The following is a 251,661-nucleotide window of genomic DNA, read 5'->3' on the forward strand; positions in this document are numbered from 1 at the left end:
CAATGAAAAGAGAGAGGAGGTGGGGCCAAGCCACAGCTCAGTGTGTGGATCGACACACGGAGCAGCAGGTGCCCCCATAGCAAGCTGCTTGTTGTGGGGGCACCTGACAGGAGCAAGGGACTAGGAGAGCCTGCTGGAGACCAGAGAGGAGGAGGATCCGGGCTGTTCTGTGCAAAACCACTGCACGCAGCAGGTAAGTATAACAAGTTTGTTATTTTAAAAAAAATTATCCTTTACAATTGCTTTAGTGACACCCCAAATGCAGCTGCATTTGCCTGCACCAGAATGCATGGTACAAAATGACCATGTGATCCAGTTGAAGCGTGTTCCCCAAATTGCTCCAGGCAGGACTTTGGTGTGGATGAGGTGAAATATGAACCATTTAAAATGAATGGGCTCAAATCACACTACACCGTACCGCATGTGAATTACACAGGAGAGCAGTGTGATTCCTGTGTGATTCATAATGTGAACCAAGGCTTAAAAGTTTTAACAAAGCTGCCCAAAGCCTGTTAAAAGCTTTGCAAATACTCTGTAAAAGTTTCCTGGACACACTGCAACTATACAAAATAAAGCTCATGTGTACAAGGTCCTATGAGTGGAGTACCAGTTAAGAGCGACGTTTGGATTCAGCATTCATTTGAGTGGTTAAGTTAGTTTGTTACATTGAGGGTTAAAGCGGAGTCCCAGCTAAAAAAAAAAAAAAGAAAAAAGAAAAGTCAGCAGCTACAAAAACTGTATCTGCTGACTTTTAAAATACAGCCACTTACCTGTCTTTCAGTCCAGCGGTGTCCTCACCACGGCTGGTTTCACCGGCTGTCTTCTCTCCCTGGCATCTTTAGTGTGGGCACCCGGCTGTGACAGCTTGCGGCTTCACAGCCGGGTGCCCACTGCACATGTGCGAGAAGCGCTGCGCTTTGTGAATGGTCCCGTAGTCTTCTTGGACCTGCCACGTGTTCCAGAAGACTACAGGGAGGGAGGGAGGAGGACAACTTCCGCTTCCAGTCGCCTAGGCAAACGCAGTGGGAGTGGGTACCTGTCAAATTCGGGTACCCGCTCCTCAAAGGTGCCAATCCTTAATGGAGAGCGGAGGACAAAGCATTAAAGCGGAACTTGCCCTTTTGGGTGGAACTCCACTTTAACAGCCAGCCAAGGACCATTACTTTATGATGTACAATACACTTATCTTTTGATCTGATAAGTGTACTTGATTTTTAGTCCTAACACCCCCACATCTGTTTTTTTTTTTTTTAGAGGCCTTACTGAATAGACAGAAGCTTACATAGATACACTGTATAGACGTATGCCGCAGCGTGGCTAAAGTGCCCTGTAAGGGTTAACAGAGTGATCAAAGCCTGTAGCATGGCACCACCTTGTGGCCGCAGCAATTATTTTTTTTCCTAATATGCAGTATTCTACCATAGACAAGTCAGTCTCTCTCAAGCACAGCTCCTAGGGGCTCAGTAGGCAATGAGCAATTTCTGCCTCTCAGATGAGTAACTACCGAAAACAATGATCTTTTTAGCGTTCTGAAAGAGGGAACTCTTCCCAATGACCACAAGTGCAAGAATCATATGCTTCACTGACCATCACACTAATGTACTGTCAGCTGTAGATCTAGCAACTTCTGCTGACGTCATTTCCGCCCTTTGGAACGCACGCTGGGACGTGGCGGCCATGTTGGTTCCTATTCACAGGCAGCAAGGCTGAATACACTGAGTGCTAGGTTATGGGCACTTTGCTTGTGAGTTTTATTCTTATAATTTCTCCCCATCATTAAAGTTTTTTTATGGTTTTACACTATGGGATGTTTGCTTTTGTTTCTGTTCACATGCTGAAACTTGGTTTACTGCCTGGGAGGACAGGAGAAAGTTTAAAAAGGCTCTTTTGAAACTACACTGTCATTTATATCCACGCTGGTCATCATCCTATTGGTTATTATGAGCCACATCACATGATTCCCAGGAATGAATATTGGTGCCATTCTTACCATCACACATTGGGCTAGTCCAGGGGTAGGCAACCCGTGGCTCTCTAGCTGTTGTGGAACTACATTTCCCATGAGGCATTGCAAAGATTACAAAACTGACAGTTACAGCTATGACTTGCAGAGGCATGATGGAACTTGTAGTCCTGCGGCTCTCAGTTTGCCTACCCCTGGGCTACCCTAACCAGGCGCTTAAGACCAACCTACAGATAGGTGGTCCATGGCTAACGGTGAGTGCAGGGGCGGACTGACAACTCATGGGGCCCCCGGGCAATAGGGGATCATGGGGCCCGTGTCCTTGCCCAAACTCAAAAAAGCCTATGAAAAAGGTACCAGTGGCATCTCTGGGGCCCCCTACTGCCCCGGGCAGTGCCCGAGTTTCCAAATGGTCAGTCCGCCCCTGGGTGAGTGCACATCCATGTGGGGCACCGATTGAACACCTGTTATTTTTTGCACAAAGTCCACTAATTAGTATTCAACATCTGGGCACTTTACTATTCCGAATTGGGACTGAATGTTACAATTATTCACTTTGTATATGTGAAACAATATTACTCATGTATTGTCATATATAATGCATTTAATTTATGCGCGGTCCACATGGTATTTTGTTTGTTTTTGTGTTAGTTCACAGGTTAGGACTGCAGTGTATGCTTGTCAGGGTTTGCGTGAGTGTCTGCTCCTAAGCGCAACAGCACTAGATTTTATTTAACGGGCAATTAATGCCTCTCAGATGAGTAACTACTGACAACAATGATCTTTTTAGCGCTCTGAAAGAGGGAACTCTTCCCAATGATCACAATTCGAAGAATCATATGCTCCACTGACCATCACACTAATGTACTGTCAGCTGTAGATCTAGTGATTATTGGCAGGGGTTCTCAAGACCAGAAAGTTATGTCCAGGGTTCCTCTATATAAGAAAGGCTAAGAAAGGCTGATCTAAGCTATGTGTATATGGTATTCACTACTGCTGACTTAGGCTATCCATGCACAGATTTCTTTCAGTGACAAGAAAAAGAGAGGAAGGCGCCTCTAAGTGCAGTATTAACAATTTATTAGTAGACAATGGAAAATTTGCACTTACAAGATAAACGGTTAAAAAGACTCATCGTGTGGTAATTAGATCCAGGTGGGACATCCAGCCATCCAGCAGCAAACTATGCCTATAGGATCAGGAAGTAGAGTCCAGGATGTGCCTGTGACCTCTGAGGTCTGAAGAAGGAACCTATTGAGCATGCTCCGAAATGCATTACCGCCCCCTTCACCTGCTACATTTGACTCTGCTCTCCAAGCTTCATTTTTGATGCACAGGCACATCGTGGTCTCTACTTCCTGATCCTATAGGCATAGCTTGCTGCTGGACGGCTGGATGTCCCACCTGGATCCAATTACCACACGATGAGTCTTTTTAACCGTTTATCTTGTAAGTGCAAATTTTCCATTGTTTACTAATAAATTGTCTATACTGCACTTAGAGGCGCCTTCCTCTATTTTTCTTGTTACTGCATTAGAGCCTTGCTTCCACTCTAAGAAGAGCTGCCTCAGTGTTACTGTCCTATCCATCCATCCATCCCTGATATCCATCTGGCACCTTTATCTTACAGCTACAGAGGTTGGGCTCCAACAAGCGCGCCCTCTACAATATACATTTTCTTTCAGAGAGCCTGCCGGCTGAACACGATAAATCTAATAGACGATATGAATGCGGTTGTACAGCCAAGACATTTTTACCTTAGAGTGGAAGTAAAGGCAAAACCGAACTCTAAATCTAGCCTCAGTCACATTCTAGGCCTAATCTATCTAAGGCCCCTTTCACACAGGCGTTCCGTATTTCATGTATTTCTATGGACTAGCGAATGTAAATGGATGATCTGTTTACATCCATTAACCACTTGCCCTCCAGAGGATTTACCCCCATTCCTGACCCGACCATTTCTCACGATACGTCGCTGCGTTACTTTAACTGGCAATTGTGCGGTCATGCAACACTGCACCCAAATGAAATTTATGTCCTTTTTTCCCCCCACAAATGGAGTTTTCTTTCAGTGGTATTTGATCGCCCGTGCGTTTTTTATTTTTTGACTATAAACAAAAATGCACTGGCAATTTTGAGAAAAAAATATATATATTTTTGACTTTTTGCTATTAAACCTGTAAAAAATTTTTTAAAAAAGCAAGCCAATTTCATAATAAATTTAGGACAAACTTTTTTCTGCTACATGTCTTTACTAAAAAAAAAATCCCAATATGTGTAAATTAATTGGTTTACGTGAAAGTTATGTCTACAAATGGCGGTATATATACTGGAATTTTTGTTTTTTTACGACTAGTAATGGCAGCGATCTGCGACTTGTAGTGGGACTGCGGCAGGCATTCTGACACTGGGGGGGAACTGTCACTGACATCCCCAGTGACACGAGTACAGTGATCAGTGCTAATAAAAAGCAATGACACTGTACTGACACTGGGCAGGAAGGGGTTATCTGGGGCAATCAAAGGGTTTACTGTGTGCGCTTTACTGTGTCAGCTATGCAGAGCAATACAAAGCAGTGTGCAGGAGCTGACAGAGGAGAGATCTGTATTGTTTACATACAGGTCTCTCCCCCATCAGTGATACTTGGTGATCGCCGGGGAATCACTGGCCAGGGACCCGGTGATCGACATCTGAGGCCACCAATGGCGGAGCAGGTAAGGCGCATGCGCCCCCTACCCAGAAATGCAAAGTCACGTATATATACACATGATTTTGCGCAGCCCTGACGCCCTGTAGCAGTATTTCTGCTACAGGGTGGCGGGAAAGCAGTTAACATCGTTTTTTTGTTTTCAATAGAAGAAAACCCTATTTTTAGGATTATTAAAAAAACAGAACGGACTAACAACTGATGGAAATGGATGGAAAACTAATGTAAACTGATTAAAAACTGATGTGAACTGATGAAAAAGGCCTGTGTGAAAGGGGCCTAACCCTGTAAAGAGAAGGAGAAAAAAAAAATTGCTATACTTATCTATTCTGCCAGGCCTAGATAGATGAGGCTTACAATGTGGCTGAGAGTAGGTTTAGAGTTAGTTAGGGTTTGCCTTTCATTCCACTTTAATACATCCCCTGCATCATGGTAAAACATGTCTCAGTAGCAGGACTGCCTCCTAAATACCTGAATCCTCACTTGATCCAGCGCTGTGCCCGCCTGCAGCGGCTCTCTCCTGCATTCACAAGACAGAGAGGCAGCAGTGGAAGCCATTGGCTCCTGCACCAATCAAATCCTTTGAACGGAGCCCCTGGTCGCATACACTGTACACACTGGCCTTTTTTTTCTGTATGTTTACTTTTAATTCTATATGCTCTTTTTTTTGTATTTTGTAAACTTAAATAGCCTGGCCGGACTGAGCTGGGCTGTGTGTCTACAGATATATGCATACGATGCAGTTTTTGATGCACTGAAAAGTGACCGGCCTTACTTTTTAGTGTGTGTGTGTGTGTGTGTTAAATGTCCTTAGTCTAGCAGAAGATCCAGCACAGACTATTGGCAGGTTATCAGGAAATGGGGGATGATCAGGAAAAGCAAGTATCAGTAGAAGTAGGTTGGCATGCTTACTTTAGAACACGAACCGTGACAGCTTGCAATGTCTGAGGATAGTTTGCCAGATTCTCTGTAATGCGATTACATTCAATATAGTTGCTGGTTGAAGTTCAGCCACACCCTTATGTCACAATCGCAGGTTGGCTGGCAGTTGCGCTACCCTTAAAGTGGTTGTAAAGGCTCAAAGTTTTTTATCGTCATGCATTCTATGAATAAAGGTAAAAAACCTTCTGTGTTCAGCAGCCCCCTTCCCCCCCATCCAGATACATACCTGAACCCCATCCTGACCCAGAAATGTGCACGAAAGCAGTGGCTTGGGACTCTCCCTCCTCCCTGGCTGAGACAGCAGCGGGAGCCATTGCCAGTGAATGGACACACAGAGCAGCGGCTCAGGAGTGAGCCCGCTTGGGTGCCCCCATAGCAAGCAGCTGGCTTTAGGGGCACAGGAGGGGCCAGGAGTGCCAGCGGGTGACCCAAGTAGAGGATCAGGGCTGTTCTGTTCCACTGCACAGAGCAGGTTAAGTATGACATGTTTATTGTTACTATTTTTTTTAAATTGCCTTTAATATCACTTTTATTACAGGCCAGCTTTGGGCAAGTATCTGAATTTTAAACTAAAGTACCCTTTTGTAGTAAAGTCCAAAGTGTACTGTCACTTTTGCAGTCATATTTGCGAAAACCCCAGAACATGTTTGGTATGGGTTCCCCTTCACACAGCATACCTAAAATATTTTTTTCAAATCTCCTAACTTAAAGGTTTCTTAGGAAAAGTGATCACAGATGACTATAAACACACGCTCAGAGTGATCTCTCCCAATAGAAAGGCTTAGGGACATGGTGAGATCCCTCTCACTATCATACATTGGAGAAGCCCGGCTTGTACATATTTAACCCTTAGAACAACAGTGTTCAAATCTAGTTTAGATTAGTGAGATGAAATCTGCCAGCTTAGGACACAGGGTTAAAAGAAGTATGGTCAAAGATTTTTTGGGCGATACTTATCTTGTGGGTCACAGGACTACACTTACTTTTACTTTTCTGTGACCCTCCAGTCACCTGAGAGCTGGCTAATGCTCCTGCCCCCTCTCCAGCCCAGCGCTCCAGTGAGTGCTGGAGGAGTTGAGCTGGGAGCGGTGACTGACAGTCACTGCTCTCCTTTTCCAGCAGAGCAAGAACTCGGGAGTGCTCAGCGGTCACGATTGCTCAGTTCTCAGTGTTACAGCCAACATGAGACAACTGCAGCATCCCAATATATAAAAATACTATATATAGAGGTGAGCATGTGTGTTTTTTTTTTTTCTCAAATCTTACACTTCTTTAATTATGGCTGACCCCTCAAACAAAAAGAATATTTTAGAGATTCCAGAAAAAAAAAAAAAAAAAAAAAAGAGAGCATGGTATGTGGTCAGTAACATGTAACAAACAAAAAAAAAAAAGTGGTACTCCAGTTTGGCTGCAAAAACAGAAATACACATTAATAGAACATGCTCAATACGCAATGATACTGCATGTGACCAGCTATGATGCCAGCCACGTGAGATGGGCTTAGGTTCACTTTAACACAATAAGACTCCCTAACTGAGCTATGTGAACATCATTTTGAAATCTCAATGGACTCCTTTAAATAAATAAAAAAGAAAGTTTGTAATATTTTGGTGTATTTGCTTTGTTAATTAAGCTCAATATTTTATTTAACATTTGTCTGAACAGTCACACATTCTATACTGTAATTGCCACGTTTTAGTGCAGTCCTAAATATTAGTGGTTGCTTAGATTGCTCTTAAAGTGCACGTTCACATAAAAAATGAAAATGTGGACTAACACCATACACCCTCTTCACCCTCATCCACTCTCCAGTCCCCTCTGCATTTACCTCCATGAATGAGTAGCTGTCACTGCCCACGCACCTGGGATGGGGATCTGAAAGCCCTGCTCTTCTTCCCTGTCTTTTTATAGGGCTTCCAGGATGGATCAGAGTGATTCCGATTGGCTAAAATGGTCATGTGCCAGCACATGACCAATCAGAATAGCTCTGATTCTTCCTGGAAGCCCTACAGAAAAAGGGAAAGAAGAGCAAGGCCTTCAAATCCCCAGACTGCTGCCCAGGTTGCATGGGCAGTAACAGCTCCCATTGAGACAAGTGCATAATCCTGTTCCCTCTGAGGATGGCTGTGGTGAAGAAACGCATAGAACAGATCCTAGTGGTGATGTCATCACGTTTGCTTGATGAGCTGTTTGCACGAGTTCATCTCTATTGATATGCGGTTTTCATTGTCTTGTATGTGGTTGCTTTTCTGTTTTAATAAACTGGTTTCCAATGTATACTACACTATGGATTACCACATATTCCCCCATATGGATTAACCCTGCCTTAACTTGTATGGAATCTAGATGAGCTGTGATGTTGATTGCATTACCCCAGTTAACCTTGGTGCAACTGAGCCTTTTAAGAGCTGGAGGCGGAGCGGAGAAGCCGTGATACTGAAGACATAAACAGATTTAATGAGATACCTATTAGATGGACACTTTTTGTGTTTTAGGTCTACCTGATTGAAGCACTATATGTTTATTTCCTTTATTGCAATTTTTTCTATTCATCACTTTCAATTTGGGCTTGTGTGCACTTCAATACACACTTATCTGCTCGGTGGGGTTTGTGTGTATGGACACATTATTTACTATGGTTTTAAAGGGACAGCACAACACAATAATATTTCCTGATTATTTTGTACGTCTTATACTGCTGTGGATTTCTTATTTCTTTCCTTGCAGAATTTCACTTGAGCGGCTCATTGCAAAATGTAGAAAATGACAACACATACCAAAAATAGAGCAAACGACGTCATAAATCCCTCCTTTGTTAGCTCCCAGGTCCCTCCATACTCTTCTTCATCTACACGTTGGAAGCTGCTAAAATATAGGTACAGTATTCCAGCGTTTAAGAGGCAGAAACTGCAAAAAGAGAGGGAAAATGGATTAAACTGTACACTTAATTCACAAATGTCTTTTGTATTGAAGAGGACCTTTCCCAGTGATGCATAAAAATATCCTTAAAGTGGGATTAAACACAAAAGCAAACATATTATATTGCAGCCTACCAATTCTTAGATGTGATGGCTGCATTGGTTTTCTTTTTTAGGCTTTCTTTTTTTCTATTTTTATCTGGTGATCTGGCCAGGAAGTCAGTTGTTTTTCAAAACAACAAGCTGTCAGTTACAGGAATGAGACAAACCCTTCAACACTAGTAGGGGTGCTTACAATGATCAGCTTTTATTTATGTAAACCATTTATTCTAAAAAAAAAAGAAAACACAAAACAAATAAAATGTGAGCTGCAACTGCTAATAAAGTGTTAGCTGGAGTTTGGCTTCAATTTTCTTTATACTGCATATCAAGCTTATTGTACATCCTGGTTCAATGTGGCCCCTTATTGCCTCTCAAGTCTCACTGAATATAGGGCACTTATAGAAGCACCAGGTATGTCACTTTTTTTTACATGCTTATTAAGGGAATCAGTCATTTTAGCTGCACTTATATATATCTTAAGAAAGAATTTACTGCCAGGTCCGTTATTCTTGGGTAGTGGACCACCTCCACCACGGCACATATTACTGACTGGGTAACAAGAGCTTTGTCACACAATTAGAATGGAACAGTTATAAGTCCAATATTGTGTTACATATGACTTTTGATAGATTTTCTGGATGGTATTTATAAGCTCCCAAGAACTCAAGACCCTGACATACAGTGGGGATCGAAAGTTTGGGCACCCCAGCTAAAAATTTGTATTAATGTGCATAAAGAAGCCAAGGAAAGATGGAAAGATCTCCAAAAGGCATCAAATTACAGATTAGACATTCTTATAATATGTCAACAAAAGTTAGATTTTATTTCCATCATTTACACTTTCAAAATAACAGAAAACAAAAAAATGGCGTCTGCAAAAGTTTGGGCACCCTGCAGAGTTAATATCTTGTACTGCCCCCTTTGGCAAGTATCACAGCTTGTAAACGCTTTTTGTAGCCAGCCAAGAGTCTTTCAATTCTTGTTTGAGGTATCTTTGCCCATTCTTCCTTACAAAAGTCTTCCAGTTCTTTGAGATTTCTGGGCTGTCTGTCACGCACTGCTCTTTTAAGGTCTATCCATAGATTTTCAATTATGTTGAGGTCAAGAGATTGTGAAGGCCATGGCAAAACCTTCAGTTTAAGCCTCTTGATGTAATCCCCCTTGGATTTTGAGGTGTGTTTAGGATCATTATCCATTTGTAGAAGTCATCCTCTCTTTAACTTCAGCTTTTTCACAGATGGCATCAAGTTACCATCCAAAATTTGCTGAAATTTTATTGAATCAATTTTTCCTTCTACTCGTGAGATGTTCCCTGTGCCACTGGCTGCAACACAACCCCAAAGCATGATTGATCCAACCCCATGCTTAACAGTTGGACAGAGGTTCTTTTCATTAAATTCTGTGCCCCTTCTTCTCCAAACGTACCTTTGCTCATTCCGGCCAAAAAGTTCAATTTTAACCTCATCGGTCCACAGAACTTGTTTCCAAAATGCATCAGGCTTGTCTATATGTTCATTTGCAAAGTTCAAACGATGATTTTTGTGGTGAGGACGTAGAAGAGGTTTTCTTCTGATGACTCTTCCATGAAGACCATATTTGTACAAGTATCTCTTTATAGTGGAATAGTGTACCACAACTCCAGTGTCTGCCAGATCTTTCTGGAGGGATCGTGCAGTCAAACGTGGGTTTGGAACTGTTTTTCTCACAATCCTGCGAGCTGTCCTGTCTGATATTTTTCTTGGGCTTTCAGATCTTGCCTTAACTTCCACTGTTCCTGATGACTGCCATTTCTTAATTACATTCTGAACAGAGGATATTGACATCTGAAAACACTTTGCTATCTTCTTATAGCCTTCTCCAGCTTTGTGAGCGTCAACTATTTTCAGTTTCAGTTTTCTAGACAACCGCTTAGAAGAACCCATGGTGCCGATTGTTGGGGCAAGGTCAGATGAGTCTGGGCATTTAAAACCTTTGAGATTGACATCACCTGGTCTTCCCAGACGATGATTGAGAACAATCCATGACACTGGCAGGTCTCAGCTTTGCAAAGGGGGCAGTGCATGCTATAAATTCTGCAGGGTGCCCAAACTTTTGCAGACGCCATTTTTTTGTTTTCTGTTATTTTGAAAGTGTAAATGATGGAAATAAAATCTAACTTTTGTTGACATATTATAAGAATGTCTAATCTGCAATTTGATGCCTTTTGGAGATTTTGCCATCTTTCCTTGGCTTCTTTATGCACATTAATACAAATTTTTAGCTGGGGTGCCCAAACTTTTGATCCCCACTGTACATACCATATTTCCCCCTATCTACCAATCAATTGTTTTGGGACTAACAAAATTAAAGACGACTTCCAGGTATGCCATTTTTTTTTTTACATACATTAGTCCAGCTTGAACCAATGTAACTATCCATATACCATACCTGTGGGATCCCTCTAGGTGCTACTACAGTGATCTCCGCTAGCTTTCTGGTCTGGTGCTGAGCAGCGACCCTGCTGCATTGCATGCTGGCTACTCAGTATGGGCGCCATTCAGAGAATAAATTAGAATTTTCTCAATGAATGCAAAAGCATTCCCTGATTGGACGAGATGGAGAGCACTGCCCTGCCATCGTCCAATCAGACGAGGATGCCTTGCATTCATAAAGCAAATGCAAATCATTCTTTGAATGGCACCTGTGGCAAGCGGCTTACCCCTTGGGTTCAGAATGCAGCAGGACAGCTGCTCAGACTGGGATGTTGAAGCAAGTGGAGATCACTGGAGTAATGTTGTCTACTGCAGGCATTTCAAGGTTCCACAGAAGAGCTAACTAGAGCTGTCATATCCATGGCTGATATGAAAGAGATATTGTCCTGCTAAGGTCTGAGGACATGTTGTGCTCAGCAGGATAAAGAACTGAACAGAGAACGGTCTTAAAGCTAAATTCCGCTACACTCCTCTCCCTTTAACAGTCTAACGTCTCTCGCCGGCATCTTCTGCCCAACTCCTTCCGGGTGCCAGGCTATGGCCATTCCTATTGGCCAACACGGGTGATGTCACTCCTGTGCATGTGTAGGAATGCAGTCATCCCAGCACACAAGACATCGAGCCGGAATGTAAAATGTGCTGCGCTTGCACATGTCAATGTACATCCCAAAGAAAACTGTGAACAGGCAGGTTTCATTTATTGCATCTTCTACAAGAATCTGTCTGCTCCCAGTTTTGAAAAGCGGGACTTCAAAGTAGCCTGATACTCCACCATACTACCATCAATCAGGGGAATTCAAGAAAATATTAATGACGTTTCTTGTCATGTGGCCTTTTTAAATGGTCTGCCCCACATTCAAAAATCCCTACTGGCGTTTGCGCAGCTTTCCCTAAACTCGAGGAAAATTGAAGTAGTTCTTCAGAACGCCACATTTACAAAGCTATGGCTGCACTAAATTCAAATAGAATTACCTTCATTTTGCAGCTAAGGAAACTGGAGATAATTAAGACCAACTAGGCGTACAAAGACAGGCAGAGTCCCTGTCTCTGTACACTGCTGTGTAACAGAATGGCATGTTTGCCACCATTCCCCCCTCCCCACCTGCTACTAGCTGTCACTGTTCGCTCACTGCAACCAGTGACAAAGTGAGGGGAGACTGATGGGGAAAACAAGCAAAAAAGTTCCTGATCGGGTAATCTGTACTTGCGATTGACTGCAAGCAATGGTTAATGGGAATTAAGGGAATATCTCCCCAGTCGGTACACAGTGCCAAATCAAACCTGACAAAGACCCTTACCCTTCAGTACATATATTCACCCTGTTTGTCTTGGGACCCCCCATGACTGCCCCCTGCCCTCTCCCAGTCATCCACTCTGGTGAACACTGGAGGAGTAGGGTGGAATTCAGGGATTCACTCAGAGCCAGGGTAGGACAGCTGCAGTGTTAGCCTAATGCAACAGCATGGAGGGGAGTATGTATGTTTGTTATTATCCCCATAATTCTTCTTTAACCACTTCCCATCCGCCCTATAGCAGAAGTACTGCTACAAGGTGGCACGGGTGCGCAACATCACGTATATATACACGTGATTTTGCATTTCTGGGTAGGGGGCATGGCTGTCAATCACCGGGGTCCCGACCAGTGATTACTCACGGGTGCCCGGGGATTGCTGAGCATCTAAAATGGGGGAAGGGGGAGAGAACTGTTTGTAAACAAAACAGTTCTCCTCCCTGTCAGCTTGTGCACACTGCTTTGCATGGCTGTGCATAGTACAGCCATGCAAAGCAGTGTGCTTACAGTGAAGCACACAGGCACAGCCCCAAGTAAAACAGAACACAGTTAACTCTTGATCGCCCCACGTTAACCCCTTCCTGCCCAGTGCCATTAGTACAGTGTCAGTGCTTTTTTATTAGCACTGACCACTGTATTGGTGTCACTGGGGATGTCAGTGACACCAAGTCAGTTCCCCCCAGTGTCAGAATGCCCACCGCAGTCCCACAATAAGTCACTGATTGCCTCCATTAATAGTGAAAGGAAAAGAAAAAAAAATCCCAGTATATATACCAAATTTGTAAACGCTATAACTTTCACTTAAACCAATTTACGTTTACATTTTGGCCAAAATTTGACGAAATTTGATTTTATACATTTTTTACTGGACATGTTTAATAGCAAAAAGTCAAAAATATTGTTTTTTTTTCTCAAAATTATCAGTCATTTTTTTTTATTTTAATATCACAAAAAAAAAACAAAAAAAAAAAAACCACACAGGTGATCAAATACCACCAAAAGGAAAGCTCAATTCAAGGGTAAAAGGGACGGAAATTTCATTTGGGTGCAGAAATGCATGACCGCGCAATTGTCAGTTAAAATAAAGCAGTGTTGTAACGCAAAAATGGCCTGGTCAGGAAGGGGGGGTAAATTCCCTGAAGGGCAAGGGGTTAACAGGTGTTTTTAACCACTTGCCTACCGGGCACTTATACCCCCTTCCTGCCCAGGCCAATTTTCAGCTTTCAGCGCTGTCGCACTTTGAATGACAATTGCACGGTCATGCAAAATTGTACCCATATTAAATTTTTATCATTTTTTTCTCATAAATAAAGCTTTCTTTTGGTGGTATTTACTCATCGCTGGGTGTTTTACTTTTTGTGCTATAAACAAAAAAGTGCAAAAAATTTGAAATAAAAAAAAAAGTTTCTTTGTTTCTATTATAAAATTTTGCAAACAGGTAATTTTTCTTCACTGATGTGCATTGATGAGGCAGCAGTGATGGGCACTGAGACGTGGCACTGATAGGCAGCACTAATGAGGTGGCATGGATAGGCGGCACTGATGATGGGTACTGATAGTCAGCACTGACTGGCGTCACTGCTGGGCATTGACTGGTGCAACTGCTGGGCACTGACTGGTGGCACTGATAAGCACTGGTGGATGGCACTGCTGGGCACTGATCATCAGTGCCCTGATGATTGCTGCCGATCCCTCCTCTGACAACTGCCGGTTCTCTGCAGTACTTTCCTCGCGCTCTGACAACGAGAGAAAAGTGCAGCCGAGAACCGGCAATTGCATTTCCTTGTGATCAATGTGTCATTGGACACGGCTGATCACGTGCTAAAAGGCCGCTGTGATTGGTCTTTTACCACATCACGTGATCAGCTGTGATCAGGGAGATTGCTGGGGGCGTGCAGGAGAGCGCGTTCTGGGAGGACGTCACGACGCCCTCCCAGAACTAGCCGGTTGCAGTGTAGCCGTCAGTCGGCTATCTGCGGTTGGAAACTGGTTAAGCATTCCTGACTGTAACCAAAACTACAAAAAAAAAACAAAAAACTTGTGGGCTACAATACTTAGTGTTTTCTTTGCTCCCATCAGATGAATGGAGTGGCAGAAGAGTGAAGGAAAGCCAAGTATATACTGCTGGGCTTTCAAGTGCACCTGTCACTTTGCTGTACCTATGCAAACAATTGCTCACTCAGCCAGTCTGTAGACTGACATACACTCATCTGATTGTCAGCCTGCAGTCTGAAAAATACTTACATAGCTATTCCCACAAATCCCTTCAGAGGAACAATCCCCCATATCACTCCCAATACAATGGCCAGGATCTGCCGCATCCAGTAGATGACATCGAGGAATTCATCCTGTAAGGGAGAGGAAGGGAAGGAAGTTAATGTATTGCATGAAAGGTTTGTCTGTGTGATCAGTTGTGTAAGACGCAGTTGTCATTGCTTGGTGTAATTCTGGAACAACAGCTGCAGGTTGGACATGCCGAGTCAGCACCTCTGAAAGTAATCCCCACTGTGTACATCTAATCCTATTTATGGGATGCACAAGAACGATGAACTCAGATCTTACTGGGGAAATGTTCAATTACTTCTCAATTAGAAAGTGTCCTTTTCCTCCACATTATTTACTAATAGGATGTTTTTGTAAAGCAGTAAATGCGACATTCACCAAACCTTCATGGCAGATACATCTTACTGGTGGAAATGTTTTAAAATGTTTCTAAAGATTTTTTTGCCTTAATGCCTTACATTGACAGCCCCCCCAATACTCACCTAAGCCCCCTCTCGATCCAGCGATGTGCACTGGAGTCTCGGCTATCCCGTGACTCCCTCTTCCCATTGGCTGAGACAGCTGGCTCCCACCGCTGGCAATCACAGCCAGTGAGCCAATGAGAAGGGGGGGGGGGTGCTGAGCCGTGGCTTCATGTGTAAATGGACACCCGGAGCAGTGGGTGCTCCCATAGCAAGCTGCTTTCTGTGGGGGCACCCAACAGGAGGGAGAGGCCAGGAGAGCCTACGTGGGACCTGAGAAGAGGAGGATCCAGGCTTCTCTGTTCATATCCACTGCACACAGCAAGTAAGTAGAGCAAATTTGTTATTTTTTTTATTTAAAAAAAAAAAAAAAAACAGAAGCCTTTAGAATCCTTTTAAGTGATCTTTACACTTGCAGTTGGGGGGGGGAGTAAAGGAACGTGGTTGAGCACGGAAGCCAGTAACTGCTTGTGTACATCTGAGCAAAGCCAGAAGTGACAAAATCTTTGTCGCTTCTGGTTTCCTAGACCATAGAGATGATTAGGGAACTTCCAGTCCTTGGTCATCTCTGTGGTAAAGCTGGCCAAATTGCTGGCTCCCTGGTGGGACAGGAGAATACAGAAAATAACCCCTTTCCACAGCATGTAAAAGTGAGACAGCAGCTACTTAGCCGCTAGGATAGCTTTTACATAAACCACTTCAAGTCTGGACACTTTTACCCCCTTCCAGCCCAGGCCAATTTTCAGCTTTCAGCGCTGTCACACTTTGAATGATAATTGCGCGGTCATGCAACACTGTATCCATATGAATTTTTTAGCATTTTTTAAGACCGATAAAACTTTATTTTGGTGGTATTTACTCACCACTGGGATTTTTCTTTTTTTTGCTATATAAATGAAAATATCCAAAATGTTTGAAAAAAAGTTTTTCTTATAACATTTTGCAAATAAATAATCTTTCTTCATACATCTTGGCCAAAATGTATTCAATTATCTTTTTAGTAAAAAAAATAATAACCCAAATTAGTTTATAATCAAAAATTATAATTTTTCTAAATGTTTATTATATTATTATTTATGTTTGTTTTTTTAACATACTGCCACCCAAACAGTACAGTGTCACCATAGTGACAATTGCACGGTCATGCAAGATTGTACCCATATAAAATTTTTATCATTTTGTTCTCATAAATAGAGCTTTCTTCTGGTGGTATTTAGTCATCGCTGGGCGTTTTACTTTTTGTGCTATAAACAAAAAAAGTGCAAAAAATTTGAATTAAAAGAAAAAAGTTTCTTTGTTTCTATTATAACATTTTGCAAACAGGTAATTTTTCTCCTTCACTGATGTGCGTTGATGAGGCAGCAGTGATGGGCACTGATAGGCAGGACTGAAGTGGCATGGATAGGCGGCACTGATGGGTACTGATAGTCAGCACTGACTGGCGCCACTGCTGGGTACTGACTGGTGGCACTGGTGGGCGGCACATGTGTGTGGCACTGATAAGCACTGGTGGGTGGCACTGATAAGCACTGGTGGATGGCACTGCTGGGCACCAATCATCAGTGCCAATCCCTGCTCTGACAACTGCCAGTTCTCTGCAGTGCTTTCCTCATGCTTTGACAGCGAGAGGAAAGTGCAATTGCATTTCCCTGTGATCAATGTGTCATTGGACATGGCTGATCACGTGGTAAAAGGCCACTGTGATTGGCCTTTTACCACATCACATGATCAGCTGTGTCCATAGAACACAACGATCACGGAGATTGCCAGGGGCGTGCAGGAGAGCGCATTCTGGGAGGATGTCATATGACACCCTCCCAGAACTGGCCGGCCGCAGTGTAGCCGTCATTCCCCTATCTGCGGTCGGTAACTGGTTAATAGCAACAAGTCAAAAATATTGTTTTTTTCCCTAAACTTGTTGTCTTTTTTTGTTTATAACACATAGCATTTGAGTGTAGTATTGCATGACCGCGCAATTGTCAGTTAAAGTAACACAGCGCCGTATCGACAAAAAATGACCTGGTCAGGAAGGGATGTAAATCTTCTGGAGGGCAAGTGGTTAAATACGGTTTTGGTAAAAAAACAATTTTTCTATCTGGACAAGTAGATTGGGACACTGATTTAGTCCCTGGACAAGTAGTTTTTTTTTTCAAAAATGTCCACACCCCTGATCTATGCACCCACCAACCATAATCTTTTGATACTAAAGGAGCTGTCTGCCATTGGCTGTCATCATGACAGCCGGACAATGCCCGCCCTTTCCTCCTAACGGCTCTATTTATAGACGCTTCTGTGAATGAAACAAGAAGATTCACAAACAAGCTTTATTTACTGTCATTCAAATGTGTCCGAAATGCATCGATACCGTGTGTTCGAGAACTAAAATTTTTATTAAAAATGTTTATATATATTACAATAAATAATAATAAATGACCATTTTTTGCAGGTAATAGATATGTGCCGTTATTTTCTTTCCTTGGGCGTCTGCGGAGGGAGCGGTGCCCCCGATCCCACCGCTCTCCTCCCAGGGGGTGTAATATACTGAGCCAATGCTGCAGAGAATGGCTCCTATGGATCAGTACATGACATCACCCCACTGGCAGTGATCATTCAGGGGCACACCGCCTGCTACGGATGTGACAGCCCCAGGCAGGCAGTGAGCGGGCCGGTCATATTCTCCTGGCCATGTGTCTGGCACAGTACCTTGTCCTCCCATGAGGAGTCTCCTCGCAGAGCTTTGCTCCAGGGGGACACCTTCACCTTCACTCCTCCATTGGACACGGCCGGCTCCTCTTTCCGTTTGGCGTGGCTCATTCTCCGGGCACTGGCGAGAGCAGCCCCGTGCTGGAAGATCCTAGGATCACAGGTCTCCTAGGATGACGAGCCCGTCCTCGGCCCGGCCCCGGAAGTGACATACATGCCCGGATATGGCTTTCCAGGAAACACGCTGTGGAAAATGTCTACGCCAGGGGCGCCATTTTTGTGAAGACCAAAAAGAAGTCTATGGAGGGGGCGGGTGCAGAAAGGTGACTGTGGATGAGTAATGGTGGGGGCTGTCATGGTAGTAGAGATATAAATGTATCTGCAAATGTATCTTGCATTTTTATGTGATACTGAAAATATAAAAAAAAATTAAAGCAGAATGTAAGTGTTACTAATCCCAGGACCCCGCTTTCAACTATATCCGGTCTCCCCGAATCCTGCATTCACTATATCCGGTCTCCCCGGACCCTCCATTCACTATATCCGGTCTCCCCGGATCCTGCATTCACTATATCCGGTCTCCCCGGACCCTGCATTCACTATATCCGCTCTCCCAGGACCCTGCATTCACTATATCCGGTCTCCCCGGACCCTGCATTCACTATATCCGATCTCCCAGGACCCTGCAGTCACTATATCCGCTCTCCCCGGGCCCTGCATTCACTATATCTGGTCTCCCCGGACCCTGCATTCACTATATCTGGTCTCCCCGGACCCTCCATTCACTATATCTGGTCTCCCCTGGACCCCGCATTCACTATATCTGGTCTCCCCTGGACCCGCATTCACTATATCTGGTCTCCCCGGACCCCGCATTCACTATATCCGGTGTTCCCGATCCCCGCATTCACTATATCCGGTGTTCCCGGACCCCGCATTCACTATATCCGGTGTTCCCGGACCCCGCATTCACTATATCCGGTCTCCCCGGACCCCGCATTCACTATATCCGGTCTTTCCGGACCCTGCATTCACTATATCTGGTCTCCCCGGACCCTCCATTCACTATATCTGGTCTCCCCTGGACCCTCCATTCACTATATCTGGTTTCTCCCCGGACCCCGCATTCACTATATCTGGTGTTCCCGGACCCCGCATTCACTATATCTGGTGTTCCCGGACCCCGCATTCACTATATCTGGTGTTCCCGGACCCCGCATTCACTATATCTGGTCTCCCCGGACCCCGCATTCACTATATCTGGTCTCCCCGGACCCCGCATTCACTATATCTGGTCTCCCCGGACCCCGCATTCACTATATCTGGTCTCCCCTGGACCCCGCATTCACTATATCTGGTCTCCCCGGACCCCGCATTCACTATATCCGGTGTTCCCGATCCCCGCATTCACTATATCCGGTGTTCCCGGACCCCGCATTCACTATATCCGGTGTTCCTGGACCCTGCATTCACTATATCCGGTCTCCCCGGACCCCGCATTCACTATATCCGGTCTTTCCGGACCCTGCATTCACTATATCTGGTCTCCCCGGACCCTCCATTCACTATATCTGGTCTCCCCTGGACTCTCCATTCACTATATCTGGTCTCCCCTGGACCCCGCATTCACAATATCTGGTCTCCCCGGACCCCGCATTCACTATATCTGGTGTTCCCGGACCCCGCATTCACTATATCTGGTGTTCCCGGACCCCGCATTCACTATATCTGGTGTTCCCGGACCCCGCATTCACTATATCTGGTGTTCCCGGACCCCGCATTCACTATATCTGGTCTCCCCGGACCCCGCATTCACTATATCTGGTCTCCCCGGACCCCGCATTCACTATATCTGGTCTCCCCGGACCCCGCATTCACTATATCTGGTCTCCCCGGACCCCGCATTCACTATATCTGGTCTCCCCGGACCCCGCATTCACTATATCTGGTCTCCCCAGGCCCTGCATTCACTATATCTGGTCTCCCCGGACCCTGCATTCACTCTATCTGGTCTCCCCGGACCCTGCATTCACTATATCTAGTCTCCCCGGACCCTGCATTCACTATATTTGGTTTCCCAGGACCCTGCATTCACTATATCTGGTCTCCCCGGACCCTGCATTCATTATATTTGGTCTCCCAGGACCCTGCATTCACTATATCTGGTCTCCCCGGACCCTGCATTCACTATATCTGGTCTCCCCGGACCCTGCATCCACTATATCTGGTCTCCCCGGACCCTGCATTCACTATATTTGGTCTCCCACAGGACACACAACATGGAAGTGCAATTATTTTAGTAAATATAAACTGCTAAATATCTTTTCTCATCAGCAGTTAGAGCAGTCTTGTGACTTCTATCAGTGTTCAGCAGAGCACTGGTTAAAGCTTGTAGGAGGAGTTTTCATTCTGCTCTAGGAGGATGCAGAACCCCTGACCTCTGCTGATCACATGCACCCTCACAAAAAAAAGAAGACTCCAGCTATACACACCAAACTCAGTATGTGCAGCTTGGGGACAGTAAAAAGAAGGGGAGGATCAGAGAAGACAGGATTAAACATCCTTTTTACACAATGCGGAGGATTAACCCCTTAGGTTCCACAGTGAGTATAACAAACATGCTTTAGTGTATGTAAAGACTGATTTTACTGTTGTGGGTTTAGTAACACTTTAAGTCAAAACTTAAAAAAAAGTATAATACGGTTATATTCCTTGTCAGTTTTTTTTGCTATCTGTCTCCCATTGGAGAGATTTTCCTTAACTTCCTATCCCATAACCAAAGCAGGAAGTGAGAGGAAAGTGAGGGAACCCCTGATTGTCATGAGAACAAGTGTCCCCATTGGGAGATTTTCCCTTTTTTCCTGTTCTGGAGGCAACCCAAAATTTGGGATTTTTACACTTTCACTTTCACTGATAATGGTAAACAGGACTAATAGAGAGGGTGACTCTCCCCAGTGAGGACACAGAAAGCAATTATAGTAGATTTATAGGCAATACTTTTTTTTTTCATTTTGGATAGAGTAAGGGAGAGTTATAACCCTTATCAGTTTATTTTTTGCCATCTGTGTCCCATTGGGGAGAATTACCGTCACTTCCTGTCCCATAGTCAAAGCTGGAAGTGAATCAAAATCCCTGCAGAGTAAAGTATTACTAAACCCCAGACCCTACATTCACTATATCTGGTCTCCCACTGTACACACAATATGGAAATGCAATTATTTTAGTAAATATGAACTGCTAAATACTTTTTCTCATCAGCAGTTACAGTAGTCTTGTGACTTCTATCAGTGTTCAGCTGAGCACTGGTTAAAGCTTGTAGGAGGAGTTTTCTTTCTACTCTAGGGGGATGCAGAAACCCCGGACCTCTGTCTGGACAGTGCTGATTGGCCCTGTGCTGATCAAATGCACTATCCCAAGAAAAATACATTCTCTAGCTATACACCCCAAACTGAGCATGTGCAGAGTAACTCCACACGATATGTCTTGTCCGGAGATAAGAGGGGGCACTGGAAGATGGGGAGGATCAGAGAAGACAGGATCAAACAGTGTTTTTACACAATGCTGAGGATTAACCCCTTAGGTTGCACAGTGAGTATAACAAGCATGCTTTACTGCATATACAGACTGATTTTACTGTTGTAGGTTTAGTAACACTTTAAGGGAATTCCTTGGGCCCCCCCAGGCCACAAGAACTAGTGTTCCCATTGGAAGATTTCCCCTCTAATACTTTTCTGGGGACAACCCATAATTTGAGATTTTCTTTTACTTTCACCGATAATGGTAAACAGGACAAACAGAGAAGGGGAATCTCCATAACGGGGGGGGGGGGGGGCACAGACAGAAATAAAAACTGACAGGTGTCAGAACTAAAAAAAAACCTTTTACCTTTAGTTACACTCTAAAATCTGACAGGTGTTCAAAACCCTCTCCACTAAAACTCCACAAAAGCCTTTTGGTCCCTTTCACACGGGCGTTCCGTATGTCCATTTTTCATCTGTCCGTTTACAGGTGAAAAACAGACACCCGTGTATTTCTATGGACTAATGGATGTAAACGGATGATCACAAAAAAAGGATGAAAAAGAGATGTAAACTGATCCATTTTTGCTTGCAAAAAACGAATGAAAAAAACGTAACGCCCGTGTGAAAGGGGCCTTTGCCTTTAGTTATACAGGCATACCTCGGTTTACGAATTTAATTCGTTCTACGGGACTTTTCATATTGCGAACAATTCGTAAACTGAAACACTGTTTCCCATAGGAATGCATTGAAAACCAATTAATCCATTTCGGAGGTCTGAAAAAAGTTAACAAAAGTCTTATCTGTTCAAAACACTTTATAAAGTGCACTTTAACCCCTCGCCTACCGGGCACTTATACCCCCTTCCTGCCCAGGCCAGTTTCCAGCTTTCAGCGCTGTCACACTTTGAATGACAGTTGCGTGGTCATGCAACACTGTACCCACATGAAATTTTTATCTTTTTTTTTAGACAGATAGAGCTTTCTTTTGGTGGTATTTAATCACCTCTGGGTTTTTTATTTTTTGATAAACAAACCATAAACTACTGAAAATTTTGAAAAAAAAAAGTTTTTTTCTTAGTTTCTGTTATCAAATTTTGTAAATTAGTAATTTTTCTCCTTCACTGATGTGTGCTAATGAGGCTGCAGTGATGGGCACTGATAAGCTGCACTGATGGGCACTGATAGGCGGCACTAATGAGGAGGCACTGATAGGTAGCACTGATGGGCATTGACAGGCATCACTGGTGGGCATTCACAGACATCACCGATGGGCACTGAAAGGCAGTACTCATATATGGCACTGATAGGCAGCACTGATTGGCACTGACAGGCGGCACTGACTGGCACTGTTAGGTGGCAGTGACTGGCACTGTTAGCTGGCACTGACTGGAACTGTTAGGTGGCACTGATAGGCAGCAATGACTGGCACTGTTAGGTGGCACTGATAGGCAGCAATGACTGGCACTGGCACTGTTAGGTGGCACTGACGGGCACTGATAGTTAATCGCAAGTGTTACACCTCGGTCACATCAAAGCTAATTTTGAAATCGTGCGACTTACAGTGAAGTTGCACGATTTCAAATTCGGGTGACTTGCCGATTTGAGGTGTGATTTGCAAGACATTGCAAATCGCACCAAAAGTAGTGCATGTACTACTAGAAATCGATATGACCGCTCTAATAGTGGACAATAGGGTGCAACTTGGCATGCGATTTACAAGTCGCATGGCATGCAAATTACATGCCAAGTCACACCTGGTATGACCGGGGGTGTGAAGACACAGACATTCACATTCATTAGATGTGTTTTCAGGTGTGATTTCAATTTGCAAATCGCACCGGAGTGATCAGGCACTTAAAGTGGTTCTAAAGGCTCAAGGTTTTTTACCCTGCATTCTATTTTCTGAAAAAAAAATGTTTTATGAGCTATCCACCCACTTGCTGGGGCTTTTTATTGGCGGTTCAAGAAGAGGAGTCAATTTGTTTTGTAGTCATTATTCTGCCCCACTGTATGCTTTAGTTTCTTCCGCACACCCCTACATCACGGGAACTAGCTCCCACTGCACACTGTGGTTCCCCCAACCGCTCCCTATGTCATTATTTCAGAAATCTGACCCCCCCCATTGCATGCAGTGGTTCTTCCTGCCAGCCCTTATGTCACTGTGTCAGACAGGAACGTTTTGCTGGTATATGCAAGTGTGCACAGTGTGTTTGTGCATTATTATATGCTTTCCCAGTACAGCATTCCTTTCCAGTGCTGCGATGTCCATGCACTCCTTCATGACTGAAGTTTTCTATCTTCACCCAGGCTTCTTCTGCATTCAGAATCTTCAACAATCTTGATTGGCCTGAGATGATGTTACTTCCACACATGAGCGCAGCAGTTACTTACTGGCACAGGATCGTGCAGCGATAGTACAGACACACAGCTCAGCGTACACTCAGAAAAAGCTGCTGACACCTCTGCCTTGTTTAGTAACTTCCTGGAACAAGCAGGGCTGTCTCAATGCATGGGCATTGGCCAGGGGCCCCAAGTGCATGGGGGCCCCTGAAAAGCTTGCATTACAGCTATTTGCCAACTGTCCCGGATTTGCTGGGACAGTTATGCTTTTACTAAACTGTCCCGGGATAGCTCAGGCAGCATCCCAGAACCTGCACTGTGCCTTCCTGATCCCAGTATTGTGCCTTCCTCACTGCCCCCCATACTGTCCCCTTCTGTCGCCCCCCGTGCTGTCCCCTTCTGTCTCCCCCTGTTCTCCCCATGCTGTCCCCTTCTGTCCCCCCGTACCATCCCCTTCTGCCTCCCCCCGTGCTGTCCCCTTCTGCCTCCCCCCCCCGTGCTGTCCCCTTCTGTCTCCCCCCGTTCTCCCCATGCTGTCACCTTCTGTTTCCCCCGTACTGTCCCCTTCTGCCTCCCCCCGTGCTGTCCCCTTCTGCCCCCCCCCCGTGCTGTCCCCTTCTGCGTCCCCCTGTTCTGTCCCCCTCTGCCTCCCCCGTGCTATCCCCTTCTGCCTCCCCCCCGTACTGTCCCCCTCTGCCTTCCCCCATGCTGTCCCCTTCTGCCTCCCCCCCCCGTGCTGTCCCCTTCTGCCTCCCCCTGTGCTGTTCCCCTCTGCCTCCCCCCGTGCTGTCCCCTTCTGCCTCCCCCTGTGCTGTTCCCCTCTGCCTCCCCCCGTGCTGTCCCCCTCTGCCTCCCCCCGTGCTGTCCCCTTCTGCCTCCCCCCGTGCTGTCCCCTTCTGCCTCCCCCCCGTGCTGTCCCCTTCTGCCTCCCCCCCAATGTACCCTTCTGCCTCCCCCCCCTACTGTGTTGCTTAGTCTTTGATTTATGGCATGCTTTCTTATTGTTTAAAAATAATTTTATTGAAAGCACTAATAAATATATGTTTAATTCAATCAACTATGTATTACTTTATTTCTTGAGAATAGGTGTGTAAATTGGGGCAGGCTGGTAGGGGCCCCAGTGCATTACTTTGCCCAGGGGCCCATGCTATTAAGACAGCTCTGGTAACAGGGTGACAATGCTCCATGCCATCTCCCAACTGTGCTTCTGTGTTGTCACCCTGCCACATGGTCTTCTGATGAGGCATGGTCCACTGTTGTCACCATCAGGAAACTTGCCCTGAGAAATACCATAAGGCCAATGCTGATGTGCCCGTAGAGAGGAAGATCCTGCAAGGAGATCAGCAGCACCAAGACTGAACAAAGGAAAAAAAAAGGTAGAAATAAGTATAACATTTAAAACAAAATGGCTGATACAAGTTGCATTATTAATCTAAATGTCTCTGCAATACTTCCCTGAACTTCCTGTCGAGGAGAACACGCCCATGTTGTCATCACTGGTCACATGATTCCCTCTCCTCAAGTCCTCAAGACTACATGTCCCACTGCAGTGCCATTCCCAATGTGGGCTACAATTTCTGGGAAGGTGCGGGGACCTTTTCCCTGCGTTTTGTGAGGCACTGCAGCCCATTCAGATGAAATGGCTGCCATTCAGTGGCCCACAAAATCACACTAGTGTGAACTGAAACTATATAATATGAGGACCTACCTAATCTATCCAATCTATGTGTATCCAATCAAGCAGAGCCCTGCACTACACACAGTAATTGTTGGTAGATCTAAAGCTGGCCACTCACTGTACAATCTTCCTTAGATTCACCAAAACTATGTCATAAGGACAACCCTAAACAATCCATTCACTTTGTATCCAATCAGGTAGGCCCTTGCACTACTTGGTTGATAATAGATCTAGGGGCTTGTTCGCACTAGTGGTTGGGGGGGGGGCGATAAATCACCACAGTTGAGCCGTGCTTTTACTTACCCCCAATCACTACCCAGCTGCAGTGACCTGGGTTTATACATGCTGTGGTCACAATTCTTTGCTTCACAGCAGGAATTATACTACTGCCCACTGAATGTAAACCACCCAAGTGAATGGGGCCCCTCTGCAACTGTGTGCAGTGCATTGGGTTGCGGCTCTGGTGCACAGTTCAAAGGGGTTAAAGCAGGTGGTGAGGAGGCAATAGAAAAGAAGAGATTTACTAAGGCTGGAGAGTACAAAATCTGTTGCAGCTCAGTCAGCACTGTCCAGACAGAGGTCAGGGGTTTTACATCCTCCTAGAGCAGAACGAAAACTCCTCCTACAAGCTTTAACCAGTGCTCAGCTGGACACTGATAGAAGTCACAAGACTACTCTAATGGCTGATGAGAAACGGGGCAGCACAGTGGCTAAATGGTTAGCACTTCCGCCTGTCAGTACTAGGGTTGTTGGTTCGAATGCCAGCCACGGCACCTCCTGCCTGGAGTTTGCATGTTCTTCCTGTGCCTGCGTGGGTTTCCTCTGGGTGCTCCGGTTTCCTCCCACACTCCAAAGACATGCTGCTGGGTTAATTGGCTTCTGTCTAAATTGGCCCTAGTATGTATATGTATGAATGTGAGTTAGGGACCTTAGATTGTACACCCCTTGAGGGTTAGGGACTGATGTGAAAGTACAATATATATGCGGCGTAAATTGACGGCACTATATAAGTACCTGTGATAAATAAAACAAATAAAAATAAAAGGTATTTAGCAGTTTATATTTACTAAAATAATTGCATTTCCATGTTGTGTGTACTGTGGGAGACCAGATATAGTGAATGCAGGGTCCGGGGAGACCGGATATAGTGAATGCAGGGTCCAGGGAGACCGGATATAGTGAATGCACGGTCCGGGGAGACCGGATATAGTGAATGCAGGGTCCTGGGAGACCAGATATAGTGAATGCAGGGTCCAGGGAGACTGGATATAGTGAATGCAGGGTCTGGGGAGACCGGATATAGTGAATGCAGGGTCCAGGGAGACCAGATATAGTGAATGCAGGGTCCTGGGAGACCGGATATAGTGAATGCAGGGTCCAGGGAGACCGGATATAGTGAATGCACGGTCCGGGGAAGCCGGATATAGTGAATGCAGGGTCCGGAGAGAGCAGATATAGTGAATGCGGGGTCCGGGGAGACCGGATATAGTGAATGCAGAGTCCTGGGTTTAGTAACACTTTAAGGCTAGGTTCACATGTATGCAGGTTGTGGTTGATGCATTTCTGGCACAATTAGCGTTTTTGAAAATGCTTTTTTGCTGAATTTTGCATTTTTTTTTCAATAGGAAATTATTGACTTTGATGCAATTTTGGATGGGTGCACCTTGGATGCGACATTGATGCTACTTGAGTGCCAGAGTGTAAAGTCGCATCAAAGCCGCAGCCATCCAAAGTCCCACTATATGAACAGAACTATCATACGTTCCTATTAGCAGATAAAAAAACACAACGCATCAAAAACACAACACTTGCATTTTGTGTGGTTCCATTGAAGTCTATTGCACAAAAAAATGCAATCTGCTACGGAGAAAAAAAATTCCTGACTCCTTAAAGAAAAAATTGTACCTGCTCAGAATGCACACGTGAACTAGATTCATAGGAAATCACGTTAAATGGACTGAAGTGCGTTTCTGCAAACTGGAAAATGCACTTAAAAACGCTCAAGTGTGAACCTAGGATTAGTAAGCTCTTCACTGACTATCAAATGCTCTCTGAAGAGCGACCTGAATGCAGATTGCTCTTCAAAGAGCAAAGCTAGTTTGATTGACCCCAAAAGATGATTGTACAATTAGATTGTATTGTATATGACCAATTTATAGCTACTAGCATAAAGTTCTTCTGTTTTAAACACACCTGACAGAACTGTTCCATTGTTATGATGGCCATACATAAACTATCAATTTATTTTCCAATCGATCTCCTCCAAAAGGAGCAATCAACCTATAGTTGACAACCCATTTGATCAATATACAGCGGATTGGATTTTGATCATTAAGATACGGTATATAAGGAATTAATTGCATCTCTCATAACCCAATCGTCTGAAATACGATCGTAGGTACTTCAAAAGGGACCAATCATATTCCATCTTGGCTGATTGACTCCGGTTGACCTGATCCAATCCAAATCGAGTCTGAAACAATGCAGGGATGTTCGATTCCTATCGCCCGACGCCTGGGACATGTAGTTCCGGGTGTCGGGCAGGTTGTTTTTTTTTCTACCTTTAGCCCTGCTGTGGGCAAGCAGCGGGCTCACTTGTCATGTGGAAGCATTTGGGCGGCAGTGCTGCGACACAATGCCAGCCTCTCCCTCTCCCGTGACGTCTCCCAGGCTCCACTTGACCATCTGCGGGCCCGGGACCGGCTCACCGCCATCAGCTAGAGGGGAGGGAAGAGAGTGGACACGTCCGCTACCCTCCCTTTTTTGTTCTGATCCAGAAGTGATGTTATGATGTCACTTCCAGGTCCCCGTTGAAAGATTCCTGGCCATGGAAGCCGGGAAAGAATGTAATGCGGTGCAACGTACACTGCATTACATTCAGGGAAGCAGAGGGGAGACATGCAGGGTCTAAAAGACTCAATAAAGAGAACCTGTCACCAAAAAATCATCACATAGGGGACTTTGTCCCCTATGTGATGATAAAAAAAAGTAAAAAAAAAACAAAAGTTTTTTTTGGTGTTAATTGTAAAAAAAAGAAAGTTACACCCAAGCACATACCATCCCCCCCAAAAAAACAGAGGCCCCCCACCCCCACATATACGCACGTCCAAACGTAAATGCAAATGCTGGGGTGCCTATGCATGAAAATTTTGACTGCGATACACATGTCACATATCGCCGCGCACACCAGAGTGAGAGCAATAATTCTATCACCAGACTTCCTCCGTAACACTAAACTGATGACCTCTAAAAGTGTCCACCTATAGAAAATCTAGGGTATTGAAGTTCGTCGCCATCTCACAAGTGCGCACAAATTTAAGGTTTGACAAGTTGGATATCTATTAACTCAGTGCAACCTCATCTTTTATATTTTATAAAACAAAGGGTAATTTATTGTTTTTTTGTGCCCTAATCGCCATGTATCACCAATGGGGGAGAGACCTGTATGTAATCAATACAAGATCTCTCCCCTGTCAGCACCTACACACTGCTTTGTATGGCTCTGCATAGCACAGTGAAGTACACACACAGCACACAGTAAAACACAAAGCACACAGTTATCCCTTTGATCACCCCAGATGTTAACTCCTTCCTGCCCAGTGCCATTAGTACAGTGTCAGTGCTTTTTATTAGCACTGATCACTGTATTGATGTCACTGGGGATGTCAGTGACACCAAGTTAGTTCCCCCCCCCCAGTGTCAGAATGCCTGCCGCAGTCCCGCTATAAGTCGCAGATCGCTGTCATTACTAGTAAAAAAAAAATCCCAGTATATATACCGCCATTTGTAAACGCTATAACTTTCATGTAAACCAATTAATTTACAAGTATTGGGATTTTGTTTAGCAAAGACATGTCGCAGAATACATTTTGGCCTAAATTTATGACGAAATATGATTTTTAACATTTTTTTATTGTACATGTTTAACCACCTCCATGTTTAAAAATTATAATTTTTGGTTATAGACTAATTTGGGTTATTTTTATTTTTTTACTAAAAAGATAACGAAATAAATTTTGGCCAAGATTTACGATGAAATATTATTTATTTGCAAAATTTTATAAGCAAAATACTTTTTTTCAAAATTGTTGGACTTTTTCATTTACATAGCAAAAAATATAAAAATCTCAGTGGTGAATAAATCCCACCAAAATAAAGCTTTATCTGTCTCAAAAAAAATGCTAAAAATTCATATGGGTACAGTGTTGCATGACCGCGCAATTGTCATTCAACGTGTGATAGCGCTGAAAGCTGAAAATTGGCCTGGGCAGGAAGGGGGTGAAAGTGTCTGGACTTGAAGTGGTTAATAGCAAAAAGCCAAAAACATTGTTTTTTTTTCTCAAAATTGTCGGTCTTTTTTTGTTTATAGCACAAAGAAATTAAAAATACACAGGTGATCAAACACCACTGAAAAAAAGCTCAAATTGTGGGAAAAGGACGTACATTTCATTTTTGAGTGCAGCGTTGCATGACCGCACAACTGTCAGTTAAAATAACGCAGAGCCATTATCGTACAAAATGGCCTGGTCAGGAAGGGGGGTAAATCCTCTGGAGGGCAAATGGTTAATATTTGTCCAGTTTTAAAGGGATGAGGTGGCAACTCTATTAGAGGTTAATGTATTGAAAAGTTGACTCCAAGGTTGCCCTTAGCAACTGTTCGGGTGATGTTTCCTTCTCACACTTCTGTGACAACAGACTGGTTGCTAAGGGCAACCCAACTTTCTGGCCACGATACACCACTTTCTATTCAGTATGATCATGCCTTCTCTCTCTTATCCCCTCCCCCTCCCTCTCGCTCTATGACGGTCACGTGTTCGTGTTTCACTAGCGGCGGTTGGCGCTGGTTTGAGTTCATCCCGCCCAGGTAAAAGGTTGTCACGTGGCGCGCGGGGGGCCAATGGGAGCTCAGCGTTGGTTTCTCAGAGCCAGAGCGTCGCCGTCTGCTCCCGGGCCCTGGAAAGTGTGGAGAGCGGGGACGGAGGAGGAGGAGGCCCGGCCTGTGTGTATGGCGGTGAGTGATGGCGTGGACACCGGGACGGCCGGTTGGGGACGTGGAGAGCCGGCAGTGCCATACATGAGGCTGGGGGGTCCTCATTGGGTGATAGGGGGGGGACAGTGTGTATGGAGGGGGCGGAGAGGAATGGGGTGCTCTGAGTGCCTGCATTGGGGCCTCACCAATGTGTGCAGGCCTGGAGTGCACTCACCTGGGAGGACATGGCTACTTTATTGGGCGAGGGGTGGTCAGTCATGCTCCCAGTGAAGACAGTGTGAAGCCAAAACACTTTTCAGTATCAAAAACTTCCAGAAGGATTGAAGTAGATGGAAATCTGACTCCTAATGACCCCCCTGATAGCAGATTGTACGTCATTCACTCTTATTTGTTTAAAAAAGAAGAAATAAAAGTATTTTGTGCGTCTGTAGTCATGTGACCGCTGACCCCGCGTCATCTCGGTGAGTGCCGGATGGAGATCTGGCTGAGGAGGTGACCTTGCGGGGTCTGAGCGTTGCCAGGCTCTGACCAAGATGAGCGCAACAGGACGCGGTGGGCGGAGATCGTGAGGCTTGGGCGCCAGAAACGGAGGGATCCGCTACTTTAATAGCTGATCCCCGTTGTCACCTGGGACAGGAAGTGAAGCGAAAAGTTTCACTCTGTCAGTCAACATTGACTATTTTTAATCCTTATGCTGCCAGCATTAATAAATAGATAGGAAACTATATCATATTTGTGTTTAAACTTTTTTTGTTTCTACATTTTTTTTCAATTACTTCCTGCTTTTTTGCCTAGGCAAATGTCATTCATGCCAAGGGTCTTCAGAAGGGGAGGAGGGGCTTTCTCTGCTAAGCCTCCTGTCTGTATGTCTGTGGTAAGGGCAGATGGATGCCAGGAAGTAAATGCCACTTGTATCATCTGCCCTTACTCAAGATGGCCACTGCTGGAAATGTTAGGGAGGGGGGGGGGGGGTTCAAATTGATTTCTCAGCAAAATAAAACATGGCATGGATGGGGGCATTTGCTTTGAATATTAAATATGAATGAAACTGTGGTGGTTGGCTTGTATAACAACCCATTCAGGTTAAAATAGGAATGAAAGGAAAACAATTGTGTATATATATATGATCAATTGCTTGGTAACACAAACTGCTAATCGGCCAATCACATGGCAGCATTTAGGCATATAGGAATGGTGACGACTTGCTGAAGTTTAAACTGAGCTTTGGAATGGGGAAGAAAGGGGATTTAAGTGACTTTGACCGTGACATGGTTTTTGGTGCGGGACAGGCTGGTCTGAGTATTTTAAAAACTGCTGATCTACTGGGATTTTTACACACAACCATCTCTAGAATTTACAGAGAATGGTCCGAAAAGACAAAATATCCAGTGAGTGGCAGTTGTGTGGAGGGAAATGCCTTGATGTCAGAGGAGAATGGGCAGATTGCTTTGAGATGACAGGCAACAGTAACTCGTGTCAGTGTGGACCAAAATCTGATGGATGTCCTTGTTGAGTCTATGCCATGAAAAATTAAGGCAGCTCTGAAGGCAAAGGGGTCCAACCTGATACTAACAAGGTGTACCTAATAAGGGGGCAGATGAGGGTATATATCCCCCCCCCCTTTTTAGTGATGGTATAGCTTTAGTTCTCAGCTGCGTACGGTGCTCAGAGAGCTGCGAGAGAAACAGTAATACACTGGTCTTCTCATTGGAGGAGGGCACAGCTAGAGAACTAACCACGGTGTGTTTTACTGCTCGGTGTGGTCAGTTAACAGGAAAGCAGAGGGACTGGCAAGAACACCATGGATTTCACTCTCAAGGGAAGAGATCGAGATATATAAAATTAATGGTGAACATGTTCTTTAAAGGGTTAGTTCATCTTTATAAAAACAATTATTGTGTGGGCAGCACAGTGGCTAAATGGTTAGCACTTCCGCCTGGCAGTACTAGGGTTGTCGGTTCGAATCCCAACCACGGCACCTCCTGCCTGGAGTTTGCATGTTCTCCCTGTGCCTGCGTGAGTTTCCTCCGGGTACTCCGGTTTCCTCCCACACTCCAAAGATATGCTGGTAGGTTAATTGGCTCCTGTCTAAATTGTCCCTAGTATGTGTATGTATGAATGTGAGTTAGGGACTGTAGATTGTACGCCCCTTGAGGGTTAGGGACTGATGTGAATGTACAATATATATGTTAAGCGCTGCGTAAATTGACGGCGCTATATAAGTACCTGAAATAAATAAATAAAATTGTAAAGGTGAACTATCATCATAATCCCCCCACCCCTTGTCCTTTTCCCTGGGTCCCCGCTTTACTAACCTCAGCTGGTCCAGCAAAAAATCCCTGCTCTTCCTCTTCTCTGATCAGCACTTCCCAGGACGGACCAGATTGATTCACTGCAATGGTGCTGGCCAATCAGAATTGATCTGATGTGTCCTGTAAGCGCTGCACAGAGAGGTGCAGGGTTCTCAAATCCCAAGACCTCTGGACCAACTGTGGGATATAAGTACAGAGGGGATAGGGGTGGCGGGGAAGGTGTATGGTGTTCACTTTTTTACAATTTTTTTTTTCTGTAAAGGTGAACGAACACGTTAAAGTATAGGTACGTTTTGGATAGTAAATCTATTGAAAATATTGCTTATAACATCGTGCTGTGTATGGCCACCAGTAAAGTGAAAGTTCATCTTTTCATAAAAATGAAAAGGTGAACGAACGCCCTGGTACCCACTGCACCAGCCGAGAGGGTGGTGACACTTCCTCCATGGGTGATGCAATGTCAATGCCCGCAAAGCCGGTGCAGCAGTCCTGGGATTTGAAAGTCGTGGTCTCCTTTCCTTAGGGATGCTGGGATGAATTGCTGCAAATCTGATTGATCAAAGCGGTCATGTGCCAGCACGTGACCACTCAGAAACATTCTGATCTGTCCCAGAAGACAACCACGGCTTTCAAATGTCTGGACCCCCGGCTGTGTGGGTAGTGCCAGCGAATCACCCTTAAAGTACAGCAGCGACTTGGGAGGTGTGATGAGGGTGTACGGTGTTAACCTTTTTACATTTTTTCTGAAAAGGTGAACTTACTTTGTGGTGGTAAAGTCCACTTTCTAACTTGTACCTACAGGTAAGTCCTATAATAAGACCTACCTGTAGGTACAGTCAATATCCTAAGCTTTCAATGTTCAGGTGATGTCAGTGGCTGCATCCCATGTGAATGTCACCGGCACATACGCTTTGAAGGGGCAGCATACTGATGCTGTTCGTTTCATAGCTCAGTGCTGTGGCGCATGCATGGGAATGACATCATCGCGTCTCGGCCATTCATATGTCCGGAGCCCGTGAACCAGGAAGGAAGACTGGGTGAAGATGAACGGCCTGTCCGTGATGACAGCCCGCTGCTGAATGGATTCATTTTAAGGTAAGTCTACCATAATGTGCTAGAATGTGCGGTATGCTAGCATATTCTAACAACTTACAGGTGGAATTTTTTTTCTTTTAAGGACCTTACCGCTTCAATGGTGGTTGTACATGGAACCATTTTTATAAGCGTTGTTTTCAATATACACTGCTCAAAAAAAATTAAAGGAACACCTTTTAATCAGAGTATTGCATCAAATCAGCTAAACTCCTGGGATATTGGTCTGGTCAGTTAAGTAGCAGAGGGGGATGTTAATCAGTTTCAGCTGCTTTGGTGTTAATGAAATTATCAACAGGTGCACTAGATGGACAACAATGAGACGACCCCCACTAGTTTTGCATTTGGCTAGGGTCAGTGTCACTACTGGTAGCATGAGGCGATACCTGGAACCTACAGAGGTTGCACAGGCAATCCAACTCCTCCAGGATGGCACATCAATACGTGCCATTGCCAGGTTTGCTATGTCTCCCAGCACAGTCACAAGAGCATGGAGGAGATTCTAGGAGAGCTGGACAGGGCTGTAGAAGGTCCTTAACCTATCAGCAGGACCGGTATCAGCTCCTTTGTGCAAGGAGGAACCGGATGAGCACTGCCAGAGCCCTTCAAAATTACCTCAGCAGGCCACTGGTGTGAATGTCTCTGACCAATCAGAAACAGACTTCATGAGGGTGGCCTGAGGGCCCGACATCTTCTAGTGGGCCCTGTGCTCACTGCCCAGCACCTTGGAGCTCAATTGGCATTTGCCATTGAACACCAGAATTGGCAGGTCCGCCACTGGCACCCTGTGCTTTTCACAGATGAGAGCAGGTTCACCCTGAGCACATGTGACAGACGTCTGGTGAAGCCGTGGAGAACATTATGCTGCCTGTAACATCGTTCAGCATGACCGATTTGGTGGTGGGTCAGTGATGGTCTAGGGAGGCATATCCATGGAGGGACGCACAGACCTCTACAGGCTAGACCAGTAGTCTCCAAACTGCCCGTTGGAGCACTATTTCATCCACGGATACCAACAATTGAGCGTAATTCCCCCCCCCCCCCCATTGACACCAACAATGGCGCACAATTTTTTCCCCATGATACCAACAATGGAGCCCAGTGACACCAACGATGGGGCATAATTCCCCCCTACTGACACAAATGATGGGATGCTATTCCTCCATATGACACCAATTATGGGGCACAATTCCTCTCAATGATACCAACCATGGGTCACAATTTCTCCCAAGGACAAATGGGGCCCAGTTATACTGCTGATGGGGCACAATTCTCTCTGACACAAACAATGTGGCACAATTCCTCCCACTGACCCCAAAGATGGGGCATTGTTTTTGCTCCACTGACATTGTTTTTCAGTTTGAATAAAGTAATAGAGGGTTTTAACCCCTGTAATTTTTTTTCACATTGTGGATCTTCACTTCCTGTCCCATAGCCAAAACAGGAAGTGAAAAGAAATCCCTCAAAAGTGAGGGAAACCCCTGGTTGTCAGCAGGTTAATTGGAATACGTGTCACCATTCGGCGATTTCTCCTATATTTGTTTTGGGGACAACCCAAATTTTGGGATATTTTTTTTTTCAGTGATAATGGTAAACTGGACAAACAGTGTGTGTTTCTATAATGAAGTAACAGGGCAATTGAAACCTCTTATTCCTCTTCACTCTAAAGTATAATTAGAGTCAAAAACCTTTTTTCTTTTAGTTTTGGATAAAGCCCAACTTTAGGAAACTTTAAAATGATCCCTTACAGTGGTGCTGTACCTGCACTGTAATTGCTTGTTTAAATCTAGGGGGCATAAAAAAGTAGATTTAGCAACATCCCATGCTGCTAAAACAGTCCATGAAGTGTCTTCTCCATGCTGCAGCTAAAGTCCTGACATCAACGAGGCTGATGCTGGGACCCCGCATTGGATGTGATGATACAAAGGGATGGTCCAATGAAGAGTATTGAGTAAAAAAAAAAGCTTCTCTCCCCTAGACCAGTGGTGGGCAACCTTTTTTTTCAACTGAGCCAAATCTCGCCAAAACCACGATTGAAATTTATTTTGAGAGCCACATTTTTAAAACTGAAAATACATAGGATGGTACACTGTTTTTAGTTTCAATAAGTTTTTATAGTAATTCATCCCCCCTATAGTAATTCATCCCCCTATAGTAATTCATCCCTCATATAGTAGTAGTAAGTAAGTAGCAAGTAGTAAGCCAAGTCCCCCCTGTGTCAATTCACTTACCTTTGCTCCGCGCGTTCCTCTCGCCGTGTTCCCGCGCCGTTCCGGTCTTCAGGGTGGACTGTGAGAGGAGCCTAGCTCCTCTCACGTTCGTCACGCTGCCCCGCCTACACACATCCTGGCAGCCAATCACTGGCTATCAGGATGTGAGTGGCAGCGAGACTGGCCAATCATTGCATTTGAGCGCGCTGCCCTGGCTGTTTTTTTTTTGGATCACGCTGCAGAGTCCCTGCCGCCCGAGAGGAGGGAGGGGAGCGGGCGCCCGGCACACAAGAGCCTCATTAAAGCGTGTAAAGAGCCGCGGCTTGCCGACCACTGCCCTAGACAAAGCGAACTGTTAACCCTTGCAGTGTGGGTGCAGCCCTACTGTAAGGGATCATTTTAAGGTTTCGCAGAGTTGAGCTAGAACTATCATAATCTAATAATCAGAATATCTGGTCAGACCAATCAGAATAATTTCAATGAAATCAATCAGTTTTGCTTAAAATCAACTGATAACACATTAGGAATATTTTTGATAATCCATATATATATGATCATGTTATAGTGAAGAATCATTTGATCAGATTGTTACATGTAAGGCCACACACTATAAGTTTGCTGTACATGGCTGATCTGATTTCTGCTGACTCGGCTGAAATTCAAGAAGTGGAAAGTCCTGTTGGGATCACCATCACATGGGTTCATCACATGCCTAACGAAGGGGTCCTGTGCAGCTCCGAAATGTTGCACTTTCTTTTGTGATGTGGTCTTTTTGCAATAAAAACCTCTTTGGAACATATCGGAAATCCATGGTGTGCGAATATACTATATCGCCAAAAGTATTGGACACCCCTCCAAATCATTGGATTCAGTCGTTCCAATCACCTCCATGGCCACAGGTGTATAAAATCAAGCCCCTAGGCATGCAGACTGCTTCTATAAACATTTGTGAAAGAATGGGTCCCTCTCAGGAACTTAGTGAATTCAAGCGTGGTACCGTGATAGGTTACCACCTGGGCAATAAGTCCATCTGTATCATTTCCTTGCTACTAAATATTCCATGGTCAACTATTAGTCTTACTATAACAAAGTGGAAACTGGGGACAGCAGCAACTCAAGCCACGTAAAATGACAGAGTGGGGTCAGCACATGTTGAAGTGCACAGAAGTCGCCAACTGTCTGCAGAGTCAATAGCTAAAGACCTCCAAACTTTGTGGCCTTCAGCTTAGCACAACAACAGTGTGTAGAGAGCTTCATGGAATGGGTTTCCTTGGTCGAGCAGCTGCATCCAAGCCTTACATCACCAAGTGCAATGCAAAGCGACGGATGTAAAGCACACTGCCACTGGACTCTAGAGCAGTGGAGACATGTTCTCTGGAGTGACCAATCGCACTTCTCTGGTAATCTGATGGACGTTTCTGGGTTTGGTGGTTGCCAGAACGGTACGTGCCTGACTGCGTTGTGCCAAGTGTAAAGTTTGGAGGGGGGATTATGGTGTGGGGTTGTTTTTTCAGGGATTGGGCTTGGCCCCTTATTTCCAGTGAAGGGAACTCTTAAGGCATCGACATACCAAGACATTTTGGACAATTTCATGCTCCCAACTTTGTGGGAACAGTTTGGGGATGGCCCCTTCCTGTTCCAACATGACTGCACACCAGTGCACAAAGCAAGGTCCATAAAGACATGGATGAGCAAGTTTGGGGTGAAGGAACTTAAATGGCCTGCAGAGTCCTGACCTCAACCTGATAGAACACCTTTGGAGCGGAGACTGCGAGCCAGGCCTTCTCATCTGACATCAGAGCCTGACCTCACAAATGGTCTTCTGGAAGAATGGTCAAACGTTCCCATAGACACACTCCTAAACAAGTGGGGAATCCCCTGGTTTTCACCAGAACTAGTGTCCCCACTGGAAGATTTCAACTCTTTCTGTTCTGATGACAGCGCAAAATTTGGGATTTACTTTTACTCTCGGTAAAGGTAAATAAGACAGAGGGGCAGGGCGCACGCTCTCAGCACATATGTATTTTTTAATTACACGCAAATATGCGACCGCTCGGCGTCAAGGCCCAGACACTGAGAGGCTGCATATTTGCGTGCGATCGGCGTCAAGGGGTTAAGGAAACTTTTTCTATAGCCATTTTTCATTTTTGCCTAGATATTTCACATATGTGGTACCAAATCACTCAGTTTTGATTTTAGAGAGCAGCTCCATCTTACTTGCAGTTCCATTATGTGATCTTCATGGAGGTACATTTTTGTGTCGTGAAGGGATATGAAAAACACTAGATTTGGATCGCACACAACCCTTTTTTTAAAAAACGCAGTGCAGCTGAACTGTGTAGATGTGTGAATGTGTGTGTGTGTATATATATAATATATCCTCTATAGAAACCCATGAGATTTTTATTATCTGATTCTAGCAGTTTAAAAACCATTCACAACCATGGCTAAGGCCCTTGTCTGTATTTTATTTTTGCTGTGTGTGTCCGGTTGGGTATATTTTTTTTACTTTTCCTGTCCTAGAGGAGCATCTGGAAGTAGGAGGAAATCTCCCCTTCCCTCCCTTGTCATTGGAACAGCTGACAGTCTGGAAGTTTTCTATCAATTCCTGTTCTAGCGACCAATATATATTTTTTGCCCTTAGTGTTGTGTTTGTGGTTTTTTTTTTTTTTTTTTTTTTTTTTTTGCTTTTTAATTCTGTAGAATTATATTTAAGAAAACTTAAGTCCATACTAAACCTAAGTTGCAAAAAAACTTTTTAACCATTTACTATTAGGAAATCCTGTGGCCTGCAAATGCCTGCTACATGCAGTATATTTTCTGTTCAAATTTTTAAACTTTCTGGTTGACAGTCACCAGGCCCAATAGCAAGGGTGAACGGAGATACAAACTGCAGCAAAAACCTTACTGGGGTTGTATTCCTTCCGTCCTTTACCTATAATGGGAAAGATGAAAATCTTTTGTCAGTACATAGTTTACTAAAGCTGCACATACATGAGAGAAAATGATCCTTGTTTAGGCGAGGCCAGTGAAGATCCAATAAAGCAAGTGATGTGATAGTTTTCTCGTGTTATTCATGACAGTCAGGTTGCATAGAGCTGTTGAAAATAATTGCTCTAAAATACACTGCTCAAAACACTTTGAAAACACATCAGATCTCAATGGGGAAAAATATAATGATGGAAATATCGTATGATGGAAATGAAAATTATCAACCTACAGAGGACTGAAGTCAAGACATCCCGAAAATCAAAGTGAAAAAATGATGCAGGCTAGTCCATTTTGCGGAAATTTAATTGCAGTAACTCAAAATGGTACTCGGACTCGGACGTTTATCTGGCCCCCATGTGCTTGTATGCATGCCTGACATCGGGGCATGCTCCTAATGAGACGACGGATGGTGTCCTGGGGTATTTCCTCCCAGATCTGGACCAGGGCATCACTGAGCTCCTGGACAGTCTGAAGTGCAACGTGGTGTCATCGGATGGACTGAAACATGATATTCCAGAGGTGTTCTATTGGATTTAGGTCAGGCGAGCGTGGGGGCCATTCAGTGGTATCCATTCCTTCATCCTCCAGGAACTGCCTGCATACTCTCGCCACATGACGCCGGGCATTGTCGTGCACCAGGAGGAACCCAGGACCCACTTCACCAGTGTAGGGGTCTGACGATGGGTCCAAGGATTTCATCCCGATACCTAATGGCAGTCAGGGTGCCATTGTCTAACCTGTAGAAGTCTGTGTGTCCCTCCATGGATATGCCTCCCCAGACCATCACTGTTACAGGCAGCATAACATTCTCCACAGCTTCTCCAGACCCTTTCATGTCTGTCACATGTGCTCAGGGTGAACCTGCTCTCATCTGTGAAACACAAGGAGCCAGTGGCGGACCTGCCAATTCTGGTGTTCAATGGCAAATGCCAATCAAGCTGTAAGGTGCCCAGCAGTGAGCACAGGGCCCACTAGAGGACGTTGTGCCCTCAGCTCACCTTCATGAAGTCTGTTTCTGATTGTTTGGTCAGAGACATTCACACCAGTGGCCTGCTGGAGGTCATTTTCTAGGGCTCTGGCAGTGCTCATCCTGTTCCTCCTTGTACAAAGGAGCAGATACCGGTCCTGATGAATTAGACCTTGTAGAAGCTGTAGAGCCATGTCCAGCTCTTCTAGGGTAACTTCCTGTCTCCTGGAATCTCCTCCATGTTCTTGAGACTGCTGGGAGACCGCAAACCTTCTGGCAATGGCATGTATTTATTGTGTCATCCTGGAGGAGTTGAACTGCCTGTGGAACCTCTGTAGGGTCCAGGTATTGCCTCATGCTACCAGTAGTTACACTGACCCTAGCCAAATGCAAAACTAGTGAAATACAATCAGAAAACATGAGTAGGGAAAAAAAATTGTCAGTGGCCTCCACCTGTAACACCATTCCTGTTTTGGGGCTTGTCTCATTGTTGTCCATCTAGTGCACCTGTTAATGTCATTAACACCAAAGCAGCTGAAACTGATTAACAACCCCCTCTGCTACTTAACTGACCAGACCAATATCGCAGGATTTTAATTGACTTGATGCTATACTCTGATTAAAAAGTGTTCCTTGAATTGTTTTGAGCAGTTTACTAAAGTGTATCTCTAGCCAAAACATTTTTGGTGGTTTTGAGTAAAGTTAGGGAAGTGTGGAACTATGGGCAACATGAAAAATGACATAGGAGATACGGTCTGCCTACAGAATGAACACAGAATGAACACAGCAGTTTTTTTATTTGAGTCATTCTTTTATATAGTTTTATTACTCATTGATCCTGCCAGTAAGGATTATTTTTGCACGTCTTTAACGGACAATATATCCAGCACAAAGTTAGAGGTTGAGACAGCTCATCAATGACCATCTTTTATTCATTTAATTAAATCTTTTATCCCAAAATTAGAAAGCTAAATGTTCTGTAATTGCCTAAAAGTGTTAGCTGGGGTTAGGCTTTGTTTGGTTACTTATGTAAAGTTCATTTAAATCTAGTACATCTTACACTACCCCTTCCACAGGCTGACAGTGCTGCTTTCCAAGGGAGACAACATTGCTCCTACATAGATAACAGTGGAGATGGAGCTATTTCACAGATTGGAAGGGATTTTCTGAATACAGACACCTATTTTAGCCCTTAGGCCGCAGCCCTAAGCCTCATCCTTGTGCTTTATACCTGGTTTTGATGCAGCCCCATTCACTTAAATGGGTTGCAACTTTTGGTATAATTTCCCCAGTCTTCTTTCAGGACGGCACCGAGGAAAGTGTAGCTCCATCCACTATCTCAGGAAACATGTTTACCACCAACTTCTGCTGTCATGTTACGTTAAAGAGGTTCTTCGCTCTAGAAAAATTAGGTCAGCTGCTGACATTTAATAACAGGACACCTACCAGGGTCCAACGCTGTCCTCGCTAACCTTCGGGTTCCTGGAACCAGCATCTTAACTGTGGGCATCTGGCTGTGCTGCTTGTGGCTGCACAGCTGGTTAACCACTGTTTATGCGCTTTAATGGTCCTGCAGTCTTTTGGGACCTGTGACCCAGGGGGTGGGCAAGAACTTGGCTCTCTGAGTGGAAGTGGGAGCAGGTACCTGTCAAAATTATGTACCTGCTCCCCCCCCCCCCCACTAAAAAATTACATGCCATATGTGGTGGATGGGAGGGCTTCAAGCCAAACTTCCCTTTTGGGTGAAGTTCTGCTTTGAGGGGGGCAGTAAAATCTTGAATCAACCACTTGTTTTTACTCCACCTGCAAATGTAAAGAAGGCCTAAAACAAAGTTACTGGCCAGATCACCAGGTGAAAGTAAAGAAAAGCCTTAAGAATAAAAGTAATGCAGCCACCACATCTAGGGATTGGTAAGCCGTTGTCTGTGAGTCCTTTTGAGGAGCTTTTGCATACGTTTTCTATTACAGAGACAGAACTAGAAGTGGAACTCTCCATAAAGTGAGGCTAATTTCCCTCTTGTCATTGATACAGCTATCCCCATTGGGAGATTTTCTCTTAAACCCTGTTCTAGTGACAGCTGTAAAATTTGGGGTTTCCCATAACTTTGTGTCCTGTTGAAAGTTCAGTGGGGCAATTAGGGTGAATCTACCTATTGGGGACACAGACAGCAATTCATTGACTGGGATTCTTATAATTCTTGTGGTGTTCTCATCGCAAGATAGTCCACAGTCCGATATGGGATTGGACCGACGCTGTCTCTTGTGCAGATTGCTACCACGATGCAAACCAAAACCTCATGGTCAGTTCAGTATCCCAGCTCCGCACTGGTTCAACATCGCTCCTTCCGGGTGCGGGGCAAGTCCACGCATGCGTATGAGAAGATTATTTGTTGCTGGACATGAAGGTTATGCATAACCTGACATCGAGATGTAGTCCTGGGGTATCCTAATGTATGAGCTACAGTCGACACGTTTCGCCCATCCACCTTGAATACGGGCTTTCTCAAGACCAGTAGAGGTGCTCTCAACTACTTTATAGACTCATAATGAGGCAGTTCTAACACTGAATGGCGCCCTATGCAACCTCATCTGCTACCAGTTACTCTTATTGAATCAAAAATAAGATAATTTCCCAAAACGAGAATTTCAAACCATAGGAAATGGCCATCTTGAATAGAGCTTACTAGTGTGGAGATACAGATCAGCAATCGTTAATCCATAAAATACATCCCAAGCATTAAGCTTTTGCAATAGAATATTCATTCCTCCCCCCCCCCCCCCCAAATAACATGAGGACCACCTCTTTGGGAGCTGATTGTAAAGGGCCCGTGGAGTGAAAAAAGCACAAATTAAATTTTAAATAGTCAAATGGCCTTTAAGACATTTACACAATAGCATTATTAGCCAGAGAGGAAGACTCCAAAATTCATCTCATTCGTTCGGAATTAAAGTACCAAGTTGAAATATCCAACATTTTTCATGCTGGAGAAGGACTTTTATCAAAGTCACCTCTACTAGCAGATCGTTTCAGGGCAAAAAAACCCTTAACTTTTAAGCCAGTGGTCAGACCTCCCTGTTTTGGATTGCTGTTACTTCTAATAGCTCTTAGATGTTCACCAATCCGGACACGCAGGGATCTTTTTGTTTTGCTCACATAAAATTTCTTACAGGGACATTCAATCATATAAAGTACCCTATCTGTGGAACAATTGATAAAGCTCTTAATATCATATATCCTCATGCGATCTGCTCTGTTGAACATCTTCGTCATTTCAACAAATGGGCAATTAGAGCAATGTCCACATGGAAACATTTCAGTAGTATACGGTGGCCGGTTACAGAGAGAACTTCTAGTAAATTCAGAATGTACCAAGAGGTCTTTTAAATTGCTCACTCTTTTGGCCACCATAGAGGGTTTAGGGCCAACAATTTTTACAATTACTGAGTTGGAGGTCAAGACATGCCAGTGTTGGGAAAGTATAGACCTTCTTATCCCCCATTGAGAACCAAATTTGGTGGTAAATCTTGTAGGGCCTCTTGTTGCTGTTGGATGAAATACTACATTCCCTTCTTGATTCCCGTTTTTTTTTTTTTTTGGCTAGCTTCAGGGCCCTATGTGGATATCCTTGTTCCTGAAATCTTTGATACATCTGATTGGACTCGCTCCCCAATTCTTTAAATTGGGTACAGTTTTTCCTAATGTGGAGGAACTGGCCAATAGGAATCCCCCTTTTCAGAGATTCCGGATGATGGCTACTTGCGTGGAGGAGAGTGTTAACTGCTGTGTCCTTTCTAAACGTTCTAGTGCAAAGAGAACCTCCCATAATGGAGATAGATCCAAAACCAGAAACTCTTTATGATAGAGAACTTTTCTGCTCTATTCAAAACAGAAAAAAAGTCTAGGGTCGTGATGCACTTTAATTATGCTTCCGAATGAGGCTGCAAATCATATCATTCCTGAAAGTGGTATTAAACCCAAACAAAAAATGTAATCAATCGCAGCTTACCAATCATTAGATGTGGTGGCTGCATTCATTTTCTTTTGAATCTTTCCCTTTGTTTTCACCTAGTAATCCTTTCCAGTAACACATCTCCTGTATTGGGGTGGCTACACTCTGGTTGAAGGAGCACAAAGATGCTTTTGGACTGTAGCATTGTCAGTCTTGGGAGTGGAGTGTTAGATGCAATAGCCGATTTAGGTTCGCGAAACCAATTGAAGGCAAACTCCAGCTAATACTTTATAAGCATTTATAGCAACAGTTTATTGTTCCTTTTGGGTTGAAGGGTTTACGTAAAATCTGACTTTTGTAAGTGCCCCTATCAGTGGTAAATGGTTTCTCAACCATCTAACTTCTACATCTGCAGCACAGCTTGATCTGTTGAAAAACAAACTTACTGGCAGGATTACCAGGTGAAAATAAGAGAGCTTAAAAAAGAATTTGTAATCTGCAATATAATGTTTGCTTTTGAGTTTAATAGCACTTAAAGTGGGAAGATGGACCGTGCCTTATTATAAGCGTAAATATATGTGTGTATGCTGGCGCTATGTAACATGTTGGAAAATCTACAGCCAACCAATTTCTTTTTGAGTGCAGGAAACCGTTTTGATCACTTGTGAAAGCCAAATCTTGGTGATGGCAAAAAGTTTTGATGGGGTGAGACTGGATGGGAGGGTATCTTGCTGTTGGTTTTCCTCACTGAGACTGCTTACTGTGTTTGTGGCTGTTTTAAGAACTTTGTCACATTACCAAAAGTGGGTTAATGGTGCTGATACCCTGAGTGAGTATTTGTGTGCGATCACGCACGGTGGTAGAGTAAATATGGAGACTTTGAAAATTGTGCCGCAAGTACCACACGACAAAATTCAAATACAGATACAAGTTTATTCCAAAAACGGTTTACAAAGCCAGCACATTTTGAGGGCTGTAACTGCCCTGTTCATCATGGCCTAAAGACAGTGGAACACTACATTCAGATTCAAAAAAAAAAAATCAATGAATGATCAGGTATTATGACAATAAGTTGGTTTGCACAGCACTCTTCATGAGCTGCTCCTAGCCGGAAAAATGGGTTTTTTTGTTTTTTTTTGCTGCTGAGGGTGATGTACAGACCCACTTAGGCCCATTTTACACAGTTGCCCTTGCTGCCTCAGCAGGGATTCTTATACAAATATATATCAGATATGTGACTGCCTTGTCTGTTCAGATTTTTCCACCATCTTGTGATGGAGGAAACGGGAACCGTAATCTTTATGGTTGGGTGTCAGCAAATGTGTGTCTGCCTATATCGGCCCACTTGTGATAGGATCAAAAATAGCAGACATTGACGCAATCCTTTTTTCCATTTGGCCCGTCAAACCTGGATATCTGGATTCACATCTGTTTACCTGGCCACCCACTTGGATACATTGCAGTCTGTTTTGGACATGTAATCATTGGTCGAAGTCTGCATACATTGTTTTCTTTTCTTCAGTCCCTGATGAAGGGTGTGGATTTACAGCCTCCCAAACATGATTGATAAACCTTTTTTTAATTGGCATAAACCCGTATCTGGGCTCTAATACTACGGTGTGGCACTTCATTTCTAGATTCACATATTACTGATCCTGACACAGACCTGCAGCAGGATTGCTAAAAAAAAATATGGTGTAGGAGCAGGTGAGTGTCGTATCTGCTCTTTCATACCACAGTGCAATGTGTTGCATTACACAGCTTCTATTTAATTAATGGGCTGCAATGTACCTCAATGCACAGGAAAGTGGTGCCGGCTATAGTTTTTATTTTTTCAACACTGCACGTAGTGTTTTGTAGTGCACTGTGGTATGAATAGGGAACATAGAAAATATTTTATGTGCTCTTGGGGAGATGTGCATTGATCAGGCCCAGAAAAAGCAAGGTGCGAATAAGCCCTTCCAATTGTTGCACACTGACTCGTAAAGTGGTTTTAAACCTCTGAAATGGAAAATGAACAAAGCATATCCTTCTATAGTGTGTACGTACCTGGATCCAAAGCACCTAGTGTGATTTTTGTCTCTCTCATTTCTCTGCTAGCTGCATGAGCTAACTCTTACATTCTATGTCGACACTAAGCAATCTCTGGAGATGATTCTCAACTCCCCTCCAGTTCACAGCAGACGATTGACTGCCTCAGATGTGCATATTTCCCTATGAGACTGTGTAGAGGGGTGTGCCCATTCCCTCCACTTAGGTCCCAGATTATACTCTACACCCTCTGCTCTGTGTAGTGTGTGACCAAACATCCCTGCCCCTTGGAGCTCAGAAATGTTGTGTGAAATCTATGGTTTAGGAGGCTGTAGAGGAGAGAAGACTTCAGAAAACAGGTAGAACTTATGTTGGATAGTTGCCATGAAGAAGAGTAGTCCAAAATTCCAATAAAGAGGTGTAAGAATCTTTGATTTCAGTAATTGTTTTCTAAGGGGTGTGCTACCAAATATTACATTGAGGGTGCCAATAATCTTGTCAAGTCCATTTTGGGGTTTTGCCCGGAATGTGTCAGATTTGGCTTTTTTTTCCTCCACTTTCTTTTCATATCACTACAAGCAAAAGAAGTAAACATGAGAGTGCTAAACCTTTGTAATTGCAACAATTTTCTGGGCAAAGTGTGCATTATCTGACAAATGTAGGGCTACCAATATTTGTGTGTGTGTACACCCTTACATGGCCCTAGTGCCCAGCTGCCAGTATCTCCCTGTGCACAACACACCTTGCCCTGCCCCACAGGCTCCCTTGGTTAGGCCTGCCAAACATGGGTCGAAATTCGACCGATTTTTCTTCCGAAAATCGGACCGAAGAATAATCGGACGATTTTCGCTGTTAGTGGATCAATGGCACCGGCCAGTTTTTGTGGTTCCTCCCCTTTTCGATGATCGGGCATGTTGGAAAATGTGTGAAAAAAGACCGATTTCAACTTGATGGTCAAATCGTACGATACTTTTTTCTAAAAGAATATGCGCTTGAGCCGTGACCTGGAAGGAACAGAAGTTTCAACTGTTCTATGGGGTGAACTTCATGACTTGGTTGGCCGATTTTCAAAATCATTGATGACACCATTGGTTTACCGAGCGAACAACGTTTTTGATTTTCAGACGACAAATCGTTTGGCATTCGAACCATGTATGGGCCTGCATTAGTCTGCAGTTCCCAGTGTGGCAGACAGCGGTGACTGTATGCCACTCCTAGGCCATTGTGGCACACTTGAGAAAAGATAGGTGGCCCACCCTCCCTATTTGGTTAGAGTAGGGAAAAGCTAGAACCCCTGCCATGTTTTTACAGCTTTCCCTGTTGAGTAGTTTAACCCTCATTGTGATTAAAAATGTTAATTATATATACAGTATATTCTGCAGACAGCAAGTGGTTAATCCAGAGCTCCCTTTTTTCCTTTCATTTTAGAATGTTTTATTGGTTCAGATGAATTCTTCCTGCAGTCTGGTTGTGCTGGAGGCTGTAATACACTGCAGTAGCTTGTGCTGCATACAGTGAGCTGTGCTGCCATCCTGCATTTTTCTCTTCTGCAAAGAAACATTCGGTCCTATGGCATCTCCGGCATTTAGGAACAGACTTGTATTTTTTTTACCAGTGAGTATAGGGCATACTCTAATTGGCTAATGTCAATATGCAAGCGAGCTACGTCTCCTCCTGCACCTCAGCCAATCAGAGAATGCCTTGTGCATTCTCCACAGCGGCTGAACCAATCTGTAACGCCGGCTAGAGATGGATCTAAGCATTCATTTGCATTGAGCTGGCCCAATAAAGATTTTTTAAAATGACGGGAAAAATGGAGTTCTAGATTAGGATCTCTATAGAAAATAATAAGCCCTGGTGTGAGTTAATGGCAATGTTGTAATAGAAGGTTCTGTGTGCAGCCATAACATCTGGCTTTTAAGTTTTCTTTCTTGGCAGTTTGTATTGTGGAAACCGATGTCCTGTGTACTTTGCTGCTAGCTTTCATAGTGGCATGTGTCCAGCAGCTGGGTGTGTGACTGTAAGCTAGGGCTTTGCTAATTGGAGAGCTTTACGCTTTGTCTTGTTTAAGTAATCGGCACTAAAGGTTTTAAAGTGAAGTTTGAGTTCTTGTTTTGATGAATGGAGGTCTTGCTGAACAAGGTTGTTTGCTGGGTTAGCAGTACTTTTTTTTTTTACAGTATGTAGTTGCCCCATATTAGCTGGAAATCTTAGTGCTGCAGCAGTGCACTTGTGATTCCCTCTGTCTGTGATGCATGCAAACTGGGCCTCCAAGTGCATGAACGCTCGATGGCCGCCAGCCCCCAATCTGTTCCGCTTCACTCTTTTCTTTTGCCTGCCAGGCTGATTGTGGGTCAGATGTTATACACGCTTCAGTACTTGCTGGCCTCCTGCTGCAGTCTGATCATGCGCATTGTCATTTTTTATACTGTGTGAGTTGCAGGCCAAGGATGGAAAAACACAACCTGCACTCCTAACCCCATGAGTATAGAAACCGTTTAGGTCAGGACATGCTGCATACATGGGATTATCTGCATCTCTGTAACATGTGGTCTCAAGAGGGCTTCAAAGCATAGTACCTTGTTTGGATGGATTTAAATAAAATAGCAGCTTGTCCATAGTGTGTTTTGATGGTCCATTAAAAGTCTGTTAGGTGGCCTGAGCTTTCCCTGTGTCTTGCGAAGTACTGTAGTCTGTACTGTTAATCATCAAGCAAGTACTGTAATTCTTGCTTGATGATTTTTTTTTTTTTTTTATGTACATGTTTGCTTTTAAAAATGTACAGTGCTATAAGTGATTTATATGATTTAAAAAAAAAAAATGAAGGGAGACAGTAGAGTTCAAGACAAGAGGGTTTGAGGGCCCTGTCCATGAGAGCTTGCATTCTGAGAGGGGAATGTGATGCAATAGGGTAGTTGCTGTGAGAGATGCGGGGTTCGAGGAGGTACACATTCAGTTGTTTGGAAGAGGCTGGATAGGCTTCCTTGAAGAGACTAGGGATCTCCAAACGGCAGACAGAATAGGAAAGCCATACAGGTAGAAGTAGGGAGTTTCGAAGATGGGGAGAGGCTTTGGTGAAATCTTGGGTTTGAGCCTGGCAGGAGGTGATGAGGGAGCTAGAGAGCGGAATGTGTTTAATTTACAGTGTTATTATTAATATACAGTATTTATAAAGCGCCAATAGTTCGCTCAGCGCTGTACATTACAAAGGGGGACAGAACATGTGACAGAACAATACCAATACAATGCAAAACATGAGGAGATTGAGGGGCCCTGTTCTTTCGAGCTTACAATCTAGTTGGCAGTTATTACCTAGTGGCTATCTAGATTTTTTTTATCTTTTCCCCTTCTGCTAAATATTTTTCAGACTTAAAAGGGAATTCGCAAATATTAAATATGTAGGCTACCATCGTCTTGCTGAAATGGTTAGTTTGCCTGGCTTTCTCTGATTTCAGCGCTTCATTGGTAATTGACATGAAATAAGTATGTAGCCAGTTGAATGACTCAAAGATTAAAACCATTTTATCGGTGTGCCATCTGTCTTTTTTTTTTTTTTTTTAATGTGATTACATGAATCAGAAACAGACCTCAGTGTACCCTTATGGGTGGCTGGATGTAAGCGAACATGTGTCCACCTTTATGTTCCCATTCAGGTTCGTCGGAACATAATTTTACATCCAGGTCTGCCTTTACTGATATGACCAGATATGGTTGGATATAGCGGACACGTAGCTTTTACATGAGTTTTTTTTTTTTCTCTCCATCAAAAGATGAAGGAAAAATTGTATTGGACACAGATGTCACATGTGATATCCCTTCCTGTTCTGATCCAGCACTGGGGGGGGGGGGTGCAGTCCAGGATTCACTACAGGATAGAACAGAGGACACCTGTGGATAAAGGGCCTTACATCTCAAAGTGAGCTGACAACAAGGTGCAAGGTATACACTTTTGTTTTTTTTTTTAATCACTTTTAATTTAACAAAAAAAAAAAAAAAATTTTATATTTAAAGCAGAACTTAACTTTATCTGAGCATCACAAGATGAAAACACTATTTAATTCAGCATTCATTTTCAAAGACAAACTCACCCAATCCTCCATGTCTCCATGCCTTTTTCTGTTGAGAAAACAACCCACCTAGCATTTCTGGCTGTGGCCATCTTGAGTTAGGGCAGATGATTCATGTAACGTTTACTTCCTGTTATCCATCTGCCCTTGGCTAAGGCATGCAGGAAGGAGGGTGCGCTTACCTGAGAATACCCCTCCTCCCCTTTTCCAGATTAAAAGAAAATGTGCCCATGCAGTCTGTGAATGAATGATGCGGCCATGTGGGTAGAGCTCCGCACAACTGCACTGGTTTCAAATCTGACAGTACGGGGAGACTTCTCCCCTGTATTATCTGTTAGGGTGGGTGCCGCGGGGAGACTTCTCCCCTGTATTATCTGTTAGGGTGGGTGCTGCGGGGAGACTTCTCCCCTGTATTATCTGTTAGGGTGGGTGCTGCGGGGAGACTTCTCCCCCGTATTATCTGTTAGGGTGGGTGCCGCGGGGAGACTTCTCCCCTGTATTATCTGTTAGGGTGGGTGCTGCGGGGAGACTTCTCCCCTGTATTATCTGTTAGGGTGGGTGCTGCGGGGAGACTTCTCCCCTGCATTATCTGTTAGGGTGGGTGCTGCGGGGAGACTTCTCCCCCGTATTATCTGTTAGGGTGGGTGCCGCGGGGAGACTTCTCCCCTGTATTATCTGTTAGGGTGGGTGCCGCAGGGAGACTTCTCCCCCGTATTATCTGTTAGGGTGGGTGCTGCGGGGAGACTTCTCCCCCGTATTATCTGTTAGGGTGGGTGCTGCGGGGAGACTTCTCCCCTGTATTATCTGTTAGGGTGGGTGCTGCGGGGAGACTTCTCCCCTGTATTATCTGTTAGGGTGGGTGCTGCGGGGAGACTTCTCCCCTGTATTATCTGTTAGGGTGGGTGCTGCGGGGAGACTTCTCCCCCGTATTATCTGTTAGGGTGGGTGCCGCAGGGAGACTTCTCCCCCGTATTATCTGTTAGGGTGGGTGCTGCGGGGAGACTTCTCCCCCGTATTATCTGTTAGGGTGGGTGCTGCGGGGAGACTTCTCCCCCGTATTATCTGTTGGGGTGGGTGCTGCGGGGAGACTTCTCCCCCGTATTATCTGTTAGGGTGGGTGCCGCAGGGAGACTTCTCCCCCGTATTATCTGTTAGGGTGGGTGCCGCGGGGAGACTTCTCCCCCGTATTATCTGTTAGGGTGGGTGCCGCGGGGAGACTTCTCCCCCGTATTATCTGTTGGGGTGGGTGCCGCGGGGAGACTTCCCCCCGTGGGGAAGTGGGGGTGGTTGGTGCCGCTGCAGCTATGGGAACATGTTCCATGTTTCACCCTAAAAACGGGTGAAACATGTAATGTGTTCCCAAAGGTGAACTTACCCTTTAAACCAATAAGTATACCTTATAATATTCCTATCTTATTTACTAATGCTAGCTGTGTAAGGATTCAAAATACTATTGATAGTTTACTTCCACTTTAATGTTTTCTTTTTCTGTATACAATAGTAAAGCATACATAGTGTAGTAAACATTTGTTGCTTTTCAGAATACCTCCATAAATATTGCCTGCTTATATGATCACTGTGGAAGCTTAGAATCACAGTAATCATGGCTGCTACAGAGATTCTTGCTGTCTACAGGATCCCATGGCGAACAGCTGCCCTGCTGCTTAGAAACGGGATCGCTCACTCGAAATGGGCCCTATTTACAGAACACCTTGCATTTTTCTAAATGAATACTAAGAGTTCTCTGGATGAGGTGAAGAGGAGGGTGATGACATCACAATCTCCACCTCATCCAGTCAGAGAACCCCTTGTATTCATTGGGGAAAATACAAGCTGGACCAATGTAACTATGCAAAAGCATGTCTGGAATTGAGGTTCAACTTGCAGGCATTCCCCCAAAAATAGAATTTTTAAAAATGTTTTAATCCAAGCCTAGAAAGATGCACTTGCTGCAGCTTTTCCTTTTACAGCACTGAAATTTTCCTGGCGAGTAATGATGGCAGATCCTTTATGTTTTAATTGGTTTTAGTCAGAGGTAAATCTGGTGAGGCTGATATATTTAAAATAATTTGCTGTGGTCCCCTGCTGTTGAGAGGGGAAGCAGGCTCTGCGGTGTTCCCTCTTGGTGGATTTTGCAGGACTCCTGCTACTAAAAACAGCTTGGTCAGAGCTCACAGCAGTCTAGGTTGAGTATTGCAGATACACATGTATTCAGAAATTTTCAGTAGTTTGCGAAAGCATTGTGTGCCCTAAACACTTGCTACATTGATGTTTTTCCCCTCCCCATAATACGTCAGTGGTCTCCAAACTGCAACTCCCTTGCTTGCATTTATCTGGCCCTTGGGGCACTTTTCCTCCCCCTGATGCAAGACACTATCCCTCCCATTGACACCAGCAATGGGGCAGAATTCCTGCTATTGACATAACCATGGGGCGCCATTTCTCCCGCTGGCAGCCGATGATGCATTGTTTACGCCCACTAACATCAGGATAATTTTATCTCACAATGGCCACAGTCTGGCCCCCCTAAAGTCTGAAGGCCAGTAAACTGGCCCTTTGTTCAGTAAGTATGGAGACCCCTGACATACAGTTCATCTTTTCCACCCATTAATGTAACTTGAAGTGGTTGTCCAGTCACAACATAAAAAAATTATTCAGCAGCTACAGAAACTGTAGTTGCTGACTTTTAAAAAAACAGGCACTCACCTGGCCCTTGATCCCGCGGTGTCCTCAATGCAGCCGGTTTCACCTGCCATCCTCTCTCCCTGCCGCCAGCATCTCCAGTATGGGCACCCGGCTGTGACAGCTTTCAGCTTCATAGCTGGGTGCCCACTGCGCATACGTGAGTAGCGTTGTGCTTTCTGAATGGTCCTATAGTCTTTTGGGACGTGACCCGTGTCCCAGCAGACGGGAGGGAGGGGGGGGGACAACTTCTGATCGCCTAGGTGATTGCAGTGGGAGCGGATACCTGTCAAAATCGGGTATCTACTCCCCAAAGGTGCTAGTCCTTAACGGGGAGCGGGGGGATGAAGCCTTAAAGCAGAATGTCCACTTTTGGGTGGAGCTCCACTTTAAGTGCAGCTGATGGGCTTTCTTATGTTCGAGCCACTTCTGGTCTATTTGCACTTTCTCCGGCGTTGGCTTCACCATTTCACTGACATATGGAATAGTGCTCACTGTGGACTCTACTTGCTTAGGGTGTGTTGGCACAGCTGCTGGAAGTCTTCATTATCAGCAGATGTCATGAAGTGACAGTGCAGGAGGCAAAATCAGAAGAGGCCTAAAATGGATAAGAGTTGCTAGATATTTTAGTGGAGGGATTGGGATGAGAGTATGCAACTTGTAGGAAAGGTTGGTCATGGTTCGGTTCCTCCATATGCAAAGCTGAGAGTGAGCATCCAGCAGTTTTCATGTCCCAGCAACAAGTCAGGATGTGGAGATTGCTAGCTAAGACTTTTTTTTTTTTTTTTTTTTAGACAGGGTAGTAAAATAGCTCACAAATAAAACAAAAGTATTGATAATTTTACAAAGCTACACAGATTTTTAATGTGTTCTGGGGCCCCTTGACTGCATATGCTATTTTCTGGAAAAGGTGAACTTGGACTTTAAATAAATGAGAACTTGCATTATTTGGGGGAACCCAACCCTGACCAGCTTTCCTGGAGTTTGCATGCTCACTCCAGTTCCAAGGTTCCCCCTTGACTGCGTATGCTATTATCTGCAAAAACTGTACTTTACCTTTTAAAGATGTATTTGGGCAATAAAAGCATTGAGAGAAATGCTGTCTGGCTGCTTAATAAATATTACAGATCATAAGTGAAATATCCTGCGCTCAAGGACTCAGGCGGGTGGCGAATAGCTGGAACCAGACCTGGAAAGATCGACCACCAATGCATGTAGAGTGCAGCTCCAAATAAGGCTGGGGAAGCCCGACCAATACTGCAAATCGAAACAAAAATCTTTTATCTTTCAGGTCCCTTTGAGGACCTATATGCTTGATTTTATTCGCTGTTTGTATTATTTTATAATAAACTTTGGTTACTGAGGTAATGCGCAAGGTTGGTGCGCTTCTTGTTTTTGTTTTGATTTGCTTAATAAATATGGCGTTTTTTTTCTTTACTGTGTTTGTACTGATCACTGTAGGAAGCTGCCTTATGTTGATAGCACACTGAAGAGCTGCTTATACATAGAGAGCAATGATTCGACATGTATCCGGAACTGTACAGCAATCAGAAATGCTGTTGCAGGGAACATGAACCTTGTTAATTGGATTACTGTGCATGGGGACATGCTGGACAACTGGAAGCCTAATGTCTGCACTCCATGTGAGAGCAGTGGTCTACCTTTTCTGTGTGCTGCAAGCACAGGGCAGCATCCTACAGTGTTAAAAAAAAAAAAAAAAAAAAAATCAATTCCATATTCTTATGCAACCTGACTGCATAGCACGTTTAAGAGGGGAAAAAAAAGTAACTTCCACTGGGCTTTAAAACGGACCTTACTCAGACCATATCCCGAGAACCCATGCGATCTCTGTGTGGGAAAAGGCTTTTTATTCCCCCCATAGATCCCTTAAGAATGCACAGTTTACAAAGGAGACTTCCCTGGAAGGCACGGGTATTGTAATCTTCCTAGGGGATAGCTGGGAAGCCCTTGATACATCACTCCTGTCCTGAGAAACTAGGAGTGGAATCAAATAAGCTGTAAGTTCACATGAATGGAAATTTTATATATATATATATATATATATATATATATCTCAAAAGTATTGGGACATCCTTCCAAAATCATTGGATTCAGGTGTTCCAATCACCTCCATGGCCACAGGTATAGAGTTTAGTTCTGTTTTAAAGTGTAAATATGCTCAAAATAAAAAAAAATTACATGATGCAGTGTGTCAGTGGCATAAACAGGTCAATCTTTGTTTTTACAGTCCCCTTTAACCTCATTTTATTACCTTTTTGATCTTGCCAGTGATTGGTTATTTTCCTTGGACTTCTCAAATCGTGCAGCACAAGTGACTATTACAGGGCTGGTAAAAAAAACTTATTACACTGGTAGGGGTGCCAACAATGGTCAGCTTTGTGTGGTTTAAACCCTTTTTCTGTAATCGTTTAGCTGGACTTGGGCTTCAATTTGTTTGTCTATTACTTAATGCAGGGCACCAGTCAGAATTGGTAACAGCCCATTCACAAGACCGCTAGCATGCTGGGGCAGGAGTGGCAGAGACTGGTCTTGTGTTCGGAGGATCAGTGGATTAGGTAAGTATATATAAGCTATAGGAACCCTAGACAGAAACAAAAGTTTAACCCATATAATGCAGGCATAGCCCCACTTCATGGGAAAGTTAAAATTGTTTCCCCAGAATTATTTAAAGTCCAATTAAAATGACATACCCTTCTAAAAATACCTTGCCCCCAGGATAACGACAATGCAGTGATTTCACTGCCAAGTGAGCATGACATTGGTGCTATACTGAAGGAAGTGAAAAATGTACAGATCTACTGGCAGGATCAACAAATAAGACAACTGTTGTCTGTGGATAGTTAGACTGTGTATCTGTATTCTGATCTAGTATCATGTTCAAGTCATAGGAGGAAGGGGGGGAAATATATATATATATATATATATATATATATATATATATATATATATATATATATATATATATATATGATAGGTGTTTTTTTTTATTTTTTTTATTGAATATGCTGAACGTAGGACTCGACGTAAGCACAGGATTGTTTACTGTAAGTTGCCTACCTGTGATTGCCAGTGTATTCTGCGGGTGATGTAACTCCATTCCGCTCAGTTTAATGCTATCTATATGCACTGGAAAAGTAAATGCTCGGACTTCTCTTTCTGCACAGTATTTTTCCACTGACTGAACCAGGCAAATTCTGCAGATGGCAGGACACACTGCTCTGGTGTTACTTGGCACAATGTCAGGCTCTTCCCGTTTTGGTGACTGGGATATGTAAAAGAAAGCTTGGTCTTTTGCAGATTATATACAAATGAACATTGGGACAGTTTTCTTGATTGGTACTATGAATAAGGAAACTTATGTGTTTAGAGTGCTAGAGACCACATTGTGATATATATAGATATAGATATAGATATAGATAGAGATATAGATATAGATATAGATATATATTTATTTATTTTTTTGCATCTCGGGGCTCTTGATTTCTTGTAGCATCTTTGTATCCACTTTTTCTCTACGGTGATGGCTAGATGATAGGTGTGTTAAAGCGGTAATGGACCACATCCAAAAAAAAAAACCCTGCAAGGTAAAGGCATGATGTGCTAGTATGTTTTGCATACTAGCACATTATGAAGGACTTGGCTTGAAACAATGCCCTCCAGCGCAGTGCTGTCACAGCTCCCCGGGGCTTCCATGTTCACCCCATCTTCCTTCCGGGTTAGGAAGGTCTGGCAGAGCCGCGATGATGTCACTTGCGCGTGGGAGTCCCGGGCAATGACACCTGTCTGGGTTTGGCGGCTGCCAGGAGAACGGTACTTGCGTGACTGCATTGTGTAAAGTTTGGTGGAGGGGGGATTACGGTGTGGGGTGGTTTTTCAGGGGTTGGGCTTGTCCCCTTAGTCCCAGTGAAGGGAACTCTTAGGGCTCACCACCACTATCAAACATAAACTATGGGACGTGATTTCTTCCTGCTCGCCTACGTAATCACCCACCCACAACTAGAGACTGATCGAGTCAGTCCAGCACGGTTTCCAGCACAAACGAGATACATGTCATGTATCAGACCAGGCCAAACAAAGGTGTGTGTGTTTTTTTTTTTTTTTTTTTTCCCCATGTTTCTCAAAATACTAACATGCTGCACAGATTGCTCAATGGACTAAATATCATGCAAGTCTGGAGACCCATTGTGGGTTGAGCTTAAAGCTTATGATTCCATCCATGAGCTACTGTGGCTACACCCTCAAGATAGGAAAGGCCTCTTAAACCCCATCACTCTGCACTCCACTGCATTTCTGGGACAGTCAAGTGAATTCCTCTCCCACTTGTAACTACAAAATCCACCGTTCTCCCCCAGTTTTTAATCTTCTGGATTGCTTCAAGCGGCGCCCAAGTTCACTCCTTGCTAACTCTGAGAGGATTCAAATCCTTTGCATACCTGCTGAATCCACACCACTTTCCGTACTCTGAGTTGTTTTGATATGAACAGGTCAAGCATTACGTTCTGTCTACTGCATGCCTTGATGGGGGTAACCAAACTCACACCTTTTTGAATTTAAGTGTAAAAAAGAACCACATTCAGCAATACTGTTGGCATACCTATATATTACTCTAAACAAATATTGAATCCTTTGAATTATGTCTGCAAATGGGAACTTGATTGCAATTAACTTTAGGCCATGACCATTTGGACCACATCTGGACAACCATGAAATCATGCTCCTGCAATGTGTCTGCTGTTAAAACTGATTATGAAGTGCTGCTTGGGTTGTACTTGGTTCCCACTAGATTAGCATTTGTCACCCTGGATTCTTCTCTTTTTATTCATAACTGGCGGACCTGTCCAGTGGTGCAACATTTTTGGCAGAAAGTGTACTGCATCCTACATATACTTGTCCGGTGCCCCTGCTAAATCCATGCATAGCCCTCCTCAGTCAAAAGCCCAATTATCAATCCACCCTCATGATTCATGTCCTCACTGCTGCAAAGCAAGTTATAGTGAAGACTTTACTGTCAACTTATTTCTATATCTGAGATGAAATCTCAAGTCCACTGGACCATGGTTAACAAGAAATTCACAACTCTGCTCCAGTGCAGCATGACCACATTTCATTGTGTCTGAGATCCTTGGTTCCCATCGTCAACGAGACTTTGAACGCCATGTTTTGATGCTGTGATTGCTTGCGCCCTTGTGTTCTTGGCTACATTTAGCCTTGCCCATACATGGTTCGAATCTCAGCCAGTCCTTGCTGACATTCGAACAGACTATGGCCGGCTTAATGCTTCCTGTACAGCTCAGTTGGACATTCATTATTACTATTGATAACCTTTTATATGATTCACATCTGTTGCCCCATACTGTTTGGAATATGTTCCTATACTGCTTACTTTATCTGGTCAGATACACTAACACTGAAAGTCCCTAAGTGATGTATTTAGTACAACTTTTTGTGATACATTGTATGTTTCATCTTTTTGGTTATTTCTGAAATTGAACCTTTTATCTTTAGGCACTATTCTAATAAAGATGAAATGTTTGCCTGTCAACAAAGGGTGTACATGATTTTTCAAATCCAAAAATCGGGAATAAAACCATCTTTGGATGTACCTACTCATTGCCAGAGTGTGGTGATGTCCTCTTAGCCCCACATTTTTTTTTCTTTTTTGTATATGTAGCTAGTTCTGATTAATAGTTTTTTAATGGTGTACCAAGGATCGGGGCCTATAGTTATGAGTTTCCCAAGACTGTCAATTGTGACATGTCTATTAGCTGGAACTGAAAAACAATTCACTTCATGCAAGCTTTGTTAGGCATTCGTCTCACTGCCCTGTTGCAGTTGAACTTTAGACCTTGTTCTTTGGCGAGTCTGTTTCCCTATGGAAAAAGGCTGTGATTAGAGTGAAGATCATTCAGTTTGGTGTTAAGCCCAGAAGTATTTAATTATTCAACCCATATTCACTACTTCCACTGCCTGAATGTTTTTCCTGCATAAGTAAATATGTTAGCCCCGGATCCCCTTGTACATTGGTGAAAACCGTTCTTATTTTCACAATATGTTTTTAACATATGTCTATTTTTTGTAGGTTTTGAAGCCTCTTCCTACACCCAAAAGGGATTGGGTGCAGTGGGATAATTTAAAGTGGCATTAAACCTTCATGGTGTTTTAACCACTTCCAGACCAGACACTTTTACCCCCTTCCTGTCCAGGGTAATTTTCAACTTTTAGCGCTATCACACTTTGAATGACAATTGCGTAGTCATGCAACACTGTACCCAAATGAATTTTTTGCCATTTTTTTGAGACAGATAAAGCTTTATTTTGGTGGTATTTATTCACCACTGGGATTTGTATTTTTTTTGCTATGTAAATGAAATGTCCAAAAATTTTGAAAAAAAAGTGTTTTTTTAATAAAATTTTGCAAATAAATATTTCATCATTTCGGAATTTATTCCATTATCTTTTTAGTAAAAAAAAAAAATCCAAATTAGTTTATAAGCAAAAATTATAATTTTTAAACATTTTTTTTTACATTTTTATTTTAATTTTTTTATTTTAATTTTTTACATACTGTCACCCTAGCAGTACAGTGTCACCATGGTGGCACTGTACTAGTGGGGGGTGATGAAGATTTTTTTTTTTTTTTTTACACTGATTGCTTTTACACCCATATAGGATGTAAAAGCAATCATTTCTCTTTCTCTCTGTGTGCATTCCTGCACTCATTGAGTAGTACTGAGTGAGCTGTGATTGGTCACAGCTTGTCACATGGTACAAGGCTTTTGTGAATAGCCTTGTACCATGTGACCTCTGTGATCATTCACAGATTTCACACGTAGTAAGCAATGATGTCACAAGTGACATCTTGCTTACTACTTTGCATGTGATCACTGATTGGCCAATCAGTGATCACATGATCGGGACCTCGTACAGAGGTCCCGTCCGATCGGTGTTTCACTGTGTCCGGAGGACACAGCGGGCACCGGATTGCGGTGCTGCACGCTCCCAGGGAGCGCGCACAAGCAGGGTGCGGGGAGGCCATTTATAGACGGCCACCCGACCCTGCAGTGCCACCGTCCGGCCGTTTATATACAACAGCCGGACAGGAGGTGGTTAATAAAAAAAAACAAAAGTCATACTTGCCTTGTGCAATGGTTTTGCAAACAGTCTTGATTCTCCTCTTCTGGGGTCCCCATGGCACTCCTAGCTCTGCCTCCTTTGGCAAGCCCCCCCGTAAGTATAAGGGGGCCTCGGAGAATCCTGCAGTAAAGAAGATTTTTATCTTCATGCATAGAATGCATGGGAATAATCACTTATGACAAGTACCTTTATTTGCTAGATAAGATGGCAGTCCATGGTAGCCCATAGCTTTTAAAGCAAATATTTTTTCTGAGCTACTACCTTGTAAATCTAAAACTACACTCAGTTTGAAGGTTGTTTTAAGTGCTACACATTACATGTGTATTCTTTTAAGTAGATTTACAGCTCATATGCTTGGGGAAAGGTTTGAACCTTGGGGAGGATTATACTGCTTTCTGTTGAACAGATTTTACCTTGCTTTCTTTCCCAGTGACCACTTTTAATGCAGGAAGTGATGTGTGAGCTCCTCTTACTCCTGGAGTAGTGTAAGCTCAGCTTGTGTGATGACTGCAGGCTGGGCTCACAGGAACTGGCCAGAATGTCATGACTGATGGCCTGCCCTGAAGAGGACCTCCAGTGCTGGACTGAAAATGTCTGGGACAGCTCTGGAGCCAGGGAGAAAATGAAGCTTTACGCAATTTATTTATTTTTAATGCGAGGAGGTGAGAGAGTTAAACTTTAACCTTTGCATATGGTGTCCTAAGAAGTTTTGGCTTAAGTTCCATTTTCTTTTTATGTTCTGCCACTTCATTTTTATTATAGTTCAATTATTGTGTTTTTAATGATTCATACTTCACTGACCGTTAAAGGCTTTGTTGTATTTTTGACCCCCTGAACAACCATTTTTGTTCATAAAGTAATCTGATTTTATTTTTTTCCTTTAGATCTGTGCCAAATCAAGCTAGAGACTTGTAGATCAACATGCTAAAAGAGTAATGCCTCATCGGAGGTCATTCTGAATTAAGACTAACACTCACCACTTCCTTCCTTTTGTGGGAAGAAGAAAAACAGAAATCATGGCAAGCAAACGGAAGTCTACCACACCTTGTATGATACCCCTCAAGGTTCTAGCCCTGGATGGTGGTACAGACATTGCAGAAGAAGAAGAAGAAGAAAAGGACCAAAGTTCTTCAGAGGAGCACCAAGATATACTACCAGCTGCAGATCTTATGGGTGATGGTCATGACCTGCTCTCTAATGGACATGAAAACGTAGACGGTCTGAGTTTTTTTTGTAAATATTGTAATTTTGGTTCTCAGGAAACGAGCCCTTTTGTGGAACACATGAATACGAAACACCTTGACTTTAGAGACGATCCCTCCTATGTTTGCATTGCATGTAGCTTCTTAGTGAAAGATCCTAAGGAACTAGAAGCTCACAATACAGATTCTCATTCTGGAGATCAGGATCTCTCCTGGGCTGTGGCCAAGCACGAGAGCTACACTGTTGTGGAGCAGAGTGGTGGTGGCCATGGCATTGACCATGATGAACCTGTACGCCATGGTGACGAACTTGATGACTACTCGGAAGTAGCTATTACTAAAACCCCTATAATGAAGAATTTGAAAAATAAGCTGGAGACAAAGAAAATTATCACCATAAAGGATAATGGCATAGGTGAGGAGCCTGAGAGAAGAGGTCGCCCAGTCACGAGGAGTGGAACAGCATTGATAAGCAAAGTAGCCAACAACATTGTAAATTCTTCAATAGTAAATGGCCCCATAATAGGAACAGTACCTGTCCTACAAACTGGGGTCACCCAGTTGGTATCTATAAACGCTCCTCATTCTGTAATACAGCCAAAGATTCCTGCAACTATTCTAACGCCAGTGCTGCCCAAGCAGTCTGCACAAAAGTCCCAAGGTCACCAGCTTCCCAATGAAAAGTCTCTCCCAAAAGTAATGATTCCGTTAAGTAGCATTCCAACATATAATTCGTCCATGGATTCCAATTGTTTTTTGAAAAATTCTTTCAATAAATTCCCCTATCCCACAAAGGCTGAACTTTGCTATCTGACAGTTGTGACAAAATACCCTGAAGAGCAAATTAAAATATGGTTTACTGCACAAAGACTTAAACAGGGAATCAGCTGGTCACCAGAGGAGATCGAGGACTCTAGAAAGAAGATGTTTAATACTATAATTCAGTCCATACCCCAACCCATGCCACAGCCTACTATAACTGTTTTGAATGCCCCTCTTGTTACAAATGCAAATAACGTTCAGCATCTTATCCAAGCAACCCTTCCTAGTCAGATTGTCAGTCAACCTCAAGGGACTGGTGGCGTCATAGTGACTCAGCCTATTATTACCAATGGAATTCAAGGAGCTGTTTCTTCTTTGTCTTTAGGAGTAGCACCACTTTCAACGAGTCATTCAAATGAATTTGGTAGAGAGTCTTTTACAACAGCTGGCAATTCCCCTCCATCAAATTATGAGAGTATTCGAATGAAAAAGTCAAGACAGCAGCTGAGCGCCCTTAAAACCAGCTTTTGCAAAAGTCAGTTTCCTTCCCATGGAGAAGTTGCAAGGCTGACCAGAATTACTGGCCTTGCAACGAGGGAGGTTAGGAAATGGTTTAGTGATAAACGGTATCACTACCGCAACAAACCAACAACCCTCTTCTCAGATCCCAACGAGCAACTAACTGATCTCCAGTCAGATTTGGTGTTTTCTGTGGGAAAAGAGCATGATACTGATTTTGCACTTCCAGCAAGCAGCCATACATCCTCACATACGCCATTGCACACACCTTCACATACACCATCACATACACCATCGCATACACCATCACATACGCCTAGGAGGCAGTCATGGCATCAAGCTCCAGACTTCACGACCACAAGATACAAGGAAAGGGCTCCACAGCAGCTGAGGGCTCTGGAAAGTAGCTTTGCAAAAAATAACATCCCTTCAGATGATGAAGTGACCAGGTTGCGAAGTGAGACCAAAATGACAAGGCGTGAAATTGACAGTTGGTTCTCAGAGAAACGCAAAAGGGTCGCTGAAGAACTCAAGCGAGAAAAGGCTTGGCATGAAAAGCACGAAGTTTTTCCAGGGGAGAACTCAGAGGTCAAAATTGCTGAAGTGAAGGCTCCTAGATCTCCAGTCTTGGAGCGAAAAGTAAATCCAATAAAGATTAATTTAAAGGCTCTTCGGGTGACAGATACCGGTAACAACACAGACTGCTTTAGGGATGATAACAGTAATCACAGCGATGGCAGTAGTAGGCCCTGTACACCTCAGAAATCTAGATCTGTTAAAAAGACTGCCCAGCAACGAGATCATTTAAGACAGTTGTTTGTGAAGACGCAGTGGCCATCCCAAGAACAGTATGATTACCTGGTAGAGCAGACAGGACTGCCACGGCCAGAAATTGTGCGTTGGTTTGGGGATGCCAGGTACTCTTTTAAAATTGGTAATTTAAGATGGTATGAGGGCTACAAAAAAACCTATTCAGAAACTAAGCCAGTGTCTCTGCAGCCTCTCTTGGACTATTATGGTGAACATCAAACACTTTGTGAAAGTGACATTAATGGTCTGTGTGGTCAGACTAGCATGTCCCCAGATGAAATCCGGGGCTGGTTTTCAGATCGGCTAGAGGAAACCAAACAGAGCGCAGTTGAAGAGGGCAGCGATGACACGCATTGCAACTATGGTGACACAGTTGAAAACCAGAATACAGTACAGGATTCATTATCTAAGGTATCTGAAAATGGGGAATCCTGGGAACAGAGGTCGCATGAATGCAGCACTGGTTCCGCGCCAGAACTTCCATCAGTTATACCGCTTGGTAAGAAATGTTATTACTCTAAAATTATCTTTACTAATTGTACTATACTGTAGACTTGTCTGAACTAGATTTTGCTGATTTGCACATTCTTGCTCTTTCTAGCTCATATTATACTACATGGGCTTCAGTGGTAAACTTAATTTGTATGTTTAGGCAATTGTAGAGAGATTTTCATTTGTGTTAGTCCCCAGTTACTTCGTAAATAGGGGGAAGTTGTATTCACGCCAGTAATCCAGTCATGTGCAAGACTTTCTTTTTTTCTTCTAATAAAAATTCCCTTGCACTTTATTGGATATTCAAAATACACTTTCACCTTTATCAACAATTATCATTGAACAGTCTCTATTTCATTAGTACCATATTTTTCGCTCCATAAGACGCACCTGACCATAGAACGCACCTAGGTTTTAGAGGAGAAAAACAAGAAGAAAAATATTCTGAACCAATGGACTGCAGACACAGTACAGGAGATGACCCGAGACTACGGACACAATACAGGAGATGACCTGAGATTGCGGACACAGTACAGGGGATGACCAGAGACTGCGGACACAGTACAGGAGATGACCAGAGACTGCGGACACAGTACAGGGGATGACCAGAGACTGCGGACACAGTACAGGGGATGACCAGAGACTGCGGACACAGTACAGGGGATGACCAGAGACTGCGGACATAGTACAGGAGATGACCAGAGACTGCGGACACAGTACAGGGGATGAACAGAGACTGCGGACACAGTACAGGGGATGACCAGAGACTGCGGACATAGTACAGGAGATGACCAGAGACTGCGGACACAGTACAGGGGATGAACAGAGACTGCGGACACAGTACAGGAGATGACCAGAGACTGCGGACATAGTACAGGGGATGACCAGAGACTGCAGACATAGCACAGGAGATGACCAGAGACTAAGGACACAGTACAGGAGATGACCAGAGACTGCGGACACAGTACAGGAGATGACCAGAGACTGCGGACACAGTACAGGGGATGACCAGAGACTGCGGACACAGTACAGGGGATGACCAGAGACTGCGGACACAGTACAGGGGATGACCAGAGACTGCGGACACAGTACAGGGGATGACCAGAGACTGCGGACACAGTACAGGGGATGACCAGAGACTGCGGACAGTACAGGAGATGACCAGAGACTGCGGACATAGTACAGGGGATGACCAGAGACTGCGGACACAGTACAGGGGATGACCAGAGACTGCGGACACAGTACAGGAGATGACCAGAGACTGCGGACACAGTACAGGAGATGACCAGAGACTGCGGACAGTACAGGAGATGACCAGAGACTGCGGACACAGTACAGGAGATGACCAGAGACTGCGGACACAGTACAGGGGGTGACCAGAGACTGCAGACACAGCACAGGAGATGACCAGAGACTGCGGACACAGCACAGGGGATGACCAGAGACTGCGGACACAGCACAGGGGATGACCAGAGACTGCGGACACAGTACAGGGGATGACCAGAGACTGCGGACACAGTACAGGGGATGACCAGAGACTGCGGACACAGTACAGGGGATGACCAGAGACTGCGGACACAGTACAGGGGATGACCAGAGACTGCGGACACAGTACAGGGGATGACCAGAGACTGCGGACACAGTACAGGGGATGACCAGAGACTGCGGACACAGTACAGGGGATGACCAGAGACTGCGGACACAGTACAGGGGATGACCAGAGACTGCGGACACAGTACAGGGGATGACCAGAGACTGCGGACAGTACAGGGGATGACCAGAGACTGCGGACACAGTACAGGAGATGACCAGAGACTGCGGACAGTACAGGGGATGACCAGAGACTGCGGACACAGCACAGGGGATGACCAGAGACTGCGGACACAGCACAGGGGATGACCAGAGACTGCGGACACAGCACAGGGGATGACCAGAGACTGCGGACACAGCACAGGGGATGACCAGAGACTGCGGACACAGCACAGGGGATGACCAGAGACTGCGGACACAGCACAGGGGATGACCAGAGACTGCGGACACAGCACAGGGGGTGACCAGAGACTGCGGACACAGCACAGGGGGTGACCAGAGACTGCGGACACAGCACAGGGGGTGACCAGAGACTGCGGACACAGCACAGGGGGTGACCAGAGACTGCGGACACAGTACAGGGGGTACACAGTACAGGGGATGACCAGAGACTGCGGACACAGTACAGGAGGTGACCAGAGACTGCGGATACAGTACAGGGGGTGACCAGAGACTGCGGACACAGTACAGGGGGTGACCAGAGACTGCGGACACAGTACAGGGGGTGACCAGAGACTGCGGACACAGCACAGGGGGTGACCAGAGACTGCGGACACAGCACAGGGGGTGACCAGAGACTGCGGACACAGCACAGGGGGTGACCAGAGACTGCGGACACAGTACAGGGGGTACACAGTACAGGGGATGACCAGAGACTGCGGACACAGTACAGGAGGTGACCAGAGACTGCGGATACAGTACAGGGGGTGACCAGAGACTGCGGACACAGTACAGGGGGTGACCAGAGACTGCGGACACAGTACAGGGGGTGACCAGAGACTGCGGACACAGCACAGGGGGTGACCAGAGACTGTGGACCTTTGGGAGGGAGGGGGAGCGGGTACATGAATTTGACACGTACCCGATCCCATTTCTGCGGAGGTGTCTTCCCTTTAGTGTGGGAACCCCGCTGTGACAGTCAGGTGCTCATTGTGCATGCACGAGAATCGCTGCGCTTTGTGAATGGCCCAGCGTCTTCTGGGACACATGACAGGTCCCAGAAGACGCTGGGCCATTCACAAAGTGCAGCGCTTCTCTCGCATGCTCAGTGAGCATCCGGCTGTCACAGCGGGGTTCCCACACTAAAGATTCCGGCGCGGGAAGAATAAGGTAAGGTCCTGCTTCAGGGAAGAGCTGAGCGGCCGGCCCGGTATTCTGACACGGTGTCTGCGGCGGAAATACCGGACCGGCCGCTCTATATTTGCTCCATAAGTCGCACTGACATTTTTTTTTGGGGGGGAGTGCGTCTTGTGGAGCGAAAAATACGGTAAATAAACTCCTGTGTCTTTGACAGTTTTTTTAGGGCATTTACTGAATAGAGGAGGAGATGAATGAGTCACTTGTATCTGTGTAATTATATGATTGAACTCTGTAATTTTTTTTTCTCTATTTTCCCAACAAAGCAATGTGAAAAAAAATCCATCAGCATTTCATTTAGGCACTGTTCACACATGCTGTGACCTGTGTTTCACCACATAGGAAGAATACAGATCACTGCTAGGACACACAGAAAACGGTTGTTGCTATGTGCCTCATTCACACAGCAGCACACCCCGGAGGTGCAGTGTAGTGAGCTGTGATTAAGATGCAGACATGGTGCATTTTATCACAGTGCGCTGGATAGGATCAAACGTAACTACAACAGTGCATGTACAGTGACACGAATGAAGTGTCAATTTTGTGAACTTCAAATAAAGTTTAAAAAAAGAAAAGGAGCTGTGTGATGCTCTTAAATGTATAACACACTGCCCCCTACTGCCATCTCACTGAAGCCAGAACAGACAGCTACCTGACACCAAACCACTGTGCTGTGTGAACTGGCCCTTATCTGACTAAAGAAAAGAATGTTTGTTTAACTTTGAGCCCTGGTTCACACTGATTTGGTGCGGAATTTGCGGCGTTTTCTGTGCAATTTCCGCACCGCATCAGAATCACACCCCGTTCATGCGAACTGCTGTGCATTTGTATGTTAAGTTAACAAAGCCTCAAAAGCGGTCCACAAAACACGATGTGATGTGCAGAATCGGATTACATAGGTGTGATACCCATGCAATCTGATTCCAGTGCGGGTCCTGCACCTTTTTGGTGCAGTTGCGGTGCGATTCGAGCCATACAAAATGCATGTGATCTGTACAGGAATGTGGCGCGGTTCCTGTGCAAATCACATGCGATATACCGCACATATGTGAACCTGGGCTAATGTAGCAAATAAGTAGTTCACATTTACATACACATTTTGGTTCATTACATAGAACAATTAAATTGTTTTTTGTTTCTATTCAAGTGCAAAATGATACCTGTTGATCATGTCACAAATTCAGAGCTGTCCTGTCCACTCTGCCCATGTTTTATGTAGGAGTCCTATTCCCTCACCCTAGTTTTTGGGACTACAGAATGATTAGTATCTATTGTGGAGATGGGAGAGTGGATGGGTATGTGTAGTTTAGCAATAGATAACTGGGCAGGGTTGTCAATGATCACTTGGCTTGTAAGCCCTGTTATGGGCTGACAACACACAGTATTTTTGTGAATGGACAGCATTTCTGGCACATTAACACAGGGTGGATTTGATTTAAATCACGATTTAAATCACTAGTCAGTAAGGCTTGATTTAAATCCTAGTTTTCTACATAAAGACTAATTCTTGCTGGTATAACTTTAATATACAAGTAGATGAAGATTTTTAGAATAACAACTTTTCATATTAGTTTTTTTATCCCCAGTTTAATAGGTTAATCATTCATATTTGGACAACTTTTCTGTTGTACTTAGGAAGGGGAAAAATAATCATTACCTTAATAATAACAATTTAAATAGATTTATTCATCTGAAACAATAACATTCCAGCATATGTGATTTGCTTAAACATCCATGTTTGTTAACTAATTTGGCTAAACAAAATCTATATATTTTCAGAAACTTAGACTGTCAGCCCCTTCCTCCTCACACTTAGTTTCACTTTCTTCTTGTGCAGATCTATTCCACTCCAAACAATCAGAAAAATATTGTTTCTATTCTATTCACTGAACTTCTTGAAACTTAGCACTGAAGGGGTTGATTCTGTATTCATAGGTTTGTAGAAGTTAGGATTAAGGTCTTTTTCTTAACTCTGTTCATGTTATAACATTTTTGCTGTGAAGAAGAGGCATGTGATCTCCGCTGAGTCAAATTCAGTTTTGAGAACTGCAAAAGTAAACCAATCATCTGTGATAATATCTTGTAGGCAGAGAAACTGCCCAATAATCTTACAAAAACCTCTGGAAGAGCATGACATTGTGAATGGATTCATGGAATTTATTTACCAAAAAAAATAAACATATACAGCCTTATTCTACATAATTAAAAAACTAATCTTTATTTCATGATGGAATAACCTTTGGATGGTAATATATTTTCCTCAAAAAGCATTTTATTTAAAAAAAATCTGATTTAAATAAAAATAATCCTTTTTTTTTTTTTTTTTTTTTTTTTTTTTAAAATCATTGATTTTTATCCACCCTGCATTAACAGTTATTTTTTTCTGTGCTAGCAGGGTCTTTTAAAGGGATCAAACATGGGGAAGTGTGCATATATATTTCTGATGTACAGTACTGTATTTATTTTGCCCTGTACACTTAAGATGTGTATATTTATTTATTTTTATTTATTTTTTTTAGAAACGAATTGAACACCTGCAAAATACAAGATGCTGGTAATCCAGAGGACTAAAGTATCTCCAGCCTCCTTTTAAAGGGGTTCAAATGGCACTGAAGTGTCTTGTGTTTATCCCTGCTGGGAGGCAGGAAGACATAATGGCCGTCTTGGCACTACATAGAAAATAAAGGGACCTTATTGCCTTGATGCAGATTCTGGCCAATAGAAGTCACCTTTCCCTCATTGTATATATCATAATTCAGGTTTTCAAGTTTTCCCCCTCCTCCCAGTGACACTTGCCCCCCCCTTAGCGCTTTCCCACCCCCTCCCGTCCTGTTCACTGTATGTTTATTGGTACAGACACTTATTTATATAATGTCAGAATAATATAACCGTTTAGTATTCACAGACTGATTTAATACAAAACTTTCTAGTTGGAAACCTGCTTGGACTAACGCTTTGTAAATAAAGATTTGGTTTTCCTTCCCTTGCTCTTCGATACAGAGATGTGATGGTGTGCTATGCATATTTTATATTTGGTTAGGGTATGTACACGGGCTTTGTATGTGAGCCTAAGAAGCTTTGTGTGCCATACTTGGCAATCTCAGCCGTCAGAGCTTTCGGTTTTTCCATCTTGCACCGAGTTTGCCGAGTAAAGCACATAGCAAAGCTTCTCAGGTAAGTATAAAATACCTGCAAGTACTAATATGTCATATGAAGGCAGAACTTTTTTTTTTCTTTGTTTTTTCCTCTGTCAGGTTCTGTGTTTTGTTGCAGGAATTGTAAAGCCAATGGTGTTGGACAAGCTGAACACCATGGAATTACATGTTTATAATATTCTGGTACTGTGAATCGATCTATTTCAATAGATTGATCAAAGGACTAATATTACATATGAATGAGGATGCTGTAGTACCACTTTGCTACCAGGGGAATGGCACTGTGATTGATGGTATTGGAGATTTAGTTTTTTTTTTTTTTTAGGTTTTTTTTTTTTGGCTTTTTTTTTTTTTAAGATATATTAGTGGTATCTTATATGATTGTGATAATCACTGAAGAGAAAAGGAGAAAAAGACAGAATATTAGTACTTAATAATGCAACCATTCTATGTTCTCTGCATCCATTTAGAAGTATCATGACTTCTTTAGGATTTTCAGCTTCACGTCTCCTTTGCAAGTTTAGGCATTGAGCTCCCCACTTCTTGTTAATGCATGCATACGATTACAGCTGCCTTGCCTGTGTGTATGTGATGTATGTCGACCTCATCCAGCGCTCTTGAATCATTTTGTAAAGGAAGGCAGTTCCCTTCTCTGGAAGGTGGTGATTGGATGGATCGCGCTGACTAATGATCAGTCCTATACAGACTCCTCCTACAGAGCATCAAAGGATGTAAACAGCATATGGACCACGCAATTGGAGACTGGATTAATATGCAAAAAGTTGCAAAAAATTTTAAGTCATCGCTTTGTCAGCTACTATTTCTGTGTCCAATAAATTCTCTCCGTAGATCAGTAAAGCTGAATTTCTAGTATGATCTTAGTTGCTTAGTCTTTGCAGAGCGATGCTCTTTTAATCAGATCTGCACTTCATGGTGGATGTTGCTGGTTGTCTTTCTTGTGGAGCTCAGACACCAGGCAGATATAGAGCAGACATACTCTATAGGGCTGAGTGCTGAGTCTGCAGACATAGCGGCTGCATCCATAGGCTGACTCTGTTCAAATTGGATGGTGGATTGATCATTTACAGTCAGATTAGTAGCTGGTGACTTGCTTTGCTAATGAAGGTGCTTCTTATTTACAACAACAGAATAACAATCACCACCCTGAGGGCAATGAGCAGAGTGTCCATGCAGACACTGTGGGGCTCAGTGCAGAAACAGCCACTTCAATGGGTTGACTTGCCTCCCAGTGCTGGCGGAGCGGTCATTGATCTTATACAGGCAGAGTTCTAGATAGTAACTTATTTCCATTGTGAGTAATGGGTGCTGCCATTCACAACACAAGCTGCTAGCTATTCAGAGCAATCGCGGATCCGCTGGCATTGAACAGAAGGTTAGCCCATGGATGAGCCCTGTAGAAGGAAACTGGCATTGTAGCTGCCTGTTGTTTTGGGTTGCTCTTCATAACCAGTCTGCAACATCCAGCGTGAAGGAGAGTCTGAGTGAACACACCAACAAACCCCATATATGCAGAGTATAGCCCCGATCCACTGTCGCTGCCTCCTCTCCTCCTTTGGTCACTAGCCCTAATAAAAATTTGTCTTCTTGCCGTGTGAGCTGACGGCTGCCGTGTGAGCTGACGGCTGCCGTGTGAGCTGACGGCTGCCGTGTGAGCTGACGGCTGCCGTGTGAGCTGACGGCTGCCGTGTGAGCTGACGGCTGCCGTGTGAGCTGACGGCTGCCGTGTGAGCTGACTGATCTGACGGCTGCCGTGTGAGCTGACTGATCTGACGGCTGCCGTGTGAGCTGACTGATCTGACGGCTGCCGTGTGAGCTGACTGATCTGACGGCTGCCGTGTGATCTGACTTAAGTGGGGAGGGGCGCCGCCATCCTTATTGCTCAGCAGCCATGGTACAGATCAGAATGGGGCTCTATGCACTAGGGCCCCCCAGGGGAATCCCATAATTATTTAAAATTCATAGTGATACTTCATTAAAAGTCCAGGGATATTGATCCCTATGGAAACTAAATCAGAGAGGCACACAGACCAGGCATTTCTAGTTAATAAAGGTAGTTTCTGGCACATTGTATATTGTTTTAGAGAAGACTTTTTTTTGTAAGTTTAAAATGGCTGACAGGTTCACTTTACAACTGCAGTTTTCTTTTAGGAATTCTGATTTGCTACAGAAAGTAAAAGCCAGGTGAAGCTTAGATGGTTAGCTTGGTGGAAAACCTTGGAATTGAATAGAAGTCTTATTACTTCTATTGACCCTTGTCTAATGTTAAACGGCAAACTCAGCATGAAGAACCCTGGGATGGGTTTAGGTATCATGGTCATCACTTTCAGCCATAATGGACCTGGGGCAGTATTTCTTCTGTAATGTTTTATGACCTGTTGCCCATAGCAACCGTTATTTATTTTCAGACTTCCTGTTGGAAAATGACAGTTGGTATGTGATTTCCCAGTTTAGCCTTTCAGGTATTTGAGGATATGTGATTTCCAAATGCTCACTTGACCAGAAAAACATTCTGAATGTTGCCAGCCTAGTCTTTTAAAGTACCAGACACTCCCCAGCATATAAGTACTCTTTACCAGCATTAGCAGCACAGAGATGTAATAGATTTCAGTATGCTGAATGGGATTTTCTGGCTGCACGTGCCATCTTGCATCCACAAAGTTTGCAAGGAAGTTTTTGGTGAATGTGGTTTAGTTTTCTGCTGCTACACTAGATTCAGGTGGCTGTATTTGTTTTTTATGTTTGAGTTCTGACCACATAGTGATCATTTTGTGTAAATACTGCAGCCGTTCACACAGTAACTAAGTTGCACCTAGTAAATTTACGCTCTGATCAGGCTATGGACATTTGCGCCTAGTATATTTACCCTCTGATCAGGCTATGGACATTTGCGCCTAGTAAATTTACCCTCTGATCAGGCTATAGACATTTGCGCCTAGTATATTTACCCTCTGATCAGGCTATGGACATTTGCGCCTAGTAAATTTACCCTCTGATCAGGCTATAGACATTTGCGCCTAGTAAATTTACCCTCTGATCAGGCTATGGACATTTGCGCCTAGTAAAATTTCCCTCTGATCAGGCTATGGACATTTAAGTATTTTTGTACTCCTAATGAGCTGTGTGTGTTTATTAATACGGAAATACAAAGTGCCCCACCAATTATCCTAGAGTCCAGAAGTTTCAGGGCCCAGTCACACTTGTGTGCTATGCCAATGCATGCTAAATAGCATGCAGCAATACGTTGCCACAGTGCAAGGCAATGCATCTATACTATGTCATGTTTTGCAGTGCCATTCATTGACAGCCCTTTTGTAATGATTGGTTAGCCACAACAATCGCCAACAGATCACTTTAGTGTATTAATCTTTAAATCGTTGGTTGACCTTTTCAGAAAAAATGAAAAGGTAAAGTAATAATGTACATGGATGAGAGAAAAGAAAACGCAGAGCTGGGCTGCACAGTGACTGATCACTGTGATGGCCAATCAGAGGCTATTGCGGCAATCAGGTGACATGGAACCGGGTGTCCCGATCATTAGTACAGGATACGGGTGACAGCCTAGTACCTGTGCTGGGAGCATGCTGTGTAGCGCACTCCTAGCACAAACGCAAGTATGTGTATATGTGGCCCTATGGGGGAAAAACCCAGTTCAATGCGGTCACATATATGCATATTGTTGGCATCAAGGGGTTAATGTTAAAACCCACATTTTTTACAACTTCTGAAGGGCAGCATTAGAAATGAAATAGAACAGAGGCTTTAGTACCATGGCTGGCAACATACCAGCTAGATGGCAGTTCTATGCTGGGGGCTGGTTGCTGTGGATTGCTGTAGTGTGCACATTAAAGCTTGAACTGTTACTGAATAAGCGCCATGTTTGTTTGAGGATTACATAATCATTTGTTTTATTTTTGTTCTTTGCTTGTTTACTTTGTGCTTTGCTATTTCTTACCTTTTAAAATGCACTAGTTCGAATGCTAGAATGCTGTTGAATTAGGCACATGCCACAGCTGCCACTTGGCGAGGTCTGATTGAGGGGTGGATCCTTCTTCTTTATGGGTGCCGTAAATGTTGGTATATATTGGCACATTTCAGCACGGGGAATGCTGTAAAATGTACAGTGAATTATGTACATTCTGTTCTATTAAGCCATACAGTTAGTGTAGAAGTTGAAAGAACATTAGTTTGAATTGTCCCTGTGCTGTTTCAATGAGGTGAAAATGTTTGGCAACTGCCTTACTGCAAAAATCGATCCAGTCCCATTGTCCATGCTAAAGAACAAATAAAAAGGGTCAGTAAAAAAAAAAGTTTAGTTATAGATGGCTGCTGTTTTTCTTCTGGGAATTCCAGAAATTAGATCTTTTGTCTTCCCACTAGAGGGAGTGTCTAATTTTCTGTTGAATGTTCCACCATTTAAACAAAAAAAAAAAATCGCCTGCATACATACCTCTAAGCTGCAGCTGTCCCACATCTGAAGTCTGAGAACTGAGCAATCACATGGCTGCTGATTGCTCAGTTCTCCACCTGCTAAGAGTGGAGAGCAGTGCTCTCTGGAGTGGGGGTGAGTCGGAGCAAGCTGTCAACCAGGCAGCTGGGTGGATCCCAGCATTGCTGTTGGGATGCTTCCAGAGCCTGGAGTGGCTGTGCCACGTCAGCTGATAGTGGACAATACCCTGTTATCAACTGATAATGGGTCACAGGAATGCAAAAATACTGTGTGTTCTCCTGTGACCCAAAAGAGGTGTATGGCTTCTCTTTTAAATATCCTTGACTGCCTATGTCAAAAGCAAGAGTCTTGGCATTTCTGGCAAAGATCTTACTAGCAGGTACAAAATTGAAGGACCATTACAATTGTCCCTGATTTCCCACTTCCTCTGCTGCTAATACCTTACTTGCTCCCATCTGCCCCTGTAATGCCTCCACTGGAGACCCAAGAAAAATCTATTTTACATTCAGGATTACAGATTACACAGGGCTAAGGACTCATTTTGCTTGTCCACCACTAGGCTGCGATTGGCTGGAGTAAGAGGAGAGTGGCAAATGTTCTGGTGTATCATTGGGTACTGGGTGGTGGGGAGGGAGAACAGGAAAGGTGTCTGCCGCAGAGGGGGCAGGCTATCAAGTGAACCGGTTACTTTGCCTGAAAAGTAAAAAGACAGGTTTACTTGAAGTGAAAATAGCCCAGATTTACTAAATACCCTGCAATTGATTTGGATATTAAGTGAAGGCAGTTTTCTCTTGTTGCCACCTCACTTTACTTCACACTTTAGTAAATGAGTTTAAAAAAAAAAATTATGCCCTTCCTAATGAAACTTACCTACAATGGAAATATGATGTTGCACACTAAATGTGTTGGTGCGATTCAGTGTCATTCATTCCAAATGGCAGCCCAATGCAGCTACCAACGGTTGAGCATTGCAGCATGGAGCAACGTGTGTTTGGTGTGCTGCCAAGAACATTTGTTGTTTTATGACATTGGGCAGCAATGCTCATTTGTTGACAGGTACATTGGGGTGCCATTCATAATGAATCTCACCACTTTGCACCGATTTTTCTTAACATGCAAATAGACTCCATTAACAGGCCCCGCCCTTTGGTTGACCAGAGAATTCCTGCTTTATGCTGGTAAGGGTTTACTTCAACATGGCTTACAAATGATAGGACACCGTTGAAAAGACAGCTAGTTTTGAAATGCTACTGAATTGTAAGATATTATTTCAAGGGAACATGAGCACTTTCAAAAAAAATTTGTAAATAAATGTGCTGAAGTTTGTACCGTTTTTTTTTTTTTTGGTTAAAGAATGGCTTGTCATGTTTTAGATAATTTTTGTATTGAATTTCTAGCCATCGTAATAAAAACTGGTTAGTATTTTGCAAGATAACATGCTGTAAAGTGTCACAATGTTGTTTAGTGGTTGTATTCAGCCCTCTCAGCGGGATCCTATTAGAACATTCAGTAACTATATTAGAGTTCACAGCCGTTATCTCTGCTTATGGTAAGATGGACTTTAAAGGTTTATGTAATTGGCTCAGTCAAAATTCTGGAGTCTCATCTTGCCCAGCACTTGCTTAAAGTGAACCTGTCCTTGCATCTTGTCATAAACTGGTATAAACTTGTTGGTACTGGGAGACGTATGCCCTACGTGGAACAAGATCTGGGGCACTCTGTAAATGGTGACTGCAAGAACTTAGGGTGCTGGTGTTTTACCCAACCCTCTTGCCTCCCAAGCCTCACTATTGATACATTACTGGGCTCGCTAAATGGTGGCTTAAAAGCTGTTAACGTGCTTTTATTTTTTAAAAGGATGATCTTAAATGAATGTATTTCCTAATCTGACCTTAAGGGGCAGAGGATGAAGAATTCAGGTACGTTGGGTTATGCTGTTCCTTTCAGGAGACTAGACACTGACCACCAAAGCTGTAAGAACGGCCCACTATAATCCCACTCTTGGCATGCTAGTGTCCTAGGAGAACAGATGTTTTATACCCCATTTTTACACTTTATCAAGATTTCTTTTTTCCTATAGCTGATTCCTTCAGTAGCTTCAGAGCCATAATAAGCTCACTTTGGCAGTGCTGAGGATAATCTAAAATTAAAAAAAAAAAAAAATCCAGAAAGCTGAACAAAAGCTGTACATTTACCCTGCTAAGAGGTGGGGTTGGCCTTTGATGTGTGGGTTTTTTTTCCCTGGAACTGGACTTTGTTAAAGGCACTAGCCTAGGTACATATATGCAGCACGTGAGGTAGTTGCAATGTGTTCCACAGGGCTGTGGTGCACACTTCTGGTGGAACCCTGTCCCTGAAGACCCCTTAAGAGGGTATGTCTGCTGTAGGTGCGAAGCCTAGCTGGAGCAGCATGCTCAGAACCCACAAGCAGGTCTTACTAAAAATTAGGAGTTCCTCAACTATTAAGAGTGGGAGGACATCTGCTGGCCTATGTGCCCATCAAGTCCCAGGACAGTTTAGACTTTTAGGTCCAGAATGTTGAATTCAGAGGCCACAGTCTCTTAATTATGGTCTCTGCCTCACCCCCTGCTTCATGCTGTCAAACTTGGCAGTGTACCCACAAAGATTGGGGGACCAGCAAGTGGCCCCTTGTGGGGGAGGGGAGGGGGGGGGGTCAAAACCATTTTTCCAGAAAGGGAAAGGTTGCAGGGTTTTTAAAGTGGAACTACACTGCGTCGAAGTACAAAAAAAAACTTATTTTTTTTAAAGATTAGAAGCAAACTCATCTATGGCTCCTTGCTTTATTTTGCTGAGAAATTACTTTGAATAACACCTAGCATTTCTAGCTGTGGCCATCTTGACTAAGGGCAGCTTATTAATGTAGCATTGACTTCCTGGAATCCATCTGCCCTTAGCTCAGGGCATGCAGGCAGGAGGGTGTGCTTAGCTGAGAAACCCCCTCCTGAACTCTCCTTGGTTGTATGACATCATTTGCCTAGGCATGGAAACCAGGAAGTAAATGTGTAAAAAAGACAAAAAAAACACAAAGTTTAAAACGCAAGCATATATGATATATAGTAACTTTCCTTTCTCTTTACTAATGCTGGCAGCATAAGGATTAAAAATCAATGTTTATTGAATGAAGTTCCATTTTGATATAAATGTTCTCAACTCCTTCCTCCGCATCCACAAATTCCAAATGGAATCAGCCTGGTGCACCATTGCTTCCCTCCAGCCAGGGGACTTTATGGCCTTTGTGGACATCAAGCATGCCTACTTCTGCATATCCTCATCTTAGCAGTCCCATCTATGCTACCTCTACTTTTGCTAATATTGCCAGTTTGCCTTTTTCTTTGGCCTGTTCACTGCACCTTGGGTCTTCACCAAGGTACTAGCCCCTGTTCTTGCTTTTCTTCACTCTTGGGGCATCAGTGTGGTGGAATATGTAGATGACCACCGAAACAGTTGACACAGCATGGCTGTTGGCCACTGTCCAATGGATTGGCTGCACCCTGAGGCTATATCAGGTTTGCCCTGGCATGATGGCTTTGGAAAGTTCTCCTGATAGATCCCAGACTGTCTGGGCAGAAGTCTTGGATACCTTGGGCCAGGGGGCTTGGCCATCAAGGGAAGCTTGAGCTCTGGGAATTTGTTGTCCCTTCATTGCTAGGCATCTTTGTGTGCGATGTAATTTAACAACATCATGGCAGTGGCTTGCATCAAACTGAATCCTGGCTGATGTCTCATCAGGGCAGCAAAAGTTGTGTAGCTTACAGAGAAGTAGATCAGATATTGGCTTGGGCAGGATATCACATCCCAGCCATTGAAAACTGTCAGGTCGACGTCTGCAGTTGTCAATGTTTGGTCTCTTCACTTCCAAGGTGTTTTCAAGGCCTCTGTTGCAGGTTCAACAAAATGGGTAGGTTTGTCTCAAAGACCTCTTCTAGCCTTCACAGTGGATGCTCTGGTGTCTCTATAGGATCAGTTCAAACTAATCTATTCCTTTTCTCCTCAGAAATGTCTCTCACCTGCTCCACAGAATCCAGAAAAAGGGCTTGCTGGTGCTTTTCATCACTTCAAACTTTCAGGTGCATATGATGCTTGGATCTCATCAGGCTTTTGCTAGACTCTGGGTTTTCACAGATTGTCCTGATTTTCTGTCCTAAGGACTGGTTTACTGCTCTGCTTTTTGGTCACTGGCTTTAATGGCCTGACTGTTTTTAAGCCTAGTTCTTGAGGGATAGGAACCTGTCAGATTTGATTTTCCCTATGCTCTTGAAAGCTAGAAATTTGGATTTTCTGAAAGTCTTAACACTGTATCTGGAACGCATATTTTTCTTTGAACAAAAGACAGAATTCATCTCACAGAGAACTTCCAGGATGGAATTTCCTTACCTTGCACAGAGTGGATTTGCCTTGAGTACCAGCAAGAGCCAAGTCTCAACTTTTAGCTGTTCTTTTGCAGTGGCTGCTTGCTTCTCACACCTTAAGCTGGTCATACATGGATTGAAATTGGGTGGGTTCAGCAGGGACCAGCCAAATTTGGATCCACATATGGGTAGGCTCATTGTACCCAACAAGTCTGTTGGATATTTTTTTTACATGTAATTACTGCCAGTGGCTATAGCTCTGTGAGAGGCATTCGCCCATCAACACTGACTGTTTGAGGGGGACCTTGGGCAATGTTCTGTCCTTCCACCATAGGTGGATGGACAAGAAAATCAGCTGGGGTCTGTGTTAGTATGAGGGCCTTAATGCAGGGTGTTAGGGATTATACAAGAGGATTAATGTAGACATCAAGTGACTCTCTAGGATTTCAACCCTGTTGAGTTCTTCAGAAACTGCCCTTTGAACTTTTGTCAGGGATATTCCTCTACCCTTACTTGGAAAGTTGTGTTTCCTGTCATCACTTCTGCAAGGTGATGCTATAGGGCTGGTTCCCACTATAGAAATGCAGTCTGCATGTGTGCTGGTGTGTTTCTGTTGCTTTCTGGTTCTCCCTCCCCTCTTTTTCTTCAATCTAAATAGGGATGTGTGTTCTAGTGCATTTTACCACATTCCAATACAGTTCTGTGCAGGCAAAATGCAGCTTTTTTTTTTACCCTGCAACTGGCATGCAGTGGAACTGCAAGGATGGATGTGAACTATTTAGACAACCATCTAACCTTTTTGTGCATTTTGGATGCAGAAAAAACAAAAACATGTAGGATGAACTGGTCCTAAGTGTCCATGGAAGGAGACTACTTGTGCCACAGTCCACTATCTCCAGGTGGATTCAACCTATGATACCACAGGTAACATTTCACCTTTTTCCTGTCGAAAGGGAACTTCTCTGGATCAATTATTGCTTCTTGGGTCTTTTCTGCAGCATGTGTCTGGCTCTTTGATTTGCAAGGTTGACATATTCTTTTACCAGGTGGAAGTTCAGGCCTCAGCTGATGATGACTTCGGTCACCTACACAAAAGAACAGACTACCTCTACAGTGTATTCTTCTGACTGGTTAACCTTTTGGAGCAACCACGAGGTGTAGGCAACACAGCAAATGTACCTGAGTACTTCCTCCGATGTTGCTTTAATGTATAATTAATAAAGTAGGATTTTGCCTTTTCTTGCAGTACATTGAGGGCATAATGTTTTCACTCTCTCTTCCCCTTGTATATTACACATTTTAAATTGCATCCTTTCACCTAAATACCTTTTTTCTTCTTCCTGTGTGTGGGGTGTTTTTTGATCTGAAATAGGATTGGAGTGTGCAGTAATGGGGGACACTGTAGGACTTTATCGTTCAAAAATTGTCCTTGTGAAGTACAGGGAAGAGTGAAATACAATACTGAGATGATGAGCCAGCACCGTATACAAATGTTGTAGTGTCTTAATTTTCTTGCACAATTCTTCTTTAGTTTTAACCATTTCAATACCTGGCAATTTTACACCTTCCTGCCCAGGCCATTTTTCACATTTCAGCGCTCACACTTTGAATGACAATTGCGCGGTCATACAACATTGTACCCAAACTAAAATTTTATCATTTTCTTCACACAACTAGAGCTTTCTTTTGGTGGTATTTAATCACCGCTGGGGTTTTATTTTTTGCTAAATTAACAAAAAAAGACCAAAAATTTTGTTTCTGTTTACAAATAAATATATGTTCTTCATAAATTTAGGCCAAAATGTATTCTGCTACATGTCTTTGAAAATAACCCAAATTAGGATGTATTATTTAGTCTGTAGGAAAGTTATAGAGTTCACAAACTATGGTATAGATCTGAATATTGATCAATCCTGAAGTACTGACAGCCAATCTAATTTCTTGAGGTCCAAGAATGTCAGAACATTACAGATATCCCCCAAATGACCCCTTTTTGCAGAGTAGACAGTCCGATGTACTTCATAAGAGGAATGGCGAGTTTTTTGAAGTTGTATTTTTTTGTCATTTTTTTGGTAAATTAAAAATTTTCACTTTTTTTTTTTTTTTAACATACGGTCACCAGTGCAGTACAGCATCAACATATAACTGGCATGGCGGTGAACAGGGACACTGACTGGTGACAGTATGAAAAAAAATATATTTTTATTTTAATTTTTTATTACTTTTTTATTTTTTTAATATTTTTCATATTTTACTATGACCAAAGTAGTACAATGTTACCATAGTAACATTGTACTACTTTGGGGAAGTGATCAGTATTTTTTTTTTTACACAATTTGCTTATAGCAAAGAATTACTTTGCTATAAGCAAGCATTTACCTGAATGAAATCGATTCAATCAGTTTTTTTTTTTTGTGCTTAGCTGTGGCCAAATCACAGCTAAGCACATGACATGTGCATGTGACCTGCTGTGACCATTCACAGCTAGGCACTAGTATACAATGGATGGCTTCATTCATGCCATCCATTATATACAACTGTCATGTGATCTGCTGTGATTGGTCACAGCAGGTCACATGGTACTGGCAATGGGGGCTGGTACTCAGATCTGTCATCGGCCGTGTCCGAGGTACACGGCCGGTGACAGATCACGCCGCTGCACGGCTGTGTGAACTGTGCATGTGCGGGAGCATGCCAAAGGGCGTGCATCCGGAAAGCTAAAGCATTTTTACGGCTGCCAAATGGCTATAGGCCAGGCGGCTAATGGTTAAACAAAACCATATAATGGAAGATCACACCTAAACACTTTAAAATCCGTCACTACAAAGCTGAAGGTAAACCTAAAGAAAATTGTCCAGCTTTACTGTATACCTCATTATATAAATAAGAGAAAAAGTCCAGAGTTGGCCTCACCCCCTGAATATTAGAGCCTACAAAATTATATCCACTGTAGCTGAGGATTTTACCTGATCTCTATTTGAGGAATTGGTAGAGGAGGAGCCTCAGTCTGTAAATGTAACGCCCAACCTAAGTATGTATGTATAATGCAATATACACATTTCCAGACCATCTCCATCTGCCAAACGGGACAATTTTTTTTTCTTATCTATCTTTCAAATTCTTATGTTGAGCAGCTAGAGCCCATGTGGCCCTGATCTATTTTGCTGGCTATCTAGTGCCTGTTGTATGCCAAATTGATGAAGTATCCAGTTTAGTTTACCTAGGCCAGGGATAGGCAACCTGCGGCGCTCTAGCTGTTGTGGAACTACATTTCCCATGAGGCATTGCAACATTACAAAACTGACAGTTACAGCTATGACTTGCAGAGGCATGATGGAACTTGTAGTCCTGCAACAGCTGGAGAGCTGCAGGTTGCCTACCCCTGACCTAGGCTTTAGTCTAAAAATAGATTTGATGTATTTGGAGAAGGTAAGGAGATACACAAAATGTCTAGAAATATGCGCTTTATTACCAAGATCGTGAGGTTGTGATTTTTTTTGTGAAACAGAAGATAATCAGTTTTACAATAGATGACATTTCAGTCTCAGCTGGCTTGACTGCAGTTGGCTATGAAGACTGAGCTTCCCTCTGCAGGTTGGGATATTTATACCAGAACAGCTCTGAAGAGGAGGTGTTGGAATTCCAGTGTGGTAAGAGTTTTAGGATAACAGATTTTTTTTAACATATATAGGGTTAAATACAAACCATATTTTCCAGGCAGCCACATGACTAAATTATTCCACCTCAAGACAGGTAACCAACCTCTACGTAGTCTCCAGCTGTGCTTTGTCTATGATCTTAAAGTGCTAGTAAACCGCATCCAAACAAAACCCCAGTGCAAGGTAAAGGCATAATGACCTAGTATGCATTGCATACTAGGTCATGATGAAGGACTTACCTTGAAACGAAGCTCTCCAGCAAAGCACTTTCATGGCTCCGAAGGGCTTCTATCGTCACCTGATCTTCCAGGTTCATGAGCCCTGCCTGGCTGAGCTGCAATGACGTCACTGCGGGAGTCCCAGGGCATAGGCACAGTGCTCTGAGGGAATGCTACGGGTATGCAGTTCCTTCAGAGCGCATGTGGCGAATAACAAAAAGGGCTAATATTGCCTAAATGATTTAGGAGATATTCATTTTACCTAGAGTTAAACTTACATGTAGGTAAAACTATTAAAGAAGAGCTTACTACCACTCAAGTGTTCTTCCGGATCGTTAAAACATTAATTCATTGGGGATTGCTTTGTCTGTTTCAGCTGAGAAAGATAACTCAAATTGTACTTTGTGGCTGTTTTAAGAGATAACTTAGCTCAACGTAGGAGAAACTTATTAATCACTTCAGCCCCAAGACATTGTAAAATCTGTATTATTTTGCTAGAAAATGGCTTAGAACCCGTAAACATTCACTTGCCCTCCAGAGGCTTTAAACCCCGCCCCCCCGACAAGGTTATTTTTTTGTGATTCAGTGCTACATTGCTTTATCTGACAATTGCGCAGTCATGCAACTCAGTACATACATTAAATTTGTCTTTTCCCCCCCACAAATAGAGCTTTCTTTCAGTGGTATTTGATTTTTCTCTGCGCTTTCCTATTTTTTGTGCTATAGACAAAAAAAAAAAAAAAAAGACCGTCACTTATGAAAAAAATATATTTTTTTGCTATAAAACATAGCCAATAAAAAAAAAAAAAAAAAATTTCTTCATAAATTTAGGCCAAAATGTATTCTACTATGTCTTCACTTTAAAAGAAAAAAAAAATTTTTTTTTATATATATCCTAATGCATGTAAATTAACCACTTGCCCTCCTGAGGATTTACCCCCCTTCCTGACCAGGCTGTTTTTTTGCGTTACAGCGCTGCCTTACTTTGACAACTGTGTGGTCATGCAACGCTGCACCTAAATTAAATATATGGGTTTTTTCCCCATGATTTGAAATTTCTTTTGGTGGGTTTTAGTTTTTGCGTTATAAGCAAAAAAAGAACTGACAATTTTGAGGGAAAAACAATATTTTGTACTTTTTGCTATTAAAAATGTCCAGTAAAATTTTTTCAAAAAATCCAATTTTGTCAAATTTAGGCCAAAATGTATTCTGCGACATGTCTTTGCGAAAAAGAAAAAGTATCCCAATATGTGTAAATTAATTGATTTACATGAAAGTTATAGCGTTTACAAATAGCGGTATAGATAATGGGATTTTTTTTTTCTTCCTACTAGTAATGGTGGCAATCAGCGACTTTTATCTGGACTGCGGTGGACATTCTGACACGGGGAACTAACTTGGTGTCACTGACACACATACAGTGATCAGTGCTTAAAAACACACACTGTACTAATGGCACTGGGTAGGAAGGGGTTAATGTGATGGGCGATCAAAGGGTTAACTGTGCTGGGAGTGTTTCACTAGGGGGTGCTCTTCCCTGTAAGCACACTGATCGGGATCGTTGTACTGTGCACAGCCATCCTGAGCAGGATGCTCGAGATGACAGGGACGAAGATTGTAAACAAAAAAATCTTCCTCCCCCTTGGAGATGTTCGGTAATCACTGGGCGCCGGCATGTAATTGCTTGTCAGGACCTGGTGATTGATATCCGCGGCCCTAGAAATGCAAAATGACGTATAAATATGTGATTTTGTGCACAGATGCCACCCTGTAGCAGAATATCTGGTAGAGAGCGATCCTTCAGCGATTAAAATAGAGGTTAAAAGATCCCATGCCTCTATCAAATGAAAGTAATGCTAGTTCCTGCTAGCAATGTAATTGTGTTCCATCAACCAATGTACAAAGAAAAAGGAATAGATTGCTGTGCCTCCCAATCAAATAAATCAATTCACTATACAATTCTATGAATGATAAATGTGCTATTCAAAATACTAGAACTGAATATATGTATAAAGTATTAACAGTGAATGTCCATATATAAATCATGAATATCTTCTCTCAATTGCATATAACAACATCATTGCGTTCCACTTCTTGGGATACTTCACTCCAAACCAGACATACATAGTGATGCACACCACCATTCACCACTGCACTCACCTACAAGATTGGACCCGTGTTGTTACAAGTCTCAACTGCTTTTTCCCTGGTTTAGGAGTCCTTCCAATACCTCTTCCATTGCTGAGGTGTTAACTCAAGAGATGTTTAAACATACGACTCATATATACCCATACGTGATGGTCTGACCCTTTAACCACATGCCGCCCTGCCACTGTAGAAACACGGTGGTAGGGCGGCTCGGCTGGGCAAAACCACGTTTTAAAACGTGTGTTTTCAGAACAGGTAGGGGGTGCGCGCGAGGTGCCCCGCTGCCCTACGTGTCCCGCCGATCACGGCCGCGGATGTCAGTCGCTGAGTCACAGCTGGTCGTTACCGACTATGTCCCGGCGATTAGCGGCAATCACTGACAGAGAGCACAGCTGCAGTAGCTGTGCTTTCTGTCAGTTCCCTGACAGCTCCTGACATGCTGATCAGGACAGAAGAGTTTATCTGTCCAGATCAGTGTGTCTCCATGCAGTACCCCCCCCCCCCAGTAAAACACTCCCCTCACACAGTTAACCCTTTCACTGAATAATAAAGTGAACCCCTTCCTTCCCAGTGCCATTAGTACAGTGTCAGTGTTTTTTTTTTTGCACTGATCACTGTATTGGTGTCACTGGGGATGTCAGTGACCCCAAGTCAGTACCCCCCAATGTCATAATGTCTACCGCAGTCCCACCATAAGTCACTGATCGCCACCATAAGTCGCTGACCGGCGCCATTATTAATATAAAAAAAAATAAAATCCCAGTATCTTTCCCGCCATTTGTAAACGCTATAACTTTCATGTAAACCAATTTACACGTATTGGTTTTTTTTTTTTTTTTTAGCAAAGACGTCGCAGAATGCATTTTGGCAGAAATTTATGACTAAATTTGATTTTTTAATTTTTTTTTTACTGGACATGTTTTATAGCAAAAAGTCCAAAATAGTTTTTTTTCCTCAAAATTGTCAGCCTTTTTTTTTATAGCGCAAAAAATAAAAAACGCACAGGTGATCAAATACCACCGAAAGAAAGCTCAATTTGTGTGAAAAAAAAGGATGTAAATTCCATTTATGTACCGCATTGCATGACCGCGCAATTGTCTGTTAAACTAGCGCAGCGCTGTATAGCAAAACAATGGCGTAAATTGCAGTATCTATACCATAGTTTGTAGACGCTATAACTTCCACGCAAAGCAATCAATATACACTTATTGGGATTTTTTTTACCAAAAACATGGAGCAGAATACATTTTGGCCTAAATTTATAACTAACTTTGAGTTTACTATATATTTTTTATAGCTGAAAGTAAAAAAATATAATTTTTCTTAAATTTTTGGTCTTTTTTTGTTTATAGCGTCAAAAATAAAAAGCGCACAGGTGATCAAATACCACCGAACGAAAGCTCTATTTGTATTAAAAAAAGGATGTCAATTTTGTTTAGGTGCAGCATTGCATGACCGCGCAATTATCAGTTGAATTAGTGCAGCGCCGAGTAGCAAAAAGAGGCCTGGTCATTAAGGGGGGTAAATCCTCTGGAGCTCAAGTGCTTAAAGCACAATCACTTCTCCTTTTGTATTAGTTGCATGAAGTAAAAAAAGGGTATTCCTAGTGTAATATGTACACATAAGATAAGTTTATTATAGGAATGCACTTACAAGTGAAGAAGACATGTGATGACACGAGTCTAGGCGGTGCTGGGAGTCGATGTTATTGGAACCAGAGATGACATGGGAAGTAGCCGCTTCGCTTGCTTGTACAAGAGAGCCGAAAATGGTACGGGAGTGAAGTCTGCAGCTGCAGGAATCACTCTGGTGTAAGTCCAGTGATGTATGGGGAGTGGTTAAACAAAGCCACCAATTAAAGGCCAGAAATAGGGGGAGCCGTCGTAGATATTTTGCTTTTAACCAGATATTTTATATTGCTCCTGCCTTCATTACTGACAAGCATGCTTCAGCAGGTTAACTCTGCCCCTGCATACTTTGTTTCAGGTCAGTGACTTGGGTTAGGCCAGCCACCAACCTTTCATATTAAAAACAAGGTAACAGCATTTTTAAAGGGGATAATAGGAAAGTGAAATATTGATAATGAAGTAAGGAATGCTGGGAGCTCCTCTTCTGCTGCAGCACATCAATTCAGGTTCTTGCGCAAAAGCTGTGACTCCACCTTTTGGTGATCAGAGGCTGCGTCAGGGCCTGGTGTATGCAACTAGAAATGTCATATGTATGAATCAAGTATTACACCATACATGTTGTTTGGGGAGGGGGTGGGGTAACCAATTAGCTAAAATACGAGAAAACATTTGGCGGGGTCTCTACAGACAGGTCTTTTAGGGGCCTGCCCTGTAAGCAGCTTTGGGCCCAGATAAAGTACTGGATGTGCCATGTGTGGCACTGCTAAGCAAAACAATGCCCTGGACAAAAAAGCCACCTATCCACTTAGGGCAAAGAGACAGCGCCTCCTGATAGCCTCAGCAAGGTATACTTGCCCGTTTATCCCTACACCCTCACCAAAAGGTTGGATATCATAACCCATGCAGATGTGACAGTGGGGCAGGTGCGGTGATCATGTCTGAGCACTTTTACATAGCACATGTGAATATACTTTGCTGAGCTACCAGGCGGCACTGTCCTAAATGGGCAAAGTGATTGTAAAGGGTTAAGGTTTTCTACCTTTATGCATGAAGGTAAAAAAAAAACTGTGAGCAGCAGACCCCCCCCCCCCCCCCCCAAATACCTACCTGAACCCCATCTTGATCCAGCAGTGTGTGTGAGGGCCTCAGCTGTCCCAGATCTCTCCTTCCTCATTGGCTCCTCTGTTTGCTGTGGGGGCATTGGCAGGAGGGTGGCGCCAGGAGTGCTGGTGGGGGACCCTAGACGAGGAGAATCAGGACTGGTCTGTGCAAAAACCATTACACAGAGCAGGTGAGTATGATGTTAAAAACACACCTCTGCCTTTACACTCACTTTAACCACTTGCCAACCGCACTATAGCTGAATGATGGCTACAGCGTGGTTGTCCAGTTCTGGGAGGTCGTCATATGACCTCCTCCCACTGTTCACATAATGCAGTAAAAGGCCAATCACAATCGTGTCCTTTTACGTGATCACCTGTGTCCAATGACAGCACATTACAGAGTAAATACAGTTGCCGGTTATCTGCCACACTTTCCTCATGCAGTGTGAGCAAAGTACTGCCGATAACCGGCAACTGTCACAGAGCAGATCAGTGCCTCTCAGTGTCGCCAGTCAGCGCAGCCTCATCAATGCACATCAGAGCGAGTGACGCATCAGTGAAGGAGAAATATTACCTGATTGCATAATTTTATAATAGAAACAAGACATTTTTTTTTCTTTACTTTCTTGCTCTTTTTTTGTTTATAGTGTATAAAATAAAACACCCAGCAGTGATTAGATTCCACAAAAAGAAAGCTCTATTTGTGTGAAAAAAGATAAAAATTTCATATGGTTACAATGTTGCATGACTGCGCAATTGTCAAAGTGCGACAGCACTGAAAATTGGCCTGGGCAGGAAGGTGGTAAAAGTGCCCAGTAGGCAAGTGGTTAATCTATATTTTTGCAAACGTGGGGCATCTCAAGAGGTTTACTTCCTCCCCAACCACTCTTCACACTGAGCTCTATTGTAAATGGGGTCTGAAAGAAAAAGTGAGCATAGGATGCTGGTGGGACTCCTACTAAAAAAACCTGATATTAAAAGAAGGCCTCTAAGGTGGGCTGTCCTCAATATTTTGTTAAGACCTACAAGCATGCCTCCTTGTTCCAAAGCCGCGGTTCCAAAGTATTCAAGTCGAGTACAGCAAGACGGGCAATTACCATTTTCAGAAATAGGATGAAACGTAGCAGCCATAGGATACGGATCACTGCTAGTGGCTAGAATAGCGCTCGCAATAATCGCTGTGTTCTCTGGCAGGGACAGCTCCCCCTCGCGGGAGAACAACAATTAGCCGTTTTACAATTAGCTCTTGTTTTATACAAAATGTAGAAGGCTTTTCTGTCCTCTGTATATTTTCAGCTTTTGTTGTAGATACAGATTAAAGGCAATGCACCAGGTCCACTGTAATGCTCTTGTTCCTCACACTCCCTTTCCTTCACTTCTGTAAGACCCCAGAGGTGCAACAAGAGCCCCTTCATATTGTCTAGAAATAAAAAGTCAGAGCAGTCAGGCAGAGCTCATTTTTCAAGCATACAACTCATTGCTTGTTCACCATACTGAAGTTAAGATAGAACCTCCATCTTCCAAATACTGTATTATTCCAAACTGACCCTTTTAAAGGATGCATGTTTTATTTAAAACCAAAACTGTAAAACCAGAACCTGAAATAATATTGCAACGTACAGAACAATGAAAAAGATCCAGAAACGTGGCCCTCACTTGTACTGCGTGAGCCCCTGGAATGTACTCAACATTGACAGAACAGGTGATGTTGGGAACACAAACGCGTCAGTTTTCTCTCTTCACAGTTTGATAGATGATGACTGAATATGAAGCAAGAGGCTGTCCAAAGTTCTGAAATGGCTTGACAGAAACCTAGTCTTTCATGATCAGCCTCACGCATATACAAGGCATTATATATAGAAAGAGCTCCTACAGCTTGTGCTGCAGATAAACAGTTCCCTTTGCGGAAACATCTGATACTGAACAAAATCACCCACTGGGGGGTCACGTAGAGGAAGCGTATGTGATGCTGAATGTGCAAAGTTCAATCTCCACGCAGCAGAGCTCCTGACTGAGGCACTTTTTCGCATGGGCGAAGGGTAGACAGAATCCAGATTCTGTCCATGGAAAGTCTTCCAAACCTTCATAAGCATTACCAATCCTGTTCACCACCAGCTTACAACCGGTTGTCTCCACTCAGGCGCGTCTTCCGTGGCACCCTGCAACAATAAGAGAAAGAATAGTAAAAATCTGAAGCATCAATATTTGCTCAATCGAACCACAGCAATGGCAGGTATTGCACAGAACAGAGCAGCAAGGTAGGACTGAATGCTGATTGCTGGCAAATCTTTCAAGTGAAAGTGTACCAAAGAATGCATTGCTCAGAACATTGTATTCAAAGGGCTCAATCCACAGTTGCTTTTCTCTTAAGCTGGCCATAGATCAGCAATTTTTCTTTCCTGCAATCTGTGAAATCGCTTGATTCCCCCATTGATAGAAGAATCCCTCCCGCGCAGCCATTGTGTTCTCCTGGCGGAGACCGCTCGTCCTGCTGGGAGAACACAATGATTACTGCTAGTGGCTATAACAGCTGCTAGCAATAATGGCATGTAAAATTTGACAGGCTGGTTGTACCAAAGTACAACCCATGGTTCAGCTGTGATTTACTATTCTGTGCTCTGATTGGCTCACAGCTATGACATGGTACAGGGTGCTGTGACTGGCCCAGGTGGAATGTGATAGCTGTGGGCCAATCACAGCATCACTATAGGAACCACAGCTCTTTTATATGAAATTGTTGATATTGTGATCACATGATCCCCTGGCAGATCAAAGCAGCTGAGTACCAGGAGCCACAATCCACTGTGGCTGGGCGGCAAGTGGCTATGAAGTAAGACTGCATCAAAAGTAAAGAATTTTTTTAAATGTGTAGAAAAGCACTATACTACTATATGAAATGGCCTTGTACTGGCAGTACATTGGAGAGTAGGACCGCTGTCATCAAACAGTGCAGCGATCTGGGTCTTCTTCAGTCAGACACCCCCTGCACAGTGCTCCAATCAACATGGCTCACTCCCTGAACTGCACTGTTGACTGAAGCACTGTGCAGGGGGTGACGTACTACTGTGCTTTGTGAGATAAAATAAAACATTACCAATCCTTTCACATCACAAAGATGGACATTATACTTTCCAAAGGGCTGGTCTCGTCTGTTGGTAGCTGTGGCTTGCTCTAACTTATTTGTTCATTAACACAAAATGAAGCGCACTCTATACATGTTCCTATACACGTTCTGAAAGGCTGCCAAGTCACTCAGCAATGACTAGACTGGACCTTAAACAAAGACTTCAGTGAGAAGTGCACAAGAACTGATGGATTAAAATGCGCAGATTTCAATTTCAAAGACACAAGTTGACATCAGTTTTCATTCGTGTTTCAGTGAGTTTTATACTAGTTGTAGATTTGTGTGCAGAAAAAATTCAAGACGAAATACTAGTCGTGTGAACAGGGCACATAGAGAACATTTTTTTTTCTTTGCACCCTTGTAGAATTTGTGCAGAAAAACTCAGGTCTTTGCACCATGGTTTCTAAGGCTTACTTATTACTTGCTAAGAGCACCTGTCTCTTGTTATACGTAACAGCACACCTGTGATGTGTGAAATCTTGATAATGTACTCTGTACCCCAGAAAAAGCAGGGCTCTGTTCAAGCCCCTCTCATACACTCCTGTTAAGCAGGTACTAAGATGGTCTTCCTCACCAACCTATATTGAAGGGAAGAAAATGTGGGATATACTGAAAAAAAAAAAAAAAACAGATGTTGCCCATGGTATTTGGTTAAAATGCTTATTAAACTTTTTCAAAACGTTTAAATGTGGGTGTGACAAAGGGCACAAAGAAGCTATCCATGAGAAAGTTGGGATGGATGTAATAACATACAAAGAGCTGGTAGACACAAATTTAGTTATAAAAAAATACTATAAGACTTTTGCTCAGTACTGTATATGTTTTCAGACAGGTGTGAAAAAATGCAGTAAATTAAAGTGGCTCTAAGGCCTAAACATTTTTTTTTACATTAAAGCGCTTCTCCAGTCTCCCCCCCCCCCCCCCAAAAAAATTAAAAGGCAGCAGCTGTAGGTGCTGCCTTTTAATATAGGGACACTTACCTGTCCAGGGTCACCTGAGCCAATTTTTCAAACCACCTTCGGGTCCTGGGGTCGGCATCTTAACTAAGGGAAACTGGCAGTGAAGCCTTGTTGTTTTATAACCGGTTTCCCACTGCACATGTGCATGCTGGGCAGCGCTTTTTGAATGGTTCCGCAGTCTTCAAGAGTCCTGCACTGTGTCCCAGAAGGCTGCGGGTGAAGGAGAGGGGACAAACTTGCACTCGGACTGTTGAAGCGATCCAACTGCCAACTGAAAGTTGGAGCGGGTACCTGTCAAAACCAGGTCCCCCCCTCCCAAAAAGTGCCAATTGTTAAAAGGGAGGGGGGAGTATGCAAATAAGTAGAACATCCCTTTTGGGTAAAGTTCCACTTTAATGCATTCCTTTCATTAAGGTAAAAAATGTTTGCCATTAGTATTGGCCCCTCCAATCCCCCCTACTTACCTGAGACCTCATTCAAACCAGCGCTGTGCACATCTGAAGCTCTTCTCACTTTCAGGTCTTAGCCTTTTGTGGGGCCGTGGGAGCCATTGGCTCCCACTTCAGTCAAACAAAGCTAGTGACAAGGGAGTGGGGGGTGAGGTCGGGGCTGAGTTCTGTTGTCTGTGTCAATGGACGCAGCAGCAGGGCTTGGGAGCGAGCCTGCATGTATGCCCCCATGAGAAGCAGTGTCCTATTGGCATTAGTCAGAAAGGAGGAGCCAGGTGCGCCAGCAGGGGACCCGGGAAGCGGAGGTTCAGGGCCGCTCTGTGCAGTTTCCTTTACAACCACTTTAAGATTGCTTTCAAAAATGGTGTGAAAAAGTGGTGTTATTTTATTTTTAATCAATTAAAAAAAATGTAAAGTCAAATCCATATTTGGTATGACTCTTTGCCTTCAAAACAGCATCAATTCTTCTAGGTACACTTGCACACATTTTTGAAGGAACTCGGCAGGTAAGTTGTTCCAAATAACTAACCACAGATCTGCTATGGATGTAGGCTGCCTCAAATCCTTCTGTCTCCTCCTGTCATCCAAGACAGACTCCATGATGATGAGATCAGGGCTCCGTGGGGACCAAACCATCACTTCCAGGACTTCTTGTTCTTCTTTACGCTGAAGAGATTTCCTAATGACATTGGATGTATGTTTGAGGTGGTTGTCCTGCTGAAGAATAAATTTGGGGCCAATCACATACCTCCCTGATGATATGGCATGATGGATAGGTATCTGCCTATATTTCTCAGCATTGAGGACATCATTGATCCTGACCAAATCTCCAACTCCATTTGCAGAAATGTAGCCCCAAACTTGCAAGGAACTTCCCATCATGCTTCACTATTGCTTGCAGATACTCATTGTACCGTTCTCCAGCCCTTTGGAGAACAAACTGCCTCCTGCTACAGCCAAATATTTCAGATTTTGATGCATCAGTCCAGAGCACCTGCTGCCATTTTTCTGCACGCCTGTTTCTTTGTTTTCATGCACAGATAAGTTCTTAGCCTTGTTTCCACATCCAGATAGATTTGAGGCAGCCTACATCCACAGCAGATATGTTGTTAGTTCTCCAAGATGTTTGGAACAACCTACCTGCCGAGTTCCGCCACAAACCGTGTGAAAGGGGACATAGAAGAATTGATGCGGGTTTGAAGGCAAAGGGTGGTCACGCCAAATATTGATTTGATTTGGATTCTCTTCTGTTCATTTACTTTCCATTTTGGTAATTAATACAAAATAAACTATTAACACTTCTATTTCTAAAAGCATTCCTAATTTACAGCATTTTTTCACACCCGCCTAAGACTTTTGCATAGTACTGTGTATGTATATATAAAGTTTTTTTTAGCTTTTGGTTAGCACAAGAGCCAGGCAACTAGAATTTTCAAAAAGTCAGCAAAAGCAGGCTTGTGGTTCCTCTCATGCAGGTTTACCTTGAAGATACACTATAAAGAAAATACGATTTTGCAGTTAAAGTGTATGTCAATCCTAACAGTGAACTTCTCTTACTTGCTTTATTGATAAAAACAAAATCCTAAAAAATAAAAACGAATGCAGCCACCACATCTAAGGACTGACAAGCTGCAGTAAAATAGACATTTTCTTTTGTTTAGGTTAACCTTATGCAGGTTAGTTGGGATGTATGTGCATGTGTCTCTTGGTCTTACCGCCTCTCTCTCTCAAAAGGATCCGCCAATTCTTGTGAGATTCGGAAATCTTCTAGCTGATGTGCGGGGAATCGAGACTCTCCCATTCCATCACGTAATCGACCAACTGACGGGTCACTGATCCGCTCACGGGGCGCTGCTGCACCATTAATTTCACCGTTCTCTTGCTGAAATTTATTAACCAAATATTTTTTCTATAGTCAAGATCCGGGATTACAGCAAATCAAACAGACTTGAATACACTAACTCACATAACCAATCTGATCTCATCTGATCTTCACTGATCTCCGATAAGCCACTATGGATTGAAGTCAATATTCTCTAATACATTATCTATCCAAATGGGAGGTTTGGGGGGGGGTCTACAAGATACACCAACCTTCTGCTCTGATGCAAAGTCATTTCTACAGTTATTATCAGGGAGGATGTGGCTTTGGATAAAGTGTGAAGTCTATTAAACATGACACATCCATAATAGACCAAGTCTTTGTCACTGAAGGAACAAAGTACAGTCTACCCCACTGTCTCTTCCTACACTGCATCTATCACAAGGGTCGAATAAATGAGTTCATCTTTGTCCTAAGGACCAGTTCACAACACAATCCAGATGTGTTTCTGTATGTGCGTTTAAGTTCATTTTTCCCCCTCTCTTTTTCTTCAACTTAAATATAGACATGTACGTTTAGGTGCGTTTTTTATGCATTCCAGAAAAAAAAGTAGAACATGCTGCTTTTTCTCTGAACTGTACTGGAACTGACCACACTGGTGTGAACTATGCCATTGGAAGCCATATAACCTACTATATAAGAACAAGAAAGGCAAAGTGAGCGCTACAATGAAGCTGCTGTGACACCAAAAAGGTACCAAAAAACCTCCTAAGTCAATAATAAAATAAAGTAGGTGCAGCGCTGAGATCCAAAAAATTAAATAGAATTAAAATGCTACATAAACAACAGAATGCAGAATCATTCAAAATCAATTGCCAATGCTATAAATAATAAAGTGCCAATAGTGCTATTGGTGACCATAAATGAAATCATGAGATATAAAGTGACAAACAGGCTTGTGTAATGATAATGTACAAGTGATCAAGTGTGTATGAATCTGGGGAGAGCCACTCAAGGTGGCTACGGTGCTAATAAAGTGAAAAGTCCAATAAGTGATCAAGTTTGTATGAATCTGGGGAGAGCCACTCAAGGTGGCTACGGTGCTAATAAAGTGAAAAGTCCAATAAGTGATCAAGTTTTTATGAATCTGGGGAGAGCCACTCAAGGTGGCTACGGTGCTAATAAAGTGAAAAGTCCAATAAGTGATCAAGTTTTTATGAATCTGGGGAGAGCCACTCAAGGTGGCTACGGTGCTAATATAGTAAAAAGTCCAAAATAATGAACGTGGGGATCCGTCAAGAGATCTCAGTATAGGTGGTCCAGACTCCTATCTCCAATTCATAGGTGGTATATCTGGTAATAGAAAAATTGCACACTCACCAGATGCGCAATATAATCATGCATTTGAGAACACAACTGTTTCATCAGGTCAGCCAGATCCTCTTAAAGTATGTACAGCTTGGGTCACGGTTACCGTCTGGATCCTCCGTGGGTAACAGCACATCTATCTTTCTCTTTAATGGCTCTGGAGGCTGTCTAACAAAGCCTCCTCCAACAGCAACTTATCCACAGCAGGCATGTCGTCATTTTATTTTATTATGTAACCTACCAAAGCATTTTTGATGCATAAAAATAATGTACTGGACTGCATGTAGTGTGAACTGACCCTAAAAGTGATAAACTGCACAGCAATTAAGGTCGCTCACCTTGCTGGAGTAGATTTCTAAACGTATGAGCAGGGATGCCAGCTCCAAGTCTTCAGTGTAATTATTCTTCAGTGGAACTGATCTGTATCCTGCAAAATACAAAAATTACCTCCTAAATGACCTTGCTATGAAAAGCACACGTAGAATGTCCCCGTCTCCTCTCCACTGTACCTGTTTTTAGGCCGCGGACCACAAAGGACGCCTGGGCTAGAAAGTTCTGATCACTGAACATGTCCTCCTCATAGACCACGAACCTCAGGAAGGCAAGCTCTGGGTTGGTAATAAGAAACTGGAATGTCTTCTGGGGCCAAACCGGGTTCAATCCATTATCAACTGGTTTTAAATAGAGATAGTTATTGAAGGTACTACAAGGACTTTCTATTCTGGTTCAGACAAAAGTGGTTAGAGCTTTTTCAACATATTATACAGGATTAATAGTGCGACAACCATTGTGCGGTGCTTCACAAATTAAAAGGAGAGGGTTATGAGGACCCTGCTCGAAAGAGCTTACAATCTAAACATATCTGAACATTCAAAATATTAGACCTTTATTCAAACAGTGCCTGCAGATTCAGCAGAGGTGATATGCTAGGATAAAAAAAACGAAATATTTGCCTTTTCGATCGTATTTTATTCAACAAAAATGTCAATAGATGTAATGGTGAACTGTGGGAAAGCAAAGTACAACTTTCGGAAGCTGGTTTTGCCTCCTTTATCAGAAATGACTTCTTGTAGGCGTTTTGTACAACTACCCACCAAGCTCTGAAATTGACTTAGCGAAATGTCTCACTACTTTTCAAGAGGTTTGTGGTTTTCTTAGCATGAACTGCCGGTTTCAAAATCCCCCTACAGAATTGCAATTGGGATCAAATCAAGGCTGTGTGTATGGAAGCCCATAATCCTCCATTTTTTTGAGCCATTCCTTATTGGATTTGCTAGTGTGCTTCAGATTATTATCGTACTGACAGACTCATTGCTGGTTCAACTTCATCGTTTGGACAGATGGCCTCACATTCTCATCATGCACACTTTGATATAATGCAGAATGTATAGTTGACTTGATCACTGTGAGCTTCCCAGACCATGAAGCAGAAAAGCAACTTCAAACCATAACATTTCCACCGCCATGCTTCACAGTTGTTATGAGGTTTTTCTGCTGAAATACAAGTCTTCAGTTTGTGGAAAACATTTCCACTGTTACTGTGTCCAAACAACTATCTTTGAATAATCAGCCTTCAGCACTTTGTTCTAAAAGGCCTAGTATTTGCCTGTAGGTTTAATGGCAAACTGTAGCCTTGTTCTAAAATTATTTTTAGACAGTAAAGACTTTTCTCAACATATCTCTCTTTAGCATCAAACACTCAGCTCTTGGGTTGAGTTGAAGTTGTTGGGCTGACCAGTCTTGGGCAAACTAGTAGTCGTTTGAAATCTACACCAAATTTTAAATTTTTTCCCTTACAGTGGAATTGATGTCAGATAATTTGGTGATGTTCTTAAATCCCTTGCCAGACTCCTAGGCATCCACAGCTTTCTCTTTCTGTGGGCCTTGGAGAGCTCTAATGATCTTGGCATGATGACACCATACATGTTAATAACAGTTGCAACACTAGACCCTAGTTTATCTTGGGTTTAAAAGGACAAGTAGGGCCAAAGCTCTTTTGGGTCTACTTCTCCTGTGGGTCAAAGGAATGCACTTTGTTCTGCACTACTGTGACCCGGTTTCAGCTGACAGCGGACTAAAGCCTGGTGTCAGCTGATGTCACAGACCTGGTCCAGGCTCTGGAAGAGTCCTCACCATATTATTGGCATCCACCCCAATTCCTGATCGGCAGCTGGCTGAGCCTTTCAGCACCACGCTAAGGACATGTGCCAGCTGTTCCTGCCCCCTCCACAGCCCGATTATCCAGTGAACACTGGAGGGGCACAACAGAAAGCCATCACTCACTGAAGACCATGAACCAGTGATCAGCGGTCTTTTTTCAATCAATTCTCAATGTTGAGGCGGCATTGGACAGATGCAGCATCAAATCAATGCTGCAACCACCTAGGTGAGTATAGATTTATTTTTTTTTTAATCCCAAACTTCTATTTTAAATATGACAGGTTATACATGCACACGCTCCAAGGAGGGGGGTTTTATAATTGGCACTTAATCTAGAACACCCAATGTCAATTTCATGAACTTGAAGTGATGGTAAGTGTACGGTTGTAGTAATTACTTTTTCCATGTGCCACATCTGCATTTTCTTTAATTAGATCATGAAAATGAATACACCATGTCAATTTTATGTGTCATTTGTTCAAGTATATCACCTTTATATTTAGGCACTTTTGATCTAACGTTTACCGTGCAAATACAGTCAGGTCCATAAATATTGGGACATCGACACAATTCTAACATTTTTGGCTCTATACACCACCACAATGGATTTGAAATGAAACAAACAAGATGTGCTTTAACTGCAGACTGTCAGCTTTAATTTGAGGGTATTTACATCCAAATCAGGTGAACGGTGTAGGAATTACAACAGTTTGCATGAGTGCCTCCCACTTGTTAAGGGACCAAAAGTAATGGGACAATTGGCTTCTCAGCTGTTCCATGGCCAGGTGTGTGTTATTCCCTTATTATCACAATTACAATGAGTAGATAACAGGTCCAGAGTTCATTTCAAGTGTGCTATTTGCATTTGGAATCTGTTGCTGTCAACTCTCAAGATGAGATCCAAAGTATATTGTATATTGAAAAAGTCAACCATTTCCACGGGGCATATTTTCTTTTTCATATGAATGGGTACATATTGTGTATAAAGCATGTCAAATGTTCAACCTAAGCAATGCGATTTTTGGAAAGGGGGGTGGGAGGCAGTGGTGTTGCAATAGTAATCACCAGTTTTAAAATAATAGATTTATAATCGTGTGCCTTATATCAGCGGCACACAGCTGCATTGTCAAATAAATCTTCTCTGTCAGGGTGACGTTCAGAGCCAAAGTGCCTCGACCTAAACACAGATCTTGTCCTTTACCAGAGAGCACATATCCTGCCTGCATATATAAACAATCATTCCACACAACCTCTTAAAACAGAATCTATACACGTCTACAAATAAAAAATGTCTGTCATTTTGATTCGTGCACTAAATAGCAATCCAGAACGTTGATGGCTCACCTACAAATTCTGTTTTGGTCTTGGCATTGTCATATTCGGCTCCACAGATCTCCACCTCCACAAATGGGCACACAATACCTCGACCGTTCTTAGGCAGATGTCTGGCACCTAGAATCTGAAAACATAAAACAGATACGTTCAACCGGCTCATATTCAACAAAGAGCAAAAATGTATACAGTCTGCTCATGTGTACGCAACAGCATTTCTATAATGGAACAAGTGAACCAATACCTAGGGAAGCTGAGGGCCGCACCAAACCTACAGCTGTATTGTGATGGCTTCTACCTCATTTTCTCTCCTCTTGACTTGTGTGGCTAAATTCTGCAATTTTGGGGGGAAGGTGGGGTAATGAAGAGCCAGAAGGTTCACTATTTCTACTTTCTCTTGTGTGGTATTCTGTACAGCTGTTCTGCATATAAAGACTCCATGGGGTTCCTGTTTTCTATGGGAGATGTTGGAAAACCTATTCATGGCAGTTATGTCGCAAGTGTTTGTTCTCAAATAGACAGTTAATCCTGCACTCCTAGAACATTAGGAGCAACACTGGTTTCGGTGCATACTAATATAAGGCCATGTACAACTAAATTAACCGCTTCCCGACCAAATCACACACACATATATATACACACACATATACATATATATATGTGATTCGCGGTGTAAGCGGGCCGGGTGGAGGGTGCCGTGATTTGATCCCCAGTGATGTTTGACCTAAATCAGATGATCGATCCCGGCCCTATCAGAGATCTTCCTGTACCTGTGTTTACACTTACACAGGTACAGGAAATGATGACATAGAGAAGAAGCAAGACACAGTGAGTAAAAGCACTACACTTTCACAGAACACTTTTAAGACACATTTAACCCCTTGATCACCCCCCCAAGTTAACCCTTTCACTGCTCTGTCACCAGTGTCATTAGTACAGTGTACAGATTTTTTTGCTGACTACTGTATTAGTGCAGACTTCAGATAGCTTAAGCGTCAGTTAGCACCCCTCCCAGATAGCATCAGATTGCTCGTTAGTACACCAGTAATCACATTTAACCCCTTGATTGCCAGGAACACGCTCACATATACAATAAACCTCCATTACTAGTATAGTGTCTGAACGGATCAATATCTTAGATCACATCAGCACTATACCAGCATTCACATTAGTATAGTGTCCCCAAAAATGCAGCTTTAGCGGGATCAGCCCCGGCACCTGCCAACACCTGCCTTTAGCCCCTATGCTTACACTCCCCCCCCCCCCCCCCAGCAAGTGCAGTGTCAGTAGATCACTGTCGCTTGATACATTGTACACAAAACCACAGTGTTTGCAGAATCAGGCCTGATCTCTGGTAGCACTTGCCGGTAAATTTTTTTGTAGCGGTTCCAGCAGTCCCTGACAGCCAGGTGCTCTTTTTCCCGTGAGTCGCACTGGGTACCTATGAATTTAGAGGCCAAGCTGTCAATGGAAAGGTACTCTAGTGAAGAGGCCTACAGGATTCTGAGCATGTCAGGTGAGAGCGAAGGGAATGACTCACTGACACAATCAGCCTCAGAATACGAAACTGTAGACAGCAGCAGTGCCCTGACAGATAGTTCAGACGATGGGGAAGAGGTCCCTGCTATGGTCAGGCGAACCAGACCCCATTCCCAGGTTGCTGAGAGGTTAGAATCGCATGATGATTCTCATAGGCAGCAGAGTGCCAGTACTAGTGTTATGCAGGCCATAGATGGGTCGAAAAACTGGCGTTTAAAAAAAAACAAAAAAATCGGTCGTCCAATAGGCTGACGTTACCACCAACAGTAAAAAGAAAAAGAAAAAAAAAAAAAAAAAAAAAAAAATCGGCCGATTTTTGTCCCATCTACGACTGGCATTTAATTACTTCTGTCCCTTGCAGAGAGCTCCGCTATATTTGACATTAAAAAGTATTGCAGTTGCAACATTGTTTCTATTTGTATCCATTTCGGATGCAGATGTTTTTATTCGGATACAAATAGATACATTGTTGCAACTGCAATACTTTTTCATGTCAAATATAATAGCGGACTGGAATTCTTATTCTTCTTTTTTCTTCTTTTTCATCATCTTCTTTTTCTTGCAGGTCACGGCTCATGCGCAGATTTTTTATCGGTAAAAAGATCGGTTGATTTGCTCATCATTGCCGCAAAAATCGGCCGATCGGCAAAATCGGACAGTTTTTTTCCAACTTTACTGATAAAAAAAATGTGCCAAAATCCAGAAAAACGTCCGACCAATTAACCCATTAACAGTGCAAAAATCTGCTGATTTTTGACCCATCTATGGCCTGCATAACTCTACCTTTTGGTGAACTGGCGAGCACCAGCAGCCTAGTACATCCTGGTCTTTCACATACCAGCACTGCAGTATCACTTGGTGACTTGGCGAGTCCCATAAACGCAGTACAAGCTGGTGCGATGGCGAGCACAAGTAGTGTCCTGCAGTCACCAACAATTCGCACACAGGCCCGTAGAGTCCCTAGCATCCTTCCGGATGTGCTTGCAAATCCCGATTGGCAGCCCACAAATTCTGCAGCACCCGTACTTCCCCCATTCACTGCCCAACCTGGAATTCAGGTGGAAACAGCAAATTTCACTACTCCCCTTGATTTGTTGGAGCAGTTTTTCACGGAAGATCTGTATGCATTGATCGTGGATCAAAGCAATTTATATGCACAACAGTTTATCGCCGCCAACCCAAATTCAAACCTTGCCAGACGATTCGCATGGAAATCCATTCCGGTTTTCAAACTGAAAGTTTTTTTGGGCTTAACCCTCAACACGGGCATTGCTAAAAAAAATGAATTACGATTGTATTGGTCCACAGACCCAATTCATCATATGGCCGTGTTCTCTGCTGCCAAATGTGATAGATATGAGGACAGATAAACGCCAAGAATTACGAGAAGCTGTAGGGAGGATGTGCATGTTGAGATGTATGGGGGAGTGGTCTGACCATAGGAAGTGGCCAAGGGAGGCGGAGATAGGGGAGTCAAGTAAAGATTGAGAGATAAGAAAGTAGTCGATACGGCTATAGGAACCACGAGCAATGGAAAAATAGCTGTAATCCCTTTCTGTGGGGTGTTGAACGTGCCAGACATCCACTGATTGCAAATCATGTAAAAGTGATTTAATTTGAGCTAGTATGGAGCAGGAAATAAGAGGACTTAAAAGAGGAGGTATCTGTGGAAGGGGATAGGGCTACATTAAAGTCACCACCCACAATGAAACAGGGACCACCAAATGAGGATAACTTAGCGAGGGTCGCAGAGAGAAAGTGCCCCTGGTCCTGGTTAGGTACATATATGTTCGCCACCGTAAAGACAAAGTTCTGGTACTTCAAATTAAGAAAAATATAACGACCAGAAAGATCTATGGAAGAGTCCAAAATCTCAGGGATGAAAGTTCTATGAAAGGCCACCGACACCCCCTTAGATCTAGCCTGGTGGTTGGTGCTGTGATGCCACTGGGTATAATAATGGTTACCTAGTACTGGAATGCTATCTGACCGGAAGTGGGCTTCCTGGAGAAATAGAAATGGAGATCTAGCTTTATGAAAATGGTACAGTGTCTGGCTCCGCTTCTCTGGGGTATTAAACCCTCTACAATTTATGGAGGAAAGTCTAACTTGGTTATAGACCAACATAACAAAATAAAAAAGAGGGGGTCTCAAGTAACTCCCCCCCATACACGTTTCGACTGCCACAGGAAAAAAGAAAAGAAAAAAAAAAAAAGGGGAGGGGGAAGGGAAAGAGGAAAATGATGGGAAAAAGGAAAAGGAAGATACAGAACAAGTAAAGGTCAGAAAAAAAGTGGAAGAGAGGAAAAGTAAAGGTCACAGGAAAGGAAGGGAGAGGAGAGAGAGGGTAGGATCGCCAACTCCACCTTCACACTCCCCCCCCCCCCCCCTCATCAGAGATTGCTTCTGTTAACATTCTGCTAAAACTTTGTGAAATAGTACTGCTTGGACCTTGAAGAAAGGGACATACCCCGAAAGCTTGTCCTGAAAATTGTGTTAGTGCACATAAAAAAATAAAGTATCACAGACAGTACTTAATTGTTTCTGAAAAAAAACAAAAAAAAAAACAAAAAAAAAAACACCCTTGCCCCCTACATTGACCTCGTGCCAGTATGTAAACAGCAGTTGCGCAACGCATGTGAGGTATCGCCGTGAACATCAGATCAAGGGCAGTAATTCTAGCACTAGATCTCCTCTGTAAATCTAAAATGGTAGCTTGTAAAGGCTTTTAATGCGTTGCCTATGGATATTAAAAATGTATGCAGTTCATCGCCATTGCACGGGGCGTGCGCAGTTTTAAAGCATGTCATGTCTGGAATCTACTCGGCATACCATCATCTTTTATATTTTAGCAAATAATTGGCCAATATATTGATCTGATTGTACAAAAGCTCTGGAGCAACTGCACTTGCAAAGTACATGGCCTATTTGCCTTTAGGAAATCCACCCCAGATCCACATTTGCAAAATGAGAAGTAGCAATAGCAGCCCTATGTCTCTCTCAGGAAAGGCTTCCTTTAACTCAGGGGTGTCCAACCTTTTGACCCTCCAGGGCCACATTGGAAGAAGAGGAATTGCCTTAGACAACACATAAAATACACCAACAATAAGGAGAGCTGATGAGCAGAAAAAGTCAGGCAAATCACAAGTTAACGATCACTGATATAGACAATGTACTTATCTGATTAATAAATCTTCATTTTTTTTGTAACATATTTTATTATAAAAGTAAGAGGGCAACATAAAACTAGTGTGATATTTGTGATAAATGCATCAATATCTGGTTCATGGATGTAGTAGGAATTCTCAAGGTGCTCATCAGATACTTTGGTTCTAAATTTTGCCCTTCTTGTGCTTCATCCTTGAAAATAGTTGCTCACAAATATTGGTGCTGCTGAATACTGATGACATGAATAAGGTGCGATTGTGAAGAGTGGGATATTTTTCTTTGGGATGATAGAACTTATAAAAGTTCACTAAAGAGACACTGTAAATGTTTCCTTCAGCAGCATGTGTTCGCCAAGTGTAAATGCATTTTTGCAAAAAATGGCAAAAAAAAAAAAAGAACAAAGTTTACGATCTTGTGTTGGGCTGCATTTATAGCTGTCATGTGGCCAATGGGCTGCAGGTTGGACAACCATTATTTAGCAGTTCCTGTATAAAATGTAGTAAAAGGTGTTGCAAGCCCCTCATCTTTCTTCTTTCTCAAAAGTGTACAGGATCAGGGAGTGACCATGACGCCAAAGGGTTTATCACACGGTGGAAGGTGCAGAATAAAGGAGTGAAAGTTTACTGGTACTGAACTGGCCTAAAAAGAGCAAAAAGTAACAACAGATCTGAAGTGCAGTTCTTTGAGGCACGCCGGCACTTCAGCACTGTTGTCAGCTTACGCACTTTATAGGTCCAGTTAATTTTAAATGAAGCAATCTTGTATCTTACCTCGACACAGATAACAATTGGCTCCAATGCACGGACGGAACATTTGTCGAATGGGTCAAATACGTCATCACGCATACAGCTTGGATGCAGAACATAACCGCAGCGACCTCCCGATTGGAACAGGGCCTGGTTCATCTGCATGGGCTTATCTGAGGCAGAAAGGTATAGTCATGTGGGATGTGATACACAGCAATATAAATTTAAGCTTTTAAATATCTCTCTTTCACTGCCTGACCCACTTTTTCACATTTTACACGTTAAAATCTGCATTTTTGGCTTGAAAATTACCTAGAATATACATTTTCTGAAAACCAGAGGACCTGTAGAATAATTGATGGTAACTGCAATTTTTATATTTGCGTATATATTTATCAAACCTATCCTTTTAGCAGACAATAAGCTCAAATTAATTTTGGTGCACAAAGACATAACATACCATATTTTTCGCTCCATAAGACGCACTCCCCCCTCAAAATAAAATGGGGGAAAATGTCTGTTCGTCTTATGGAGCGAATATGGAGCGGCCGGCCTGGTATTCCCACCGCCATCATGTTAGAATACTGGGCGGGACACTTGGCCCTTCTGTGCAGTCCTACCTGCTTTGGTCCAGCAGTGTCCTCACCGTCTTCTCTCCCTGGCATCGGCATCTTTAGTGTGGGCACCCGGCCGTGACAGCTTGCGGCTTCACAGCCGGTTGCCCACTGCACATGTGCAAGAAGCGCTGCGCTTTGTGAATGGTCCGGCAGTCTTCTGGGACCGGTCATGTGTCCCAGAAGATGGGGAGGGAGGACAACTCCGAGGAAGTGGGAGCGGGTACCTGTCAAATTCGGGCATGCTCCCCAAAGGTCTGCAGTCTCTAGTCATCTCCTGTAAAATGTCTGCAGTCTCTGGTCATCTCCTGTACCGTGTCTGCAGTCTCTGGTCATCTCCTGTACTGTGTCCGCAGTCTCTGGTCATCTCCTGTACTGTGTCCGCAGTCTCTGGTCATCTCCTGTACTAGGTCTGCAGTCTCTGGTCATCTCCTGTACCAGGTCTGCAGTCTCTGGTCATCTCCTGTACTAGGTCTGCAGTCTCTGGTCATCTCCTGTACTGTGTCTGCAGTCTCTGGTCATCTCCTGTACTAGGTCTGCAGTATAAGGTCATCTCCTGTACTATGTCTGCAGTCTCTGGTCATCTCCTGTACAACATCCGCAGTCTCTGGTCATTTCTTGTAGTATGTCTGCAGTCCATTGGTTCAGAATATTTTTTCTCTTGTTTTCCTCCTCTAAAATCTATGTGCGCCTTATAGTCAGGTGCACCTTATGGAGCGAAAAATACAGTAATTCCCAATTTCATAAAACAAAAGATGAGACTATTAGGTAAACAATTACCAACTACCGTATATCAAGCTTTAAAGCTGTCCATAGGCAACATTCCACAAAAATCTGTACAGGCGTGCCTAATACAAGATGTGCAGTCATCATTTATGCATGCAGGCTCTACGCTTGTGTTTGCATTCATGTGTGTTTAATGATTACATTTTATTTTATAGGAACTTTTTTAATTGCTATCAAAATGAAGTAGAAAAGCCCCGCATTTATTTTGAGTTTTGGATGTTCAAACGGCAAGATCTCACTGCCACAATTCTTGGCTTTGTTTCTGTCTACCTGGGAGTTTTGATATCTCTGCCTACCATTTTGAATTTCAGACTTCTCCCATTACTTTCGCATGATATAAAAAATCCTAAACGGAAAAGTGGGCGCTTTCACACACTCAATGGGTCCCAACAGCTACCAAAAACGGAAATCTCATTTTTGAGTGGACTGACCCTTTTATTACAGCCACCAGTGAAACAAGGCTTTCACAGCTGAGCTCATAAGGAATTCAAGAAATACCAGGGAGTAGATACATTCCTGCATGTATGCCAAATACCAACATCTTGGTGTCTCCAATGAGCAGCCATAATTCAAAATTGTGACATCTACGGATACCTTCTATGGCTAATACAAAGATTCTATTTGGGAATATGCATAGAAAAATAAAACAACAATAGTCTCTAGTACAAAGACCCGGTGTAATCCCTCCCTTCCACAGCTGAGCTGCAGTACAAAAATCAAGCTAAAGGTTTCTTCAAGGACAACCTCCTTTTTCCAAGCACCAAATGCAGTCATTTTGATCAGTCATCTGTGTGTCTGAAACCTAGGACATCAATGAAGATCAATGGATGGATAACTGAATAGCAGTGTTGCAAAGCCCTTGGATAGCAACTTCGGTCAAAATGGATTTTCTGTTTTGTGTGGAGTAGGACAAGATTCTAATTCCTCCCTTCCTCTAAGGCAGGGGTCCTCAAACTTTTTAAACAGGGGGCCAGTTCATGGACCTCCACACAGTTGGGGGCCGGACTATAGTTTGGAAAAAATATGAACAAATTCTGATGCACAGCGCACATATCTTATTTGTAGTGCAAAAAACAGGAAAAAAACAATAAAATATTTAAAATGCACTGTAACGCACTGGACACCACAATGCACTGTACTCTGTATCGCACTGGACACCAATATGCACTGTACACTGTAACGCACTGGACACCAATATGCACTGTAACGCACTGGACACCAATATGCACTGTACACTGTAACGCACTGGACACCAATATGCACTGTACACTGTAACGCACTGGACACCAATATGCACTGTACACTGTACCACACTGGACACCAATATGCACTGTACACTGTAACGCACTGGACACCAATATGCACTGTACACTGTAACGCACTGGACACCAATATGCACTGTACACTGTAACGCACTGGACACCAATATGCACTGTACACTGTAACGCACTGGACACCAATATGCACTGTACACTGTAACGCACTGGACACCAATATGCACTGTAATGCACTGGACACCAATATGCACTGTAACACACTGGACACCAATATGCACTGTACACTGTAACGCACTGGACACCAATATGCACTGTAATGCACTGGACACCAATATGCACTGTACACTGTAACGCACTGGACACCGCAATGCACTGGACACTGTAATGCACTGGACACCAAAATGCACGGTACACTGTAACACACTTGAAACCGCCATGCACTGTACACTAACACACCGGACACAGCAATGTACTGTACACTAACGCACTGGACACTAACACACTATACTCATACACTGGACACCACAATGCACTGCACACTGTAACGCACTGAACAAAATGCACTGTACAACGCAATGCACTGGACACTGACACAGCAATGCACTGTACATGGTGTGCGCTCCTCCTCACCTGTTGCTCCTCTGGCTGCAGCAAGTGAAATCCTGGGCTTCCACTCGCTGGGTCCTCATGGTCGAGGACCCAGTGAGCAGCCTAGCTATTTGCTGGCTGGCTGGCTGGCGCTGCCCCCCCCCCCCCCCCCCGATTTTTTTATCTTTTTCCAGCTGGCCCGATAAACATCTTTGGCACGCCATATCCGGCCCACGAGTCGTATTCTGAGGACTCCTGCTCTAAGGGAAGAATCCACTAAAAGCAAAGAAGTCTAAACTCAAATGAAATGTTACACACCTGGAGTTTGGAAGTTGAGTGCTACCAACTGGCTGCCACAAATCCACATGGGCATGGGGTCATAGTTAGAGGAATCCAAACGCTGGCCTTTAGGGTAGATGCGGGACAGCTGGCGCCGGTTGTACTGCAAAAACTTTTTGCCTTTTTGCTTGTTCACATATTTCTCAGCTTTGGTCTCAGGAAAGGATGACATGTCCCGATAGCATGCCCTCTCTGTGCCGATCTCTAGGAAAGAACAAGAACCATCAATGTTATAACTGACATACTACTTGTACTGAGCCTCATGTATGAAATAGGCAGCCTTCAACTGTGAGGTCTGTCATTCAATCTCTTGAGGTGTGACAGGAAAATGTGCTGACATATGTCAAGTTTTGATATAAATGTAGGTTATGTGGCTTTGCCTTCTAATTATTTAATGTAAAAATGAGTATAGCGGTTACATTTAAGGCTACATATTACTGGCCTGATAAAGGGATAAACCAGGCAAGGCCTCATATGTTATTACAGGCACATAATCATGCCTTAGTAAAAAAAAAAAAAAAAAAAAAAATAAAATAAATAAAATCGATTGTAAAATACTGGCTTGCAACATAATGACATGTTATATCAGATATATAAAAATAAAGGCCACTTACTTTCTTCATCAAAAGGCACAGGTCGGCAATAAATGACAAGTTCAGAGAGTTCCAGGGCAATTTTCTTCCTGCGTTCCATAATTTTGCCCTCTGTGAGCTAATAAAAAGATGATGTAATAGAGAAATAAATATACAGAAGACACAGCAGAGATAAAGAGCCTAAACTACATCTCCCCACTACAGTCACTGATGGCAAACACCCCGAAATCTGAACCTCAACCTCCCCTTAACACTGCTTCTTGTGAATGCAAACTACAGGATAATCACCCAATGGCCATCAGCAACACAGACCATCCAACCTTGGTGGAGAACAGAGAGAGATGGAAAGAAATGCGTTCGTTCAACTTACCCGCGCATCTGCTGTTTGGGCTGCTTCTTTGATCTTCTTCACCCAGTCAAGCATATCATCTGCAGAGTCCGCTGCCACATCAAGTGGATATCTTGTCACGGATGGGACATTTATAGAGAAGACGTAAGGACGATTGTACAGACCCTCATGGCGAATAGCTGGATAAAGGGGGCAGAGGAAAAGAAAAGTACTTACTAACTGCAAAATCTCCGGACCACACTCTAAATGAGTTCGGGTTATACTTTAAAGCCCAACAAAACTTTCCAGGTGCATTAACCACTTGCCTACTGGGCACTTATACCCCCCTTCTTTCCCAGGCCAGTTTTCAGCTTTCAGCGCTGTCGCACTTTGACAGTTGCGCGGTCATGCGGCATTGTACCCACATGAAATTTTTATCATTTTTTTTCAAATTTTCAACTGCAACTCAGTTTATAACATTTGTATCATGTGGTTTTTCTGGATTTTTAGTTGATATTCTGTCTCTATCATTTAAAATACACCTATGATAAAAATTACAAACCTTTCATTTCACTGTAAGTGGGCAAACTTACAAAATCTGCAGGGGATCAAATAATTATTTTCCCCACAGTATTGTTTTGATTCACCTGGAGTGTATTTAGGGGACTGAAAGCCCAACTCAGATAAAAACTATCCCTTGTAGTGGGGCTGCATCCGCACTGCAAGGGTAAACTGCTCCTTTAGTCTAGGGGAGAATTTTTGCACTTTAACTTACCCAATCCTCTGCTCCCCTCAAGCACTGATGGTGAACTGTCCTTTGTCATCGACCAATGCAAAGCTATGGACCCTGCATTGGTCTTAGTGAGGTGAGGATTTTAGAGCATGGGGGAAAAGACACTGCAGGGACTGGTCTATGAGTCTGAAGGTGCAAAGGACTGGGTAAGCCAATCTTTTTTTTTTTTTTTTTATGTCCCCTAGACTTTAACTAGCAGTTAACCTCTGCATTTTACAGGTTTTTATTCATTCTCTACCTTTAGTGGTTAACTGGTAGTTCATTTGATTTGTCACTAACCATTATTTTCAAATATATTAGTTACATAGTTAAGGCAGACCATACATCTTTTTGTTCAACCAGTAGGTTGAACAAAAAAAAAAAAAATTGTGCAAATTCCCACATCCGCACTTTCAAGGTGGATGGGGCAATCACTCCTGCTGTGCTATTGTGTGCTCACCCCAAAAAGCCTTCCTCGCCGTCAAAACATAATGATCAATGTTGCTGGCTATAGCCTGTGGCACGGATTTTTTTTTCAAACAATGCAGGGTGGTTGTACAGAATTCGATTGACAGATTGACTTCTGTACAACCAGGGTGTCCATATATGGATCGGAATTCAGCCAGTCCTTGCTGATCCGGCCAAATTTTGATCCATGTATAGCCGTCTTTAGTAGAAAAGACACATATGCCCTTCATGTTCAGACTTATAACCTTCAAGTAAAATACAAACTTTGCATCCTCAGAGTCCTAATCCTGCAGCTGATTGAGAGCCAAGATGAAAAACAATATGAGAGTGGTTCAAGTTGCACTATCCATTATAATAGGCAGTTATATACTGTATATTGTGCTTCCAGCCTTTATTGTATATCATATGATATTCTGTGAAGTGACATATGAGCTCCTTTATCTGACTACTCTACCGATAAAAGAAGGCATCAAACTTGCATTTTCTATGTCATCCCTGCTGTTTGTGTCAAGTCATTTATTACGCTTTTGGCCTTACACGTACAGGCCAACATCTCCCTATTATACAGAGGTATTTTTACCAATTTGGCAAGAAGGCACATCCAGTACTCCTCCCAGTAGGTCTCCAAGAGGACTGTTCTCATCCAGATGCTGTGGGAGTAAAGGAATATGTTTAGTATAGAAAACTATGAGATATAGATACTAGCAAGCTACTATTTCCAATGAAGGTTAAGCCATGCTATTCCAGTTTTTGGTAGATGCTGGAGGGTTTAAAGTGACTGTAAACCTTAATATGTTTTTGCTTTAAAATAACAAACATGTCATACTTACCTGCTCTGTGCAGTGGTTTTACACAGAGCAGCTCCGATCCTCTTCATCTCGGGTCCCCCACTGGTCCTCCAAGCTGCTTGCTATAGGGGCACTCGTGCATGCTCACTCCCAAGTTGCTCTATGTGTCCATTGTCCCAATGTGCCCCACTCTCCTGCTCACTGGCTACGATTGATAGCAGCAGGAGTCAATGGCTCCTGCTGCTGTCTCTGAGCCTATGAGGAGGGAGAGAGCCCCTGCTCTCAAGCACATTGCTGGATCGAGATAGGGCTCAGGTAAGTATAGTGGGAGGTGGGGAAGGCAGGAACCCGGCAGCACACAAGGGTTTTTATCTTAATGCAGAAAGTGCATCAAGTTAAAAATCCTTAATCCTTTAGAACCACTTCAACCAATGACCATATTTGGAAGATCTGAGTTCCTGGGTTTGGTAGACAGAACACTTTGGAACATATCTGATTAATTTCAGCCGGACAGTTGGCCAGGTTATGGAGCCCTTTTGGTATCCAACCTGCTCATATGTCTACTACTTAACAGAAAAAGGGGCCGCGGTTACAGAGTTTCCTTCCAGAAAATACTAGTTGCCTAGGTGTGACATTGACCCCCTTGTGTCAAAATGTCTAGTCACAGAACAAGAAGCAACATATAGAAATGGATCTCTGGAAGCCCCTAGGTCAGAACAGCCAGGCAACTAGTTCATCAATAAGCTGGCCAGCAGCAGCTGTCTGTTCTTCCCACATCATGACAGGTGTATGTTAATGGACAAAAAGTACAACTATTAGAGCTGAAATTATATTGTTAAATATATCTGAAAATTCCCATTCATATGCAGAGTTGCAGTTTGCACTTTTAGTAGCCATCTCTCCAGTTTGAATCCTATCTGATTACCTGCTGTAACAAAAAAACAACACTAAACGGGACCAGCCACCTACACAGTATACCGTTTTCAGTGCATGTCTATGAACAGACTGGGATCTCCTGTCTTTCAATCCCTCGGTCTTTATTTCTAAATGTTATAAAATTACTTCTGAAAAAAATCTGTACTTACTGGGTGCTCAGGCTCTGGCTCGGGAAGGTTAAACATCTCCTCCACGTAGTTGGATGGGAACCACATCTGCTTTTTGCCTCCAAAGTCACCCCGCCACCTACAGAATAAAAGCGTATAAAAACACAAATGCTAGCTTTAAAAAGAGGAATTGGATTCTGAAAGCTGTGCCCAAAAAATGCAGGCGGGGAGCAAAAGACTAGATCTATATTGCCTATTGGTCTCCCCACATCTGATCTTTTCCCTGTTAACAAGTTACCCTGCCTTGTTCTGCACTGTCTATGTAAAGGTGTCCATCTTGGTAGAGGCAGGTTTTTGCTTCTTCATGTCTAAGCCTCCAGAAAGGAAACCAGCGGACAATACTCGTGACATTGCTAAATCTCATGCCAGACTTCCTGAGACTAGCAGTCAGAGGCAGCTGTGCCCAGGGGCAGACTGACCATTTGGAAACTCGGGCACTGCCCGAGGGCCCGGGGGTCAGTAGGGGGCCCTATGAGATGCCCCTGGTACCTTTTTCATAGGCTTTTTTGAGTTTGGGCAAGGACACAGGGGCCCCATAATCCCCTATTGCCCGGGGGCCCCATGAGTTGTCAGTCCATCCCTGGCCGTGCCTTAGATCTCACATTGCAAATATGCAGCACTGAGGCTATAAGCCCAGCAGGAGACAAAAGGTAGCTTTTTTAGGGTACTGGTTAGGCAAACAATAATAAATATTTCTAGATGCTCCCTATAAAAACAGCAATTTTTTACTTTTTAAATTATGGTTAAAAAATATATATCAAGTAATTAAATTTGGTTGGTATAGTAAGCACCTAAAAGCATCAGCACATTCTAATTTCCTGTACAGCACTGAAAACTGGGAGACTCTGACATCTAAGTAGTAATAGTTCCTGTGCATGGCCTGAATGCTTCCACACATTATTAGTGGTCCCATCTCACCCCCTGCAGTCTCTCTAACCAATTGCAGGAAGTAGAAGGCCAAATTTGTGAATTAAAGCCAGATTTACAGGGCTCCTGAAGCACTTTCTCAAGGCTGAAATTTCTGCACTAATGCATGGAATCGTAGAAATAGAAAAAAAAAGTGTACTTTCTTGCAAATGGTCTGAGTTCCAGGTATGGCCCCCAAGGTTTTACTGAAGTTGCACAAATCTGGATGCACTGCTTCTTTTGTGGTATTGGGAAACATCAAAGAGTTGATTGAAGAATCCAATGTAAAATAATAAACTTTTTTAAGCTAAGAATGAAGAGCTCCATCACCTTTGGACACTAGCAAAAAACTGTGGACTCACAGGGTAGGCTAGGGTTATAGGGGGGCCACTCAGAAGGCATGTCCTCAAAAGCTTGCCAGTGTACAATCACCTACGGCCCTACAAGCCAGGGTCCATGAAAATCCAGCCCGTGGCCTGAACTGTAAGATTAAGATATATATTGCTTTCCATGGAATCTCTTGTAGAGCTCTCAAATTTGGCAATTCAGTTGATCATTGTTTGTAGATTACATTTTTAAAATCCAAAATAAGTATGGTAAAGCCTTGGCCAGGAAATTGCATTTGCATCTTAAGACCGTTCATATATCTGCGATCCATATTCCCCGATCTGTAAAATATATATGTCCACGGGCAATAAGTTTAAACTGCTAAAATTAAAACCTATGTGGCTCTCGGTCAAAAGTCCCAAAAAAAAAAAAAAAGTTATAAATGATAGGGAAAGAGCTTTAAAATGAAGAAAAACTATCATTTAAATGTTATAAAGAACATAACTGAGTATGTAAAAAGGAAATCAAATATGCAAAAATTCAAAAACAAAACGACAGACAGATTGCAAAAGATGCCCAACCAAACTGGTAAAAAATATAAAAATGAAGAAACACTATCATTTAAATGTTATAAAAGGACATAACCGTATATAAAAAGGAAATCAAAGATGAAAAAAATCACAATGAACGACAGATTGCAAAAGACGGGCAACCAAACTGATAAAAAAAAAAACTAAAACACTACTATCACTTAAATTCTAAAGGCATATATTTAAAAAAGAAAAAAAAACATGTCTATACTTACCTGTTCTGTTCAGTGGTTTTGCACAGAGCAGCCCAGATCCTCCTCTTCTCAGGTCCCCCGCTGCAGCTCCTGGCCTTTCCCCTCCTGTCAAATGCCCCCACAGCAAGCAGCTTGCTATGGGGGCACCCGAGCATACACACTCCCCAGTCGCTGCTCTGTGTGTCCATTCACACATGGAGCTGTGACTTGGCCCGCCCCTCTCTCTACTCATTGACTCACTGGCTGTGACAGACAGCAGCGGATAGCAATGGCTCCCACTGCTGTCTCAGCCAATAAGGAGAGGGAGTCTCGGGATAGCCAAGACTCCAGTGAACATCGCTGGATCGAGAGAGAGCTTAGGTGAGTATTAGAGGGGGCTGGGGGGAAATGCTGCACAGAGAAGGTTTTTTTTACCTTCATGCATAGAATGCATGAAGGTAAAAAACCTTGAGTCATTACAACCACTTTAAATGTTATAAAGAATATAACAGAGTATGTAAAAAGGAAATCCAGAATGGAAAAATTCTAAATGAATAACAGATTGCAAAAGACAGTAGGAAAAACCCAAAGAAAAAAAAAAAAAAAAAAAAAAAAAAAAAAAAAAAGGACAGGTCTGAGCATGTAGGCCCTTTACAAAATCTTGAGTGGGTGACCAGGGAAAAAGAGAAAGCAAATTTATTAAAGTGGTAGTAAACCAACTCTGTATATTTTTACCTACATGTAAAGCTTACCTGAAAGTAAAATGAATATCTTCTATAACATGCAGAGTTTAGGAGATATTCAAGTCTTTTTGCAGCCGGTGCATACGCTCTGAAGGAATGACATACCCATGCTGTTCCTTGAGAGCACTGTGCCGTGTCCCAAGACTCCCGTGGTAGTGACGTCATCGTGGCCCAGCCAGTCAGATGGCCGGAGCTTGCGAACATGGAAGACCGGGTGAAGATGGAAGCCTCTAGCGGTGACAGTGTGCTGCTGGAGGGCTTCTATTTAAGTTTTACATAATGTGCTAGTATGCGATGCATACTAAAACATTATATCTTTACCTTGCAGGGTTTTTTTTTTTTTTCAATGGACATGGTTTACTACCACTTTAAATACATCCTCTAGCTCGGTGTATACAAAGGAGCATGGGGGAGCTCAAGTCCATAATGGGGATGATATTGACACAGATCCACAATAGCTCAAAATTGATATGAAAAAAGGGGAACAATATTGGACTGTGCCACAGATCTTACTGGGGATCCTTAACTAAAAGAAAGCCGCTAAATTCTTTTTAGTGGTGTCCCAAACAAGCATGCGTGAAAAATAGAGAACATCTCTATCCCACCCCCACCATCTCTTGTACATATACCGTGCTAATAGTAATTATACCATGAATGGCATCTAATGTCTGAATATAAAACTTACATATATAACAAACATTTATATATAACTTGAAACTGTCTTATATAAGCAGCTTACAAATGAATGTGCAAAAAAAATTATTAAACAAAGTGCTTATGTGCAATAAATAATCAAATCATGCAAATCGTAAAGTCACTGTGGTAATTAAATTGCGTGCTCCAGCATAAAAAAAAGTCCACCAAAAATATCAAACAGCAAACTCCGTGTGTCTTCTTATCATGCACCACCTTAAACAATGCGTCTTCTACCACCAGATAAATTGGATAAACTCACCAGAGCTCCAGGCTGGTAATATTATAAACCAGCTGAAAACGCATGGACTCTGGGAGTAAGGATCTACAGAAAGAATCTCTCCTCCTCTCCGGCACTCTTCGGAGAACACCATAGCCAGGAATCACTCCATCTCTCAGACCCCTCTGCTGAACGCCTCGTGTTAACTCACATAGATACATGAACCAGGAAGAAAAGAGGAAAATCTTCCATTGCGTAAAACCATAAAAATTCTTCAGTAAAAAAAAACAAAAAACCTTCCATAAAACTCAAATTTTTAAGTGTCGCCACTGACACAGGTACAATCTCAAAATGGGATCGTCTCTGGACGCTGCTCCCAGCTGCAACCCACGACCCACCGTCCGTGGTGATGTCACATCCAAGCCCCGCCAACAGAGATGTGGTGGATTGCTTGAGTTGGAGGTGAGATAACACTGTTCTATAGTCTTCAAAATTCATATAGTCCAGAAATATGTAGACAGAATGAAAGTGAATAAAGCACCTGGACTAGTGAGGCCAATGTGGTGACAATATTTAAAAAGGGGTCAAAGTCTTTACCAAGTAATTATAGACCTGTTAGTTTAACTTCTATAGTTGGGAAGATATTGCAGAGTTTATTAAAAGACCACATCGTTGAGTTTTTGCTAGAAAAAAAAACGTAAGCAACAGACAACATGGATTCATGAAAGACAAAAGATGTCAAACAAATCTGATTTCTTTTTATGAGGAGGTGAGCAAAACCTTAGACAGAGGGGTGGTGGTGGACGTGGTATACTTGGACAGAGGGGTAGCTGTGGACGTGGTATACTTGGACAGAGGGGTAGCTGTGGACGTGGTATACTTGGACAGAGGGGTAGCTGTGGACGTGGTATACTTGGACAGAGGGGTAGCTGTGGACGTGGTATACTTGGACAGAGGGGTGGCGGTGGACGTGGTAAATAGAGATGAGCGAATCGAACATGACGAAGTGGAATTCGTTCCGAAGATTTGGAAAAATTCGATTCGCGACGAATCCGAAGATTAGCAAACTTCGGATGCACGAATCGAATTTTCCCAAAAATGACGGCGACATGTGTGGCGACGGAGAAAATGGACAGAGAAGATGGGGCGGGGATCTCTGGGAAGGAGCGCTGACCCATAATGCATTCATGACATGTGATCGCATTAGCCAATCAGCAGCCAGCCAGCACTGTGTAATGGTGGAGCTATAAATCGCGGCCATCTTAGAATTCTCCATTAGCCTACGGTCATTCAAGAGAGACAGACCTGTGTGTATTAAGGGACAGAGTTAGGGCCACAGAGACTTTAGGGCCACAGAATCGTTACTCAGGGCCACAGAATCGTTACTCAGGGACACAGAATCGTTACTCAGGGACACAGAATCGTTACTCAGGGACACAGCTATCAAAGAATCGAAAATTTAAAGTGACATACACCCTTTTTTTTTTTGGTGGCTGTCGTGCACAGTTGATGCTGCAGTTTGCCGATTGTGCAAAATAAACTGACTTTCTGCTTCACAACCACTATTGTACGTTCAAAGAGTTAAATCCATTTACACGCCGGCTGGCGGTAATATTTTTTGGGTGATTAGTGCATTCCAGTGACAGAAACGTACAGTTTCCAGCCAACGGCAAGCTGCAATTGACCGATTGTGTACAATAAACTGACTTTCTGCTTCACAACCATTATTGTACGTTCAAAGAGTTAGATCAATTTACACGCCGGGTGGCGGTAATATTTTTTGGGTGATTAGTGCATTCCAGTGACATAAACGTACAGTTTCCAGCCAACGGCAAGCTGCAATTGACCGACTGTGCTAAATAAACTGACTTTCTGCTTCACAACCACTATTGTACGTTCAAAGAGTTAAATCCATTTACACGCCGGCTGGCGGTAATATTTTTTGGCCCCCTGTACCGGCTCCTCATGAACGTGGTTCAGCGGGTTTGCATCACTTAACGGCAAATCGTTGACAAACGCTGGGACGTTCAGTGTTGTGCGCATTAAGCCAGACACCAAAGGGCAGCACAGACCTGTTATTACTCGCTCAAGCATGGCTGAACAAAACCAGTCTCTACCACAAATTGGACCCAGACCTGCCCAGGGTCTCGTAAGTAGATTGCACGGAGGAGTAGAGTTCGTTATTGGAATTAACTGTGAGGGACTTTTAAACCTAGGCCTGTGTATGGCCTTCAATTGAAGCTGCTTCTGCTCCGCCACTCTGCCATTGGACTCTTGATAGTCGTCTCCCCACGCTGCTGCTGGGGGGACTTTTTAACATAGGCCTCTGTATGGCCTTCAATTTTAGCTGCTTACGCTCCGCCACTCTGCCATGGGCCCCTGTACCGCCTCCTCATGCTGCTGGCAGGCCCGTAATCTGCCATGGGCCCCCGTACCGACTCCTCATGCTGCTGCCAGGCCCGTAATCTGTCATGGGCCCCTGTACTGCCTCCTCATGCTGCTGCCAGGTCCAGAGTGTGTCATGGGTCCCTGTACGGCCTCCCATTGCTGCTGTCTCCATCGCCACACTCTGCCATGTGCCACTTTCAGGTCTCCTCACACTGCTGGTGGGTTCCATTTTGTCATAGGGTGCTGTATGGCCTCCCATTGCTGCTGCCTCCACCGCCACACTGTGGCTCCACACTCTGGTTTTGGCCCCGTGACTGCCCAAATGAGTGAAGTGTGTGGTGATTCTAAGATCGACGGCACTCATCTGCATGTCATACTGACTGACAGTATTATTTCTCTTCCCCAGCAGACTCCAAGGGCATTTAAATTAAAGGTACAGTGTTCTGCACTAATATAAAGGCTCTCTGAAGCCTAGAAACACCCTTTTTATAAGTTAAATTCGCAGCGAATATATTCGGCTCGAAGCGAATTTATTCGGCGAATTCGGCGAATCAGCCGAACCGAATTTTTGAATAATTCGCTCATCTCTAGTGGTAAACTTGGACAGAGGGGTGGCGGTGGACGTGGTAAACTTGGACAGAGGGGTGGCAGTGGACGTGGTATACTTGGATTTTGCAAAAGCGTTTGACACAGTTCCCCACACACAGCTAATGTGTAAGGTAAAGTCTACAGACTTGGAAAAATCTGTATGTAAATGGATAGAAAACTGGCTAAAATATGGTATTCAGAGAGTAGTGGTTAATGATTCATACTCTGAATGGTCTAGGGGTGTCAGTAGTGTACCCCAAGGTTCAGTGTTGGGACCCTTACTTTTTAGTACATTAATAAACAATATAGGGTCTGGGATAAATCCCATTTCAGTCTTTGCAGAAGACACCAAGCTGTACAGTGGAATAACGTCCTTACAGGATGTCTCCAACTTACAAGCCGACCTCAATGCTCTGTGCAATTGGGCAACTATGTGGCAAATGAGGTTTAATGTTGATAAATGTAAGGTTATGGACTTGGGGGCTCAGAATATGCATGCATCATACATACTAGGGGGAGTACAACTGGGGGAATCAATGGTGGAGAAGGATCTGGGGGTTCTAGTAGATCACAAGCTTAATAATGGCATGCAATGCCAAGCTGCGGTTTCTAAAGCAAAATCCTCTCTTGTATTAAAAGAGGTATAGACTCCAGAGAGAGAGATATTTATTTATTTATCGAGTTTATATAGCGCCAAATGGTTTGCTCAGCGCTGTACAATAGAGGGGGGAACAATACATGAAACAGTACAGTAACATCAAACAGCACACAAGGGGTAAGAGGGTCCTACTCTTTCGAGCTTACAATCTAGGAGGGAGGGGGTAGAGGCACAGGAGGAAATGGCTGTGGGGGATGGAGTGGTAGGAGGAGGGAAGGGCAGCGGCCTCTAGGTGAGGGTGGGGTAGGCTTCCCTGAAGAGGTGGGTTTTCAGGGAGCGCCTGAAGGTGAGGAGGGAAGGTGACAGTCTGATGGATTGGGGCAGTGAGTTCCAGAGGATGGGGGAGGACCTGGAGAAGTCTTGCAGTCGTGCGTGGGAGGAGGAGACCAGGGAGCAAGATAGAAGGAGGTCCTGTGAAGAGCGAAGGGTACGGGTAGGGTGGTACCTGGGAATCAGGTTGGTGAGGTAGTTAGGGGCAGTGTTGTGAATGGCCTTATAGGTCAGAGTGAGCAATTTGAATTTAATGCGTTGGGTAATGGGGAGCCAGTGGAGGGAGAGGCAGAGGGGGGTGGCAGAGGTGGAGTGGCTGGTGAGGTGGATGAGTCTGGCCGCTGAGTTCAGGATGGTCTGAAGCGGGGAGAGTTTGCACTGGGGTAGGCCGGTGAGGAGGGAGTTGCAGTAGTCAAGGCGTGAGATAATCAGGGAGTGTACGAGTAGTTTAGTGGTGTCTGGGGTAAGGAAGGTGCGTATTTTGGCGATGTTCCGGAGGTGGAGCCTGCATGTGTTTGTAAGTGATTTGATATGAGGTTGAAAGGAAAGGTTTGAGTCCAGAATGACTCCAAGGACCTTGGCTTGCTGGGCGGGATTGATGGTGGTGTTGTTGGTAGTGATGGAAAGGCGCGGGCTGGGGGGAAGACGAGAAGCTCGGTTTTGGAGAGGTTGAGCTTGAGGAAATGGAGGGACATCCAGTCAGAGATGTCGTTTAGGAGGTGAGTGATGCGGGCGGAGAATGTGGGGGTGAGGTGAGGGGTGGAGAGGTAGATTTGAGTATCATCAGCGTAGAGGTGGTAATTGAAGCCGTGGGAGTGTATGAGTTTGCCAAGGGAGGAGGTGTAGATGGAGAAGAGAAGGGGTCCAAGGACAGAGCCCTGGGGGACCCCATCAGAGAGAGGGAGGGAAGAGGAGGTGGCATCGTTGTAGGAAACGCTGAAGGAGCGTTGGGATAGATAGGACGAGAACCAAGAGAGAGTGGTGTCTCTGATGCCAAGGGAGAGTAGTTTATTAAGGAGGAGGGGGTGGTCGACTGTGTCAAAGGCCGCAGAAAGGTCTAGGAGAAGGAGGACAGAGTAGTCGCCTTTGGCTTTGGCGGTTAGTAGATCGTTGGTGATTTTGAGGAGGGCAGTTTCGGTGGAGTGTAGGGGACGGAAGCCGGACTGTAGCGGGTCAAGGAGGTTGCTGTCAGTTAGGTGGGCGCTTAGGCAATCGAAGACCAAGCGCTCAAGGAGCTTGGAAGTGAGTGGCAGCAGGGAAATTGGTCTGAGGTTGTTGAGGTCAGTGGGGTCCAGGGAGGGCTTTTTGAGTATGGGGGTGATGTGCGCATGTTTTAGGGGGGAGGGGAAGACGCCAGTAGAGAGGGAGAGATTGAAGATGTGGGTAAGGGAGCGGATGAGGGAAGAGGAGGGTGACCAGAGGAGTTGAGAGGGGATAGGGTCCAGGGGGCAGGTAGTGAGGCGGGCTTCTGAGAAGACTCTGCTGACTTCCCCAGTGGTAGTAGGGCTGAAGGAGTGCAGTGATGGGGGGGTTACGGTAGGCAGGGCCTTGGGTGTGGTGGGGGGCAGAGCCGTTGCGAGGTCAGAGGAGGGGAGAGATGAGGGGGTGATGGAAGGGGGGAGGCTAGATGGGGAGGTAGATTGCAAGTTGACTATGTCCTTGCGGATTGCGTCAATCTTGTTGTGGAGATGAGTGGCAATCTCGTGGGCGGTAAGTGAGGTACTGAGTGGAGGAGGGGGGGAGAGAGCAGGGAGTTGAAGGTGGAGAAGAGTCGGCGAGGGCAGGTGGAGAGGGTGTTGATCAGGTTAACGAAATAGGCCTGCTTGGCGGCGTGGAGGGAGGAGGTGTAGGTGAGGAAGGCAGATTTGTAGAGGGAGAATGCATGAGGGGACCTGGTTTTGCGCCATAGTCTCTCCAGCGCACGACTGCGACGTTTGAGGCATTTAGTATGGTCGTTCTGCCATGGTTGGAGCGGTCTGGGTTTGATGTTACGTGTGGTTAGGGGTGCCAGAGAGTCTAGGGTAGCTGATAGTAAGTCGTTATACGCGGTGGTGGCTAGGTCAGGACATGACAGTGGAAGGATGCTGTCGTGTAAGCGGTCGGCAGCCGAGTGGAGATATCATTGTAACCCGGTACAAATCATTAGTAAAACCTCATCTGGAATATGCAGTTCAGTTTTGGGCACCAATTCACAAAAAGGATATTGAGGAACTGGAGAAAGTGCAGAGAAGGGCAACCAAACTGATAAGAGGCATGGAGGAGCTCAGCTATGAGAAAAGATTAGAGGAACTGAATGTATTCTCTCTTGAGAAGAGGAGATTAAGGGGGGATATGATCACCATGTATAATACATAAGGGGGATATGATCTCCATGTATAATACATAAGGGGGATATGATCTCCATGTATAATACATAAGGGGGGATATGATCTCCATGTATAATACATAAGGGGGGATATGATCAACATGTATAATACATAAGGGGGGATATGATCAACATGTATAATACATAACATACAGTGAACTCTTTGTAGTTGTTATTCACCTTAAAGTGGTAGTAAACAATGTTTTGATTTTTACTTGTAGGTAAGCCTGTAAAAAGCTTACCTGTAGGTAAACTGAATGTCTCCTAAACGTGCACTGTTTAGGAGACATTCTAGTGAGCGACAGCCGGTGACATCATCAGCACATGCACTCTGAAGGAATGACACACCCGTGCCAGGGTTACCATGCGCATGTGTGGGAGTGACATCATCGCGGCTCAGCCATTCAATCGCCTGCAGCCCAGGAACCCAGAAGGAAGACAGGGTGAAGATGGAAGCCTCTGCAGTAGTGACAGTGCGCTGCTGGAGGGATTCATTTCAAGTCTTTCATAATGTGCTACTATGCGATGGATACTAGCACATTATGCCTTTACCTTGCAGGAGGATTTTTTTTTTTTTCTTTTTCAACTTTACTACTGCTTTACGATTTTCAGTTGACAAGGGGGCAATCCAAGTCTGGAGGAAAAAAAGATTTAATCTTAAAATACATAAAGGTTTCTTCACTGTGAGAGTGACTGTTCCAGATTACCATGCTAGGTTATGAAATGTATAAAATATTTTTTAGCTCCATCCAGAAAAAAAAGTTTAAGAAAATAATAATAAAAAAAAAAAAATTACATGAGACATACAAATACTTGAGCTCTGGCTATAGTTTTAAAGTGTATTTCCAAGTTTGCAGTCACATTGGGATAACATCTTTATATTTGCTACAAGTTCTCATTCACATTCATTTATTGCTAGTGGCAAAATCCGACATGCTGGTTGTACCCAAGTCAATCAATGGATCGAATTGAATACAATCAGCCTGCCCATATATAGATCGAATCTCAGCCAGTCCCTGCTGAAGAGGCCGAAATTCGATCCATCTATGGCTTTATTGTTTCCCGTAATTATCTCCTTCTGTGTCTGTACTGTGCTGGCTTCATTATCATTTGTAAACTGGATGAGCCATTGTCTGCCAGAACAATGGGTTATAGGTCTCAGGGCTTGGGTGGTGCATTGTATGTTAATGCACTTAAAAAAGCCCCCTCAATTTGTTCCCTAATTGCACATCTCCAGCTATGTATAAACCTGCTCCAAAGAAACAACTATAAATATATTTTAAAATGATATTGAGGTATGCTGTGTGAACGGGAACATAAAACATATAAGTGGAGGGGGTTTGACTGCAAAGGTGGCAATACACTAAGAGTTGCTTAGAGAAATAAATGACTGGGTAATTGATTTGGGTCCATTACTTTAAGGACTGCAATGGTTTCTCTGAAACTTTTTATTTCCCTATACAGTCACTTAAAGCAAATACCGCACTAATCCCAAAGCAGAATTAAGACCAAACACATTACAACAACTTATTTCTCCAGTAAACATTGATGTCAAATTAGTTGCAATGACAGCCCTAACCTTCTTTGAATTACTCGGGCTACATGTAAAACAATGAACATCCGTCCACTGATGCACCCTCTGCATGGGCACTTTAAGGTTCAAGGCTGTCAGATCCTGGCCAGCTTCAGACAGAAAAGGAGCAACTCAATATGTTCCGAAGCAGTGCAAGGGAGACATCAGGGGGTTTATTTACTAAAGCTGGAGAGTGCAAAATGAGACTCACTTCTGCAGAAACCAATCAGCTTCCAGGTTTCATTGCCAAAGCTTCATTGAACAAGCCGAGGTTAGAAGCTGATTGGTTTCTATGCAGAAGGGAGTCTGATTTTGGACTCTCCAGCTTTAGTAAATAAACCCCCAGGGGTCTAATAAATAATGACATCCAATAAACCCCTGATGTCTCTCTGTATCGAGGACCTGTCATGCTGAATGTACTATCACATAGGGGCCTCTAAGCCTTCCTATGTGATAGTAATGAATTGAAAAAAAAAAATGTTTTTTAAAATAATAAAATCTAATAAAATGAATAAAAACAAAATATACGCATGCCTACAGGACTTGTTTGTACGTAAAAAAAAGAAATAGATTGGGTACCACATTAGGTATTGCTACGCACGCTGGACCAGGAGGAATAATCCTAGATCTGTTACTTACGGTTAATGCTAAACTGAGCTGTAAAGGGTTTTTATTTCACAAGAATTGCATTAGTTTTAAGACTGCGAGTACCGAAGAGTGGTTATAGCAAAGGTAAATCATGGATGACAGATAGGAGCATGTATGTTGTAAGGCAAGAAGACATCGTACTCATATTAGTGTTACAATTGGTAAAGATAAGGAAGCCAGTATATAAAATCTGTTCTTTCGTGTTACGCATTTATATAGGCCTGCAAAGAACCGGGGTCTAAGAGCGGTGAGCATTATGTTAGTGAAGCAAAGTGTTGTAATTAGTATGAAGTGTTTGTAGTTATTTAATAATTAAATCATGGGAGACATGCAAGATAGCAGTTATTTCATCGTTAATCATAGTTTATCATTTTTAGCAGTTTTGCAGGCACATGCAATTTGTAAGCTTGACATATATCTGGTAGCAAAATACTCAGTCTCATCAAAATTTAAAAATAAATAAAAAAAATTGTGTTTCAAAAACAGGTACACATACATTGTGCAATATAAAAATGTGCAATTAACATCTCTTTATTCAGCAACCTCCCTGCTTTCAGAAAATATAAAAAATATTTTGGGGTTTAAAGTAATTTGCAGGCCCAAAATGTGCATTTTAAAAGAGGTGTTGAATAAAAGACATGCTTCTCTGAATGGAAATGTAAAGCTAAGATTGTTCAGGGTCCCGTCTTCTCTTAAAGATTTGATACATACGGATAAGTAGGCTTTGCCAATGGCATCAGCTGCTTGAAATAATGTAATCGAGGTGTGGAAAGGATTTACTTTATGTTGCACCACCAAAATTTAGGCTGGCCATACACAATTCATGTTTCTCGTTCTACCAGCAGGTTGAATGAGAAAAAAAAGAAAAAAAGAAAAAAAAAAAAGTCAATTTCCCCATCCACACATTTGCTGTGCTATTTTATTCTGCCTGCGGGGAGTTTCCCCGCCATCAGAATACAATGACTGGTGTTGCCGGCTATGGCCGGTGGCACTGATCGTTTCGCGAGAAACTCCGACGGGCTGCTTATATACAAGTTGAACGAAAGATTGTTTCGTGCAATCACCCGTCATCCTCCTTACCAACCAATGACGTCATTGGTTGTAAGGATGCCAGTAGAGGGTGTGCCTAAACTCATTATTAGATGTGTATGTTATGTATATACAATGTTTATATATAAATGTATCACACACACATATGTAGAAAACACATTTAATATCTTTATTCTATAAATTCGTGAAAACATTTAATTAATACAGGGTGCGCCCATGACACAAGATTACATTATTTACTTAAGCAATTCCATCTATGAAAATTCTTCCCTTCCCTCTGCATGAAACATACCATTTTATTCTATACCGCTACTGCTACAGACACAGTCGGGCAAATTTATAAAAGGTGTCTCAGACATCCTGTAGAAATCCATCGGAGTGCAGCACCAAAAGTATCTGTGCCTGCGCCCGATATGTGTGACTGTCACCGACAGGTACATGAATATGTCCGTGTCTGCACTGGGGAAGTAGTGGGGAAGTAGTGTGCACACTTCTTTCCCAGTGCACTCCCACTCTCCCTCCCTGGCCACTGCACCCATGACACTGACAAGTTTATGGCCGAGGATTTTTATACTAGGGGTGGGCGGATTAGTTCCCCATCCGGATCCATTGCCGCTATTCTATCCAAATTTCAAATCCGCCAACTGCCGTGCACTGTCACTCAAAAGTGGGGTGGACCTGATAGGGAACTTATCTCCCAGTTCCCCATCAGATTCAACAAACAAAGAAACACAGCGCCTCTGAGCGTATACTGCGATAATATTTAATGAAAGGATAAGTAGTAACTCACATTTTAGAATATAAAACAGGCTCATAAGGTGGAGAGGTGAAACGTCTGCAGCCAGATGTTAGGTGACGGATTCAGAAAGGAGATAGCCTAGGTCCGCCAGCAGATGGTGCTGTGTGTGAAGCCTGGCAGAGTCTCCAAGGTGTCTGGGGTCGGTCATGTTCGGCGTCTGATGTCATCAAAGTGTGATGCGTTTCTGAGCATGCGTGGGACGAGCGTCCAGCACGCTCTTTCATCAGGCAACTTGGCAACTGCCTGATGAAAGAGCGCGCCGAGCAACGCTTGTCCCGCGCATGCTCAGAAACGCATCGCACCTCGATGACGTCAGGCGCCGAACATGACCGACCCCAGACATCTTGGAGAGACTGCCAGGCTTCACACACAGCACCATCTGCTGGCGGACCGAGGCTATCTCCTTTCTGAATCAGTCACCTAACATGTGGCTGCAGACATTTCACCTCTCCACCTTATGAGCCGGTTTTATATTCTCAGATGTGAATTACTACTTATCATTTTATTAAATATTATCACAGTATACGCTCAGAAGCACTGTGTTTCTTTGTTTCTTCAGCTGCAGAGTTACGCTTTGCTCCATCGCAGCTTGCCCTTAGTGTCTACACGACTATCCCTGCCCACTTGGAACTTATTACAACATACATGTACTGCTAAACTATGCGCCTGTCATTCTCCTCATATCCCCATTAGATTCACCCACCCACAACAAGTCATTTTTTGGACATTGCCAATGTAATGACATCAGCTGCCTCTTCTGTTTCCCTTTAGCTTAAGGCCAGGGAATCTCCAAGCGGACAGCTAAATGAGGCAGGGGATGCAGCGCTGTGCAGGATGCTATCACAGCTTAGGCACAGCATGCCCAGAGTACCAGCTTACTTCTGTACAGCAGAGTTGGCCTTAATTACTGTTTGTTTCCTAAGCAGAAAATTGGTGGGAATTCTATTTTTTTTTTTTTTTTGTTGCTGCCACAGCAATAGATTGTTAAAGTGGAAGTACTAAGAACTACCTGAATTTGCCGCATGTGTCACCATGTTACCGACACTGGTGCAAATGCTTGCCTGAATTAGGCACTGAAAGTAGTTCTTAAGGGAGCTACCACCAGAAAAATTGGGTCCAGGGGCGGACTGACCATTTGGAAACTCGGGCACTGCACGAGGGCCCGGGGTCATTAGGGAGCCCCATGAGATCCCCCTGGTACCTTTTTCATAGGCTTTTTTGAGTTTGGGAAAGGACACAGGGGCCCCATGATCCCCTATTGCCCGGGGGCCCCATGAGTTGTCAGTCCACCCCTGATTGGGTCAGAGCGATTTTGCATTCCCCGAGTGTAAGAATCAGCTTTGAACCTTCTCCCATTGCCGGTTGTTACTTAGCACTGCAGCTGAGGTCTCTGCTGTGCACACCTTTCCTTGAATAATCACCTATAAAGGGAACCAGAAATTCCACCTAGTCTTTTCTGGGAAGAAGTCTGCAGTCTCAAGTGTTGTACATCTTCAGGCCTACATCTTCATCGCCTGCTTTAACCTCTAAAAGCCCACACCAATGCATGCAATTGCAGCATGACAACTTTAGGGGTTAAAGCAGGTGGTGAGCAGGCAAAATATCACTTCTTCACTGCCTGTCAAATGCCCTCTGAATAGCGATCAATTGCCAATCACTCTTAAGAGGGCAACACTTGCATAAACAAGCCCTCAGTGAACATACCTTTGTTTATGAAAAGAAAGAAACAGCTACTCACAATCCGATTATTAACTTGTTAGACGACAACTTCATCCAGGCATAAAAATGAAAAAATACAAAATACTACAACACTGCACACGACCCATATAGCACGCTTATCCATAACTTGTGTCTCTTCCTATGCAAGTTTAATGTATTCACATATATGAGGTGATCCTTACTAAACAATTTAACACATTTTTATCGTCGATTCAGATTATGTGCAACCCTTTCTTTATCTTACTAAGGAATACCTGTCATATGAAAAATAATTCTGTCAGATTATTCTGAAAATACTAACTGCCTGTCCTACGGACCCCTCTTGCTTTGATATTTGTCATTGACCCAGGTATGCAGATCATGACCTCTGATATTCCCACTCTACATACTTGTTCCAGGTCAGTGACTCAAGATATTGAAGGCAGTGGGCCAGCAGATGTTATCAGACAACTAATCAGGAGGTACACAATGGCAGGCTCCATATTAACCTTATGCAATACTGAATTTAGTGCTTGAGTAGACTGGAAAACACAGCATGCTTTCAGGTGGATTCAGCTTGCATTTGAGATGGCTCTGAGTTCCTTCACTGGCACTTCTGACCTGCATTTTATCTCCTCCTAAGCTGCTTCAAGTTGCTTTTTCATTCCCAATGACTTAAATGGAAAGAAAAGTTCTGATACAAACAATATCTCCTGTACACAAGCTCTTAAAGTAGATCTAAACCTTTTCACTAAATCCTATCTGCAGCAATCCTTAAAATAATACCTAGTGATCCTGACATGAAGGTTCTTGTTCAGGCACTTCCTGTTAGGTGGTGACACCTGTCTTCCAGTGCATTGTCTTCCTGCTACATGCACCTCTGATGGAGACTGCAATGCCATGCCTACACACATTGTATAAGTATGTTCCACCATTGCCAACATGAAGAAGCCTGCTCTTAGCAATAGCTGATGCTGCAGCAAATGCACATAGACAGGAAGTGACTAAAAGGAGTTGCAGGAGATTGTATCCTATTCTGCCATCCTAGCTACATCACCAATCTCATCTTAAAATACCAACTAAGCCATTCTCTTTGCTCCTCCCAAGACCTCCTGCCCCCTAAGCTTCCTTGTCTTCTCCTCCTATGCTTGCCTCCAGGACTTCTACAGAGCCTTTCCCATCCTCTGGAGCTCCTTACCCCAATGTGTCCATCTCCTACTCTAACCGCTTTATGGCATTCCCTGAAAACCCATCTCTTAACCCTTTGAGGACCATAAGATTATGGAACGCCAAAAGAATCAATTTTTTGTTTTTAAAGTTCATACACTTCAGTTGCTGTAACTAAGCCATTTCATGAAATAATTAGCAAGAAGCTAGATCCATTTGTTGATAAGAACTAATATTTTGACTCAAACCAAAAAAAAAAAAAAAAAAAAAAAAGTATTTTAAGTTCTTAATCAGATGATACAGGCAATTAAAAACATGGGACAAATACGTCCCTTGGTCCTCAAAGGGTTAAGAGAGGCCCTATCCCGCGCTTACTAATAAAGTGTATTTTTTCTCCATCAGCTCATCCCCTACAGTAATAACCTTTTGTATAACTTGATCCTCCCTTTTGGACTGTCGGCTCTAGGAGCAAGGCCATCTGATTTTCTTGAATTGAATTGTACTGTAACTGTGCTGTCTGCCTCCATTTTGTAAAGCGCTATGCAATTGTTCAGTTGTATATAAACCCTGTACTATAATAATTTAAAAAGAAGAATACATGGCAAGTGTAGGCAAATTATAATCCAGTTAGGGTTTAGGTCTACTTTAAGATGTTGCAATAAGACGAGGCAGATCTGAGAAAAACGGATAAAAAAAATGGATTTCCTAGCGGTTGTCTCATGCTTACCATCCGCCTTCCTGCTTCTCCACATTTTGGATAACGGCGTTCTTGGTGAACGTGAGTTCATCCTCGCGCTGAGCTTTATAATCAAACAGGGCCTTGACAGAGCACTGGGGAGACACAGGAGGAGTGAGATTCGGGAGGGAAAATGGATGGAAAGGAAAAGACAAAGGATCAATAATGAGAGGAGAGACAGACAGCTACAGACAAGGTATGTCCTTTGGCCAACACGGAAGGCAGCTATTAACCTTGATAGCAGGCATGGGATTGGGTTCCACATAGAAACCAGGACTCCTCCCCTCATAGAGCGCTCCATAATCCGGCTCCTATAACAAGAGCATGTGATGTGATTGGGGAAAAAAATAATCGTAGCAATAATGAAAACTAATAAATAATAATGATAATTATAAATAACAATAATAATATAAAAATCTGGACTCATCCAGATTCATTACTTACAGCTGTACCTATCTTATCCAGGGTCTCCTCGTTGATGGGATACCTGAGCTTCATCTTACGGTATAAAGGATGCTTCTCATAATAACTAATCAGATCCACAAGGCTGTCAAACTCTGAGCTACCAAGCACAACACTCTGACCTTCTTGTTGTACTCGGCAATGCTTAATCTTCCCCTCCGCTCTAAGTAAAAGAAAAGGGTAGGCAGAATGAGAAAGCAAAGTGAATATGGAGACAGAAAAACTTTTCAAAGTAAAATAGAGAAGAAAGCACTGAGCACCAATACAAAGACTGCTCCAACTGTCCAAACAAACCGCATGGAGGCGAGGGAGGAACAGTGTAGGGTCTCACCTGAATGATATGGCATATGAGTTGGGTTCACTTCTCTTGCGTACCAGGAAAGCTCCATCCCGTGGTACCCTCATCAGCATATGTTCTGCTTGGGCTCGTGTAAGGTTGGCATGGTACCATCTGCAGAGTTAGACAAATGACTTATAAAATAATAAAGTTAAAAATTCAATTGAACAGGATATACTGTTTCAACACCCGCGGTCTCCAGCCTTCAAGATTGGAATCTAAAACGGTTGATGCGTTATCTTCTGGCAGGTAGGACTTTTCAAACATGCACAGACCCCAACAAGATATGGCAAACCTATAATACATGCACAAAACAGATTCTATGACTCTAGAGTTGATGTAAAGAAGCAAACACATGACCAGAGATGCCCATTTCCTTCTACAGAGCCTGAAAAAAGGCCATTTTCAATTTGTGCATGTTGACCAGAACTTACTCTTTGCTCTCATGTGCATTGGTTTGTGGAACAGGCTCAGTCAACCTCATCTCAAACTCATTACATCGCAGTGGCATCTGCTGGTAGTGGGTGATAAGTGCATAGAGGCTCTCAAATACTAGGTTATCTGTAAGGAAGAACTTGGGGCTCCCAGCCTCCTGTCTGGAGTGTATCCGACAGTGCTGGACCTTTCCATTCCTCCTAGAAGACCAAAAAATAGAGAACAAAGTCAGAGAATGCAGCATTTAAATAAATTATCCAGTAAATCTGAAGATCCCCCTCATACACTGAACCCCTCTGTGCAGTAACCAGGGTGGATAACAATCAATGATTTAAAAAAAAAAAAAAAAAAAAAAAAAAAGGATTTTTTTGATTTAAATCAATTTTTTTTTAATTTAAATCGGATTTTTTTTTAAATAAAATGCTTTTTGAGGAAAATATATTACCATCCAAAGGTTATTCCATCATGAAATAAAGATTAGTTTTTTAATTATGTAGAATAAGGCTGTATAGGTTTAATTTTTTTGGTAAATAAATTCCATGAATCCATTCACAATGTCATGCTCTTCCAGAGGTTTTTGTAAGATTATTGGGCAGTTTCTCTGCCTACAAGATATTATCACAGATGCTTGGTTTACTTTTGCAGTTCTCAAAACTGAATTTGACTCAGCGGAGATCACATGCCTCTTCTTCACAGCAAAAATGTTATAACATGAACAGAGTTAAGAAAAAGACCTTCATCCTAACTTCTACAAACCTATGAATACAGAATCAACCCCTTCACTGCTAAGTTTCAAGAAGTTCAGTGAATAGAATAGAAACAATATTTTTCTGATTGTTTGGAGTGGAATAGATCTGCACAAGAAGAAAGTGAAACTAAGTGTGAGGAGGAAGGGGCTGACAGTCTAAGTTTCTTCAAATATATATATTTTGTTTAGCCAAATTACCGTATTTTTCGCTCCATAAGACGCACCTGACCATAAGACGCACCTAGGTTTTAGAGGTGAAAAACAAGAAAAAAAAATATTCTGAACCAATGGACTGCAGACATAGTACAGGGGATGACCAGAGACTGCGGACACAGTACAGGAGATGACCAGAGACTGCAGACATAGTACAGGAGATGACCAGAGACTGCGGAAAAGTACAGGGGATGACCAAGAGACTGCGGACATAGTACAGGAGATGACCAGAGACTGCAGAAACAGTACAGGAGATGACCAGAGACTGCGGACACAGTACAGGAGATGACCAGGGACTGCGGACACAGTGCAGGAGATGACCAGAGACTGCGGACACAGTGCAGGAGATGACCAGAGACTGCGGACACAGTGCAGGGAATGACCAGAGACTGCGGACAGTGCAGGGAATGACCAGAGACTGCGGACAGTGCAGGGAATGACCAGAGACTGCGGACAGTACAGGGAATGACCAGAGACTGCAGACAGTACAGGGGATGACCAGAGACTGCGGACACAGTACAGGGAATGACCAGAGACTGCAGACAGTACAGGAGATGACCAGAGACTGCGGACAGTACAGGGGATGACCAGAGACTGCGGACAGTGCAGGGAATGACCAGAGACTGCAGACAGTGCAGGGAATGACCAGAGACTGCAGACAGTGAAGGGGATGACCAGAGACTGCTGACCTTTGGGGAGGGAGGGGGAGCGGGTACCTGAATTTGACAGGTACCCGCTCCCACTTCCGCGGAGTTGCCTTCCCTCTTCTTCCCGGGCCGGCTTCTGTGACAGCCGGGTGCCCACTGCGCAGGTGCAAGAAGCGCTTCGCTTTGTGAATGGCCCGGCGCCTTCTGTGACCTTTCATGTGTCCCAGAAGACACCGGATCATTCACAAAGCGCAGCACATGCGCAGTGGGCACCCGGCTGTCACAGAAGCCAGCGCGGGAAGACTGTGCAGCGCTGGAGCGAGGAACAGGTAAGGCCCTGCAGGAGAGAACAGCTGAGCGGCCGGCCCGGTATTCTGACATGGTGGCGGCAGAAATACCGGACCGGCCGCTTTACATTCGCTCCATAAGACGCACTGACATTTTCCCCCCTTTTTGGGGGGGAAAAAAGTGCGTCTTATGGTGCGAAAAATACGGTAGTTACCAAACATGGATGTTCAAGCAAATCACATATGCTGGAATGTTATTGTTTCAGATGAATAAATCTATTTAAATTGTTATTATTAAGGTAATGATTATTTTTCTCCTTCCTAAGTACAACAGAAAAGTTGTCCAAATATGAATGATTAACCTATTAAACTGGGGATAAAAAAACTAATATGAAAAGTTGTTATTCTAAAAATCTTCATCTACTTGCATATTATTATTATTATTATTACTACGAGTTTATATAGCGCCAAAGGGTTTGCTCAGCGCTGTACAATAGGGGGGACAATACATGGCACAGTACAACAACAACAAACAATGTACGAGGGGTAAGAGGGCCCTACTCTTACGAGCTTACAATCTAGCATATTAAAGTTATACCAGCAAGAATTAGTCTTTATGTAGAAAACTAGGATTTAAATCAAGCCTTACTGACTAGTGATTTAAATCGTGATTTAAATCAGTTTGATTTAAATCAAATCCACCCTGGCAGTAACACACGTGTGTCCATGCCTCAGCTAGTAAGCAACAATGGGACCCTATTTCTGTTATTGGTCACATTTCTTTATGGACAGAATATATTAAATCAGAAATATGTTCCCCATTGAACATCATTATACAGAATGGACAAGTCAGGTTTTGTAGCACTGAAGAGGTACAGGGATCCCTCCATGTTATTGTAAAGGTAGGTCAAAGGGCCTCTTAGGGTTTTATAAGCAAATAATGCAATAGAAAATCTAAAAATGTATGTAAATCTAATCACTAAATATTGTATAGGTTTTTTGACATTATCATGTAATTTCAAATCTATTGTTTAGTATTTTTAAACCCCCAGCTTTGATTAAAATACCTAGTGATACTGCCATGAAGGTCCTTTTCTGAGCACTTGCTATTAGAAGGTGACAACTCTGTATCTGTCTGCCAACTATACTCCTGTGTTGTCATTCTATCACATGGGCTTTCAAAGGAGACTTCAACTAACAGTTTAAAAACACATTAGCCAGGCATTATCCTTTGTTGTCACCATCAGAAACCCCCTCGCCCCAGGAAATATCATGTAGCGAATTCTGAATGCTGCTACAAAGAGACAGCAGGTGATCAGCACCACTGATGCAACAAACCATAACAAGATGGTGAAACAAGTATTTAAAATTGAAGGTAACTGTTACAACAGATGGTGCTCTTGAAAACTAAATATGATTCGGTAAGGTGTTTACATCTACCTTAAAGTGTTACTAAACCCCGGACCCTGAATTCAATATATCTGATCTCCCATAGTACACAGACCATGGAAAGGCAATTATTTTAGTAAATATAAAATACCTTTTCTCATCAGCAGTATTTAGCAGTCTTGTGACTTCTATCAGTGTCCAGCTGAGCACTGGTTAAAGCTGTAGGAGTTTTCATTCTCCCTGATTGTCCTATGAGGTTGCATGACCCCTGACCCTGTTTGGACAGTGCTGATTGGCCCTGTACTAATCACATGCACCCTTCCCCCCAAAAAAAGAAACCTCTCTAGCAATTAACACTAAGTTGAGTATGCGCAGAGTGACTCCTAGAGGTCTGTACTCTCAGCAGATGGATTGGGGACAGTAGAAAAAGGGGAGGAACAGAGAAGACAGAGAAGACAGGATCAAACACCCTTTTTACACAAAGGGATTAACCCCTTGGGTTCTACAGTGGGTATAACAAGCATGCTTTACTGCATTTACGGACTTATTTTTCTATTGTGGGATTAGTAACGCTTTAATTCCTAAATAAACATGCAGCAAGGGTTTAGATTTGCACTTACTGCATAAAGGGCGGTATGTTCTCCCCATTATTTGACAGTTACTTTAAAATAAGCCTCGTATGTGTGGGTTCTCATACATATGACCGTGGCAGTGACATGTGAATTGTACTGGGGAAGGGACGGATATGAATGGCAAAAATGCACATTGTACAATTATACTGTCATTTCATAAATTTAGTGTAAAAAAACAAAAAATACTGATCATACCAAAAGGAAAGAGTGTAATCTCCTACAAAGGTCTCACTTTCCCGCACCAGGAAAGAGCCATCTGGAGCTCCAGTTTCAATGCAGTAATCTGTTAGGAGGCGTTCAGCAATATGTCTTCCATCCCGGCCTGCTCCGAGCTTTCCATGGAACCATTTCTCAGTAGAGTGTAATTCAGAACTGTTGCTGGTCTGAAATTAAAAAAAAAAAAAAAAAAAAAAAAAAAAAGAGAATATAGCTTTATATTTTACTAAAAAAAGGGACTGCAAACAGACTCTCTCAAAAACAATGTGTCCATGATCACCTCACTACTAAGCATGCTGACTGCCAGCACAGTTCATGGTAAATCACAAGAGGGGGGCAGGTTCCAATAAACACAGAGAAGCTGCCCCAAAAGTATTATCTATACCTGTATGGCCCCAACAGACACCAGATTCTTACAAGTGCATGCTCCTTTCTGAACAGGCAGGAGTGCAGCTCTGACCAATATACTCATCCCATGGTTTACTACAGGAGCATGAAGGTTGTAGCTGGGCCCCCTGGACATCCACTTGGCCTTTAGCTCCATTTTCTTGATTGCCTTGTGGATAGTTCAACTCTGGACTTAAGACATTGTAGTTCTATAATGAACATAAATACAGTTATTTGAATTGACACTTGTTAGCATAGTATACCTCCTTCTGCTCCTCCTCGTCATCATTGGCTTGTCCTCCTGTGGTCTCCTCAGAGTAGTAGATCTTGCTGCTGGTAAGTACAAAGAAGTGAGGATACCACTCCTGCAAAAAGAAAATAATCAGTTACTCATTCCAGCTTACCCATACTTGTACTTCTCACTGCCCTTCCATTGTTCCCATCCAGTTAGGCATCACTTTGTGCCGGCTTTACATACTTGGTTATCTCTACACAAGTATTCAATAGGGGACAGCTTTTGTACACAGAATAAATATTTGTAATCTGAAAAGATTCACCTGAGGATTCGTTACAACCTAAGGTAAGTGAAGATATGGAGCTAAACACTGAAATAGAAAAGAAAGGAAGTCAGATGTTCTCTTCCTTGTGTTCTTTATAATTCCTGCTCATTGTTTGTTCCAGCTGCCCTGCACCAAACCATTCAACTCAACAAAGTCTATATGTACATTTAACATATTCTATGAATATTATTTACCTGTTAAAGGAGAAGTTCACCTTTCATGTTATGCCCATATTCAGGGTGCAACATGTAATCAAAGAACCAGCCACCGCCGCCAATCTCCTGCTTTGACAACTAGCAAGGAATCTTCTCTCCCCCCTGGCCGCGTCACTGCTCTGTGAATGAGAAACTACAAGTCCCAAGAGCCTTAGAGGCTGTCGGTTTGTAGTTCTCAGAAAAATACCACAGCGCTGTGGAGCGTCGCGGTAGTTAACTGAATCTAACAGTCAGTAAAGCTGTTTGCTCGTACATCCTGTATGGGCAAGCAGATATACTGACAGATCTGCAGAAGACCTGCATGGCACCAGCGATCTACTGATCGCTGGTGCAAAGCTTTACAGTATACAGTAGCAAAAAATAATAAATGCACATGATTTTTTATTATTCTTTTTACCTGCAAAAAAAAAAAAAAGTACATTTATTATTTTTTACCAAAAGATGAACTTTCCCTTTAAAGCCTCCCTTGTATAGACCTTTAACAGACTTGAGACTGCTGCTGGGTGCTGCCATCTTGGACGTGATGTCAGGAGCCCCAGCAGACTCAAAGCTGTCACTCAAGTGACCTTCTATAGTATTACCCCTTTGCTCCTCCACAAGCAGTTACATGCAAGATTTTGTCAGGAGGTGAAGGAAGGGGCAGAAAAGCTGGGCCAGCACAGACAGTAACTAGGCATAGAGGTAAGGGCTATAGTGTGCAAGGAAAGAGGGGATGTCCTGAGAATATGACTCTTCCCTTAGTACTCAAATGTTCTCACCAGTTGAAAGGCACATTGCAAGTCAATAAAATGTATTTATGGGTCAGGAAAAACAGTGCAGCAAGAAGCATTGAAAAATACTTGATTTTCCTGTGCTTTTAGTTTGGGCACTGCATTCACTTCCATGTAACTGTGAATATAGGGTAAGTGAATGGTACACAAAGTTCCAATGATGGTGTATAGTGTCTCAATCCTGTACTGCACAACTTACATGATTAATTGGATCCTGCAGGTACAAGATTCCATTCTTAATGGAGTTGCTGATGTCATTTTCTGAATACACCGTGGAGGTGGGGATCTCTTCATAGGTACTGCCTTCTGCTAGCTTCTTGTGCTATAGGCAAGAACAGGAATAATTAATATAATTCCAGTACAGTGAAAACCCAACCAACTCGGGGCCCAGGGTCAGCTACACCACCTGCAGTGTGGGTTCTCAGACAGGGTATAGAACAGCTGGGCTCTTACCTTGATGAGAATTTTTCTTTTAAGCTGGTTTGGGGAGGGTAAAACATCAGCACTGACATCCACTGGTTTGATTAGAAGCATATCCCCAAATACTTTCTTGAAGTACTGGGCCATGTTCCTCTGCTGGGCAATACTGCAATGATCTTCAATTGACAAAATAACTGGGTATCTAATAATGGAGGAAAAAGATAATGCAACAGAAAAGGTAAAGCTAAAGGACAAGTCTGTAGAGTAAAAAGTGTCATTAGAAAAATTATAGCAAAACTCCAGTTGGCTTTTAAATGTTCTTGTAGTTAAACTTTTGCCTATTTGGACCATCAGAAACCATATATATTGCTAACCAGTGACTCCTTAATAAAACCAGAAAAGCTCTTCTGATTTTGATTTCATTTAGTTATGAGTATCTTCACTTCTGACCTCTAGACTTATGCCCCGTACACACGATAAGAAAATTGTACAAAAAATTTTGCGGAACCATTGATAGAATGATTTTCTCTTCGTTGTGAACAAAAAAATCCGGTTGAACAACAGTGAAAAATGTTGTCGTTTCGCATACGAACGACCGATTTTCTATGCGGCGGTATGACGGTCGTATGAAAAAAAATTCTATCAAGCGCTATCACACATGAGCGGAAACAGAAGATGACCCAGATGTTTATGTCCAAGGAATCTTCGTAAACACGAACGAAAAAACCAAATGTTAAAAGTAGATTGGCCTAATGAGATAATGACACTAGAATTCTGCATATTATATTTTATGTATCACTATTTATGTATATACTGTAGATAATGTAATAAACGATATTATACTCATTGCTGGTAATCGTTGTGTATATCGCTCGTTCTGGCCGGAAGGGCGTGGCTACAAGGTCAAACGCACACTGCATCACTTCCACATGTACGGAAGACGTCAACACTACGTATTGCCCGAACAATTTTTTTAGATTGGTTAATGTGGGCCACGATTTCGACCAACAAACGAACGCCTCTCGGTTGTCAGCTGACCGATCGGTTGATTTTCTAATCGTGTATTCCCACCTTAAGCTTTACCAACTACAGGTCCCCTGCCCAATGTAAACTGCTCACTGGCCAATAAGAGGTTTTAATTGGACAGAAAGAGCAGAGAGGCGTCAAGGTTTGGTTTGGCTTCAGGGGATTGGTCTTTGCTATGAATTGTAAGTAAATTTTATTTTCAGATTTTTTTTAAATAAAATGCTTTTTGAGGAAAATATATTACCATCCAAAGGTCATTCCATCATGAAATAAAGATTTGTTTTTTTAATTATGTAGAATAAGGCTGTATATATTTACCGTATTTGCCCGGCGTATAAGACGACTTTTTGACCCTTGAAAATCTTCTCAAAAGTCGGGGGTCGTCTTATACGCCGGTACACATGTTTAGGGGGGCTGCGGCATTAAGTACAGAGGTTTGCAGGGGCTGATGTCTCTTACCTGGATCCAGTCCCACGACGATCCGGTCCAGGAAGCGCGGCATCTCCTTCAGTTCGGCCACTGGATGTTCGTGCGGCTGCTCGGCTCCGCCTCCTCACCGGTGATTGGCCGCCAGAACTGTAGCTCAGGAAAGGCACACAGGCGGCCAATCACCGGCGAGGGGGCGGAGCCGAGCGGCCCCGCGAAAATTGAGTGCCGGAGCAGCAGGTAAGTGTTCTGTGTAGAGGTGCTGCTGCAACCACATATGCTGGCTGCAGCAGCACCATACGAGAACAGGGTCAGCAAGTCTCAGTGGGAGGAATAGTGCCCCATCATTGGTGTCACTGATACCAATGATGGGGCACTATTCCTCCCACTGACACCAACGATGGGGCACTATTCCTCCCCCGCACTGACACCAATGATGGGGCACTATTCCCCCCCCACTGACACCAACGATGGGGCACTATTCCACCCCTCACTGACACCAATGATGGGACACCATTCCTCCCACTGATATCAATGATGGGGCACTATTCCTCCCACTGACACCAATGATGGGGCACTATTCCTGCCACTGATACCAATGATGGGGCACCATTCCTGCCACTGATACCAATGATGGGGCACCATTCCTGCCACTGATACCAATGATGGGGCACCATTCCTGCCACTGATACCAATGATGGGGCACTATTCCTGCCACTGATACCAATGATGGGGCACTGTTCCTCCCACTGACACCAATGATGGGGCACTGTTCCTCCCACTGACACCAATGATGGAGCACTATTCCTCCACTGATACTAATGATAGGGCACTATTCCTGCCACTAATACCAATGATGGGGCACTATTCCTCCCACTGACATCAATGATGGGGCACTATTCCTCCCACTGGTGTGCATTGGAAGAGGGGTAGTCTTATACGGCGAGTATAGCCCAAACACTACATTTTAGCAGGAAAAGTAGGGGGTCGTCTTATACGCCGGCAAATACAGTAATTTTTTTTGGTAAATAAATTCCATGAATCCATTCACAATGTCATGCTCTTCCAGAGGTTTTTGTAAGATTATTGGGCAGTTTCTCTGCCTACAAGATATTATCACAGATGATCGGTTTACTTTTGCAGTTCTCAAAACTGAATTTGACTCAGCGGAGATCACATGCCTCTTCTTCACAGCAAAATGTTATAACATGAACAGAGTTAAGAAAAAGACCTTCATCCTAACTTCTACAAACCTATGAATACAGAATCAACCCCTTCACTGCTAAGTTTCAAGAAGTTCAGTGAACAGAATAGAAACAATATTTTTCTGATTGTTTGGAGTGGAATAGATCTGCACAAGAAGAAAGTGAAACTAAGTGTGAGGAGGAAGGGGCTGACAGTCTAAGTTTCTTAAATATATAGATTTTGTTTAGCCAAAATTAGTTAACAAACATGGATGTTTAAGCAAATCACATATGCTGGAATGTTATTGTTTCAGTTGAATAAATCTATTTAAATTGTTATTATTAAGGTAATGATTATTTTTCTCCTTCCTAAGTACAACAGAAAAGTTGTCCAAATATGAATGATTAACCTATTAAACTGGGGATAAAAAAACTAATATGAAAAGTTGTTATTCTAAAAAGCTTCATCTACTTGCATATTAAAGTTATACCAGCAAGAATTAGTCTTTATGTAGAAAACTAGGATTTAAATCAAGCCTTACTGACTAGTGATTTAAATCGTGATTTAAATCAAATCCACCCTGCACACACTGTGGTGCCTGTGGGCTTTAGCTTTAAAAGGCTATAAATGCTGATCCTTCTATAGCTGGGGCAAAGATGGCCATACACTGTGCGAATTTTGCCCAGTTCCTGAATTTGCAAATTTTGCAGTGTGTGGCTCTGCCGACCTCACTCTTTTCAACAAAAGTCGATCATTCAACCGACTTTTGTTTATAGAGCCCACTAGAAAATACCAAACAGGCAGCAGATGCAGCTGCTGTTTGGGGTATTTTTAAGGCCAGAGGGGTGAGCTATCAAAATAAAAATCGCACACATGGGAGATCTGTTCATCTAAGTTGTATAGCATGGATGGAGGAATCTGTTCGCTTTCTGGTCCATGAAAAAAGCAGCACGGTTTATTTATGAAATTAGTAAATGAAAAAAGAACTATTAATGTATGGCCAGGTTAAATGTTTAAGCATCTTATATTCAATCAATTAGGATCACCACTATAAATATAGTACGTACTCCGATGTGATGAAAGCATGTTCTTTGATGGTGTAGAGAACCTCATTGAACTTTATTTTGGTGGTCAGAGTATGCCCATGGTAGATGACTGGCATCCCATCTGGTCCATCCCAGCAATCCACTAGAAATAGAACAAATGAACGTTATCAAATGATCTTGTAACAATCCATCAACTAGGTAAGAATGCAACAAAATACAAACCTATTTCTCACAAAAAGACCCATGTGCAATAGAGTCCTATTAGCCTGGTTCATAAAGATATGAAATAAACAAATCCAGAAGGTAGGAAAATAAGTTTACTTAAATGCTGCGTAGCCAATCCCCCTCCTTCGTGGAAACCACAATAAAGTGTCCGTGTGAATGCAATAAAACACCTCTCCTCTGGCTGGGGAAGTGTGTAAGTGAACAACTCTACCTATATGCAACTGTAATTAAAGTACCCATGAAGTGTATAGATATGGTAGGCGTGCTATAATGCACCTCCCCCATGCGCAAACTAATGCACATTTGAGTAAATCAAGACCAACTCCTGGTCATCTGCATCTGGAAACTGGAACACTAGGGGTCATCTGGCAAGCCTCAGCAAAGTAGGTAACACACCATAGGGATATCCAGGCTCCAGAGATACACTCTCCAAACAGCAGGGGGAACCATTCATGAAGGTAAATGCAGGGTACCCAGGATTCACCTTAGAGGAGGGGCTCGTGATAAACAAGCCAGAGAAAAAGATCTCCAATAGTGTAGTACTTTATTATAGCATAAAGATAGTAAAACAGGGTATATTCACTCACAATCTGGTGCTCACAGAAACCAAAATGGCTATTGCTTATGGTAATAGAAATTTGCGGTCTTGTATATATTTTTTATTGATCATCATTTCCTTCAGCGCTGCCTATATACAGTCAGGTCCATAAATATTGGGACATCGACACAATTCTAACATTTTTGGCTCTATATACCACCACAATGGATTTGAAATGAAACGAACAAGATGTGCTTTAACTGCAGACTGTCAGCTTTAATTTGAGGGTATTTACATCCAAATCAGGTGAACGGTGTAGGTTTTACAACAGTTTGCATATGTGCCTCCCACTTGTTAAGGGGCCAAAAGTAATGGGACAATTGGCTTCTCAGCTGTTCCATGGCCAGGTGTATGTTATTCCCTCATTATCCCAATTACAATGAGCAGGTAAAAGGTCCAGATTTAATTTAAAGTGTGCTATTTGCATTTGGAATCTGTTGCTGTCAACTCTCAAGATGAGATCCAAAGAGCTGTCACTATCAGTGAAGCAAGCCATCATTAGGCTGAAAAAACAAAACAAACCTATCAGAGACATAGCAAAAACATTAGGCGTGGCCAAAACAACTGTTTGGAACATTCTTAAAAAGAAGGAACGCACCGGTGAGCTCAGCAACACCAAAAGACCCGGAAGACCACGGAAAACAACTGTGGTGGATGACCAAAGAATTCTTTCCCTGGTGAAGAAAACACCCTTCACAACAGTTGGCCAGATCAAGAACACTCTCCAGGACGTAGGTGTATGTGTGTCAAAGTCAACAATCAAGAGAAGACTTCACCAGAGTGAATACAGAGGGTTCACCACAAAATGTAAACCATTGGTGAGCCTCAAAAACAGAAAGGCCAGATTAGAGTTTGCCAAACAACATCTAAAAAAGCCTTCACAGTTCTGGAACAACATCCTATGGACAGATGAGACCGAGATCAACTTGTACCAGAGTGATGGGAAGAGAAGAGTATGGAGAAGGAAAGGAACTGCTCATGATCCTAAGCATACCACCTCATCAGTAAAGCATGGTGGTGGTAGTGTCATGGCATGGGCATGTATGGCTGCCAATGGAACTGGTTCTCTTGTATTTATTGATGATGCGACTGCTGACAAAAGCAGCAGGATGAATTCTGAAGTGTTTCGGGCAATATTATCTGCTCATATTCAGCCAAATGCTTCAGAACTCATTGGATGCCGCTTCACAGTGCAGATGGACAATGACCCAAAGCATACTGAAAAGCAACCAAAGAGTTTTTTAAGGGAAAGAAGTGGAATGTTATGCAATGGCCAAGTCAATCACCTGACCTGAATCCGATTGAGCATGCATTTCACTTGCTGAAGACAAAACTGAAGGGAAAATGCCCCAAGAACAAGCAGGAACTGAAGACAGTTGCAGTAGAGGCCTGGCAGAGCATCACCAGGGATGAAACCCAGCGTCTGGTGATGTCTATGCATTCCAGACTTCAGGCTGTAATTGACTGCAAAGGATTTGCAACCAAGTATTAAAAAGTGAGTTTGATTTATGATTATTATTCTGTCCCATTACTTTTGGTCCCTTAAAAAGTGGGAGGCACATATGCAAACTGTTGTAATTCCTACACCGTTCACCTGATTTGGATGTAAATACCCTCAAATTAAAGCTGACAGTCTGCAGTTAAAGCACATCTTGTTCGTTTCATTTCAAATCCATTGTGGTGGTGCATAGAGCCAAAAATGTTAGATTTGTGTCGATGTCCCAATATTTATGGACCTGACTGTACATGTTATGATTCTAGAAGAAGGTTTTATGTTAGCAGCTTCATCTATTTTATCCAGCGCTCATTTAATATTATTTATTATATAACTTGGATGACTGACATTGTCGGTGTTTAAAATATAAGCAAACCTCAGCAGGTAATAAAATGAATCTGTATTCAGTATCCTTTGCATCCTCCTCTCCCCCACTGTAATGCCCTCCAGCACGCCTCTCCTACATATTCTATTTCCTCCATCAGTACAAGACATTGTTTCTATTTTTTATTGACTCTCTTTGGCATTTGTTGTAATTTCCCACTTTGCCTGTTCTAGAATGGCCACACAATTGCCATTTAAAATGTATTCCAAGGTATTTTGCATGGTTTTATCCCTTTAAAGACCAGCAAATACAGAAAAATACTTGTGGATCTGCCATAAAATGCACTTTTCTCCTAATTTCCTCTTGAAGGAGGACACCGCATGACTTTTGTGGACCATGATTTGTCTTATAAAAAAAAAATAATTAAAAAAAGATGGAGGGCCCCCACCTGTTTTGGGGGACGGATTAGGATACTCTGGAAATCTTCCCAGTGAAGAGACTCAGGAGAGCAGAAAAAAACTTGATAAACTGGCGATTATTTAAAATGAGAGGGGGAAATTTCCTTGATGAGACACAGGCAGAATAAATCTGCACTTTTTTTTTTATTTAATATACATTTTATTTTTTATGAACTGAAATAAATGAAGACATTAAATAATTCAGTAAATAAACAGAATGTCAATCCCCACTGCTGTTTTAAGTCTTCTTTCCTCAACAAAGGGCTCATGCGTACGGATGTAAATACACACGCATGGGCATAAAGTATAAAATATGTCTGTGTTCGCAGCACCTGGGAGCCCCCAGCTGGTGTACAATTCTACCCACAGATCTGTACTGACAGAATACTCTGCACTTGTGTATACGCCTGTAAATGCTGGTACTTGTGACTACAGGCGCCGTGTATCAGTGCAAGCTCCTGAACATGGTTGCCTGTAAATGCAAATACCAATATTTACAGACATACCTTCATACAGCAAAATGTTATTACAGCGTGTATAGAAAACCTTTAGCGCAATAAATCTAGAAATTTTTTTTTCTTTTTTGCAGCTAGCATATAATGTGTTCCCACTTGTACATAAGTAAATGAAATGAAGAAATGCAGCGCAATAATATATAAATAAATATGGTGCTAACAATCTAATACGTGCGTGTATAAAAAGTGACAAACAAATTGCTGTGCTCGTGAGCATCAATATATGCTATTCAAGATATCTTCCAATGCAAACATATAAGTACCTACAGAAACTGCACATAACCAGTGCTATAAATAAATAGTGCACAAAAATACAAAATAAATAATCCTTAATTGTGATCTGTCCCTTTAAATCCTAAATACCATCACGTGGACCTGTGTCCTATATATCGTGATCCAAATACACCAAAAACAAGTGTCATCTGGATATAGTCTCAAAAGTGGTGAACCGTCCCTTTAAATCCGCTGTACTTCAAGTGGACCAGTGTAAACGCACTACTGCATAAACCTGTACGGAGCTCCTGGGTCACCCCTTTGTGCTCTTCCACCTCCAAGACTCTATTGCGTTCACCTCCAAGCCTGACCTGTAATGTCTTATAGCACAGGTGTCACACTGGCAGCCCTCCAGCTGTCGCAAAACTACAAGTCCCATGAGGCATTGCAAGATTGACAGTTACAAGCATGACTCCCAAAGGTATAGCTGGAGGGCCGCCAGTTTGACACCCCTGTCTTATGGGAAGAATAACGCACCAGCTGGGGCTTCCAGGCACTGCACATACAGATGTATTTAATGATGTACGCCCAAACGCCTGTATTTACATCCGCATGCATGACCTGTAAAAAAAGTTATTTTATTGATGGAAAGATGCTACTCACTTCCTATCCTAGTGACAAAACAAAAAGTGAAGGCAAATCTCACCAACCAGGAGCACAGGCCGCAATAAAAACCTCACAGGTTTCCTGCTTTCTATACTCTTACAAAATTGATGGAGTTGGAATTTAGGTGGTTTAACCTCCTTAGCGGTATTCCCGAGTGTAGCTCGGGGTAAAATTCGAGTACCAAGAGCGGTAACCCCGAGCTACACTCGGGCTTACCATGCGGCGTTGCTCAAGGGGTCCCTGCAGCACTTACCTTGTCCTTCACTCCCACGATGTGTCCCCTGCAGGATCCCCGGCCATGTCCTCCGGCCGATGCCGGCATCTGGCTTCCATGTTCCGGTCCCTGCGATGTCGGGACGTACGGGCGCCAGAACCAGCGGCAAATTTTTAAAAAATGTCATTTTTTTTAAAATTATTATTACATAGTAAAACATTGCTGTTTCAATGCATTTCACATACATTTTGTCCCTACTGCTTTGTCCTGTGCCCTGCCTGCATTTTGACTGTTCTTTCTGCCTGGAAACTTATAAAAGTCCACGGCGTCCAAAAGCGTCACTTTAGGTCAAAAGCGGTTTTAGACCGGCTAGAGAACAGCGATAGTAAATCAGAACCACTTGCAGAATTGAGTGATGATTCGTGGGGAAATTCATCATCAGACACTGAAACCGATTTTGCGACTTTGCTCAGCGATGTGCGAATTTGCCTCTGTATTTCAAATTTCATTGTTTTTGGTTTGATTATATTATTGAATTAAATTTATTATTATATTATTATTTTTTATGATTATTTATTAAATCATAATGTATGATTTCGTGTTTCAAATTTTATCCTACCCGGGATGTTTACTAGACTCTTGTTCGGACAGATTTCAGTGAGTTATTCCTAAAAATTACAGCCTACAATAAAAAACTACATATTTCCATGCAAAAAAATGGTACCGCTTTCAACACAAAAAATCGGAAATAATCAGAACGCCGAGGAGGTTAAACTGGGGTTATACATTCTAATATTAATATAGCCTGAAAGAAAAATGAATTGCAAGAATACATAAGGCAAACACATTTACAAAAAAAAACATCCAGAAGATGGCGCCCTCCACTCACACTCTATGCAGCGGCAGCCCATCCGCAAACAGCGGGCGTATGCTTCAAGGGAGGATTCACTGGAGAACTGATCTCCCGTTAGGTACCTATAAGCAGAGTAACCCAAAAAAAAACAAAAACCTGTAAATAAATTTTCACAGAAATAAAAAGCAAGGGATCTCATCAATATATGTGACATTTTTAAAATAACCCTTTTTATTTAATACAAATTAGCCTATGATTCTTGCAAGCTGATCTCTAACAGGATGAGCTCCACTGTATGTGAAACATGTGTAGTGGGTGTTTTACATTCATTTTAAACAAAAAAAAAAACAAAAAAAAACACCACAGGAAATACCCACCCCAGACAATGAATGCGAATACTGTACAGGCAAAATCCCACACACCTATGTTAAAAAACACACTGCAAGATGCACCAAAAATAAACATACAGATGCAGAATAAAGAGACCCTGTCACCAACTTACAAACTGCAGGTTAACACAGGCTAATCAAAACTTTTAAAGAGTAACTTAACTTTTGTTGAGAAAAAAAAAAACAAAAAAAAAAAATCCTTTGTGGGCGATCTGTGTACATTGCAGGGATTTTAACAAATTATGTTGAAGACTCAGGCCTTTTGTTATTATGAAAAAATAGCTGTTAGTGTCTATGTGCAAAATGAATGTGAATGGGAGCAACTTTATAATGATCAATCAGCTGCACTTGCAGGGTGCTAATGAGGAAAATTGCAGGGTCTGCATTACTTTAGATGTGATTTCCTTTAGGGGTATATCACCAAAAATTAACTTTTTGTTGTAGGGGATTGCCAAAATCTGACTTGTATCTTAGAGCAGACTGCTGGAAAAATCAGTAAGCCAATCAAACAAGCTGGAAATAACAGATGGTGTACAAAACGCCTCCAGGTTGCCATATTGCATTTTATAGAAAATTACAGCACTGAAGATTGAAAAGGAAAGGTAATTTTTAATAACATTTAGTTACAATAGAACTTGTGTCTCCATTTTATGTTATATTTATCTCATGAAAATGGAGTTACCCTTTAAATGTTTGCTTGCAGTATTTTTTCTTTCCATAAACAAATTTTATTCTCATGTAATGTGCTTCTATACTTTGCTAGACGTTTTTGCCTACTAGAGGAAGAGTAAAATCCCTAGCACAGCCCCTACCTGCTTGCATGTCATAGCCTTCTCCTCTACTAGGACTGTCTAATTACTGTCTGTACTGGCCCAGCTCCTCCATTCTTCCTTTCATAATCTTTATTGCAACTAATGGGAGAGGAGCCAAGGCAGAATACTATGGTGTCAATTGAGTGAAAGCTCCAAGTCTGCTAAAATCACATGCAACATGAGGACACTCAGCAGCAGTCTCATGGCTTTTGGATTTCTACACAAGGGAAGGATTTTACAAGAAAATATGATGCCAAAATTTGATAAATGCGCATGTAACCTTAAGGGAAGATTGCTGTTGAAATAAAAGGTTTGGCAACAGTCTCTTCAAATATACATGTCTTGAATTGCATGTCTCTTATGTTTAAACCCATGCCCCCCTTCTGAAAAAATGGAGTAAAGTAAAAAATAAAAGTAATAAAAAAAAACTAAAAAGGGAAAAAAAAAATAAATATGAAAAATATGCTAAAAAAATAGGGCTGTGCAGATTTGTCTTCTCAACAGATTTCCAATAGAAGGCCCAGCAATGTCACCCTCGCTAAGAGCAGCGGGCAGAAACAGGGGTGTAAGGCAAGCATAATTCTCATTTTCTTCATGGGAAGGGAGGTTGTCTAAAAAATTGGTGCTTTGGCTTTTTCATTGTAGTTCCTCTTTATTTGCTGAAGTGTAAACAAATCCCAAGTAGAGGGCAGAGAATACAAGAACAGTAACTGGCATACAGGAAATCAGGATCCTGAGCAGCTGAAATTTCTTACGTGTTATGAGAAGAGGAGATCCAATAATGGGAGAGGGCATTGTCCATATTTTGGGGACACACGGTGTCCAGTGAAGAATCCCACACAGTGTTCTCCTTGGAGAACAGGAATGTAACAAACTGCAGAGACACAACAGCAGATAGACCAAGAAAAGTCAACTTAGATAAAAAAAAATATGTTCATAGACACACAGAAAGCATTTAAAACCTAGTAATAGTGTGCAATTACTTGTAAGCCACTGGAAGGTGCTCACACATATATCTTTATATAAAATAAAACCTGATGCCCTGCTATGAAGAATAAAAAAAAAAAAAGAAAAAAGACAATTCTGGTTTTGTGGCCTATGACCTACCTCCTCTGGGGTGAAGTAGGGTTCCTCTATCTCCCTCAAAGGGTCACGCAAAAAGTGAAACATGAACTCTTGCACTTGGAGAAGATCAGATGCCCACATTTCCTGCAATGATTAGTGAAAGGGATTAGAAGAGGCAATGGGGTTGATTTGCCAATACTGGAGAGTGCAAAATCTGGTGCAGCTCTGCCTAGAAACCAATCAGCTTCCAAGGTTTCTTTTTTGTCCAAGCCTAATTGAACAAGCTGAAGTTAGAAGCCGATTGGCTACCATACACAGCTACACCAGATTTTGCATTCTCCAGTTTTAGTAAATCAACCTCACTATATTTATGAAGGAAAAAGAAGTAAAGAAGTTACGGAGGAATAAATGAAAATAGCAGAAGGGGTATCCTGGGAAACACATGAATGCCAGGAGAGAATGCATAAAGCTATGAGCAGTCCTTATTATTACCCAGCATGTTGTACAAGTTTTATAATCTGTACCCCAGTAACAGGCACCATAAGCAGCCACACCACCAGAGCCTTTCCCAAAATTCTTGGGAAGCCTTTGACCTTTGGAGCCAGTCCTGGTAATTGGCAGCCCAGTGGACTGAAAATCTAACTCCCCAGGTCAGAAGTACTCAAAGTACTTCTATGCCTCTGAAAAATAGCTTCAAAACCAGATTTCATTAGCAGGTGGAGGTGACATATGAAACAGTAACCTGTTTTGGCCCAATGAAACAAGGGCTCTGAAGGACACTGTGGGCCCCACTGTGTTAATGTGAGGAGAACCATCCTTGATAATCCCTTTCCTCTTTTCAGCACTATCACAAAGGTTCAATCTACTGCTCCAGTTATATGTATAAAAAAAAAAACAACACTTCCATTTATAGATTTCTTCTCCTTACACCCAAAGTAGATGTAAACCCTAACAGGAAGGAAGCAGTGTATCGACTTAAAACTGAGAACGACTTGTTGATGGTATCTCTACCAGTGTAAGAACAGACACCGTTCTCGTCAGCAGCTGGATTGGCAGCAACCATCTAGTAACAAAGACTTATGCTAGTTCAAATCAATCTTGGTTTCTGTCCAGATGCAGTTTCCCATTTCAAACCCTGATGAAGGGGGTGTTTTTGGCCTGCCAAAAACGTGTTGGATTCCACTCCGATTAGCGGCTCTTACACTGGAATAGAATTGCACCCTATCTATTAATCTGTGGTGTGACCTCAATCTTAGATCTGTTCTTTTACATGTATGGCTGGGTTGAAGTTTTTAGTATAGCAACAGGCTTGCCATAAGTAGCTCTCGTCTTCCCTGGTCTCCACAGTCATAAGTTTGCTCTCTTACAGTCCCAATAATAAAACTTCTCCTATTTCTTCCAGAGATCCTCATCATGAAACCCCATCCTCAGTCACTGCTATCAACAGGAAAACAAAGCATACTATGAAGACCATTACCTTCTGATACTCCAGCAGAAAGGTCTGGAAGTCCAACAGTAACACTCTGCACATCCCTAGAGGCTCTCCACCTCTGCAACAAAGAGAATCAACCAAGTATTTTCACTCAACCATCTCGAAACTTCATTGGGTCATAGTGTCATACAAAGCGGTTACTAACATAACAAGTTTATATCCACATATTTGCGGACCTGGATGTGGCCAGTGCAGCGTTTACAAATCCAACTTAACAAAGGACTGGCCTTTCGCACAAAGCACTTTAAGGCCTCATTCACACGTGTGTACTACAGCGTACACCCATGCGAGGGCCGCGTTTGTCTGCATGGAGATGCACGTGCCAGCAGTCCCATTTGTTTCAATTGGGAAGCAGCAGTTGCACGGACACAGCCGCTGCTCCCAATGTGACAGCTGTATGGGTCCGGGTACTCACATGGCTGTCTACTTAGGAGCAGCGGCTGTGTCTGGGCAGCCACTGCTTCCCAACTGAAAACACGGCACTTGTACAGGCATATGCTATAGTGTGCATGTATGAAGGAGACCTAAATACGTATTGATCACATTTTCTCTGCGTTTTTACAAAATTGTGTATTACCTTAAGAAATAAAAAAACAAAAAAACAAAAAAAAAAACAAAACACCACAGGCCATCTTCCACTACGTAATCAAGCACCATAACACATGTGTTCCAGCAAATGGGTAACCATTAATTCTTCAAAGCCCTGCAGCCCCATGTGTTACTCCAGAGATAATAGTATATTTCTTTTATTTTTGCTGCACAGCAACACAGTACAGTAATCTGAACAACCTGCACAGACCACAACTCTGAAGTACTTAAAGTGTTACTAAACCCAGGACCCTGCATTCACTATATCTGGTCCTCCACAGTACACAGAACATTGAATGCAATTATTTTAGTAAAAAAAAACTGCTAAATACCTTTTCTCATCAGCAGTATATAGCAGTCTTGTGACTTCTATCAGTGTCCGGCTGAGCACTGATTAAAGCTTACAGGAGGAGTTTGCATTCTCCTCTAACTGTCCTATGAGGCAGCATGACCCCTGACCCGCTTTCCAGACAGCACTGATTGGCTTAGTGCAGATCATATGCGCGCCCCCCCCCCCCCAAAAAAAAAGCTCTCTAGCAATACACACCAAACAGTGAGACAGTGAAAGGAGAAATAAAAAAAGACAGGATCAAACAGCCTTTTTACACAATGCGGAGAAATAACCCCATAGGTTCCAAGGGGAGTAATAACGAGCATGCTTTACTACATACACAGACTGATTTTACTGTTGTGGGTTTAGTAACACTTTAAGGTTAGGTTCACAACTGTGCGACCGAGTGGGCTGCGATTTGCGGGGGCACGAGAGGCGCTGCCGTGTCCCTGAACACGCAGGAAAGAAGTCCCTGCACCATTTTTGAAATGGCAGCCCACATGGGAACCGAGGTTACCAGTGCGGGTGGTGAGCTATTCGGATGTCACAAGCCTACAGGTCCCGCAGTTCTCTGTGTGAGAGTTTGCGACTGCCGATGTGAACCGCGCCTAAGGGTTTCCTGAATCCAAAAACAAGCCCTATAAGTACACACCAGAGGAAGATGGGTAAGCGAGGTCGATGTTAATCTGGCCCACTTCATCTTCCCTCAACATATGCTGCTTACCCCCTTCTGATAACACCAGGACATGTAAACACTGCACCAGGCCCATGTGGGTCAGAACGTTTTTTCCCATTTTTTCTTTTGCCAACGTGCCCACTGAAAAATGTTCTAGAACCTAACATTTTCACTTGTAGCAGGAAAAGGCATCTCTAAACATTATACTGTAATGCTACTGGCTGAAATAATGATATCCTATTGGACAATACCGATACTTCAAAAATGATCAAGAGGGGTAGCTAATACGATTAACAAATATCTTTTAATCTGCCTAACAATATGGTATAGGTATAAATAGGTATAGAGATAATATAGAGATAAATATATGGTATAGAGATAAATAGGTATAGAGATAAAAAGAAAAAATGTCAACAGGCTAGTTATCTTATACATTGAAAGGCTTAATCAGTAAGAAAAAAACAAAACAAACAAAACTAGTAAAGGGGGACAAACTGCATTACTAGTGGTGCAGTGAAATTAAAATTCTGGTGCTGAAACCGAAACTTCAAAATGCACTTGACCGAAAACCGAAACTGAAATGCGCAGTTTTTAAAAATGAATATATATTTTTTAGAAAAAAATACACTTTGAATAAAAAAACAATATATACCCCAATTTTTGTAAAATATGTAAGAGGATGTTACGGAGAGTAAATAGATACCCAACATGTCACACTTTAAAATTGCGCACGCTCCTGGAATGGCATCAAACTGCGGTACTTCAAAATCTCCATGGGTGATGCTTTAAAAATGTCTACAGGTTAGCAGTGTAAAGTTACAGAGGAGGTCAAGTGCAAGAATTATTGCTCTTGCTCCGACATTCGTGGCGATACCTCATGTCTGTTGTTTGAACACCATTTACATATGTGGGCATGGCTTACGTATGTGTTCTCCACTACGTGCACACGGGGGGACGAGGGCACTTTAAACTTTTTTTAAAAAATGTGTTTGTTTTTTTTTTTTTTTAATTGTAATCACTTTTATTCTTATTACAAGAAATGCATGCATCCCTTGTGATATAAATAATTAGTGACAGGTCCTCTTTATGGAGAGATGTGGGGTCAATCCCCACATCCCTCCTCTGCAATGTAAGCATTGGATCAAAAAAGCATTGATCTAGTGCTTTAAACAAAAAAAAAAAAATGTCCAGAACCGGAAGTGAAATCGCTGCGGTCTTCCAAAGGCATAGAGATGTGTGGCAGCCATCTTTCCTTAACCCATCTCTATGCCCAGCGCTGGGATTGATGTTTTCTCAGGTAAGACTGAACTACGAAGCGGCGGGCAATGGCGGACGGGCGGGGTTTTTTTCAGCACCTGTATCGTTGCTTTTTTTAATTTCGTCCGACAGCCGAAAGGGGTGTTTTTGGCCGAAACGTTTCGACCACAGGAATTTCAGTGCATCCCTATGTGATACATTTGAAAAGGTGTAGCCACCAATTTTACACGACCAATGACACAAACTACTTACCTCTCCAGGAAAGGGATTGGCATCTGCAAAGGCAAAACAAAGTCACAGTAAGGACTGACTGCTGTGCCAAATGGACAATTTCATTATTCTAAAACAGTACATAATACAATCTTCAATTACATTAGAATGTGACTTATTGCTTCCCTGTACCAAGCAAAATATTAAATATGATGAAAATGTGCTATGGCAGCTCCTCCACATAAGTCATCATGATATTTCGAAGGCTGTAGGGCTCTCCTACCCTTTATACTTGTTCCAACTAGGTAGCAAAGTCAGGACCAGTATGACAACTCAAGAGCTTATGACTTGAACCACTTCCTATCCGGACACTTTTACCCCCTTCCTGTCCAGGGCAATTTTCAGCGCTATCACACTTTGAATGACAATTGCGCGGTCATGCAACACTGTACCAATATGAATTTTTTAGCATTTTTTTGAGACAGATAAAACTTTATTTTGGTGCTATTTGATCACCACTGGGATTTTTTTTTTTTTGCTATGTAATCTAAAAAGTCCACAAATTTTGAAAAAAGTGTTTTTCTTATACAATTTTGCAAATAGTATTTCATCATAAACCTTAGCCAAAATTTATTCCGTTATATTTTTAGTAAGAAAAAAAAAATAACCCAAATTAGTTTATAACCAAAAATTATAATTTTTTTAACATTTTAATTTGTTTTTATATTTATTTTTTTACATACTGTCACCCTAGCAGTACAGTGTCACCATGGTGACACTGTACTAGTTGTGGGGGGTGATGAAGATTTTTTTTTTTTTTTTTACACATTGCTTTTACACCCATAAAGGATGTAAAAGCAATCATTTCTCCTTCTCTCTAGCTTCATTCCTGCAGCCATTGAGAACTACCGAGTGAGCTGTGATTAGTCACAGCTTGTCACATGGTACAAGGCTGTTGTGAATAGCCTTGTACCATGTGAGTTCTGTGATCATTCACAGATTTCACACGTAGTAAGCAATGATGTCACAAGTGACATCTTGCTTACTACTCTGCATGTGATCACTGATTGGCTAATCAGTGATCACATGATCGGGACCTCGCATGGAGGTCCCGTCCGACGATCAGTGTTTCACTGTGTCCGGAGGACACAGTGTACACCGGATCGCGGTGCTGCGTGCTCCCAGAGAGCGCGCACAAGCAGGGGGCCGGGAAAGCCAGTTATAAACGGCCACCCGACCCTGCACTGCCACCGTCCGGCCGTTGTATATAAGGTGGTTAAAAGGACACTAAACATGCATTTATTTATTTATTTCAGGTACTTATATAGTGCCGTCAATTCACGCAGCGCTTTTACATATATATTGTACATTCACATCAGTCCCTAACCCTCAAGGATCGTACAAGCTAAGGTGTTTAAAGTCATAGTTTTCCTTTACATGACACTTGGCCTCCCGCAAATTACAATAAAAAAATCAATTACTGCCAGTCATGGTTGCCATTAGTCTGGTTGTTCCTCCTCTCTTCTCTAATGGTTGATTATTTTGTTACAGTTTTATTTAACGCAGCCAATGAAGAGCTCATTAACAAATTAAAAAAAAATAAAAATCCCAGAGCAAACATTTACTGCAGCCAGTAATCAGCAATCATTTAAAACCGCTGTCTCCTACCATTTCACAGCCAGCCATACTGAGCTATGGCTGGAGACAGGCTGGCTCAGTTATTGCAAATGGCATTACGGACTTAGAATAAAATCAGAAATTAGAGAAGCTGGCTCCAAATGAACCTATAATACTCACGGTCTTCTGTGCATTGTACATAAGGGAGCGGTATAGCTGGGCAAACTGAGCATAGTTTATCTCTTGGTTTCTCTGCTCCACTTCCTATAGAAAGGGGAAGGTGAGACAGGGAGAGAAGAAATTAGTCCATAATCCACAAGGTCAAAGATAAAAAAAAAAAAAAATCAATCATAATTTCCAGCTGTGACTGCAGACAGATAGAGATACCCCAACGGTCGATAAATAAGGCAAGTTCAATCACTTTCCACTTACCGGCTCTCAATCATAAAAATTGGCAAAAAAAAATAAAGCAACCGGCCGCAGTTCTGCCAGACACCATTGGTGGTAAATTGTGGTGATCCCTTAGGCAGCTGAAAGCAGAACTTCACCTAAAAGGGAAGTTTCGCTGATTCTCCTCCTCTCCCAGTCTTCTTCCTCCACTTTTATTTATTTTTCCACTTTCGGCACTTTTTTTTTTTTGGTTAGGGAGCGGGTGGGTACCCATTTCTGGTAGGTACTTATGTATCTCCTCCCACTTTCACTGGGATCATCTAGACCAGGGGTCTGCAACCTTTAAGACATAAAGAGCCACTTGGACCCGTTTCCAAGAGGGAAAAAAAGACTGGGAGCCGCAAAACCATTGCAACATTTAAAACAAATCCGACACTGCATATATTGCAAAAAACGCTCTGGTCATGAAGGGGGTTTAAGGGCCCAGTAAGCAAAGGGTTAATCAGGGCCACAGTGTATCGTCATAATCACAAGCCTTAGGTCAGTGGTGGGCAACCTTTTTTTTCGACTGAGCCAAATCTCGCCAAAACCACAATTGAAATTTATTTTGAGAGAAACATTTTTAAAACTGAAAATACATCCCCCATATAGTAATTCATCCCCCATATAGTAATTCATCCCCCATAGTAATTCATCCCCCATATAGTAATTCATCCCTCCTATAGTAATTCATCCCCCCTATAGTAATTCATCCCCCATAGTAATTCATCCCCCCTATAGTAATTCATCCCCCCTATAGTAATTCATCCCCCCTATAGTAATTCATCCCCCCTATAGTAATTAATCCCCCGTAGTAATTCATCCCCCATAGTAATTCATCCCCCCTATAGTAATTCATCCCCCCATATAGTAATTCATCCCCCATATAGTAATTCATCCCCCCTATAGTAATTCATCCCCCCTATAGTAATTCATCCCCCATATAGTAATTCATCCCCCATAGTAATTCATCCCCCATATAGTAATTCATCCCCCATAGTAATTCATCCCCCATATAGTAATTCATCCCCCATAGTAATTCATCCCCCCTATAGTAATTCATCCCCCGTAGTAATTCATCCCCCCTATAGTAATTCATCCCCCCTATAGTAATTCATCCCCCCTATAGTAATTCATCCCCCCTATAGTAATTCATCCCCCCTATAGTAATTCATCCCCCGTAGTAATTCATCCCCCATAGTAATTCATCCCCCCTATAGTAATTCATCCCCCCTATAGTAATTCATTCCCCATATTGTGTGAATTCACTTACCTTTGCTCCGCGCGTTCCTCTCGCTGGGTTCCCGCGCCGTTCTGGTCTTCAGGGCGGACTGTGAGAGGAGAGGAGTTCGTCACGCTGCCCCGCCTACATCCGGGCTGCCCCGCCTACATCCTGACAGCCAATGTTTGCCACACAGAAGATCTGCATTAAAAGAGCCGCGGCTTGCCGACCCTATTGCCTGTCACCTGGTGGGCAGTGTGCTCCGGAGCCGCAGGAAAGGTGAAAAAGAGCTGCATGCGGCTCCGGAGCCGCGGGTTGCCAACACCCGATCTAGGCAATCCCAGCAGAAGCTACAAACCCAGCACCCCCCAAATCTTACATTCTCCTGGGACAGTCACATGTCTCAGAAGCAGGGGCGAACTGACCATTCGAGCACTAGGGCACTGCCCGAGGGCCCAGGGTCAGAAGGGGGCCCCATGAAATGCCCCTGGTACCTTTTTATAGGCTTTTTTGGGTGTAGGCAAGTACACGTGGGCCCCATGATCCCCTATTTCCCGGGGGCCCCATGAGTTGTCAGTCCGCCCCTGCTCAGGAGACTGCAAGACCATTGAGAGTGCAGCTGGGAGCCGACTGTGAAACCACAGGGAGTTGTAGCTGGCTTCCCATAGTCAACATGGTGGCACCAGGGACCCGAAGACTGGCAAAGAACCAGCCCGGGTGATGACAGTACTGAACAAGGTAAGTGTCTTTATCAAAAGACAGCAGCTACAATATTTTAGCTGCTGACTGAATTTTTTAAAACAACTGAAGATCCTCTTTAAAGGCAATTTATTTTTTTTTAGTCCTGACTATAATAAAGTGCAAGTAAAACCACTATAGACATATTCAAATATGTTCCTCTATTATAGTCAGAAAAAGATAAAACCTCGCATTTGAATCTTTTGCATTTTCTTATCTAGTAAGCAGGTGGAGCTCTGGGCTTCTTCCTCGTATGTATTCCTATCTGTTTTGCTAAAATAAGCCTTCTGTTTACACGGCTCAGTAGCTCAAGCGTAAAGACACACACATGTAATTAAGATAACAGCCACAAGTCCTCCCCCATACTCGTGTATAGGCGATCAGACCAAATCAGAGAGAGGCCAAAAGACCAATAATCGTCATGGGTGCAGTATTTTTACTTTTCAAGAGAGTAGAGGGGTTGGAGCCTCTGCCAGGTTTTTATTGCTTTGTAGTGTATGGGTAACATAGCACTAGACCTTGCTGGTGGTTGGTCTGTGGAAGCTCAACTTGTGGAAGGTCCCTGGAGTGTGTCCCTTCAAGCATGTAAAGATTGTGGAGATAGGTGAGGAGCACCGTATGTGAACAGAGAGCTTTAGAAGCTCCAGTGAGCTGCAGAACAATGATCACTTTATATTAGTGCATGACATAACACATAACCACTTCATCAGTCTATGATATAAAACACAACCACTTCATTAGTGCATGAGATAGAAAACTCAGCGCATAACATACAATAATAAAATGATCACTGTTCTTCAACCAGCTGGAGCCTACACAACTTTCTATTCACACAGAGCAGTCCTCACCCACCTTTTTTGTTACTGCAGTCTGTCAAAATCTCTAATGGTACAAAAAGACAATGAGGTTGATTTACTAAAGAGAGTGCAAAGTCTGGTGCAGCTCTGCATAGAAACCAATCAGCTTCCAGTTTATTTCGCCAAAGCTTTTGCACTTTCCAGGTTTTACTTCAAGCAGTGTATTACAGCGCGCACAGGGGCTGCATCATTTTGTAATTTATTGATTTATTTCAGGTACTTATATAGCGCAGTCAATTTACGCAGCGCTTTACATACCTATTTTAAACACATTTATGCTGCTTTTTGAGCATAAGGATTGTGAAGTGGACTTTTGTGGATGATTTAGTATTGGTTTTGCACTTTATTATTGATTATTTATGGGATGATTATTTCACTTTATTATTATTATTGTTGATTTATTTATTTTATTGTATTATTTATTTATTTCAGGTACTTATATAGCGCCATCAATTTACGCAGTGCTTTACATATATATTGTACATTCACATCAGTCCCTAACCCTCAAGGGGTATACAATCTAAGGTCCCTAACTCACATTCAAACATACACATACTAGGGCCAATTTAGACAGGGGCCAATTCACCTACCAGCATCTCTTTGGAGCATGGGAGGAAACCGGAGTACCCGGAGGAAACCCACGCAGGCACAGGGAGAACATGCAAACTCCAGGCAGGTGATGCCGTGGTTGGGATTCGAACCGACGACCCTAGTACTGCCAGGCTACTGTGCTGCCCGTAATGGAAATGGTTTGCTTGCAGCAGCTTAGTCCAATCGATTTAAAATGTAAAAACTGAAATTCGAAATTGATTCTTCTATGGTTATCAAAAAGACAGGAAAGGAAAGAATATTTCTGTGTTAACTCATTGGGGGAAAATAAAACCTGATAGAAACCGGGGTCTTCCCCATTACATATGGTATAAAAAATACATTTTTGGCAGACATTAGCCTTTGAAGATTTCAACATCCCAAATTTAAAGTCAGCCTGACCACCATGAGCTCTCTTCTTTTTCATCTTAATATTCATGCAGTACCTCTAGTACCCCGTGTCACAAAACATAATAATAGCTATAGCTCCCTGTGATTCAGTTATTCGCCATTTCCAAAATTCCAGTTTTAGTTTCTTTTCAATAAATATAATTCACTCACAAACTAGTGAAAAAAGTGGCGCATGCACTCCACAGTGCCTAAACTAAATTTTAAAAAATTAAATAAATATTAATCTCCTATCCTCACAGTTCATTATTATAGTGGGGATAGGAGATTATTAATTATATAATTTTTTGTGGAGTGCATGCGCCACTTTTTTCAATAGTTCGTTGTGAATTATATTTATTTATTTTGATAATTACATAGTGGCAGCAAGGGATTTTTTATGATTTATACACAATTTTGAATTTTACTTTTGCATCTGGCGGGATTTAGTGACATTGGATACACTTTTACATTGATCACTTAAGAGATTTTGTTTCTTTTCAGGCTACGGTTTGTAGACATCAAGCGCATAGTACTGTGCACACCACATACAAGTAGGGAGAGTTTGCCACCTGTCTGAATGGATCTGGAGTTGTAAAAAGCCTTTCTGTATCTTCATGTGAACTTTGTATTCATACAAACAGGAAGCTCATAGGGGAGGGGGCTTCATAAGGCTAAAACATCAATAAATGTAACCTAGTTACAGAACACATCTAAGAAACCCTTCATGTAAAATACAGATAAAGCATATTTAACTCCTTCATGCCTAAGGGTAAAACAAATCTAAATGCCTAAGCACAATATTGCACCGTTGAAATGTGTTAGTAAAACCGTCCATATCACCACAACTACTTTGTACATCCGGGTGAATTATACCGCGTTTTTTTCAGGAAAACTTGGGCTTTCATTTGGTGGTAAATGGTAATGGATAGCTCCTGATTTTTTTTTATTATTAAAGGAAAACTGGCCCAAAGTAGTAAAAAAAAAATCATTTTTTCTGTGTTTCTTGTTACTACCATAACCCACCACCAAAGAACAAACCAAAATAAATTCTCCGGCTCTTGACGATCGCAGCAATATCATAGATGTGTATGTTATTTGTTGTTTGTACCCGTAGTACAGCCCAGAAATAGTGCGCATTTTGTTTTTGCGGTTTTTTTTTTATATCTAAAACACACTGACATTGAAACTAACTGACACCAATTTTTTTTTAAATCCTGACCTTTGACCTTGACCCAAACAATAACCCTGGCACTGAACTAGATCAAACTTTGATCTAGGTCAGGGGCGGACTGACCATTTGGAAAACTTGGGCACTGCCCGAGGGCCCGGGGTCAGTAGGGGGCCCCATGAGATGCCCCTAGTACCTTTTTCATAGACTTTTTTGAGTTTGGGCAAGGACACAGGGGCCCCATGATTCCCTATTGCCCGGGGGCCCCATGAGTTGTCAGTCCGCCCCTGATCTAGGTATTTTTTCTTTATTTTGTATTTTATTTTTTAATATTTATCTTTTTTTTTTTACAAAATTTTTTTTCTCTCTATGCCAGGAGTTAGAGAGATACAATGTATAATAGGATGTATGTAATGACACAATGTATCTCTCTCCTCCATTCCTAGAGAGAGAAAAAAACAAGGGGGCCGGGCTGCACAGTGACTGATCACTGTGATAGCCTATCAGAGGCTATCACAGCGATCACGTGACCTGGAATCGGGAGACCCGGGTCCCGATTGTTAGAACAGGACCTGGGGCTCTCAGTGACACCCTGGTCTTTGTGCTGGGAGCGCGCAGTGCAGAGGGCTCCCAGCACAAAAATGGTACACAAATATGCGGCCCCACGGAAAAAAAAGCCCAGTTCTGTGAGGCCACATATTTGTGTGACGTTGGCGTCAAGGGGTTAAACTTGCATGAAAAAAAAAAAAAAGAATTATCTGATGATATACAGTGCATTCAAAGTATTCAGACTCCATTCACTTCAATTTTCCTATGTTGCAGCCTGATACTACAGTTGTTTAAATTACTTTTTTTGCTCTCATTAATCTTACCTTAGGTCACCCCATAATGACAAAGCGAACGAATTTTAGAAAAATTAGCAAATTTGTGAAAAAAGGAAAAACTGAAATATCACATCGGCATGGGTATGGTAAATTAGATTGATTGGACACGATTTGGAAAGGCGCACACCTCTCTATAAAAGGCCTTACAGCTAACAATGCATACTGTATCAGAGCAAAAGCCATGAGGTCAAACGGAACTGCCTGCAGAGCTCAGAGACAGGATTATTGCAAGGCACAGATCTGGAGAAGGCTACAAAAAACATTTCTGCTGCACTGAAGGTTCTCAGTGACCTCTATTTATTTATTTATTTCAGGTACTTATATAGCGCCATCAACGTACACAGCACTTTATATATATATATTGTGCATTCACATCAGTCCCTAACCCTCAAGGGGTGTACAATCTAAGGTCCCTAACTTACATTCATACATATACATATTAGGGCCAATGTAGACAGGAGCCAATTAACCTACCTGCATGTCTAGAATTCTCAAATGAAAGAAGTTTGGCACAGCCAGGACTCTGCTCAGTTTGGCTGGGTGACCAGCTCTTGATAATCGGGGGGAAAATGATCTTGGTAAGAGAGGTGACCGAGAACCCGATGGTCACTCTGACTGAGCTCCAGAGATCCCGTGTTGAGATGGGACAAAGTTCCAGAAGAACAACCATCACTGTAGCCCTCCACGGACCTGGGCTTTATGGCAGAGTGTCTAGACTGCAGCCTCTACTCAATGCAAAACACATGAAAACCCCTTTGGAGTTTGCACAAAAGCTTTGGCAAAAAAAAAAAAAAAAGCTGCTATTGCTACTACAGTGATTGCTGCTAGCTTTCCAGGTCCTGTGCCGAGCAGGGCTGCTTACTGAAGACAGGAGGTCACCCACTTGGCACAAGCCCCATTCAGAGAACACTTTTCATTTCTCAATCAATGTAAAGTGTTTTGTGGTGGAGTGCGTAAGGGAACCCTCCCCAAACATCTCAACTTCATTCAATCAGAGGATGCTTTGCATTCAGTGACAAAATGTAAAGTGATCCCTGAATGGCACCTGGGCAAAGCAAAAGACCTCCTGTTCTTTTAAAACTCATTTTGCAAGGTGAGGACCTTTACACAGTCATTCCAGGCAACAAGGGAATCCAAACAGTGAGCTGCTATTGCTATCCAGCAAACGCTGCAGCTTTGTGAATGTCAGAAAGTTAAATTCAGTTGACCTTAAACTGCAATCCCAGACATTTTTTTTTTTTAGTTAAGAATATGTAAGAACCTCTGTGAGGTTTTTATTTCTGTCTGTCCCTGCTATTGGAGTTCTGTTCACTTCCAATGCTGGTGACAAGGTACCACTAGGTCTGGAAGTAAGATGAGATTCCCAATAAACATTTGGCTGAAGTCCAAGCCTTCCCCACCAAACTATAAAGTGCTCCTATTTGTTTTTGTGTTCATCTGAGAAGTTTTGGCTGGTTTACACACCTAAGCATGGGAAAACGATCGGCATCTGATGAGGAGGGCAGGCTAGGAAATATTAAATTCTAACCAAACCAAAATGATTAGTGTAACACATTTCTAGTTTCGAGGTGAAGTAAATGTAAATGATGGACAATTCCCCTTACCATGAGTCGATCACGCAGAAATCTCATATTTGGGACTCTGTAGTTGACCTGCGATAGCATATTCTTCAAATCCTTGACAGAGATCCTACAGAATAAGAAAGCAGAAAGCAAATTGAAGTCTGTTTTCATTTAAATGATTTAGTAGCCCATATTAAAAAGGCAGTCCTTTAAAAATCTGTCATTTATAAATGGAAGCCTTGGTGGGCTGGGTCAGCCACTGCATTCCATTAATGGAGACCAATGGGAATTTATGGCATTGGAACTATATGGAAGTGGAATGGTTTTCAATAATATGCCAATGATATTTACAGTGGGGCATCCAATTGATAAGTACATGACCTCTACACCCTGAAGAATTATCACAGTCCAACCTTACTTTGAGATGGACTTATAAGAATCTGGAACTGAACTGAGATGTTTAAGCCTAAAATACAGATTATTCCAAACAAACAGTGTATAAAATCTAATGTGTTTCAGGGTCCACCACTGCCTCCATCAGGGCTTGCAGAAACAAAAGTACAAAGTGTAAGAATTCAAGAGGTTCACAAGAGTACAACACAGCAATGATCAGTAGCTGGTTAGAGCAGCGCTGGTATACTAGTCCTCAAGATCCTAGCCCTTCTTGGGTCCCCATACTTTGTGCTTTTATTTCTGCAAGCTCTGAGATAATAGATATAAAATATATACACACACATAGACCAATCAGCCATCAACCACCTAATATTGAATAGGTCCCCCTTTTACCACCAAAACAACCCTGACCGGTCGAAGTTTGGACTCCACTGGTCCTCTGATGTTATGCTGTGGTATCTGGCACCAAGCCATCAGTAAAGGTCCTGTAAGTCCTGCAAGTTGCAAGGAAGGACCTCTATGGATCAGACTTGTTTTTCCCAGCACATCCCAAAGATGCTCCATTGGATTGAGATCTGGAGAATATGGAGGCCAAGTAAGCACCTCAAACACGTTGTGTTCCTCAAACCATTCTAGAACCATTTTCGCAGTGTAGCTGGGTGAATTATCCTGCTGAAAGAGGCCACTGCCATCAGGGAATACAGTTTCCATGAAGTGGTGTACTTGGTCAGCAACAATGTATTAGGTAGGTGGTACGTGCCAATTAGCATACACATGAATGGCAGGACCCAAGGTCTCCCAGCAGAACATTGCCAAAGAATCACACTACCACTGCCACCTTGTCTTCTTCCTGCATCCTGGTGCCATTTTTGCCCAGGTAAATGACATACATACACCCAGCAGTCCACAAGATGTAAAACGTGATTAACCAGGCCAGACCACTTTCTTCCATTGCTCTGTGGTCTAGTTCCGATGCTCATATGCCCATTGTAGGCACTTCTGGATGTGGACACGGATTAGCGCGGGGACCAGTCTGCGGATAAGCAACTCCATACACTGATGCACTCTGTGTTGACACCTTCTATCAGAACCAGCATTAAATTTGTCAGCATTATGAGCTACAATAGCTCTTCTATTGGATTGGGCTACATGGGCCAACCTTTGTTGCCCACGTGCATCAATGAGCCTTGGCCGCCCATGACCCTGTCACTGGTTTTCTTTCTTTGTACCACTTTTGGTAAGTCCTGATCACTGCAGACCTGAAACATCCCATAAGAGCTGAAGTTTTGGTGTCTAGCCATTACAATTTGGAAACAGCTAGGGCCAAAGAAAGCCCAATAGGAGGTTACAAGGTGGACCAGATGGGTAATTAAGTAAAAAAACAGGCTTTATTCAATCCATACAGTACAAAAGCTTAAAAGAGCATTAGAATACCTACACACCATATAAAATTATTAAAAAAAAGACAACACTGTATTGTCAAAATGAAGGGCTGCACAACCAGCAAAATACACCGTCACCTCACTCATCCACACAATATGAAATTACCCAGTTATCACCTAAAGAAGGGGACTAAAGTCCATGAACATTAAAAGGAGGTTAAGACTAGGGCATTTGGCCCATGTTATAAAGTCAATACTCCACTATCCAAAAATGGACGTGCTAACCCGGTAGTCCTACTTCCAGGTGTGGACATGCACATGGGTCTAATACAGCGTAAAAGTTCTTTAGCACAGTTCAGTTTGGGCAGCACCGAAATAACAGTTGAACCGTCACTGAGGTACAACTACTCTTCCACATCATAAAGGGCTCACAGTGGGAAATGTTCAAATAGCCAGTAGATATACTAGTAGACCTGCAGATGTCATACATCTAGGCTCACTCATCCCACTTCAGGGCATCCGTGAAGGCCATCAGTCCATTCAAGACACATGATGGCAGTGCGAGAGCTTCTTGCCCTTAAAGGGCTCTCTAGGATGCGTGCCGATGTGTAGCCCTCAGTGGCTATGGATAGTGAAAGCTGATCAGACGGCAGTGCAACGTGTGCTGGCTGACACCGCCGTCTCCGTGATGACGTCAACGACGTGGTGACATGTCCTCCGAATGTCGAGCCATTACAATTTGGCCCATGTCAAAGTCGCTCAAAGCCTTAAGCTTGGAGGACACGTAAGGAGGAGCCACACCACGCCGTGAAGTCACGCTGCCAGAGCAACGCGGAGCTCTGGCGGCCATCTTAACATTCCAGATGGTTAGTTATGCACTAATAACTGTCTGCAACGATTTTGTGCACCTGATGTATCTCAAATAAATTTCGTTTTTACCAACTACTACACTATGGGAGTACCTTTGTTACCCCTTGGGGGAGCATTCTAATTCACAGACCTACTCCTGAATGTACCGAAGGGACCCTGATCAAACCACTCACCAGTAATCATCAGGTGGACCCCCAGTTGGAGAGGACCAACAGCCTCATACACAGTAGAGGGAGGACCACCCATTACCGGATGACATCTGGATTATTTATATACAAAGGCGCATACTTTATGCGCGTCCGGTGAGTGTGCATTGCTTTATCATATATTCACATGGATACCAGGATCAAGACACTTGAGCACCTATACTCTTTTATTGATTTGCAGGACTTTTTATCCATTTTATTTGATCCAATATTTGCCATTTTGTGTTTTTATAAGCGCTGCACTTTATTTATATATGCCAATTTTTTATGTTTTCAATAAAACAACTTTACATTCTACTATGTCCTGGAAACTTCAAGGGGCAACATTTCCCAGTCATAAACCCAAACACCTAAGGGCTCATTCCCATGTATGGCTATTGATGTCCTTGAAATATGATCTGCGATGGCATCTCACAAGCGGTAAAAGGCAATAAGCTGCTTCTTCATCGTTGGTTTTAACCCTCAAAATGCCTACCTACCACACCGCAACCACATGCACTGCACGCGGCTATGGCGTGCCTTTGTTCACATGTTGCTCAACGCAACATGCCATTTATTTTTTCACTGCATGTGAACAGTCCTCAGCAGCTGCATTTATGTGTTTGGATGAGCAGTCGGGGTCTTTAAAACATCAATGCCTTTTTTCACAGCTTCCGGGTTGCCCTTGTGAAAGAACTCTAAGAGTTTCCCATCTACCCACCCACCTCTTTTACTGTATCAGCACCTCTTGTAAAACAGAATGAAAAAGAATTGAAAAAAAAGGAACATGGAAAGGGAGAAACAGTTACAATGACAACACACGTGCAGACCTGGGATCTCAAGCGAAGAGAACCCACCAAGAGAGTCCATAAGAGGCGTTTTAACTCTCCAGCACTTTCCAAAAACTAAAATATAAATGTTGAGTGGACTGGCCATTTAAAGCACTGAAAAATACACACAAGAATTCCAATATGTTGTAAACACCTCCCTGACCCCTGGAATTCTATTTATGGTTTAATCTCAGGAAGTGAGGGACAATAGACAGAGGACAAACATAATGATCTAAAGGCCAGCATGCCTATAAACGTTAGTAACAATAAGGGCATGTTGGCTGACGTAAATAAATATTAGTTTGCGTAGAAATGAACCAAATCCTAGTCCAACAAATGTGTGAGCCGAATATGTCTGGGGCCAGCAGAGAGCCACAAGGGTAATCGACAAACTGCAAAAGAATTATCATTTCCTTATACATTGACTGAGGATAACGGAACATTATGGCCATAGTGATCCAACAACTTGAACATCGAAAAATATAGTCATGGATTTAACCAAGTAACCAGCTATACTACACTGATGGTAACCAACTAGCCTAAACACAGCTGTATGAGGTTTGAAATAAATTATTGTACACCATTAGGGGCCTACTGGCTGTGAGGCAGTCCATCATGGTGATGGGCTGTTATGAATGCACAGAAGCAGCAGTAAGCACCGACATTCCCACATTCCCAGCGTGAACATTGTGGCACTGGAAGAGCAGAAATTAAGGCCCCATGTATACGGGACATTTCTGAACGATGGAAACGGACTGCTGGAAAACGTAGGTTACACGTCTGTTTAGCCACATTTGCATAACGAGTTTATGCGTGTTTACGTTTAGAAGCGTTTTTTAAAGATAAGCACAGGAGAATCTCCCAAATGCCCAGAATACACTGAAAAGTGGTAAATTATTAACGACTTCAGAAAAATACAGAGAGTAGAAGCAGAGACAGCAGTATGTGTTGAGATAATTAGGTGTGAGTTGCTCCTTAACATTTCTTTTGTTTCCAAGGGTGGGGAAGGTGTCTGCTGGAGTGAGTTATTAAGGTCACCTGGCAGGGGGTCTGCATGAGGAATTTGAGGTGTGAATGATCATTAACATATCTTTTGTTTCCAAGGGTGGGAGTGGTCTGAGGTGTGAATTGGTCAATTCAATGTATGACAAGTTTGGTAGAAACATCCTGTGTTCAGTGTTTTGTCCATCTGAGCACGTTGAAAACTCTTTGCATGCATTTTTCATGATGAAAAAAGGCTCTGGACAGCATTGGGAACTAAAAGAGTAAAAAAAAAAATTTCAAACGCAAATCATTTTGCCGCGTTTACAAGCATTTTGTGTTTGAAATGCTGATAAAATCAACGCAAGTTTGATATGTTCAAAAAAACGACTGTAAACACAACTGACTGTAAACGACTGTAAACGAAGATGTGTACATGGACACATAGGAAAACATTAGGGAGAGTTCAGGGGCTGCTGAAAAAAACGCTGAACAGCTCCTAAACGTGAGTTTAGCATCTGCAGTGTACATGAGTCCTAAAACACAAAGAACAGGGACTATTCTCTTTAGGGGGAAAGTCACCAGAAACATTTGTGGATATTTTAAGAAACAGTATTAATTAGTCTAAAAAGGATCAAGATAACAAATCAGAGTCTGTGTTTAAAGCTAAGGTGTTGGCAGCAAAGGTGGCTGGGCATCTCACCAGAAGAAGACCAGCCAAATTTCAGTCACTTTTTGCAATACTTATTAAGAGTTACCAACATTCCAATGCACCCTGTACCCATGGCAGCTGCCACATGCAAGAGTACCCAGCATGGCTCCAATCCAGTGCTGAGAACACACTGGTCAACTAGAATTATTGCTAGCTCCAAGGAACCCTGCAGCAACACATCATAACATTACTATCCCAGAACAAACAGCTGGACCGTGGCAACCTGCAACGCAGGATGGGAGCCCTTGCTGATGGAAATTCCCTTTAACCTCTAAGTGCCAAGGACATGTACTACACACCATGGCTATGCCTTTGACTAGATAAGCAATGACATATGGTCAACGTCATGGAATTGTGAAAACAAGCACATGGCTGTGCTAGGAGCTATAAACTAGCTTTAATATTGTTCTGTGGCCTCTCTGTCAGTAGAAGTGATTAGGACAACTACACAGCCACCCACTTCTACAAAATAAAAATGTCCGGACAGCCTCCTCCTGGCAGACCCACTGATGGGGAAATCTTGTATTGCTACAATACCCAAGAACATAAAGCAATGTAAACAGCATGCTAACGGAGGTTCTAATAGAGTGCCGAGTACTGGCCATACATTATACAATTTTCCTTTAGACTTACCAAAACCATATATGGGGTCAGACCTAAACACTTTCAATTTGTAGCAATCAGGCAGACCCTGATGGGTCTGAAGGAAATTGAAGAAAATTGTATAATGTATGGCCAGCTTGTGTGTACCAGGCTTAAGATTTGTAGATTAGCCATTAGAAGGCAGGCATAATTAGCCACTACAATGATTCTACTTAACAGGTTGACAGCTGTTGAGATAAGATATCAGCCACCTAGGCAGCGCATGGTTTTCAATCAGTCCAAACAGACTGGGAGCAATAAAGCTTGAACATGATATAGCAGAAAGCACAACCCAAGTACCATATGTATTGATAAATGTGGCATATATAGAATTCCAAACTATATATAGAAAAGCAGTTTAAATTATTAGTACACTGATAAGATTATCTGTACCTAGCTGATCATTTACATTTATAGCTAAAAAGAAAAAAAAAAAATCAATGTAAAGACTGTACATTCCTTTTAATACATGAAAGGAATTCCCCAAGTTGACCAAAACCCACTTTTCTAAGAATTTAAGCTACTTACTTGTCTTCTCGATTTCTGTCTAACGAGTAAAATTGTTTCCTGAGCCACCTGTAGCAGAAGGGATAAAAAATGTATTATTATTATTTCCATACTACCACCATCCATCAGGTTAACTCCACTATGTAAAAACTGTCAAAAACAGTACAGAGCACAGAATTTATCCTTTGAGCCATTTTTATGTAGCACATAAGAGTTGGACTGGCTGATCTAAGTGGCGTTTACTTTGCTATATTACAAAAAAAAACGGTTTTGATATATAGCAATATTCTAGGTCCCTGGACTTCCCAGGAGTGCCGAATACAATTACAGTTCCAGCATACCTCCCCATTTTCAGAGATTAGAAAGAGGGACACTTTTTAGAATGATGTATGTATGCAAAGGACACCCCTCCCCTCGTCCCCAGTTATGTGGCGCAGAAAGTCTTAATTTTTTTCTTATCTACTTGAAGACCAGGCTTTTTCTGACTCTTGTGTACCTATAACAATCAGTATTTTTTTGCTAGAAAATTTCTTAGAACCCCCAAACATTAAATATTTTTTTAAAGCAGAGATCCTAGAGAATAAATTAGTGGTTTTTGCTATTTGTGTTTGGGGATTGGTTTTTCAACCCAAAAAACACAATACATAACCCAATGATGTTACGCCAAGTAAACAGATACCAAACATGTCACGCTTTACAATCGCACACACCTGTGCAACGGCGACAAATGATGTAAATTTTACTAATTTATAGGCGACGCTTTAAAAGTCTCTACAGGTTACCACTTTAGATTTACAAAGGAGGTCTGGTGCTAGAATTACTGCCCACGATCTGACATTCACAGAGATACCGCACATGTGGGACGCTCGCCGTTTGCGTGCATGCTGGACCAACACATACGCTCACTATTGCGCGCAAGCACAGGTGCACTTTAATTTTTTTTTTAATTATTTGTTTATTTTTACACTGTTGCTTTAAAAACATTTTTTTATCACTTTTATTGCTGTCGCAAGGAATGTTAATACCCTTTGTGACAGCAATAGGCCTGTGACAGGTGCTCTTTATGGAAAGATCTTGGGTCAATAAGATCCCAAATACCTCCTCTGCCCTTAAAAACATTTAATCATACCAAGATCAGTGTCATTAAACGCTTCTCTTTTTTAAAAAATGGCGCCGGTTATTTCCGCGTAAAACTGAAGCGATGTAAGGTCATCACTTCCAGGTTACTATATCACATGGCGAACAAAGCCGATCCGGTCTTTGTTTGGCTCTGATCAGTCAGGGAAGCTGGTGGGATTCACTGTGAGTTTAGATAAAGGGTCTAGTGCAATGTAATAGTTGGTAGGTAAAATGTACTTTTTAAAATTCTTTTTTTTTTTTTTTTTTTATACTGAGGACTACACATCAGACCAAAAAGAACATTTTTGAAAAGAAAAGGGACGGGGTTCCAAAAGAGGCACCGGGCCTCTATATATGGTACAGTTGGAAGCTAAGGTTCTAGACCTTGGGAGCTCAGCAGTTTTGGAAAACAGAAATGGTACCGGTCCAGCCTGTTCTCAAGTCAAGGCAAAATTCAAAGCATATGATTGCACTCAAAGCTCTCTTCAGTCTAGTACTCTTCAATAGCTTATTAATGAAACCACTAGTGCAAAACCAGAAACCACAAGAACCGCTGAAGCGTTTCACAAAGTAAGATCATGTAATTGCATATCTTATCAAAGGAGAGATGTACTGACAATATAATGGGGGGCTTCCATTGCTTAAAATGTTCATTCTCCTACAGTATCTTGAGATGCTGATCTGGAATAGGCATTCAGATCTTGAAAATCGGAAATCAGAGAGAGGCCAGAAATCCTGGCCTGCATTGCCTGTTCTGTTCCAAGTAAAAGGTCTTAAAGCCCAACTCTGGGCAACTAAAGAAAAAAAAAAAAAAAAAAAAAAGCTCCATCTGTTTAGGGCCCCACTGTCATCAAGACTAAAGCAGGATCCATAGCCCTGGACAGGATGATGCCAAGGGACAGTCCACCGCTCTCATTCCCAAGACAATCTGTCCTATTAATCAGGGTGGATAAAAATCAATGATTTTTTAAAAAAACAATCTAAAAAAATCTGATTTTTTTTATTTAAATCGGATTTTTTTTATTTAAATCTGATTTGTTTGATTTAAATCTGATTTGTTTGATTTAAATCTGATTTGTTTGATTTAAATCTGATTTGTTTGATTTAAATCTGATTTGTTTGATTTAAATCTGATTTGTTTGATTTAAATCTGATTTGTTTGATTTAAATCTGATTTGTTTGATTTAAATCTGATTTGTTTGATTTAAATCTGATTTGTTTGATTTAAATCTGATTTTTTTTAAATAAAATGCTTTTTGAGGAAAATATATTACCATCCAAAGGTTATTCCATCATGAAATAAAGATTAGTTTTTTAATTATGTAGAATAAGGCTGTATAGGTTTAATTTTTTTGGTAAATAAATTCCATGAATCCATTCACAATGTCATGCTCTTCCAGAGGTTTTTGTAAGATTATTGGGCAGTTTCTCTGCCTACAAGATATTATCACAGATGATTGGTTTACTTTTGCAGTTCTCAAAACTGAATTTGACTCAGCGGAGATCACATGCCTCTTCTTCACAGCAAAAATGTTATAACATGAACAGAGTTAAGAAAAAGACCTTCATCCTAACTTCTACAAACCTATGAATACAGAATCAACCCCTTCACTGCTAAGTTTCAAGAAGTTCAGTGAATAGAATAGAAACAATATTTTTCTGATTGTTTGGAGTGGAATAGATCTGCACAAGAAGAAAGTGAAACTAAGTGTGAGGAGGAAGGGGCTGACAGTCTAAGTTTCTTAAAATATATATATTTTGTTTAGCCAAATTAGTTAACAAACATGGATGTTTAAGCAAATCACATATGCTGGAATGTTATTGTTTCAGTTGAATAAATCTATTTAAATTGTTATTAAGGTAATGATTATTTTTCTCCTTCCTAAGTACAACAGAAAAGTTGTCCAAATATGAATGATTAACCTATTAAACTGGGGATAAAAAAACTAATATGAAAAGTTGTTATTCTAAAAATCTTCATCTACTTGCATATTAAAGTTATACCAGCAAGAATTAGTCTTTATGTAGAAAACTAGGATTTAAATCAAGCCTTACTGACTAGTGATTTAAATCGTGATTTAAATCAGTTTGATTTAAATAAAATCCACCCTGATATTAACCCTTACGGTGAAAGACGTACAGGTCCTGTTCCTCCCCAATCTGTGATTGGACAGTCTGTTGTGTCACTTGGCTCTCTTCTTTCAGCATGTTTCTTGTTAGCCCATGAGCACTGCAGCACAACTGACTAGCTCATGGTGCTGCATATTACTTTCCCGGTCTGTATTATAATGTACTAGGAACTAGGGTTTGCAAGAAGCTGATCCCAATCAGGTTTGGGTACTTAGACACTTGATGGTTTGCATTTCAAAAAATACATTAAAAAGCTGAACTTCAGGCAGCTATAAAAGACAAATTAATGTAGCTCTGTAATCATTACTAAATCCGTAAATGTATCTGTTAAATGTAAGCAGTGCAAGTACCTGAATTGTGACATAGTATCAGCTTCTTACAGTCCCTGTACAGAAGGGCTGGAGTGTAACAGAAAGAAGCAGCGCAGCTCATGTGCTGACAATGAGCATGCAGATTGGAAGAGAAAGCAGATAAGCTCATCAATGTGCTGCTTCTCCTTTCACTCTCCAGTCACAAGCTAAGGTGGGTCCAGGACAACCTGGGCTCAGAGGAAGTGGGTTGAATGATGCTGGACATCAGACTATAAACACCTAGAGGCAGAAAAAAAAAAGCACTGTGCAGGAACTTTGAGTTTCAGGAGAATATTACAGCAGAGAGATCCAGGAGAATATTACAGCATAGGTGGTTACCCGTAAATATCTTTAACAGGTATCATATGTATAGGAAGAAAGGGAAAATCTTTCCAACAAAAAAAAAAGATAAACCTAAAAATTTCAACTAATTATAAAAAAAAAATTGGAGGTCTAAAATTAAACTTTAAGAACTTGTTCACGTGTGCAGCAGCTCTTGCCACCCCTCTGAAAAGCAATTTGTGAAGACTTGTGGGAGAGACGAGGTAAGTTACCGTCTCACTGCCTGTTTTAACCATGTAATTGCTGCATCACTGAGCCACAATCACGTGTCACACAACCAGGAAATTCAGAACAAAAAAAAAAAAGTTCATCCAGAATTTGCAATCAACTCCTTTTTTGAATACATGGACCCAAGAAGCTTCTCTACTGCTGCAATCTTATGCCGACTATAGATGTATTGAATCTCAGCCGGTTCAGCAGGAGCCCAGCTGAGATTCGATCCATCTATGGGCAGGCTGACTGAACCCAAGTCAATCCATCAACTGACTTGGGTACAACCAGCCTGTTGGACTTTAAGCATTCAATTACTGCCGGTGGCTATGGCCACCACCAGTATTCATTGCGTTCTGCAAGCCTGGAAGGATTCCCGCACACCGCCATTCCCACGTTAGCCGAACACAATAGCTCCACAGGAGGCTTTAAGCCATCAACACTTACTGTGTTAATGGGGAAACTGAAAGATTTTCTTTCCTTCCACTTGTGGCAGAAGGAAAAAACAAATGGATTCATCTATGGCTTGCCTTAATGAGACTTTGCCCCTCTATGCCTCTATAACTTTTAACCTCCTGACTGGTTGTTGGGAATTAATGTGGGCTAGCACATAAGAGATCCAGCCATCCAGACACAAGCCAAAGCGGCATAAAAAGGTAGTCCCAGTTATCTAATTAATACCATTTATCTTTAAGGCTTCAACAAATCTATTTTGTGCAGTATTGGCAGTTATGTTTTGTTTGAAGCAAACAATCTGCAAGTCTATCCTCCCTTAATTTGGGTATATGGATTTCAGCCTGCATGTGCTTTTAGTTCAGTGCAAGTTCATCAAAGGAGAACTTGACTTCTCAGGAAAATCAAGCTCATGATGGATTCCGCCACTTGCATGGTTCACAATGTCATGTGACATTTAATAAATTAAAGCTGAATTCCAGACAGACAATCTGCTAAACACATGGATGGGAGCGGTTTTAACCCATTAAGGGTTAGCATAGACCTGCTGCTCTCATCTGCAATCTCATCTCCACCTTAAACTGTAATTTCTGCAACACTCAGAACAATTCGTGTATAGCTTTTGGTCTGTTTGTCGTGATTGATTCTCACCTCCTCTTGCATTTCTTTTATGACTTTGGCCTGTGTCTGTGTGGCTGGCCTGTCTTTGAGCATTAACTCCCCCCCCCCCCCCCAACTCATGTGATCCTTATCAGTTGCTAATTGGGGCGGAGAAGAGTTGCTCATTTGACCATCTCCCTGTAAATTTAGACCAGCTCATGGGGGAGGACGTGTCCTGTGGCGGGGATGGTTGGGTGTGGGTTACAGATGGGGGTGCAGGTTTCTGCGCGAGTGTGTTTGATGATGGAGTGTGAAGCAGCAGTTGAACACAGCACTTTAACTAAAGCAGGATAACAAGCAGCAAGAAGATACAACAAAGAACTCTACTGCACGATGGATGGACTGCAAGCAAACACCCTGGGAAACATCTCCTACAAATCTGAGTCCCACTCCATCTACCTTTTTAATATGTCCCCTCTACTTCTCCTTTTCATATTACTATCCTGTGTTCCCAAAATCTCATCTCTTTACCCCTCTGCTCCACCTCAAAGCTTATACATCTCACCCTCACTGCTACCATCTCCCTACTACTTCTCTCATCACCTCCTGCTAAGTTATTCACCTGCTGACCCAAACACCAGGACAGGAAGGCATGTGCACTCATATACATCCCGCTCCCATCTTACTTTCCTCACCCTCCTTCTCCTCACCTCTGGGGATATCTCCCCAAACCCTGGTCCTCCACTATCTCACCCCAACACCAGGCATTCTCTTTCCTCCGGGAATAGCCACAATCCGCTCAATTTAATATCAATCCCCGTGCTCCTAAAAACCACCCTCCTTGTTTCATGTGCGCTCTGGAATGCCCGCTCTGTCTGTAATAAGCTCAACTCTGTCCATGACCTTTTTGTCTCCCACTCCCTTAACCTACTATCAATTACAGAAACCTGGCTTCAAGCAGCAGATTCTTCTCCAGCAGCACTTTCCTATGGAGGCCTTCTCTGGACCCACTCACCCAGACCCAGTGGTCGGAAAGGAGGTAGAGTTGGTTTGCTTCTATCCCCACTGAGCACCTTTCAAGTCCTCCCTAACCCTCCCTCTCTATCCTTTTCTTTCTAGACTCACTGCATTCGGCTGTTATCTCCCATTTCTCTGAGGATTGCAGTGATCTGTCAGCCTCCTGGACCGGTGTCTCGCATTCTTGATGACTTTTCTGCCTGGCTACCCTACTTTCTCTCTTCTGAAATACCCACTATCATTCTTGGAGATTTTAACATCCCCATTAATGTGAACAACCCGGCTACATCCCAACTCTTCAACCTAACCTCATATTTTGCCTTAACTCAAAGGACACAGTCCTCCACTCACTCTGATGGGAATACATTAGACCTTGTTTTCTCCCATCGTTGCACTCCATACAACCTCACAAACACCCCCATTCCTCTCTCTGAAGACAAGGACACTGTGAAGGTGATGAGATTGTGATCAAACACCTATCCCTCCAAGCAGCAAACAACTACCCACAGAAACCTTCACAACTTAAACCCTTCTCTTTTCCACTCTGCAACTGTCCAACTCTATGACAGAATCTCTCCCCTGTCCTGCCCTGACCTGACCACTGCTCACTTTCATCCACATTAGACTCACTTGCTCTTCTAAATACATGAAGCATCAGGCCCCGACCATGACAATCTTGGCAGACTGACGACATAAGAAATCTTAAGCGACATAGTTGTGCGCTGGAGCGATTGTGACGTAAAACCAAATCTCAGCAAGCTTTCACCCTATATAAATCTGCTTTCTTAACATACAATTCCTCCCTCCATGCCAAACAAGCCTACTTTGTCACTCTCATCAATAGCTTGTCATCCAGTCTTCGTCATCTCTCTACTTTTAACTCTCTACTTTCTCCACCTCCACCTTCAACCAGTACCTCACTTACTACTTACGAGATTGCAAATCATTTCAAAAACAAGATTGATGCAATTCATAGGGGCAGCTCCACTGCTCAAAAATCCATCCCACTTAGCATACCTTATACTAAACCTCCCTCAACACTTCCTTCTTTTGACCTTGCTACTACCAAAGAGGTCACTAAGGTTTTCTCAGAAGCCCGTCTCACTACCTGCCCCCTGGATCCTGTCCCCTCACAACTACTACAGTTACCCTCTTCTTCCATCCTATGCTCTCTCACTCACATCTTCAATCTCTCCCTCTCGAACGGTGCCTTCCCCATCCTTCTAAAGCATGTACACATCACTCCCATACTTAAAAAGCCCTCCCTGAACCCCACCAACCTGAACAACTTAAGACCCATCTCCCTGCACCCGTTTACCTCGAAACTCTTAGAACGCTTAGTCTACAATCGCCTGGGCTCCTACCTCACTGACAACAACCTCCTTGACCCTTTACAATCTGGCTTTCGTGCACTACACTCCATTGAAACTGCCCTAATAAAACTCACTAATGACCTACTAACTGCTAAAACCAATGGCCACTACTCCGTACTCTTACTACTTGACCTCTCTGCGCCTTTTGATACTGTTGATCACCCCCTCCTCCTCAAAAAACTCCACTCTTTTGGCCTCCGTGACTCTGCTCTCTCCTGGTTCTCCTCCTACCCATCGCAGCGCTCCTTCAGCGTTACCAATAACTCGGTCTCCTCTCCACTCCCTCTTTCTCCATCTACACCTCCTCCCTTGGTCACTTGATAAACTCCTATGGCTTTAAGTACTATCTCTATGCTGATGACACACAAATCTATCTTTCTACTCCTCACCTCACCCCTTCAGTCTCCTCTCGCATTACTAACCTACTAAGCGACATATCGGCATGGATGTCACTCCACTTCCTCAAACTCAATCTTTCCAAAACGGAGTTCTTACTATTCCCTCCAGCCTTTGCCCCCTCCCCTGACTTCTCCATTAGGATCAATAACACAACCATCAGTCCCTTTCCTCATGCCAGGGTGCTAGGTGTAATCCTAGACTCCCATCTGTCCTTTCAGCCCCAAATCCAAAAGCTGTCTAAATCTTGTAGACTTTACTTCCGCAACATCTCCAAGATACGCCAGTTCTTAACCTCTGAAACCACTAAGCAACGTATTCACTCCCTGGTTATCTCTCGCCTTGACTATTGTAACTCCCTCCTCATTGGTCTACCTTATCGCAGGCTATCCCCTCTTCAGTCTATCATGAATGCTGCTGCCAGACTCATCCACCTTACTAACCGTTCTGTATCTGCCACCCCTCTCTGCCAATCCCGCCACTGGCTTCCCAACAAGTAAAATTCAAAACATTAACAACAACATATAAAGCCGTTCATAACACTGTCCCAAATTATATCACCAATCTTGTCTGCAAATATCACCCAAAACCAAACCGTACTCTCTGCCCCACACACAACCTCCTGCTCTCTAGCTCCCTTGTCTCCTCCTCCCATGCTCATTTCTAGGACTTCTCCAGAGCTTCCCCCATCCTTTGGAACTCTCTACCCCAATCTATCAGACTATCGCCTACTCTACTCACTTTTAGGTGATCTCTGAAAACCTCTCTTCAGGGAAGCCTATCCTGCCCTCAGCTAATAATGGAATCTTCTATTCCTCCTACCAGTCCATCTCTCCACAGTTATTACCTTTTGTACCACTAGCCCCTCCCTCTTATATTGTAAAGTGCTGAGCAAACTGTTGGCGCTATATAAATCCTGTATAATAATAATTAAGGGATTTGTTCTTTTTTGGAGACCTCACATTTCTCTACTGCAGATAGGTAATAGTTCTTAGTCTTAGCCCCTGCCCAAGCCTTTGAATAGATAATGAAGGGGCAGTGGATGGCTAAATTACACCATGCTGCTGCTTGCTCTTCCCTCTAGTCCTGTTAGCATGTTCTTTGTCAGCAGAGGTGCTTACAGCCTGACTAATTCAAAGAACTGTCCCTCCTTATCCAACTGTGCAGCCGAATCTGCTTCTGAACAGAGCATTACAGGAAGCCAGCTACTTACATTATTTGCATTTAAAAACCTATTCATGATTTTTAATAAATTCTTAACTTCAGTAAATGCTTTTAATCTGCGAGTTCTTATTGAATTAGGGAACTGGGTCAAATTTAGGGAAGGAAAAACAGATTACAAAGTTGTTCTAAAACCACAAAAGTGATCTAGCAGGACTTAATTTTCTGACTAAGGTTCCACTTTATGTGGAGCTTTTGGATTTACTGTTAAAGTACTTCAGTAGTTGCGCCATCTATGACTCTTCAGGCGATTGTCTAACACCTTTCACAATAGGTTACCTGGCAAAATGTTTTAATGTAATTAAGCTTCTTCTTACCTCTCGATCTGCAGTGGAGTGGGAGCCAGAAGTGTGTCCTGGAGTAACCAATTCAACCCTCTAATCCACATGTTCACTTCCTCCTCTGATGTGGCTAAAGACCAACAAAAGGCACAGCAATTATATCGCTAGGGCTCAGTGTACATTTGTATTTATATATATATATATATATATATATATATATATATATATATATATATATATATATATATATATATATATATTAGATATACACACACACATACAGTGGGGATCGAAAGTTTGGGCACCCCAGCTAAAAATTTGTATTAATGTGCATAAAGAAGCCAAGGAAAGATGGAAAAATCTCCAAAAGGCATCAAATTACAGATTAGACATTCTTATAATATGTCAACAAAAGTTAGATTTTATTTCCATCATTTACACTTTCAAAATAACAGAAAACAAAAAAATGGTGTCTGCAAAAGTTTGGGCACCCTGCAGAGTTAATATCTTGTACTGCCCCCTTTGGCAAGTATCACAGCTTGTAAACGCCTTTTGTAGCCAGCCAAGAGCCTTTCAATTCTTGTTTGAGGTATCTTTGCCCATTCTTCCTTACAAAAGTCTTCCAGTTCTTTGAGATTTCTGGGCTGTCTGTCACGCACTGCTCTTTTAAGGTCTATCCATAGATTTTCAATGATGTTGAGGTCAGGAGATTGTGAAGGCCATGGCAAAACCTTCAGTTTACGCCTCTTGATGTAATCCCCTGTGGATTTCGAGGTGTGTTTAGGATCATTATCCATTTGTAGAAGCCATCCTCTCTTTAACTTCAGCTTTTTCACAGATGGCATCAAGTTACCATCCAAATTTTGCTGAAATTTTATTGAATCCATTTTTCCTTCTACTCGTGAGATGTTCCCTGTGCCACTGGCTGCAACACGACCCCAAAGCATGATTGATCTAACCCCATGCTTAACAGTTGGACAGAGGTTCTTTTCATTAAATTCTGTGCCCCTTCTTATCCAAACGTACCTTTGCTCATTCCGGCCAAAAAAATTCAAATTTTAACCTCATCGGTCCACAGAACTTGTTTCCAAAATGCATCAGGCTTGTCTATATGTTCATTTGCAAAGTTCAAACGATGATTTTTGTGGTGAGGACGTAGAAGAGGTTTTCTTCTGATGACTCTTCCATGAAGACCATATTTGTACAAGTATCTCTTTATAGTGGAATAGTGTACCACAACTCCAGTGTCTGCCAGATCTTTCTGGAGGGATCGTGCAGTCAAACGTGGGTTTTGAATTGTTTTTCTCACAATCCTGCAAGCTGTTCTGTCTGATATTTTTCTTGGTCTTCCAGATGTTGCTTTACCTTCCACTGTTCCTGATGACTGCCATTTCTTAATTACATTCCGAACAGAGGATATTGACATCTGAAAACGCTTTGCTATCTTCTTATAGCCTTCTCCAGCTTTGTGAGCGTCAACTATTTTCAGTTTCAGTTTTCTAGACAACTGCTTAGAAGAACCCATGGTGCTGATTGTTGGGGCAAGGTCAGATGAGTCTGGGCATTTAAAACCTTTGATAATGACATCACCTGGTCTTCCCAGACGATGACTGAGAACAATCCATGACACTGGCAGGTCTCAGCTTGGCAAAGGGGGCAGTGCATGCTATAAATTCTGCAGGGTGCCCAAACTTTTGCAGACGCCATTTTTTTGTTTTCTGTTATTTTGAAAGTGTAAATGATGGAAATAAAATCTAACTTTTGTTGACATATTATAAGAATGTCTAATCTGTAACTTGATGCCTTTTGGAGATTTTTCCATCTTTCCTTGGCTTCTTTATGCACATTAATACAAATTTTTAGCTGGGGTGCCCAAACTTTCGATCCCCACTGTACACACACACATCAACTTTATGACCACTGACAGGCTAAGTCAAGAACATTGAATATCTTGTTTCAATGGCATCTGAATGTCAGAGAGATTTATTAGGCAGCAAGTAAATATGTTGTCCCTGAAGTTGGTGTGTTGAAAGCTGAAAAAAATGTACACCGTAGTTTGTGGTGTATGGGGCTATGGAGCCACAGATGGGTTAGGATGCCCTTGGTGACACAACCACAACCCTCTAACCTGTCCACCACCAAAAGAACCTGGACCACGGAGCAATTAAAGGTAGCCTGGTCTGGATGGCCGGGTGTCTGTGAGAGAGCACCAGGATGCAGTATGGGAAGGAGGCAAGCTGGCAGAAGCAGTGTTGGGCAATGTTCAACTGGGAAACCTTGGGACCTGCCATTTATGTGGATGTTACTTTAACATGCACAGCCTACCTAAACGTTGTTGCTGACCCAGTACACCCTTCATGTAAACGGTATTCCCTGATGGCAGTGGCTGCTTTCAGTAGGATAACGCACCCCGCTACACTGCAAAAATGATTTAAGAATGGTTCGGGGAACACAATGAGTTTGAGACTTGGCCTCCAAATTCTCCAGATCTCAATCCAATGGGGCATCTGTGGGATGTGCTGGAAAAACAAGTAAGATCCATGGAGGACCCACCTTGTTACTCACAGGACTTAAATGATCAGCTACTGACTGCCAGGTGCCAGATACCACTGCATATCTTGGGAGATCTAGTAGCGTCTATGCTTCAACGGGTCAGGGCTGTTTTGGCAGCAAAACAAGGATCTACTAATATTAGCTAGGTGGTCATATACACTGCTCAAAAGACATTAAAGGAGTACTTCAGAGTATAGCATCAAGTCAGTTAAAGTCCTGGGATATTGATCTGGTTAGTTAAGTAGCAGAGGGGGTTGTTAATCAGTTCCAGCTTAATGAAATTAACAACAGGTGCACTAGATGGACAACAATGAGACGATCCCCAAAACAGTAATGGTTTTACAGGTGGAGGCTACTGAAATTTTTTCGCTATTCATCTTTTCTGACTTGTTTTTCACTAGTTTTGCATTTGGCTAGGGTCAGTGTCACTACTGGTAGCATGAGGCAATACCTGGACCCTACAGAGGTTGCACAGGCAGTCCAACTCCTCCAGGATGGCACATCAATACATGCCATTGCCAGAAGGTTTGCTGTGTCTCCCAGCACAGTCTCAAGAGCATGGAGGAGATTGCAGGAGACAGGAAGTTACTCTAGGAAAGCTGGACAGGGCTGTAGAAGGTCCCATCAGCAGGACCGGTATCTGCTCCTTTGTGCAAGGGGGAACAGGATGAGCACTGCCAGAGCCCTACAAAATGACCTCCAGCAGGCCACTGGTGTGAAGGTCTCTGACCAAACAATCAGAAACAGACTTCATGAGAGTGGGCCCTGTGCTCACTGCACGGCACCATAGAGGTCGATTAGAATTTGCCATTGAACACCAGAATTGGCAGGTCCACCACTGGCACCCTGTGCTTTTCACAGATGAGAGCAGGTTCACCCTGAGCACATGTGACAAATGTGAAAGGGTCTGAAGAAGCTGTGGAGAATGTTATGCTGCCTGTAACATCGTTCAGCATGACCGTTTTGTTGGTGGGTCAGTGATGGTCTGGGGAGGCATATCCATGGGGGGACGCACAGACCTCTACAGGCTAGACAGTAGCACCTCCTGGTGCACGACAATGCCCGGCCTCATGTGACCAGAGAATGCAGGCAGTTCCTGGAGGATGAAGGAATTGATACCAATGAATGACCCCCACGCATGCCTGACCTAAATCCAATAGAACACCTCTGGGAGATCATGTTTTGGTCTATCAGACGCCGCCAGGTTGCACCTCAGACTGTCCAGGAGCTCAGTGATGCCCTGGCCCAAATCTGGGAGGAAGTACCCCAGGACACCATTCGTCATCTCATTAAGAGCATTCCCCGATGTTGTCAGGCATGCATACAAGCACGTGTAGGCCATACAAACTACTGAATATCATTTTGAATTGCTGCAATGAAATTTCAGCAAAATGAACTAGCCTGCTTCATCATTTTTTCACTTTGATTTTCGGGGTGTCTTTGAATCCAGTTCTCTGTAGGTTGATCACTTTCATTTCTATCAAACGATGGGGCATCCTTACGTTCCTAACACATTACCCAGTCCATACCAGTATAGGTATCTAGCAGGAGATTTTTCCTGATTGAGATCAGTGTTCCTTTTGTTTTTTGTTTTTTTAGCAGTTTACTTACATCTGATTTAGGCACACGCAGACACGCACATACAGACACACACACCATTAAAGTCAATCAGTGCAGAAGATAGGTGGTCCTGAAACGGGTTACTCTTGCTTTGAGCCTACAACAGCAGTTCCCATATCTATAGATTTCTTAAAAAATAACAAAGTATAGTTAAATCTTTATAACTGAAATAAAGGCCACTCACCTTGCAGACTTAAGGTTTTAAGTCTAAACTCTGTTCCGTATAGGATAACAAAGCAGTGATCAGTTTCCAAGCGCACCGTGGCATCTTCCAAGTATCTGTCAAAGTCACGTGAATTCTTCCCCACCCGAATCTCCTTTATTTCTCGGATGTCCACTGAAAAAAGAAAACCCAGTGTAAGCACATACACTGCTGTGAACAATTTCCTTGAATGTAGTTATAAAAACTATAGTCTTTTCTTTAAAGCAACCTTTTCCTGTGTCTGTTTATAGAAGCTGCCATCATATATGAAGTAGTATATTCAGCCTGAACTCTAATATAGTCTGTCCCACAATACCCAGCTATTTCTCTGTTAAGTGCCTCCACCTTAATCATAGAGAGGAAGGCAAATGGCTAGAGATGGAGGCTTAGCAGTTGACTTGTAGAAAAAGTCAACATCTGCATATCAGTAGTATCGCTGTTTAGTCTGTATGTTTTGACGAAATGAGTGCATTTAATAGTTTATGGTGCAAATTTTGAAGGTACCACTAATGTTTATTGAAGTGGAAAGATTCACTTTAACATAAAAGCATCAATTATAACTTTAATGACTTGTAAATCAAGTTGAATATTTTATTCCCTGGTGAGTAAACTTCATGCAAGTCTTAACACAATCCACCAAAATTTCTAGCAGCCATTCAATATTACAACCTATATAATTCACCCATTTTCTCTACAGAATTTGAGCATCTCTAGTGGAGAGACTATTTGGATGAGGTAGCTCATCAAAAGCCACATCAATGGAGCTCTTTCACTGCTTTGTTAAAAGAGAAAAAATTATATATTTTTTTTTATTTTGGATAGGACAAGGGACAGTCAATGGTAACAACTCTGGAAGGGAGAAACTCCCCTAATTTTGTAGAGCTTTCCTCCCCCTTCCTTTTGCATCTCAAGGACAGAAAATTAAGGGAAATCTCTACAACTGGACACGGATGGTAAAAAATAAACTGACTAGGGTATTTGACCCTTCCCTATTCTATTTAAAAAAGTTCAGATTATGCAAAAACTTTAAAGAATTGCTAATGCAAGCCAGCAATCACGATAACCCACAGACATAAGATAGTGTCTTGGTTCTGGTCATTTTCAGGCAGATATGATGACAATCACAAGCTACCTTTGGGTGGGCACCCAGGATCTTAGCAGTTAGTTATTCTCTGCTATAATTAACCAAATAGGTGTGTGAAAACCCAACAAATTTTAACTCTGCGCCGTGAAGGAATACAAAAATTATCCAATCCTAAATCAATATTACAGTATTCAAACAATTACGATATTTCTGCCACCATAAAAAATACTAAATCATAAAGAATGAAAACCAAAAAATAGTTGCAATTTTACGTAAGGTAGCGCTAGAACATCAATATTTTAACAAAACAACAACACCCAGTGTCCACATGTGATTTGTAAAAATTAATAATGTCCAGAAAATTAATTAAAAAACAAAAAAACAAACAAACACATTTCATGCATGAATTCTCATCCACATTCCACCACATGTAAATGTGAATACCACTCCCCACAGGCTCCACACTTACCAAATTATGTTTCTCATTTTCATGGCCAGCTCAATGGATTACTTTAAAAAAGGCCTGGATTCTTTCTTGGATACACAGAATACAACTGGTTACTATTTATAGGTAAAGTTGATCTAGGGAATATCCGATTGCCTCTCAGCGGATCAGGAAGGAATTTTTTCCCCTACAGGAGCAAATTAGATCGTGCTTTGCTGGGTTTTTTGCCTTCTTCTGGATCAACTGTGGGTGTAGGATAACTTTTTTTTTTTTTTTAAATGGTTGAACTGGATGGACTTTTGTCTTTTCTCAGTCAGACTAACTATGCAACTATGATAGGCTAACTATGCTTTCAACTGTGTACCACTTGTCAATCACCAGCTGGATCATCTGCTCCTCATCCCTTAATGAAACCGCTCAACACCAGGGAAATGAAAGAGGTCCCAATAGTGTGATATTAACACCTTTATTAAATTTCAGTTTCTGCCAAAATACTACTCACTCGCATCAAAAATTGGCAGCCACATCAAGCATCCAACAAAATATATCTCCCTTTGACAAAGCTGCTGGGTGTTAGAATACAGGCCAGTACAGGCCGATACCATTGGTATCTCACCCAGGCCACTCCACTGTCACTTCCAGTTAGTCACTTATGGTGTGGTGTATGACGACACTTCCGTTTGCCCTAAAGCCAATGCCCTGACGCGTTTTGTCCTTACGTCTTCGTCCCTTGAGCACTATTAATTTTTTGTGCATTTTATTTGGTTAAATAGTGCTGTTATATAGGTATCTTAATTAAAATTGCAATTATTTTTGGGTTCATTAGTTATTCTGTGCCACCTGTCCTGTCTGGAATGGTGTCTGCATGCAAAGATTTCAAGAGACTACAAGTGCATTGATCATGATTGTGAAGGGTTTATTTAGATGGGCATACATATTAGAGAGCTACCTTACTCAACGATTTTTCCTTTTTTTTTTTAAATTAGAACAGGGAAATATTTTTTTTTTCTGTTGCTGGTGTGCACCATTGTCCAAGGCTCACACAGATGAGGCTGAAGGATGAGCTATCCATGTTAACATCCTGTTCGTTTTCTATACATTCAAATGAATTTTCCACCAGAGGGGATACAATATAATATTTCTATTACTCAACATAGGAATATACACAAATTCACATGGTCTGAGGGCTCAGTTGTCAGGCCATTCTTGGACTTGGGGCGGAAGGGACCTTCCTCACCAGGATTCTGGACAGGAATGAAGACCGGAAATAAAGCCCTAACCCCAATCAACCCAAAAGCAATAAATCAATTAGGATCCAGAGATACAAGCAGTTGAAGAAATGGACTAAGCTCTGCCCTGAAACATGCCCCAAATGGCGCTCTGATGTGATGGGCAGCCTCACAGACCAACAGGGAGGCTGAGGAAGCAGGTGGGGGTTGGGCTACACCAAACTTTTAAAGATAAAATGCTGACCTACATATACATTTAAAGTTCAGCGCTAAACCTAAAATACTATATATAATAATAAATATATATATATATATATATACGTGCTAAAAATCTGTGCAAAATATATATCTGTGCAATAAATAATACACAATACAACGCTAAACCTAAAATCCTATATATAATAAAAAATATATAGATAAGTGCTAAAAAAATCTGTGCAAAATGTGCAACTAAAGTAAAGTGCAACACGTGTATTCCCACCGGGAATATTAAAAGTGTTCAAAGTGATAACAATCAATAATTCAAAATCACTGCAAATATAAGTTACTCAAAATAAGTCCATATGAAAAATAGTGTCCAAACAAGACAAAAAAAAACTCTCAATCTTCATGCATGTGATAACAAGTGTCCACACTGTGTGAATCCAAACAATGGCTGCAGTGGCCCCTCGCCTCCTTACATAGACCCCACAGGGTCAGCTTGCCTTAGGATAAAACACCACTCTGATGAATCACCGGATCCTCCCCAGACTCATATACTCTCTCAGCAGCTTCCTCCTCGGTTCATATATAGACAGACAACTCTCATAGTGTAAAACTGTATTTATTCCATATATATATATATATATATATATATATATATATATATATATATATAATAAAAATGCCCACTCACATTTAGATCTTCAATATCAGGCTTCTATATCACATGCTATGGATGCCCTGCATGGGTATTTAATATAGGGGTTACAAATATGGCCGCCACGCCGGAAATGACATCACCGCGCTCCCAGAATCCTCCTCACGTACCGACGCGTTGCGTCACGATAGACACGTGACTTCCTCAGAGATAAAGCCCTAACCCCAATCAACCCAAAAAGCAATAAACCAATTAGGAGCTAGAGATACAAGCAGTTGAAGAAATGTACTACGCTCTGCCCTGAAACATGCCCCAAATGGCGCTCTGATGTGATGGGCAGCCTCACAGACCAACAGGGAGGCTGAGGAAGCAGGTGGGGGTTGGGTTACACCAAACTTTTAAAGATAAAATGCTGACCTACATATACATTTAGCTGTGTGAATTTGAAAGTCACCAAGGATATCCTCTTGGCTATGCACTCAGTAATTGTATGCCCAGTTTACATTGCCAAGATCTGAACAAGTTTAATCATGAAAGTAATGCAAAAAAACAAAAATTCTGTTACAACTGCAGTAGCATATCACGGTGAAGTTTCTGGTCACTATAGCCCAATTAATTTTAAAAGTTCTGATTGGCTGCCATGGGTTACTGTTATATTGCACAAGGCTTGTGCAGCTTTTCAAGCCTCTGTCTTCGTCCTGCTTTTCTGCGTACTACATATGTTTCATATTTTAGACGCCTACATCCACATCTACATCTACCCAAACCACAAGAAGTCATACCATAAGTCATGCTTACCACTTTGACACGGTTAGACTCATCTAGTATAACAGTGCAATGACTATGTGCAGCTGGGAGAAAATGTTAATAGCCAATCAAAACCTTACTAGACTGGTTGCTGTGAATTCCGGTGCTTTCCTGCTTTGATCCAATTCCCAAAATCTCTTAGAAGGGTTAACATGTCCCAGGTCATTTCAAAGTCTGTTAAAATACCAGAAGGTGATCCTACCATGAAAGTCTTTGTTCAGGCACTATAATTCCTGTAATTGGTTAACAACGGTTTCCCAAACGTGGTCCTGCATTGTCACGATGATTTTAAAGTCAGCCAGCCATAAAATACAATATCAAGAAACCACAGACAGTGGCCCACTTCTTTGATTTATAGCTTACACAGCGGTAAAGACTCTCCTCAACCCCAAGTGACAGCATTGGGTGTCTTAGTGGCCAATCACCAGAACGTGGGACTGATGGAATGAGTTATATGCACCCCAAACTCAGATGTGTTAAGGTATTCTTCTCTGCTCTTGGTGCACATCCAAATCAGGGCAATGAAGCTGAAAAAAATCTAGACTTCTGGTGGATCTGGCATTACAGTGAATCCGTTTCCTTCTGCATAGACAATTTAAAGGTTCACTTTTAGGTTATTTTACTTTACCCATTAACCACTTTCCGCCCGTAGGATATCATATGACGTCCTGGACTTGAAGCGGAGATATCAAAATGATACCTGCAGCTACAGGTGTCATCCCAGTATCTTTTCTTTCAGCCGGAGAATTCCTCAAGTGTAAAAGCTATCATAGCGCCCCCCTCCCCCAGCTCCTCTCCAATGTGATTGGGCAGCCCAGTATCCGGATCCAGGGATGGTCCTGGTACAGAGGACCTGTCATGCCTTAAAAGTAAAAAAAAATTTAAACTGTGTAAAAATAAATCTATCTATATATAAAAGATTAAAACACCCCTGTACCCCCCCCCCCCCCGTGTTCACGCACTGCGGTGCATGCATACGTAGGCATATGTAAACAGTGTTTGCACCACACATGTGAGGTATCGCCGCGAAGATCATAGCAAGAGCAATAATTCTAGCTCTAGACCTCCTCTGTAACTCTAAACGGGTAACCTGTAAAATTTTTTAAAACATCACCTATGGAGATACAGTATCTCACGGAAGTGAGTACACCCCTCACATTTTTGTAGATTTTTTATTATATCTTTTCATGTGACAACACTGAAGAAATGACACTTTGCTAGAAATGTAAAGTAGTAAGTGTACAGCTTGTATAACATGTAAATTTGCTGTCCTCTCAAAATAACTCAACACACAGCCATTAATGTCTAAACCGCTGGCAATTAAGTACACCCCTAAGTGAAAATGTCCAAACTGAGCTCAAAGTATCAATATTTTGTGTGGCCACCATTATTTTCCAGCACTGCCTTAACCCTCTTGGGAATGGATTTCACCAGAGCTTCACAGGTTGCCACTGGAGTCCTCTTCCACTCCTCCATGATGACATCATGGAGCTGGTGGATGTTAGAGACCTTGCGCTCCTCCACCTTCCGTTTGAGGATGTCTCGCAGTTGCTCAATAGGGTTTAGGTCTGGAGACATGCTTAGCCAGTCCATCACTTTTACACTCAGGTTGTTTAGCAAGGCAGTGGACATCTTGGAGGTGTGTTTGGGGTCGTTATGTTGGAATATTGCCATGTGGCCCAGTCTCAAAAGGGAGAGGATCATACTCTGCTTCAGTATGTCACAGTACACGTTGGCATTCATGGTTCCCTCAATGAACTGTAGCTTCCCAGTGCCAGCAGCACTCTTGCAGCCCCAGACCATGACATTCCCACCACCATGCTTGACTGTAGGCAAGACACACTTGTCTTTGTACTCCTCACTTAGTTGCCACCACACACGCTTGACACCAGCTGAACCAAATCAGTTTATCTTGGTCTCATCAGGCCACAGGACATGGTTCCAGTAATTCATGTCCTTAGTCTGCTTGTCTTCAGCAAACTGTTTGCAGGATTTCTTGTGCATCATCTTTAGAAGAGGCTTCCTTCTGGGACGACAGCCATGCAGAACAATTTGATGCAGTGTGTGGCATATGGTCTGAGCACTGACAGGCTGACCCCCCACCCCTTCAACCTCTGCAGCAATGCTGGCAACACTCATACATCTATTTCCCAAAGACAACCTCTGGATATGAAGCTGATCACGTGCACTCAACTTCTTTGGTTGACCATGGTGAGGCCTATTCTGAGTGGAACCAGTCCTGTAAAAACCGCTGTATGGTATGGTCTTCGTCACCGTGCTGAAGCTCAGTTTCAGGGTCTTGGCAATCTTCTTATAGCCTAGGCCAGTGGTGGGCAACCTTTTTTTTCAACTGAGCCAAATCTCGCCAAAACCATGATTGAAATTTATTTTGAGAGCCACATTTTTAAAACTGAAAATACATCTCCCATATAGTAATTCATCCCCCATAGTAATTCATCCCCCATATAGTAATTCATCCCCCATAGTGTAATTCATCCCCCATAGTGTAATTCATCCCCCATAGTAATTCATCCCCCATATAGTAATTCATCCCCCATATAGTAATTCATCCCCCATATAGTAATTCATCCCCCATAGTAATTCATCCCCCATATAGTAATTCATCCCCCATAGCAATTCATCCCCCGTATAGTATTTCATCCCTCGTATAGTATTTCATCCCCCGTATAGTATTTCATCCCCCATATAGTATTTCATCCCCCATATAGTATTTCATCCCTCATATAGTATTTCATCCCCCATATAGTAATTCATCCCTCATATAGTATTTCATCCCTCATATAGTATTTCATCCCCCCATATAGTATTTCATCCCTCATATAGTATTTCATCCCCCCATATAGTATTTCATCCCCCCATGTAGTATTTCATCCCTCATATAGTAATTCATCCCTCATATAGTAATTCATCCCTCATATAGTAATTCATCCCTCATATAGTATTTCATCCCCCCATATAGTATTTCATCCCCCCATATAGTATTTCATCCCCCCATATAGTAATTCATCCCTCATATAGTAATTCATCCCTCATATAGTATTTCATCCCCCATATAGTATTTCATCCCCCCATATAGTATTTCATCCCTCATATAGTAATTCATCCCTCATATAGTATTTCATCCCTCATATAGTATTTCATCCCCCCATATAGTATTTCATCCCTCATAAAGTAATTCATCCCTCATATAGTAATTCATCCCCCATATAGTATTTCATCCCTCATATAGTATTTCATCCCCCCATATAGTATTTCATCCCTCATATAGTAATTCATCCCTCATATAGTAATTCATCCCTCATATAGTATTTCATCCCTCATATAGTATTTCATCCCCCCATATAGTATTTCATCCCTCATATAGTAATTCATCCCTCATATAGTATTTCATCCCTCATATAGTATTTCATCCCTCATATAGTATTTCATCCCCCCATATAGTATTTCATCCCCCCATATAGTATTTCATCCCTCATAAAGTAATTCATCCCTCATATAGTATTTCATCCCCCACAGTACTATTCCCCCCCCCCCCCTTCTAGTAAGCCAAGTCCCCCGTGTCAATTCACTTACCTTTTGCGTTCCTCTCGCTGTCTTCCCGCGCCGTTCGGGTCTTCAGGGCGGACTGTGAGAGGAGCCTAGCTCCCCTCCCCTCACGTTCGGCACGCTGCCCCGCCTACACACATCCTGACAGCCACATCCGCAGGCCGGATTAAAAGGTCCGCGCGGACTTTTGGGGCTGCCAACCGAGAGGAGGCAGGGGAGCGGCCGACCGAGAGGAGGGAGGGGAGCAGGCGCCCGGCACACAGAAGAGCCGCATTAGACTGGGTAAAGAGCCGCATGTGGCTCGCGAGCCGCGGCTTGCCGACCACTGGCCTAGGCCATCTTTATGTAGAGCAACAACTCATTTTTTCAGATCCTCAGAGAGTTTTTTGCCATGAGGGCCATATTGAACTTCTAGTGACCAGTATGAGAAAGTGAGAGCGATAACACCAAATTTAACACACCTGCGACCCTGTAACACTAAGGATTCACCTGACATCGGGGAGGGAAAATGGCTAATTAGGCCCAATTACTCACTTTTGTTGCCAGCGGTTTAGACATTAATGGCTGCGTGTTGAGTTATTTTGAGGGGACAGCAAATTTACACTGTTATACAAGCTGTACACTCACTACTTCACATTGTAGCAAAGTGCCATTTCTTCAGTGTTGTCACATGAAAAGATATCATAAAATATTTACAAAAATGTGAGGGGTGGACTCACGTCTGTGAGATACTGTATATACAAAAATATAAAACACTCTGGTAAGATGAATAACATTCCCAAGCATGCAGGCAACCTCCAGGAGTATGCAATGACAAATTTTAATTAAAAATATATATGTATGGATCAGCAAGCAAGTAAAAGTGTTAACGTTACAATAATAAATCACTATCCTGTACAATGTAAGAACCGGAAACCTGCTTTTCCCATCTATGCATAAATTGTAAAAAAAAAAAAAAAGTCTAATACTTCCTCCCATACAATGAGTCGCACAAACGTCATACATACGATAGCAACATTTTTTCCAAAATGTATGTGGGAGCAACGGTGGCAATGAAAGGCGTGTGATGGAAAATTTGTTTAGCTGGTGGGAATGAACAGAAATTGAAATAAAACGCTATTAACCTTACTGCAATGACAGGCTTGTAGTTAGTATGTGTAGGAAGTCACACCTGAGTATGACCATACAGTTACCAGTGCTCTGGAAATGTTTTGTACGATGAAAGGCTAAGTTTAAGAAGATAGTCTGTGCAGACAAGAGTGCCCTATAGGAGAGAACAGACTGTGCAGTTGGGTGAAATGTTGGGCCCCCACATAAGCTAAGCTGAAAAACTCCCAATCTGTGTCCTGCCTTATTGCCAGGATAAGCCAAATGTTATACACTCGCCCTAAGAATCATAGAATTCAGCGCCTCTACTCGTTCCAATACTGATGCATGAACAGTGTACTCTCACTATCGCAGAAAAGCCAAGGCCAGATTGCTGGCATCACCCAGTGGGCAGGGCCAGTGCGTGCACTTGGTTTCTTTTCTAGGGCTTTGCTGCGAACAGAAGAGAGCACTGTGCATGCCCTAGGACTTGAATGAGCAATGCTACTACAGCCTGTTATCAGCTGACACAGCAGAGCTGCTCCAGGCACTGGAAGGATCCCAATAATATTGTCGGGACCCACCCAGCTGCCTGATTGACAGTTGACTCCACCGCTCTTCGCATTGAACAGACTGAGAACTGAGCAATCAGCAGTCATGTAATCGCTGAGTTCTTGGACTTGAAGCCGACAAGGGACAGCTGCAGCATCATACCAATGGTTGCTTTTTTTCCCCCTATATACCCACAGCTTTTTCTTTAACTTCACACTGACGTAACACAAATATGCGGCCTCACAGAACTGGGATTTTTTCCGTGGGGCTGCATACCTATCTTTGTACTGGGATTATAAATATATTATAATTATATTATATTATAAAATATATATAAAAAAAAAAAATGTGGTTTCCCTTTAACATCATGAGTCAGATTTCTTGCTAAGCCCCAGCACCGCCTGTTCCACTAAACACTACATTCACCTACTGACTATGTAATACTCCTGATCATACAATCTTCTTTACATTTACCAGAGATAATACAGAGCAGCCATTCTCAACCAGGGTTCAATGGAGCCCTAGGGTTTCTCCAGACGTTGCTAGGGGTTCCTTGAGCTGTGGCCGACTAACCTCCCATTTGATAGTGACTGCATAGTTCCAGTGCCAAAAGAACTTTATAAGATCAGCAGCATGACACCAATGATCTTTTTAGATGTCTGTAAAGGAGGCATTCTGACTACAATGTAAGGGGGGCATTCTTCACATTGACCCCCAGTGAATTGGTTTTAGCAGGGGTTCCCGGAAACCTGGAAATTTAAAAGGGTTCCCTTAGGACGAAAAGGTTTGAGAAAAATCTTATATAGAGAGGAGGGCCTATCCGACTGGATATAAAGTGAATGGATTGTATGGGTAGGCTCTAACACTATACAGATGTTTGTAAATGTAAAGATTGCACATAAATGTGGCCAGCCTGAAGCATCCAGTCTCAGATACTAAGCCAGTCCTTAACCACTTCATTACCGGGTGTACTTTCACCTCCTTCCTGCCCAGGCCAACTTTCAGCGCTACTGCACTTTGAACAACAATTGTGCGGTCATGCAACACCGTACCCATGTGTAATCTTTATAATTTTATTCACACAAATAGAGCTTTCTTTTGGTGGTATTTGATCACCACTGTATTTATTTTTTGCTAAACAAATGAAAAAAGAAAAAAAAACATTTTTCTTGGTTTCTGTTATAAAATTGTGCACTGATAGGCATTGACAGGCAGCACTGATTATTATTATTATACAGGATTTATATAGCGCCAACAGTTTGCACAGCGCTTTACAATATAAGGGAGACAGTACAATTAAAATACATTTCAGTACAGAAGGAATAGGAGGGCCCTGCTCGTGGAGCTTACAATCTAAAGGAAGGGGGAGGAGATACAAAAGGTGATAGCTGAGGAGAATGATCTGGTGGAGGTGATTCAAGTACAGTTCTTAGGTGGAGGTGGGGTAGACTTCCCTGAATAAATGAGTTTTCAAAGATCGCCTAAAGGCAGACAGGGTGGGGGCTGACCAGACATACTGTGGCAGGGAATTCCAGAGGATGGGAGAGACTCTGGAGAAGTCCTGGAGGCGAGCGTGGGAGGAGGTGATGAGGGAGCTAGATAGGAAGATATCTTGGGAGGAGCGGAGTGGGCAATTTGGGGGATATCTGTGGATGAGGTTGGTGATGTAGCTAGGGGCAGTGTTGTTGATGGCTTTGTAAGCTGTGGTTTGTATTCTGAATTTTATACATTAGGTTAATGGAAGCCAGTGAAGGAATTGGCAGAGAGGGGCAGCAGTCACTGTTCGGTTGGTAAGGTGTATGAGTCTAGCAGCAGCATTCATAATAGACTGAAGGGGGGATACTCTGTGTAACGGTAGACCAGTGAGGATGGGCACCGATTGTGCGGCACTCATATTCAGGATGATCAGTGCCCTGCTTATCAGTGTAAATATCCCAATGGTTGGTTGTCGGCTCTTCTCTAGTCACACCGTGATAGCGCGAGGAAAAAACTGACCAGCAAGTCTATTTACAACATGATCAGCTGTGATTGGCTCTTTACCGCAATCTGTGATCAGCTGTGTCCAAAGGACACAGCGATCACACAGCATGCCCCAGGGGGCACATGGCTCTTGGAAGAGGCTGCGTCTCCATGTGCAGTGTCAGAGCCAATGAGGAGGGAGAGAACTGAGAGAGGGGTTTCACCTTAATGCATAGAATGTATTAAAGCAGAGTTCCAGTCTCCTAGCCAATATTGCATTAATAGCATTGTAGGGATCACTGTAATTCCTCATAAGCAGAATGGATAATGTTGCCCATGTACACATTGTAACTACTTACAAACTGCTTATTTTTCTTTTGTCCCCCTCAATTCTGGCTGCGGCCATGCAGGATTTGGGCAGCTGAAGCCGGCCTGGCTTCATTTCCTGGATTTCGTTCAGCTGGCTACCCAGCATGCACCCCAGGATATTGCACATGAGCAGTAATGACACTGTAAGGCGTGCTTTGTGTACCCACATTAAATGCACAAAGACTCCTGGGATCGATGATGTAGATATCCCAAGATTCAACGGGCAAGGCCGATGATGCAATCACCAAGGAGGCCCCAACCGAAAGTCGCAGGGAACACTACTAAAAAAAAAAAGAAAAGAAAAAAGGTACTTTCTGCGGGAAATTTCTACATTTCAGTATCCATATATTGATTCACTAGCGTTGTACATTACAATGTGGGTAATTCCTAAAAATGACTGGAACTCCACTTTAAAAAGGTAAAAACCTTCAGTCTTTAGAACTACTTATGAGAAAGAAAGCAGCAATTCAGAAGAGTAATGCATGCATGATAACAGAATGCTTCTACGGTGGTCCAAAAGGCACTTGTCGCTGCATACTACAAGACATATGTGGGATGTGTGGCTGAATGAGACATCTAACTACTCTTGGTTCTAAAATGGCTTGCAATCTGCTGGGGGAGGGTTTCTTAATTCCCTTAGTCCATTACCACCATAACCTTTATGTTACACTGTCCTATTACTATTTGAGTCCCAACCCGTACTCCACAGAAGCTATGGTTTCCATTCACTTCACTGATAATGGCAAAATATCACGAAACAGCTGTACGCAGTTTGGAATAAATGGGACTCCATCCACTTTCCTACAATTAGGAATAATACTCTTATTTTTGGGATAAGTGAAGTGAGTCATGTGAATATTTTTTTGTGTTTTAAGAAGGCTTTACTGTGCTATGCGCCGATTAGAATGACAATTTGTAGGGTTTCTTTAGTCCAGTGTTTCTCAACCTTTTTGCAGTCAAAGCACCCTTTAAAATTATGGACAGTTCCGAGGCACCCTTTATAATATTGGATAGTCTTGAGGCACCCCATTCTAAAATGGGGTGCCTCAAGACTGTCCATAATTTTAAAAGGGCACCCCATTCTAAATGATGAAAAATGATTCTAAAAGTTTTATATAACACAGCAACATCCACACATGTAGGACACCCAACATTAGAGGTGATTTATTCTTCCAAAGCAAATACACTTTTGCACAGTGGTACTGACTAGTATTCCAGTGTTTCTCTTCTCCCTCAGTTTTTCTCCATCACTGAGCTAATGTGACCCCAGCACTGATGGAGAGGGGCAGGAGAGGGTCAAACAAGGATGCTGTGCAGGCAGCTGACATTCTCCTTATCAACTGATGATATCATTGGTTGTCAGGATGCCAGCGGCTAGAAGGTCGTAATGGTTCACAAATGAAAACCTGTCGCTTTGTGTAACTAAAAGTCAGGCTTATCCCACCCGCTGGCTTGTAAACAGGTTTTGTGTAATTTTTTTTAGAAATTTTGCCAAGGCACCCATGAAGGAACCTCAAAGCACCCTGGTTGAGAAAGGCTGCTTTAGTCTCTTCTCACCATATCCTGTATGGTTACACTGTACCATTTAACAAAAATAAAATCACGTACAACGTAGAACAAACAAAATGGAAATTTTGCTGAAACAGTCCCTTTCCTAGGTGGACAATCTAAGAAAACCACCCCAAAAAAAAATAAAAAATTATATTAGTAATACAATAAAAGAACCTGTCCATAAATGCTGAGACGCACAAGAGAGAGGACCATAAAATAGCAAAGGCTGAGGACAGGAAACTGGTCAATGCCACATCTGGTCATTTATCAGTAATGTCACCGGTTGCCTTGTCACTTATCTCATACATCAACAGAGAAAAGAGGGGAAAAAAAAAAAAAAAAAATCACACTTCTAATATTTAGTGGTTTCCTCAATTCAGATAGCATGGAAGACTGAACCACAGGAACAGATAACTTCTACAGCGCTGAGCGAACTATTGGCGCTTTATAAATACTGTATAATAATAATAATAATAATATCTAGCACTGAATCTGTGGGGTTCCTTTTAAATGTTCTTTTGCACTTTTTATACTGAGCTTCACCTTTTACCCCAAATCAAAAGAAAATAAATATATATATATATAAAAAAAAACAAAACACACAAACACAATTTCGCTTGCAAAACATTTTGCCTAATCTAAGGACAATAACACAGGCCAACAAATTTAGAGTAGAACTAAAAGGCAAAACTTTTTTTTGTTTTGTTTTGGATAAAGTGGAGAGGGATTAGAATGCTTCTCAGTTTTTATTGCTGTCTGTGTCCTCATTAGGGAGATTCACCCTCTCCATTTGTCCTGTTTACCATTATCATTGAAGCTGAAAGTAAAAGGAAATCCCACATTTTGGGTTGTCCCCAGAAAAGTAATAGAGGGGAAATCTTCCAATGAGGACACTAGGTTCTAGTGATCTGGGGGTCCTCAAGGAATTCCCTTAATTTGCAGGAATTTCCTCTCACTTGCTGTTTGACTATGGGATAGGAAGTGAAGGGAAATCTCCGCAATGAGATACAGTTGGCGAAAAAAAACCTGACAGGGGTTATAACCCTTCCTTACTCTACCCAAAATGAAAAAAAAAAAGTTTTGCTTATAGTTGTTTTAATTTTCTCCATTATTCTAATGCAATACAACTTAGTCAAGACTGACAAGATGCCACCAGACATATGTCAGCCTCTCTGATTCTCCTTCAAACAAGTGGCTTTATTTGTTAGATTCAAAACACTGGCATACAGTAAATCCTGACTGGTTTGCAGTGATGCCCCTTCACCCCCCTGGCCTGTATGATTACAGCCAGTTAGGTTTTTATTTTTGGGTAGAGTAGGGAATGGTTAAATGGTATTAAACCCAAAAGCAAATATTTATTATATTGCAGCTTGACAATTCTTCAATGTGATGGTTGCATTGGTTTTCTTTTTTAGGCTTTCATTATGTTCATCTAGTGATCCAGCCAGTAAGTATGTTTTTCAAAAGAATAGGTGCTCCTGCAGATTACCTGCTACTTTTTTTTTTGCTTGCCTGTTGGGGACCTCAGTGACAATTATATTTCCACCAACTCTCATAGTATAGGGTGTTTTGGGCCACCTTTAGGAGTTACCAGTCCGCTTGGTGGTTTATTACCACAGCATCTACTAGGGATGCACCGAAAGTTTGGTGGCCAAAATGTTTTGGCTGAAAATACCCCTTTTTGGAGGCCAAATTGGAAAAAAAAAAAAAAAAAAAAAAAAAAAAAAAGCACCGATACAGGTGCCGAAAAAACCCCGCCCCTCGCTGCCGCAGCTCGGTAGTGCAGCCTTACCTGAGAAACCATCGATCCCGACACTGAGCATAGAGATGTGTGAAGGAACGATGGCCGCCACACATCTCTATGCCCTTGGAGGACCGGAGAGATCGCACTTCCGGTTCCGGACACTTTTTTTTTTTTTTTAAAGCACTAGATCAATGCTTGTTTTTAATCCAATGATTTACATTGCACAGAAGAGATGTGGGGTCTTATTGACCCCATATCTCTCCATAAAGAGGACCTGTCACTAATTATTTAAATCACAAGGGATGCATGCATTTCTTGTGATCAGAATAAAAGTGATTACATTTTTTTTTTTAAAGGAACAGTGCAAAAAAACAAAAACAAACCCAAAACATTAAATACATTTTTTTTAAGTTTAAAGTGCCCCCATCCTCGGCCATGCCCACATATGTAAATTGTGTTCAAACTACACACGTGAGGTATCGCCACGGACGTCAGAGCAAGAGCAATAATTCTCGCACTAGACCTCCTCTGTAACTTGACACTGCTAACCTGCAGACATTTTTAAAGCATCACCCTTGGAGATTTTTTAAGTACCGCAGTTTAACGCCATTTCACAAGTGTACACAATTTTAAAGCGTGACATGTTGGGTATCTATTTACTCACCGTAACATCTTCTTTCATATTTTACAAAAATATTGGGGTACATATTTTTCTTTTAATCAAGTGTATTTAAAAAAAATAAAAAATAAAAAAAAAATAAAATATATATATATATATATATATATATATATTCCTTTTTATAAACTTTCGGCCACCTGCATTTTGAATTTTTGTTTTCGGCACCAGAATTTCCATTTCAGTGCACCACTAGTATCTTCGAAAGGTTTCCTGTGGACTGACCCTTTCATAAAAGTTGAGCTGCAAATGGAGGACACCTGGAACTAAAAAAAAAAAAAAAAAAAAAAAAAGTTCCCTTGCATGGAAGAAAGATGAAGTAGTTTTTAGGGCCCAATCATATTTACGTGCTGAGTTATCCTGAGCGTTCCATGACTTGCACTATGGTAGGTCGCGTGCCATAGGAGTCACGTCCGATTTCTGGGCTGTTGATGTGGATTAGCAGGCCATTCATAATGAATGCTTTGCCTAGACACAAGTCAATTTGCAGCAAGACATGCATGTGTTAATGCACTGCAACAGCCCATAAAAATATAAAAGGGACTGAAATATTTGTGCTGTGTCACCTTTTTGCATAAGAGGTTTTCATCTCCCAGAGCACGGGGAGCTGCAGTGGGACAGGATGCTAGTTTGCAAAGTAACCACATACAGCACCTGCAGTGAGCAGCTCAGCTTCCTCCTCGCTCGCTCTTCCTGTGTCAGGATGGTAGACGCATGTCATCCTCCAGCTGCTCCATTACTTCCAGGAGATCACGTTAATAGCACTGTCCACCATCCCTTAACCACGGCTACAACACACTATTGGCCACTACAACACTTAAAGAGGTTAATCTGAACCCCAGGTAGAAACAAATTTAAAAAAAAAAAAGATATGTATTAAATTAGTTTTACCCTGTAAGGGCTCATGTACACGGGGCGTTTGGAAAACTCTTCTGGACGATGGAAACTGCTGGAAAATGCGAGTTAAAAAACAGCTGCGTTTGCATACCACGTTTGTAGTTTAGAAGCGTTTTTAAAAGATAACCTCAGGAGACCTTCCCAAATGCCCAGAATGCACTGAAAAATAGTAAACAATTAACTATTTCAGACATTTTGAGAGGAATAGAGAGAGCAGAAGCAGAGAGAGCAGTATGTGTTGATATTACCGGTCTTTTCTGGTTGTATGCATTATGGATCCCATCATGAGCATAATGCAGCACATTCTACCATTTTTTCCTTCACGCAAAACCTGGAACTGACTGCGCTGGTGTATTGGGTCCATGCATTTCTGATGATGAAAAAAGGCCCTGGACAGCATCTGGATATGGAACAGTTAAAAAACGCTTCTAAACACAAATGCTTATAAATGTGGTTAACCGCGTTTACAAGTGCTTGGGGTTTGAAACGCCAGTAAAATCTACTCCTGAACGCAAGTTTGGTGCGTTCAAAAAAACGACTGTAAACGCAACTGCCTGTAAATGACTATGTGTACATGGACACAGGAAAACAGGGAGAGTTCAGGGGCTGCTGAAAAAAAAACCCTGAACGGCTCCTGAACGTCAGTTTAGCAGCTGCAGTGTACATGAGCCCTTATCAGCTTCCTATTTTCAACCTGCTGTAATCCAAGCAAGATCCAAACTGAGTAAGGTAAGGTAAACAACCTGAGACAACCTTCTTTATTCAATAGCACATTACCGTACATACCAGGGTGGATAAAAATCAATGATTTTTTTTTTTTAAATAAAAAAAAAAATCTGATTTTTTTTATTTAAATCGGATTGTTTTGATTTAAATCAGATTTTTTTAAATAAAATACTTTTTGAGGAAAATATATTACCATCCAAAGGTTATTCCATCATGAAATAAAGATTAGTTTTTTAATTATGTAGAATAAGGCTGTATATGTTTAATTGTTTTGGTAAATAAATTCCATGAATCCATTCACAATGTCATGCTCTTCCAGAGGTTTTTGTACGATTATTGGGCAGTTTCTCTGCCTACAAGATATTATCACAGATGTTTGGTTTACTTTTGCAGTTCTCAAAACTGAATTTGACTCAGCGGAGATCACATGCCTCTTCTTCACAGCAAAAATGTTATAACATGAACAGAGTTAAGAAAAAGACCTTCATCCTAACTTCTACAAACCTATGAATACAGAATCAACCCCTTCACTGCTAAGTTTCAAGAAGTTCAGTGAATAGAATAGAAACAATATTTTTCTGATTGTTTGGAGTGGAATAGATCTGCACAAGAAGAAAGTGAAACTAAGTGTGAGGAGGAAGGGGCTGACAGTCTAAGTTTCTTCAAATATATATATTTTGTTTAGCCAAATTAGTTAACAAACATGGATGTTTAAGCAAATCACATATGCTGGAATGTTATTGTTTCAGATGAATAAATCTATTTAAATTATTATTATTAAGGGAATGATTATTTTTCTCCTTCCTAAGTACAACAGAAAAGTTGTCCAAATATGAATGATTAACCTATTAAACTGGGGATAAAAAAACTAATATGGAAAGTTGTTTTTCTAAAAATCTTCATCTACTTGCATATTAAAGTTATACCAGCAAGAATTAGTCTTTATGTAGAAAACTAGGATTTAAATCAAGCCTTACTGACTAGTGATTTAAATCGTGATATAAATCAAATCCACCCTGGTACATACTAACAGAAGCAAAGAGCACAGGAATTATCACATCCGTTTTTTGTCCTGCTCCCCTACTGTCCAATATTGAGCTGGGTGGACCTTGCACTATCTTAAAGTGGAAGAAAAGGATACACAGCAATATACCTGCTAAATGTTGCATCTATAAAGCCCAACTCCGGGAAAAAAAATCCCATCTGCAAGGTTTAACTGCTCGTTTCTGTCTACAGACGGGTTTCTCAACCAGGGTTCCATAGGACAGTAAGGTTCCTCCAGTGGTTGCTAGGGGTTCCTTGAGCAATAAGCAACTTCTGCCTCTCTGATAAGTTCCCACTGACATCAATGATCTCTTTAGCTATCTGTAAGGGGTAATTCTTCCCAGTGATCACAAGTGTACCTGACCGTCACACCAACGTATCATGAGTTGTAGAGATAGTCATTTTTGGCAGGGGTTCCTGGAGACCAGTAAGTTATTTCAAGGGTTCCTCTGTGTTGAAAAAGGTTGAGAAAGGCTGGTCCAGGGGATTGGAGAAGGGAGATATACCTACCTAATCTTCTGATCCTCCCCACACAAGATCGGTCCCTGTGGCTCCTGCTCCCCCTGCGGTCTAGCGGTTTTGTGTGGTGGACTGTTCCTGACGTCATCAAGCTCATACACCTGCCTTGGACATGAGGATGTCAAGAACAGTCCATCGCTGAATCATGGGGGAGCACAGTTTCCACTGGATCAAAACCTTCCTGGTCATACCTACCTAATCCTCTGATCCTCCCTACAAAAGACCAGTCCCTGTGGCTCCTGCTCCCCCCCCCCCTGCGGTCTAGCAGTTTTGTGTAGTGGACTGTTCCTGACATCATCAAGCTCATACACCTGCCTTGGACATGAGGATGTCAGGAACAGTCCATTGCTGAATCATGGGGGAGCACAGTTTTCCACTGGATCAAAACCTTTCTGGTCACCCCTGGACAAAACGAGCATTTAACCCATACAGTGTGGGCACAGCCCCACTGCAAGGGAAAACTTCTTTTGTTCGGAATTGGGTATTAATATTTTTCCACAGATGTTTTCAACTCAACCGCCATCTCAAATACATTTATTCTAGGTCTGTCTATGCAGTCACGCGACCACACAGCTCCGGCTGGTCCATGTGCCTCTGGCGGCTGACAACGCTGCAGAATCCCATAGGAAAGTGGCATCTCCTGCCAGTCTCCATAGCTCATGGGAATTATCAGCCAGCAGTAAGTAAAAGAAAAGGAATAGAGTCATGACCACACAGAAAAAAAACAAACTTAGATGGTTATTTTGCAGAAAAGGTCTGCGGGGAGAATAAAAGCCATTTGGAAATAGTGGTGTTGTGTGGTCTATCTTTCCACTCTAAAGTAATATAAAAACGTAAAACCTTTTCATTTTGGTTTTGTATGAGTTAAAGGACTAGTTAAGCCATAGTCAGATTTTTTTTTTTTTTTCTTCACAGAGGTTTCCTTTCACTTCCCGTTCCATAAGCCCATCAAGAGCCAAAAGCAGATCCAAAGACATCCTTCTTTATGTCTTCAGCACAAGTTTCATGATATCATAGAAGATATTGTTGGCCAAAACAAAGCGAGCATGTAAAATGTATGAAAACTGATCAAAAATACATGAAAAGTGAACCAAAAACCCACAAAAAAAATGTATTGAATACGCAGAAGTGTGAAACATTAAGAAAGCTATAGAGGCTGCCATTGTTACGGTGTTCACTGTATTAGAGAACACTGACAAAATATTTTTAGAAAGACAATACCAGCATAGACTGACACCTACAAAACCCAAATACCATAAAAACAAAAGATAAAAGCTGCACACAGCCAGGGTCTTTAAACTAAATTAGGAAGAACATTAAAGCTGCCTTAATGCAAAGCAAAGGACCCGTCACACAAAACAAAAGAACAAGGCCGCCCAAACCTTCGCTCAAAATATCACTGACATTTCACAGGGCTGCTATCGCTACCAAATATTCCTTCTCCAGACCTTTAAACACTGAAAATGATGATTTAGGCCACTCATCTGCACGAGACAGCGAATACCAGACTTGCTAAACATCTTTAGCACAGACAGACATTCTCACGACACCATCTTTCTAGAAGCAGTACTGATATTCTCTGCCAAAAAAAAAGGGAGTGCATTTATAATACATACATGCAACTCTACCAGGCAACATCAAATGAGCCCTTCCTAGGGCAGGCAATGTGCTCAGGTATGGTAACTTACGGGTATCAAAGCACAATGCAAACATCAAAATGCAATGCAATGCAAAGGGACTATCTGACAAATGTTTCCAGCTTTACAAATTGAGCTTTGTGGCAAAATTGATATGAGAAAGTCTTTTAAAACAAATTATCTTTCCATGATTAAAGTATGTATAGTCAGTACTTTTTTTTTTTTTTTTTAGTTTTGTGTGCAGTAGAGAAGGATTAGATACCCCTTCCAGGTTATTTATCGCTGCATACTCTCTACTGCAGAAATTTCCTTTCACTTTCTGTCCCAGGGACATACAAGGATATTGCAGCTGCAGCATCCCCCTCGCCTACGCCCCCAGCAGTTGGCTGCAGAGTGGAAGGAAAGAGAGAGAGAAAGAAAAGAAAAAGGGAAAGAAAGAAAAGGAAAAGGAAAAGAGAAAGAAAGGAAAGAAAGAAACGAAAGAAAGGAAAGAAAGAAAGGAAGGAAAGAAAGGAAGGAAAGAAAGAAAGGAAAGAAAGGAAAGAAAGGAAGGAAAGAAAGAAAGGAAAGAAAGAAAGGAAAGAAAGGAAAGAAAGAAAGGAAAGAAAGGAAAGAAAGAAAGGAAAGAAAGGAAAGAAAGAAAGAAAGAAAGAAAGGAAAGAAAAGGGAAAGAAAGAAAAAGAAAGAAAGGAAAGAAAGAAAGAAAGAAAGAAAGAAAGAAAGAAAGGAAAGAAAAGGGAAAGAAAGAAAGAAAGAAAGAAAGAAAGAAAGAAAAAGAAAGAAAGAAAAAGAAAGAAAGAAAGGAAAGAAAGAAAGAAAATAAGGAAAGAAAGAAAGAAGGAAATAAAGTAGGAAGGAAGGAAAGAAATAAGGAAAGAAATAAGGAAAGAAAGAAAGGAAGGAAAGGAAGGAAGGAAAGGAAAGAAAGGAAGGAAAGGAAGGAAGGAAAGGAAGGAAGGAAAGGAAGGAAGGAAAGAAAGAAAGGAAAGAAAGGAAAGAAAGAAAGGAAAGAAAGGAAAGAAAGAAAGAAAGAAAGGAAGGAAAGGAAAGGAAAGAAAGAAAATAAGGAAGGAAAGAAAGAAGGAAGGAAATAAAGTAGGAAGGAAGGAAAGAAAGAAGGAAAGAAAGAAAGATCCTTTTACAGAGGTGATCGGTGGGAAGAACGTTCCCCTTACGGTGGTGTTTATAATTCAACGCCTTACTGACAGTTAAACAGATCACTGGCGTCATACCTACAACACTACCAAGTGGCATTGGACCAAAAACTGTACAGGCACCATGAGATGGAAGTTCAATCAGACACAGCTCAGGCAATCCCCAGCAATGGAGGAACCCTCAGTGAGAAGGGCTGACCTATAGCTTTAGCTGCAGATATGATTTACTGATGTTTTGAAAGGCAGTTTTTCCACAAAAGTATCTTACTGCACACTGCAAAAATAGGTGTTCTACCAGTGTTACTGCAAACAACTGGCAGCCAACCTAAAAAATTAACTTAAAGTGTTACTAAACTCACAACAGTAAAATCAGTCTGTATATGCAGTAAAGAATGCTCATTATACTCACTGTGGAACCTAAGGGGTTAATCCTCTGCTCTGTGTAAAAAAGGATGTTTGATCCTGTCTTCTCTGATCCTCCCCTTCTACTGTCCCCAATCTATTTGATAGAACAGAGCTCTAAGAGGCACTATGCACATGCTCAGTTTAGTGTGCCTTGCTAGAGAGTTTTTTCCCTTTGGGAGGATGGCATGTGATCAGCACAGGACAAATCAGTACTGTCCAGACAGAGGGTCACACTTTTCAGATATTTGTAAATAACTTTGAAAACCCATTTAATCATTTTCCTTCCACTTCACAATTATGTGCCACTTTGTGTACCATCACATAAAGGCCCAAGAAAATACATTTACGTTTTTGGTTCTGTCATGACAAAATGTGGAAAATTTTTAAGGGATATGAATAGTTTTTCAAGGCACTGTATCTCACCCTTCCCCTTGAATATATCCCTTATATGAAACACTGTCAGCAGAATGCTTGTCCTATGCTAGGAATAGTGATTCTGAAAGCTGCATTTATATGCTGTTGAAGGACTGCGCCGAGGAGATGAAGAATGATTGATCATTTTGCAGGTATTTGCAAAGCTGGTAAAATTAGGTCTGACAAACTGAAGAGTCAAGCACAATATATTAAACAGAGTGCTAGGAAGTTTTGCAAATACACACACAGTACAGCACTACTATGTGCACTGGTATAGTAATTGGTTTTCTGCAGACACTGGGGGGGGGTTGTAAAAGGAAAGGCTAAAATATTTTTTGAAAAAGGTCACACCGATTATAATATGCTCACCAAGTATTTCTTGATCATGGTAACAAAATCTACACCTATGATAACACAAGCAACGTCATGTATAGATACCAAACAAATCACAAACCATTAGTGAAGATATACAAAATACAAATACAAAACAAGAAACATTACCACATCCCACTGACAATCCATATATATGATAAATAGATGGGGTTTGTCCATCCTAGGGCTCAGCCACATTACCTTCATTCAGATGAAGATGTATGCAGATCAACGTAGACTCAACATAAGGACACATACAAAACACCCAGCTCTCCCCACTGACCACCAATGTGGGTAGGCCATCTGTCCCCGCTGCCCACCAACATGGGCTGGACACCTCTCCCCGCTGCCCACCAATGTGGGCTGGACACCTGTCCCCGCTGCCCACCAATGTGGGCTGGACACCTGTCCCCGCTGCCCACCAACGTGGGCTGGACACCTGTCCCCGCTGTCCAACAAAACATCGGTTGGACACCTGTCTCCGCTGACCACCAATGTGGGCTGGACACCTGTCCCCGCTGCCCACCAATGTGGGTTGGACACCACTCCCCGCTGACCACTAATGTGGGCTGGACACCACTCCCCGCTGACCACTAATGTGGGCTGGACACCACTCCCCGCTGACCACCAATGTGGGCTGGACACCACTCCCCGCTGACCACCAATGTGGGCTGGACACCACTCCCCGCTGACTACCAATGTGGGTAGGCCACCTCTCTACCCGTTGACCACCAATATGGGTAGGCCACCTCTCTACCCTTTGACCACCAATGTGGGCTGGACACCTGTCTCCGCTGACCACCAATGTGGGCTGGACACCTGTCCCCGCTGCCCACCAATGTGGGTTGGACACCACTCCCCGCTGACCACCAATGTGGGCTGGACACCACTCCCCGCTGACCACCAATGTGGGCTGGACACCACTCCCCGCTGACCACCAATGTGGGCTGGACACCACTCCCCGCTGACCACCAATGTGGGCTGGACACCACTCCCCGCTGACCACCAATGTGGGCTGGACACCACTCCCCGCTGACCACCAATATGGGTAGGCCACCTCTCTACCCTTTGACCACCAATGTGGGCTGGACACCTGTCTCCGCTGACCACCAATGTGGGCTGGACACCTGTCTCCGCTGACCACCAATGTGGGCTGGACACCTGTCTCCGCTGACCACCAATGTGGGCTGGACACCTGTCTCCGCTGACCACCAATGTGGGCTGGACACCTGTCTCCGCTGACCACCAATGTGGGCTGGACACCTCTCCCCGCTGTCCACCAATGTGGGTTGGACACCACTCCCCGCTGACTACCAATGTGGGTAGGCCACCTCTCTACCCGTTGACCACCAATATGGGTAGGCCACCTCTCTACCCGTTGACCACCAATATGGGTAGGCCACCTCTCTACCCGTTGACCACCAATATGGGTAGGCCACCTCTCTACCCGTTGACCACCAATATGGGTAGGCCACCTCTCTACCCGTTGACCACCAATATGGGTAGGCCACCTCTCTACCCGTTGACCACCAATATGGGTAGGCCACCTCTCTACCCGTTGACCACCAATATGGGTAGGCCACCTCTCTACCCGTTGACCACCAATATGGGTAGGCCACCTCTCTACCCGTTGACCACCAATATGGGTAGGCCACCTCTCTACCCGTTGACCACCAATGTGGGCTGGACACCTGTCCCCGCTGACCACCAATGTGGGTTGGCCACCTCTCCCACTGACCATCTCTGCCAATAACTATCAAGATTTGTTGGCCAACCCTCTACACACTGATGTGAGGGAGGCACCACCATTTTCACCATTTGTTTTGTTTCCAAATTTTATGGTTTTATTTGTCACTGTATTAATAACTGGTCATGCCAACATACTGTTGATTGGAGTGGGGCCAAGCAAAGTCTGCTCAATGGATGGCCCTATCCATTGAGCAGACTTCAGCCATCAGACATCAGGAACTGGTCAATATTCACTCGGCACATAGCCACCTTAAGTTCAATGATGGGTTCACTTTGAAGGAATCCCTGCTGTGAGAGAACATCAAGATATCCATTGCCAATCTGTTCTTTTGAAAATGTTAGTTGCCTGGCTGCCATGTTGTTCCAGAACTTCCAAGGAACGGGTACGTAAATGGAGTTTTGGGATCGCTCTGGCTTTCTGATCTGCATGCTTGCGCCACGTCAAAGAACCCAGAAACAGCCAGGCGGCTAAGCATTCCTAGAATTTTCCTTAGTACCAGTTTCTTTTAAAGCCAAAAATCTCAGTGCTCATAAAATCCTATGATGGCCTAAACCACAGAAGTAGCCGTGCCCTGCCAGGAAGACCGATAGCTTCACTTCCTCATTTTATTAATAGATTTAAATCAATTACATTTACACTGTAGAAAATCGATATTTATTTCATTATATATGCTTATTCAATACACATAAAAACAGCAGAGCACACTTATATGGTAAAGAGAGAAACTCTAGTATGTGCAGGACGGACATGAGGCAGCTACTGATATCCTCCAAACGTCATCTAGGCCTCCTGGGGCTGCTACATTATCCGCTCATATCCTGCCTTGGACTTGTCCAGAGAGCCCGCTAGATCAATCTGATGAATTTCCAGCCAGACAGGCCCCAGGGAGATGACGAGCAGAGCTGCAATGCAGTGTTAGGGTCAGCCTCATGCGTGTGTCTGTATGATGGGTTACAGTGTACAGGCCTGAGGAGCTCCAACTTCCGGCATTAGTGGGGCAGAAGTGAAACGTGTTGTGGGGGATGGGACTTAAAGGACACCTGTAGGTATCCAAACCATACCAGGGTCCAGGTCTACAAATCAGGCTCCAAATGGTGTCTACACATACTGCGTTGTTCTCAGGCTGCATGCCCTGAAGGCCAGGCTGATGTAGCCAACAACTTCTTGGCAGTACTCAATGATGGGCCTGTACCTTACAGTGGAACTACACTGCATCTGAGCACCACAAACCAAACATGCTATTAAATTCATTTTTATTATTCAAAGCAAATTCCCCCATGCATCCATGTCTCTATGCTTTATGTTGTTGAGAAATCGCTTCGAAAAACAACCCATAGCATTTTTAGCTGTTGCCATCTTGAGTAAAGGCAGATGATTTATGTAACATTTACAGTACTTCCTGGAATCCATCTACCCTTAGCTCAGGCATGCAAGCAGGTGAGAGTGTGTTTAGTTGAGAAAGCCCTTCCTGAAGACTCCTGGGATGTATGACATCATTTGCTTAGGCATGGAAACCAGGAAGCAACTGAGAAAATGCAAAAAAAGTTTAAAAACAAGTAAATATGATATACTTTTCTATCCATTTACTAATGCTAACAGCATAAGGATTAGAAATAGTCTCAGGCTCATGAACACAGGACATTTGGAAAACACTTCTGAACGATGGAAACTGACTGCTGGAAAACGTAGGTTAAAAAACGTCTGTTTAGCCATGTTTGCATACCGCGTTTATGCGCGTTTGCGTTTAAAAGCGTTTTTTTTAACCAGTTGCCACCTGGCCTATAGCCAGATGGCGGCTGGGCGTACAGCTCGTCCCTCCGGGTACACGCCATATGGCGTCCTTCCAGGCAAGAGCATTGCGCCTGCCCGCAGGGCCGCGCAATCTGTCACTGGCCATGTACCTCGGACACGTCCGATGACAAATCTGTGTACTGGCCCCATTGCCAGTACCATGTGACCTGCTGTGACCAATCACAGCAGGTCACATGACAGTTGAATACAAAGGATAGCTTTCTTTCACGCCATCCATTGTATACAAGTGTGTCTAGCTGTGAATGGTCACAGCTATCACATACACAAGCTGGGTTAATCACAGCCCAGCTGTGTCATGTGATTAGCTGTGGCCGAATCACAGCTAAGCACAAAAAAAACCCTGAATGAATTTATTTCATTTAGTTAAATGTTTGCTTTTAACAAAGAAATTCTTTGCTATAAGCAAATTGTGTAAAAAAAAAAAAAAAAAAAAGACTGATCACTTCCCCAAAGTAGTACAATGTTACTATGGTAATATTATACTACTTTGGTCATAGTGAAATATGAAAAAAAAAAATCTTAAAAAAAAAAGAGAAAAAAAAATTTAATAAAAAAATAATAAAAACATTTTTTTTAAAATTATCAATTTTTTTTTTTCGTACTGTCACCAGTCAGTGTCCCTGATCTCCGCCATGCCAGTTATATGATGACGCTGTACTGCACTGGTGACAGTATGTAAAAAAAAAAAAAAAAAAATAGTGAAAATTATTTTTTTAATTTCTTCATTTCCGAAAAATTATGACAAAAAAATTACAACTTCAAAAAAACTCGCCATGCCTGTTATGAAACATGTCGGACTGTCTACTTTGCAAAAAGGGGTAATTTGGGGGATATCTGTACTGTTCTGACATTCTTGAACCTCAAGAAATTAGATTGGCTGTCAGTACTTCGGGACTGATCAATTTTCAGATCTATCCCATAGTTTGTGAACTATCCTACAGACTAAATAATACATCCTAATTTGGGTTATTTTCACCAAAGAAATGTAGCAGAATACATTTTGGTCTAAATTTAGGAAGAACAATTATTTATTTGCAAACTTTTATAACAGAAATAAAGAAAAACTTGTTTTTTTTGCTCTATTTGTGTGAAAAAAAAGGGATACAAATTTAATTTGAGTACAGCGTTGCATGATCAGCAAATTAGCAGCTAAAGTAGAGCAGTGCCGAATAGCAAAAAAAAAAAAAAAAAAAAAAAGGACTGGTCCGGAACTGAAGTGGTTAACTTTCATCAAAATTAGCACTGCCACTGAATCACAATGCATTTAATGTGGGCTTCATATTGTCAAAAAGCAATATGTACAGCAAGCATTTTTAAAGTATTTGCAAATATCAGCATGCTTCCAATAGCTTTATTGATGCCTTCAAAGCAAACTCCAGCATGTAAAACGTTAAAGTGGTTGTAAAGCTGGCCATACACGGAATGAAATTCGCCTAGCTCAGCAGGCAGTGGCCGAATTTATTTCCATGCGTCAGTAGGCTGCTCCTGCAGAACTTAAGCTACCGATCAACTTATGTACAACCACCCTGTCAGGTTTTTCCCAATTGATCGGCGCTGCTGGCTATAGCCTGCAACACTGATTAGTGTATTCTGAAGGCAGAGAAGTCTCCCCACTAAATCCAACATTTTGAGTTGCCACCATAACAGGAATAGAGAGGAAAATTTCCAAATGAGGTGACTTGCTCCTGTGACACCTAAGAGCCCGTTGATACCAGAACGCAGTGTGGGAATGGTGCATTACGTGTGCATTTCCTGCACTCCGTTCGAAATGCACTGCCTTTGCAATCTGCTATGAGTGCAGATCGCGTCTGTGGGCACCAGATCACAAGGTACCACAGTACCATGCAATTTGGTGCAGAGTGGTTTTCATTAGTGCAGGCACCACAAAAGGAACAAATGCAGTCAAGCACATCTAAGGACTGGCAAGCTACAATATATACACAATTCTGTTTTGGGGGTTTAGGAACACTTTAAGCCCCATTCTTTCCTGCCAAGCTCTTAGAACTTCCACTAACCATTTCCCCCTTCCTCTGCATATCTGCCATACCCAGGAATGGATTACCTTGGCCCACTGGGGACAGTGCAGGTGCCAATTTATGCGTTCATTTTTAATTGATCTATTACACTATGGTACTGCGTACAGAACCTTTTATTTGTTTAACCGCTTGCCGACCTGACTCGACCTACCTGTATGTTGCAGCTTTCTTCTGGGTCCCCTTACACATGTGTGCACGGGGTCGGAAGACTATGCTATGATTTATGGCCGGAACCCACTAATCAGCTCAGGCAATGACAAAAGAGAGCCCTGTGTTGGTATATAACACAGGGCTCTCTTAAGACAGCGGCTATGTGCCGTTTTCTTTTCTCCTTGCAAAGCAGGGAATAAAAACCAGCACACTGCTTAGTAAAACAGCACACACTAAACATTGTTAGGCACACATTTAACCCCTTGATCGCACTAGATGGTAACCCCTTCCCAGGAAGTGTCATTAGTACAGTGACAGTGTATATTATTAGCACTGATCACTGTATTTGTGTCACTGCGGAGGTCAGTTGCAGTTAGTCAGCTTCCTCCAGCATCAGTGTCAGATTGCCCACGTACTATCGCGGTCACTGATCACCACCATTACCAGTATTTTATTTTTTTTACACACACACATATATATATGAAGCAGGGCCCTCCCAACCCTCCTGTATTGAACTGTATTGTTGCTGTATTGTCTCCTAATATATTGTAAAGCGCTGAGCAAACTGTTGGAGCTATATAAATCCTGTATAATAATATAACTGCTTTGAACGTGTTCGCTGGAGTTCAGCAACAATTTGTTAGTCCATTGTAATCTGCTAGGAACCCCCTTTCCAGACCAACAATGCTGCTGTCCAAGGGTGTCTCCATTACTCCTCCATCCACAGTGGAAACACTCCAAGACAGGAAGCGTGTCACTGGTCAGACCACTGGATAAAAATCATGGGACTATCGCGGTCCCATGATAAGTCACTGATCACCACCATTACCAGTATTTTATTTTTTTTACACACGCACATATATATATATATATATATATATATATATATATATATATATATATATATATATATATATCTCACAGTGGCTTACTGGTTAGCACTTCTGCCTTGCAATAATTGGGTCATGGGTTCAATTCCCAACCATGGCGCCTCCTGCATGGAGTTCGCATGTTCTCCCTATGTTCGCGTGGGTTTCCTCCGGGTACTCCGGTTTCTTCCCACACTCCAAAGACATGCTGGTAGGTTAATTGGCTCCTGTCTAAATTGTCCTAGTTTCATACCTGGCCACGTGGGATCTCCTGCATGGTAGTGGTTGGGGAAAGACCTGGAAACCTACCCTGTAAAATAATTGCTAAGAGAATTCATGAAAAAAGTCGCTTACGAGTGACAGTCCATGCAATGGCCAAGGGTCAGATACGACTGAATGAATATATATATATATATATATATATATATATATATATATATATATATATATATATATATATATATATATATACACACACACACACACATATATATATATATATATATATATATATACACACACACACACACACACACACACACACACACACACACACACATATATATATATATATATATATATATACACACACATATATACATACATACACAAACCATTCAATATACACTTATTGGGATTTTTTTTTTTTTTTTTTTTAACAAAGACATGTAGCAGAATACATTTTGGCCAAAATCTATGAAGAAACTTTATTTTTTTTTATTGGATATGTTTTATAAACAGAAAGTAAAGAAAATGGTTATTTTTTTTCAAAAAATTGTATATAATAAAAAATAAAAAATCCAGTGGTGATCAAACATCCCCAAAAGAAAGCTCTTTGTGTGTGAAAAAAAGATATACATTTAATTTGGGTACAGCGATGCAGGATCACGCAATTACCAGTGTAGTGCAGTGCGGTATAGCAAAAAAAAAAAAAATGGCCTGGTCATGAAGGTGGTAAAATCTTCTGGAGCTCAAATGGTTAAAGAGAACATCAAGTAATTTTCCTTTAATAGATTTCTATATAGAAGGTCCAGAAATGAGAGGATAGGAATCAGCACTCCCTGAGAAGAACTGTATCACTTACTGTCCCATCTGCAGGTAAAAGAATCTGCAGAAGACAATCAATACGCAGCAGACAGCGTATCCCATAGGGACGCAGCCAAGGGCATGAGATACAAGCTACAAAAGAACTGGAATTATATACAACGCATTCACCCTGAGCACTGACCATTACAAATGCATTGGCATAGTCAAGTGGAGTAAAGCCCTGTTTGATCCAGGACACATAAGCCCGCCAGTGCATCCATGCCAAACGACTTCAATCCAATTCCCCCAAGTGACAGCCTTCCATCGGCAGCGGTCTGGCAGTGAAGGGGTCGGTGACGTTTGGGAAACAGACAGAAGGGTCATGGGAGGGGTGGCAGTGAGCACAAAGACTCCCTGTTACTAAAAGGGGACACAGATGCCTGCGTAGGACTTATGAGTAGGGTGGTGTGTGTATCATTACAGGTTATTATACACGTGGCTGAACTCTCGGCAAAAACGCAAGACCCATTAATTATGAACTAAATTAAAACGTATACCGAAATCAGCAGCCACAGCAAAGGGGAAAAAAATAAAGCCATTCATTAACACAGCGCAAGGCGCCTACGCCATTCCTGAAATGAGTTTCAATCGACTGCGATGAATTAGTTTGCGCTTTTTGCTAGAAAGAGGAGAAATATTTTCTAAAAAAAAAAAAAAAAAAAAAAAAAAAAAAAAATTAGTAAAAAGGAAACCTAATGCAGGTCATAGACGGGCCAAAAATCGGCCGTTTTTTGTGATTTTGGCACTTTTTTAATCGGTAAAGTTGGCATAAAATCGGCCGATTTTCACAGCAATGACGGGCAAATCGGCCGATCTTTTTACCGATAAAAAAAATCTGTGCATGAGCCATCATTGCAAGAAGAAAAATTAGAAAAAGGAATTCCAGTCCGCTATTATATTTGACATGAAAAAGTATAGCGGTTGCAACAATGTATCTATTTATATCTGAATAAAAACATCTGTATCCAAAATGGATACAAATAGATACAATGTTGCAACCGCAATACTTTTTCATGTCAAATATAATAGCGGAGCTCTCTGCAGGGACAGAAGTAATTAAATGCCGGCCGTAGACGGGATGAAAATTGGCTGATTTTTTTTACCGTTGGTGGTAACGTCGGCCTATTGAACAACCGATTTTTCACTTTTTTTTTTTTTAAAAAAACAGCCGGTTTTCGACCCATCTATGGCCTGCATAAGGCCTAGCTTACACTTAAGGTGGGGATGGTTTAGAAATAAACAAGCAGTTGTTCCGTGTTTTTACTACCCCTCCCCCAAAGCAGCAAAATAATCCGCAGAGGGGTTTAAACATGCAGCAGGAAAAACAAACATTCTCTCCCTTCAAGTAGATGGGGCTGTGCAACAGCTGGAGTGGACTTAAAACAGGTGCCTGCCAAATGCCCTCTGAAAAGTGATCTGCAGTTGATCACTTTTGAGAGGGTCACTGCAAGTGTAAATGAGCCCTAAGGAAGTGTGACAGCTCTGACTCTCAGACCCAGAACAAGCATGCAGATAAGGATTTCTGACTGTTCCTCTTTGAATACTTTTCCCCCAGATCATTAAACCATACTGTAATGAAGCCAAAGACAACCAGAAGGAGGTCAGTAATGGCAGGCTCTGTATTATCTCTCTGAAAAGTCTTCCTTTAAAGTGCACCTTAAAGTGGAACGTCACTACCTCAGTCGGCGTTGTGGAACGTCACTATCTCAGTCGGCGTTGTGGAACGTCACTACCTCAGTCGGCGTTGTGGAACGTCACTACCTCAGTCGGCGTTGTGGAACGTCACTATCTCAGTCGGCGTTGTGGAACGTCACTACCTCAGTCGGCGTTGTGGAACGTCACTACCTCAGTCGGCGTTGTGGAACGTCACTATCTCAGTCGGCGTTGTGGAACGTCACTACCTCAGTCGGCGTTGTGGAACGTCACTATCTCAGTCGGCGTTGTGGAACGTCACTACCTCAGTCGGCGTTGTGGAACGTCACTACCTCAGTCGGCGTTGTGGAACGTCACTACCTCAGTCGGCGTTGTGGAACGTCACTATCTCAGTCGGCGTTGTGGAACGTCACTACCTCAGTCGGCGTTGTGGAACGTCACTACCTCAGTCGGCGTTGTGGAACGTCACTACCTCAGTCGGCGTTGTGGAACGTCACTACCTCAGTCGGCGTTGTGGAACGTCACTATCTCAGTCGGCGTTGTGGAACGTCACTATCTCAGTCGGCGTTGTGGAACGTCACTATCTCAGTCGGCGTTGTGGAACGTCACTACCTCAGTCGGCGTTGTGGAACGTCACTACCTCAGTCGGCGTTGTGGAACGTCACTACCTCAGTCGGCGTTGTGGAACGTCACTACCTCAGTCGGCGTTGTGGAACGTCACTATCTCAATCCGACGTTATGGAACTTCACTATCTCAATCCGACGTTATGGAACTTCACTATCTCAATCCGACGTTATGGAACTTCACTATCTCAATCCGACGTTGTGGAACTTCACTATCTCAATCCGACGTTGTGGAACTTCACTATCTCAATCCGACGTTATGGAACTTCACTATCTCAATCCGACGTTATGGAACTTCACTATCTCAATCCGACGTTATGGAACTTCACTATCTCAATCCGACGTTGTGGAACTTCACTATCTCAATCCGACGTTATGGAACTTCACTATCTCAATCCGACGTTATGGAACTTCACTATCTCAATCCGACGTTGTGGAACTTCACTATCTCAATCCGACGTTGTGGAACTTCACTACCTCAATCCGACGTTGTGGAACTTCACTACCTCAATCCGACGTTGTGGAACTTCACTATCTCAATCCGACGTTATGGAACTTCACTATCTCAATCCGACGTTATGGAACTTCACTATCTCAATCTGACGTTATGGAACTTCACTATCTCAATCTGACGTTATGGAACTTCACTATCTCAATCCGACGTTATGGAACTTCACTATCTCAATCCGACGTTGTGGAACTTCACTATCTCAATCCGACGTTGTGGAACTTCACTATCTCAATCGACATTATGGAACTTCACTATCTCAATCGACGTGGACTTTTTTAATCTTTATGCTGCTAGCATCAGTAAATCGATATAAAACAAGTAAATATGATATGCTTTCCTATATTTTTACATTTCCTCCTTTACTTTCTGGTTTCCATGCCTAGGCAAATGATGTCTTACATACCAAGAGTTTTTAGAAGAGTAGGAGGGTAGGACACTCTCCAGCTTGCATGCCTGAGCTAAGGGAAGGTGAAGTCCAGGAAGTAAATGCTACATGAATCATTTGCCTTTACTCAAGATGGCCATGGCCAGAAACGCTAGGAGGGCGTTTTTTTTTTTTTTGTTGTTTTTTTTAAGCGTGCCTCCTCCACTCAGGTGATGTTCACAATAGCCTCGGCTATATGTAAACTCTCCCTCCTCATTGGCTGAGACAGAAGCAGGAGGCCATTGGCTCATGCTGCTGTCAGTCAGTGAGCCAATGAGGAGAGAGAGAGCGGGGGGCAAGCTGTGGCTCTATGTGTCTTATGGAGGCATAGAGCAGTGGCTCGGGAGTGAGCATGCAGCGGTGCCCCGAGGGCAAGAGACCTCCTCTGGGGGAACTGCTCGAGGAGGAAGAGCCAGGAGAGCCGACAGGGGACCCAAAAAGAAGAGGATCGGGGCTGCTCTATGCAAAACTACTGCACAGAACAGGTATGTTGTTATTTTGAAGAAAAAAAAAAAAGCGAAGCCATAATATCACTTTAAATAGTGTTTTCGGTTAGTGGTGATCAGATGCAGTATCATTTTGCTTTAGAGTCCTGCGCACAAGCTGCTGGGGCCATATGACTTAAATCGGAGCTAAACTCCACAAAACTCAGTTATCCTTCAATGGTCCAACCTCCCTCTCCGGTACTAGCATCTTCTGCCGGGTGTTTGCTTCATTGGCCAGCTCTGGATGACGTCGCACCTGCACAGCAGTGCATGCATCCCGGAACACAGGCACAGTGCCAGAATGTACATTGAGCCGTGCCTGTGCAGTTCAGTGTGCATGCCAAGCAGAGTGTGAGCGGGCAGAAAAGTGCCTTATTGCACAAGAGACTGCCTGCACTGGCACCAAAAATGAGGCAATATTCCTCCCACTGACACCAACAACGAGGCAATATTCCTCGCACTGACACCAACAACGAGGCAATATTCCTCGCACTGACGCCAACAACGAGGCAATATTCCTCGCACTGACGCCAACAACGAGGCAATATTCCTCGCACTGACGCCAACAACGAGGCAATATTCCTCGCACTGACGCCAACAACGAGGCAATATTCCTCGCACTGACGCCAACAACGAGGCAATATTCCTCGCACTGACGCCAACAACGAGGCAATATTCCTCGCACTGACGCCAACAACGAGGCAATATTCCTCGCACTGACGCCAACAACGAGGCAATATTCCTCGCACTGACGCCAACAACGAGGCAATATTCCTCGCACTGACGCCAACAACGAGGCAATATTCCTCGCACTGACACCAACAACGAGGCAATATTCCTCGCACTGACACCAACAACGAGGCAATATTCCTCCCACTGACACCAACAGTGAGGCAATATTCCTCCCACTGACACCAACAGTGAGGCAATATTCCTCCCACTGACACCAACAGTGAGGCAATATTCCTCCCACTGACACCAACAACGAGGCAATATTCCTCCCACTGATACCAACAATAAGGCAATATTCCTCCCACTGGCACCAATAATGAGGCAATATTCCTCCCACTGGCACCAACAATGGAGCACTATTACTCCCCCTAATACTGAAGATGGGGCATTGTGTATTCACACTAACACCAGGACATTTTCTACTCCCACTGGCCACAGTCTGGCACCCCTAAAGTTTGAAGGACAGTAATCTGGCCCTTTGTTTAAAACGTTTGGAGACCCCTGTATTAGTGCATTAGGGCGCCACTAAAAAGAAAAAAAAATTGCAACGCAATAATATACTAAAGAGACAAAAGAGGGCGCATCTAAGTGCGGCAAGTTAATCATTTTAATAAAGTAAATGAACCACTCACATGCAGTTGGATAAAAGTAGAGTACGTAGTAAAATCACAAAGTAACCATCCATGGAACCCTGGGCTGTGCGGGGATGCTGCCAAAATAATATGAATTCCGAGATTTCCTGTGTGCTGCAGCAACACCGCGCTAATGTGTGCATTTGTCAGAGATCACCTCCGCGATGGGCTCGGCGCAGGCGCCGTGCACCGCCCTGTGCAGGAACGCGGGCACTGGGACCTGGCCGATCGCAACGAACGAGTTCGCGCATGGGCAGGATATTTAAATGGCCCTGAGCTGTCATTCAGTGCCTTCTGGTCTTCCCTGTATCCTGTACCTGCGAACCTGTGATTTGTAAGTTGCTGACCCGGATTGTGCTCTGACCTTGCTATATTCTCCTGCCCAGACCCTTGCTTTGCCTGACCTCTCTCTTGGATGCCCCCTATTGGATCTGACCTGCTGTTACTGACCTGGCGTGTGACCCGACTATTCTTTGCCCGCTGCCTTGTACCGTACTGTCCTCTGTTACCGACCCGGCCTGTCTGACTTTGCACCTGCTCAGTTATCCATCCATCCGTCCCTCCCAGTGGGGTCTTCAGACCTCCTCATATCAGGCTCTCGGCGTATATCACTACCACTGACGGGGCCCTGGTGAACAAGCACCCTGGGACTTAGATTCCGTGCTCTGGGAACGCCTATTCAGTGGAGTGCTAGTGGTACCGCCGGGTGGTTCCTTACAGCATTACTGAACCGGTGTGAATGGGGCCCCAAGAATTTAACTCTTAACTGGAATACAGAGCAGCAGGAAGGTGGTGTTCTCCCTGTATGGATTTCAAAGTGTAATTTTAAATTTTGACTTGGGGGGGGGAATAAAAGTTTAAAATATATATAATTTTCCTTTTTCAACTCCAGATTTTGATTGGATCAGACATTGGGAGCGGCACGGAGAGCCAATTAGGAAGATTCGTACCCCCTCAGCGCTGAACAAGAATGAGAGTAGTGTGTCCAGCCGAACGCACGCTGCCAACTTATCTCTTCAGGCACACATAAGCCGAGTGTAACGGACACAGAAATGTGTCTATATCCTAAACACCCAGAACCCCGCAAGTTTGTTGGCTAAACAGAACCATGTTGTTAAAAAGCAGACACCAGGATAATACACCATTCATTGAACATCATGTGTGCCAGGATTATGTTGGTGCACTTCACATGACTACACATACACAGCACTCACATAGGCAGGCTAGAAAAATGGAGGGGATAGAATGGGGAAGGTGTTGCAAGTAGCAAACAGGCCCCCGGCTTTTTAAAAGTTTACTGTATAACCTTACATTGGTTGAAACTAGCACATATGTCCATTCCGTGCAGCATAAAAACTGAATTTTACATCAAAATAGCTAAACAAAAAAAATGTATAAAGAAATATTCGATTTGCTTTAGGCCCCCTGCACATGGCGTCCTATAGAAGACTTGCGTCCCTCTGGGCGTTTTAGTGTGCCTGCTGCAGACAGCCTGTCAAAGTTGAAAAACAATGATAAACAACAATGGTGCAAAGAGGATAATGGAGAACAGAATGGGTGCCAAGGTAAAGGAAGAGTCTATAAAAGGTAAATTGATATAGGGAAAAATGGCCCAAAAAGTCACTATATGATGGTTGCAGCTCCTCAGTTTTGTGTACCTTTAAAATAAAAATATTTTCAGGCTGAAAATTAGTTAAAACTCCCAAAGACTACACATGTTCCAAAATGCAGAGACCCTGGAGAACAAAATGGTAGTAGTTCCAATTTTTATGTTACACATATTAATGTAACAGCTTATCAAGAACAGCTTTTCTGTTAAACTATTATTATAATACAGGACTTATATAGCGCCTACACTTTGCTCAGCGCTTTACAATATAAAAGGGAGACAATACAGCAACAATACAGTTCAATACAAGAGAGTTAGGAGACCCTGCTCCTTGAAGCTTACAATCTAAGAGGGAGGGGCTGGTGGTACAAAAGGTAATAACTGTGGGACATGAGCTGATAGGAGAGAGAAGATTTGGTTATTAGCTGAAGGCAGGATAGGCTTCCTTGAAAAGATAGGTTTTCAGAGATCGCCTAAAAGTGGCCAGAGTAGGCGATAGATAGGACAGATTGGAGTAGAGAGTTGCAGAGGATGGGGGAGGCTCTGGAGAAGTTTTGGAGACAAGCATGGGAGGAGGAAACAAGGGAGTTAGAGAGCAGGAGGTCGTGCGAGGAACGGAGAGGACGGTTTGGGTGAAATATGGAGACAAGATTGGTGATGTAGTTTGGGGGCAGAGTTGCAAATGGCTTTGTATGGCTTTGTATGTTAAGGTTTTTAATTTTATCCATTGGGCAATGGGAAGCCAGTGGAGGGATTGGCAGAGAAGGGTGGTAGATACAGAACGGTTAGTAAGGTGGATGAGTCTGGCAGCGGCATTCATGATAGACTGAAGAGGGGATAGCCTGCGATTAGGTAGGCCAATGAGGAGGAAGTTACAATAGTCAAGGCGAGATATAACAAGGGAGTGAATAAATTGCTTAGTGATTTCAGAAGTTAAGAACGGGCGTATCTTGGAGATGCTGCGGAGGGGAAGTCTACATGATTTGGACAGCGATTGGATTTGGGGCTGAAAGGACAGATGGGAGTCTAGGATTACACCTAGTACCCTGGCATGAGGGGAGGGACTGATGGTTGTATTATTGATCTTGGAAAGATTGAGTTTGAGGAAGTGGAGTGACATCCATGCCGATATGTCACTTAGTAGGTTAGTAATGCGAGAGGAGACTGAAGGGGAGAGGTGAGGAGTAGAAAGATAGATTTGTGTGTCATCAGCATAGAGATGGTACTTAAAGCCATGGGAGTTTATTAAGTGATCAAGGGAGGAGGTGTAGACGGAGAAGAGAAGGGGTCCAAGGACAGAACCTTGAGGGACCCCAACAGAAAGAGGAAGTGGAGAGAAGGAGACCGAGTTATAGGTAACGCTGAAGGAGCGCTGCGATGGGTAGGAGGAGAACCAGGAGAGAACAGAGTATCTGAGACCAAGAGAGTGGAGTTTTTTGAGGAGGAGGAGATGGTCAACAGTATGAAAAGCCGCAGAGAGGTCAAGCAGTAAGAGTATAGAGTAGCGGACATTGGTCTTAGCAGATAGTAAATCATTAGTGAGTTTTAGTAGGACAAACGTAAATGAACATTAATTTTAGCTTTAGAAAAAAAAGGAAGAAGGAAGCTGTGTCAAGTAAGGCTCCTACTGCCATCAATCACAGCCAGTGAGCCAATGAGGAGTCAACAGGGGCAGGGCCAAGCCACTCTCGGTGTGTGAATGGATAATGTCCATCCACAGGAGCATGGCTTGGGAGCCTGCTAAAGTGCCCCCATAGCAAGATACTTGCCAAGACCGCTGGCGGGGCTCCAAGGAAGAAGGAGGCTGTGTCAAGTAAGGCTCCTACTGCCATCAATCACAGCCAGTGAGCCAATGAGGAGACAACAGGGGCGGGGCAAAGCCACTCTCGGTGTGTGAATGGACAATGTCCATCCACAGGAGCATGGCTCGGGAGCCTGATAAAGTGCCCCCATAGCAAGATACTTGCCAAGACCGCTGGCGGGGCTCCAAAAAGAAGAGGAGGATTGGGGCGGCTCTGAGCAAACCACTGCACAGAGCAGGTAAGTAGAACATGTTCATTATTGAAAAAAAAAAAAAAACTACAAACTTTAGAATCACTAATATCACTGCAGTGCACCAATGCAAGTTTCTGCGCATTACGGTGTTAGAAACCCAGTCCAACAGAAAGCAGGGCTAACAAAAGCAAAAAATGGATTGAATGTGACCATTTACAGTACACTGTGTTATTTGCACAGTATGCAGAAATAATCCATTATGATCCACTACTGTAATTCCTTTATAATTAAATAAAGCACATTTCCAGCAGTGCAATAAGCCAACACAGCACAAGTACAGAGATCAGGCTCACGTGTGCAGGTACCGCATAGCACATAGAACCAGATTATATTCAAATAATTCACAATTCTGCCCAAAGCAAATTTATCACAGGTTAAAAACACACAAATATTAACCGCGTTTCTACCAGGGCAATATTTTATTTTTCAATCGTTATAAAAAAAAAAAAAAAAAAAAAAAAAAATTCGGATTTTCTTATTTTGTAGAAAATTACATAAAATCCCCAAACAATTACATACTTCCTTAAAGCAGAGGCACAGCAGAACAAAATGGTGGCAGTTGCAACTTGTTATGGTGCAAAATTTCTGTGCAAACATTTAACAAATCCTAGCCACAGCACCACCTGCCTGGAGTTTGCATGTTCTCCCTGTGCCTGCGAGGGTTTCCTCCGGGTACTCCAGTTTCCACCCACACTCCAAAGACATGCTGGTAAGTTAATTGGCTCCTGTCTAAATTGGCCCTTGTATGTGTATGTATGAATGTGTGTTAGGGACCTTAGATTGTACACCCCTTAAGGGTTAGGGACTGATGTGAATGTACAATATATATGTAAAGCGCTGCGTAAATTGACAGCGCTATATAAGTACCCAAAATAAATAATATTTTCAGGGAAAAAAATGAATTTTAGTGCACACAAAAACATTTAATACCCAAAGTTTTGGTAAATATAAGAGAGGAGTCAATTATTAGATACCAAACACTTCAAGTCCTAAAACTGTCCACACCTGCAAAATGCTACGGCACCCAAAATTGTCCATAAGCGACACTTCAAAAGCCTTTACAGGTCATCAGCTATGGCCCTAGAATTGCTGTTCTTACACGGATAACTCACATCATTAACATACATGTGCGTGCACTAAGCGCATGTTTGAATCTGGATGGGTACGCATGGCAATGGGCTGCTTTGAAAAACATTTTATGAAACAGAATTGACAGGTTCTCTTTGGGTGTACAGGACTGTGCTTAAACAGCTGTTTACCCTCAATTCCAGCCAGGATTTTGAGAGCTCAACATGCACCGCGTATAGAGCAGTTAAAAAAAAAAAATTCTGTTGTCAGTCAGTCTTTTTACATGCGTATGCCACACTCCCTCGATTAAATTAAAGCTAGAAGATTTTTTAGGTGTGTGTATGTGTATGCGCAAGGGCTATATGGTGTGCAAGTACCCATAGGGTCCATTAACTGCAGGAGATCAGGGAATGGATGTTTTTCCCATTTTCCATACTGACAGTGTTTCCTGTGGTCCTGTGCTCCCTAGAGGAGTGGGAAAGCCCAGAAGCTGGATGGGAGGGTGCCGACAGGGACACCCATGGAGTGGATTTTGGTTGGTATGGCCAGCTTAAGGATCCATATACACTAGCATACTTTTTTGGGGGGGGGGGGGGTTAGCTTAAGAAGGGCTGGAAAAAAAATGCTGGATAAAAACACTGGTAATAGCAGGTTTTAGAAGCGATATGGAGCATTAGCGTTTTTACAGTACATGTAGGGAAAAAAAAGTTAGAAAAAAGCTGTTAGGGGTGTTTTTCTGCCGGAAAAAAACTCCCAAAAACTCTACCAGAACTATTTTTTTTCTGCTCCTGAAGCTTGAAAAACGCTACTAGCCTAAAATAGTGTGCATGGACACATAGGATAACACCATTTAGCTTCTAGGAGCAGAAGTTTTGCATAGAGCTGCCCTGAACATCCTCTTCTCGGGTCCCCCGCCAGCATTCCTGGCTCCTCCCTCCGCAGAGTGCCCCCATAGAGCCTAAAGTGACTGTAAAGTTGTGCTTACCAGCTGCGCAAGTTTTGCACAGAGCTGCCCTGAACATCCTCTTCTCGGGTCCCCCGCCAGCTTTCCTGGCTCCTCCCTCCGCAGAGTGCCCCCATAGAAAGCCACTTTTTATGGGGACACTCATATGCGCTCACTCCTCATGCCACCCTTTCTGCATCTATTAACACAGACAGCGCAGCTTGGCTGTTTAGATGTGAGCGGGGGTGAAACCGGATTTGGTCCTGTTCAGCCTGTGGGCTGAACAAAAGAACATTGAGTCTTATATGGCTAGTTTTTTTTTTTTATTCTTTATTTAAACATGGTGCATTATACACAGGGCATTCCAGAGCAAAAGAACAAGCGCCATCCATACATATCATGCATGTCTAGCATTATACTCCCATCAATGCTCCCGCCAGATCTATGCTGTGCAGCCCACAGGGGTCCCCAGAGCCATTGCTGCAAACTCTCCTTGCCCTTCTGTGCAAACATGGGAAAAAAAAGTGTCCTTATTCCGAATGATAGACATCCTCTCCATAGGAATGAATGCAGTTTTTCCATGAATACACAGAAGAGGAACTGGTCAGGAGTGTTTCCAGTTCAGCTGTGCAGCCTCCCCTGGACCTTACAACGTGGCTCTGGCAGAAGTATGGATAGGTGAGTATAGGACGGTGGGATAACTATACAAAAATACAATTATCCTATACAGCTGAACACTGAGAAAAACAGCAATCCTCATAATGCTCATTTATATCTAATGGGAGGGGAAATCATCTTTTATTTTGCTGATCCTCCGCTCCTGCAGGCTCCTTCCAGGCTGCCAGACTGGTCCTCACAGCTTCTTCTCTCCTGAGCCCCAGTGGTCAGGCGTCCTCTGGCACCATCAGGCATAACACCCTGCTTTGGACATGAGGATACCTAGAGACAGTCCACAGGCAGAGTGTAGGAGAGTGCCGGGTGATCATGTATGTACACCTTTTCCAAGCCCCCTAGACCTAGGAGCATTTTAGCCTTACATGCAAGAGCAATCTCACTGCAAGAAAGGATTTAAGCCCTGGTTCACACCGATGCGACTTCAGGTGCAACATGAGATTTACAAAGCTCACCTAAAGTCGCATCTAACATTTCTATGGTACGGTCTTAACCTCCCTAGCAGTCTGATTAGGTCCATATTTCTGTGCTCGAAGCGGTACGTTTTTTTGCATGGAAATATGTTGTTTTTTTATTGTCGGTCTGTAATTCTTAGGAATAACTCACTGAAATCTATCCGAAGAGTCTAGTAAACATCCCGGGTATGATAAAATTTGAAACACAAAATCATAAATTATAATATAGTAAATCATAAAAAATAAGAATATAATAATAAATTTAATTCAATAATGTAATCAAACCAAAAACACTGAAATGTGAAATGTAGCGCCAAGTTCGCACATCGCTGAGTTCAGTCGCAAAATCGTTTTCAGTGTCTGATGACGAATTTCCCCACGAATCATTATCACTCAATTCTGCAAGTGGTTCTAATTTACTATCGCTGTTCTCTAGCTGGTCTGAAACCGCTTTTGACCTAAAGGGACACTTTTTGGATGCCATGGAGGTTTCTCAGTTTCTAGGCAGAAAGAACAGTAAAAATGCAGGCAGGGCACAGGACAAAGCACTCGGGACAAAATGTATGTGAAATGGGTTGATACAGTAATGTTTTACTATGTGATTTTAGTGTTTTGAGTAAATGTCACTTTTAAATTTTTTGAATTTCCTGCCGGTTTCCGTCCCCCGTACATCCCGACGCTCGCAGGGAACGGAACCCGTAAGAGAGATGTTGGCATCGGCAGAGGAGATGGCCGGGGACGTTGCAGGGGGGACATCGCGGGAGCGCAGGACAAGGTAAGTGCAGGAGGGATCCCTGAGCAACACTGCAGGGTAATCCCGAGTGTAGCTCGGGGTTACCGCTTCTGGTACTGAAAGTTGACCCCGAGCTATTCGGGAATACCGCCAGGGGGGTTAAATCAGTGGGATTTAAAGTAGCGCGATTTTAAAAATAGATCCTGCACTACTTTTTCCCCCCAATTTCATTGCAACTTGCATTGACGTCTGTTAAATAAAGTTGAGACCACAGTGAAATCGGAGGTACAAAATCGCACTGATCTGCAGCTTTGAAATCATGATATTTCAAGTGAAGCGGTGTGATTTCAAAGTCGCATTTAGTGTGAACCAGTGCTAATACTTTCTCTGGAGATAGGCTTTTAACTCATGCAACCAAGTTTGAAAGGCATGCAGGGATGAGAGCAAGGACCAAGGATGCACAGGCTCTGCATCCGGGTTCAGTCACCCATCTCTGCACATCTGTCAGACTAAGCTGTGCAGGCGAGTTTATACAGGCTGCCTGCATGCAGCTCAGCAGGAGCAGAGACGAGTGAACAAACAGGTATTCATGCCCTATGGAGTTGAGCGCTTGTGTGAATGAGAATTTTTTTTATCACAGGCAAAATAAAAAAAAAATAAAAGAAGACAAAACAGGGGTTCTAACTCTTTCACACATTAAATTTTTTTTTTTTTTTATCTGGAGCTACACCAGGACTTTTTCGAATTACCATATTGCTGCAGCTGGGATCATCTGCAGCCAAGAAACCTGTACAAATCAATGACAGGCTGACATGCACCATTGCTATTCACATGTAAACAGACATCCAAGATGTTATATGCGATTACGGACAGGTGAGCAGCCCTGGACAGAGACACTTTGCATCCAGTGCTGCTCACTAGTTCTTATTCGCATGTAATACCTTCGGCTCTGTATATATGAACAGCCCCTGCACCGGGCTTTGATTTGGAAGGCTTCCTTGGCCATGGCTGAATTCCAGACCTGCAATCACAGCCACAGAAATACACCCATTCAACGAGATGAAGGCCATGTGACTGAGGCCTTAAAACACAAGGGAAAAAAAATACATTTTGCAAGTTCTATTTGGACTCATTCTGTTTAAAATCATAGATGAACACTACTCAAGTAACTGAGGGCCATGCTGACAGCGTGCATGTTGGAAAGGATCTCTACAAATGGGAACATGCAATCTGCTGTCACTAATTATAGAAAAAGAAACTGACAAGTCCATCAAAAAGATAAAGAAAAAAAATTAATAAAAAAAAAAAAAAACAAAAACAAAAAAAAAAAAAAAAACCAAACACACACACACACAAGCTAAATGAAAAAAAAAAAATTATACATATACATATATGTACATATATAAATATATAAAAATATAAATTTCTGATTTAGGCCACCCTATATGGGAAACCTGCAAACAGCATAACAAAACCAACTGCAAAGGCAATAATCCGCATTGCACATGAAGAACAGACTGTAACATTTTCTACCAAAGTTTAGAAAAATGAATGATCTGCCCCAGTTTTCTAAAGCAGCACAGAGGTAATAGAGTAAAGACCCGATGGTGCTCAGGCAGAGGTAGCTCAAAATTTCTTAAAACTATCCCAGCCAAAAAAAAAGAAACACATAATTAAAGCTGCTGCTGCAAAATTAAAGCAAATCTAAATTCAAAAGCAAAAAAAAAAAAAAAGTAATATATGGCAGCTTACCAATCTTTATAAGTGGTGGCTGCATTCATTATCTTTTTGTAGTCCTTATTTTATTTTCATCTGTTTATCCGACCAGTATGTTATTTTTTTTTAACCTCCTTTAACAGGCCAAGCTTTCCAGCAAAAGCATCAGTGTTGAGACAAACCATTTACTACTGACAGGTGCATGCATTGGTCTTCTTTCATTCATTTATAAAACCTTTATCCCAAAAAGAAAAAAATTGATCGATTATATATATATATTAGAGCAGGGCCCTCCTAACCCTCTTGTATCGAACTGTATTGTTGCTGTATTGTCTCCTATTATATTGTAAAGCGCTGAGCAAACTGTTGGAGCTATATAAATCCTGTATAATAATAATAATATAACTGCTTTGAATGTGTTCGCTGGAGTTCAGCATCAATTTGTTAGTCCATTGTAATCTGCTAGGAACCCCCTTTCCAGACCGACAATGCTGCTGTCCAAGGGTGTCTCCATTACTCCTCCATCCACAGTGGAAACACTCCAAGACAGGAAGTGTGTCACTGGTCAGACCACTGGATAAAAACAAAGGAAAAAAAAAAAACTAAACTAATGCAGCCACCATTAATTGGGGTCTCGTGAGCTGCAATAGATTACATTTTTGTTTTGGGAGTTTAGATACACTAAATTACCTTCTTACACTTTTACCTCCCCATTTGCAAATATCTATCTGCATTATCAAATTCAGCAATCCATCATTTCATGATGGATTAACCCAATTAACAAAATCTCAAAGAAATCTTAACAATGTAATGTAAATTCAAAAGTCATTTGTAAAATTTTAAATCTGCAGCATTTATTATTAGTGAAGTTTGCAGATATGAGGACTGCTAGCTGATCCTCCCACAGAGGTCCCTGTTTAGGCACATTTATTATAGGGTTACAAACCTCTGTTCCTGTCTCCTGATTGTGCTCCTGTATGGTCACCCTTTACATGGAGCTTCTGATGAAAGCTACAAATGGGACATTTAAACACACATTATGCAGGCACTCTCCACTGCTGTCACCATCAGGAAACCTGCAACCGTGCAGCATGTACAGTGCCTTGAAAGTGTTCATACCTCTTGAAATTTTCCACATTTTGTCATGTTACAACCAAAAACATAAATGTATTTTATTGGGATTTTATGTGATAGACCAACACAAATAAAAATGATAAATGGTTTTCAACATTTGTTACAAATAACTATGTGAAACGGGTGGAGTGCATTTGTATTCAGCCCCCCTGAATCAATACTTTGTAGAACCACCTTTTTACAATTACAGCTGCAAGTCTTTTTGGGAATGTCTCTACCAGCTTTGCACATCTATAGAGGGACATTTTTGCTCATTCTTCTTTGCAAAATAGCTCAAGCTCTGTCAAATTGGATGGAGAGCATCTGTGACCAGCAATTTTCAAGTCTTACCACAGATTCTCAATTGGCTTTAGGTCTGGACCTTGACTGGGCCATTCTAACACATGGTTTGATGTAAACCAGCTGTGGCAAACCTATTGCACACGAGCCACATCACCCCAGCAGCCAAGCATCAGATAACAGTGCACAGAAGGGCCATGCGCATGCTCAGAAAGGAGTAGCGGTGGCAGGCAGTGACGTCACGGGCCACAACTCAACAGCTGTGACTCGTCCAAACTTTCGCATGGCTGATCAGTACGCTGCCAAGGAGATATATATATATTTATTTATTGGACTGGCTGAGAGTTTTAATACATTCATTTTTATTAACACAGGCTTTTAGCTTGTGCTGGTGCTCAGGGGAACTTGGCCCCCCTGCGCTGGTGCTCAGGGGAACTTGGCCCCCTTGCGCTGGTGCTCAGGGGAACTTGGCCCCCTTGCGCTGGTGCTCAGGGGAACTTTGCACCCCTGCGCTGGTGCTCAGGGGAACTTTGCCCCCTTGCGCTGGTGCTCAGGGGAACTTTGCCCCCTTGCGCTGGTGCTCAGGGGAACTTTGCCACCTTGCGCTGGTGCTCAGGGGAACTTTGCCCCCTTGCGCTGGTGCTCAGGGGAACTTTGCCACCTTGCGCTGGTGCTCAGGGGAACTTTGCCACCTTGCGCTGGTGCTCAGGGGAACTTTGCCACCTTGCGCTGGTGCTCAGGGGAACTTTGCCTCCTTGTGATTGTGGTCAAGGGAACTTTGCCCCCTTGTGCTGGTGCTCAGGGGAACTTTGCCCCCTTGTGATTGTGGTCAGGGGAACTTTGCCCCCTCGTGCTGGTGCTCAGGGGAACTTTGCCCCCTCGTGCTGGTGCTCAGGGGAACTTTGCCCCTCGTGCTGGTGCTCAGGGGAACTTTGCCCCCTCGTGCTGGTGCTCAGGGGAACTTTGCCCCCTCGTGCTGGTGCTCAGGGGAACTTTGCCCCCTCGTGCTGGTGCTCAGGGGAACTTTGCCCCCTCGTGCTGGTGCTCAGGGGAACTTTGCCCCCTCGTGCTGGTGCTCAGGGGAACTTTGCCCCCTCGTGCTGGTGCTCAGGGGAACTTTGCCCCCTCGTGCTGGTGCTCAGGGGAACTTTGCCCCCTCGTGCTGGTGCTCAGGGGAACTTTGCCCCCTCGTGCTGGTGCTCAGGGGAACTTTGCCCCCTCGTGCTGGTGCTCAGGGGAACTTTGCCCCCTCGTGCTGGTGCTCAGGGGAACTTTGCCCCCTTGTGCTGGTGCTCAGGGGAACTTTGCCCCCTTGTGCTGGTGCTCAGGGGAACTTTGCCTCCTTGTGATTGTGGTCAAGAGAACTTTGCCCCCTTGTGCTGGTGCTCAGCGGAAGCTCTGTTATTTGTATGTTTTTCTTTTAAGTTCAAAGATATTACTGTATGGGTTGTTTTTTCTAAACTAAAACCTCAGTGTTCAGGTTTAATTTCAGTGCTGGCACTTTGCGATAAATAAGTGGGTTTTGGGTTGCAGTTTGGGCACTTGGTCTCTAGAAGGTCCGCCATCACTGATCTAAACCATTCCATTGTAGCTCTGGCTGTATGTTTCAGGTCGATGTCCTGCTGGAAGAAAACCTCCGCCCCAGTCTCAAGTCTTTTGCAGACTCTAACAGGTTTTCTTCTAAGATTGCCCTGTATTTGGCTCCATCCATCTTCCCATCAACTCTGACCAGCTTCCCAGTTCCTGCTGAAGAAAAGCATCCCCACAACATGATGCTGCCACCACGTTTCCCAGTGGGGATGCTGTGTTCAGAGTGATGTGTAATGTTAGTTTTCCGCCACACATAGCGTTTTGCTTTTAAGCCAAGAAGTTCCATTTTGGTGTCATCTGACCAGAGCACCTTCTTCCACATATTTTGCTGTGTCCCTCACATGGCTTCTCGCAAACTACATATGGGACTTCTTATGGCTTTCTTCTTGCCACTCTTCTATAAAGGTCGGATTTGTGGAGTGCACAACTAACAGTGGTCCTGTGGACAGATTCTCCCACCTGAGCTGCGGATCTCCGCAGCTCCTCCAGAGTTATCTAGGACCTCTTGGCTGCTTCTCCGATTAATGCTCTCCTTGCCCGGCCTGTCAGTTTAGGTGGACGGCCATGTCTTGGTAGGTTTGCAGTTGTGCCATACTCTTTCCATTTTCGGATGATGCTATGAACAATGCTCTGTGAAAATGTTCAAAGCTTGGAATATTTTTCTATAACCTAAATCTGCTTTAAACTTCTCCAAAATGTTATCCCCGACCCGTCTGGTGTGTTCCTTGGCCTTCATGATGTGGTTTGTTCACTAATGTTCTCTAACAAACCTATGAGAGCTTCACAGAACAGCTGTATTTATACTGATATTAAATTACATACATGTGGACTCTATTTACTAATTACTGTGACTTCTGAAGGCAATTGGTTCCACTAGATTTTAGTTAGGGGTATCAGGGGGCTGAATACAAATGTACGCCACACTTTTCAGATATTTGTAAAATATTCTGAAAACCATTTATCATTTTCCTTCCACTTCACAATTATGTGCCACTTTGTGTTGGTCTATCAAATAAAATCCCAATAAAATACATTTACGATTCTGGTTGCAACATGATATAATGTGGAAAATTTCAAAGGCTATGAATACCTTTTTCAAGGCACTGTAGTTGCATGTGGTGTAGTGGTTAGCACTTCTTCCCAGCAGTACTTGGGTACCTACACTCCATAGACATGCTGGTATGTTAATACATTATACACTCCTCGAGGGCAAGGACTGATGTGCATATACAGTAAAGCGCTGCATAAATTGTCAGTGCTATAAACACCTGTTATAAATAATCAAGAGGGAGGCTGTAGGAGATCAGCAGCCGTGATATGACACAAATGTAAAAAAAAATAAAATTAAAAAAAATTTATTTAAAAGAAAAAAAAAAACACACAACATGCATTGTAATAATGTGTGATACACCTGGGATGATTTACTAAAACTGGAGAGTGCAAAATCTGGTGCCAGCTGTTCATGGTAGCCAATCAGCTTCTAACTTCAGCTTGTTCAATGAAAGTGTTACTAAACCCACAACAGTACAATCAGTCTGTATATGCAGTAAAGTATGCTTGTTATACTCTCTGTGGAAGTTAACGGGTTAATCCTTTGCATGTAAAAATTATGTTTGATCCTGTCTTCTCTGATTCTCCCCTTCTACTGCCCTCCAATCCATCTGCTGATAGAACAGAGCCTTGGGGGCAAGCTGTACATGCTCAGTTTTGTGTGCATTGCTAGGGAGTTTTTTTTAATTTCTTGGGAGAGTGCATGTGATCAGCACAGGGCCAGTCATCGCTGTCCAGACAGAGGGTCAGGGGTCCTGCAGCCTCATAAGACAATCAGGGGAGAATTAAAACTCCTCTTACAAGCTTTAACCAGTGCTCAGCTGGACACTGATAGAAGTCACAAGACTGCTCTAACTGCTGATGAGAAAAGGTATTCAGCAGTTTATTTTTACTAAAATAATTGCATTTCCATGTTCTGCGTACTGTGGGAGACCAGATAGAGTGGATGCAGGGTCCTGGGTTTAGTAACATTTAAACTGTGTTCATGGGCACATGTAACAAATATAAACGTAGGGGTTTTCCCAATTTAGCAGCAAAAGTGGAACTATACCTTAAACCCAAGTACCTTCTAGATCTAAAGCCGGCCATAGATGGATCGAATTTCAGCCAGTTCAGCAGGTACTGCCTGAGATTCGGTTCATCTATAGGCAGGCTAGTTATACTGAAGTCAATCCACCCTAGTCCCACTGCAAGACAGGTCAAAAACCTTTGATAACGTCAAGGCCAGGTCGCACCATTGAGCTGTGGTGGTGTGCGCTGAGAAAGTTCAGCACACGGTACCTTTTTTTGTGCAGCGTGGTGCAATGCAATCCACCGCATCGCACTGCAGTCAAGAGAACTTATTTAAATGTGACATCTAAAAGTTTATAAAATGTAAACAGCGCAATGCATCAGGATCGGCACGGTTTCATAGTGCACACCAGCGACTGCGCGTTCAGCACTGCTACTGGTGTGAAGGGGCCCTATAAATGTAGTCCAATGTTACTGCTCAGATGTTATCTGTGTTTTTCCTAACATAATCATCATACCATGAGCCAAAAAAAAATAAAATAATCTTTGTTTTTTTTTTTTTGCCACAAACACACACACAATAAGGTTGATTTACTAGAACTGTACAGTGCAAAATCTGGTGCAGCCGTGCATGGGAGCCAATCAGCTTCTAACTTCAGCTTGTTCAATGAAGCTTTGACAAAAAAAACCTGGAAGCTGATTGGTCTCTATGTGAAGTTGCACCAGATTTTGCACTCTCCAGTTTTAGCAAATCACCCCCAATGTCTTTTGTATAGCAGGACCAGGTAAGAGGTTCTGTACAGCCAAGGGTTTGTGATACACGTGGGCTGAACAAAGTCTCCAGAACTATGCCCTTGGGGTCTAATTTATGATTCAGGAACATCAGTAGAGTCATAATGTCAAGGTCTGGACACTCTATCCTACCCGTTTTGTCATAAGAGGACGTCGTCAGCAGCTCTCTGAACATTGCATTACCATTACTCCTTATAACAGCCAGTCTTCATAACACCAGTACTTGCCCACTGGCTGTTATAAGGAGCAATGGTAATGCAGTTTCCAGAGAGCCCTTGAGGACATCCTCTTGTGACGAAACGTGTAGAGCGGAGCTTTTGGATCTAAACATCATTACACAGGCCATGAGTTAAACAGGTACTGGTGTTTTCTGAAGGCTGGAAACTATTTTATCTGTTAATAAAATATTTCCAGACCATTCAAGTGATTTTGTATGATTTTATATGGATACTGAGGATATGACATGGCATTGGAAGGAGAGGCTGTGTTCTGTTTACAATCCTTTATGGGGATGGTACCATATCCAAGTGTGCATTAACCTCTAGGTTTCAAGGTCCTACTGTCTGGCAAGCTACAGTGATGGGTCTTGTGAAAGTGGCTTTGGACAAAGTTGAGAGGAGGGACAGTGATATCATGGTCTCCACCTCATCCAATCAGAACGTTTTTTATTTCTTGATAAAATACAAGCCGTACTGTGAAAGGCGGCAGTGTTAAGCAAGTTCTCCCTCCCCTTCCCATGGTTTGTGTACACCAAGGTTGTCAAACTGCTGGCCCTCCAGCTGTTGCAAAACTACAAGTCCCATCATGCCTCTACCTTTGGGAGTCATGCTTGTAATGGTCAGTCTTGCAATGTCTCATGGGATTTGTAGTTTGTAGACACAGTCATCCAATCAGAACATTTTTTATTTCTTGATAAAATACACGCCGTACTGTGAATGGCGGCAGTGTTGAGCAAGTTCTCCCTCCCCTTCCCATGGTTTGTGTACTCCAGGGTTGTCAAACTGGTGGCCCTCCAGCTGTTGTAAAACTACAAGTCCCATCATGCCTCTACCTTTGGGAGTCATGCTTGTAATGGTCAGTCTTGCAATGTCTCATGGGATTTGTAGTTTGTAGACACAGTCATCCAATCAGAACGTTTTTTATGTCTTGATAAAATACACACCGTACTGTGAATGGCGGCAGTGTTGAGCAAGTTCTCCCTCCCCTTCCCATGGTTTGTGTACACCAGGGTTGTTAAACTGGTGGCCCTCCAGCTGTTGCAAAACTACAAGTCCCATCATGCCTCTACCTTTGGGAGTCATGCTTGTAACGGTCAGTCTTGCAATGTCTCATGGGATTTGTAGTTTGTCAACAGCTGGAGGGCCACCAGTTTGACACCCGTGCTGTACACAAACCATGGAAAGGAAAGGGGTAACTTGCTCAATACTGCCGCTATTCACAGTACGGCTTGTATTTTATCAAGTAATACAAGATGTTCTGATTGGATGAGGTAGAGACCATGACATCACTGTCCCTCCTCTCAACTTTGTCCAATCATAAAAAGCATTTTATTCATTGAAAAAAAATCTTGATGCTCAGTGAATGGCGACAGTGCGTAGTGAGGGATCCCTATGGCCAGTGTACAGTGGGGCAGCTGCTTGCACAGGACCCGGAAGGTCTCAGTGATCACTGTACTAGCGACAACTACTACAGTAATTCCAAACTTCCCATCAGGTATGGTACATGCATGTTTACATTGTGCCAAAAAGATCATTCCTGGAGTTCAGTGTTAAAGTACCATCCACTGCTTTATAAATATGCTCCATAATCATATTAAATACTAATAGCAAATCATCCTTGCGTTCCAAACTGTACAAACGCCACCACTTGTGTTAGGACTGGAAACCCATAGAGAACAACTTGATTTTTTAATTAAAATCGTATGTAAACTGGTAAAAGGCACAGTCCTCTGAAAATTCGGAATTTTGGATCAGGCCCAATGTACGTTCATTTTTACCAGGGTTATAGGAGGCCTGCAGGACGATATCCGCTCAGCCAGGGCTGTATGGGTTAACAGAGGGTGGAAACAGGACAATAACATCCAGGATACACCTGGAAGCTACAAATAGACGGGGGAAATCTACAGCTATTCCCAGAACTACGACAGCCATCGTGAGTACACTTCCACTCCGGGCTGACTCAACTCAACAGAAACGTAATAAGTGGCAAACTCATGCCGAAATATATACCTACAAAAACTGCAATACACTCAATACATAATAGTCACAACACACTATAATAAAAAGAAAGAAAAAATGTTTCAAATATAAATGTTTCAAATAAATAAAGTCAAGTACATGTCAGATTCTAAATGTATATTTCCATAGGATACCTACACAAGTATGTACTGTATAGTAGTAGAAGTGGATACTTTCTTCCCACTAGAAATCTATTTCTGCTACTCAATCACCAAAGAAACACACAGAAGATGAAATATTTTTACCAACTACAATCTACAGAATAACGGTACATGCAATGGCCTATCTGGATTCATTCTGTTCTTCTTCCACAAGGCCTCTACATCCCATGATGCTTTGCAGGGGAATAAGAGATCATGATGATCAAAGATGCATATCTACATGTGCAACTTCCACTGAGAACATGTGTAGGGGAATCATAAAGCATGTCCTTTAACATTGTGACTTGTCAGTTAGGAGTTTGGAAGGTGTGATCTGCTCTATGTGTAGGGAAAGCGGCCTTCATTCCTGGAACTGACAGCAGAGGAAGACCAGGTTTAGAGGGCTACAAATGTATCTTCTTATATGTATGTCTGTATCTAGAACTATCTACGTCAGTGGCTGTCAACTTAGAAGGTATATATGGGGCCTCAAATGTGGCCCCTGACGTCCCCACAACCGTCCCAGTCTTCTACGCGGAGGTCCGTCCCCACAACCGTCCCCCGTCTACGCGGAGTTCCGTCCCCACAACCGTCGCCAGTCTATGAGGAGGTCCGTCCCCACAACCGTCCCCGTCTTCTGCGCGGAGGACCGTCCCTGTCTTCTGCACGGAGGTCCATCCCCACAACCGTCCCTGTCTTCTGCACGGAGGTCCATCCCCACAACCGTCCCAGTCTTCTGCACGGAGGTCCATCCCCACAACCGTCCCAGTCTTCTGCACGGAGGTCCATCCCCACAACCGTCCCAGTCTTCTACGCGGAGGTCCGTCCCCACAACCGTCCCCCGTCTACGCGGAGGTCCGTCCCCACAACCGTCCCCAGTCTATGAGGAGGTCCGTCCCCACAACCGTCCCCAGTCTATGAGGAGGTCCGTCCCCACAACCGTCCCCCATCTACGCGGAGGTCCATCCCCGTCTTCTGCGCGGAGGTCCGTCCCCACAACCGTCCCCGTCTTCTACGCGGAGGACCATCCCTGTCTTCTGCACGGAGGTCCATCCCTACAACCGTCCCAGTCTTCTATGTGGAGGTCAGCCCCCACAACCGTCCCCCGTCTACGCGAGGTCCGTCCCCACAACCGTCTTCTACGCGGAGGTCCGTCCCCACAACCGTCCCAGTCTTCTAGGCGGAGGTCCGTCCCCACAACCGTCCCAGTCTTCTACGCGGAGGTCCGACCCCACAACCGTCTACGCGGAGGTCCGTCCCCCGTCTACGCGGAGGTCCGTCCCCCGTCTACGCGGAGGTCCGTCCCCACAACCGTCCCCCGTCTATGCGGAGGTCCGTCCCCACAACCGTCCCCCGTCTACGCAGAGGTCCGTCCCCACAACCGTCCCCCGTCTACGCAGAGGTCCGTCCCCACAACCGTCCCCCGTCTACGCAGAGGTCCGTCCCCACAACCGTCCCAGTCTTCTAGGCGGAGGTCCGTCCCCACAACCGTCCCAGTCTTCTACGCGGAGGTCCGACCCCACAACCGTCTACGCGGAGGTCCGTCCCCCGTCTACGCGGAGGTCCGTCCCCCGTCTACGCGGAGGTCCGTCCCCACAACCGTCCCCCGCCTACGCGGAGGTCCGTCCCCACAACCGTCCCCCGCCTACGCGGAGGTCCGTCCCCCGCCTACGCGGAGGTCCGTCCCCCGTCTACGCGGAGGTCCGTCCCCATCTATTTGTAGATCTGTTCTTAAAACTTTCTGTATTCATATCTCTGTCCCTACACCTAGCTATGTATATCTTCTCTCTCTAACATACATATAATTGTTCCCTCTGTTACACACACCTCCCTATAATTCTCTCTTTCGTTATATCTGTCCATCTATACAGGTCCCTCTACATATCTGATGGTCTCTCTCTATAGAACTCTCGTATATATATATATTTCTCTCTCTCCATGTGAATACATGTCCCCCTCCCCTACCCGACTTTCCTCCCCATCCAAGGTGCACAGGTAGATCCATGGTGGACACGACTTACCTGCCCCCCTCCCCCCCATTACTGTAGGTAGGTAGGCGACTCACCTGCCCCCTCCACCTTGTCGGCCCCCCGGCTCCAGATGACCTGCCTGGTCTCCAGCTTCACCTGGAAGGTCCTCCTCTCGGGTTTCTGGGACTTCTTGGAGTAGTAGAGGGTCATGACAGTGCCCACCTCCAGGCTCCGGCACAGCTCAGCCTCGCTCTGCCCGCAGGGGGCGAAGCCATTGAGCAGAGCCCCGGAGTCCATCATCGTGGTGCCGGCCGCTGGTCCTCCTATAGACGCGGACTCACTCACACAGCACAGCCCGGACCAGAGGGCCCTCCTCCGGCCATCAGAGGACAATGCCACCCCGCTGAGTGCCTGAGCTGGCCGCAGTGTGATCCCGGGGACTGGCGGAGAGGAGGGGGTGGGGGCAGGGAGGACTTCCAGCCTTCTCTATTGTTGCCAACTGAGCCGCGCTCTCCTCCTCCTCCTCCTCCTTCAGCACCTCCCGCTCTTCTCCTCCTTCAGCACCTCCCGCTATCCCTCCTCCTCCGGCACCTCCCGCTATCCCTCCTCCTCCGGCACCTCCAGCTATCCCTCCTCCAGTACCTCCCGCTCTCCCTCCTCCTCCTCCAGCGCACATCTCCCCCGCTGCCCCTCTTCACCCTCTCAGACGTCCGCAGTGCCCCCCACCAGACATGGATTTTCAAAGATGGCTTCCTAGGGAACAGGCACATTCCTCGCCCACCAATCACAGCCTTCCATCGCTTCCTCGCTGTGTCCTGCCTGACATGAACTCACACAGATTCCAATGGGAATAATAGGAAACAGGATTGGAGCCAGAACGCCCCACCCTCCCCATCCTGGGCCCGCCTCTTAAAGGGACAGGACGCTGGCAGTCAGGATGCGGTGTGTGGGGTGCAGTAGGGAGCCGGGTTGTCACTTCAATCTCTGAGGGGCTGATGTAAAGGCTGCTCACATGAACACTGGTTCTAATATGTATAATAAATCACAATGAAGCCTTAACCACTTCCATACTAGGCACTGTCACCTCCTTCCTGTCCAGGCCAATTTTCATCTTTCAGCGCTCGCACACTTTGAATGACAATTGCGCAGTCATGCAACACTGTATCCGTATGACATTTCTATCATTTTTTTCTCAGAAATAGAGCTTTCTTTTGGTGGTATTTACTCAGCATTGAGTTTTTTATTTTTTACTAAATTAAACAAAAACACCTGAAACTTTTGAAAAACAAAAAAAACGCACTTCGTTTCTGTTATAAAATTTTGCAAATAAATACTATTTCTTCATAAATTTAGGTCAAAATGTATTCTGCTACATTTCTTTGGTGAAAATAATAATTATAATTGAATTTGTATTTTTTTGCAAATGTTTCTATTATTTTTTATTACATTTTTTATTTTTTTTTCTACTATTTTATTTTTCAGCACACTGGGACCGGATCCACGGCACAGATGCCTGGAAGTCAGGAGAGGTATGGAGTGAGGCCTAGAGAGGAGAACAAGCGTGAAGTTATGGAGAAATGCATTTCTTCTGTCCAGCTGTAACATTCAGAGCATTGTCACTGGGAGTGAGGTGACAGGATGGCTGAGGTGGTGGAGACCGGTACATGCTCTGTGGTACTGGGGCAGAAATGCTGGTGGTGTTCTCTAACAAACGTGTCCAGGGGCGGACTGACAACGCACGGGGCCCCCAGGCAATAGGGGATCATGGGGCCCCTGTGTCCTTGCCCAAACTCAAAAAAGCCTATGAAAAAGGTACCAGGGGCATCTCATGGGGCCCCCTACTGACCCCGGGCCCTCGGGCAGTGCCCGAGTTTCCAAATGGTCAGTCCGCCCCTGGTTGTGTCCAAACAGTGTGAGAAGTATGGCCACAGGTTACAGTGTGAGAAGTAAGGCCACAGGTTACAGTGTGATGAGTAAGGCCACGGGTTACAGTGTGATGAGTAAGGCCACGGGTTACAGTGTGAGAAGTATGACCACGGGTTACAGTGTGAGAAGTATGGCCACGGGTTACAGTGTGAGAAGTATGACCACGGGTTACAGTGTGAGAAGTAAGGCCACAGGTTACAGTGTGATGAGTAAGGCCACAGGTTACAGTGTGAGAAGTATGACCACGGGTTACAGTGTGAGAAGTAAGGCCACAGGTTACAGTGTGAGAAGTATGACCACGGGTTACAGTGTGAGAAGTATGACCACGGGTTACAGTGTGAGAAGTAAGGCCACAGGTTACAGTGTGAGAAGTAAGGCCACGGGTTACAGTGTGAGAAGTATGACTACGGGTTACAGTGTGAGAAGTATGACCACGGGTTACAGTGTGAGAAGTATGGCCACGGGTTACAGTGTGAGAAGTATGGCCACGGGTTACAGTTTGAGAAGTATGGCCACGGGTTACAGTGTGAGAAGTATGACCACGGGTTACAGTGTGAGAAGTATGGCCACGGGTTACAGTGTGAGAAGTATGACCACGGGTTACAGTGTGAGAAGTATGGCCACGGGTTACAGTGTGAGAAGTATGGCCACGGGTTACAGTGTGAGAAGTATGGCCACGGGTTACAGTTTGAGAAGTATGGCCACGGGTTACAGTGTGAGAAGTATGGCCACGGGTTACAGTGTGAGAAGTATGGCCACGGGTTACAGTGTGAGAAGTATGGCCACGGGTTACAAACAGTTAACTGTTCAAATTGCTGCTCACCTCTAAAGACTGGAGTCCTGCCTTAACCCCTTCATGCCGGCGCCTCCAGACCCTTTAAGAGTTTCAGAAGCCGGGAGGCGGGGCGGAGTTTAGGTTCATGTGACTGCCGTGACGCGTCATTTTCACTAGTGATGGTGGTGACCAGCGACTTATAGCGGGACTGCAGAGGGCATTCTGACAGGGGGGGGGGGGAAACTGATTTGGTGTCACTGACATCCCCAGTGACACCAATACAGTGATCAGTGCTAATAAAAGGCACTGACGCTGTACTAATAACACTGGGCAGGAAGGGGTTAATATCTGGAGCGATCAAAGGGTTAACTGTATACTGTGTTTCACTGTAAGCACACTGCTATGCAGGGCCATACAAAGCAGTGTGCAGGAGCTGACAGGGGAGAGATCTGTGTTGTTTATACACAGGTCTGTCCCCCGTCAGAGATACTTGGCGATCACCGGGTGCCGATGAGGAATCACCGGCTGGGACCTGGTGATTGACAGCTGAGGCAGCGAATGGCAGCACGCCCCCTACCCGGAAATGCAAAATCACACACACATATATATATATATATATATATATATATATACTTGATTTTGCGCACCCCTGCCAGTATTTCTGCTATAGGGCCAGGGGTGTATTTGCCGTGAGGCAAACAAGGCATTTGCCTAGGGAGGCACTTTTCAGGGGGGTGGCACGTCGGCAGTGCCGCCCCCCCCCCCCTTTCCCCATGTCTAGACCTGGACCTGAGATTCTAATTTTTCACTACTTTGTCTAAAACTGAAACATTTTGGCTGGAGCTGTACTTCAATCACCTCTTTTCAATGAAGAATTCACCATCTGTAAAGTCGCTAATATGGGTGTTCCACCTGTAGTGCACACCCTAAAGAGCTCCTGGTGAATTTGGGCCTATTCCCCCCTTAGAGTACACAAAGCCAGGCACACAGCATTTCTGCACTCTTCCATTGGCTTCAACAAACAAATCTAGGGGTTTAATTTTTAGTTTTTATTGGGGACACTGAATATGGATAGGGAGCATGGCGTAGCCTGGAAAACTGCAGAACTGAACAACTTGAGGACTCCTCGCTTCTGGCTGCGCTGTACAAAATAAGGAATGTCCCCCAGGATCTCTATGCTGCTGGTGACCTGTAGGCCTTCCAGAATTAAAAGCTACACAGTCCCTACTCTTTAGTGCTGGGGTCATTTACTCACATAGATCATCGGTTGCCTCCTGCCGATATCCACAAGGTTCTTCCCAGTGGGGAAGATTTAGACATACACCACCTTAGGACAAGTAGATTCTTTCCCACCAATTTCCTCCTGGATCTCTCCAGTAAGCTTCTCTATATCCTACTTGATCCCTGGGCTTAAGCTAGCGAATAGGCCCCCAGCTAACCCTAACTGGGACCTTGGTGTCTTCCTAGAAGCTTCTTCTAAGGTCCTTCACAAGGGCAGGTCTGGACTCAGGAACACTGTACCCTGCTGCTTAGGCCTCAGACTATTTATGGGCTCTCTCAACACCTACTGGGCACACCTCTCCATTCATTGGCTGGAGTTCCATAGCAACACAGGTCTCTATCCTAACAGCAAGGACATTCTACTTTGCATTTCTCTGCTCAGCAGAGAAATACAAAGCAGCATGTCTCCCTAGTAAACAACACACAGAGTAAAAAACACACAGCACACAATTAACCCTTTGATCGCCCAAAAGTAAACGCATTCCTGCCCAGTGTCATTAGTACAGTGTCAATGCTTTTTATTAGCACTGATCACTTTATTAGTGTCACTGGGAATGTCAGTGGCAGTTAGTTCCCCCCCAATGTCAGAATGCCCGCTGTAGTCCCACTATAAGTTGCTGATCACCGCCATTACTAGTATAAAATTCCAGTATATATACCGCCATTTGTAGACGCTATTACTTTCACGTAAACCAATTAATTTAGACGTATTGGGATTTTTTTTTTAGCAAAGACATGTAGCAGAATACATTTTGGACAAAATTTGTTTAAAATTTTTTTTATTGGATATGTTTTATATCAAAGTCAAAAATATGTTTTTGTCTTTCAAAATTGTTGGTCTTTTTTCGTTTATAGCGCAAAAAATAAAAAACAGATAGGTGATCAAATACCACTGAAAGCTCTATTTGTGGGCAAAAAAGGACGTAATTTTCATTTATGTACAGCGTGGCACGACCATGCAATTGTCAGTTAAAGTAAAGAAAGGGCCGTATCACAAAAAAATGGCCTGGTCAGGAAGGAGGGGGTAAATCCTCTGGAGAGCAAGTGGTTAATCATCTGGACAACATGAACATAAGAGTCCCTGTTTGGGACCTCCTCCGTTGATGTGGGTTGGGCTTAAACTTAGCTTTAGAAGAGGAGATCCCAGATGTGGATTTGCTGTTTATGTTGTCCGGATGACTAACATTACCGACTTTTGAATTTTCTTTGGAGTACAGCCATTATTTTGAATGATCTATTATAATAAATGGTATAAAATATTTCAGTTTTTGGGACTGAGGCTATCACAGGCTACCAATTGAGACTAAAAGTGTCTTTTTATTATTTATTTCAGGTACTTATATAGCGCCGTTAATTTACGCAGCACTTTACATACATATTGTATATTCACATCAGTCCCTGCCCTCAAGGGGCATGCAATCTAAAGTCCCTAACTTACATTCATTACATACACATACTAGGGCCAATTTAGACAGGATCCAATTAACCTACCAGCATGTCTTTGGAGTGTGAGAGGAAACCGGAGTACCCGGAGGAAACCCACGCAGTCACAGGGAGAACATGCAAACTCCAGGCAGGTGGTGCTGGGGTTGGGATTTGAACCAGCGACCCCAGTACTGCCAGGTGGAAATTTTTCAACATATATTATGCAGTCATGGTCCACTGTTGTTACTATCAGTAAACCCACCCTGGGAAATGACAGGTGGCCATCACTACAGTTAATGTAGACACGAAGCTGCTGCAGAGAGGATGAAAAAAATATCAAAACAAGTTTTTTATTTTTTAAAAAATGACAGTTGTTTATGATACATAGTATATAATAATTGTATATATAATATATATATATATACAAAGTAGATGTTAATCAGATGGAACTTTTTCCAATGCATTGCATTCTGGTGGTCTATTAATGTTTGTAAATAAATACCAGCTTTCAATAATTTTTCTTACTTGTGAACTTCCTGTACATCTCACCATAGTACTTGTGCATTTTAATTCTTTGCTTATTTTCAGTGTCATCTAGTGGTAGATTTATAAATTGCACATTAATAATTCACATAACATCGCTTTTTCTTCATATTGGATTGGGGCATTCAGCTACCTGTTTGGGTTATGTACAGTCGCAATGGTCAAATGACCGCAAGAGACAAAAGGACATCGCACAGGATTGTGACCCGGAATAAGAAAATACCTGCTGCATAAGTGACTGCAGAGCTCAATCTCAGTCCTGTGAAGACTTGAGTACCATGCAGGGGCATCCCTAGGGTTGGTGTCGCCCCTCCAACAATTCCCGCAGGATGGATCGGATCTGTGGATTGAGCATAATGGATCGGAGTTCGATCCATTATGCTCCCCAATCCGCAGATCCGATACATCCTGCGGGGATCGTCGGCTTGCAACATATACGGGGTTAACTAATCTCTCCCCGAGCTCCATGAAAAGGTAAGTTTTAAAGCAAGCCGATGATCCCTACAAGATGGATTGGATCTGCAGATTGGGGAGCATATTGGATCGGACTCCGATCCATTATGCTCAGTCTGCAGATCCGCTCCATCCTGTGGGGATTGTCGGCTTGCAACCTATACGGGGTTAACTGATCTCTCCACGAGCTCCATGAAAAGGTAAGTTTTAAAGTAAGCCGATGATCCCTACAAGATGGATCGGATCTGCGGATTGGGGAGCATATTGGATCGGACTCCGATCCATTATGCTCAGTCTGCAGATCCGATCCATCCTGCGGGGATCATCGGCTTGCTTTAAAACGTACCTTTTCATGGAGCTCGTGGAGAGATCAGTTAACCTCGTATAGGTTGCAAGCCGACGATCCCCGCAGGATGGGCTTGCTTTAAAACTTACCTTTTAGTGGAGCGGGTCCAGTGTCACCCCGTGTGATAGGTGTCACCCAGTGCGGCGCGCACCCCCTACACCTGCCTAGGGATGCCACTGGTCCTGTGAAGACTGAGATTAAGCTCTGCACTCACTTTTGGAGCCGTTGTTTTCTTATTCCGGGTCACAATCCTGCGCAATGTCCTTTTGTCTCTTTCGGTCAGTTGACCATGTCAACAGTGCTTATGCTTATCAGATGACAGTTTCCTCGAAACTGTAAATGCTGTCATAACCTTTGATGCTGTACCTCGCAACACCGCAAATAAATTTGCAACTTCAGTCACAGAGGCAACAATTTGCCCCCTTTGAAGCTCAGTAAGCTCTGACATGGACTTCGTATTACTAGCAGCACACGCAGTGAATAATGAAAGTGAGGCTTGCCAACTGTTAGCTAGGTGTCTCATCACACAGCAGAAGCAAAAGTATGTTACATCACTTCCGATTTCAAGGCAAAGTGTAGTCACTTTCACACCTATGTAGTGTTTACATGTTTTTAATTAACCCCATGTAGATCTAAGTGACAGGTACAGTCACAGCAAAAAATAGTGTTAAGTAAAGTAAATAACAAATCCTCTGTAAATTAAAGTGGTATTAAAACCAAAAGCAAACATTTATTATATTGCAGGTTACCAAATCTTAGATGTGATGGCTGTATTAGTTTACTTTTTTAGGCTTTCTTTTATTTTCACCTTGTGATCTGGATAGTAAGTGCTTTTCAACAGAACCAACTGTTCTGCTGATGTAGCAGAACCAGCTGTTCTGCTGATGTAGCAGCTAGAGGGTTGAGACAAGCCATTTAACACTGGCAGGAGTGCTTACAATGGTCAGTTTTTATTCATGTACAACTTTATTCCAAAAGAAATGAAAAACTGTTCCTCCGGTTGCTGAAAGTGTGAGCTGGCATTTGACTACAGTTTTTTTTAGTGTATCTAAATCTGCTAGTACATCTAACACTCCCCTTCCCCTAGACTGACAATGATGCTGTCCAAAGGTGTCTGTTGTTTCTTCTTCCATAGAGTAGGAAGTCTAATACAGGAGGAATGTTACTGGTCAGATCACCAGAAAACAGAGGGAAACAAGCCTAAAAAAAGGAAACTAATTTAATGATTGTTAAGCTGCAATTGAATCCATTTTTGGTTTGGGTTTAATGCGATTTTAAAGCAGGAAAATGTCAAATAACCTATAAGTTATGCAAAATAGGATTTTTGACTTACCGGTAAAATTGGTTTCCTGTAGTACAGTACATATATTTCTTTAAATCATTCTGAGTTATTTGCAGAAACCTTCAGGCGATTGGACACAGACAAAAAAGCAAGCCTGCAGGGACATCCTCAGCTATATAACCCTTCCCATTCCTGGCCATCCTCATCTCAATGGGGAGATCAGAAGAACAAAGAGGTTCCTATGGCCTGTACTATACTCCAAGACATGGATTTTACTGGCAAATCACAAATCAAATTTTCTGATTGCACAGTAAAGGACATAGACTTATTTAATGATTACAACTAACAAGTCCAAAAGCAGTCCAGCTGAGGGGTGTGCAACATGACAATGTCAAGAGCAGGGGCGGACTGACCATTTGAACACTCGGGCACTGCCCGAGGGCCTGGGGTCAGTAGGGGCCAAATTAAATGCCCCTGGTACCTTTTATAGGCTTTTTTGGGGGTGCTTTGAGTGTGGGAAAGGACACAGGGGCCCCATGATCCACTATTGCCCGGGGGCCCCATGAGTTGTCAGCCCACCCCTGGTCAAGAGTCCCACATAATAAACAGGTCAAGAAGGAGTCAGAGAGCAGCTTGTAGCACCTTACACCCCAAAGTTGCATCAGAGGAGGTTTGAACATCCACCTGGTAGAGCTTCATAAATCTGTGAACAGAAGCCCAAGTGGCAGGCTTGCAAATTATGCTGAAAAGCCTAAAAGGCACTCACAGATCTGGTAGTGTACTTTAACAGGAAAGGGAGAACTCCTATCTTTTAGACTATAGGTTTCAATGATTACTTGCATGATCAGCCTAGCAATGGTGGTGCAGGAGGCAGGAAGACCCTCGCAAGAACCTTCAGGAAGCACAAAGGGATAGAAACTCTCACAGTGCACACCACATCCAGACTTTGCAGAGACATTTCCCTAGGATGTTTTTCTGAGATCAAAGGAAGGACAAAATCTTGATTAAAGAGGAACTGCCGTCAAATACACTGATTAAAAAAAAAATATAAAAATATGCAGTTTAAACGTCAGAAAGCCTATTTTGGAATTAGTATAATTTAAATGTTTACTTTTTCCATGTTAAACGGCAACTTCATTCCCCACACTGTGCTTCTGAGCGGTCATGTTTACTGTGGACAAATGAAGCCATGGCCACACAATTCTGACAATAGTATTTATCGTTTCATCTCGCCAGCCCAGTGAAGTCTTGCGCATGCGCATTTAACGGTCTCTCGGTCATGCATGCGCACTAAGCACAGCGATTCTGCAGGTTACTATTGTAGCGGCAGCGAACCTCTGGAAGCACATGCACATTAAGGGCTTGGCTGGGCTACACCTGCGCAATATACAGTGCTAGTCCTCATTAGCTTCTATAAAGCTGCAAATGAGAGTGTGCTACTCATGTGCTAACTTATCGCATTTCTCTGTGGCAAGGATCATGCACGGACCACAACAGAAATGCCTTGAAGAGGGTAATCACAGAGTTTTACCAAGTATTAAGGAACTGGGGGAGGGGAGGTGCCTTGAGAGAGTGAATAATATTTTGGAAGATATTTTACATCCTGATTCTGTGTACATTGCTACTTTCTGGTAGATGGTATAGAAGCATTCAATAAATACATATAGATCCATTAAATACATGTGCCCCTACTATGGGGACTCTTAAAATTGGCGAGTTAGGAACTACAGAATACTGGGGTGACGCGACGAGGCTCTGCAGCCTACGCATGTATTTGCAAATGTGTGCTAACTAAACCCCTGTTTTTAACACATACTATTAGACAGGTTAATTCGGTTTATTTGCAAGCTGGCTGGCAAGTTAGAGCTGGAAATTGTTCTTTTTTTGCTGTTTGACATGCGTTGCCCTTCCATGTACTCCTTGCTGTGAAGGCCAGTTATAGACTGGGGCAGTGGCCATCTTTTGTACTGTTGAATTGTTGGTGAGGGGGTGCACTGGGCACCCTGGCTGCCATTGTTATACATGTTGGGTGTCTAGTGTGCTCCTGTACCGTTAAGGAGTGGTGGGCACCCTCAGGTCCATTTGCCCTTGGTCTATCCATTAAATACATGTGCTTCTACTATGGGGGCTCTTAAAATTGTAGAGTTAGGAACTACAGAATACTGGGGTGCTGTGACGAGGCTCTGTAGCAGTGGCCATGTTTTGTATAGATGGTATAGAAGTATTTGCTCTCGTACCACCAGCTTGGGGAATCCTTGATCTGTACAGGTCTTAAGCACTAGAGGTGTTTTTTCCATAATCAAATATTTATTGAGAATTTTGTACCTCATAGACAAGAATCAGAAGTCAGACAATATAGTACTATACAATATTAGTACAGAACAATACTGTCATACAAATTCCAGAGACATACGTGACAGATTGAGAGGACACCAGCCAGGTTTAGTCTACATTATAAGGTTACCTATGAACTCCCACCTTAAATGCTAGAGGTATCTTGGAATAAACAGATTGGGAGTTATGTATTTGTTATGGTATGTGTGTTGTTTTTAGGTTAGGTACTAAGTGTCTGGCTCAAGGGCAAAATCAAAGATGAATTTAGGAGGGGAGGTCTAGGGGGCATGGCTGTGACCCCTGTTGCCTATGGTCTCAAAGCCAGAAAATTCTGTCCATAAAACACTTGCATTGTGACAGAAAATTCCTCTCTAAAAAAGGAAGCGACTTGTGTGGCCAATTGGCTGACTAAATGACCAGAAGAAAGCAGAATCAGAATGATAGCAACCATTGGAGAAAAAGGGTATTCGTGACTGAAGCAGATGTATTATCCACCCCAAAGGGTAAGCCTGAGCTAGCAAGCTCATCTGTGAGTACCGGTCTAGGGATAAAGGGTCAAAGTCTGTAGCAATAGAACAGGAGTGAAGATACCTGGGTACCTGAGGAAGAGGCATTGTGTGTAGGTGCCATATCCTCAGTGAGAATGAGGCAGTGCACAAGACACTTCAGGCTAGGTGCACTAAAGGTGACACACCAGTTGAACTATAGAGACAAAAATGCCGCCAAGTTTGAAATTTTTACTTCAACCATCTGGTTCCTCAAGAGGAGTGTGGTTACAATATGCCCAAAGAGGAAATCCGAAATGGGCACCCTGGGCTGAATGTATAAAAGGCTGCCATCATATACGCACAACATCCATAGCAGGACTAACTTCACCTTCCATGTTGTGCACACTCCCACAAAGGTCTTCAGAAACTGGGCTTTGCACCAGGCAGAGCATGGCTCCGAACCTGTAAAACACTTTGCGGCCATTTCCACCCATTCCACTATGTGACAAGGGGAATGGCCACTGCAGGATCCAGTTCAAAGCAACATTACAGACCACCCCCTTTGTATTCCATCAGGTGGGGTTAGGGTACAGTCCCCAGAGGCTCTGCTGGGAAGTCAACCAATCTGGAAGCTACATGAAGGGCTACGGTGGCTATAGTGCAGCCAACTGGGAGTGGAAGGGGTTATAGAGGGGGACATCCCTGCAACTTCCCTTTCAGCCAGTGTTCAGTCACCTGGAGGTAGTAACATATACATCAGTCATAATGATTTAAGGAAGCCTGTGTCCTCTGTATTATCCAGAAAACATGTTACACATTAACCCTTTCACTGCCAAGGACCCGTCCTACATGAGGATATACTATTGATCTGGTCAGTTAAATAGCAGAGGGAGTCAATATAATTAACACCAAAGCAGCTGAAACTGATTAACCACTTCCTGACCGCCCTATAGCAGATATACTGCTACAGGGCGGCACGGGTGCGCAAAATCACGTGTGTATATATTTTGCATTTCCGGGTAGGGGGTGCGTGCCCTACCTGCACTGAAATTCGCGGCTGTCAATCACCGGGTCCTGGCCAGTGATTACTCGTCGCTCAGTGATTGCCAAGCTTCTCCAACAGGGAGAACTGTTCGTAAACAAAACAGTTCTCCCTGTCAGCTCGTGCACACTGCTTTTGCAGTGTGATTACAGTGAAGCACACGCACACCGCTTATAGTGAAACAACACAGGTAACCCTTTGATCGCCCCTCATGTTAACTCCTTCTTGCCCCATGCCATTAATACAGTGTCAGTGCTCACGGGTAAAAGATACAACTAGTAAAGTGGATATCTCTGTAAAGTAGCAGAGGTTCATCACTTTAATACACTAGAAAAACAAAAAAGAAGCTCACTGAGTGGGGTAGGTAATAGGGAAGTTGCCCCAGGGGGGCATTCTCAAAAGCTGGCTACTGTCCAGTCAGTTGGCACCTATAACTCATGGTTTATGAATAAGTTACCTGTACTGTACAATTAATCACTTCCCATCTGGCTACTGCACATAAATGGCCAGGTGGGAGCTTCACAGTTCTGAGTGGACGTTCAGGAACGTCCTTCAGAACATGCGCACAAGCGTGACCTCATGGGCGTGCAGCTGCACGCTCTCGGTGTGCCTGTGTCGCTTGGACACAGTGCAACACTGCTCAGCAGAAGAGCCGATTGGCCCTTTTGATCATGATGGCGGTGTCCAATCACAGACGTCATGTGATGTCAACAAAGCTGCCATTCAGTTGAACAGCTCTGACTCTCCTCACACAGAGCCAGTGAGAGCAGGGCCGATCAGCAAGTACACACAAGCACATCGCCCACACATCGCCCTGCCACAGTACCCGTGAGCCACATCTGTCACAGTGCCAGTGATCCACATCTGTCACAGTGCCCCAGCCACATCTGTGACCATATCCGTGATCCACATCTGTCACCGTACCCGTGACCCACATGGGTCACACAGTATCAGTTATCCACATCTGTTATGGTGTACCAGTGTAAAATTCACATCTGCACCAGTGAACCACATCTGTCACAGTGTACCAGTAATCAACATCTATCAGAGCCTACCAGGGTCAAATCCACATCTGTCACAGTGTACCAGTGAACATCAAAAGGTCTAAAAAGAAAAGGAAAAAAAGATACACCAGCGATGAGGCTTTCCAGATACTGAGTATGACAGATGACAGTTGCAGGGAACTCTCTTTGTCAGACTCAAATTCTGAGTATGAGCCAACTGAAAGCAGTGGGTCAGCAGCAGATTCTGAGGAAAGAGTCCAAACAAAGAGGTTCAGGAGATCTGAGGAGGAGCCGGAATCCACCAGTAGCGCAGTGGCAAGTACAAGCAGCACAGAACTCCCAGATGATAGGCAGGTATCCAAGGGTAATTCCATTGTCCTGGTGCTCCAGAGCCTTCAAAAATGTGATAGGTATTCAGGAAATGAGATGTGTAATTTATACCTCCAGAACGCCTGTGCTACTTGGATGTTGGGCCTCTGTATTTGGCAAGGCTGTGGAAAAGTCTTATACATGTGGTATCCCCATACTCAGGAGGAGCAGCAGAATGTATTTTAGGGTGAAGCTGCAACTATGCATATGCTGTGTGAGAGGAATAACCTGTTAATATAACAGTTGTGTGA

The 251,661-nt window shown here is 43.0% G+C and overlaps 3 protein-coding genes and 1 long non-coding RNA gene across 4 annotated transcripts in view; 1 reads left to right on the forward strand and 3 right to left on the reverse strand.

The window, feature by feature from the left end:
• RAB5IF (RAB5 interacting factor) overlaps positions 1 to 18,053 on the reverse strand; it is a 20,758-nt gene extending 2,705 nt beyond the window's left edge. The window contains exons 1-3 of the mRNA XM_089673298.1: positions 17,842 to 18,053; positions 14,639 to 14,742; positions 8,390 to 8,519 (exon numbers count right to left, since the gene is read on the reverse strand). Coding sequence (XP_089529424.1) covers positions 8,390 to 8,519; positions 14,639 to 14,742; positions 17,842 to 17,952 — 345 coding nt within the window. The 5' untranslated portion in view covers positions 17,953 to 18,053. The remainder of the gene's footprint in view (positions 1 to 8,389; positions 8,520 to 14,638; positions 14,743 to 17,841) is intronic.
• A 6,675-nt stretch (positions 18,054 to 24,728) lies between these two features.
• Positions 24,729 to 36,098, reverse strand: LOC149465779 (uncharacterized). The gene is made up of 2 exons (XR_016312205.1): positions 36,005 to 36,098; positions 24,729 to 25,056 (listed from the first exon to the last, which is right to left on the reverse strand). It is a non-coding gene; the product is annotated as an uncharacterized LOC149465779 (long non-coding RNA).
• ZHX3 (zinc fingers and homeoboxes 3) lies at positions 30,271 to 69,539 on the forward strand. The gene is made up of 3 exons (XM_089673299.1): positions 30,271 to 30,390; positions 60,711 to 63,618; positions 69,077 to 69,539. Exons 2-3 carry the CDS (start codon positions 60,843 to 60,845, stop codon positions 69,085 to 69,087), a joined length of 2,787 nt encoding a protein of 928 aa, XP_089529425.1. The 5' UTR covers positions 30,271 to 30,390; positions 60,711 to 60,842; the 3' UTR covers positions 69,088 to 69,539.
• Positions 69,540 to 88,852: 19,313 nt separating this feature from the next.
• On the reverse strand, positions 88,853 to 238,688 carry PLCG1 (phospholipase C gamma 1). The gene is made up of 32 exons (XM_089673300.1): positions 238,238 to 238,688; positions 182,811 to 182,963; positions 178,490 to 178,583; positions 168,983 to 169,030; positions 162,502 to 162,586; positions 154,802 to 154,885; positions 153,047 to 153,069; positions 149,928 to 150,000; positions 148,493 to 148,594; positions 148,141 to 148,259; positions 146,221 to 146,306; positions 140,644 to 140,764; positions 136,973 to 137,141; positions 136,719 to 136,841; positions 135,238 to 135,339; positions 134,567 to 134,754; positions 130,455 to 130,655; positions 130,015 to 130,134; positions 129,666 to 129,846; positions 129,455 to 129,532; positions 129,213 to 129,316; positions 111,612 to 111,708; positions 110,319 to 110,388; positions 108,541 to 108,698; positions 108,192 to 108,288; positions 107,557 to 107,781; positions 103,998 to 104,146; positions 98,533 to 98,647; positions 95,538 to 95,699; positions 95,367 to 95,455; positions 93,554 to 93,720; positions 88,853 to 89,465 (listed from the first exon to the last, which is right to left on the reverse strand). Exons 1-32 carry the CDS (start codon positions 238,440 to 238,442, stop codon positions 89,423 to 89,425), a joined length of 3,831 nt encoding a protein of 1,276 aa, XP_089529426.1. The 5' UTR covers positions 238,443 to 238,688; the 3' UTR covers positions 88,853 to 89,422.
• Positions 238,689 to 251,661: the final 12,973 nt, after the last annotated feature.

Source organism: Staurois parvus, unplaced genomic scaffold (genome assembly GCF_062004578.1).
Source record: "Staurois parvus isolate SC_StPar_1 unplaced genomic scaffold, SC_StPar_1.0 ptg000137l, whole genome shotgun sequence".
Classification (NCBI taxonomy): domain Eukaryota; kingdom Metazoa; phylum Chordata; class Amphibia; order Anura; family Ranidae; genus Staurois; species Staurois parvus.

Coding starts and splice junctions, on each gene's coding strand:
- ZHX3 (XM_089673299.1), top strand. CDS start 60,843: ATGGCAAGCAAACGGAAGTCTACCACACCTTGTATGATACCCCTCAAG.
- PLCG1 (XM_089673300.1), bottom strand. CDS start 238,442: ATGATGGACTCCGGGGCTCTGCTCAATGGCTTCGCCCCCTGCGGGCAG. Junction 136,842..136,972: donor AAAGAAAAATTCTCATCAAG/GTAAGAGCCCAG, acceptor TCTTGCCTATAG/CACAAGAAGCTAGCAGAAGG. Junction 107,782..108,191: donor TGTGCCTTTTGATGAAGAAA/GTAAGTGGCCTT, acceptor GTTCTTTCCTAG/AGATCGGCACAGAGAGGGCA.